Below are 273,208 nucleotides of genomic sequence, written 5' to 3' on the forward strand. Positions count from 1 at the left end.
TCAGAGAGCCTTTATCTTAGACTAGCATGTGAATTACGGAAACAACTAAAAGCAAAGAGAAAGGGGGGAAGAAAAAAGGAACCCAGGGGACCTGGCATACTGCTCAGTGTATTCACACTGGGCCAGGAGCCTGCCCAGTACTTCAGCATGGTAAGAAATGGGTACAGGTAATTGCTAGAGCACCCCACCCCAGGGACAGGAAGGGGGTCTCAAGGCTGGGCGCTTGCAGGGTGACTGCCATGTTACATGGACATGGTGGGTTGACTGGTCTGCGGATGCTGGTATTGGGGCTTTGGAGTGTTTTAGAAGTTTCAGTTCTTGGGGGCTCAGATACACAGCAGGGGTGAAAGGGAGTAAGCCTGCCTAGCTGGAGGTGGCTGCAGGCGTGGCCTGAGTCTGACTGAGCAGCCTGCTAGAGCCCTAGAACAGCGGAGAACGTGAGCCACGGAGCTGCTATGGAGGGCAACGTCCTCCTTGTCCTGCCATTGCTGTGGGACTCTGCACTGTCCTTGGCGAAAGGGTGGCTGTGACCTACAGGTGACACTCCCAGCCCTCAGAAGGCAGAGGCAGGCAGATCTCTGTGAGTTCAAGGCCAGCCCGGTTTACAAGAGCTAGTTCCAAGACAGCCAGGGCTACACAGAGAAACCCTGTCTAGAAAACCAAAATAAAAATAAACAAATAAAAAAAACTGTTGGGCTGGAGAGATGCTCAGTGGTACCTTCCTGCAGAGGACCCAGGTTCGGTTCCCAGCATTCACACCGGGCTCACAACTGCCTGTGACTCCAGTTCTCGGGACCCAACGCTCCCTTCTGGACTCTACAGGTACTGCACACAGGACATCACATGCCAAGGTGATGTCTGAGTCTAAAGTGTCCCTTCCCTGTGGCTGAGCCATTGTGGGCCACACGAGCTGCAAAGGTGGTCAGAGAGAATTGCACCCTGAACCCTCCCAATGACAAGCAGGATGCCAGCAGGCTGGAGGCAGGGCCTACAGCTAGGACTACTCTTTTCTTTTGTTTTTAATCTTTGTGGTTTTTCTTTCTTTCTTTTAAAGATTTATTTATTTGTTTATTATGTGTGCAGTGTTCTGCCTGCATGTATGCTTGCAGGCCAGAAGAGGGCACCAGATCTTATTACAGATGGCTGTGAGCCACCATGTGTATGCTGGGAACTGAACTCGGGTCCTCTGGAAGAGAAGGCAGTGCTCTTAACCACTGAGACATCTCTCCAACCCATGACCAGCTTTCTGATGGGAGGCCCAGCTGGCTTGGCATTTGTGACTGGCACCTGGGTCTGCCCTTGGTGGCCGCTCCGGTGCTCACTAAGACTCACTAGTTGGGCTCTTGGGATGGAAGGACAGGTCCACAGCTGGGTTCGAGTCCTCTCAGAACCCAGGGACCATAAGGGGAGCTGGGCTCCCCAGGACTAAAACCATCTAAGGGGGATCCCTACCACTGATCCGAGGGCGCTCCACCCTGCAGAGGCCCCTCAGACAGGAAGTCGCTGGTCCCTCCTCAGCCTGGGCAGAAGGGGCTGAGAGGCGCTGTCACACCAGCCACCCGGAAAGGCTACTCTCCAGCCTGCAGCTATGTGGGCCATCACCCATGCTGGGGTGGCCTTGGTGGGCAGCTGTCTTTTAGACGGGAGATGGGAATTAGCTGCCTTGTTCTCACAGCTGGGCAGACTTCCTGTAGGCTTTCCCAGTGCTTTGGGAGAACAGAACACACCTGTCATCCTAGTACTGGGGAGATGGAGACAGAATGGTGAGTCTGAAGCTACCCTGTCTCAAACAATATGGAGCTGGTGTGATGGCTCAGGGAGCAAAGGCATCAACCCTGACAACCAGAGCTCTATTTCTAAACCTGCAGAGTGGGGGAGAACAGAGCTGTCCCGACCCCCGCATGCGCACCAGCACAGCATGCAAACACGAATAAGCATAGTTTAATAAGCCAGGTGTGGTGGTTCACGCCTTTAATCCCAACACTCAGGAGGCAGAGGCAGGCAGGCGGATCTCTGTGAGTTCTCAGCCAGCTTGGTCTACAGAGAGAATGCCAGGACAGCCAGGGCTACACAGAGAGACCCTGTCTCAAAATGACAAAAAGCATGGGCCTGCTCTGAGAGCCTGCACCCTGAGGAGGACGGGGAGCACACAGCCAGCAGGGGCAGAGGAAGAGCCTGGCCCAGACCGTGTATCCACACACACTGCACAGACACCAACATGTTGTCCCCTGACATGACGGAGCTGGGGAGTCATAGGACTTGTGTCCTAACGGCTCACTCGCCAGGTCCCCAACACCATGGCGACTCCAGCAGCTCATTCCTGGGGTATGAAGAGTCACAGAGAAGCCCCGGGGGACACTGAGGTACACCACGGATGAGGCCTTCTCCAGCAGGTGCTGGCCAGTGCCAACCGTACAATGGCCCTGCGAGCTAAGTGCCACCATCACCCCTGCTTCAACCACGGCCACACAGGGCAACACGAGACTGGACCGTCCTCACTGCAGGACACAGCCTGGCACCCGGGTGACTCTCCGCTGCAGCTCAGAAGGACTGAGGCCACCGAGTCACTCTGCCTGGGAAAAGCGTCCACACATCAAGGCTACTCGAGTGGGTGCAGCTGGCAAGGCTGAGGCAAGGGAGGAGCCACGGCTGGGGCACTGGAGCCCCTCGGGCCGTTCTTAGCTCCTGGTCCGCTCTACACTGGAGCTTCTGAGACCCTGAGTGTACAGCAGCACCAGGTAGCCACTCTCAGCCACCGCGTGTGCCGGTCCACAGGACCATACCATCACCAGAAATACAGGGACGGGCGCTTCCTGGCATTGTTTCAGATCACAAAATGCAAGTCTTTCTCCCAGGATCATAGCAATAGTCAAGTTTGGAGTTCAATCCCTGGATCACACATGAAAAGACAGGCGTGGTGGCGTGTGCCCAGAACACTGGCGCAGGGAACTAGGGCTTCTTGTTCAGCTTTGTCCAATCACTGGGCTCTGCCAGTGAGACGGTGTTTGGTGTTTACAAACAAGGCGCAGAGAGCTGAGGAGACTATAGCAGCCACCAGCACCTGCGGCTCTCACCAAGTATCTGGGCTTGATCCCCAGCACCCACAGCTCACAACTGGGTGACACCACCTTCTGGCGTCTGTGGGAACTACATACACACGGTACACAGAAAATGAAAATGAATCTTCAGAAAACGGTGGGGAGTGGACAGGAGACACGGAAATCAGCCCCCACCCACCCACATCACACCTGGGACCCACGTGATAGAGAGCCAACGCCTGCAAGTTGCCCTCTGACCTCCACATACACGCTGCACACACAACATCTCTAAAAATCGAAAAGTAAAAATGCAGAGGTGCAGGCAGGGGTGACTGTACAGTGCTGCCAGGACCTGGGGACCATAACCACTCCAAATAAATGACACAGGATGGCACGCACACACAGGTTAGGCACAAATAAGTCCTCGTTTGCTAGGGTGACTTGAGCATCACTGCCTGTGACATCATGGGCTCCTGGAACCGTCTGACTATATATGGGCTACACTTTCTCAGTCTTCTGGGGAGGAGGGGGGTTTAAGGCACAAGTGAAGGCCCAGAACAACACGTGTTCCATATCAATTTCCATGCAAGTCCTGCCCACAGGGTCCAGAAGGAGTCGCTGATGGCTGTGAGCCGCTGTGTGGGTGCTGGGGACCGAAACCCAGCCCTCTGCCACAGCAGCTGGTACAGTGCGCTAACCACTGAACCATTGCTCCAGCCCCCCTCCCCCGCCCCGCAGTCTGGGTCTCACTGAGTCTGAGATGGCTTCGCACCCCAGCACTGGGCTTACAGAGGTAATCACCACACCACAGGGACGAGGGAGCCTTCCTGCTGGGGTGGGAGACACCCACAGCCTGAGCACCTGGCTGGTCCCACTAGGTGCCCCAGAGTTCAGCTGTGAGGGTCACAGTGGGGTGCAGCTGAAGGAAGGAGTTCAGGGTCCCCGCAGATTCAGGACTCTCCCCAGCAATCAGTAAGGCTACATTATTTACATTCCATCTGGATGACATCATGAGGAGAGTCCTGAGCTGCCCAGGCCAGAACTTGCCAAATAAGGCAGGAGGCCTCTTAGAAAGATGGGCCTGGTGGGCAGGGCACAGTGGGCAGTGTGGGAGGGGAGGGGGCTGGGTGGGGGAAGGGTGTGGGAGTGGTGCCCACTAGTGACTACTGGGAGGAGGGAATCTGGCTTTCTCAAGAACACCAAGAAAACCTGAGGGGACTCGATGCTAAAGACAGGGAGACCTGAGTCTATAAACAGCACGTGCAGTGTGGGTGACATCTGTCACCAGCAGCTTCAATACCCAGGTCGGTGACACATGACCTGCGCTCAGTCCCTGGGGCCCACATGGCAGAGAACAGACTCCAGCCACATACATCTGTGATATACATACAAACATGCACAAGACATAGCAATTACATAGAATAAGTTCAAGGCCAGTCTGGGGTACATGAAACCCTGCCTCAAACAACCAACCAAGGCCAGGTGTGGTGCCCAATGCCTTCAGTCCTGGTATTCAGAGAGTGAGTAACAAGCTCCAGACCAGCCAAGACTCCACAGTGAAAAGTGTCTCAAGGGGAAAGCCTAGTGCAGAAGAATCCCACAGCTGAGAAGGCTGGGGCGCCACCCTGCCTCAGGGCAGCAGCTGGATGGACACACACCATGTCCCCCACACCTCACTCACAGAGGGAACCAGAGGAAAGCAACTCAGGTCCACGGCCATCTGGGAATCGGAGTGACACACTCAGTGGCCACACAAAGGACAGGAAGAGAGAGAGCAGGTGTTCGCTCGTGCGCACCAGCAACGTCACTCACCTGCCCAGCTCCTCTCCCATCTCATAGTGGTCCTCAACATCTTCCTGCCTAAATGTGGACATGACGGCCTGCCTTCTGGAGGACTCCTGGGACAGGGGGCTGGGAAGACAGGGAATAGAACTCTTCATCGATGACACCCCTCGTGGCTGTTCCCAAGTTTACTGTGGTCATTTAAAGTTCCCACCCAAAATTTGGTCACGGCAGAGCAAAGCTGTCACCCCAGCACTGGGGAGGGAAAGGCTGGAGGATTAGAATCCCAGGGCATCCTCAAATACTCGGTGAGCCGGAAGCCAGGATGGGCTACATGAGATCATCTGTGTGTGCCCATGTGCCTATGTGCGCATGTAAGAGTGGGCGCTGCTCTTACCGAGTACCTGCGCTCGGTTCCCAGTGCTCACGTCAGTTGACTGACCACTGCGCCAGGTGACTTAACGCCCTCTTCTGGTCACGTCAGGTACCTGCACTCTAGCACACCACTAAGAAACAGGCATAGATAAAATTAAAAGCAAAAAAAAAAAAAAAAAGACATTTCAAACAGTAAAATGCAGAGCGCTGGAGTGCAAGTGTTCTCTACTCAATACTCTCCACAGCCTCCGGCTCCTGGGGTCCCTAGCGAGCTTCCTAACCTGTCAATCATGCCCACCTGCACCCCGGAACTCAGGGGCGTCGCCGGAGCGATGACGCATGCGCAGTCCTAGCGACCCAGCCCCCACAGCTGGAGCGTTCCGAAACCACCTCGCGTGTCCCACTCCCCTGGCTACCGCCCTTGCCGCGTGTCCTCTGAATCCCCGACATGTTGCCCTGGCCGGTCCATACCATCCACAGTCCGCGAGTCCCTGCCCGGCGCCAGCGTAGCCCCCGCGACCTCCTCCTGCGGAAGTCCTGGGGAAGCATGTACGCATGCGCCAACCGCGCCACGACACAACCCCGCTACGCTCGGAAATCAGCGCTAATTGGTCCGCGTCTCAGGCAGGAAGACGGAGTGCCGCTCATTGGTCAGCATCACCAACTACACGCGGAAGTCAGCACCCTTCGGTGACGCAGAGGCCACCTAGGCAGGAAGACGCACGTATTGGTCAGCAGACTGCCGTCATCCGCACGCACAGCTATTGGTTGACTGAGTCTTCCGGCTCTGAGCCGATTGGCTAACCCTCCGTCGACGTGGAGCCCAAGTTCCTGTGGACACGCTTAAGTGTGCGCCCTGCAAGTTACAGCCCAGGATGGATTTGGCACTTCCTAGACTCAAAGCCTGAGGCAACATCGCTACTGAGAGCTTAGTGGAAGGAACAAAGTCCATTCTGTCTCCGAGACCCATGGTCACTGTATTGTGCCCTGGAAGTATCGCCCAGCACAGGATGGAGTGCAGGGAGGTCAACCACAGCTTATTACTCCAAAGTGTCACAGTCAGGGTCCCCAGGAGGCTGCCCATCTCCCATGAGCAATATCCTCCTCCTCCCCTCTGGGGAGCTGCACTTGGGCCATAGATGAACCCCACAAACCTCTGAATGCGTTTATTTATAGACTTTTGACATCCGAGCATTTCTGAGAATGATAGCATGGTATCCCGCCCACCCCATGGCCCGCCAGTCCAGCCTGCAGAGGGGACTCCGCTGCCTTGGAATTCCAAAATAAATAGAATCCACGTGTTAGCACACAGCTATGGCAGGATGGCCCCACAATCTTCAGAGCGGCACTATGGGACAGTCTCAAGGTGTCTTCTGATGGGCGGGCACTGTGCAGTGTCCGGCAGTGCCAAGCTGTCTACAGCTTGTCCAGGAAGTTGTCCAGCGCCGGGATGCCCTCCTTTAGGCCTTTGCGCTTGCGGGTCTCCGCGACTACTTGGCAGGGACGGCTGCTGTTGTCAAAGGGGTCCCCAGGCAGGATCTGCCAGTGGTCGAACACACACTGGGGGAAGGCCTGGCCTCCCGTGTTGGAGCGCAAATCAGCTGTGAAACCTGCACAGAGGCAAGACACTCAGCAAGGAGCCTAGCCCCAGGTCTGGGCCTCCCCAACTCCCTGCCCAGTGATTCTTCAGGTTTTTTTTGGTAGATCTGCCTGCCTGTGACACCCACTCCACACAGACATCTTGTTTTTGCTCCACTAATATGCAAACCAGAGACCTCAGGGAGCGGAGGCCTGGGACACCACAGGAGAGCCAGGGAAGGTACTCACCAAAGGACTCATTGACAGGCAAGTAGGCCTTGACCACGAACATGGGGGTGCCGGCCACCTGGGACTCCTCAAACACATGGCCACGCTTCCTGTTCAGGACACCATAGATGCCACCCACAACCTGCTCAGGACACTGAGGGAAAGAGAGAAGCAGTGAGAATCAGAGCGCACAAGAGGATGGGCAGGTGCCACACAGACAGGCAAGTTTACCTGGATCTCCACAAGGTAGATAGGCTCCATGAGGCGGGGCTGTGCGGTCAACACACTGGCATAGAGGCAGCGCCGAGCTGTGGGGATGATCTGGCCACCACCTCGGTGGATAGCATCAGCGTGCAGAGTCACATCATGAACATCGAATCGCACACCACGCATGTTCTCCTCACAGAGAGCGCCCTAAGCAAAGAAAGCTGGCTAGTCACACCCCAATAATCATTCAGAAGCCAAGCTCCCCATAGGCAGTCCGCCCAGGCCCCGCACTCACCTCCTTAGTGGCCCACTGGAACCCAGCCACCACACTGTCCTTGATCTCATTCAGGTACTGCACACCCTTGGTGATGTCTGTCAGGATGTTGGGGCCAGTGCCATCAGGCCCAAAGCACCAGATCTTGCGGGCTTCGGCGACATCCCACTCGTACTTCTCAGCCAGGTAGCGTGCCCGAGCCTTGAGCTCCTGGCGAGCAGAGACTTCCCCCTTGTCGATGTCCTCAGCCAGGCCATCAGGGAAGGGCCGGGCCTTCATGTACAGCCGGTTGTGCTTGTTGGGGGACTTGGACAGGCACAGCACATTTGACTCCTCGCTCACTGTCTCCCGGTATGAGACAACGGGGTCGGATTTCTGTAGAAGGGAACACCCATTACTGCTGAAAATACCTGCAGGCAGTGGCAGCAGGGCCATGAGGGCCCTGTTCCTGGCAGGACCCTGAGAAAAGTACCCACCTTGATGGGGATGCAGGCATGGTCTTCTTCCAAGTCCTTGAGGCAGATCTCCAGGTGCAACTCACCTGCTCCGGCAATGATGTGCTCCCCAGACTCCTCAATGATGCACTATGGGAACAGAGTCAGCTGGCACCACCCTCCTCTCCCAGGGCTCCCTCCCAGACCTCACCACCACACACCAGCAAGCATGAGGCACACCTGCACCATGGGGTCGGACTTGGCGAGTCGCTTCAACCCCTCCACCAGCTTGGGCAGGTCAGCTGGGTTCTTGGCCTCCACAGCCACTCTGACGACAGGGCTGACGCTGAACTTCATCACACGCATGTTGTGTGCCTGCTCAAAGGTGGTGATCGTCCCAGTCTTCACCAGGAACTGGTCCACACCGACCAGCCCCACAATGTTCCCACAGGGCACGTCCTCGATGGGCTCCACATACCGCCCCATCATCAGGATGGTTCTAGAGGGAGGGATGGAGGAGGTCAACAAGGCCACAAGGGAAACAGTCAGGGCATAAGTGTAGGCAGGCGTGGGAGAGTGCCCACCTCTGGATGGGTTTTAAGTACAGGTCCTCCTTCTTCCCAGGTGTGTAGTTGGGGCCCATGATGCGGACCTTGAGTCCCGTTGACACCACTCCAGAGAACACTCTACCAAAGGCGTAGAAGCGGCCTTTGTCGGAAGTTGGCACCATCTTGGAAATGTACATCATGAGAGGGCCCTTGGGGTCGCAACTTTTAATGCCTGGAGAGAGAGGACTTCAGGTCACCCTTTGCCGAGGCTGCGGGGACCCCGGAGCTGCGGGTAGGGATGGCCTGTGACACCTACCCATGGCGGCCTCGTCATCAGGCGGCCCCTCGTAGAGCAGCTCACAGCGGTACTTCTGCGCTGTGACAGGGGACGGCAGGTGGATGGTGATCATCTGCAGAAGGGCGTCCCCTGCAGGCAGCCAGCGCCGCATCACAGCTTTGAGCAGCGGCTTGCCCTCCTTGTCCTTGTCCTCGCTGTCCAGCTTGATGTCCAGCTTCTCGATCAGCTTGGCCGTCTCCTCCTTTCTGAAGTTCATGATGGCATCGAACACCTGTCACAGAGATGACTGTGGGCCTGGGACAGGAACAGGGGAACGGGAGCGCTGCTTCCCACGGTGAGGGTACTCTGAGTGACTGCTGCCAACAGGCCAGACCCACCGTTCACCCACCTTAAAGATTGGGTCCAGTATGAGCTGGCAAAAGGTGCGAGGCAGCTTCTTCCCATCAGGGCTGTTTGCCGACTTGCTGAATTTGCCATTGGCTGGATCAAAATACCTTGGAGAGTAACAGGTCATGTTGTAGCTCAATGCAGAGCCTTGCCTTGAGTGACGCAGCACGCGCACAGTACACCCTTACACTCACCTGTCTCCCCAAAGTTTCTTCATCATATCCTCCACTTTCTTGGCCCGTTCGGCTGGCCCCAATTGGCCCTCACCCTTGGCTGCAAATTTGGCTACATACATCTCTGCAAACTGCTTCAAAGTGAAGGCCCAGCCATGCAGGCCGGAGCCGAAGCCCACAGTACCCAGGACAGGGTCGATCTAAGGGAAGAGAGCAGCACTGATAACACTGGGGCCAGGAACTTCCCTTAGAAGCCCACCCATGCCAAAGCAGCACTGGCTCAGACACACAGTTTCTTCAGCAGACATCAGGTCAAAGTGAAGAATTTCAGTCATCATGTCCGGGACCAAGGACTCCCAGAGAGCATGGCTGCTGACCCAGCCCCAGCCCCACCCCCTCCACCAGGTGGGCTCCGCACCATAATATTCCCCATGGGCCCGCTCTCGCCCTCGCCATAGGTGGAGATGATGACGTTGACATTCTCCACGATGCGCTGGAAGGTCTGGTACAGCTCCTCAGGCTCCAACTGCAGCTCAAGCAGGGCACGGTCCATCTTATTCATCATCAGCACAGGCTTGATGCGCTCAGCAATGGCCTGCCGCAGCACCGTCTCAGTCTGCACGCAGACGCCTGCGAGGGAAGCGGGGATTTTCAGTGGACATATGTAAGTGAGAGCCCATGAAGGCTAGCAAGTCTGACTGCAGAAAGAGCACACCTAGTTCCCTGGGTGGGCAGCATTCCTCATTGTACTGTCCTGTCTCTGACCCTGAGGTCGTGGCCCTGCAGCTAGATACAGGGAGCTGAATGACCTGTGTCTTCCCAGAGCGCCCTGGGCTCATCCTTCCAGTCCCTGTGTGGTCCTGACTGGCCTGAACTCCCCCGCTGCTCCTCTCCAGTCCAAGGGCAGCCTCAGTACCCACACCTCAAGGTAAAACCTAAGTTTCCGTCATCTCATGTCTGCAAAAATGTGTACGTCCAGCATGCACCACCTACCAGACACGCAGTCCACCACCACCAGAGCTCCATCGGTGACACGCAGGGCAGCTGTCACCTCCGAGGAGAAGTCGACGTGGCCTGGGGAGTCGATAAGATTGATGAGGAAGCCAGAGCCGTCCTTGCTCTGCTTGATGAAGTTCAGGTCGTTCTCAGACAGTTCATAGAAGAGGGAGATGGCGCTGCGGGAGAGACCGGGGAGTCAGCCCAGCTGAGGCCACTGCCCACAGAACCAAGACATTCCCACTTGTCACCGTGCACTGGGGCAGCAGGGACCCTGCGGGCACAACTTTCTGCAGGGGCGAAGGGCGGAGACAGCGACGGCCTCCGAACCCCACCCAGAAGCCCGCTTACGTGGACTTGATGGTGATACAGCGCTCCTGCTCGTCCTTGCGGGTGTCGGTGAAGCGGGTCTCCCCAGCTCGCGCAGAGGCGATGATGCCGGCCTTGCACACCAGGGAGTCCGTCAGCGTGGACTTGCCGTGGTCCACGTGGGCGATGACAGACATGTTCCGGATGTTGGCTTTCTTGTCCATGATGGCACGGATCTGGTCTACCGTGAAGTTCACCTGCGGCGGGGGGGAGGGGCAGACGCCAGAGCCCTGAGCGCTCTGCCTGGCAGGCGGCAGGTCAATAACCCCATGGCCGTGGGCTATCGAGGACACACGCAAGTGCGACGGAACCTCGGTTGTCGTTCCCGACAGTCCACGGCGTGGCTCACGGCTGCAAGGCCAGCCCTGTCATGGCGGAGACCACCGGGCCCGCCATCTCCACCAGGGGAAAGCAAGACTTAGCCAGCTGGCTGTGGGCGCTAGGCCGGCCACTCCAGCTCCCCGAGCCCGTGCTGCCGGCACCTCTGCCGTGACGCTCGGGTGACACACAACCCGCTACGGTGACGGGCGCTAGGGTAGAGCGGTGCCGCCGTGGGGACCTCCCACTCGGCTGTCAACGGCGGGGCCGCCCGCCCTCCTCCTTCCCCGGCCATGGCGTCCCCGTCCCGGGACGCAGACACGTTAGCCGGCTCGAGACCCGCAGCGCAGCGCGGCAAAACGAGTAGTGGCCGCGCAGACATGGCGCCGGGCACCCATCCGCCCGCCTCCCGCCGCGGCCGCCATGTCTCCTCCCCGTCCGTCCCGGGGACCCGCCACGGCCACCCCCCGCCGCCGCGAGCGCCCGGCTCTGTCCGCGAGCCGCGCCGAGCCGCGGTCACTCACCATGGTTGCGGATGGCTCCGGATTCTCACGGGCAGAACAGAAGAGCGAGCTGCGCCGTCGATGGCGGCGGCTGCGGCGGAAGAGACCGCTGACGTCAACGCCCGGTCCTTTATAGGGCGACGCCGGTTGGGCGGGTCACGTGGCGGCGCGCGCGGCGCGACCCTGATCCCTGGGGCGGGGCTGTGCGCGACTCCGCGCACGCGCGAAACCTGCGGCTGAGGATTTAACCCTCGAAGCGCCGCGGAGGTGGCTGCGGAGGTGCCGGGGCATGGCACGGTCGCCGGACCCTGCGCGACAGTCACCCTGGGTGTTGAAGGTCCGCTGCTTCAGAACGCAATCAGCTCCGCGATGATTCGCAAAAGGCCTTGGAGAACAATTTAAAGAGGACTTTGACATTCGGACCTGGTCAGTGGGTTGTTGGGTCAAAGTCCTGTTTCCTGGGTTTGAGGTTGTTATGTAATGTGATAGTTCTAGGAGAAAGCTGGAGAAAGCTAGCCTTCTGGCCACAGAATTATTTCTCTAAACTTTGCCTGTATTTTTTATTTCACCTTTGTGTTTTGGAAACATAGTCTCACTATGTAACCCGTGCTGGCCCCAGATCAAGGAGATGTGCTTGTCTCTGCTGTCCCACCCCTGGGATTAAAGGCCTGTGCCGTCACATCAGGCCCTCTGACACCTTTTTTATGAGACAGGATATTAGGTAGATCCTCTTACTCAATAGACTGTAGAAGTTGTCCTTGAATTTTCCTGGGGCTAGGAATACACACACACACACACACACACACACACACACACACTAGAGCCGGGAACGATGGCACATAGACAGCTGTCATCCCAACACTTAGCAGGCTGAGGCAGGGGCATCAGGAATTCAAGATCACTCTGCAACATAGTGAATTCCGAGGCCGTCCTGGACTACGCTAAGACGAGGCCTTAAAACCAATACAGACAAGACCTGCTGTTTCTTGGATTTTCGTCTCTTTTAATTTTTATTTCTCCCTTGATACGAGATTCAGTCAATAGCAATCCTATTGACTCCGCCTCACTAGTGATGCCATGGCGTGCTGGCACCCGCACTCTGCCGTTCTCGCGGGGCCAGCAGGAGGCGCTGCAGGACCGCGCAGCGCGGCTGTCCCAGCCTGACCCTGGGCGCGCAGCCTCCTGCACACAATAGCCGCTCATTGCTTACGGCGTCCGTGCAGATCAACTCCCCTCTGGAAGCCTCAAGCTCCCCGGTTAAACGGAGGGGACACATTGGACCCTCCTAGACTTCCAGGGAGGGAGAGAAAAGAGGTATCCCAGCCTAGAACAAGTAAATAAAGCAATACGGTTTTCGAATCTTTACTCTAAAATTACTGGGCACTCGCCTCTTCCGCCACGGTCTCTCACGGTTTGCTTTATTAGAACCTGACTTCTGCCTAAGGAAGAGGGGAAGAGGGGACACCAAGGTCGATGACAGAAATCAATGACAATTGACTGCCAAGCATGCAGAGGAACGCCTAAACTCCATATGCCCTCTGATCGGGATCTTGGGGGAAATTGCACCCTGATTTTTTTTTTCTGCAATACTGAGTGTCAGAGGCCTTGACGGTCCTGCGTGGGGTCTTTGCAAGGTAGGATGCAAATGCTCTCATTCAAGGAAGAGATTCAAGGGTGGGGCTGGCCCCGGGTGCAGCCCACACCCCTGGCACAGAAGCAAAACTGAGTTCCACAGTCCAGTCCTACAAGCTGGCTTTGGCAGCACAGGTCTGTCATTCCAGCAGTAGGAGCATCCGGAGCACAAGGCTGTCCTCGACTACACGAGTTCAAGGCCAGCCTTGATTAGGCTGAAACTTCGTTTGAAAAACAAAAGAGGTGATTGGGGTCATACTTGGAGGGACTGTCCTGTCCTCCCAAAGTTTTCTTTTCTTTTTTTAACTTTTTTAAAGATTTATTATTTATTGTGTATGCAGTTTTCTGCCTATATTCTGCCTGCAGACCAGACGAGAGCACCAGGTCTCATTACAGATGGCTGAGTCACCATGTGGTTGCTGGGAATTGAACTCAGCACCTCTGGAAGAGCAGTCAGTGCTCTTAACCACTGAGCCATCTCTCCAGCCCCCTCCCAAAGTTTTCTTTCTTTTTTTTTTTAAAGATTTATTTATTTATTTTGCTTACAGTGTTCTGTCTGCATGTTTTGCCTGCAGGCCAGAAGAGGACACCAGATTTCATTACAGATGGTTGTGAGCCACCATATGGTTGCTGGGAATTGAACTCAGGACCTCTGGAAGAACAATCAGTGCTCTTAACCTCTGAGCCATCTCTCCAGCCCCCCTCCCAAAGTTTTCTAAGGTGAAACGGAGGACTGTACAAATTTCCAGACAACTTGGGCTTCGCAGCAATATATAGTCTCAAAACTAAATAAAGATGGTGAGATCGGTGAGGGAAAGCACGCTGATGACCTAAGACCATGGTGCAAAGAGAAAGGCCTTCCACAAAGTTCTCTGACCCACGTGTAAATTGCTGCACGTACATCATACACCATGAATAATAAATAACAAATTAATCAGGCCGGGCTCCATGAGGACAGGGTGCGCTGCGCGTGTCCGAGTCCTTGGTTCCATTTCAAACAACCACAGAAACCAGGCATGCCAGCACCCAGAGGCGCAAAAGGTGGGGTCAGCAGGTCAAAGTCAGCCTGGGCTATTGGAGACCCTGGCTCAAAAGACTAAGTAAGTGATTTTAGTGTTTGTTTTTGTTTTTTTCGAGACAGGGTTTCTCTGTAGCTCGGAACCCCTCCTGAAACTCACTTAGTAGACAGAATACTTAGTAGACAGAAACACACCTCCGGAGTGGTGGGATCAAAGGTGTGCACCACTACCATCTGGTTGAAATAGAATTGATTTGAAAACAAAACTCTGAGACAGGGTCTCACCATGTAGCCCAGACTGGCCTGGAACAACACAGACTAAGTAATTAGATTTCATTTAGGAGTTAAATTTGAGACAGGGTTTCTCTGCAGCTTTGGAGCCTGTCCTAGAACTAGCTCTTGTAGACCAGGCTGGCCTCGAACTCCCAGTGATCTGCCTGCCTCTGCTGGGATTAAAGGCGTGCACCACCACTGTCCAGCGTGGTTGGCAGATTCTAAGAAGCTGTATGATGAGGGGAGAGAATAGGGCAACGTTCAGGAGCGAGAGGGGCGCGTGGACAGGCTACTGCGGGGATGGGGCCAGATGCACAGAATCCAAGATATGCTGCAGCTAGATGAGCCTCGGTCGCTAGCGGACGTGCGGTCATCAGTTCAGGCGGAAGCTGAGTGCGGACTCAGAACAGCGCAGAGAGGTACCACTGCGCGTGCGCGCCGAGAGCAAGGGGCGCTGCAGCGGCCCCTGCTGACCAAGCGCCGCAACTGCATGAAGCTCGGACCTGCCTTTCCAATGAAGAAATATACACATGGAGAAAAATCAGATTAATCATTTGTTTGATTTTTCGAGACAAGGTTTCTCTGTGTAACAGTCCTGGCTGTCCAGGAACTAGTGTGGGACTCAGCTATGACAAGCTTAAAGGAGGCCTGAGTCTCAGTAGGTTCACCTGAAGGCAGCAAGGACCAAACTGGAGATTACCCGAGCACCACCCAAGAACAGACCGTCAAAGGAAAATGCCTAACGTTCCAACCGCTGTAGATAGGACCACCTGCCAGCACACCAGGACACCCCTAGACAAATGTCAGCCAATCAGGGGTCCTGAACCTCAGAAACCCCTCACTCCCACCTTTACTACTATAAAACCCAACTCAAACTGAGCTCCGGGCTCTCCGTTTATTCCAATATGTTAGACAACACGGAGAAACCGAGTTTGCAAACTTGCATAAAATAAAGGCTTTTTGCTTTTACATACAAGACTCGGTCTCCTTGTTATTTTTTTGGGGGGTGGGGGTCTTTGTGGATCTAGGTCTTGAAGACTAGGCTGACTCAAAGAGGTCACCTGTCTCTCAACCTCCCAAGTGCTAGGTTTAAAGGCGTGCACCACCACTGCCGGGCTCAGATTCAAGATTTGGTTAGCTGTGGTGTGAGTTTAAATTATGGTTCCGCTTTAATGTGCTATAGGACCTTGGATGAGTTAATGGATGTCTCAGGTCCTTAGACTGAATAATAACCTAATTTATGTAGTACTTGTAAGACTAAAGAAATAAAAAGTTGGGGGCTGGAGAGATGGCCCAGCAGTTAAGAACACTGACTGTTCTTAAAGAGATTCTGAGTTCAATTCCCAGCAACCACATGGTGGCTCACAACCATCTATAATGAGATCTGGTGCCCTTTTCTGGGGTGTAGGTACGCATGCAGGCAGAACACTGTACATAATAAATAAATAAATAAATCTTTTTAAAAAATAAAAAAATGAAACTCAGAAGGCACAGGGGCAGCCTAGCATGCCCCAAGTGGCCATCACCAACATCACACTACTGATTGTACGTCTGTCATTTCAGAAAGAGGAAGGCCTGAGATCCAGAGTTTACAACAAAACAAAACAGCAAACTGGTCAAGTCCTTGTCACTCAAGCATAAAAATCTGTGCTCAAAGCTGGGAGGTGGTGGCGCACGCCTTTAATCCCAGCACTCAGGAGGCAGAGGCAGGTGGCTCTCTGGGAGTTTGAGACCAGCCTGGTCTAACAATAGTTCCAGGACAGGCTCCAAAGCTGTCTCCGAAAACCAGAAAACAAACAAACAAAAAAAAAACTGTGCTCAATTCCAAGTTCCTGTGTAAAAACTTAGGCGTGATGGCACATTCCCTCACTGGATCTAGAGTTCTTCTAGGAGGCTACCCTGCCAGCGAGTATCAGGAATCCTCCTGTCCCGATCTGAAAAAAAAGAAAAAGAAAGAAAAAGGAAAGAAGATAAAAGATCAAGAAGGCCGTCCGATGTCCACCTCTGATCTGTACACACACAAATGTCTGCACGCAAACACGTACAAGCATATGCACACAACAAAGAAAAAAATCGAAAGTAATTAAAACAGATGAAATGAAGAAGAATTAAGGTTCATCTGGAGACGGAGGAGATGGCTCAATGGGTAGGAGTGCCAATATTACAGAAGATCCTCGTTGGATTCCCAGCACCCATATCGGTTAAGGCTCAGGAGGTCCGGCACCCTCTTCTGGACTCCGGAAGCACTGTGTATATACACAGTTAAAACTAAAACAAGACAGGTTGTGGTGACCACGCCTTTAATCCCAGCCCTCGGGAGGCAGAAGTGGGCGGATCTCTGTGAGTTCGAGACCAGCCTGATCTACAGAGCGTTTCCCAAGACAGGCTCCAAAGCTACCCAGGGAAACAACCAGCGGTACACAGAGAAACCCTGTCTCTAAAACAGAAAAATACTTAACGTAGAAAAATCTCTTCCTAGCTGTCTTTTAAGCTGCCTGGAGGATGGTCTCCTTTCTCGAGGTCCGGTATTTGGTGCACCATCCCAGTCTGGGTCGAAGAGGAAGGAAGAAAAGGTAAAAGATGCATCACCTCCGCTATTGGTCGGATTCTAGTCATGTGACCACAGCTCGCTGCCAGATCCGGGGAAATGTAGTCCACTCTGAAAGGCTACTTAAAAGGGAAATTGATTGACTGGGGTAACTGAAGTGTTGGACTTTGTTGAGGTGAGTGAGCCAGGAGACATTTCAGTGGGGAATGAGTTTGCTGCACACGCAGACGGAAATGAGGTCGAATCCCTAAACTAGGCAAGGAACCAGGTGTGGTGCTCACCTGTCATTGCCGTGCACCACAAAGAAAACTGAGATAGGGATCCCTGAAGCTCCGTGGCCGCAAACCTAGTTCAGCCACTGAGCGTCAGGTTCAGTGAGAAAACCTGTCCAAAAAACAAAGTGGATAGTGACTGAGGTGGCACACGCCTTTAATCCCAGCACTAGGGAGGCAGAGGCAAGCTGATCTCTGTGAGTTCAAGCCCAGCCTAGTCTACAAGAGCTAGTTCCAGGACAGGCTTCAAAGCTATAGAGAAACCCTGTCTCGAAAAAAAAAAAAAAAAAAAGCAAAAGCAAAAATAAAATAAGATAAAAACAAAGTGGAACTAGGGGATGCTGACCACACCCTCAATTTCACATGGTGTGAAGCCAAAAGCAGGCAGATCTTTGAGTTCCAGGCAGCCTGGTCTACAGAGGGAGTTCCAGGCCAGTCAGGGCTACAAAGAGAGACAGTGTATAAAAGGGAAAAAAGTGTAACCACTCCGCCACCAATTTTTGAGAGAGTCACTGTGGTCAGCAGCTTGCCTGCCGTTTCTGTGAGGCAGATGGACCACAGAGCTCCAGGGTCCCTCCTGTCTCTGTCACCTAACTATATGGGACCACATTTCCATCACTTGCTGGACAAAACACAGTGACCATCTAGAATAAAAGACGGTGGGCCTCATGCCCCTGTGTTCTTGCTTTTCGGTGTGGTAAGGCACAGTCTTCAGAAAAAATAGCCTTGGGCTGGAGAGATGGCTCAGAGGTTAAGAGCACTGGCTACACTTCCAAAGGTCCTGAGTTCAATTCCCAGCAACCACATGGTGGCTCACAACCATCTGTAATGAAATATGCTGCCCTCTTCTGGCCTGCAGGGACATATGCAGGCAGACCACTGTATACTTAATAAATAAATCTTAAAAAAAAAAAAAAAAAAAAAAAAAAAAAAAAAAAAAAAAGAAAAAATAGCCTTGTAAACCAACCTTGGTTTTCTTAAGGTTCTTTCTGCTTCGTTTTTTTTTTCTCCCAAGTGCTGGGATTAAAATTCCTATGCAACACCTGGAATATATGTTTTAACGTAATTACAGTACATATTTCTATGTGACACCGCTCGGAGTATATGTTTTAATGTAATTTACAGTACATATTTGCAACAATGGTGAGACTCAAAACCAACATTTCCTTTGAGACTGGGTTTCCCTGTGTAGCCCTGGCTGTCCTAGAACTCTCTCTGTAGACCAGACTGACCTTGAACACAGAGATCCATCTGCTGAGTGTTAGGATGGTTCACAACTTTAATCCAAGCACTCTGGAGGCAAAGGCAGGCGGATCTGTAATCTGAAGGTCTGGTCTACACAAGGTAACTGTGGTTCACACCATGATCCTGACACTGGGGGCTGAGGCAGGTGAGATTGCCTCAGGGAGTAAGGAAGCTGTGAGCAGGTCTACAGGGTGAGTTCCTGTCATCCCAGCACTTGGAGAATTGGAAACTCAGGGTTATGTAGGGGATTTCCAGGCCAGACCCAGTTTCAAAACAGGACAGTTTTTACCCTATACCTAAGGAGCCAAGGGGGCTTTTGAGACTGAGAAGTTAGAGTTGGTACAGGGCTCTGGAAGTTTTTAAATCAAGCTAGGACAAAAGGAGGGGTGGTGTGGTCCATAGAAAAGTGGGCTGAATGCCGTCGTGCATGAGAAGGGCAGGGAGAACAGACACAGGTCTCTTCTTATTGACCCACGGCCTCAAACTCCCAATCCTCCTGCCTCAGCCTCCCAGTTGCCGAGAATATTAGTTATATTCCCAACTTTATATTAGTTATTGTTTGGTCGAAAGCATCACTCCAGCTCCCTAACACTCCTTAATACAAAAAGTCTGGATTGTTTAATTGGGGACTTCACCCCAGCTCCTGACATAAGATCCCGCTCCAGGAAGGGTCAAGACCACTCCCACAGGCTATTTAAACTGCCCCCCCCCCAGAATGAACAAGTAGTCTCCCCCTTTCCTTGCTTTCCCGGGGCCACCCGGGAGCATTGCATTAAACATGGGCATCTTTTTTATTCGGCTTCATTCGGTCCGATTGGAATTATTTGCGTGGGCGGAGAGGTCCGTCTTAAGAAATCCCTAACAGCTATATTGGCAGCTTTTGGGGGTTTGCGTCTCTGTGCTTTGGAGGAGGCCAGCCATGTGCACGCGGAGCCCGGATGTGCAGGACCGGCTGAGCATACCACGCCAGTACCACAGGCCAAGCAAGCCCTGCACCTGCCAGCAGCCGCTCGCAAGAACAGCGACACCTGCCCGACCGCGTCCTGTTCACCCCACCGTTGCTCCCTCCAAAAAACCAGCATAAGCGAGAGCCACCAAACGCACAGTGAAGGGAAGAACGCGCGCCTTTAAGGAGCGTCCTTTGGGGCCAGCGAGCCCCGCTCCCAGGGAAACGGCGCGGGGCGGGGCGGAGCCTGAGTGGGCGTGACCGCAGCGCCAATAAGGAGAACCGGGAGGGGGCGGGACTTCTGTGTATTGGGAGGCCAAGGAGGGACCTGAGAAATAGCTCACCCCGGAAGGGTGCTTACTCTCAGCCTGACTACCAGGGGTTCGGTTCTCGGGACCCATGTTGGACCCGTGATTAAAGGAAAGTAATTCCAGCAAAATGTCCGCCGACATTCACGTGGGAGGCGTGGAAGGCGCGCACCCCCCCCCCCCCCCCCCGCGCACTTGCCGCCAAACCTGACTGAATTCCAGCAGCTGAACCCATACGGTGGAAGATGAAAAATCATCTCGTAAATGTTGTCTTTTGACGCCCACAAACATACGTGCGTCTCCCCGAACATATGCTCTCTAAAGAAAAGAGACCGCATGGCCTCGAGCCAACAAAAATAGGAGGAAACTGGAGGAGCTTTTTTAGGGTTTTGTTTTTGGTTTTTCGAGACGGGTCTCTTCCGTGTCACAGGCCTGGCTGTCCTGGAACTAGCTCTTGTAGACCAGGCTGGCCTCAAACTCAGAGATCCACCTGCCTCTGCCTCCCGAGTGCTGGGATTAAAGGTGCGCGCCACCACCGCCCTGGTTTTTTTTAAAAAGATTTATTTATTATGTGCACATTGTTCAGCCTCCACGTATGCCTGCAGGCCAGAAGAGGGCACCAGACCCCATTACAGATGGTTGTGAGCCACCATGTGGTTGCTGGGAATTGAACTCAGGACCTCTGGAAGAGTAGTCACTGCTCTTAACCTCTGAGCCATCTCTCCAGCCCCCCCTCTTTTTTTTGTTTTTTGTTTTTCGAGACACGGTTTCTTAACTATGGAGCCAGCCCCGGAACTCACTCTGCCCTCAAACTCACAGAGATCCGCCTGCCTCTGCCTCCCAAGAGAGCTCGGATTAAAGGCATGAGCCACCACTGCCCGGTTCGGGAGGGCTTCTGTGCCCTTCCTTCAAAACCAAGAGTACTGGGGCGTGGTACGGTACACCTTTAATCCCAACACTCTGGTGGCAGGGATGAGTGGACCTCTCAGTTTGAGGCCAGCCTGGTCTACACAACGAATTCCAGGAAAGGCACGGTGCACGGTGACCTTGTCTTAAAAAGATTAGTTTGGCAGCCCCAGGAGTCCAATTGAAAACGAGGCAGGGGACCCCAGCTGAATACTTTTAAGAAAAGGTGGGGCCAGCGAGAGGGCACGAGGCAGAAGGCGGTTGCCTCCAAGCCTCAAAATCTCTACCTGGGACCTACATGGTGGAAGAAGAGAACCTACTTTCCTGAACTGTTCTGACTTCCACTCATGTACACACCAAATGAATAAGTAGTTGTAATTTTTTAACTGAAGCCAGATAAAAGGCGGATTGCACTGCGCGAGCGCAAGGAAAACGAGGCGGAGGTAGGGCTAACTTCGCCTTTAAGAAGTTAGACTCCACCCCTAGTGGGCGTGACCAAAGCCAGCGCCTTAAAAAATAAGCACGGGGCGGGTGTGGGGGGGTGATTGGCATTTGTCCCTTGCGATTGGTCAGATCCTCGGGCGGTGGCGCTGGGATGCGCTTGCGCAACACGCAGCCTCCCGCCTCTCGGCGGGGGCCGGGGACGGGGAGGAGCCAGCTCCCGCTTTTATTGGCTCTCGCTCAAGCCCCGCCCTCCGGTCGAGGACCGTCACGTGACGCGACGGCTGGGGCCTCCCGGCGCGGGGGACGCTAGTGGCCAAGATGGCGGCGGAGCTGGTGGAGGCCAAAGTGAGTGAGCGGCGGCGGCGCGGGCTGGGGCCGGCGGGTGGCGCGGTGCGGACGGCGCCTCGCAGCTAGCCGGGAGGGCGGGCTGAGGGGTGTGGGAGTGCGGGGCGGCCGGGGCGCTACCGGGACGCGGGCTGAGGCTGCGGGCGGGGGGCGGGGAGACCGGGGGCGGGGTCGCCAGCACCGTCTTCGGAGTGTCGCCGTCGACTCCTGTCACTCCGTTTCCGATCGGAACTGGAAGTCCCTACAGTGTGGGGACGCAGCTTCCCCGGTGCAGGCACTGTCCCTTCCTTGGGACAGCCCCACTGGGACAGACCTGGGGGGGGTTCCCCGTGTAAGTCTCCCAAGCTTAAGGAATGCAGAGAGTGACTTCTCCATCCCGTCTCCAAGGCAACGAGGAGGACTCAGGTCCGGGTCCCGGCATCCCTCCTCGCCTGCGGGACAGCATGGGGAAGGTCTGCAGGCAATGCCACAAGTCCTCTGATAGTCGGGGTCCCCATTGGCACCTCCCCCTAGTGAATGAGTAAGACTCCAGACTCAGTCCAACTATGAGTTCCCGTGTTCATTTTAGAGTCTCCGAGTCGCCGAGAACCGCCCCTCCCTCCCTTACACTGGCTGTCCCCTGTCTTCCTGGGAAGATCCCCAGCCCCCTCGGTTGCCTTCGGGGGTCCAGTTAGCAGTGGGTACCACATTCTCAAGTAATCCTCACACTATACTACACCTTTAATCTCGACATCCTGGCGAATCATCTTACGGGGGGTTTGTGCTCCCCGACAGAGCCCACCCGACCTACCACCCGCTTTTTTCCTGTGTTGCTCCCCAGATCCCTGAACTGAGTCCAAGGGAGGACTTTGAGGTGCCAGGGCTCTGTCCCTCCACCCGGTGAGTCCCCATTAAACCTCCCTGAGGCGTGGCTCAGCATCGCTGCCTTCCAGTGCTGCCCTGTCTCCCAGCACACTCGTCCCTCCTGAGTTCCTGCTGGACCTCAGCCTCCCTCAGGCGTCTTCCCACCCATAAAGTCACAACTTGTACCCTTTTTTTCCTGGTTCTCTTGCTACAGGGCTCTTCCCTCTCCCACTTGGACCTTTTCGGATATTCTAGAGATTCCAATGAAAAAAAATGTATCCCTCCCCAACCCCCGTTTCATTCACCCAAAATGTACACTATGTACATAGTCAGATTTTTGGGATACTCTAGATGGGAACATGTGAACTGTGAAGGTCCTAGGCACAGTCTTACTGCTTGAAGCCCCCTTTGTAGCATCCTGGAGCATTCCGGGGAGGCCAAGCCTCTTTGCCCACCTCCTTCCTCAGTGGCAGGGGTGTGGTCCCTCTCTACTGGACCCTCTGGACCTCCAACCCCACCTCAGTTGAACTAATGCAGGTCCAGGGGGACCCCATCACAACCCCTCAGAGAACACTGAGTGTAATGGAGACTCCTACATCTGTCACATGGGCTGGAGATTCTGTCCTTTGCGGTCCACTGGGGCTTATCGGAGGCAATCATGGCATTTGTGGATGACTGGACCAATCAGAAGTCCCCCGTGGCAGGCTTGTAGGCTGCCTTCATCCTTTGCCCCCATACCAGGGGTCTCAGCTTTTCTAAGAGCCTGGTTTAGTGACTGCTGCCTCTCATTGGGCCCCAAGTGGAAAGCTTTAGATGCCATGGGGCTGACACTGTTTACAAACCCAGCCCTGATAGCCAGTGGCCGGGTGGGAAGTGCACTCTGGGCAATGGATGGAGACATCTTGCTGTGTCCTGTCCTAGTGCCATGCTGTCCCTAGCAGGCTGCTGGGGCATAGCAGCTGCTGAGAAACCCGACCCAGACCATATGGCAACTACCTGGGTGCTGGGATGTTTGCCATCCGTCATGGGTGACAGGACTCCTGGATGTCCGCCGGATCTACAAAGCCCCCTGGCTCTGGCACCCCTCTCCTCGGTCTTTAGGGTTTGGGCTTGTTCTAGTACAAACGTGCCAACTACATGCTGTGTGGGCTGCGCAGCCCTGCATGAGGTAAGAAGCCAAGGCTACTTTGAGGGTGCCCAACGGCCACAAACCCTGGAGTCCCTGGAGAGTTGGGGCTCCCCAGCAAGAAGTCTAAAGCCTGGTAGCCACTAGCCAAACTCCATCCCAGCTCATTGTACCAAGAGGCCTCACATCATGCTGTCGTAGTTGGCAATTCAAGTCCCAGGTGCTTTGGGGGCCTTCTAGGACACTGCTCTTGCTCCCAAGGGCCATGTGCCCCAAGTAATCAGGTGGGTACCAATGTGATGGATTCCTGGGACTAGGACCTCTAGGCTGGTCAGGTGTGCTTTCTGTGTCTTACAGGCTTCTTTGGGGCTCGTGGCCTGAATCAGCTGCCTGTGTCCCCTCCAGCCACTTGGGCCATCAACCAGTCTCAGGGAAGTCCCTTTCTATCTCCAATTTTCATTGAATTCAATCCAGCAGCAGAACTTAACGCAGGAGGCCCAGAGCCTGTCTGGGCTGTCTCTCAGGGAGGCTTGGTCCTTGCACCTGGAGGGCCTGCTATGCCCTCATGTCAGCTGTTGTGAATGCAGGCCCCACCCGAGGGACCCCGATACATCCGTCCCTGGGCCTATCTATCATCTAATACTGTCTCATCAGCTTGGTCACTGACCTGTGCAGCTGCTTGGTTTCAGGCACCAGCTGTTCTCATGTAGGCCCATCCTGCTCCTGGACACCCTGGGTGATGCCTGGGGAACTGGCATGGTTGGGTGGAGACCAGGTACAGGGTCCAGGACACCTCACTGTAAGACCGGGTCAAGTCCACAGTGCCCTGGGGGCCTCGCCCCAAACTAGCAAATCATACCTAGTCTGGGTCAGCACACGTGGGAAGGGGTTAAAGAGGGCTCCTCAGGGTTCAGGCCTGACACCTCTACGCAGGAGTTCTGTCTTAGGAAGATGGTGAGGACACAGCCATGCCCCTGCCGTAGCCAGGGCAGGCAGTCCTTGTGTTTCATGTACACCTCCCACCAGAAGAGGAGGCTGTAAGGGACAGGGAGGGGTTCTGGTGGCTGGCGCCCAGGCAGGTTAGAGGGCAACCGCTGAGAGCCGCTGTGGTCACCCTTCCACAGAACATGGTGATGAGCTTCCGAGTGTCAGACCTACAGATGCTTCTGGGCTTTGTGGGCCGCAGCAAGAGTGGGTTGAAGCATGAGCTGGTGACCAGGGCCTTGCAGCTGGTGCAGTTTGACTGCAGCCCCGAGCTCTTCAAGAAGATCAAAGAGCTGTATGAGACACGCTACGCCAAGAAGAACGTGGATCCCAGCCCACAGGCGCCACGGCCCCTGGACCCCCTGGCTCTGCACTCCATGCCCAGGACTCCCCTGTCAGGGCCCACCGTGGACTACCCCGTGTTGTACGGGAAGTACTTGAATGGACTGGGACGCCTGCCCACCAAGGCCCTTAAGCCTGAAGTGCGCCTGGTGAAGCTGCCCTTCTTCAACATGCTGGACGAGTTGCTGAAGCCCACCGAGCTAGGTGAGTGGTGGGTATCGGCTGGGGGATCCCCACAGTAGGCTCAGCCATAGGAAGGCGTGGCAGGTCACACTGGTCATCTCAGCAGTTAGGGGCTGAGGCAGTAGTATTGTGAGTTCTGGGCTACAGAGCGAAACTGTTTTTAAAGAACAGCAGAACAGCAATGACTGAGGATGTAGGTACTGTGTGAGCAGAGCATTCACTAGCCTGCCGAGCAGCACCAAGGCACGGCAGCACGTCTCTCTCATCCCAGTTCTCAGGCAGCTGAGGCAAGGGGAGAGCCATGAGTCTGAGGTTAGCCTTGGCAAATAGAGTCCGATTTTTAAAATAAAAAAAAGGAAGAACTGGGCATGGTGGCAAACTCAAGTTATCACAGCACTTGGGAGGGAGGTGCAGAAGGATCAGCAGTTCAAGGTCACCCTCAATCAGCTATGAGTTTGAGACCCTATCTCAAGCAAAGCAGATGTAAATGGAGCTAGCTGTGTTCCCAGCTGTCAGGTTAGGTTGTCAGGTGGCCTCGACCTCGACCGTCAGACCCCTGTCTGTGGGGGCACAGATGGCCTCCCGCGCTGCTGTTGCATAGAGTGGGGTCTGCCCGAGCTGTGCACCTGGGAGGCCTGATAGGCAGGAGGTTCTGGCCTTTTAATGGGCCCACATCTAGGACCTGGAGCTTTCTCAGGTAGCCAGCGTCCCTGGAGACACTCCCGTCCCCCTTGTCTCTCCTGCCTAGAGCCCAGAGGTTGGTCCCCAGTACTTGGCAGACTCTAAGATGAGAAGTTGCTTCTCTCACCCCACATACCTGTGGCCTGTTCTCAGGATCCTTTCTTTCCACTGAGTTGTCCCTTCCTACTGTAGCAAGGCCGTGTCCCCTTGTCCCAGGACTTGGTGGGGAGCTGTGTTTAATTGGGACTGCTGCAAGCGCCTGAGGAAGGGTGGCACTTGACCTGTGTGAGGACTGCTTCTGTGACCTGAGGCTCCACCCTCCATGGCACCCATGGCACTGAAGCTGGCTTCTGGCCTTGCCACCTTCTTGCCATGCTTCAAGTACTGCAATCCTGCCTTCTCCAAGGTCTCCACAGCCCTTGGCAGCTAGGGGCCAAGCTGCTGGGTATCATCTTGAGGATGACCCAAGTGCCAGGGAATTGGTCCCCCTGCCTGCCAGCCTGCATGGAGGGCTTCCTTCCTGCAGAGCAAGCCAGCCGTCACTCTGCCCCACAATGCAACGCTGTGCCCTGAGCCCCCAGGGACCCTGGTCACCTGATCTCCGGGAGAGCATGCTCCCCTGTCTACCCTAGCAGCTTGAACAAAGAGGACCATCCTGCCTCACCTGCCTCCCCACTAGGGCACCCCCTTCCCTGGGTCGCACACCCTGAGGGGCTGCTGGATCAGGAGCTCTGATCCCTCAAGCTCTAAAACCGTTACTTCACACGTCTGCCCCGCCCTGACCTGGGCCCTCCAAGCACAAGTCAGTTCATGGTAGTCAGCCCCTTGCCCAGGCCAGAATGAGCCCCATGCGCCTTTAGGGTTCCTCGGAAAAGCTGCCTGCTCATCCTGCATCGGGCAGACAGAGCCCATAAATCACCTGAGCACCCAGAGTAGGAGGGAGGAGGACCACAGGCCAGCTGCAGACCAGGGCGCACTAACATCCCGTTTAAAGCGGACACACGGCAACCTGAGCTCCTGCTCCCCAGGTTATGCCCTGCACCCTTGTCTGCTGTTCCCCTACTCCCTGACCAGGCAGACCCAGGGCAGCAGAAGTGAGGATGGCGCAGGACTGGATGGGGAGGATTGTGTCTCCTGTCCCCTACCCCAGGGCTGTGCGGCTGTGGGTGTCCTGGGCATCTGGGCTGAAATGAAGCACTGTGGTTGGAAGTGTAGAGATGGTGCCTGGACCTGAGGAGGTGGCCAGGGCCGGTGACCTGTGACCCTCAGGTCCCTGGGATGTCAGTCTCTTCAGCCCCTACTCCTTCTTCCCCTTACTGTCCACATGGGTCCATGTTCCCTGGCTGCCATGCTGTCTGTCTTGGTTTGTTGATGGTGTTTTTGAGACAAGGCTAACAAGACTGGCCTGGAACCTGTGATGCTCTAGGTCAATGGTTCTCAACCCTCCTCGTGCTGGGACCTTTAACACAGTCGCTCATGTTGTGTGACCCCAGCCGTGAAGTTACTTTGTTGCTATTTCATAAGTGTAATTTTGCTACTGTTAAAAATTGTAATGTAGATGGGTGGTTTCCAGTGAGGTTTTTTTTTTATATGTGTTTGTGTGTGTGTGTGTGTGTGTGTGTGACCCCTGTGAAAGGGTCAAATGACCCCCTAGAGAGGTCATGCCCCACAGGTTAAGAACCACTGCTAGCCTGATCTGCTAGGATCAGAGCCACCCCATAGCACTTGCTGACTGTGGGAAGGCCTGTCAGGTTCTTTGCCTCTGACAAAGGGGCTTTGCAGGACTGTGACTCTGCACCCCTAAGCCTTTGGTTGCTGTCTCTGTCCTCAGGGTCACACCCCACTGCCTGCCCTGTCCTTTTGGTATTTTAGAGACAGGGTTTCACTGTAGCTTTGGAGCCTGTCCTAGAGCTAGTTCTTAAAGACCAGGCTGGCCTCGAACTCACAGAGATCACCTACCTCTGCCTCCCGAGTGCTGGAATTAAAGGCGTGTGCCACCACCGCCCTGAATGCCCTGCCTTGCCCTGTCCTTACGGCCTCTCCTTCACTGTGGCTCCCTTCCAACACGGCCTTTGTCTTCATCTTTTGCATGATTTTTTGTGTGAGTGCTGTGTTTCGAGTCAGGGTCTCTCTCTGGTAGCCCAAGGTGGCCCAAATTGTTAGCCAAGACTGACCTTGAACCTCTGATCCGTCTGCTTCTACCTCGCCAGCCTGGACTAACAGGTGTGTGCCATTGTTCTCTGATACCCAGTTGGTCACTGATTTGAAGCTGGTGAGCAGCATAGTGGAGCTGACTGGTGCCCTGTCCACAGTGCTGGTCTCCGTGCTGCCCCAGCTCTGCGTGCAGCTGAGGGAACACTCAAGCCCACGGTGCTGCCCTGTTATGGCTGCCCGAGTTAAACATCCAAGCCTAAGCCGGTGATGTGGTGTTGCTTTCTCGTGCTGCTGAGAGGTACCCAAAGGTTCTAGGTCGCCTTGGGTCTCCACTTGTGCAGTCCTGGAGTGCACAAGGCTAGCAGGGGCCATGTGAACCTGAGTGTCCTGTCCTGGTCCCCACCTGTCCCTGTGGACCCTTCATGATCCTGGTGTTCGCCCACCTCAGGCATGGTGGGGTGGCGGCTGTGGGTTCCTGAGTGTCTGTGCTTGTGCCGTCCATGTGTAGTGTGTGTCGTGTCTGGTGTGAACCTCCATGCTACAGTGGGCCAGAGAGAAAGGGAATGTAGTTGACTGGGGGGGCAGTGGAGCAAGGCTGCTGTGCGTGTGTGCGTTCAAGGCCAGCCAGGTCATAAAGTGAGACCCTCTCTTGGGAGAGACAGGTGGGGGTGGGACAAGGAGGTACAGAGGCCTTAAGACAAGGGTGCGCCTGGTTTGTAAGGTCACCAAGGAGGAGTTTAGTTCCCAGCTGGTGCTGCTAAGGAGACCCTGCCCTCAGTGTCTCAGACCTGGAGGGGCTACAGCTGTAGGGCCTGGCTGATGGACCAGGGGACCAACGGCCGTGGCAGGGGTACTGGCTTGGGGAACAGCATAGGGTGGTGGGTCATGCCTCAGCCGACTGCTAGGGTGTGGGACCCACCCCAGCAGTGTACTCACCTGGCAGCCTGGGTCCTGCTTGATGCCCGCCCCTATACCACAGAAGCTACCCAGCCTCCCTTAGGGTGATTGCTCCAGCTCGTCCTTCATAGGTTTGCTCAGCAGCAACCGTCCGCCACCCAAGGACCCATGGGCTCTCTCCACGATCTTGGGCGGAGCAGGTGTGACTCCCCTCACTTGGGCAACTCCACCTCCCAGCCCTGAACCTGCCTACACTCACTGTGACTGGTCCCCCAGCCTCTAGTTGAGACGGTTTCAGGCCAGTCCAACCCAGTGTCAGCGCTCCTTGTAAACAGGGCGTCACAGGAACTTGGGGCCTGCTCCTTGCAGCTAGCTGCCCTTGGACCCCAGATGCTTCTGCTCCAGCCTACTGTTTATTAGGGTGGCTGGCGTGTGCTCTGAACTACCTCCTCCTGCCACTGCAGGCCACTGCTGAGTCACGTGTCCACATGGTCAGAGCCCTCTGCTGGGGAAGGAACTGGGGCACACTAGGCCAGCAGTCTCTCCACGGTGGCCTCAGGATATAAGTGACTACCCTTCTACCTTTGGGGCGCCCTCTTCTAAAGGGACCCAGAGTGGGAGGGCCCAGAGTGTGCTCCCTGAGTCCCAGGCAGAGAGGGTTGGCCTCTTGCCCTGTGGCTGGGGAGCTGTAGCCAGGCGGCCTGACCCACATGCATTCAGTCCCACAGAGCGCAGAGAAGCTGCAGGAGAGCCCGTGCATCTTCGCGCTGACGCCACGGCAGGTGGAGATGATCCGCAACTCCAGGTGTGTCCACCACGAGCAGCTCCTTTGTCGTGTGCCCACCTGTGCTGGGCCATGTGGGGCCCCGCAGGCTCATGAGCACCCATCACTCCATGCCAGGAGATCCTAGCCACGTTCATCCAGATGTAACCAGGGTTCCCTGGGAAAGATGGGTATGAATGAACTTTCTGAGGGTGCGGCCAGGCTCAGCTGCGCTGTCCTGGCCATTGCCTGCTTTACGGTTGTGACTGTCATCACGCCATTTGGCAGAACAGAGGTCAGACTGGGGTATGGCAGGACCTCTGCCCGCCTCCTTCCTCACCCCTATGATAAATTCTTCCTGGCATGGGCCGGGAACGCTACTGTCCTGTTGCCAATTACTCACCTGGTGATGATGGGGAGGGCTCCAGGGTGGTCTGTGCTGCCCACTGACTGCTGCCTTGTGCCCTTGTACCCTGTCCACAGAGAGCTACAGCCTGGAGTGAAAGCCGTGCAGGTGGTACTGAGGTATGCGAGCAGTGCCCTGGCCCCCGCCTCTCCTGTGGCCATCACTGTGCACACACAGCCCCATCCCGTCCACCCTGTACCTCTACCATCTGTTGTCATTGTTGGGACCTCTGCTGCTTGTCTTCACAGCCCGCTATGTCCCCCTGTCTCCCCAGGATCTGTTACTCTGACACCAGCTGTCCACAGGAAGATCAGTACCCACCAAACATCGCTGTCAAGGTTAACCATAGCTACTGCTCAGTGCCGGTGAGTGAGCCGGCAGCAGCGTGGGGGCGGGGTGACATGGACGCAGGGTAGGGTGGGGACCTGGTGGGGTTGAGCACATTTCTGTTCACAGGGCTACTACCCCTCCAACAAGCCTGGTGTGGAACCCAAGCGGCCCTGTCGACCCATCAACCTCACCCACCTCATGTATCTGTCCTCAGCCACCAACCGCATCACTGTCACCTGGGGCAACTATGGCAAGGTGAGCACCCTGTGCCCAGCGCCCCACTGCCCCATGTTCACCCTGTCCATCCCACATTGACCCCATCCACCCTGCGTTCAGCACCCTGATGCTGCAGACGCTCTGTCCACAGAGCTACTCCGTAGCCTTGTACCTGGTGCGGCAGCTGACCTCCTCAGACCTGCTGCAGAGGTTGAAGACGATCGGTGTGAAGCATCCAGAACTCTGCAAGGCACTGGGTGAGCAGCTGGGGCCCAGGGCCTGGCTGTGCCCGGTGGGACCTGCTCTGTTCCAGGGTGTGCAGCACCCATGGTGTGTGCAAGGGTGGCTGAGGGACAACCTGCGGTTGGGGTTCTGGATCTGGATGTGGGGGTTTCAGGGTCCAGTCTGTGAGCTCAGGCCTCCTGACTTAGACAAGTTTGAGAGCAAGGGCAGCTGGGCAGTCTGGGGGGAAGGTGACAACCAGAGATGCAAGGCCAGGGTACTTGTGATGGTGCTTAGTTTGCTGAGACAGGGTTTCTCTGTGGAGCCCTGGCTGTCCAGGAACTCGCACTGGCTTTGATCTCACAGAGATCCGCCTGCCCCTGCCTCCTGGGATTAAAGGCGTGTGGCCACTAAAAGGAGTGTGGGGATTAAAGGTGTGGTTGTGAAAGATAGAATTCCTGCGGCAGCAGCCCACAGTGCTCACCCACACTTGGCTGATAGGGCCTCAGTGACCCTGAATATTGCCAGTGGCCATTTCTCTGCAGGACAGGTCTAAGCCACCTCGGAGGCATCCAGGCCTGTTGTAACCCCTCCAAGCTGGGGTTGACCGTGCTGGGGTCTGGCCACCATGTTCCTGTGATGTGATGGCATCTTGGAGACCAAGACTCCTGACCAGGAGGATGTGGCCCAGGCCCCCTGGAGGTTGCTTATACCTGGAGAGTTGAAGGCATGCTTTGCAGACCAAGGCCACCGACTTTATTCTTTGGTAGTCAGGGTGGGACAGCACTCACAGGTGGGCTGAGGCTGGTCAGTGTCGCGGAGCTGCATGGCCTGAGTTAAATAGTCTCCATGCTGCTCACAGCTGACTCCTGCAGGCGGCAGGGCATTAGCCTCTCTACCGCCTCTGGGCAGGTTGTGCTACCTGGGACTTTGCAGAAACACCCTGCAGGTCTGCAGGGCGCCCACGGGGTCCCTATGTGGAGTGAGCAGGGTTGGTGGGCTGGTGCTCGGGAACTGGTGACAGAAGGATCAGGCTTCAGGGAGATGTGGAGGCCAGCCTTAGCCTACATGAGTCTACAGTCTCCTTCAGCTGTGGAGAGACCCCACCCTCTGACGCCCAGTCCCCTCTGTCACCTCACAGTCAAGGAGAAGCTTCGCCTGGACCCCGACAGTGAGATCGCCACTACTGGAGTGCGAGTGTCCCTCATCTGCCCGGTGAGTCCCCGTCTGTCCCCACACACGGGTGGTTGGTCTCTGTGGGACAGTGTCCTCACAGCCTGCCCTTTCCCTGACAGCTGGTGAAGATGCGGTTGTCAGTCCCCTGCCGTGCAGAGACCTGTGCACACCTGCAGTGCTTCGACGCGGTCTTCTACCTGCAGATGAACGAGAAGAAACCCACGTGGATGTGCCCTGTGTGTGACAAGCCTGCCGCCTACGACCAGCTGATCATAGACGGGTGAGTCTGACGGGCTCTGCGCACTGGAGACTCCAGTAGGATAGTGGGGCCTGTGGCCTGGCTCGTAGGACTTGTTGGAGCCTTTGTTGTGGAGGTGGTCATTGTATCTTAGTTTCGCTCTGCCTGGAGTCCCCTGTGCCTGTGATCCTGTGACCTCAGTCTTTGCTAGTGGCCACTTGCAGTCCTGACTGCCTGGCAGGAGTCTGTCCCACAGCAGAAAGGGAGGGGGGTCATGCTTCCCCTTGGGACAGCTCAGCTCTCTACTCCAGACACTGCGTCTGCTGTCTGTGGTACCTGAGGCTCCTGCCAGGCGCCAGCTGCCGCTCTGTATCCCCAGAGCCACCACAGGCGGCCGAGGCCCTCAGAACTTCTTGCCTGGGACCTTAGGTGCTTCTGCCTGTCCTTGGGCTTGGCTGAGAGACTTGAGTGTATCCCCAGCAGACCCTGGGGAGTCCCAGGTCAGCATTTAACCTGCCATGCTCCCAGGAAGGAAACTGAGGCTGCTCCCAGCCCAATTCCTTCAGCTTGCGGTGCTGGGCTTTGCCAGGTCCCTTGCTGCCCTGACGAGCTCTGGCACTGGGTAGTGTGGGTGCCACCCGGACTGGGCATGTGGACTGGATTCAATGGCCTTCTGTTCTTGCCCAGCTGTGCTCTCGACCCAGGCCGTCCCTCGCCCAGGGCTCTAGCAGACTCAGCAGGTGTCTCTGCCCTTGGTGGAGCCCTGTGCCACCACCCCAGTGTAGAGGGGCTGTCTGGAGGAAGGCTGGGTTGGTAGCCAACAAGGCCGCTCCTTTCGTGACCCCAGCCCTAGGCCGTGGGAAGTTAGCAGACGGCAGGCCCCCAGAGGAGGTGTAGGGGTTATTCTGGCACGGGCAGCTGAGTTTGCCCAAGCCCACCCTGTCCACTCTGCTGCCCCCAAGGCTGCTGTCGAAGATCCTGAGTGAGTGTGAGGATGCAGACGAGATTGAGTTCCTGGCCGAAGGCTCCTGGCGCCCAATCCGTGCGGAAAAGGAGCCGAGCTGCAGCCCACAAGGACCTATCGTGGTACTTGGTGAGTGCCCACACACCGCCCCTGTGTGTGCCAGCCAGCCTGGCCCGCAGCTGAGCACTGTCCTTGCCCCCGCAGGCACCTCGGACGCCAACGGGCTCCCGCAGGCCTCCAGCACCCCTGGCGTGGGGGGCAGCATGAGCAACGCACTGGGCAGTGCGGGCAGCGGGGCAGGGGTGGCAGGCGGTCCAGAGAACGGGAAGCCTGGCGCCGATGTGGTGGACCTCACACTGGACAGCTCGTCTTCCGAGGAGGACGAGGAGGACGAGGACGAGGATGACGAGGAGGACGAGGAGGGCCCCCGGCCGAAGCGCCGCTGCCCATTCCAAAAGGGTCTGGTGCCCGCCTGCTGACGCGCCGGCCTCCCCTGCCCACCCCTCCCTGGCTCCCGTATCTCTGGACTCTCCTCTTGGGGGGATTTAAAAAAAAAAAAAAACAAAACAGTAAATGACAAAAAATGAGAAAAGTACAAAATGAGAAAAAACAAGAGCAAATCAACACTTAACACAGGCCGGCAGCCCACGGGCCACCTCCCAGAGCAGGCCCCGCGGGGCACAGGAGGGATCACGGACACTGGACAGGGGATGGCCGCGCGTGGCTGTTCTGCTTTTCCTGCATTGAGGCCGAGCCTGGAGCGCTGGCCTGGCCGTGAGCGTGTTTAGTTGAGAAGCCATGGTGGGGCGGCGGGCCGGGGACAGCAGCCACAATGTGCAATAACGTGGTGTCGCGGACCCGCGTGGCGTGGGGGGGTGTCATTTTCTAGCCAGCTACCTCGGTAACTCCAATTCATTCAGGTTCACTTCCCCACGGGGCAGCCCAGCCATGGGCTCGGGCACCTCAGCTGCCTCCCTGCCCGCGGGAGGGTCGCTCTTCCACCGCCCGTCGCCCTCCCCACCCGACTCTGTCAGGAAGCAATACCGGGTCTGGTCCAGAGCGGATGGCCTGGCGGTGTCACCGCATGAACTCGCCGGGAGGCCAGGGGCCCTGGCCAGCCGCGCGGCACTCTTTTCTAATATTTGTATTCTAATTTAATTGTTTTTTAAAAATGCAAATAAAATTTAAAAAAAAAAAAGAACCAAGAGTAGCCAGTCGTGGTGTGTGGTTTGTTTCTTTGTAACCTGCCTGTCCTCCCCTGAGCTAAAGGCTGGATGGGCTTGTTAGATAATGTCACCAGGAAACCCCTCAGAAGGTTAAATATGGGCGGATCTCTGGGTGAGACTCTGTCTACAAAATGTGTAGAAACACTGAACAGGAGCAAGGCTCAGACACACACCCAGAGTGCAGGGAGTGAAGACTTTGTGCTCAGTGAGACCCATGTGCTGTGACCTCTCAAGTGGATGAGGCTGGTGGACCGGAGAGCCCAAGGAGCATCCATGGTTCATATGACCTGGGAATGGAGGGCCTGGAGCAGTCTGGCAGACAGCCCCACAACACAAGCGGCAGTCACTCGGTGGGCAGGTACGTCCAGGATGCAGAACTCAGACTTGGTGGGTTCCCAACACCCAGGACCCATCCACGGCTCCACTGCTCTGGATACAGCCCGTGGGAGGACCCCATGCCTACCCCATCCCCTTTCCCTAATGATAGGGCCCCAGTTCCCACTTCCTCCTGGGGACAGGAAGTTGTCCACAGCCAGCTGAGGTTTCCGGCCCCCCGAGGCCCGATAAGGTCACTGGAGACCAGCTGGGGACAGCAACTTGGGGGCTTCCTATTGTTCTGGCACAGGCGACCCAGGGCCTGAAACACCCAGGATTTTGAGGTCACCAGCCCAGGTGGCCCATAGGTCACCACCTTTGCCTGGAAAAACCTAACACCCACCCTGGGACCCCCTTGGTCCCTCTGTCAGGCCCCACCCACAGGGCATGTGAAACTGAGCAGATACTGGGTGTCTCCCAGGCACTCTCCCCCACCCCACCCCAAAAAAACAAGACAGAACACAGAGACCAGGCAAGGAGGCGTCGTAACAGGCTGCATTTAGTGGTTGGGTTTTTCTTTTATGTACAAGAAAAATGAGTTCTATTTTTTCGGAATTTTTCATAATCTTTTGTTTGTATGTTTTTTATTACTTTTAAATCTTGTCCCCCCACCCCCAAAAAGTGCATTTTTTTTTAAATCAGTTGATTTGTTTTCGTTCTGCCTCCCCCACTTTATTTTATAAAGATTTTTACATCCAGTCAGTGGAATGTCTGTTCTGTGCTCCGGACCTCTATACACCAGGCCTGGGCCCCAAAAAAATCCAAGGCACCTCATTCTGGACCTGGGGTGGGGTTCCCCTGGCCCTCTGTCTTCCTGAACCCCGTGCCCCCCACCAATATAAGTCAATATTTAGTGCGAGCTAGTTCTGAACTGAGATAATCATTCCTGGGGTGAGGAGCCCCCCAAGACCCCTGACCCGTCCGGTGCCAGCCACCCCGAACTCCGGGAAGGCTGTTTCCTCAGCTTAAATAACTTTTTAAAATAAAACTGCAAATATAAATATCTTTCTTTCTCAAAAAATAGGATTTTGCTCTCTTTTATTTTTTTGTCGGTTTTTGTCTTTTTTTGTTTTTTTCTATTTTTCCTTTCAGCCTGTGTCCCCCTTTACAATCCCCATTTGCACTCTGCACACCCAGGAGTCCCTGAACAGTCAGCCTGAGGCTTACCTGCGCTGCCTCAACAGAAGCATCCCCTGGTCACCCACCCAGAGGACCCACGGGAGCACCCGAGGAAGGTCAGCTGTGCTCAGACAGGGTGACAGGGTGGTAGCCGCTGGAGGAAGGGGTCCTCCTGAATGACCCTCAGCGCACCTGCTTTGGTTCCGCCCACTCGAGCCCAGCTTGGCGGGGCCATGGCTGGGCCAGGTCTGTTGTCTACATTCATTGGTTTCTATATATATATGTAGATATATATAGATTTTTTTTTCATTTTTATTATTTTTTTGCCTTTTTATTTTATTTTTTTCTTAATCTCAAAAGGCCAGTGGGGTAGGAAGGCAAAGAGCAGCAACTACTCAGCAGGCGTGGCCTATCTCAGGTCACAGGCTGGGGACAGCTGCAGGCCAGTCCCCTCCCCAGTCCTGGGGTCCCCGGAACCCCCCAGGCTGGGCCCTCTCTCTCTCTCTCTCTCTCTCACTCAAACACACGGGAATTCACCATAATAGAAGTAATAAATTTGTTATCTTTTTTCCGATTTTTTCTTTTTGTCGTTGGTACCAGGCATTTAAAAAGAAAAAAAAGAAAAAAAAAAAAAAAAGAGCACACACACACAAATAAACCCCCAAACAACCAAACAAAAACCTCTCTCTCTACAGCACCCTCCGCTCAAACCTCTAGTGAATTCCACAATTCTCTTTGGCAACTTTTATCACGGCCTTAATTTAAATAAAAATTTGTAAAAATCGATCCACATTCTATATACAGTATGTGATTGCAATATGGGGAGCAGGGGGCGGGCCTTGGGGGTTGTCCCGGCAATGGGCCCATGCGGTGGCTGCGGCCCCCCAGGACGGGCTGGCGGTTAAGGCAAGGTGGGTGTGGGTGGGCAGAAGCTGAGCGCGGAGCTGGGGGCAAGGGTTTAGTGCAATTCCCAAGGGGGTTTGCGTTGTCGCTGGCGGGCTATGGGGCACCCCCCACCACAGTCCCCAAGGGCTCCACCCGCCCCAAGTCTGGTGGCCACTGGCCAGGATGACATGTGATTAAAGGTTGGTTTTATTGCGAGGGGGGAGCAATGGGGGCTGCTGGGCCCTGCTTGGCCACAGCCCGGTTCCCGGGACAGCTCACAATGGTAGTGGGGTGCAAGGGAGGCCAGCACCACCCCGCCCCTGGGCCTGCCCCTTCTGCTGGCCCCAAGGGGGGATCCTGAGACATTTGGGAGGGGAGGGGATGAGAAGGAAAACCTCTGTTAGAGACTGGAAAGCGGCCTTCTTATCGAGCTTCCCTTTAAAGCCAAAGAACAAGACATTTGTCAATAGACACACGGGGCACCTCCACCCGTGCCGGCACCCGGCAGCATCGTCCCCAACCCCGGCCCCTGTCCGTGGCCTGTGGCTCGGTCACACCGGGCCTTTGGGGGGGAGCCGGAGTTTGGGGCGTGGGGGTCAGGTGCCGGCCCCTGGGTTACAGTCAGTGCCTTTGAGTAAAAAGGGGGTGCCTAGGAGGTACTACACACAGGAAGGGGGGCCGGGCAGGAGTCGTGGGGTCTGGCTGGCCAGGGACCAGCCCTCTCTCTTTCTCTCTCGGGGACATCCCTGAGCTGGGAGGCAAATTGGCGAGCCGAAGGGGACAGTGGCCCTGGCTCCCAGGCCTGTGGTCTCCAACAGAGACAAGAGAAAATCAGCTGGGTTGGGGAAGGGTGGCCTGGCAGACTTGGGGACCCTGGGTCCCTTCCCGCGGCGTCCTGGCCTCCCCGCCCTGAGCCTCGGGAACACACGTGGATTCTGCCGGAGCAATGGGTTGGGTTTCTTTATTTTATACAAAAATAAATTGACTTAGTTACTTTCCACTGCTTGCTCTCTCTCTCGCTCTCTCTCTCGCTCTCTCTCCAATTTTTCATAGAAGCTGGGCGCAACTTGTAAACATTTTCTTAAGTTAAGAATGAAAAGTACCCGTTCAGTTACAAAGTGCCAAGATCCCCACATGGCTGTCACCGCTTTAGCTGATTTTTAAGTTTTTGTTTTCCCTTCGTATTTAGTAAAATCCTGGGGTTTTATTGCTGTTTTGTGGCATTAAGCTGTGGCCTCTCTTGCCCCCTCCCCTGTCCCTGCCTGAGTCCCTGGGGTTCCCTCTGATCTTGGCTATGTCCCCCCAAAACTGCTGCCTGCTGCCGGCTCCTCTGAGGAAAAGAATATTTTATATATATCTCTCTATATATATCTCTATATAAACTGTCTTTAAGGAGGAAAAGGGGAAATAGATCTAAAAAGTGCTTTAAAAAGTGGGGCGCAGGGTGAAGACAAATTTTCAATCTCTGAACATGGGGTGGGGTCAGGCTAGCGGAGACAGGAGGGTCGGGGGGGTCGCCCTGAGCAGTGGCCCCGAGGACCCCGCCAGGTGTAAGTGCCGTGAAAGAAGGTGGCGGGACCCCGGCGGCCCCCCAAATCCCAGCTCCGGCCACCCAGGCTTGGGAATAAATAGACTTGTATGTCAGTGGTGGCCAGGGTGGGGGTGTGCAGAGGTGCGAGGCCATAGGCGGGACGGGAGCAGGGAGGCCGAGGGGACACCCCCCTCTTTAGTAAGTGCCCTGAGGAAGGAGGGTGGGGAGCTGGGGACAATTTTAACGTCCACTCACAGTGGACAGAAAGCATTTAAGGTCTGTCTGAGACCCCTAAAACCAACCAGCAAGGAGCCGGGCGCCTGTCCTGGGGGTTCCCATCACCCTCACCTTAGCCAGGAGCAGGCAGGGAGGCCAACGGGGTGGGACCCCACGCGGACAGGGGCGAGGGGCGCGGGAGCGGGTGCGGCCACGTCCTAATCTGTGAAAGGCAGGCGTGCCCACAACGGCCATGGATATATACACGCACACAGGTCCGCGCGTGGGTGGATGGAGCGTCTGGACAGACAGCTGTGGTGCTAGGGTGGGTGTGGTTTTTCTCTCTTCTCTCTTAGTTTGTTTTGGTTTTGGTTTGTTTTGAATGCAAGTCAGGTTGCAAAGTTACCCTCTGCAGCGGCCACGGCAGGGCCACCTGCACCATCACCGCCGCCGCTGCCTGCTACATTCAGGCGGCCCGAGCCGTCGGGGCTGGCCTCGTCCTCGTCCTCATCCTCGTCCTTAAAGTGCTTCTCCTGGCCATTGCGCGGGGTGTCAGGGAGCCCGGGGGGCACAGAGGCCCCAGCAGGGACATCGGGGGGCACACCCCGCACGCGGGGCTTGCGGCCCCGGCGCGAGGGAACCCCGTTGCAGCCGTCTTTCTTGAGGTGTCTGTGCAGGTGGTCGGAGCGCACGAAGGTCTTGCAGCAGCTGTCGCACTGGTAGGGCCGCAGCCCCGTGTGCACCCGCATGTGGTTCTTCAGGTCGTAGTTGTGCGCGAAAGCCGCGCCGCACTGCTGGCACAGGTACGGCTTCTCGCCTGTGTGCTTCCGCATGTGCACCTTCAACTTGTCCTGCCTGTGGGCAAGCGGGTGGGGGCACGGTCAGCAGGCACCTGGAGACCCCAGCCCCACCCAAAGCCCGCACTTGGGACACTGCTAAGCTCAATCAAGTCACCCTCCCTTTCCTGAAGTGGGTGAGCACAGGTGTGCCCCTTTGCAACAGTACTGACTCACTTGGCACCTGCTGGATGTCAGGCCCTGAAAATGCCACAGGGAGAAGAGGCCCAGGACTATGGGTGCTCTGGCCCAGAAAGCCTCTTATGACGGCTGGGCAGTGGTGGTACTCGTCTTTAATCCCAGCACTAGGGGGCAGAAGCAGGGGGCTCTGAGTGAGCTGGAGCCTATCCTGGGCCAGTCAGTTCTGTCACAGCCTGGTCTACACCTTGAGAGACCCTGTCTCAAATAAAAGTACTACATCTCAAAAACATGCACGGAAGGAAAGCAGTGCCCCCAGGCCACCCTATGGGGCCTACTAGACCCTCAGAGTGACCCTGCACCACAGCTCCCCACACCCCAAGACTTCACTTGCATCTTGGCTGGCTTCCCTTCTGTGGCTGGGGAGCAAATGTCCATGCCCCTGTACCTGAGACACAGCCCGAGCGCTGGGCCCCAGACGACAAAGGTGGGCAGAGCCTGGGCTGCACTTACTGAGTTAGTTACTTTCTCCGACCCCTTCACTTGCTGAAACCGGACCTGGCTTGTGTGACATTTCTTAGCTCTGTCTGTCCTGTTCTGAGGCATAGACTCCCCATGTAATCTTCCAGCAACCCAGACGGTGTCTTTGATCACGAGGAGTAATAACCCCTATTCAGGCCCTAAGGTCCACTCTGCATGCCCCTCTGCCTTTGCCAAACCCTGGGGACCGAGCTCCTGCTTGGGCTCCGTCTCTGGCACAGCCCAGGCTGCCATCCCTGAGCCCTCCATGACTCCCTACTGCTATAAAGGACATGGCCACCGGTCCTCTGCACCAGACCCTTTGTCTCTGCCTCAGTTGTACCAAGAGAACATGAAGGAGGTGAACCCCGCCCCACCCTCTGTACTTTCCTCCCAAGATCCACACCAACTATTGGGGGTTTTTTCGGCTGTCCCCTTGCACAGCCCCCCCCCACCTGGCACACCAGTGGTTAAAGATTTTCTAGATGTGTATGGGAGAGTTCCCTAGAAGGCTCAGAGGGGGAACTGCATGGCCTGGGGTTGCAAAGCAGGACAGGGGCCACACAGAGGCAGAGAGGGGGTGGGAGGCAGCCCCGGTTTCATCACCCCAAGCCCCGGCCTGGGTAATTATAGCCCCGGCTGCCACAGGCCCGGCTTACTCAACGCTCACTGTGAGTCACAGGGGCCCCTGGGCTCCAGGCCTGGAGGGGGCGGTTAGGGGGTGGGGGCGGGGAAGGCCCCGGAGAAGGGGTAAGTAGGCAGGCCATGGGAGAAAAGGCCTCACTAGGCACCCTCTCTGGGGAAGAAGGAACCAACCCCAAGCCTGGGTGGAGCCCAGGTGCACACCTGGTGGGAAGGGACAGGGCTGGGTGGCAGCTGCAGGGCCCAGGAGCTCACCATGCTGATCCCTCAGAGCCTAGTCTGAAGGAGGGGCCCACGGTCCCCAGGCCACGCCCCGGGGGAGGAGATTCCCCACCGCTGGCCCCGCCCACCAGAGCAGCAGCCTCCCTGGTGCTCTTTGTCCCCACCTGGCACTCCTGGCACTGGAGCCCTGCCGCACCCTCCTCCCCTGCCCTCTGAGGAGGGGGCCGGGGTTCTGGGGAGGGGGTCGGGTGGGGCCAGGAAGTTAGGACAATGGCTTCTTTCTTCAGGCCTGGTAGGCGTGGCTGGGGGAACCCCAGGGCAGGGGGTAACAGCTGAGTCACTGGGCCTGGCTGCACCCCTGCCCGCCACACACAGGTCTAGTCTGCCCTAGGTCCACACAGCTCAGGAACTACCTCTGGACTGCTCAAACCCAATCACAAACAGCCCCTGGCCTGCCCTTGAACTCTCCCTGACTCCTTCCCAGATCTTTCCATACCTTAAGGCCTGGACCCAGACTCTCCAGGTAACAGCAGGCCCCAGGGTCTTTGCACAGTTGGCCTCTGCTTGAGAGAGCCTCCCTTGCTCAACTGGCTGGTGGCCTTCTGGGACTCTGGCCCATCTGGGCACAACAGCATTCCTGCACCTGGAAGGCGCCTAACAAAGGCTGGCTGAGGAGCCCAGTGTGGTGGCACACTTCCTGCTCCGCACTCCTGCGGCAGAGCAAGGAGGGTCTCTGCCAGTTCCTGGCCCGCCTAATCTGCACAGTGAGCCTGGGTCTCAAAAAGAGGAAACAGGCCAGGTGGTGGTGGCCTACACCTCTAATCCCAGCACTCTGAGTTCGAGGCCAGCCTGGTCTACAAGAGCTAGTTCTAGGACAGGCTCCAAAGCTACAGAGAAACCCTGTCTTGAAGAATAAAACAAAAACAAACAAAAAATCAGAGAAAATATCATGGAGGCTGATGGGGACCAGTGAACAACCAGAACAACAGGTGGCCTCTCTCTCTGGAGCCAGCGGTGGTCCACGCTGGGAGGACCTGGGAGCCGAGCCCCCGCCCCGCTCCTGTCCCGCACTCTCACCTGGTGAAGCGAACTTTGCAGATGTTGCACTCGTAGGGCTTCTCACCCGTGTGCGTGCGGATGTGGCGGGGCAGCTTGCCTGCACCCTGGATCACCTTCTCGCAGATGGGACACTTCTGGAAGGCCTTGGCCCGGATCTTCTTCTCGCCCTTCTGTGACCAGGCCGGGTACACATCGCCATCGTGAGCGCCGCTGAAGTACTTCAGGTAGTAGTCCATGACACCCTTGTCGTCTGCACGGGACTCCTCATCACTGTCCCCCCGGCCCACCGATGACATCATCTGCTGTAGCAGCGTGCTGGCCGCCAGCCCGTCCACATCGGCCGCGTCGCCATCCTCGCCCTCGGCTGCGCCAGACAGGAAGCCTGGGGAGTCGCCAGGCTCGGGGGCTGCCTCGGACAACGATGCTGCCTCCTCCTCTCCGGCGCCGGCGCGGCCGTAGTGGCCGTTCTGTGTGGCGGCCGGCGGGGCTGCGGGTGGCGGGAAGAGTCCCCCGGCCGGGGTGTCCTCGTCCCGCTCAGGCCACAGCCCTGGGGTGCTGTCGCCCTCGTCCCCATCGCCCGCGGATGGCCGCTCGGCCGGGGGCCCCGGTCCGTAGAAGTCCAAGCCGTTGCAGTCGCCTGCGGCCACGGCGGCCACAGCAGCAGCCACAGCGTCCTTGGTTGCGTCGAGGTCGTCTTCGGGGGCGCCGAAGCCAGGCCACGGGAAGGCGGTGGGGGGCAGGCTGTTCATGGGGTTGCTGCGGAAGAACTCCAGGTACTCCTTGGCGCGCAGCAGGTTGCGCTGGTCCGTGGGGCCCGCCCCGTCGGGCTGGCCCGCATCGCCTGCGTCGTCGGCTGCCAGGATCTGGCGCTCCAGCAGGTCTGCGCACACGTGGCTCACGGCCGGGATCTCCAGCAGCCGGGCGGCGCTCAGGATGTCACCCACATTGGCCGTGCTAACCGTGAGCGTGGCGGTGTAGGCAAAGTCCATGAGCGCCGTTAGCGCCTCGGCGCTCACAAAGTCGATCTCGTACACGTTCTGCTGGTCCACGACGGCGCCCGATGTGAACAGCTTCTTGAAGTACTGGCTGCAGGCCGCCAGCACCGAGCGGTGCGTGGGGAACTCGCGGCCCTCCACCAGGATCACCACGTCGCACAGCAGCCCCTGCGTCCGCTGCTCATTCAGGCCACTCAGGATGTCGCTGCTGTGGTCCGGGAACGGGATCCCGATGGGGCCGTCCACGCCGCCAGCCATCTTCCCCGCCGACACCTGCAGGGAGAGGGAGAGGAGGCTGTCAGCTGAGGGGACTCCAGGGGAGATGAAAGCGTCGCCAGAGAATGGCTGGACCCCCTGTGCCTGCAGACCAGACCCGGGTCCTGTAGAAGGAGGCCACCAGTCCACGACCCCACAGTGAAACCAGGCCTACCCAGGATCTGTACACTCGGGGTGCCCCCTTCCTGCCCTGGCCCCAGGCCAGGCCGGTGAGTAACAGGGAAAACCAAACTGCCAATCAGGCCACGCCCCCACACAGGACAGGGCCTCCTGTCTTGGTTGATCCCCAGAATGGCGCTCAGCATGTGCCAGGCCTCAGTTTCCCCATCTGACAAATGGGCAGCCACTCCTGGAGGAACCTGGCAGAGGGGTATCAGGCTGTCCCACCCGTCCCCACCCCTCCTCGTCTCTGCCCCCCCCAGCTGTGACTCATCTGCCCACGGCCTTGTGCAACCCTCTGGCGCTTGTCCCCACCCTCCGCCCTCTCCAGGGAACCAGGCTGCCCTTCGCCACCCAACAAGGCCCACATTCCTCAAGAGCCCCCTGTCTGCCATTGTAGGGCCAGGGGCCACTGAATACTGTCCTTAGAAGAGACAGGGCCTAAGCTGCACCAACTTCAGTTTCCTGAGGCCTCTGGGCCCCTCCTGTCCCATGCCTGGCCTGGCGCTCACCCAGAGGTTCAACAGGGAGGCACCGTCCATGGTGGGTCTTTCCTCACAAGTGTGGCTGGTGACACAGGCTCCTTTGTGCCCCTCGGCCACAGCCCACCCTCTCCTCCACACACATACCCTGGACAGGGGAGGGACCACTCAGATGTGACTGTAGGGACTGGGGGCAGAGGAGCCCCCATTGGTGGTTTCCACCCCTCCCACCATCTGCTGCCTGGCTCTGGGTCTTGGCGAGAATGTGGGCAGACAAGACAAGCCTGTCCCCTCCAGCCACGGAGAGGAAGGGGGCATGTGACCCCAAAGATGTCCCCCAGCCAGGGTGACCCAGATCCCTCGGGAGATGGCTCAAAAGTGTCCCTCCAGGGGCCCCCAGGGCCTGAAAAAGTCCAAATGAGTCAGCCTGGCTGCTGTCTTGGGCACGGTCACCCTGGCTTCCCACCAGGCGCTGAGCTCCAGGGCCAGGGGCTGCCGAGCCCTATTTTAAGTGCGAAGGCGCCCAGGCTCCAGCCTGTGGGTCGTGGCTGGGCCAGGCCTGGAGACCTGGGGCCACAGAAGCCAGTCCCTGTATCATATCCACCCCCCACAAAGGCGACAGGGTGCCCAGGGAGCGCTGGGCAGCTCAGAGAGATCAGCAGGAAGGCTGGTCCTCCTCAGAGCTCCTAGGTCCCAGGGCCCCAGCAGACACCTGCCTCGCCACGCCCTGGGCCTCTGGAGGCCTCAGGTGAGGAGCAGCCCCGAGAACAGCCATAGCTCCCCGTAAAGCACACCGGTCAACCATGACGAAACTGAGGCACCCAGCTCCAGGCCTACGTCCCTCCTCTGGAGACCTTCCCAACAATGACTGGGGTCCCCACACAGGAGTTCCTGCCTGTGCCTGCCTCCGTGGGATTTCTGGGGCTCTTCAGTGCTGAGTCGGCGGCCGGGCAAGGGGCAGGCCCTGGCAGGCCCCTTCTGGGTTGAAGAGGTGGGGCACCCTCTCCTGAGGCCAACCAGACAGTAGGGTCAAACAAAAGGTCAGATGAACCAAAGACCCAGGCCCACACCCTGCTCCACCCACCTGGCAGGCTGACACACCCAGTATCAGGGGATAGCTGCTGGTCCCACCTCTCCTCTAACCTAGGATTACTTGCTGCAGGACTTTTCAGACTACCTGCCCTTCCCAGCTTTCCTCCAACAGTTTGGACCAAGACAGGCACAGAGAGGTGAGCAGATAGCCAAGGTCACACAGCAACCACGAGGGTCCCAGGGGCTGAGGAAGGGTACTTAGGCTAGGGTCTGAGCGGTGCTGGAGGTGGGGGAGGGGTGGGAGCCTAAGTCTGGGGTCTTTCCAAAGTCACACAGGTGAAGGCTAGGACTGGCCTCCAGGTCCCATCCTCAGGAAGAAAAAGGGGGTTTCTGGGAAGGGGCCGGGCGGGAAAACTTGCCACCCACCACCTTACTCCACATTCCTGAGGCAGGGCCAGGCCACATGAGGGGTCAGACTCCACCCCAGGTTGCCAGGGTTCCTGCGTGAGCTCCTGCTGGAGGCCACGCCCCTCTGGGCCTCAGTTTCCTTGGGGACTCTGGCCTGAGGTCACGCACCGCACATTTGCTCAGGTGTGCCCATCAACCCCTTGGGGCTATGGGGCTTCCCACTGTTGCCTTCACTAGGCCCAGAAAGGGTGGGCAGCCACCCCAAGGTCACACAGCAGGCCTGGCAGCAGGTACAGCCCGCCAGGCCCCTGCCCCGCGGCCCCCTCCCCAGCCTGTGTTGCAAGGGTTGGTCCCCACGGGTTACAGTTCCCTGACCTGATGCCAATGCCCGCCTGGCCTGGTCTAAATGGACAGGAATTCATTGGGGGCGCATGGGTGGCCCCCCGCCCAACCCGGCTAAGTAGCAACAGAGGGCCGGCAGGATTCACTCAGGCCCCGCCATTTACTGTGCATTTATTGCCATAATGGGGAGGGGCTTCCTGCCCAGGGGCCTTAAAGGGCCAGAGGCAGGAAGGCAGCCGGCCCAGTGGGAAGTGTGTGAGTGTGGGGGCGGGGACAGGCAGGCCTGTGGGGAGCCCAGCTCCAGGGTGGGGCCCAGGCCCACCCTGTTCCCACGCTCCCAGTGCCACTCATCCCGGAGAGCCACAAGTGGAAACTAAGACCTTCCCCGGCGTGGAGGGTGAGGCTCCTGCTGCTGGGGGCAACCAAGACAGACCGAAAGGACCCTGAACGGGCAGAACCGAGCTTAGCTGCACCTGTTATCCAGGATGCCGTCCGAAAGCAAGTCTGAGGGACCTGGCAAGACTCTTCTGTCACCTGTAGCCACCTGCAAGTGCTCCCCAGAAGGTCCCTGGCTGGCCCACGGGCCTGCAGAACCCGCCACCTCCCTCCTCAGACTCTACTGGCTCAAGGTGGGCCCGGCCTATTTCCCGTCAAACCAGAAAGGTGTGGGTGGGGAGGGCCACTGAGTGGCCCAACCCCAGCCTGCTGAGGGGACAGATGGAGGGGACGGGCCTCAGGCCACACTCCAGATCCCACAGGGTGGACGTGAAAGGAGGCTGGACCCTGTGACTGTGCTGGAGGAGAGGGCTGACCACCCTCATCCCACCTGAGGACAGGGGACACTGCTGGGAGGGGGTCTGGAACCGAGGCCCCCTCCCTCAACACACAGGGGGACTAGATCAGAGAGGGGAGGCCACAGGCCCAGGGCCACAGAGCCAGCTGGAATTTGAACCTGGCTGGTCTTGCCTAACTCGTTCTTCCCAGGGTGCCTCTCCCCTCCCCCGACACAGCCCCCAGGGAGCTCAGGGCACAGGGGCCCTGGCCTCACAAGCTACAGGGCAACAACACCCTGGGGGGCTGGCAGGACTAGGGTCCCCCTGCCGGCTCAGGACGGCAGGGCCGCTCCCACCCACCAGTCCCTCCAAACCTGCTCAGGTTGGCGGTGGGAAGCTGGGAAGAGGACACAGTCAGGGAAACTGAGGCAGAGCGGGAATGTGGCCCCTCTTGGTGGGCAGCAGACCCTGCCTCAGCTTGCCCTCCTGGCTCCCTGCAGGGCCTGTGATGGGGGAAGGCCAGGGTGGCTCAGGTGGCAGAGACCTTGGGGTGCCCCAAGCAGACCCCGGGGAAACCCAACCCGAAGGATCTGAGACAAGAGTGGCCCTCCTCACGTCAGGCCCTGGGGACGAGCAGTTTTGGGGACCAGGGGTGCAACTGTGGCACTGTGGACCTGAAGCCCACTGCCCACCGTGTGCCCAGTCCCCAGGGGACAGACGAGGGTTCCAGCTGTGTGACCTTGGAGTCTCACGGTCCCTCTCTGGGCTCAATGTCATTGTAGGCAGGATCCCTAGGCGTGACAGGTGTTAGTTTCGGCATCCAGTCCCTGACACCAGCCTCCCAATCTCTTGGAAAAGAATCCTCTGGAACACTAGGGGACTTTTGGGAAGACCCCTACACCCAGGGGGAGGACCACCAGGGACATGACCTTGAGTCTACCCCCTGTGCCTCCCACGTCCCTCTGTCCCTCTGGTCTCGAAGACCCAGCTTACCAGAGCCCTCCTCACTCCAAGCCTGGGTTTCCTTCTATGTGACAAGGACTGAGTTACAGGTCACACAGCCTCAAGGAAAAGAACAGAATGCACCCAAAAGCCACCAAGGACGAGGCACTCCTGCCCAGAAACCGTCCCCATACCAGGCCACACAGGACTCTGCCTCTCTGGCCTCAGTGTCCCCAAACGCCTGAGACCCTAGGTGTATGGCTCCCCTTCCTGAACCGAGAGCTGCCTGGCCTCAGCCACGGCCAATTTCAACTAAATAATAAATACCCCCACCCCCAAAGTGACCGGCAAATTAAAATTTCAGTGTCCCGGTTGGATCCTGTTTCCTGCCTGTCTTCCAGCCCAGGCTGTCCCCTCCCTCCCTCCCCCAGGCCGTCTCCACAGCGATGCCTGCCGGTAAACAGAGCCCCGAGCCCAGCCCCGGAGAGGTGCCAGGGCCTAGCTGGGGGAGCCACTGGAGTCCCTCCGGGAAAGGTGTGGGGTGGGGAGGTGACCCTGGGATGAGCAGACGTCCCCAGGCTCAGAGAACCCTCTTGCAACCTAGGGCCTAGCCGGAGCCGAGGGAGGGAGGGAGGGCCTGGGGACCTCTCCCACCACAGTCCTGCCAATTGCAAGTAATCAGCTTGGTGCCTGGGGGGGCTCCCCCCTCCTCAGCGTGGGAGCGGCCACTCAGGGTGACGCCCTGGGCCCGGGCTTGGGGGAAGGTGGGGGGGGTTGGCTTGCTGACATCGGAGGCCGGAGACACCCTCGCCGGGGGAAGCAGCTGTGGCAAGGGGGGGGGGAGACACAGGGTTTCCGCCAAGTCTGTCACCCATGGGTGCTGGGCTCAGTGATTCACGGGTGCTGAGCTAAGTGGATCTGCTTGGAAAGAGAGGGAAAAGAGAGAAGGGAACCGGGGAAGCCATCTGTCTCCCTCTCTCACTTCCGCCACTAAAGAAGCACCCTTGGGTGCCAGGCCCAGGTGGGGACGGCGGCGGGGGCGCACGTGGTGGCGATGGCGACGAGGAGGAGGAGGAAGGGAGGAAGGAAGGGACGGGACGGCGGCCCCGAGGCCGCGCGGCTCCTACCTCCTTCCCGGGCGGCGCGAGGGCCCCGGCGACCGTGACGATGGCTGCGGCGGGCTGGCGGCTCCGAGCCCCGGCGGGCGACGCTGAGCCCGGCCCCGCGCCACCCTCCGCCGCCGCCCGGCCAATCCCCACCCGGGCTGGGGGGAGGGCGATGCAAATTACCCCGGATCTGGGTCCGCCCGTCACCTCCCCCGCGCCCGGCCCGGCCCGCGCCAGGCCGCGCATCCCCGGCCTCGCCTGAAGACCCGAGGCCCCGACACCACACCCTCCCCCTGGGAGGGAACGTCTCGTCTTGCGGAGGAACCTTTCTCCTCGTCCCGGAGCGTCCGGAACTAAACGGAAACGGGAAAAAAAATAAAATAGCGAAACGAAGGGGGGGGCCTAGGGACGGTTACACAACAGGAGGGGAGGGGCGGCAGCCGGAAGCCGGGACCGCCACCGGCCCCCGGCGAGGGAGCCACGGAAGCTCCGCCCCTCCCGCAAGACCCCGCCCCTCAACGCGGGGTCCACCCTCATACTGCGCCGCGCCGGACGACTTCTCCCTTCCATTGGCCCTCTGGTCCGCCGCTCACCGCCCCTCCTCTGCAACGCCCCTCCCTGGCCGGTGGCACCGCGGGGCATTCTGGGATTTGTAGTCCAAACTCCCTGACCACCTTACGAGAAGCCAAGCCCTGAAGGTAAGAGAAAGAACTACAGCGCCCAGGAGAACCGAGAGAGGCCGCACCCGCCCCCCGGACACCCCACCCCTTCCCCCCCTCGCCTCTCGCTTTTTTTTTCTTTCTGCAAAGCCCCCCTCCCTGTTTTTTCAGCCCGCTCCCCCCTCCCCCATGGAGCTCCATCCTGCGTCCAACTCCAACGTCTGCGCGCAGTCCCGGATAGCACCCCCCACCCTGGCCTGCCCACGACCACTCGGAAAGGGGAACGGCGCGCGCCCCGGGCCCTACTGCAAACTTAGCACGCGACGCGCCCCTCTGCCCCCACCTCCGCCCGCGGTGCGGCCCGGCTCCCCTCCCCCGCACCCCGCGCGCCGGGAGCCCCGAGGCTGGGCAGCCCGAGTCGGGAGGAGGGGAGCGAGCGCAGGCTCGTGCCCTTCGCCCCGGAGGGACCCGGGCGGAGCCCCCCGTCACTAGCCTCCGGCTGTAGCCGGACACCCCCTGGTTTCTAGAACCCCGGAGCTGCGGAGGCGCCCCAGATCCCTCATCCAGCCCGTCTCCGCTCTCTTCGGGCACTCCGGGTGCGCACTGCGCCCCCGGCCGCGTCCCCACCCTGCAAGGAAATTAAAAAAAAAAATAGAAAGAAAGAAACAAACAAAAACAAAACCCACCTCTCCCTGAGAGGGGTCCCCTTCAGACCGGACGGCTTACCTCGCGGGGACCCGGGCCCGGAGGACGCGCGATCGGGGCTGCCCGCGGCGCGGACCTCGCTCGGGCGGGCGGCGGCGTCACTGCCCCTACAGTAGCCGTACAGTACGCAAAGCCCCGTATGATGCTCGCGACTCCCTTCCTGGTTTGTCCGAGGGCAAGAGGGGTCCTCCCTCGTCTTAAAGGTGCCGCAGCGCCGGCACCCCCACGCCCAGCCCGCCCCCCCGGCCGCCGCGGCCAGAACAGGCTCTGCAGGTCGGCTCTTGCCACGTCCCGCGGGGCTGCGCCGCGAGAGCAGATCCGGCTGCGATTAGGGATTTGGGGGTGCCGAGCGGGCGGGGGGCGCAGCCCCGACCCATCGGCCCCTCCCCTGGCAAGCCCGTGACCTCTCCGCCCCGCGCGCGGCGCCGTGCCAGCCTGCTGGCTTATCTACGGCCCGGAGCACCCCGGGGTGCTGGGGGCGGGCAAGAGGGGCCCCTCGGGTGTAAGGGGTGGGGGCCGCAGATAAACAGCCCCAGCCTGTGCGCGCAGGGCGGGGTGCAGGGGGCGCGAGCTGTGCCCCCGACGCCCGGGGCAGGGTGGGGCGGGTTGGCAGCGGGGGCGGGAGCGCGGTGCGCACCCGGAGGACCCACTGCTGGAGCGTGGGGGGCGCGCTGGACCCGGGAGCTGAGGGGAAGGCGAGGAAGTGACGGTCCTCTACCGCCACACCTCTCTCCTGGGCCACCAGGGCGACGGCACGATTCCTCATCGCCCTCCTTGGGCCTCAGTTTCCCCAAGTGTTGCAAGGGACTGGAGGGAGAAGGATGGGGTTGTTGCAAAGACGGCGAAGTTGCCTCGGACTCTCGGCTTTCCGTGCCTTCACCCTGAGCCTCAGTTTACCCAAGAAGTACAAGCAGCCCAGGAGAGGAAGAAGGAGGATATTTGCAAGCATCAGGAGCCTGCATCTGAGCTCCGGGTCCCCCAACCCCCACCATAAGCCTCAGTTTACCCAAACTGCGACGAATCCAGAGGAGGGGGAGCTGTTTGCAAGTATGGCTAGGTTGTTTAAGAGAGTCGGGTCTCCATCTACCCCCATCTGGGCCTCAGTTTACCCAAAGCCGTGCTAGGGATCCCCCAGGGTTAGGCTTGCAGGGCCCCGAGGTGGCAGCTCAGCTCGGGGGTCCCTCCCTCACCGTTGCAGCCAGCCAGCAAACCTGCCGCCCCGCGATTACATAAAACAGTCGCCTCCACCCGGCTGTGCCAGGGGCGTAGCGCGGGGAAGGGGTTGGCGAGGGGCGGGGAAGGACGGTTGTTTTCCAGGCCTTGTAATTTTCCCCGCAGCCGGCTGGCTGGCCCGGCTGAGGTGGGGCGTGGACCCGGACCCTCGCCGGAGCGTCGCGCAATCCCGGAGCAGGACGGAGGTGGGGAGTCGGGAAGCGCGAATCCAACCCAGCTTTATTTCTTGTTTTCCTTTTTCACCCCCGTGTCTTTTTCTCTCCCACTTCCTCTCCGGTCGTGGGAGAGGTCCGGAGAGGGAGGGGAAGGGAGAGGAGGGGACAAGCGACATCCCGGTTCACCAGGCCTGCTGGGTTTGGGCTCCACCACGCCACCCGACAACCCGGCTGTGGGTCCGCAACTCACGGGAGGGGGCGGAGTAAGAGTGTACTCCAGGCCTCAGTTTCCTCTTCTGCACCCCTTTTGATGGACCACATGGAATGTCAGCCTCCAAATATTTGGGTCCTTACTTTAGGATATTTTTCATTCATTGTTATTACTGTTATCAATATTTTTTACAGGTTGTCCTAATATATTTATTTTGTTTTTTACATCAAAGCATCGACCCCTCCCCCGTCTCAAACACATCTTTAAAAGTACAGTTCACCTGCATCTGCCACCCAGCACTTGGGAGGCAGATGCAGACGGATCTCTGTGAGTTCTAGGCCAGTCTCCTCTACAGAGCGAGTTTCAGGACAGCCAGGGCTACATAGTGACACTCTGCCTCAAAAATATAGATAAAAATGTCTTTCAATACCCAAGTAGTCTGGATTCGCGTTTTATATCAATAAATTGCCTTCTAAAGGGAAACCCAGGAGGTCCCCCATAGGGGAAGTGGTAGCCCCACGCCAGGCAGTGACACCAACCAAGAAGGTGGGCGGTCACATGAGCCCGACGGGGGTGGGGTGGGGACCCGGAACCTCGGCCACGGGACGGACGGAGTCACGGAACCCTTCCTCAAGCACTGGGGTGCCACGCCCTTCTGGATCTGCCGGGGCCACAGGGGGCGGGGTTACTCGTGTCTCCCGGAATTCACTGAGGGCACTTTCCACGCCCACGGCTGAAGCTCCTCCCACCTGCCTCGATTTACCCAGAGACTGGTACGGGTCCGGGAATAATTCAGCTTTGCAACTCCAGCGGTCACCTCAGGCTGGACCCTCCCTAGGGGCTTAGACAGACCAGCATCGCCTGCAGAGCACCTTGGACCACATCTCCCCCAGTTTTCTAATAAGTCCGAAAGGGGTCCAGGCCGGGTGGGAAGATGGGGGCAGGGTGAGTCAGAAGAGAACTGGAGGATAAGGCTAGAAAGGGCTGGCCTGGGCAACTTTCAAGATCTCCCAGCAGTCAATAGGATGGACCGATAAAGCCTGGTGGGTAGCGCAGGATTTTAATACTGAGGAGGAGACCGGAGGATTCTAAGAGTCCTGAGGCTAGCCTGGTCTACGTAGCAAGTCCTAGGTCATACAGGACTACGTGTGGGAATCTTCTCTAAAAGGGAAAAAGTAAATAAATTAAAATCAAATCTAGGGCTGAGTGGTGGTACACGCCTTTAATTCCAGCACTTGGGAAGAGACAAGTGGAGCTCTTTTGAGTCTGGTCCTCAGAGTGTAGACAAGGCCAGCCTGGTCTACAGAGCCAGGACAGCCAGGGCTACAGAAAAACCTATCTCAGGGAAAAAATTTAATCTAAATCCAATCTAATTTAATGATGTGGGTGAGGTGACACACACCTGTGAGCCCTGCGGGTCAGATGCCTGGAGAACCCCACCAGGGCTACTCAGGTCCCTAGCTCAAAAATAAGCAAACTGCCTGTTGATAGCAGCGCACACCTTTAATTGGAGTCCTCTGGGGACAGAGGCCAGCCTGGGCTACAGAGTGAGTTCCAGCACAGCCAGGGCTACACAGAGAAACCCTGTCTCCAAAAAAGACAAAATAAAATAACAACAACAACAAAATAATAATAATAATAATAAAAGGCAGCAAAACGCTAATGCAGTTAAAATATAAATCAGAGTGAGGAGCTGGTGACCAGGGTCTGTGGGACATTTTACCCCTTAATTTATTTTTATTAATTTTTTATTGAGCTCTACATTTTTCTCTGTTCCCCTCCCCCTTCAATCCTCCCACAAGGTCCCTATGCTCCCAATTTACTCAGGAGATCCTGTCTTTCTCTCCTTCCCATGGATAAGGACAATGTGGTACATTTACACAATGGAGTACTGCCCTTAATTAGTAATTAACTCTGGGGCACTGTTGACAGAGCCTAGGGCCTGGAACATGCCATGCAAATTCTCGACTTTTTTATTTTTATTTTATAATTTATTTAACTTTAGGTGGATTGGTGTGAAGGTGTCAGATCTCCAAAAACTGGAGTTACAGACAGGTGTGAACAGCCATGTGGGTGCTGGGACCTGAACCCAGGTCCTCTGGAAGAACATCTAATGCTCTAGCCTCTGAGCCATCGCTCCGGCCCCAAAATATTGAATTTGGGGGATTTCTTTAATTTTTTTTTCTGAGACAGGGTTTTTCTGTGTAGCCCTGGCTGTTGCTGTCCTGGAACTTGCTCTATAGACCAGGCTGGTCTCGAACTCACAGAGACCCGCCTGCCTCTGCCTCCCGAGTGCTGGGATTAAAGGCGTGCGCCACCGCCGCCTGACACAAATGTTCTATTTCTGTAGCCCAGGTTGGCCTCCAACTCTTTATGTAGTGGAGGATGACCCTGAATTTGTGATCCTCCTGCCTCCACCTCCCAAGTGCTGGGGTGCTAAGCTCGCACCACTATCTCCCCTTTACTCCCCATTTTTAAGGAATGAATACAATTGCTCACATGTTAGAGGTTGGACGCCCTAGGTGTGGAGGAAATCAGGTGGTGTGGGCCCTTCTCTAAGCATTCTGGGAGCACCCCGTAGGCGCAAGGGGATTTTGAGGGGTTGCTGGAGAAGGTGCCCCTTCCGCAGCATCAATGTGCTATTCTGCTGATGAAGGCATTGTGGCTGTTGGTGCTGTGAAGTAGCTCGTACGTGTGTGTCTGTGTAGTGTGCATGTGTGTGTGTTTGTGTGTCTGTGTAGTGTGTGAACATGCGTGTGCACGCATGTGCGTGTGCGTGCATATGTCTGTGTAGTGTGTATGTGCACGCGTGTATGTAATATGTGTGTGCGTGTCTGTGTAGTGTGTGTGTGTGTGTGCACGCACGCGTGCATGTCTGTGTGATATACATAAAGCACAGAGAGGCTACAGCGTCACACAGCACTCAGCTTTGCTCTGAGACAAGATTTATTTTTATTTATTTTGTTTTTTTCCGAGACTGGGTTTCTCTGTATATCCCTGACTGTCCTAGAACTCACTCTGTAGCCCAGGCTGGCCCAGAATTCACCAAGTAGCAGAGGATGACCTTAAACTTCTGACCTTGTGCTGGGACGTCAGGCAAGCACTCTGCCCACTGTCTTGGCCCTGAGAAATTATTTTCCTTTCTTACTTATTTCTTTATTTGAGTCAGGGTCTCATTACATGGACCTCATTTTCCTGGAGCTCACTTTGTAGAGCAGGCAGATCTTGCACCCAAACAAACAAAAGGCAGGTATGGTGCCTGTCATCCCAGTACTGGGGAGGTGGAGGCAGGAGGTCATCCTTAGCTATTTGTGAGTTTGAGCCAGCCTGAGCTACAGGAGACCCTGGCGGAGCACAGGAGATGGAGAAGGTTGTGTTTAACTCTGATGGCTCCCCACACGCTTAGGCAAATGGCCTCTCTTCCTTCTCAACACTGAGGTGGGGCCTGCGTGGCCACTATCCTAGAGAACCTCAGCCAGGCCTGGAGACGTGGGCGACTGGGAACTCCCAGCAAGATGTGTGGAGGCCAGGGGGACCTTGCTGGGTACCTTGCAGGACCCAAGATTTGTTAGAGCGTATGTCCTGGACCGGAGTCCACAGGGCAGAGGAGAAGCTAGCTGGAGTCTAACTTCAGTCTTGCATGCTGTAGTTGTCTTTCTGATAGTTCCTTCCCTAATGGGGGGGGGGTGTCTTTAGCTGTTCTCCCTCCCCTGGCGGTCTGCGGCCTCACTGGAAGGCAGACTTGAACTCTCCTATCTGGGGTGACCGGTGGAGACTGAAGAGGGTCCCCCAAGTGAGTGAGGTCGGTCGCCTTGTACCCCGATTATGCAGCAGTCATAAGCCGCCCTGGGATTGCCAGGCGGGTGGTGTGGGAGAGGACATAGCGGCAGGGGCAGTTGTCCCCACCGGTTCCTTAAAAAAAAAAAAAATCACCGCAGTTTAGGCAGCGCCCCCACTCGCAGTGGCCTGCCACGTGGGCCGGCGTCTGCGGTGCTGTCCCCTCCCGCGGGCTGCAGGGCCTGGGCTCCTGGGCTCTGGTTTCATTTCGCTGCCACGGTTTCAGTTTCAAGCTGTGGAGAGAGAAGGACCCGGAGGGACAGAGCTGGGACAGCAGGTGCAGAGCGCCCGCCCAGGCCCCCGGCCCACCCGGTGGCACTCGGCTCGCCAGCCGAGCTCGCCCCCCAGCCCACACACTGCCTTCCGCGCCAAGGTTAAGGGGTCAAGGTCAAACTCTCCCCACGTGGCGCTGAACCGGAGGCTCAGGGTCGCCCCATAAGCGGGCGGGGTGCTGGGGACACCCACCCAGTGACTTATCTAGGAAGTGTGGCCGCCTCCCCCCTCCCCCGAAAGTCCCTTTCCCACCCAGTGGGAGGGGCGGGGCAACGTCCCGAGCAGAACAGGATGTGGGTCACCAAAGTGTCCCAGCCTGGGACACCGTCCGTCGGTCCAGAGTCCACCGGGACCTGACTTTGCTCAGGACCGTCCCCAGCAGCCCGCGGTCCAGAAAGGCCAGGCTTCTGGAAAGACCCTGACTCAAAACACACGCAGACACTCACACACAGCCACACAGATACAGCCACACACATACACACACTCACACATAGAGACACACCCACACGCACACACACTCAGCGCCTGGGTCCCGGGTGTTTGTTCTCTCCGGCGCCCACCTCGCCCCACCCCCACGTCCTTTCCTGCAGGTGGGGACTGGGCCTGGCCTGCCTACCTGTTCCCCCGGCCTTGGGGACAGACACACCCTTGGGTAAGCCTGGCGGGAGGCCAGGGACAACACGCCCACGTACCTGAGTGCCCTAGCGCCCCCGTGAGGCTTGATCGCGCTGTATTGGGTGAAGGTGTGACGGGCCACCTGGGGGACGACATGGCCTGTGGAGCAAGAGGTCAAGCGGGTGGGCGGGGCTTTGCTGAAAGGCTCCGTGGAGTGAGCAGAGCTCACTATTTACTCTCTAAACACTCAGAACTCCATCAACACATTTTCACACGTCCTCAGGGTGGCACAACGATTCCAGAACATTCTGTCACCCTCAATGGAAGCCTCGATTCCCCACCCCCAGTATATACAGGCAAGAAGACCTGAGTTCGAATCCCTGACACCCACAGAGAAAGCTGAGGAATGACAGCGCCTGCCTTTGTTCCCAGGAAGGCGGAAACAGGATTCTTGGGACTCACTGGTCAGCCTGGACAGATCGGTGAGTGTCAAGTTCAGGTTGGAGGAGGAGGAGCTCTGCCAGTCACATAAAGATGGGGCCCTCTGTGAGTTCCAGGTCAGCCTGGGCTACATAGTAAGATCCTGTCTCCAAAACTCTATCCATCAATAACAAATATACACAAATGCACACATTTCATACACACATTCATATGTAAGAACTGAGCTGGGAGGTGTAGCACAGTATTTGTCTGGAATGTACAAAGGTGTCCATCTCCTGTATTACAAAGCAAGGAAGTTAAATAAACAAATAAATAAGAACACAAAAGCTATAGAGGACTGCTCAGTGCAGGAGACACTGAACCCTGCACTGACGAACCCTCCTAGCTGGGCTGGCTCCTCAGAGGAACCGCAACTAAAGTGAGGACAGACAGGGGCTGCCCGCTGGGGCTCACGGAGATAGGAGGAAGAGTGAGGTGGGGTGAGAAGGGGGAGGTTGGGTCTACACCACGCTGGGGCTTCCTCCTGCACTTCCGGCTCTTTCTTGTGGGCTGTGGATCTGAGACAGCACACCTCCCTTGAAGTCCCAAGCATGAGATACGGGGTTGCCCGCGCCCACTCACTCTCTGCACCCTTCTCTTCCAGGCCCCTTGATCCGGGTCACAGAGAGCCCAGCTCCCATGTAACCTAGGCCCTAAGAGCCTGCTTCCCTGCATGATGGGTCACAGGGCCCCATGTGTCAGAACAGAACAAGCAAAGGCTGAGGTCTGGGACATGGTAAGGGGGGATCCCAAGGAGAAGCAGGTACCAAAGAGCCGAGTCCCCAAGACGCCACTGAGATGGCTAAGCAGGTGAAGGTGCTGTGAACAGGCATGAAGACCCAAGCTTGACATGGTGAGGGGATTCCCAAGAGTTGTCCTGCAATAAATAAATAGACAGATAAAATAATAATAAATGAATGAAAACAGGGTTAGGGTTGAAGAAATACCCCAGCTGTTAGGACACTTGTGACTCTTGCAAAGGACCCAAATTTGGTTCCCAGCATCTACATCAGAGGCTCACAACCACCTGCAATTCTAGCTTGAGATCTGACGCCCTCTTCTGGGCACTGCAGACGCGCATACATACATAAATGAAACAAGACGGGGGGGGGAACCCCAAAAGTTTCCCCAAGGTCTGAGGGTGTCTGTGGGAGGAATGTGGGCACAGGTCAGCTGCCCAGGGACCACCCCACCCTGGGCCCCAAGGTCTGAGGGAATCTGTGGGAGGGACATAGGCACAGGTCAGCTGCCCAGGGACCACCCCACTCCGGGCCAGAGTCTTTGCAAGAGTTTTCTGTTATCCTTGATGCAGGAGAAACACATTCTGTGGCTGTGACCTGTAATCAGTCATGTGTAGGGTCCACACATGGATGACAGACATGTGGTACCATGCTGCTATCACTTCTCTTTTCTTAATTTTTTTTGGGGGGGGGCACAGTTTCCTCTGTGTAGCCCTGGCTAACCCGGAACTCACTCTGCAGAGCAGGCTGATTCACAGAGATCCGACTGCCTCTGCCTCTCATGCACCACCACTGCCTAGCTCTGCAATTATCTTGATTTGTTTCCGTGTGTATGCACAGAAGCCGGCGGTGTAGGGAGGGTATCTCATGAGAAGCCCATGGATTCCTCAAAGCTGCCTGGCTGGTGAGCAGAGGGGTCCTCCTGCTTCAGTCTCCATGGTGCTGGGTTTCAGGAATGCACTGCCACAAGCACTTTTCACAGACTGAGTCAACTCACCAATCCCTGTTTTATTGTCTGAAACAGGGACTCTCTCTATAACATAGCCTGGCCTAGAATTCAGTTGTGCCTAGTCCACCAAATCCTGGCCAGTGCCAATGTCCATCTAGGAGGCTTTCTCTTGGCACTGGAAGAACATTGCCCACCACAGCGGCAGGACCAGCACCATAGCCAACTTTTTGGGGCTTTCTTGGACAGGGTTTCTCTGTGTAGCTCTGGCTGTCTTGGAACTTGTTCTGTAGACCAGGCTGGCCCCTACCTCCTAAGTGCTGGGACTAATGGTACACACCAAAACACCCCCCCCCCCCCGCCCAGGCCCAGGTAAAGTCCCATGTAGCCAAGGTTAGCTTCCAGGCCAGGTCAGTATGTAGTTGACAACGGATGTGAACTCCTGCCCCCACCTTCCAAGTGTTGGGATGACAGGTGTGTGCCACCAATGCCAGGTGCCAGCTGGCTTTATGCGGGAATCCCACCAGGCTGAGCTGGCATTCATTTCTCTGAGGAGTCCTTGGTTCTCGGGGCAATTCATCTGCAGCTCGGTGTGGGCTCTCAGAAGAGGGTGCTTCTGGTTTTCAGGGTCCCCTGAAGAGCCCCACTTATTTGTGCTGCATATAATGAGGCCAGCAGAGCTGTGGGAGACGGCTCCCCTGAGGGGACCTGACACCAACGGGGACAGGCCCTACAGCTCCATCTGCTGCAGGAAGAGCGGGCGGGAGAACCTGTCTACCTACTTCTTCAGGTACAAAGGCAACGGGGGTAATAAAAGGAACTAGGGGCTGGGCATTCAGGAGGAAGAGACAGGCGGGTCTCAGTGAGCTTGAGTTACACTGACCATCTCAAAATCAGCAATGACACAGGATTTGCAGGGCTGTTGATCAGTGGCTAGTGGTCACCTAGTGGAGGAAGTGGCCCTGGGCTTCATTCCCAGCACCTGGCATAGTTTTTGGAAGTCCACCTTCATTGACACAGTGAGCTGGAGGCCAGCTTGAGCTACATACATGGGACCTTGGCTGAAGCAAGTACTGGTCAGCCCTTGGGCCAAAATTCTGTTCTGAGAAGCTGCTCTTTAAGGACAGGGAAACCAAGGCAGGCAAGGTGCCAGGTTTTCCTCACTTCCTCAGGTTCCTGAACTTTGAGGTATCAGCTTGATATTCACAACCCCCCCCCCCACACCTCCACCTCCCCCGTGAGCCAGAGCCACTGTGCGGGCACAGCCAGGTTGCAGGTGACAGCACCATGCACTGCCCAGTGAGACAGGCTCCTCCCTCACCTGCCTATTGTCCCTAGAGACCCACTACTGGCCCTATAGACCTCTCCTTTCCCTGGAAGCCAGTAGAAACCAGAGCCCCGCTGTCACCCCTCTCTGGAGTAATGGTAACCCAAGAATGGCTTGCACCTGTGCCCAGAGCCACTTGGCCTGTGGATGCAGGTGCCAGAGAGGTGACTAGCCTGCTCTGGGAGGGCAGGGCAGGGCAGGACAGGAAGGAGGTAGCCAGTAGCAACCTGCCTTCTGGAAAGCTGCTGATGCCCACAACTGGGTTCTTGGTGGGGGACAGCTGCTGTCCACCTTCCATAAGGTTCCAAGATGCTTCTCCCTGTATACCTAAAGGGTACAGGGTATCAGAGTCTGGAAACAAAGACTTGGGAAGCACTGGCCAAGGAACACCACGGGCTCTGAGATGCTGAGAAACATGCCTGGTACTCCCAGGCAAGAACTGTTCTGCACATGTCCCATGTCCTTGGTTGTGGTGCAGGGCCCCAGGGCTGTCAGCTGTCACACTGAACTACCTGGTGATCACTTACAGCCGGGAGGACAAATTACATGACCCCTGCTTGGCTTCCTGTCACGTAGTTGAGGCTAACTTCTGAGCTCACCACGTATGTAAACCAGGCATAGAACCCAATCCTCCAGCCTCTGCATCCCAACAGCTGGGAGGACAGGCAAGCACCACCACTGCAGCTGTTTCTTAGTATTCTTATTGCCTGAGATTGTCTCACTCTGTAAGCTGGTCTCAAACTTGTAACAATCTCCTGCCTCAGTTTTCCTAGTGCTATGGTAACAAGTGAGAGCCGCCCCATCCAGCAGACCCCAGGTGTATTTCCTGTGTACTGCACCTGGCTGTGTAGCCCTGGGTGACCACCTGCCTCTGCATCCAAACACGGGATAGCTGGCTGCTGAGCTCCCAGGACCCTCCAAACACTGAGTGTCCAGGTCCACACCTGACTTAGCTGTGCACTTGGGATCCGAACTCAGATCCCTAAGCACAATTATGGACCCCAAGTCCAATCAAGCCTAAGGCAGTGGATTGAGGTAGTGCAGCGAGTGAGACATGTGGACAACCAGCCAGTGGTGTCCTGAGGCAGCACACAGGTGTCGGCCAACGCAGGTGGATGTGCTGAGCGGCTTGGGTCACTACTCTCTGTGGAGGGGCACAGGACAGTAGAGGACAGGCTGGTCCGTACAGTACATTCCAGGTTAGGAGACACACTTTAAAACAAACGGGGTCCAGCAGCAGTCACACAGATACTGGGGGTCCAGGTGCTCTTGACCCAATGCGTCTGAGGGCTGCTAGGGACCCTGGGTCTACCCACAACACTGAGGAGGTGGGGACGGTATGAGTCACAAGTTAATCTAGGTTACCCCTGCCTCAAAAAAGATTAAATGCCAGGGTGTAGTGCACACCTTTAATTGTGGCACCAGGGAAGATGGGCAGAGGCAGGCAGATCTCTGTGAGTTCAAGGTCAGCCTGGTCTGTGTAATGATTTTCAAGACAGCTGGACTATGTGGAGACCCTACATCAAAAGCAAAATAAACAAAAATATTGCATACAGGAGGAACAGGTGGCGAATAAAGGCTGCTACCTGTGGCTCATGTCTACCCCTGCAATATTCAGGAGGCTGAGGCAGGAGAAACTCCATCTCTAAGCTAGCCAGGGCTGTAGAGACCTTGTGTCTCCAACACAAAGGCAGGCGTGGGAGGCAGATCTCTCTGGGCTCAAGGCCAGCACAGTCTACAGAGCAAGTTCCAAGAGAACCAGGGCTACACAGAGAAATCCTGTCTGGAAAAACAAACAAGAAAACACAAACCAATACAAAGCCCAATTCCTGGTGTGCTCTGTCTATGTAGCCCAGGCTAGCCTAGAACGTGCCATCCTCCTGCCTTAGCCTTCCCAGTGTTTGGGTACCACAGGCGTCTACAAGATTCATGGCAGTGAGGTGGAGGGATGTCCCCCTCTGTACTGTGTACTCCGTTTCTTGGCCCCTCGGGCTCTACGGCTGAGCTGTGGTCGCTGAGCTGCGCAGGACCACAGCAGTGCTGGTGGAAGACAGACCCCGCTTCAGCTTCAGGACTTTTGTGGACCCCAAGTTCCAGCACTTCTACAGTGCCGGCTCTGGGTCCAAGTCCACGTCAGCACATGTGACCTCTGCACGTGGAAGGCGTGCTTAGCCGCAGCTGTGGGAACTGGAAGAGGCCTCTCCACTTTTCTCACAGCCCACTGGGGCTGAGTTTGACTCTGCTTGGTAGGTGGGCAGAGGTGACAGGGCCGCCCAGCCCTTGTGGGGTTGCCACAGCTGTCTTATCTCCCAGACTGGCTGGGGTCTCTGCCCCAGAACGCAGCGGGGCACTTCCTGTGCATGGTGCTCCATCAGCTCGGCACAGGGCAGTGTGTCAGCTATGCTCCCCGGGGCCCCTGGGGCACAGAAGGCACCCCTGCTCCCATACCCTTTCTGGGAAGGAGGCCCCGCCTTCTTCCACCCCATGAGCGAGCGAGCGAGCGAGCAAGCGAGCGAGAGCCGAGAGCGAGCAATGGGCCAGGAGCACAGGGGCAGCTTTCTCTCTCTCCATTTGTTTGGTTTTCAGATGCATGGAAGCAGGTCCCCTGCCACAACACACAGCTCCACTGTCCCCAGCGGTGGCCACCGTGCTGACAGGGACAAGGGCACAGAGGCTGTTGGGCGATGGCGGTCACACTGCAGTGCGCGTGGGTGTGCTGGGCTGCTTCAGCCGCAGGGTTCGGCACAGCCAGCCTGCGAAGTCCACCTCCTCCCCCTCCGAGCGCTTGATGAAGGCGTGGTTCTGAAAGAGGCGAGGTGCCAGTCATGGCCCGTACCCCAGCCCTGCTCAGGTCGGTGTCCCTGGCCTCTACAGTGGCTCATCTCCAAGCCTGGCTGAGGGTGTGCTGGGGCAGGATGGCCACGACCTTCACGAGGTAGTTTGGGGGAGATAGGACACAGAAGCCCACAGCCTGGTCACAGGGGGCAAGGCCACCCTACTATTCCATCTTGGATTTCTCTCTCTCTCTCTCTCTCTCCTTTCTTTAGAGACAGAGTCAAACACGGTCCACGTTAACCTTACATGTCTATGTAGTCAGAGACAACCTGCAAATAGTGATCCTCGAGCCTAAACTCCCTGAGTGCCACAGAGAGGTGTGTGTGCATGGGCTGGCTTTCCCCAGGCTGGCACGGAAGGCATGCGCCACCACACCCAGCTCTGGAGTGGGCAGGGGTGCACACACCCATAACCAGCATGGTTTTCTTTCTCAGGAGCCTAAGAAATAGACAGATGGAGCTTAACTCAGATTAGGCTTGTCCAGTGGGGGTGCTGAGGTCTGCCCTAAATCCCACCCTGTGGGAGGGGACCTTCCAGGGTGTAGGCCTAGAGAGCATTTCATGTCCCAGACAACGCCAGCCTCAGGTGCCCAGGTCTTGGCGGCTGGGGTGAAGGTGGCCATCTAGCCCCAGCCCCCAGGCTTCGGGCACCTCTACTCACCATCAGCATCTTCAGATCGGCCCGCTCTGCTGGGTTCTTAATGAGGCTGGCACAGGGGTAAGATACGACAGTCACTTAGAAGCTACACGCAGGCGTTCTAAGGGGTGGATGTGCGTCTGCCCACCAGTAACCCTTGATTTTCTTTTTTCTTTTTCAAGACAGTTCTCTGTGTAATAACCTGACTATCTTGGAACTTGCTTTATAGACCAGGCTGGCCTCGAACTCAGAGATCTGCCTGCCTCTGCCTCCCAAGTGCTGGGATTAAAGGTGTGCACCACCACTGCCTGGCCCCCGATTTTTTTTTAAAATTTACATATATATATATTTGTTTTGGGGTCTTATGTACTCCAGGTTGCGTTTGAACTCACTACCAGAGTACACCTGCAGTTCCCTTCCCCCAGAGCTAAATTCATCCCCCGCCCCCCCCCCCCCCGCCCTCAACTTTGGTTTTGTCGAGACAGGGTTTCTCTGTAGCTTTGGAGCCTGTCCTGGAACTAGTTCTTGTAGACCACGCTGGTCATGAACACACAGAGATCTGCCCGCCTCTACATCCCGAGTGGTGGGATTAAAGGCATGCGCCACCGCCGCCTGGCTATAGCTAAATTTCTAATGAACTAGTGAAGGCAACTCTACTACCCAGCACACAAGCAGCTGGCCAGCGTGCTTGGGAAATGCCTCCCCACAACTGACCATACTTCAACAGTTGGGGGTCAAACGGCTCGGCTGACCCCCCCAGATGTCCACTAGTGGGAGCTCTGGGAAGAAGCAGGTGTGGGGACACGTGCCCCCAGACAGCACAGTTGAGGCAGCTGCCTCACCACCCCGCCCATCTCACCATTTGCTCACGAACTCCCGGAAGTCAGAGCTGAACACACCGCTGGGCAGTTTGGGAGGCGGCTGTGGAGGAAGGGAAGGGTCATTGGGGTAAGGCTGCAGGGATGCTGGCCACTCCGTCACTGTGCTGGGTTCTTCCAGTTCAGCTTCTCAACACTATCAAGTAGGTGAGCAGGGACACCCTGTGGTATGGCCGAGTCCTTCCTGTGAAGGGTGGCTCCAGGACTTCCTGGGAGAAGTGCTGGCTGAACTGGAGTCAAAGCCAGGAACAGTGGCCATCCTGTCACAAGCCACATCCCCAGCCAGGCTCAGTCACAGCAGGCAAGCAGGGTTTAAAGCTCACGTCTGCCAGTGTCCTAGACCTTGCCCCTTCTGGAGACCTGCTTGGAGTTTTTGTTCCATTATCCGCTGCTCATGCTTTTGAGTCAGGGTCTCGCACTGTAGCCAAGATTGATCTGGAAGTCACTATGTGACTAATCTCAATGACCTCTGCCTCAGTCTGGTTAGAAGCCAGCCTGCCTTAGGAGCTCTCTGAGCCCAAATAGGAGGGCAGCAACTTCTCACAGGAGGAGCTAACCCAGCCCCTCACCCTCACTGGGGGATTCTAGGCAGGAGCTCTTTCATGGCCTCAACCCTCTTTCTATGGAGATGGCCACAGCACTAGCCCAGGATGGCCCACACTGAACTCCAAACACAGGAATTTCCCGCCTGAGTTTTTGAGGAGCTAGGGTCACAGACCTGCTGGGGAAACCCGACTGGGCCTCCAGGTGCCCTGGCCACAGCACTGGCAACAACAGGGCTACAGTTCCCTCCCACAGGCAATATCCACAGCATGCCAGCTAACTCCTGAGCAAAGTGCCCGAAGGCCAGGGGCACACACCTCATTCACGATGTAGTCCAGCAGTTCAAAGATGGCCATGGCAGGTCGATTGTCCATCCCATGACCTACTTGGCAGGACAAAGAACAGATAACTGGGGGTGGGAGACAAAACTTAAAGGGTGGCCCCGTCTGGCCTCACCCCTGCCCTTGTACAGGCTGGGTACTCCCAGTCCCTCAGTTGCAGCCCCGGCTTCCGCAGGCCTGGCAGGTGGGGGAGGGTCTGGTGACCAAACAAGGACAATGATGTGACCTTGCAGAGCAGCTGCTGAGGACCTGGAACAGGAGGCTGGCGGGTGGTGACCCTTGCCCAAGGCCCTGGTGGCCAGCAGCTGAACTGGGTTGTTTGCCCATCCTGCCATAGGGTGTTGCTTTGGGACTTAGGCAGGGAAGTTGCTGGCCAGGGAGCTGGCCTGTTTTCACCACCACAGCTCGCCAGGGGATTGGGAATCCTGGTACCATCAAGAAGGGGTTAGCTGAGGAGCGTGGCCTGCAATCCAGGGTCAGGGTAAGCAGCCAGCATGAGCACAGGGTGGGGAAGGCTCATGAAGGGCACGAGAGTCACACACCGCCCACCAAACAGGTCCAGTCACAAGCAGGGGCCTCCCAGACATTGTGCTTAGTAAGACCAAAGCACAGAAAAGGTCCAGAGGTGACTGGGGCCGGGTGATAGCACACATGTGAATATGACTTCCTTTAGGAGCAGTCGAATGTTCTAGAACCAGCTAGAGGGAATGGCTGCTCTCATCTCTGGGCCTTCAGGAAGACAGGCTCAGTGCTTGTCCTGTTCCAGCCGTCACAAAGACATGCACACTCCGGTAAGTTGCTTATCCCGGTGCTCTGCAGAGACTATCCCCAAACCAGGACTCTGTCCCTGACCCTCAGTGGCCAAGGTGGCCACTCTAAGGGCTGGACTGAATCCCCAGGACTCCTGGCAACTGGTCTGCCCTGCCTGTGCCAGCAGAGGCCCCAGCACTGGGATGTCACCGGGTTGAGGGGCAGGCTGCAGGCAATGTCTGGCTCCCTTTGCACCCCAGCCCCCAGTTACACGTTTTCATGAGGAAATACTGGGAAACCTAGCAGCTGGCCAAAGCCTGACCCAGAGTGGAGTTTCTGGGCCTTTCAGCTGACTACAACAGGTGTGGCTGCCCTGGCAGAGGGTGAGGCGCTCGCTGCCTGCAGCTCTATCCCCAGAAGCCCAGGAGTCTGAGGGCTGTGACCACAGCCTGCCCTGTCAAGGGGCAGCACAGCAGCAGCTGGGCCCCACCCGCCCCGCCCCAGCGAGCTGCCCTGTCCCATACCGCTGATGGGGCGTCCAGGCGGCCTGGGCCGCGGTGAGACACTAGGGGGCTCTCCATCTGCTCCATCGACCACAGGCCGACCAAAGCTGGCCTCTAATTCCTTGGCATCAGGTGGGGGAATGGGGTACCTTCCGATGGCCAGTTCCACCAGCGACAGTCCCATGCTCCAGATGTCTGACTGCACAGAGTAATGCGTGCCCTGCAGCCGCTCTGGCTGTCGGAGGAGACAGGGACAGAGCTGAGATGGGCATAACCAGACAGGAGCCATACACACAACCACATATGGACCCCGCTGAGGATGTGCAGAGGGGGCCAGGACACTCACAGACATGTAGGAGCGCGTCCCCACAAATGAGTTGGCCATGGAGTCAATCAGCTGGCCGCTCACCCCAAAGTCACACAACTTGATCTCGCCTCGAGAGTTCACCAGGATGTTGGAGGGCTTCACGTCTAGAGAGAGTGCCGGGGTGAGGCTGTGCCTGGGCCTGCCCACACAAGCCTGGACCCACTCACCTCTGTGCCCAGGCCCTGCCCACACAAGCCTGGACCCACTCACCTCTGTGCCTGGGCCTGCCCACACAAGCCTGGACCCACTCACCTCTGTGCATGATCTGGTGCTTCTCGCGCAGGTATGCCAGGCCCCGGAGCACCTGCAGGGAAGACAGCATGGTGACCACCAGTTGGGTCAGAGCTGGGTAGCTTCTGTGCCAATGGCGCCAGCTCTAGGCTGTGATGAGCCTCCCAGCCATGGCAGCTGGGTGACACATTAAGTCCCCAAGCCCCTCATAGCCATCTGTGGCAAGCACATGGTCACTGTCTGTATTTGAAAGTCCAGGGTGGAGGGTAGCCTCAAACTCACTGCAACCCTCCTGCCTTGGCCCTTCAACTGTTGAGATGACAGGTGTGTGGTACCAGGCCTGGAATTTTTTCTGTAACCCTAGCTGACCTGGAACTCGCTACATAGATCAGGCTGTCCCTGGCTTCTGAATGCTAGGTGGGTGCACGCCACCATACTCAGCTCGGTGTAGTCATGGAGGGAGAGCAGAGGACCCCAAGTGGATTAGGACCTGACCTGCTGAGTCCTTGGGAAAGGCAGCTGTTGGAGCAGCAGCAGCCGGCGAACTCACCGCAATGCTGACCTTCCCCAAGATGTCCTCAGGGATCCGCTTGGCCTCCTTCAGAACCTGATCCAGCGAGCCACCATCCTGCAGAGGCGACAGCAGCTGAGGAGCTGGCCTTGTCAAGACACCCAGCCACCCGCAGCCTGCACTCTCCACGGGCGCTCAAGCAGGCGTATGGTACGGGAGGCTGCAGAGCCCTGAACCTGACTGATAGCACAGACCACACCTCTGTCAAGAGCCAGCTCCTCGCACCAAGTGAGGAAGGTGGTGACACACTGGAGCTCCTTGGGCAGGAAGGGAAAGGCCTGGCTCACAGTCATTTGCCCTGGCTGGTTCTCATACCCAGGACATGGCCCCGATTCTACTCAACAGATGAGGAAATCCTGCCCTGACTCTAGCTGGGCCAGGACACTGGGCAGTCACTGCCAGGTTGTCTGTGCATTTCCAAACTGACTCAGGAAAACAGGACGTCAGAAAATAAGGTTAAAAAGAGGCCCTTCCTGTGCTTCTGAGCCCTGTGCGTATTCCCCTGCCCCCTGTCCCCCCAGTGCTCAAAGGGACACACAGGCCAGGTGCAGAAGACCTGGCCGTCTCTGAAGCTGCTGAATGACAGGTAGACTATCATCAGGTGGACCTGTACACCCGGGTATTGGGTCACCGGAGCCCTATGCTCTGTCCCAATGAATTGGGAAGTTGGAGGTGACACTGGCTGGACTCCGGAAAGAACAGGCTGCTGCCCACTGAGGGCAGCAAGCGCCAAGGCTTCTGTTAGCCCATCCAGCCCTGCAGGGTGTTGTTGAGGCCTGACTGACCTGTCCGACTCGACACCTGAGCTCCCCTAGCGTTACAGTTACACACATCCCCAGGCATGGCTCAAAGTCCCTGGGAGTGAGTTCACACAATCACAGCCTGGTCAGTGTCCCAGATGCCGCCTGCTGGTCCCTGCACGTGCCCAGTGCTCTAGAGACGGCCACCATCAAAGTGTTGCAGAGTATCTACTAAGGAAGTGAGTGTGTGTTACACTGTTTGTGCTGCACTTGTTCAATTATGTAAAGATGTGTTGCTGTTTACCTTGCCTGCCTAAGGCATAGGGGGAATTGCAGGCAGGCAGAGTGAACAGGAGGAGGAATTTAGGTTTGGGAGAGGGGGACTGCCAGGGGCCACTCAGCCAGCCACAAAGTAGTTTATATAGAAAGGAAGAAAGGTAAAAGGCCCCACTGTAAATGGTAGATGAACGAGACAGGTTAAATTGAGTTAAAAGAATTAGTGGGGGGGGCTGGAGAGATGGCTCAGAGGTTAAGAGCATTGACTGCTCTTCCGGAGGTCCTGAGTTCAATTCCCAGCAACCACATGGTGGCTCACAACCATCTGTAATGAGATCTGGTGCCCTCTTCTGGCCTGCAGGCATACATGGAGGCTGAACACTGTGTACATAATAAATAAATAAATAAATCTTTAAAAAAAAAAAAAAATTAGTGGGACAGGCCTAAGCTAAGGTTGAGCATTCCTAACTAAGAAGTCTCTGTGTCCAAAGAAAACGCCAACTACATCACAGAGAGCATCACATTTTCCTATGAAGGACCAAACAGATAAGCCAGGCTGAGGGCTGAGTCCTGGAACCTTAGCTTTCCCTGACATGGGGGTTCCTCCAGTGCCTTCCGTCCCTCTGCAGCTAGCTGCCACGCACACCGCAAGGACAGCTGAAACTCTCCAGCCAGCTTCTAGCAGGCGTGCTGCACTTAATGACACGCACAGCTTCTTGCCTACAGTAAAAACTGGATCTGCAGTGTGGTGTAGGGGGGCAGGGCCTCTGAGAGTGGCCCTCGTAGGAAGTGGTCTTGGATGGGCACAGCAGGACCCAACTTCTCTCTTCCCTTCTCTTTGGTGTCTAGGTGTGGGGTGAGCAGCTCTGCCCCACAGGAGCTTTCTCTCAAGCTGGGGCTGGACAAGCTCTCTGTGTACACAGCTTGCGGGTGGAGACCAGAGGTCCTGTCACCCCAGGGCCAGGCCTCAGTACATGGGCACAGCTAGGGTATGGGTGTTGTGCCCTTACCAAGGTCTTGTGAATATTGGCCAACATAACATGGAGCTACAGAGCAGCACGCTCCCGTGAATGACAGGCTCTCCAGGTACATGCGCGCGCCCTAATCCATCTGACCCCGGGGGCCAAGCAGGTGGCACAGTCACTCTGACTGTGACTTCTGGGGCCAAGCACAGTTTCTGCGGCATCCACTTCACGAAACTGCAAGTGGACTAGGGCCAAGACCAGCCAAATGGCCACCCAATACCACCCAGGACACACCCATAGCATGTGACCTTCCGTCTGCGGGAAGGGCAGAGCAGGCCTTTTCTTCTCTCATTCTTCACAACAGGCCTGTGTGGCCTTGCATTCCTGCGCAGCCCTCTGCCTCCCCAGCACTGGGAGGATGAGCTAGCACCACCATTGAGTTGGTTTAGTTTTGTTCCGAGAGAGAGCCTTGCTATGTAGCTCAAGCTCGCTTCAAATTCAAGGTGATCCTCCTGCCTCTGGGAGCCTCCTGTACTACATTCTTGCTCAGTGTGGGAGGTGCCTTCAGGGCAGAGCATTCCTGTAGCCCCTAGGGCAAGAGTCAAGTTCCTCCACTTCTGCATTTCTGGTGGGAATGCAAGCTGGTACAGCCCCTTTGGATGCTAGTGTGGCGATTTCTTAGAAAATTAGGAAACAACCTTCCTCAAGACCCAGTAATACCCCTTTTGGGTATATATCCAAAGGATGCTCAATCGTGCCACAAGGACATGTGCTCAACTATGTTCATAGCAGCATAGTTTGTCATAGCCAGAACCTGGAAACAACCTAAATGCCCCTTGACTGAAGAATGGATAAGGAAAATGTGGTACATTTACACAATGGAGTACTACACAGCAGAAAAAAATGACAGCTTGAATTTTGCAGGAAAATGGATGGAGCTAGAAACCATCATTTTGAGTGAGGTAACCCAGACACAGAAAGACAATTATCATATGTACTCACTCATAGGTGGTTTTTAAACATAAAGCAAAGAAAGCCAGCCTACAAATCACAATCCCAGAGAACTTAGACAACAATGCGGACACTAAGAGAGACTTACATAGATCTAATCTACATGGGAAGTAGAAAAGTAGAAAAGGGGGGCTGGAGAGATGGCTCAGAGGTTTAAGAGCACTGACTGCTCTTCCAGAGGTCCTGAGTTCAATTCCCAGCAACCACATGATGGCTCACACCCATCTGTAATGAGATCTGGTGTCTTCTTCTGGCCGGCAGGCATGGAGGCTGAACACTGTGTACATAATAAATAAATAAATCTTAAAAAAAAAAGTAGAAAAAGACCAGATCTCCTGAGTAAAAAAAAAAAAAAAAAGGATTAAAAAAAAAAAGAGTCAAGTTCCTCGACACAGGACAGAGTTCCCTTCCTACAGGGGACCAGAAGGCCTTTGACCCAATCACACATCTATGAAGAGATGGGGGGGGCACACACCCAGAGCCGCAGTCAGGTGTGAGGGGCTCTCAACAGTTGAGTGCATCTTGCTCACGTTTAAGTCCTGCTTCCCATAAAAAACAATCAAAGCTGAGGACCCCAGCAGCCACAGCAGGGACTGGGCAGGATTCTCACTGGCCCCAATCCTCCATCCTGCCCAAGCCTGAAGACCCAGACTGTTATCTAGAGAGTGAGGTGCATAGCTCGCATATGAAGCTGAGGCCCACGCACCTAGGTGTGTTCTCACCATGTGCTCCATGCAGATGCTGATCTCGCCGTCACTGTAGAAGGCCCCGTAGAAGCCCACGATGTAGGGCGAGTTGCACTCATGCAGCACCTGCAGCTCCCGGATGATCTGGTTGCGGACGGCTGGCTTGATCTCCAGGTGGATCAGCTGCAAGGAGGAAGGGTGGCTGCTCAGAGGAGGGAGGGGTGTTCTGGCCACCAAGCCCCCACAGACCCAATCCCGGGCATGTGCCTGTGAGAGGGAGGACATCACCTACATGGCCTCTCAGGGCCTAGTCATGGGTAAGATGGATGACAGCACACAGCATGCTTGTCCACACACTGGGACATTATTCACCACGAGTAGGGGACAGCTGACACTCAGTGTGGTGGGTCCTCCACGACATGGCCTCCACATGAAATATCTTAAATAGGCAACTTTCAGTAAAATTGGCTTAGAATAAAGATTTAAAAAGGGGAAAGTAGGGCTGGACAGATGGCTCAGTAGTTAAGAGCACTAACTACTCTTCCAGAGGACCTGGGTTCAATTCCCAGCACCCACACGGTAGCTCACAACCATCCATAATGAGACCTGGTGCCCTCTTCTGACCTGCAGGCGTACAAATAAATAAATAAATCTTAAAAAAAAAAAAGAAAGAAAGAAAGAAAGAAAGAAAGAAAGAAAGAAAGAAAGAAGAAAGTAGAGTTAGGCAGGCATGATGTATGCCTTTAACCACAGCACTTGGGAGGCAGAGGCAGGAGGATCACTATGAGTTTGAGGCCAGTCTGGACTACAGAGTGAGTTCCAGGACAGACAGGATTGTTACACAGAGAAACCCGGTCTCAGGAAAACCAAAAACCAACAAAACCCAAAAAAAGGGGGGGGGGGGAGTCACTGTCGTATTCTTGTGGGGGACAATGCACCATGCTCATGTAAGCTACCCCATGCACCAGGCAACAGCAGCACCCTATCTTCCTACAGGTCTGCCAATTCCAGAGCAAAGCTCTGCTCAGAGGCCAGGTCCACTCACCCTCCCGTCCTCCCAGGAGTCCAGAGCGCTGTGAGAGAGCAGCCACAGTGACAGGTCTGCACCCTGGCGCCCAGGGCAAACAGCCACGGCCAGGTACATCTGCCAGGGGAGGCCAGGTGTCACCACCAGAAGCTGGTGTGGCTAATCGGGAAGCACATGTGGAGCCTACAAGGTCCACAGGGCACCCCTGGGTCCATGGGGCAGGCCTTGGTTCATACCCAGCACCAGGAAAAACAAAAGGAGGCATCCACTACTCCACAGAAGGCCAGGGGCACGTGGGCGGCCCAGAGACAAAGGAAGTCTCTGCATGGGCAAGGCAGGGGTCAGAGGTTGGGGAGAGATGGGCTGAGGTGGAAATGCCCACTGTGGACCAGCACAGAAACCGCAATCAGGTGTCACTTGCGTGGCTAGTGAGCAGGAAGGGTGGTGGGGACAAAGAGACACCCAGGGAAGGGCACTGGAGCAGGAGGGAGGCAGCTGGCCATGGCCATGGCGGAGATGCCTAGGAAGCACCCTGTGACCTTGTGGTCCCTGTAGGCCCTGCAAAGATCTGTGACTAAGGCTGACCCAACAAGGGTGCCCAGCACCACCCACCATCCATCCCAGCAGGCCAAAGCACACACTCACACACTGAAAAGGGTCTGATTCAAGGGCACCTGCATCTGGGGACTTGCTCCAAATGGCCACTTGGGCAGAGTCTGCTGTCCCAAAGCCCCATTTCATCAGAGGCCAACAAGACAGTCACTCTGGGGTTCAAAACACGAACCAGGCTGCAGAGATGGCTCAGTGGTTAAGAGCACTTCCTGCTCTTGCATGGGTCCTGAGGTGCTTCTGGCACCCATGTAGTTGCTCACAAGCTCATGGAACTCTACCCACAGAGGAGCCGGTGCCCTCTTCTCATCTCTGGGCACCCACAGACACACTTTGCTATGTTTATTATCTTTTGAAAAGTTAAAACCATGCCAGTGCACCCCTCCAATTCCAGCACTCAGGAGGCAGAGGCAGGTGGATCTCTGAGTTTGAGGCCAGCCTGGTCACAGAGCAAGTTTTAAAATAACCAGAGCTACATAGCAAGATCCTGTCTCAAAAGGACAAAACAAAACAAAACAAAACAAGAAAAGATCTTTCCTCAAAACCACACTAAGCCAAACCACTACAGAAGCAGGTACAGCACACGGAAACAGTATTCTACATACAAAGGATGAGCGTCCCTCATATGAGAACCACAAACTTTCCAGAACCCAAAATGTTCAAGCAGGCCTACAAGAGTAGCTCAGGCTGACCTGGACCTCCTCATGGCTCTGCCTCCCGCGCTTCACCGACTTAGCTCACCCCACAACTATGGTAAACCCAAGGCGCCTGCCTCAGTCCCAGGAACTCCCAGGGTTTGGACCTGGGCTTGTGTGGTGGGCCTGCATCTCCTGGTGCTCACGTGACCAGGACCTGTAGGGTCCAAGTCCACTCTGAGACCCTCGGGAAAGCTAGAGGTGAATGCAGAGCCGAGACCGAGTGCAGCAGCCCTTCCGGGTCAGCAAGGCCACAGAGGGGAGGCTCTCAGTTGTCAGAGCGCCTTGGACACGAGAGGTGCAGTGACAGGAGCAAGGGTGCTCCATGAGCTCCACAGGAACACCAGCCCCGAGGATAGCAGGTGCAGGTGTTACCTCCGTCTCATCCACGCGTGTCCAGCTCCCATTGGCAGCCGCTGCCAAGAAGGTGAGCCAGGACTGGAGCTGCTTCCCAGCACTGAGGGGTTGCTCACCAATGACAGGGATGAGTAGGAGGTAAGGATGACATCTTGTTGTGCAGCTTGAACACAGTCCTGGGCACTCTGATCACTGTTGCTCCGGAAGCTTCCCAGAGGACCTGGATCGGTGTGGAAACACCTGAACTGCCTCTGGTACGAGCCTGACTGTGGGTCTCTGTGTGTCCCCTGCTGGCAGTGGGGCCATCCTCCTCCACTAGGGAGATGGGATGAAAGGGTTGGACTTCTGCGACTAGAAGCAGAGTCTGCAAGATGGGCGGAGCCTACAGTGCAATAGATTCAGGAGGCCCAGCCTTTGACAAATGTCTTGACAGCCGGTGCAGAGCCTGGACCATGGGATATGGATGTTTCCAAGAGCATGGAATCCTAATGCAGTCCCAGGTTCCCTCTCATTGTGCCATGGGCCTGACATCAGCTTCCAGTAATCACACACACACCAGCTCTGCACACCTACCCTCGTCAGGGAGCAGCTGGCATTGAGATGTGGCCTCTGGGTTACACAAGCTTTGGGCAGAAAAGTCACTTGTCATGGAGGAGCCGCTGCCAGCCCAGGTGTGTTACAGCGCCACTTGAGTTCCGCTGACCCAGCCTGGCCCAAGTCACAAGGGGACTGGGACTGTAGGTCACGGATGTCACTGGAGGTAGGACTAGTCACAGAAGGCCAAAGTGGAGAGTGCAGACATGTTGGGTCTTCTGTACGGTCCATCATGGCAGATAATCACACGTGGCAGAGAAGGGTGTGCTGGCCAAGGGGCAGCAGTGTGGACAGCTCTCAAAGTGGCTCCAGACAGAGGTGACGAAGCAGGTGGAGATTCCAGGGTGCAGCAGTGCATACTGGTCAAGAGACTCCAGGCAGGGAAGATGCGATGCCCTTGGCTCAACAGCCCGCTCAAGGCTTCAGAAACACCAGGAATGTCGTTTCCCCAGCAACTCACCACTGGCTGTATCCTTATCTCACCTTTCCATACCTCACGGGACTCCTAGCACTAAGGGCGAGGACCCGGCAGGCAGGCAGGGGTTCCTGTTCAGCTGGCTGGAATCCTGCACCGGAATCCTGCAGCGTGAGGACGGCTCACTGCCGAAGCCCTGGGGCCCAGCATTCTCCTGAACCAGCCTCCTGGTGGCTGGAATGGTGTTCTGTGAGGCAGAGGCTCTGTGCTTTCAAAACAAAGAAAAGCAGGCGACCAAAAGGTGATAGAGTGGGCCTCATCCAATCAGCAGGAGGTGGGAAGCAGGGACATGGCTCCAAAGTGGCTTTCAGGGTTCCTCTGAGGCTCCCACACAGAGGTGAACCCCGCGTCACAGGCTCATTCTCCGCAATCAGAGTCAGCCTGGTGTATGAGGCCTGGGTTCCCCCCCCACCCCCGCACTGCTCCTCTGCAGACCAGAGTGCTGGACTGGCTTAGTTTCATGCAGCGTCTTATGTAGCCCGGGCTGGACCGGCACGCCATGCATAGCTGAAGAGGACATTGTACTCTTGCTTACTGTTTTACGTGCACTGGTGTTTGACTGCATGTGCGTCACTGCGGGTGTCAGATCCCTGCAACCATGGCCATGAGCCACCATATGGTTGCTGGGAACTGAACCCAGGTCCTTTGGAAGAACAGCCAGTGCTCTTAACCACTGAGCCATCTCTCCAGTTGTCCTCCTAGCTCTTCCCACTGGGCCAAGGCTACCACACAGACATGCAAACTCCACATGAGGCCGTTTTCTAGCTAGTGGTCAGTAGTTCACAGTCCAGTCCTCGCGATGGTTTTATCTTGGGTGAGGAAGAGCCTGGGTGGCATGGGAGGTCCTGCTACAACACCTGGGGTCTGGAGCGTGCTAGGCCAGCACTCCCCAATACTCCACACCCTTAGCTCTAGAGTGTGGAAGGGGCAGGCAATCTGTGAGTTCCAGGTCAACACAGCAGGTTCTAAGACAGCCAGGGATGCACAGTGAGACGGACAAGAAGCTGAAGAAAGCACGAGCACCCACCCTGAGCTCCTCACCTTTCTGGCCATGATGAGGCCTGATGGCCTGTGCTGGGCTTTAGTGACCACGCCGCCATTGCCAGCACCCAGCTCCGAGATCCTCTCAAAGTCGTCGTCCTTGAGTTCGCCAACTTTGGCCTTCTGGGTCAGGAAGGCCTCCAGCCGCTTCCTCTGCTGCTCGTCCAGGTCCAGCTCTTCCAGCTTCTTCTGCAGGTCCACCAGGTTCGCCCTGCAGAGCCCCAGGAGTGGAGGGTGAGCCAAGTACCCCAAACCCATGCCTGCACTCCAGGGTCCCCACCGTGCGGGACAGGGACACAGGTTACCAAACATGAAGGCTGAGTCCCCAGGTATGGAGGCCTCGTGATAAGCTGCTCCAGAGAACCCAGGACACCTCCAGACCACATCAGGAGAAGAAGCCAGAGGCCAGGTGTGCCAAGGACCTTGTCTTTGCTATCAAAACCTGAGGCCTCCCACACTAGGCATGACCTTTGCCAGCCCCTCACTGGGGGATTCTAGGCAGGGACTCTATCTTTTAGGATGGGGTCTAAAAGTTACCCAGACTGCCTCTGAACTCGCCTGAAGTCGGCCTGAACTAGCGGTCTTCCTGCCTCAGCCTCACGGGCTGCACTTTTACAACTGACAACTCCGCCCCCACCTCTTGTCTCCACCCATGGGGAAGTGGTACCCTCAAACAAGCCACCACCCCACCCTGTTCTCTCACACACAGTGATCAGCCTCACAGGACCTCAGGCTGCACCCAGCCCCTGGAGGACTCCCCTGAGCTTTGGCTGGCACAATGTACCCCCAGGACATCACACCGCGTCACTGTGGGCTCGGGGCTCAAGGTTCTCCCCTACCTCACGTCATTACTACAACTTCAGGACTGGAAAGCTCCACACCCTTTCCCAGAACTCCAGCACCCCAGGCCATCCAAGACCCTGTGGGGTCCCTCGACATCCACCCTACTTCTCAAGTAACGCCACGGTCCGCACTCTGCTGTACTGTGGGAAGGCCTTCAGTCACACCAATATTCCCACAGAGGGGTCCTCACCTCAGCTCTTCTTACAGAGGATCCCCTGGTCTGGTACCCTCTCCTAGGACACACCCCTCTCACCTCAGGAAGCCCAGCCTTCCCTTTCTCCTCCAGGAAACCCTTATACCCAACCTTCTTTGATGATCCTCTTTCTGGACCCCTCATCCCACCCCACAACAGCAAGTCAGTTACTCCTGCCTACCTCTGGACACCGCCCACTTTCCACTAGGTCACCATGCCCCCTACAAGCCAGGACCTCCTGTCTCCTGGGACTTCAGCCAGACACTGCAGGCTCCACTCACCTCATGTGACATAGCCAGCCCTTTCCTCTGTCACACTCTAACCACACCCCACATGCACCTGGAAAGCTCTCCGGGACCCTTCAGGTGTCACATTCCTTCCTCCTTGGCTCTCCAACTGCCCCGCCTCCTCTTATGCTCCTCTCCATCCCCCTTTCATTGCCCCAACACACACACCCGCCCCCTCAGTTTCCCAGTAGAGGTGTACGCCAAGAACCACCCTGTCAGACACTGCCCCTTGTCCCCAACTCCACAGTGCCTCCAACCACTGCCATGCCCAGACCCCTTCAGGGTGCTTACGGCCACGCCCACCCATTGCAGGCCCCGCCCCTCTACGCTCACAGGCCACAGGGTTCTCACCTTAGGCCCCGCCCCTCACCTCTCCGGCCCCGCCCCCACGGGGCTTTGTTCTGGTCCTCAGAGGCTACGCCCCTCTTCCCTCCGTCCACTGCACTCTCCCCTCAGACCACAGCACGGGCCACGCCCCCTTCCCTCGGCGGCCCCGCCCACTCACTCGGAGGCGCCCTCGCTGGTGGGGGACGGGCCCTCGGCGATGGCGGGGTTGATGGTGAGCGCCGGTAGGACCGGCTTCCTCCGGGCCAGCATCGGGGCTCCGCGGCCGGCGGCGGCGCCTCAGCCGGGGCCCATAGGGGGCGGCGCGACGCGAGCCAGGGGCTGCGGCCTAGGCAGGCGGGCGGCGGAGGGCGGCCGAGCCCGGGGCTCCGGGTTGAGCGGACCGCCGCCGAGGCCGAGCGAAGCTGACGCTGCACCGCAGCCGGGAGGCCGAGGAACAGGGGACGGCCACGAGATCGCCGGCCGGGTTCTCGCGAGATCGTCCTCCCCCCCCCCCCCGCGAGGCTCCGCCCTCAATTAAGGTGCATGCGTGCTGTGGCGCCCCTGCTCTTGCAGGAGAAAGGGCGGACGCTGGGCTACGTCTGAGCACGTGCGATCGGCCGGCTCCCACGCTCGACTGCGCATGCGTCGCAGGTACGGGGCGGGGTTATGAGCGCTGACGGACGGGCTGACGAGAAGACAGAACTGGGCTCCAGGGTGTGGGTGTAGGGAGTGCCCAGCAGGAACATTCCAGACCTCGTGTGAGCAATATCAATCAAGTCAGGCTTGTCTGGTTTTAGTGGTTTTCCTAGGCTTGGCTTCCCAGTCACTGTGTAGTTGAAGCTGGCTTTTCAACCTCTGATCCTCCTGCCTCATCCTCCCGAGTCACCCGATGGTAGGCCTGAGCCATCTTGCTTAGCTCTCTGGTGCTAGGGCGTCGTGTCCGATAGGCAAGAGTGCTGCCCACTAAACCCTACTTCCTGGTTTGTTTTTTATTTCAAGATAGGGTCTCAGTACCTCACACAGTCCTGGAAGTTACTGTATTGTCCACTCCCACCAATCCTCTGGCCTCAGCATCTAGTATGTTTTCACTGTTCTGCAACCATCCACGGAGGGAGGGGGAGGGAGAGAGAGAGAGAGGAGGCTGGCGGAAGCCCTTTCTGAGGGAACGTTGCTGATGACTGTCAGGACCCCAGCAGGTCAGCATACCACCTGAGTCCTGCCAGGTGCCAGCTCGATGCCTGAAGGCTGACACCCCAGACCTTTCCCATCGCCCCACCAGAAGCTCCAGTCCCTGGCAGCCAACCATTCCAATTTCTGTCCGAATTGGACGACGGCCTGGGGTTAGGGTCACTTTCTGTCGGATTCATTTCACAGAGCCCTAAGTCCTCAAGGTCCAAACTCCGAGGATAGACTAATATTGCATCGCTTTGGACGTCCCGCTCTGGGCTTGTTCATTTTCTCGGATCATGCTCTTGTGATTGGGAGTGTACAAATGCCTCATTAAGCCCCTGCTCTTGCCTCTTCTGAGCAGCCACATGGAAATCAGGGTTGCAGGTTTGCTTCTGTTTGTTGTTTTAGGTGTTGTTATGGCCTGACACAAAGACATGTGTCCTCGGGCCTGGTTTACATAGCCTTTTCTGAGGCTCCACCATGCCACGCAGACATACTACCACCACCAAGCTGCATCCGCAACTCCATGCAGTTTCATGTTTTTGAGAATCAGTTCAAGACTTTTTTGTTTTTCTTGGTTTTTCAAGACAGGGTTTGTCTGTAGCCCAGGCTGTCCTGGAACTTGCTCTGTAGACCAGGCTGGCCTCGAACTCACAGAGATCCACCTGTCTCTGCCTCGTAAGTGCTGGGATTAAAGGCGTGCGCCACTACCGCCTGGCCACAATGCCATTGTTAAACCAAAGGCTCCAGGCATGGTGGCACACAGGCCTGGGAAGTTCGCAGTGAGCTCCATGCCAGACATGAAGGGCTATGCAGTCAGGCTGTCTCTAAATAGATGAAGAAATAAATCCAACAGAGCTCAGTCATAGACTGTAGAGAAGTCACCTGTCCCTCAACCTCAGGAGACTGAGGAAGAAGGGGCTAGCCTGGGGTACATACTGAGACTGTTTGAGAAATCAATCAAGGATTGGGGGTCCAGCCCAGCAATGGAACCTAGACAAGACCGCATCCCCCACCCCAACATTGTCAAGTCGTTCACAGGCCGGGTGCTGCGTACAACAGTACCGCGCTCAGAGTGACGTCACCACAGGTGCCCTGGCAGGAAGTCCTCCTCCACCAGCTCCACCTGGAGCAGGTCTGGGACGGGGTTCTCTCTGTCTCAGGGAGCAGACAAATTCGACTCCTCTACCTGCTGAGCCCTCCTGCTGACCCGCAGGTGTCCTCTCATCTCCAGCTGCCTCCTCCGCGGTAGCCAAACACGGGTGCACTTGAGGCAGGCCTGGGATTGCTAGCTCCGCGACAGGAGCGCGTGTCTTCCCGCAGCTCCAGCTGAACTTCAGCTCCATGGAATCTGTTATTGACTGTAATGGACTGTAATAAATGCAGGAGCGTTTACAGAAGTGCACAGTGCACACCCGTGGAGCCATTCCGCTCCAATCTGGATGTGTCTTGTCTCTTGAGCTGTTCCTCTGCTGCCCGTGGTGGGCAAGGGTGCAACGGTCAGGGATTATCACTGCATTCCCACTAAGGAAGGACCCTGAAGGACCGAAGCAGGAACTTAACAAGTTCAAAGGCCTCTAGGTCACAGAGAGGACGTAAGGACAGACACTGTCACAGCACAGCAAAGAGCGGTCAGGTGTGGCGGCCCACGCCCTAAGTCCCAGCACTTAGGAGGTAGGGGTTGACAGGTCTCCAGGAATTCAAGGCCAGCAGTTGCAGACCAGCTGGGGCTACATAGTGCCCTACACCAAAACAACAACAAAAGTATACCTGGCCACCGGGGCATCATCAAGGAAGTCCCACCTAGAATCCCCCCCCCCCCTGCAGAGTGAGGGGCTGGGGGCGTGGTCAGGGGTGGAACTCTAGAAAACCCTGGGCTTAATGCCTGGTACTAAATAATAATAATGAAAACTGAACTGCTGTTATGCCTTTGAAGATCACTGGTCCTTGCTGCGGACTTCTGCCCGGGCTCCTGTTACCGTGTTTTGTGGCTCTGACTAGTCTAAGGGAAAACGGGATGTCAGAGGGGTGTCTGCCTCTATCCAGCTCAGTGGACACGGTGGATGTGGGAATGGTGTGTGCACTGGGCACTCCTGTCTCCGGTGGCTGTGTGCTGACTCTCCCCTGTTTTCTAGCCCTTCAACCCTTCGCAGGTTTATGGCTGGGGGCACAGGGCGTCTCACTCCTCACTGTTGCCTGCTTTACCGCTGACCTTTCCCAGTCCGTATCTGACTTATCACCAGCCCCAATAACTTCCTCTGTATCTGACTTATCACCAGCCCCAATAACATCCTCTGGGCACCTTGTTCCAGACACTCCGAGGAATAACTATGTAATGGCTTTCCCGATAGTGCTAACTCAAGGTGACCCTTGTCTTGCTGGGCAGAAGTGGAATGACTCACTCACCTGTGTGGTGGCTGAGGTTGCTGGAAAACCATCTTCTCCCGTCTGGACACTCCAGGACCCTGCTGGGCAGTGATTAGCGCCCTAGCTAAATCCATTCCTGCACATAAACAGAAGATACAAGGTTTCGTGGTTTGCTTTGAGGCAGGATGTCTCTGAGCCGCCTGCCTTTCCTGGAGCTCACAGAGCCACCTACTCCTCCCTCCCGAGTGACGAGATTAAAGGTGTGCGCCATCACCGCCACTTGCTTCATATTTTTTAAACTTGTAATTTTTCTTACTTGTAGACATATGGGTGAGCATGCGTACACCACAGAGTGTGTGTGGAGGTTGGGGGCCCTGTGAGGATCTCCTCATTGGTCTTCCAGCCCCATTTGTATTGAGTGAAAATGACTCAACACAGTTCAGCATTGGGAGAAGATGCTCAGAGGGCAGCGAGGCCAGTGAGAAGCGGAGTGCACCTGTCCAGCTGCTGGAGGGGGGCCTGCCTGCAGGCCAGCCTAGGCAATATTCAGAAACCTAGCTCCCAATGGGACAGGGTGCCGGATGTGCAGCTCAGTGGGCAGAGCTCACCCAGCACATCAGGGGCCTTAGGTTCTAACCCAGCCTTCCATGACTTCCTCAGCACCCTGGAGGTAGACGTGGGACGACCAGGATTTCAAGGTCCTCCTCATTATATAGGGAGTTGATAGCCTGAGCTACAGGAGACACTGCTATAAACAGACAGCAAAGAGTTGAGCCCAGTGGCTCACGATTCTGATCCCACCACTCGGAAGGAGGATCTCTGTGAGTTCCTGTTGGTCAGGACAGCATAGAGATACATTTCTATTTTAGATATAAAGAAAAAAAAACAGCCTACAATTCACAATCCCAGAGAACCTAGACAACAACAAGGACCCTAAGAGAGACACACATGGATCTAATGTACATGGAGAGTAGAAAAAGACAAGATCTCCTGAGTAAATTGGGAGTATGGAGGCCATGGAAGAGGGTAGGAGGGGAGGGAGAAGAAGGAAGGGGAGTGGAGAAAAATGTATAGCTCAATAAAAACAATTTTAAAAAGAGAAATACCATTTCTCAAAAGTAAATAAATAAGCAAGAAATGAAAAAAGAAAGGAAATACACATTCAGTGGAGTTGGATGGGCTTCAGGGAGATGGCGTTCTGTGGCAGGACGAGGCGCAGCGCTCCGTGGCAGGACGAGGCGCAGGACGCAGGCTCCACTCAAGGAGGTCCTCGCGGAACCACAGGACAGGGATGTCCAGTTCTGGAGCCTAGAATCAGTACGGCAAGATGGAGAATCCTGGAAGGGTTGTGACAATAGCTGTGCAGCCACGGGGATTGTGCCTTGGTGGACCAGGCTGGCCTCGAGCTCAGAGACCCGCCTGCTTCTGCCTCCCGAGTGCTGTGCTACCATTGCCTGGCTGGATTGTGACATTCAATTGTATATTTTTAAGCAGTTCTGATGGTCCTGGAGCAGGGCTCAGTGGCGTAGTGCTTAGCTAGCATACATAAGGCTCTAGCTTCCTTCCTCAGTGCTGAAAGAAATAAGTTACTGAGTTACAAAGGACTAAGCTGGAGGGGGAGAGTGGGCACATGCACCGCACACGCATCTGTGTAAGGACCAAATTCCACACCCAGGAACCACCTAACGACACAAAAGAGACCGTGGTTGTCAATAAATGTTGTATGTCCTAAAATAATTGTTTGAAAAAATAGAACCTGCCGGGCGGTAGTGGTGCACACCTTTAATCCCAGCACTCAGGAGGCAGAGGCAGGTGGATCTCTGTGAGTTCGAGGCCACCTGGTCTACATTGCTAGTTCCAGGACTAGCTCCAAAGCAACACAGAGAAACCCTGTCTCGAAAACAAAACAAACAAACAAACAAGAAAGTAAAAAGAAATAGAACCTAGAATTGGCTAGCTGGCTCTGAGGACAAAGACACTGACCCTCAACCCAAGGACCTGAGTACAATCCCTGGTACACACAGGGCGAAATGAGCCTGTGAGTTATCGTCCAGCTTCCGTAGGTACAGTGTGGCACACACGTGTGAATGCACACATACTGCACACACGCACACACACACACGCAAACTCCCGCCTTTATAGCTCAGGCATCACCCCAGCGTAGGGGAGGCTAAGGCTCATGATCTGGATCCAGCATGGGGCACGCAGGCAAGCCATATCCACAAAATGGCTGCAAATCAAGTGTAGTAGTTGGCCCTGATCATCAATTTCATGGAATTTAGAGTTGCCATGGAGACAAGCCTCTGGGCCTGTATGCGAGAGATTGTCTTCAGTAAGCAAGGGGGGGCAGTGTCTCCTGTAGCTCAGGCCACCATGACAGACTGTATCCTGTCACCACATGGACTGTGTCCCGTGCCCAGTCCCACGGAGGATGTGTCCCGTGCCCAGTCCCACGGCGGACTGTGATCTGTGCCCAGTCCCACGGCGGATGTGTCCCGTGCCCAGTCCCACGGCGGATGTGTCCTGTGTCCAGTCCCACGGCGGACTGTGTCCCGTGTCCTGTCCCACGGCGGACTGTGATCCGTGCCCAGTCCCACAGCGGACTGTGTCCTGTGTCCTTTGTCCAGTCACCACGATGGACTGTATCCTTGCACTAAGTCAGAATTAACACTTCTATTAAAAAAACTTTTGGCTGGGCGGTGGTGGCACAGGCCTCTAATCACAGCACTTGAGAGACAAAGGCAGGTGGATCCCTGTGAGTTCGAGAACAGCCTGTCTACAAAGTGAGTTCCAGGACAGCCAGGGCTGTGCTATGTAATGACACCCTGTCTCAAGAGTAATAATAAATAATAATAGAAATAATAATAATTTTTAAAATAAAAACTTGAATACCATCCACACAGTTCCGGGTGTTGATGGGAGGGGAGGGTAAGCGCTGAGAAACACAGAAGGCTTTTCAGGGGAGGAGGGTCGTCAAGAATGGGGCTAGCTGCCACTCAATGCAACTTTTTGTTAAAAGTCTGTCCTGGAACCTCAAGTGAGGATGGCTAACAGTGGTGGGATAACCCACCTGGTGAGGGGGACTTCAGGCAGGAGAACATTCTGGTGGTGGTGTGGTTGCTGCCCTCCGTACTGTGTTCAGATTTTCAATGAGAAATAGCCGAAAAGGGTATAATTTGGGGAGGAATTCTGTGTGAGGCACATCCAAAGCTTCCAATATTGCGGAGGACAGGACTGAAATGGAACCTGACATTATGCAGCAGGGACAGCAGGACAGCGTCCCCAGGGTTGGACCCCCTCGGCAAAGGCTCCAGTTTGTGAAAACCCAGAAGCTGACTGACTCATTCCATCCAAACTGTCCCTGTCCCTTCCCCACTGAAGCACAAGCTCCTCAGGGAGGGCCCAGGACCAGCACATAGACGGCCGAGCTGTGGCCCAAGGTGACCAGATGCCTTCCTGACGTGCCTTTGCCCTCTGCAGCCTCTCCCACTTGGTACTGGTTCTGCGACATTTCTTTGAAAGGATCATGGTGTCCTGCTGCACGGTGATCAAGAGCCACTGAGGCCAAGAAAGGTGTGGCAGGCTGAAGTCCACTCTGTAAAGGAGGCTGTGGGTGAGGTCTAGGTTACAGTGAGGACCCAGGCTGCCATAGTTGGGCTTCCACGACTGTGATAGAACACTGACCGAAAACAGCTTGGGAGGAAAGGGTTTATTTCATCCAAGGAAGTCAGGACAGAAACTCAAGCGGGGCAGGAACCTGGAGGCAGGAGCTGACACAAAGGCCATGGAGGATGCTGCTTATTGGCTTGCTTCTCATGGCTTGTTCAGCCTGCTGCTTTCTTACAGAACCTGGTGCCACCACCCCAGGAGTGGTCCTGCCCACAATGAGCGGGACCCTCACGTCAATTATCAATCAAGACAATGACCCATAGCCTTTCCCATAGATCTGTGGCAAATCTGCGAGGCTCCCTCCTTCCCAGCTGACTCTAGCTTGTGTCAAGTTGACAAAATGCCCCGCGGTGCGGAGATGCCAGGACCACTGTGCGTCTGCTGAGGTAAGCGGCAGACAAGCAGCTTGGTTGTGAAGGAGAGCCTGTGTGGGCTGCATGGGCAGAGAGAGAGAGAGGGGGGCGGGGCTCCCCAAGCCCCAGGGAGCCCAGATGACTCCATCATGAGTCACAGAGGCAGGACATGGAGCTGGAGGATTTGGGGTTTGCCCTGCTGGGTGTTGGTCTTGCTTTGGTCTGCTGATTCTTTGCTGTGTCCCGATTTGTCATCAACTCAGGAGGGATGTTCGCTCTGCGCACTGTTTCCACCTCACAGGGCTTCGCAGTTAGGAAATCGTGTTCGACTTCAGGAGACGCTTTGTACTTTTGAGTTGTGTTGAGACACTTATAGGCCATGAAAGTTCTCTCTTTTCCAGACAGGCTTTCTCTGTGTAGCCCTGGCTGTCCTGGAACTCACTCTGTAGACCAGACTGGTCTCAAACTTAGAGATCCTGCTGCCTCTGCCTCCTGAGTGCTGGCAGGCGATGGGGATTTTTTTTTTTTAAGATTTATTTATTTGTTGTGTATACAACATTCCTTCCATGTATGCTTGCATGCCAGAAGAGGGCGCCAGATCTCATTATAGATGGCTGTGAGCCACCACGTGGTTGCTGGGAATTGAACTCAGGACCTCTGGAAGAGCAGTCAGTGCTCTTAACCTCTGAGCCATCTCTCCAGCCCGCGATGGGGATTTTTGAAGCGGGACTGAATGCATTTTGTATGATGAGATGGCCACAAGCTGCTGGTGGTGTTTAATCCCAGCACTAGGGACACAGAGGCAGGAGGATCTCTTTGAGTCTGAGGCCAGCCTGGTCTATAAAGTGAGACCCTGTCTGAAAGGAAAAGCAAAAACCCATTTTGTCTGAGTTGATAAGGTGTGGAGCAGGTCATCCTGCGGGCTGGGTTCCTGAACTGGATAAAGATGAGAAAGGAAGGGTTTGATGTGAATGTGTTCCTGCCCTGAGGAACTGCTGCTCACTCACTGGCCCTTGCTCAGGCTTCAGGACCTGGCTCCCTCCGAGACAGAGGACACACAAGGACAGTGGCAGGGTCTCACTTAGTGTGTAGTGAGAGCTGTGTGTAGACCAGGCTGGCCGGGGGGCTTGCAGCAATTCCCTTGCTTCTGACTCCCCAGGAAAGAGTTGGCCACCACACCTGGCAATGGAGTCTCATATAAACCAGGCTAGCCTGCAACTCCCTATGTGGCCAAAGCTGACCTTGAACTCAGGATCCTCTTGAGTGCTGGGATGACAGGAGTGTGCCACCAAGCCTGTTTCATGTGGGCACACTCACACAGGCCTCATTGCTACTTTTTTGTGTTGTAATCCAGCACACACAGACACAGGCACAGTTCCTGTCCCTAGGACAAATCCTTAGGTGGAACCCGTGTCCCACTCTGTTTACTCAGTGGAGAAGGGGCATGTCTCTGCACCGACATGCAAGAGTCAATCAGCAAACATTCGCGTCATGTTCACCTTGGGACAGGCAGGGGATGTTCCTAATCATGTCACACGATGCAAAGGCCCAGCTCTGCCTTGGGTCAGTGCACCCTGAGATTGGACAGCTCAGAAGGAGATGAAGGTTCTGAACAATGTGTGCAGGGAACAGAATATGCAAAGACTGCCTGCTTGGGACAGGCCCTGAAGGTTGTGCCGACCTGCCGACAGGAAGCACTTGTCCGTTTCCTGGCTCCTGCTTGTGTCTGTCTGGACCAATAGGTACCAGGAGATGAGGAGGGGAACCACGGTGGGTGACGGCTGCTCTGCCAGTGAGTTCCTTCTTCAATACAAGGCCTAGGGAGAGGGCTCTGTGGGTGAGCACTTGCCGCACAAGCCTGAAGACCTGAGTTCAAGCCCTGGCAGGCCCATAAAGTCCATGTGGAGTGTACACAGTCCCAGCAGTCCTAGTCCACTAGGACAGGGGCTGGCCTGTGAGCAGAGACCGGCATCAAACCAGTGTCACTAACACCTGTAGTATGTGGGCAGTACACACTCACTCTCACACACTCACGCTCACATACTCACACTCACACACACGTGCGCGCGCGCACACACACACACACTCACACATACACTCACACACACGATTCTCTGAAAAATGACTTAACTAGTTGGGCATCATTCTTTCCAATTACATTTTATTTTATTTTATTTGGTGACATGATCCTGCTCTGTAGCCCAGGCTCACCTCAAACTCACAGAAATCACTGTCTTATGAGTACTGAGACTAAAGTCATGCGCTCACACCACCACCTAAAATGTTTACCTTTGTGTTTGTTTGTTTGCTTTTTGTTTTTTGAGACAGGGTTTCTCTGTAGCTTTGTAGCCTGTCCTGGAACTAGCTCTTGTAGACTAGGCTGGCCTCGAACTCACAGAGATCTGCCTGCCTCTGCCTCCCGAGAGCTGGGATTAAAGGTGTGCGCCACCACCGCCTGGCGCCTTCATTGTTTTTTGTTTGTGTGTCTCTGTGTGTGTGAAGGTGTGCCCGGCCTCAGTGCTGGGAACAGAACTCTGATCCTTTGCAGACACAGTGTTAGCCACTGAGCTGTCCCATGTCTCCAAATTTTAAAGATGTCTAAATAACTCAGAGCACCCAATTGGTTACAGAATATTAACAAGGGTGAATAAGTCTGTCCATGTCCAGGGCTGACATGACTTTTGGAACTTTTGAAGTGACAAGTGTAAGGACCTGGTGACCAGGGCAAGTGCAGTTCCCATCTTGCCTCTAAGCTTCCCCGCCGTTAGGTGTGGTTCAGGCCTTAATTCCAGCAATGGGTAGGCAGATGCAGGTGGATGTCTATAAATTTGAGGCTAGAAAACCAGGCGGTGGTGGCGCATGACTTTAATCCCAGCACTCGGGAGGCAGAGGCAGGCAGATCTTTGTGAGTTCGAGGCCAGCCTGGTCTACAAGAGCTAGTTCCAGGACAGGCTACAAAGCTACAGAGAAACCCTGTCTCGAAAAACAAACCAAAAAAAAAAAAAAAAAAAGTTTGAGGCTAGACTGGCCTAAGTAGTGAGTTTCAGGAGAACCAGGGATACATAGGGATACCTATGTCAAAAACAAACAAAAGAGGGGGCTAGAGAGATGGCTCAGTAGTTGAGAACACTGGCTGCTCTTCCAGAGGACCCAGGTTCAATTCTTAGCCCCCGCATGGTGGCTCACAACCATTTGTAGCTCCAGGGGAATCAGTGCCCTCTGTGGACACCAGGTGCATGCATGGTGTACAGGCACACATATAGGACATGTAGGGAAAACACTCATACAGATAAAATAAATAATTTTTAACAAATAAAAGAGGGGCTGGAAAGATGGCTCAGAGATTAAGAGCGCTGGCTGCTCTTCCAGGGGTCCTGAGTTCAATTCCCAGCAACCATGTGGTGGCTCACAACCATCTGTAATTGATCGGGTTCCCTCTTCTGGCCTGCAGACAGAATACTGTATATGTAATAAATAGATAAATTAAAAAAAATAAAAGAAAGAAGGGGGAGGCAGTGGTGGTGCACACCTTTAATCCCAGCACTCGGGAGGCAGAGGCAGGTGGATCTATGTGAGTTCGAGGCCAGCCTGGTCTAGGAGTGAGTTCCAGGACAGGCTCCAAAGCTGTCTGTAGCTCCAAAGCTACAGAAACACCTTATCTTGAAAAAAAACAAAAACAAAAACAAAACAAAAAAAAGAGGGAAAAAGTCAGCCCCAGCTACACAGTGAATTCAGAACAGATAACACAACCTGAGACCTGTCTCCAACCAGTTAATTAATTGTTAACTAAACAACAAAACAATCAGATAATCAATTAATGAAAACCCCCAGCAAGCACGTGAGATGCACTGGCCTCTAGGGGGCACCACCATTCGGCAGGCAGGACCAAGCTGGGCCTGTGTGTGACCTGGATAGTTCCGGCTCCTGGAGACTGGATAATCTTATACTTTGACTTTTTAAGGTAGGGCCTCACTATGTAGTGCAGGTTGGCAGGCTGTCCCCACCACACTAAGCTTACTTCATTTGATGTATTTGTTTTCACTTTATATGTGTTCTGTGAGTCCCAAGCTAGACACCAGATCCCTGTCTAGCCAAGTCCTCCACTTCCTGAGTGCTGTGACTGCAGGCCTGAGCCACCTCACTACCAGTGCCTGGCTTTGTTATTTGTTGTTTATATTTAGATACAGGGTGTCACTTTGTAACCCTGACTGACCTTGAACTAACAGCAATCCTCCTGCCTCCACCTCCTGACAGATTCTCAATGGAAAGCCAGGTCAGCAGTGTGGCACATTGGCAGGGCTCCTACCTACCATGGATGAGGTCCTGGGCTCTAAGCTGAGCACCAGTGAATGGGGGGAGTGAGGGCGCAGTGGTTAGAGCACCCACAGAGGACCCAGACTGTCTGTAACTCCAGCTCCTGGGGACCTGAGGCCTCCTACTGGCCCCTGCAGGGACTCTGAATGCACACGGTGTGCAGACATAAATCTAAAAAGTGCGTGTTGTTCTTTTTTTGTTTTGTTTTGTTTTGTTTTTGTTTTTTTTTCGAGACAGGGTTTCTCTGTAGCTTTGGAACCTGTCCTAGCACTAGCTCTTGTAGACCAGGCTGGCCTCGAACTCACTGAGATCTGCTTGCCTCTGCCTCCTGAGAACTGGGATAAAGGCATGTGCCACCACGGCCTGGCAAAATGAGGTCCTTCTAAAGTGGTGCTGAACACAATCTCACCTTAGCAGGTGCCGTGACACCACATGTTTGTCACCCCATCACTTGGAAGGTTGAGGCAGGAGGAGTCCCTGTTACAGACAAACCAACATAAGTGTGCCTTGGTCTGTGAGCCACCAGGCGACCCCCAGGTGGCCCCACACCCCTGTGGCACCAGGGCCCAGCTGCGTCTGAGAGTTGGCATCTGGTCCCTGCAGCACCCTTTGCCTAGCATCGGGATTCACTGTAGGTTTCTCACCCCTCGGCCATGAAGCAATCGCTAACCAGAGGGTGGCTAGGGGCCGCGGGGATGGAGCAGAGCCAGCAGGGTGTGGATTGGGAGATGGACCTGAGGCTCCCCCTCTGAGGCTTCCCCTGTGCAGCACTGACCTGGGCAGAAGCTGGCTACCCCCTTCATCTTCTCAGCTAGGAGAATCGTGGAGTCTCCCCGTCACGGGACTGACCCTGAAGGACCACTCTACAATCCTGTAGTCCTTGGCACCAGACCCTTGGTCACCTGCCCACCCTGGTCTCTCCAGCACTTTGTCCCCAACTCACCCATTCCAACCCCACAGGTCTCTGAGGTTATCCTTGAGCCTCAGGGCCTTCGCACAGGCTCTTCCTGGATCTAAACACTTTTCCACTCACCTGGCCCATTTTCTCCTGTCCCGTGGCCTCCCACCATGGTCCCTCAAACCCCTGATCCTTGTGCCTCCACCTCCTGAGTGCTGGGATGCTGGCTCTACCCATGAAGCTTTTGGGGGGGGTATCTGGATCATCTACAGGCATGGGAAATGGGGAACAATTTCTTAGTTAAGTCTTCTGTGTCCCCAGAACTGGCCTGTGGGTCAGAGGAATGACTTAGCTGGTTAAGTGCCTGTAGAATAAAATTGAGAGCCAGAGCTCCCACAGAGTGGGGGTTGGGGTGGGGGGGTCGCGGCACGCCTTCCTGGAGCCACGAGGCCTGATAGAGTTACCCAAGAGAGAGCAGAGTCCCCTGTGGCCACCCAGCCACACCCCGTCGCTATCACAAGGGGGTTACTCACACCCAGCAGTGTTCCAGGGAGGATCCTGGAGGGGAGGAGGAGGGGGCCGGGGGGTCTTGGTGGCCTGGACTCTCCATCCTCCCCAGCAGCGGTCCCAAATGCAAAGGTGGGAAGCTCAGGTGAGCAGAACAGAGGACCTGGGTGTGGCCTGACCGGGCAGCAGGGGCCAGGGTGAGTCAGGCCCACTGTCCCTCATACAGAGCAGTCTGTCCTGACACACCCAGCACCCAGCAGGACCGAGGAGGGACGGAGACAGCCCTGAGAGTCACCATCACGAGAGGGCGGCTGTGCGTTTCTGACAGACACACCTTCTCATAAAGTAGCCAGCAAAGGGCAAACCTAGTTAATTACAAATTAATTAATTACTGGCTTTAACTTTTGCAGAACTAGGGACGGGACAGTGCCTCGGGTAGGATGGGGAAGAGTTCACGATTCAGCCACACCCCCAGCCCCTCAATGGGGAATTCTGGGAAGGGGTAAGCTCTTGAGCTACGCTATGCCCCCAGGCTCTCTTTTTGCTTTAATTTATTTTATTAGTTAATTAGGGGTGTTTTGTTTGTTTGTTTTGTTTTGGTTTTTGGTTTTTTGGAGACAGATAAGGTTTCTCTGTGTCTCTGTGGCTTTGAAGCCTGTTCCAGAACTAGCTCTTGTAGACCAGACTGGTCTCGAACTCACAGAGATCTGCCTGCCTCTGCCTCCTGAGTGCTGGGATTAAAGGCAAGTCCCAAGCATGCCAGGCTCTCCTGCCGACGTCTGCCAGCGGGTAGACATCCTCCGGCAGCAGTGCGGCAAGAACCCACTAAACAAATGACTAAACGGCACTCACTGGTGATCTCACTTTCTGGCCAAACCAAACATGACCGAGGAAACAAACACACAGGCCCCTGGGGACTGTGAGAAAACCAAGTCCAAGGGGTCTGTGGTGGTGCCATCCAGAAGGTCTGTGTGCTCTGTGGGACATCCTGGGTCCTGCAGGGCACAGAGCAGCGTCCCTGGCCTCTGCTCACTTGAGGTTCCTGCCAAGGAGCCACCAGAAGTCCATTTCTCCTGATGCTGCCCTTGGCATCTCACCATTCCCTCGTTCCAACGACTTCCTGCTAGATTCAGTCCATGCTAAACTCCTTGATGACCCTCAAAGCCCTGCATGTCCTTTTCAGCCCTTCCCTTCCTCCTCTCCTCCCTCTGCTAATTCTGGCTCTGCCAAACTCTCTTTCCAGGCCTCAACTCAAATGTTCCTCCCCAGAGAATTCCCCCAACCTCTTCATTCAAGCTGTGCCTGGGGTTCAGCCTTTATGCCTTTCTGGAGCAGTTAGCGGCCGCCTGTGTGTTTTCTCATTGTTTAGTACTCACGCCCCCACCCCAGATTGTTATCTCAAGGGCAGTTTCTTGCCCTCCTCTTCCCTCTCCTCCCAGCCCGTCATCCCCCTTCTCAGGACAGTCCTCAGTGCTCCTCCAAGCTTGCACCTCTATCCTGCCCCAGGGCCTTTGCACAGATGATCTCTCCAGCAGCAAGCACTTTCAGCCGCTCTCCCCTCAGCTAACTCAGGACTCTGGGGGGGCGGGGCTTGCTTCTTACTGTGAAGTCCTTTAGCTTCTTGGTGGCATCTGTCTCTCGGGTTGTCACTCATCTCTCTTCCCATCTCTGTTCAGGCCCTCACGGATTGGACTGGTCACACCTAAACCAGTTGCTGGTACACAGGAGTTCAGTGAGCAAGCATGGATTGAGCATCAACTGTATACCGACCAACCCTTCTCTGGACACCAACAGACCTATAGAGTTTATCCTGGCCACCAATGGCGGATGTTGTGGCGAGAGCCAGGGCAGGGTGGGGTGGGGGCTGCAGCCCAAGGGAGACAGAAAATGGAAGGGAAGCAGGAAGCAGATGGATGTGGCAGACAGGACTTCCATTGAAGGCTGTGAAGGCGCTGGTGGAGAGTTTGCCAGTCCTACATAAGCCAGGTGTGGCGACCCACACACCTGCCATCCCAAGGCGGGGGGGGGGGGGGGGGGGGCAGAAGGATCAGGAGTTCAAGGTCATCCTTAGATGTAGAATGACGGGGAGCTCAGGTTGTTCAAGGAAGCAACGTGACAGAGTTGCTCACGCGACAGGGCATGCGGCCCCGTAGGAGCAAAGGCCCTGCGGCGGGGAAAGAGCAGTCTGTATGAATGTTTGTTGGCTAAATACATGCAGGCCAGGTGATTTCCACAGGAACTGATTACCCACGTGGGACAGTGCAGGACGCTCAGCAGGTGAGGGGTTGTCACCATTCTTGAGGGGACAGAATTCCAGCCCAAGTGGCGGCTGTAATGTTGTATTCTGTCGCGGGAGCAGGCAAGACCCACCCGAGAACCCTGGGTTTTGCTGCGGACCCAGCACCGGGTGAGGCCAGACAGACGCAGTGGCTGTAAGTAGGGGAGAGGTCACGCAGACCCGACGTCCCAGACTTTGTTCTTTGCTCCCTGGAAAAGCACAAAACAGAATGATAACGGTCGTCCCGCCCTCCCCCGCTGCCGCTCGCCACTGGCCCGAGGTGCTGTCTGTCACCCCCGGCGCCCAGTCGCAGCGAGGGCTGGGCCGGGAGCGGCGGGCCCGGTATTTCAGCATCCTTTGGGGGTGGAGACGAGGCAAAAGGAGCAGGAGGCGGCGACAGGGACCCGGGAAGGGGCTGCCACAGGTCGGGACGTGGATGGAGACATAGCGACGGGAAAGGTGAGGGGCCATGGGGGAGTGAGCTGAGGAGGGTCCCAGGCAGACAGGGTCCCCTCACACCGGCCGGAGGACGGCTGGAGAGGGGTGAAGTGGGACCCCTCAGCCTCCCAGGGAATTCAGGACAGGCTTGATCCAGACTCCAATCTCCAGAAGTTTTTACATACATCTAATATTAATAATTTTAAATTATAGTAGAATGTGGGCCGCTTCTCACTAGCCATCGGATCCCAAGATTTCATTTGTTTGCTTGGTTTTTGTTTTGAGTCTTGCTAGTGGTAGTCCAGGCTGGCCTGGATCCTCCTGCCATCCTCTGCCTCAGCTTTCTGAGAACTCAGATCATAGCCTCCCATTACCGCGGCTGTTCAAAGACTCCAGGCTCTCCCGACACAACTCTGTTAATACTTGGGGCGCCCAGCAGGAGCTGGGATGCTGTGTGTGAAGGTCGCAGTGTGACCTGCCCCCCTCTCTCCTCACTTCAGATGGCGTCCCCTGCCTGTGGCATGGGTCCTCTGGACAGCCTGGAACTCCTAGACCTCTTGTTTGACCGTCAGGATGGCATCCTGAGAAACGTTGAGCTGTCGGAGGCCTGGAGCCACACCGGGGAGGAGCAAGTGAGGGTCCCCTTGGTGACGCTTGTTACAGTGCGGGGCTGGAGGGGCATAGGACAGGCCTGTGGCCCTGCTGGCCTGACCTGGGAGTCCATAGGTTCTTATTCAACCTTTTAATGTGTGGTTAGAAGTTCCTTCTAATGGGGGTCGGGGTGGAGGCTCTGAGAGGGCATGGAGTGCACATAGCCAACTTTGAACTGAGTTCAGATTCAAACCCAGGACTCAGAGGTGCCCCTTTGTGGCTTTCCCTGTTTGTCACCTCTCTGCTATTGCCTGGACGCTCAGAGAGAAAGGATGGCAGTGTCCCGAAGGCACAGAGTGTGTCAGGGCTTTGTCCAGACTCACGCAGCGCTCCGAATAAGTGTGTGTCTCTCAATCCACTTCCCTCTACAAGGTTCTACCACATTCTGACTCTGATGACTTCCTAAATTCCATCCTGGGACCTGGAGACTCTGACCCCAGCTCCCCCATATGGTCCCCTGCTGGCAGTGACAGTGGACTCTCTGAGGATCTACCCTCAGATCCCCAGGACACCCCTCCTCCTAGCAGCCCCGGAGCGGCTAACACTGTAGCCAGGTGTCATCCGAGCGGTCAAAGCAAGGGGCCCTGCTCCTCCTACCTGCCCGGCGCCCCATGTCCCACACCTGCAAGGACTCAGGTCCTGGAGTCCTCGGTGGCGATTGACCTGGGTGAGTACAGGACAAAGAAACACCTTGGGGGTGGGGGACACAGCGGGACCATTTCACAGATGAGACCATTTCACCAGCCTCAGTTCAGCGGCACAAGCCCCCGCGGGTGACTCAGACACCAGGCAGCCAGGGCGGAGGCCAGAGGGTGGCCTGGATCTTGGTTTGTCCAAGTGTGGCTAACGCGGCAGGGTGCTGGGTAAAAGCACAGGAGATTCCAGAGCCCCTGGCCCAGGCGCAGCTCTGCCCTGAAGGACCGCTTCTCAGAGGCCACCCCCACAGATCAGTAATGATTGACTTCAGAGACATCGATCAGCACCCCTAGCCAGCAGGAGCCCTGGCTCTTGCTGGGACACAGGGCTGAGGCTGGCTAGGCTCCACCCTCTGACCACGCCCCAGCCCCTCACTGAGGGGGATTTCTATGAGGGGGGCTCTACCCTGACCATGCCCCCAACCCTCACCGGGAGATACTAGGCAGGGTTTCACCTTTTTTTGTTTGTTTTTTTGTTTTTCGAGACAGGGTTTCTCTGTAGCTTTGGAGCCTGTCCTGTAACTAGCTCTGTAGACCAGGCTGGCCTCGAGCTCACAGAGATCCACCTGCCTCTGCCTCCTGAGTGCTAGGATTAAAGGCGTGTATTGCCACCACTGCCTGGCTCGGGGTTCTACCTTGATCACACCTCCAAGCTCTGTATCTGAAGATTTGCAAGGTGCCCATTCCTCCCATTAAGTCCTTATTCCTGATAAAGTCCAGGTTCAGAGAGGTGAAGCTCCTTTCCTAAGGTCACACAGCTCTGCTGTCTGATGAGAAGCCAGAGTTTACTGCCACAATATTTGTGGTGTTCAATAGCATGCCTACGGCGTGTAGGTCATCAAGAGGGACAGACCAGATATGGCATGGACCTTGTCCCAGTCCTGTACCCTGAGTGGCGGCCACTCCTTGTTGTACTGGCTGCAAGTCCCCTACAATACCCTGTGTCTCTGTGACCCCATGACACAGATCCACACACTGAGTTTGTGTTGCGTCTTATACCAGAGGGAAACTGAGACATGGGATTGATCATGTACCCTCCCCTTCAGGCTCTGGGCACGGTGGGCACACCTCTAATCCCAGCACTCAGGAGGCAGAGGCAGGCGGATCTCTGTGAGCTCGAGGCCAGCCTGGTCCACAAGAGCTAGTTCTGGGACAGCCAGGGCTACACAGAGAGACCCTGTTTTAATAGGGAAAAAAGGCCTCGGTTTTTCAGACTGCCATCCGGGACTTGCTGGGGGCTGGGCACCGAGACTGAGGGCCTGATTCCTCTCTGTCCCTCCCCTCCTGGTAGACATGTGGAGCACAGACGCACTGTACCCAGAGGAGCAGTCCGGTTCGCCTTCCAGATTCAACCTCACGGTGAAGGAACTGCTGCTCTCCGGCGGCGGGGACTTGGTAGGCGCCCTCACCCCCGCCCCGTTGCCTCAGGTCACCTTCCTGTCTGCCTTGTACAGCCTGGGACAGCGGTGTCCAGAGAGGACCTGGGCGTACCTCGCTCCCAGACAGTCCTGTCTGCTCTTCCGGGCTGGTATACTCTCCAGTAAAGAGAGAGGGGGTGGGGAAGCCACGGTGAGTCCAGGAGCCTGGAAACAGGGTTTGGACAGAGACTATTGGAAGCAATGACAACTTTCATTTACTGGTGATGATGCGGGATCGCTGCACCTGCCAATCAATCGATCCTTCCCAGCTCTGGGCTCCACCCCCAGCCCTGGGCCTCCCTCAACCCTGGTCTCCCCCTCCAGGCCTGAGCCCCACCCTCAGCCCTGAGCCCCACCCCTAGCCCTGAGCCCCACCCTCAGCCCTGAGCCCCTCTCCCAGCCCTGAGTCCCACTCTCTGCCCTGAGCCCCACCCTCAGCCCTGAGCCCCTCTCCCAGCCCTGAGTCCCACTCTCTGCCCTGAGCCCCACTCCCAGCCCTGAGCTCCACCCCCAGTTCTGAACCCCACTCCCAGCCCTGTGCCATATCCCCAGTCCTGATCCACACTCCCAGTGTTGAGCCACACCCTCAGCCCTCTTTTTATTTTTTGGGGACAGGGTCTTGCTCACTTTCCCCGGCAGGTGTCTCGTCGTCCTGGGTGTTCGGGTGACATTTCAGGGTCTGTGCCTCTCTAATGGACATCCCCTCGTTTCCACAGCAACAGCATTCCTTGGCTGCCTCCCAGCTGCTGGGATCTGGGAGTGGGCACTGCCAGGAGCTGGTACTGACAGAGGACGAGAAGAAGCTGCTGGCTAAAGAGGGGGTGACCCTCCCCACCCAGCTGCCTCTCACCAAGGTTTGTGGGCTGTGTCGACGCCTCACCCTATAGTTAGGGTCGTTCTCAAACTCTTATCCCCCTGCTTCCGCCTCATGAGTGCTGACAGGGGTGCACTACCATACCTGGGGTATGTGACCCTGTAGATGGAACCATTATGTAGCCCTGATTGGTCTGGAACTCACTCTGTAGACCAGGCTGGCCTCAAACTCACAGAGATCCGCCTGCCTTCCATTTACACTGACGGTAAAGCGCTGTTCCCAAGCATTGCCACCAGGTGGCGCTGTGGCCCGAGCCAGAGTCAAGATGGCGAGCCCCCACTTTCTCAGTGGGGTCTCCACTGTGCATGCAGCCAGGAAAGCATCAGAAACCAGGCAGGGTGCCACAGGCCTATCACCCCAACACTCGGGAGGGGGAGGCAGGGGCATGAGAAGTTCAGGGTCACCCTCAGCTACACGTGGGTTAGAGGCTAGCCTGGGCTATGGGAGCCCCTGTCTCATGCAAACAAACAGATCACTGGTTGAGGACGGAGTTAGGCTGACAGGATACCCCCTCCCCATTCACTATGCAGTATGAGGAGAGAGTGTTGAAGAAAATCCGCAGAAAGATCCGGAATAAACAATCAGCTCAGGAAAGCAGGAAGAAGAAGAAGGAATACATTGATGGTCTGGAGAACCGGTAAGGTGGGCACCATGGCCACATACGCCTAAGGGAAACTGAGGCAGAGATAGTCCAAGTTTTTATTTTTAACGGATTTTTAACAAAATTGGGGTTGATGTCCCACTTAGGGACATGTTGTTTCTCCTGACAATGGCTAGTGAGGGCCTGAGCTCTGACTGACTGATTTGTGGGTGTGGAGACAGGCGCACCACCATACACCTGTGGAGGTGGACTCTCTGACTGATGACTGATTTGTGGGTGTGGAGACAGGCGCACCACCATACACCTGTGGAGGTGGACTCTCTGACTGATTTGTGGGTGTGGAAACAAGCGCACCACCACACACCTGTGGAGGTGGACTCTCTGACTGACTGATTTGTGGGTGTGGAAACAGGCGCACCACCACACACCTGTGGAGGTGGACTCTCTGACTGACTGATTTGTGGGTGTGGAAACAGGCGCACCACCACACACTTGTGGAGGTAGACTCTCTGCTTCTCGCATGGGGGTCTGTGGCAGTCACACTTGGGTCAGGCGACTTTGCTGTCTGCATCCACTGAGGGGTGGGAATGATTGCAGTCAGAGGAATTGACTGACAGGAGTCAGAGGGTATGATTGACAGGGCCTGGAGGGGTGGGGTAGGGGGAATGGCGCTGATGAAGGAGGGGCTGTGTGTTACCCGCTCAGCTCTGTGTGTGTGGTCAGGGCACTCTGTCTTTGCCTGAGTGTCGTGAGGCCTGGAAAGCATGAGAAAGTCCTTGGATAGGAGACTGCGGATGTTCGGCGGGATGGGTCTGGGTACAGATGGGGGCATGGCAGGACGGGCCCGGGTAGGAGACGGGGCACGGCGGGATGGGCTCCCTTGGCGGATCCTCCCCCTCAGGCCGCAAGAATGACAGTAAAGCACACGCTGCTCTAGCATGAGGACCTGGGGTCAGATCTTCACCGTCCGTCTGTGCACTGCAGCCGGGTGTGGGAACTCATGCCCGCCCTGCCAGCACTCGAGAAACAGAGGCAGGGGATACTTTGGGGTTCCCTGGCCGGCCAGCCTAGCTGACCTGGTGAGGCTGGTGAGAAGGCTCCCATGTACAGGAGCTTGCAGCTTCCTCATGAGCCCCAAGTTTGACTTCCAGCACCTGGCGGCTCACAGCCACTGGGACACTATGATGCTTTTGCTATGAGCACCTGTACCGCCCGGCTAACACATATTTTAAAACAAAAACAAAGTCGAGAGGGCCAGGTGGTTGTCGCACACACTTTTAATCCATCCCAGCACTCAGGAGGCGAGGCAGGAGGATCTCTGTGAGTTCGAGGCCAGCCTGGTCTACAGATCGAGTTCCAGGACAGCCAGGGCTACACAGAGAAACCCTGTCTCTAGTGATGTCTTTTTTAAAAAAATATTTTATTTATTTATTGTGTATACAATATTCTGTCTGTGTGTCTGTCTGCAAGCCAGAAGAGGGCACCAGACCTCATTACAGAGCCACCATGTGGTTGCTGGGAATTGAACTCAGAACCTTTGGAAGAGTAGGCAATGCTCTTAACCTCTGAGCCATCTCTCCAGCCCGAAACCCTGTCTCAAAAAAAAAAAAAAATCATGGAGATTGAAGGAGCCACTCCAAGTCTCTTCCAGGCTCCACAGGCACGTACACACCAGAGAACACACAAGTAACAAACATGTCCTGGCCTTGTTACAGCGGCATTGTGGCCTGAGGCTGCCATTTGCCCTGAGTTCTCAGTGTCACCGGGTCCCTGTGTGTAAAGTGGGAAGCGTCCGTGGGGCTGGCGGGTGACAGGCATGATCACCGGGTCCTTGTCTTCTCAGGATGTCAGCGTGTACTGCCCAGAACCAGGAGCTGCAGAGGAAGGTGTTGCATTTAGAAAAGCAGAATCTGTAAGTGTGCTGAGAGTGGGAAGGTCCTAGAGTTTGCCCACGGAGGGGCTCGAGGGACAAAACTCCACAGTAGGTGCACAAGATCAGGAATGAGACCTCTGTTGAGCAAGGGGGGGATTTGTGTTTGGGGCTGTGATAGGTGCACACCTTTAATCCCAGCACTCAGGAGGCAGAGGCAGGTGGATCTCTGTGAGTTCAAGGCCAACCTGATCTACAAGAGTGAATTCCAGGACAGTTAGGGCTACACAGAGAAATCCTGCCTCAAAAAGCAAAAAAAAAAAAGAGTTGTCTAGAGGAATGGGCATACGAAGTCCTGTGGGAAGAGCAAGAACAAATCAGCTCAGACCTATCTGTGGAACAATGTCCTTGGTACAGGCATAAAACATGGAGAAAGACCCTAAGGCAGGACGGAATCTACTGTGTGGCAGGATAGAGGACTGAAGGGCAAAGAGGCAGGAGAGAGGCAGGGAGGGTGTCTTAGCAAGGGTGGGCTTAGTGTACCAAGGAGGCTGAGGGGTTTCAGAAAGGGCCAAGAAGCAAGGAGGCCTGGAGGGCTCAGCTTGAATGTCATCTCCCTGCAAGGTCTCTTCTGGAGCAGCTGAAACACCTACAGGCTCTCGTGGTCCAGTCAACCAGCAAGTCCGCCCACACAGGCACCTGCATAGCGGTGAGTCCCATCTGCAGGCGCTCACGGGGTCCCCAAGGCTGGGGTTGTGGTAGCGCTTGGCCTTAGTCGAATGGGTAGGGGGGGAGGTGAGTGTTTTTAATCCACCCTCTGCGAGTGGGACCTCAGTTTCCCTGCCTGTGAGCCCCGGTGGCTCACAGGGGAGGAGGAAGGATGGGGTGACCCCGCCCCATGTCTGGCAGGTCCTTCTGCTGTCCTTCGTCCTGATCATCCTCCCCTCCATCAGCCCTTTCGACTCCAACAAGGCCGACAGCCCTGGAGACTTTGTGCCAGTGCGAGGTAGGTGGTCCCCGCCCCCTGGCCCCAGGGTGAGGGCGGGGCTCAGGGCAGAGTGCTGCCTAGGCATGTGAGTCCCTGGCTCCCATCCCTAGCACCCTAGATATCAGGTGTGATGGTGCAGGCCTGTCATCCGAGAGGCAGAGGCAAGGGATCAGTTCTAGGTTATTCTAGGCTACCCAGGATAGCCTGGGCTACTTGAGACCCCTGACAAAAATGTTAACAAATAAATACACATGCACCAAAACCAAAATCTCCTGTCAGAGGACTTGGGGCAGAGTGGTACCTGCTGCTAAGCTGGTGACCTGGTTCAATTCCCAGGTCCACAAGGAGGAACAAAACCATGCAAAGCTGGTCTCAGACCCACACAGGGGTGCTGCAGTACTCCCCAAATTTACAGTGTACAAACCCAGGGGACACAGTCCCCACTACATCCTGCCCACTTGGGGCAGAGGAGGCCCCCGAAGCTGAGGTCAGGGAATGAAGACCGGGACTCTGCCTCCATGTTCTCCTCCCAACTTCACAATTCTCTCCAGTGTTTTCCAGAACCCTTCACAATCACGCTGCATCCCGCGTGGCTCCCGACACCGCCCCAGGCTCCGAGGGCCCAGGACCCTGGCCAGACGTTGGCACGCCCCACAAAGGCTCTCCTTCTAGCAGCCTTGGTGCAGACTGGGGGAATTTTCTGGAAATACCAATGCTGAGCAACTCAACAGAAGAGCTGGACAACTCCACCCTGGTGCTGGTCAACGCCACAGAGGACCTGGGCGCGGCCACCCTGCTGGACTGGGTGGCTCTGGAATCTCTGCTCAGCCCACGCCGGGTGGGGCTGGAGATGCCAGGGGTGGAGATGTGGCTGTCCTGGGTACCAGGATGGCTCAGGGTTCCTCTGGTGCGGGGTCCCCTGGAGGTGCTGTGACCAGCAGTGGCAGGCCAGACTCACAGATGGACTGACAGCGCCTCCTCCATAATCTGATTCCCCGCATATCTCATCAGAGTGGGGCTGCCAGGTCCAAGCAGAGCCCCCTGTGCAGGACAAGAATTAGACGCCTTTACTCATACTGACCCTGACAGGCAGACACTTACACCTGAGCCATGACCCCCAACCCATGGAGCCTTCCCTGTCCCCTAATCACTGGGAAGATGCGGAGCCTCTGGGGAACTGGGCTCCCTAACACCAGCATGCTGACTTTAGAGTGGACCCAGCCCACAGATATCCACCTCCCTTTCTTCTTGTAGAGACAGGGTCTTAATCTGCAGACCAGGCTGGCCTCAAACACACAAAGATTCTCCTGCCTCTGCCTCCCGGGTGCTGAGCTAAAGCCATGAGCCACCCCCTTTTCTAAGACTGTTGTGATCATCAATAAAGTATTTTGACAATATAGAGGCTGTGGCTCGGTGGGCACACACCTGTCATCCCGAGACTCAGAAGGCACCGCCAGTTGACCTATGTGAGTTTGAGGACAGTCTGGTCTGCAAAGTGAGACCACACTTCCAAAAAACAAAAATAGGAGCTCAAGGTCATCTTTGGGTCCGCAGGGACTTTGAGGCTAGCCTGGGCTACACCAGACCCTGTCTACACACACAGTATTTTGAGAATAAGTGGTATGGTGTATGTTAATTCAGAGGTTGGGGCTCTGGCAGGCGGCCTAATGAGGGGCTTGACCGGCCTCCTAGACCTAGGTGAGTTCAGCACCTCGGAGAGTGGCAGGGAGGCAGGCAGAGCACCTGGCCATTTCCGGGCGCCCACCTCACCCTGGATCTTGGTCACCAGTGAGGAAGCTGGAGCATGGAACGAGCCAGTCCAGCGTTAGCTATTGAATAGATGAGGCGTCTGGTGCTGTGGACTGCATCTAACAGCCAGGGATGTGGCGGTCACTGTAAAGACAGTTATGCTTGGTGACACACACCTTTAATCCCAGCACTCAGGGGCAGGAGGATCACTGTGAGTTCAAGGCCAGCACGGACTACAGAACTGGGGCTACATAGGGAGACCCTGTCTGGAGCCAGTGAGCGGTTCAGTGGGTGGGGCTGGCTGCCGGACAAGCATCATATCAGGACCTGAGTCTGGAAACAGGACAAGGCTGTGTAGCCTCTGTTTTACACAGTGACAGGGAGAGCCTGAGGTGCCTGGACCGGCCAGCCTAACAGAAAGGCAAGTGTCAGGCAAAGCCCGAGACCCTCAGTCAAGGGAATAAGAAATAGGGGGCTGGACGGGGACAGGGGCCTGTGTTAACCCCACATGGACACATATAACACACACACAAGGTCCTGCCTGGTTGGAACTCAGAGCTACCCCTCCCCCTGCCCAATGCTGGGGTGAAAGATACGGCCCCTGCATCCCATGTGCTTTTCCTTTTGGGGTACATCTGTTGAGTCCACTGGGGCCCCAGCTCGCCGTCACCTCGGACATGCCCTGTGATCTGGATTTAACCCTATCTGAAGGGGTAGCCATCCTTTTACAGTCTTTATGTGCCAAGGAGGGAGGTGAGCTGCAGCAAGAGGTGGTTCTGGGCTGCTGTGGGATCCCGAGTCCTGAGCCTGTCTGCAAACGTAGTAAGTGCTCTAACCAGTGAGCAACTTGTCCAGTCTCCTTCCCACACACCTGCATGGAGACACATGAGAACAGTGTCCAAGGGGGCCAGGAGAGGGCACTAACTCCCCCTGAACTGGAAATCTAACCGGGGCACCCAGCAAGGGCAGCCAGTGTTCTAACAAGGACATCCTGCACAGCCATTCACACAGTGCTGGCGATTAACTCAGGCCACCAGCTGTGCCGCTCTCTGAAGAGGGTGGCTGTGTCTTTGGACAGCAGGGACATGGCATCTTGTGTGAATCAAGGATTGCGGTTTTAATCTCACTGGCTCCCTTTTGGCATGGCTAATAGCTTTCCAGTTGTGTGCTCACAGTCGGAGGAGGCCAGCCTGGGCTACATGAGGCCCTGTCTTTTTCTTTAAATGTAGATTTAATGGCGGCTAGAGGTTGCAATACTGCGTACAGCCAGCAGATGGCAGAGCCCTCGCCAAGTCTCCCCCCCAGCTAGAAGCTGGTGGTTGAGAACAGACACAATGACCCTGAGTGACACACTGAGCAGGTGACCCGCACTGTCCCTCAGCACCCTCAAATAGTTGGACTGTAATGTGACCCAAGAATGTCACAGTCCAGGGCACGGGGATGTGGCAGGCGAGGCCTGCGGGCAGAACAGCAGAGAGGGAGGAGCAGGCAGGGGCCCTGTGTGAAGTTTAATGGCTGCACCAGAGAACCATGTCCAACACCAGGTACCGGGGAGGGGCTAGTGCAAGAAGGAGGCCACAGGGCAGCCTGAGGCCAGGCCCTGAGGACAGGGGGACCTTGAGCTGGGGCGTGACAAAGTTGGAAAACTGCCCCACGCTCACCCACAGGCCCTAGGGCTGCTGAGGCCGCCCTGCCTGGGCTAGGCTAAGGCACAGGGCTGCAGGCTGGTTTGCGGTCAGCAGGCAGGCGGCTCACTGCCTTCCACCTGCAGGCCCTTGCTCAGGAGAAAGGCATCCTGCTTAGGGTCACGGCCTAGGAACCGCTTCAGCATGGTGCTGGCATCCTCAGAGCCCCCCGGCCTCAGGATGCTGGTCCGGTAATCCATGCCAACCTGGGGTTAAAGGAGATTAGGGTCAGAGCGGTTGGGGCTGGCAGTTGGGGTTCCCTAAGCCAAGGGGAAGTTCTATAGACCGAGGCAGACCCCAGGGGTTGCCTAGCTGGGAGCCGCATGCAGCCAAGGGCCGTGCGCTGGGACTCACCGTGGGGCTCAGCACGCCCTCTCGTTTGAAGCGTGTGTGGAACATGTCCATGGAGTACACCTCGCTCCACAGATAGCCGTAGTACTGCGCGTCGTAGCCACCAGCTAGGTGGCCAAAGGTGGCTGGCATGTTGGTCCCTGGACAGACAGAGCGAGGTGCAGGCTGTAGTGTCCACCCTTGGGGAAGGACAGACTGGGCGGGGACAGGGTGGGGCCTCTAGTGACATGCCCCAGATGCTCGGAGGCTGTGTACCCCCTGGGGTGATGCCCGTGACAGGTGCTGGCTGCAGCAGACAGGCCAGGTTGTGAGCATGGGTTAAGGCCGTTACCTGGTGTGGCTGGCACCCCGAGGATCTCCTGGCAGAGCCGAGCATACTCCTCAGCCGGGTCGGCATCTGTCTGTGTGTGCAAGGCCTGGTCCACCTTGGCGAGGACGATCTGCCGCAGGTTGAAGAGGCCGGCGTTGGCCTGGCGGGACCTGATGAGCTTCTCGAGCAGCTCCTGGGGAGCCGCGCTGCCCGTCCGGTAGTGCTGAGACATGCGCATCAGCGGCTCCTTCTCCCACACCCAGTTCTCCAGCATCTGCGACGGCGCCTCCACAAAGTCACGCTCCACATGGGTCCCACTGAACATGGCAAACTCCGCCTACACAGGGCACAAGCGGGAAAAGCCTCAGCCTCTGGGCAGTCCCAACAGCTGCCAGCTATACAGGCTCCTGCACACAGAGGTCACCAGCCGCTCACGTCTTTGGGTCCCTAGGCCTCACGCTCCGCCCCTGCCTCACGTCCATGCAGGCTGTACACAACAGTTCACTGTTGGGAGAGGCTGGGCTGAACTGTACTCCCAAAGCAGCGTGGTGAGGGCACGGGTCTACTGTAGGTCACCATCACACCAGACAGGGCAGGAGGGAGAGGCGGGCCAGTGACAGGGCTCAGCGGGTAAGGGAGCAACTGTCCCCTGGTCTGCATACACAAGGCATGGCCCATGCATGCACACAGTCCCCCACCCCACAAAAGCAGCAAATGTAAAATCAACTTAGGCAGAGCAAAAGGCCAAAGGCCAGTCGGTGCCAGGAGGGGTGAATGCATCTGCCCATGGCACTGGCCCAGCCACGCCCTGGGCCCCAGGCATCCCAAGCCCCTCACCTGGGAGCAGAGCTGGTGCATGACATGGCCGAACTCATGGAAGTAAGTCTCCACTTCCTCATGCTGCAGCAGGGAGGGCGCGTCAGGGGTCGGCTTGGTGAAGTTGGCCACCATGGCTGCAATGGCCAGTTGCCGGCTACCATCCTGCCGCAGGCAGCCGGGCTGTAGGCCGAAGCAGGCCGCATGGCCGTACTTCCCTTCCCTGATGATAAGATGAGGTCAGAACACAGACAAGAGACACCCAGACACCCAGAGCTGGTATCGGCATCAGTAAGAGCTCCACGCCACCCTGGTCCTCCTCCTCTATCCCCTTGCAGACAGTAGAGCAACAGAGCGCACCTGGGGTACAGGTCGAGGTAGAACTTGCCAATCTCCTCCCTAGAGGCAGCGTCGCGCACCGAGTAGAGCCGCACGTCTTCATGCCAGGCGGCGGCCCCCTCCTCCAGCGTGAAGGTCAGTCCCAGCAGCTCCTGGTAGATGGCCAGCAGCCCACGCGTGACCACTTGCATCGGGAAGTACTCCTTCAGTAGGTTCTGGTCCACGCGGTAGCGTGTCTCCTCTACCTGGTTCATGTAATACCGCATGTCCCACGCGTGGATGCGCCCGTCGAACGGCAGCCCCCGCTTGATGCACTCCGCCTCCTTCAGCTCCAGGATCACCGCGCGCTCCTGCTCGCCCAGCGGCTTCAGCTTCTGCGCCAGCTCATCTGCAGAGGCACCATGGTCACCCAGAGCCCAGGAGACACGGAGTGCGAGTGCGTGCGGACAGGACGGGAATCCACGGCCAGGGCAGGAAGGGCACTACCTAGGAAGGTGGCTACTGTTTGGCTGGTCTTGGCCATATTCATCTCCAGGATGTAGTCAGCGTGTGTACGGAATCCCAGGAGGCTGGACTTCTGTGCCCGCAAGGACACCAGCTCCTTTAGGATGGCACAGTTCTCCTGCAGGGGCACAGACAGCAGGCGGATTCACCTCTGCACCACCCAGACAGGACCGCGGGTGCAGAGGGGGCACACAACCTGATCGCACAGAAAGCGGACCTGCCACCGAGGATTGTGCCTGGGGAGGACGGACTGCCCGGAGGGGTGGACAGCAGGCTTGCTGGAGGCAGCGCCAGCCACAAACGAGAGTCCAGGGAGATTCAGGGGTGAGGAGCCCTGAGGACTCCAATGGGCAGTCCCTCCCGAGTCCACGGCCCAGGATCTCGGGCCCACAGTTCACGGACAGTGTGTCTGCCGTCCACAACTGTAGCCACGGGAGGTGAGGCACCTAGGCTGCAATCACCCTAAAGCCAATGGAAGTGACAAAGTTACCTCCATTCCCTACTCTGTCCCCTGCAGCTCAGACCCCTCACCTGCTCAAGAGCTAAGTGCAGACTGCCCACACCCACACCAGGGCTACCAGGTGTCCTCGTGACAGTGAGCGCCCGTGCGCAGGACCCCATGGGCAGTTGCAGAGGGACAGCCTGCAGCAGAGTGCCCGGGGGACAGTGAGTGCCCAGGGGGACAGTGAGTCCTGCTGCACAGCTGGAGCTGCGGCTGGGGGACAGTGTGTGCCGCGGCACAGCTGCGGACCCACCTCCTTGCAGCGGCAGTTGAAGGCCTCCTCCACCAGGCGACGTGTCTCAGGCACATGGCACTTCTTCAGCAGCGGGAAGTAATGCGGGTACTTGAGAGTGACCTTCAGCTTGCCGTCCTCCGTCTTCTCCAGCGAGTTCAGGAAGTCCTCGGGGAGGCCGCCTGTGGATGCAGCGAGGCTACTCAGCCCTGACCCCAGGGACCTTGGCAGGATGTCCCCAGTTGGTCTGTGAGTGTGGCAAGAGCTGAAGAGTGGTGGGGAACACTGGGCCACGTGAGATGCCGGGGAGGTGCCTGGGGACCTCAGACACCAAAGGCATCACAGCCGCAGGGCGAAAGCCCAGAGACCACATGAAGATGCTAATCCACCAAGGTTCCAGGCCTGGGCAGAGATTCACCATCCCTTATCCTGAGCTGAAACCCACGCTGTGTGGTAGGGGCCTGTAGGATCCAGGATAACCGTTAACAGTGCCAGGCTAGGATGGCCCCAGCTGCTGCCCAGCTCAGGGCTCCTGCTGTGGACAGGATCTGGACTAGCAGAACCCACTTCTTACCTCCCAAGGATGTCACCAGTGTCCTTGGCAGCTATGAGGACACCCTCCCCCACAGCACACTCACCCAGCTCCTCGCGTGTGAAGGGCAGGAAGGTGGTGTCCTCGTTCAAGTTCTTGTTAAAGTCAATGCACAGTAGGCTCAGCTTCTTCTTGATCCCCTTGATCTTCTGCAGAGAGCAGTGAGGGGGACACTGGCCTCCGCTGTCTCTCCACACCACCCCGACACAGCAGTGAGGGGAGGGGGCACAGCCTTGCCAAACCTCCAAGCCACCCCTCCTAAAATCACCAAGCAAAGGACAGGAGGAACTGCCGTGCCTCTGCCACACCCAGGCATCCGGCTCGGGAAGGGCCTTCAGCCTGCAGCCTGAGCTCTGGCCATGCTGACGCAGACGGGGCTACATCTATGTCTGCTAGAGCCAGGTCTAGGATGGGAACCAGCTCAGGGGCGGGCTGTCAAACGGACAGGGACAACAATCAAGGCTGCAGGCGGTGACTGTCCCCTGCTGTCAGCAAACAGGCAGCAGGGCTCCAGAAACCCCAGCACAGCTTCCTCGGTGTCAGGGACCACGCGTGGCCGACGTGGGGTCTGGATGTAAGCCCAGCAGAGGGGACAGGCAAGCAGCCGCCATGCGCCATGCAGACAGACAGACATGTTTCTCTAGGTTCAGACCCCAGAGGACGGAACAACGTCTGCAGGCCTTGACTGAGTGCATTCAGGAGAGCAACCCACCTCCTGTGTGTCCTGAGGTAGGTGGAGCCCGTTCCTCCGTCCCAGCTTGATCAGTCGCTCCAGGTAGCGAGCTGCCTCTGGCCGCAGGGAATCCCTGGAGACCTTTTCCTGGAAGAGCCCATCAGAAGTTCATCTCAAACCCTGGGCAAGAGCCCCGGAAACACAGCGCTCGCTTCCAGCCTCCATGGGCAGAGCACATGTGAGCACACCCACACAGACAGGAAAACATACACGCAATCAATCAAAAACCCAAACATCTTAAAATGAATAAAAAAAACCCCATGATCTGATCACAAGACAGCCGGCTCCGAGGGCAAAGGAGGAGATCGCAGTCAAGCCCGAGTTCTCCCTGGGACCAGATGGCGGGAGAGAAGAGTGTTTCCAGAGGCTTCCCATCCCCGGGAAAGTGTCAGGTTCTCAGAGACAGAGAGGGAGGATCCTAGCTCCCAGTCAGCACAGACTACAGAGAAGCATCCCATCTACCAACACAAGGGAACCCCAATCTCAACCGCAGGCTGCCTCAGGTGTGACCATGGTGCTCCTGAGTGTACAAAGGTACCAATCTGTGTAGTGAACACAGGCTAAATGAGGCTGGCAGGAACCCTAGCTAACACCTTTTTTTCTTTTGGTGGTGGGATGTAACCTTGGAGGACAGGCTCACAACCACACTCAGCGCCCCCCACACACACACCGGAGGCATCTAGGCGGGGCTCCACCCTGACCAAGTCCCCAGCCCCGCACAGGGATTCTAGGCAGGGTTTTCCCACTGTGGACAGGATGTCAGGAAGCCCAGGCTGGCTTTGAACTCAGTCTCTGTCCACTGAGTGTTGGGGTGAGACACATGTGCCATGACAACGTTTTGTATCCTACGTGGCCATGGCTAGCCTAGAGCGCGTGCTGCCCCAGCCTGCCAAGTGCTGCAAGTGACAGGCCTGAGTCACACACACGGGGCCCTGCATCACATTTACGGCCGTGTGATCGTTACAAGTCCTTCACCGACAGCCTGGACCACAGCAAAGGCCTCAGAACGCCGGGACTGCACGGTTCACACAGTGCCTGCTCGCGGCAGGCCAGCGGTAGTTCAGGTCGCATCCCACAAAGTGGCTTGCTCGTGTGCACAGGCAGGGGCATCACAGTCACAGGCTGTGTGGCAAGTCCTACCCCAGGGAAGAGCCAGCACCCCCGCTGCCCCCACACACCTGCAGCCACACGACCCTCTGGTATACGTCCTGCCGCATGCTCATCTCCACGTCAAACTCCGAGAGCCTCTTGTCGGCCTCTGTGCTGGCTGTGCGGATGTCCTTGGACGGGGACACGTGCTGGGGGAAGTCCAGAATGTTCCTCTGTACTGAGAGTGAAATATGGGGACAGGATGAGAGGAGGCCAGCCAGGCTGAGGCAGGAGCATGTCTGAATCTGGAGCTAGTGTGGGGTCACACACGCTTGCCCTGTGACACAGTCCCCTGCCCAGGCGTGAAGCCTAGAGGAACAAGAGCACAGGTCTATCAGGTCATGTGCACGTGCCATTGCAGGACCCACAACAGCCAAAGGTAGAGAAACCCTGCGCACACGCTGGAGTGAGCCTGACACTCACAGGGCACAGGACTCCATGACAAGAAACATCCCAAGACAATGTGGATGTATGGGAGGGGAACGGGACGGCAGGTGTGCGGTGTGCGGGACAGGAAGGGGACAGCAGTCTGGCTAAAGGTGGTGATGGCCCTGTACGCTTAGGCCATACAGAGTCCTAGTTCACACTGACTGACACCAGCCAGTGTAGGAAGGGACCTGGTCCCTTGAGTACTTTAGCTGCCCGTTAACTAAGTGGCTGGAGCCCGGGCACACAGTGCGCAGGGGCGGGAAGGATCCGACCTCCACGCAGAGTTCATGGGGTGAACTGAGGAGCTGCGAGGGGCAGCCCAGACACACTGTTTCTCTCTTTGTTCTTTGTTTCGGAACAAGGTCTTGCTATAGCCCAGGTGAGGACTGAACTTGTGTTCTTCCTGCTTTAGCTGAGAACTGGAATTAGAGGCTGAGCCACCACACTGGGCGGGAGAAAGACGTGCAGGACAGGCCAGAAGGGATATAAAGAGTGCCTGGTACAGCAATGCCAGACCAAGGGAAGAGGTGCCAGGGGGCACCACCGGGTGAGAGTCCCACCTGAGACCAGAGGAAGACATGGCTTGATGCATGAGGGGAAACTGAGGCTAGGGTCTAAAGCCAGAGCAAGTGAGGGAGAGGAAGCCAGCTGCATCTAAGGGGTAGGTAAGGCCATAGTCAGCTGGGGGAGCCGCAGGAAGCTGGTGGCAGGCCCATCTGGACCACACCAGGATGCAGGAGGAAGAGCCCTGTTGGATCTGAGGCAGAGACCTCAGTGGCCTGAACATGCGTTTCCTAACCATTTCCAAAGGTGGGGACTGGGACACGGCGGCCCTCGGACCCTGGGTCTGCCAGGTCTCAGGAGAAAGCTGCCGTGCTAGGTGGCAACAGGAACACCGAGTATCATGTTAGAGACAAAGAGTAGAGGCGGGGTGCCACATGGGGATATGTTGTGAGCAGCCCAAATCCGGACCGACGGCAAGGGCTCAGCTCTGAGGGGGCCTCTGTTGGCTGAGACATGAAAACCTCCATGTGGATGATCACAAACCCCCAGCACCAGGAATGCTGCTGCAGTAACAAAACAAAAGCAGACGCCCCACTGAGAATGTGGAGGTTTGCTCTAGGACACACTGAGGCAGGAGGATAACCAGGACTTAGAACAGTCTGGGAGGCACAGAAAAGTCGACTCAAAACAAAACAAGGGCCAGTGAGCCAGGAAAGTGAATAATGGTATCTGTCACCAGGTCCGACAACCCAGGCAAGATCCAGACCCCCAAAAGAGGAGTGGACAAACGCAAGCTGTGATACACACACACACACACACACACACACACACACACACAGGAGCACTGACACAGCTGTGCTACACACACACACACACACAGGAGCACTGACACGGCTGTGCTACACACACACACACACACACAGGAGCACTGACACGGCTGTGCTACACACACACACACACACACAGGAGCACTGACACGGCTGTGCTACACACACACACACACACACACAAACACACAGGAGCACTGACACGGCTGTGCTACACACACACACACACAGAGGAGCACTGACACAGCTTGCTACACACACACACACACACACACACACACACACACACACACAGAGGAGCACTGACACACACTAGTCATCTAAGCATGCAGGTGCTGAGGCAGGAGGACCGCAAATTTGAGGCCACACTGGCTACATTGTAAGATGCTGTCTCAGGAAAGGAAACAAAGAACAGGCAGGCAGCAGTCAGTGCAGTGGCTGCCCCTGCAGAGAACCCAGATCTGATTCCCAGCATCCACATGGGGGGGCTCACAACTGTCTGTGACTCTAGCTCCAGGGGACCCAATGCCCCCTTCTGGCCTCAGTGGGTACTGCTTGTGCACGCCCGCGCACACCCAGACAATATCCCATACACAAAAAATAAAAATATTTTTGTTGTGTACTTTTTTCTGCTTCTGTTTATTAGATAGGGTCTTTCTATGTAGACCAGGTTGTCGCAGATTTACTAGGTAGACCAGGCTAGCCTCAAACTCAGAGATTCACCTGAGTCTGACTCCTAAATGCTGGGATTAAAGGGTGTGTGCCACAAAGCCCAGCCTAAAAATAAGCAAATCTTTAGAAGAAAGAAACTTAGACGAGGCCTGCTTGGCAGCTCAGGCAGGACGTGACAGCTGAGCTGGCTCTCACTCGTCACCGAGCTCACCCGTGTAGGTCACCTCCACATCAGCCAGGGCCTTCAGTGTGTTCTCATAGGACACCTCCTCGAAGTCCTGGGCACCCACACGGTCATACACACGCTTGGTTTGCTCAATGAGCTCCGTGGTCAGGGCCTGGATCTGCTGCGCACTCAGGTCCCAGCGCAGATGATTGACCTTGGAGCATGGGGACGCCGCGTCCACGACATCCCTCGTACAGGCTGCAGGAGAGAGAAGAGTGGGACAACCGGTCAGCAGGGTCATAGCAAGAGGCCCAGGGGCTTGTGGGAAGCACTGAGTCTCTAGCCAGAAGAGCTAGCCCACCATCCCCCTCCCAGGACTTGCAGGGAGCACATGCAGACCAAGGACAGAACCCTGATCCAAACCTTCAAGTGTGGAGGGATACCATATACAGGGGCTCCACCCTGACCACGTCCCCAGCCCCTCACTGGGCTTCTAGGTAGGGATTCTACTGCTCAGGCAAATGTCCTAGAAATGTAAGCACGCAGGTTCTGGCCAGCTGCACCCTTTCAAGGTCTGGAGAGGTCAGCCCTGAGGGATCCCCTGTTCTCCATACCATGGTAGCACCTAGCAGCCCGTCATTCAGGATTAGGTGTGGCCCTCTACACCCCCGGTGTTGCCAAGGTATAATTAACGCCATTCCTGCCCACATCGGGCCTCACCGACAAACGCAGGTGTGGAAGTGGGGCTGGCAGGCGGCACTGGGATGACCAGGAGGGGAAGAACTCAGTGGCAGGTGCTGTGGCCGGAACAGGGCAGTGAACACCAGCTGCTGCCAGCACCGACCTGACAGCCCCAACATTTGTTCAGTCCTGATGACGCAAGGCAGCTGGGCAGGGCGATAGTGCTCTGTGTCCTGTGATAATTTATCTCTAATTCAGGGCTATGTAAAATAAAGGTGGGCTGGCTCACACCCCCCGGAGAGTAGACACTGTACTAGATCACCAGACAGCAACAAAGGTCCTGGAGATAGGGTGGGAAGGGACGAGCAAGGAGCCAGTCCACCAGAACTGCGTTTTCACAAAGATAGACCGGGTACCTGTTCTCAGCGCTCAAGAGGCTGAAGCAGGACGGTTCAATGTTTGAGGCCCAAATAGACCCTAGCACAGCCAAGCTTCTCACAAATAAAAACAGAATTAGGGACAGGAACTATGGTGGGTTAGAGCACTTGCCTGCTGTGCACAATACCCTCATTCCATCCCCACCATCATAAAATAAAAAAATCAGGTGCAGCGGGGCACAACTGCCATCCATACTTGGGAAGCTGAGGCAGGAGGACAAAGAGTCCGGGGTCATCCACGGTTACATACCAAGTATGAGGTCAGCCTGGGGTACAGAGACCCTGTCTCAACATTCAAAACCATGGGCTGGTATAGTGGTGCACACATTTAACCCCAGCTACACAGAGAAACCTGTCTCTTTTTCCTTTTTTTTGCCCGAAGACAGGGTTTCTCTGTAGCATTGGAGTCTGTTTTGGAACTTGCTCTGTAGACCAGACTGGGCTCAAACTCACAGCGATCCACCTGTCTCTGCCTCCCGAGTGCCGGGATTCAAGGCCTGTGCCGCCACTGTGAGAAACACTGCCTCAAAAGCAAAAATAAGTATGGTGGGCAGCTACTGAGGAAAACACTAATATCAGCCCCTCCTTCACACACCCATAAGTATGGTGGGCAGCTACTGAGGAAAATACTAATATCAGCCCCTCCTTCACACACCCATGCGCGAGCACAGAAGCAAAGGGCTTTAGGAGTGGGGACAGGGCTAGCTGTGAGAGTCCTAAAATTCTGGATTACTGCCTCCATTTCAGGTCACCTTCCAGCTGAGGCAGGAGTAGCTCTATTCCTGTTACCACGATCACAACTGGGGGACTATGTGCAGATACGAGAAACTGCAAAGGAGCTGCCACACACCCCACTGTGCCGTTTCCCACTGCTGCTAGGCGGGAAACCCAGGACGTGGCACTCACGGCTGACCGCATCCCTGGCCCTTCGGACTGTTTAAGATAGGATCTTGCCAAGTTGCCCCGGCTAGTCTTGCAATCTACACCGGCTGGACCAGTCCGTTTTCTAGATTAAGCAAATCCAGGGGACACCCAGACAGAAACAGCTGGAGGCGCTTGCGGCCAACCATGAGGACCACAGAATCACGAGATGGAAAGAGAGCACCGTTTCACCACGCGAACAGACTAAATGTTTTAAGAAAAAAAAAAATCAAACTTTTTGCGCTGTCTACACCTGTCACTGGAATCCCTGCCCCCATGCTGGCCTGGCGGCTCCTCAGAGCCTAGGAGAGAAAGACGAGTCTCCCGACGGGCCTGCACTCACCCTCGTGCCCTGAGCTAAGCGGCTTGGGTAGGAGAGGAGCTCAGTGGGAAACGGCGCGTGCGTGCAGCTCTTCAGAGGACCCGAGTGAAAGACCACTCCGTGGGAGCCGCACACTGTGCACGTACCTACACACAGACACATAATCACAAATAATAAATCCTTAAAAGAAAAAGGACCGGGCTGGAGAAATGGCTCAGTGGTTAAGAGCACTGACTGCTCTTCCAGAAGACCCGGGTTCAATTCTCAGCACCCACATGGCAGCTCACAACTGTCTGAAGATCCAGTTCCTGGGGATCTGACACCTTCATACCAATGCACATGAAATAAAGATAAATAAATCATAAAAAAAAGAAAAAGGACCTAATTGTAGGAGGTCCCCGACATCGCTAGATGCTAGACGGTCCACGGCCCTGGCACCCGGGTTCCCACGCCACCGTCTCCACGCAGCCCTCCAAAAGACTCTGAGCCTTTACTCCACGAATGGGTTTTGCTCATGGCCCCGTCGGCAGCTCCCTTCATTCTAGTTAGAGCGGCAGGGAGCGAGCACGAGGAAAGTTGTTTCAATCTTTTTAAATCCTATCTGCCGAGCGGATGAAGTCATGGGAAGTGGGTTCATTCATTTTGCAGATGAGAAGGTCGGGGACCCCACGGACTCTACCCGCGGGGGGAGGTGTGCGGACCCGGGACCGGGACGAGGGGCAGCCGGTACCTGCGGGGGGCTTCATGGCGGCGTGCTGCGCGCGCACAGCCCTGCTCCGGTGCTCAGCTGGAATGCCTAGTCTCCTCGGGAGCTCCCGGCCTCTGCCCGTAGCCTCGCCGCCGCTCCCGCACCGAGGCGCCCGCCGCCCGCGCCCTCGGGGCACGCTGGGAAAGCGCCTGAGTGCCAGGAGGCGGGCGTCGGGAGCGCGCATGCGCGCGGCTCTGCGCACGAACAGCTCACCACTGAGGCCGTGATTGGCTGTCAAAGGCTGATGGGCGGTGCCGCAAGGCTGCCGGGATGCTGTTTCTATGGAAACCTAACACCGCCCTCTTCTGTTCGGATGTGGCCCCCGTGCAGACCCTGTGCATTTGCCCTTGTCCTGTTCATTTCAGTTCTTTCCGTTCTTCGGTTCGTGCAGCCCAGGCTAGCCTCACCCTCTCCACGTAGCCGTGGATGACCTTGAACTCCAGATCCTCCTGCTTTTTCTTTTCCTGAGCTGAGTGTGATGGCACACACATGCAGTTCTAGTGCTAGCTAAATTGAAGAGGCCCAAACTGCAACCTGCAGGGGTAGCCTGGGCTACATACCCTGTCTGGAAAAAAAAAACAATAAAAGTTAAAAGAATCATCCCTAGCAATACACAGTGTCTTTTCGCAGGGAGCCTGGGGAGCTGGCTCAGGGGGTAAGAGCGGTGACATCGAGAGGACCACAGATCCCAGAACCCACAGAGCTCACAGTTCCAGGGGACATGACATTCTCTCTGGCCTCTGTAGGCACTGCGTGCGTGTGGAACACATGCACACAACCATAAATACATCCTTTAAACAGTAGTTTAGAGAGGCAGAGGCAGGCAGATCTCTGTGAGTTCAAGGCCCGCCTGGTCTACAGAGGTTCCAGGAATAAATAAATAAATAAATACAGTTTAAGGGAGACCGTTTTTTAGCTCCCAGTTCGCGTCACAGCTTCCCTGGGGAAATCAAGGGCCTGGGAGCTTGCGCTTTCTCCATTTTGCACAGTTCAGGACTCCCACCCAGGGAAGGGACTGCTCAGAGTCCTCCTCAATGATGTAATGAAGATAATCCTCCCAGGAGGACACAGGAGCCATCTCCCTAGGGATTCGAGATCCAATCAGATTAATGGGTCACACTGATCGTCATGATCACCTACAGAAAACACCAGCCTGTGGCGCGGTGGGTGGATCTGCAGACCCCAGCACCCACGAAGGGCAACAGGAGGGGGGCTATAGGGGGGGTGGATCTGCAGACCCCAGCACCCACGAAGGGCAACAGGAGGGGGGTTATAGGGGGGTGGATCTGCTGACCCCAGCACCCACGAAGGGCAACAGGAGGGGGGTTATAGGGGGGTGGATCTGCAGACCCCAGCATCCACGAAGGGCAACAGGAGGGGGGTTATAGGGGGGTGGATCTGCAGACCCCAGCATCCACGAAGGGCAACAGGAGGGGGGTTATAGGGGGTGGATCTGCAGACCCCAGCATCCACGAAGGGCAACAGGAGGGGGGTTATAGGGGGTGGATCTGCAGACCCCAGCATCCACGAAGGGCAACAGGAGGGGGGTTATAGGGGGTGGATCTGCAGACCCCAGCATCCACGAAGGGCAACAGGAGGAGGGTTATAGGGGGTGGATCTGCAGACCCCAGCTCCCACGAAGGGCAACAGGAGGGGGGTTATAGGGGGTGGATCTGCAGACCCCAGCACCCACGAAGGGCAACAGGAGGGGGGTTATAGGGGGGTGGATCTGCAGACCCCAGCACCCACGAAGGGCAACAGGAGGGGGGTTATAGGGGGTGGATCTGCAGACCCCAGCACCCACGAAGGGCAACAGGAGGGGGGTTATAGGTGGGTGGATCTGCAGACCCCAGCACCCACGAAGGGCAACAGGAGGGGGGTTATAGGGGGGTGGATCTGCAGACCCCAGCATCCACGAAGGGCAACAGGAGGGGGGTTATAGGGGGGTGGATCTGCAGACCCCAGCATCCACGAAGGGCAACAGGAGGGGGGTTATAGGGGGTGGATCTGCAGACCCCAGCACCCACGAAGGGCAACAGGAGGGGGGTTATAGGGGGGTGGATCTGCAGACCCCAGCATCCACGAAGGGCAACAGGAGGGGGGTTATAGGGGGGTGGATCTGCAGACCCCAGCATCCACGAAGGGCAACAGGAGGGGGGTTATAGGGGGTGGATCTGCAGACCCCAGCATCCACGAAGGGCAACAGGAGGGGGGTTATAGGGGGTGGATCTGCAGACCCCAGCATCCACGAAGGGCAACAGGAGGAGGGTTATAGGGGGTGGATCTGCAGACCCCAGCTCCCACGAAGGGCAACAGGAGGGGGGTTATAGGGGGTGGATCTGCAGACCCCAGCACCCACGAAGGGCAACAGGAGGGGGGTTATAGGGGGGTGGATCTGCAGACCCCAGCACCCACAAAGGGCAACAGGAGGGGGGTTATATGGGGAACCCTGGAGGAAATGCCGAGGTTACATCAGCAGAATCTGGCTTTAAGCCGGAGATTTTTCTCTTAATTTTATTATTTTATGTATATGGTGTTGAGACTGGGTATGTCTGTGCACCGCATGCATGCCCTTGCAGAACAGAACTGTTACAGATAGGTGTGAGCTGCCATGTGTGTGCTAAGAATTGAACCCAGGACCTCTGGAAGAACAGTCAGTGCTCTCAACCTCTGAACCATCTCTCCTGAGAGATTTTTGATTCAATATGCAAAATAGAGAGCAACCTCAACTTCGGGCTGTCACAATCATGTTAAACATGCTTCAACACACACACAACACACGGACTGACATGGAACCTGCTGATGGTAGATGCCAGGAAGGGCATCAAAGGCAGCAAAAGGACTTGTGGAAGTCAGTCCTCTGCCATCAGCATGTGGTTTGGGAAATGGATCTAGGGTATGCGGGGTCGGTGGCAAGTGTTTTTTGTTTTGTTTTGTTTTTTTCAGAGTGAGGTTGGATATTTATTTAGTGGGTTATGGAGGGGAAAGGGAGAAGAGGAGAAGAACAGAGAGGCAGAGAGAGAGAGAGAGAGAGAGAGAGAGAGAGAGGAGAGAGGAGAGAGAGGGGAGAGAGAGAGGGAGGGAGAAACAGAAGCTGCCTCTTCCAGAGTGAGATGGAAAAGGAAGGAACTCAGGCTGCAAGCAGGAAGGAAGAGTGGCAAGTGTTTTTGCTGTCCCAGTTAAGACCCCTTGACAGCCCTTGTATGAGTGCGCGCACCCGAGGGTGACTGTGTGTATGCATGCATGCTTGCGTGCATTTGTGGATCTGGTGTTTTGTCTGCCACCACCACAGCAGTCAGAAGAGGGCGTCTGGAACTGGGGTGAACAAAGGGCTGTGAGCCACCTTCTGGGTGCTGCGACTTGAACAGAGGTCCTTTGGAAGAATAGCCAGTGTTCTTAACCAGTGAACCATCTCTCCAGTACTGCCCTGCTGAGTTTTTTTCTTTATTTGTTTGTCTTTGGTTTGGGGCTTTTGTTTGTTTGTTTGTTTGTTTTGTTGTCTTTGAGACGGGGTCTCCATAGCCCAGGCTAACCTGGAATTTGCTATGAGGAAGGCCTTGAACTCCTATCCCTCTACTGCCCGGCTATTGGCTGTTCAGCTTTTCATTAGACCAGTCAGCTGCCCTAGGCAGGCAGCAATCTCTACATAATTAAAGAAATACAACACATCTTTAAAGAGATACGGTGTAAACAGATACAACACATTGTTGCCTAGTTAAATTAATATTCCACAACACACAGTGGGTTGGGTCTTCTCAGACCTCTTAGCTTTAATCAAGACAGTTCTCCACAGACAGTCCCACAAGCCCTCATCTACACAATTCATGAAGCCTCTTGCAAAGTGATTCTAAGTTGTCCCAAGTTGACAGTGAAAACGAATCTGATAGGGAAAAGCAGAAGGCACAGAGTTGCACAGGGGTTTAGGTGAGTTTATATATTTTTCCTGTAATTCCAGTTTCTGGTAGGGAAAAAAACCTTTAACCGTTGGTAACTGCCAGGGGAGTCTCTGCTAAAGATGGCTTCAGCTTTTCCTCTCTTCTCTCAATTCCTCAAAGGTGCCTGGCTTTTCTATACTGTCTATCACACATGTCTGTGGGACCCACTGGGACAGTCGTTCAGAGCTCCTGCTTCATGGAAGAGTGTCGCGAGCACTGCTGACATTATGCAGGACATAGAAGAAAGTGACTGACAAACTGCCAATGTAGGCAGGACAGTCTTCCATGTTACAGAAGAACTTTGAGTGACTGTCCAAGCAGTGAGATGTCTTTGTCAATTCTAGAGTTTTGGAAGTTACTTACAATGTACTTCCTGTTTACTTAGGTAATATTATATCCTTCTGGGGTCTTTGATGGAATTGAAGACTACATAGTTACAGTTATAGTTTTCCTTAATTATGATAAAAGATAAATTAGAGCCGGACAGTGGTGGCACATGCCTTTAATCCCAGTACTTGGGAGGCAGAGGTAGGTGGTTCCTTGTGAGTTCAAAGCCAGCCTGGTCTATAAGAGCTAGTTCCAGGACAGCCTCTAAAACTACAGAGAAACCCTGTCTCAAAAAACCAAAACCAAAAAATAAATAAATAAATAAATTAGATATGAAACTTACAGACTCATAAATATAGAATGATAGAATATTTTCTTTAATTTTGCCAAATACAAATATACTAAATATTGTAATTCATGCTTGATAGCTGTTTTGTTATATGTAATTGTACTATGTTAAAGTTAATACCTTCCTTGATTAGACAGAAAAGGGAAAATGATGTAGGATACCTTTTTGTATGCTGTGAATATTCTTAATAATAAAGAATCTGCTTTTTAAAAAAAAGAAGAAAAAGCTACTTTGGCCTATGGCAGGGCATAAAATATCTAGGAGGGAAAGTGGAACTGAGTATAGGGAGAAAGAAGGCAGAGTCAGGGAGACGCCAGCAGCCACCAGGGAAGCAAGATGTGAGGTAACAAGCCACATGCCTCATGGTAAACTAAAGAATAACAGAAAAGGGTTACTTAAGTTGTAAGAGCTAATAGACCAAATGGTTTATAACTAATATTAAGCCTCAAAGTTATTCAGGAACTGGCAGACAGGAGAGAAACTTCCAGTTACACACTTCAAATCCTTAACTAACCAAGAACACTCAGTCTGGTAATTATAACCACATTATATTGGGAGTGGCAGGTGTGTATATAGGCGGAACGTCAGAAGCCTGACATGTCAGTACTTGGAGGCTGATGCGGGGGGATTGCCACACGTTTTTATTTTCCAAGACAGGATTTCTCTGTTTATATCAAGGTGTCTCCTGTGTGTTGGGATTAAAGATGCGATCATTATCGCCCACAGAGACTGTGATGGTGTGAGGCCAGCCTGGGCTACACAGAGAAACAAAAATAGAAGAGATAGCTCAAGAGTTAAGAGTACGTATAGCAAGCTAGGTATGGTGGCGCATGCCTTTAATCCCGGCACTTGGGAGACAGAGGCAGGCGGATCTCTGAGTCTGAGACCATCCTGGTCTCTAGAATGAAACCCTGTCTTGAAAACAATAAAAAATAAACAAATGAATGAATAAATAAAAGTATATGCAGCTCTTTCAGAGGATCTGAACAGCTCACAAATCCAGCTTCGGTTTCAGTGCAGACACTGCACTCCCATGCACAAGCTCAACCAAAGACATACAAGTTTGAGCCAGGGCTTCACCCCAGCCCCTGGCATCCATATATCCAAGGAATCTAGAATGTTTGGATGGAAAGTTCCATCACAGCCCCCCCACCCAGTTGCCTCAGTGCAGACTCCACCTCCAAGGAAGGCAGGTAAAGGTGAGCCCTCCTCAGAGATGTTCAAGGCCACTCAGGGTATTTAAACTGCCCCAGAGAATTAAGAGGTCTGTGCCGACTTCCTTCCCTGGCTGGGCTGGAAGGCCACCCTGAGTGCTCTCATCCAGTAAACCTGGGCCTTTTCTAATTCGGTTTGATTTGGTCTTATTTGGATTAATATGTCAGTGGAGAGGTTTATTGGGACATAAAACTTTTCAATACACATAATTAAAAGTTAAAGGCAAATCTTTAAAGAGGGACCACGTATAAAATATAGTGGCCAAAATAGATTGGTCAGTGGTTAAGTGCACTTGTGGGTCTTTCGCAGAAAGCGGGTTGTGCTTCCGAGGAGGTTCAGTTCAAGGCCAGCCTGGGCTAGTAAAGATTCTCATTTGAATAAAAAAACAAGTCCAGGCGGTGGTTCCCAGAACTCGGGGGGGCAGAGGCAGGCGATCTGTGGGGTCTACAGAGCGAGTTCCAGGATGCACTCCAAAGTAGCAGAGAAACCCTGTCTCGGGGGAAAAAAGCGGAGAAAACAAAACAAAACAGCCTAGCGGAACTCAGTAGCTGGGATCCAGAGTCCCGACGCGGGCGCTGCGCCACGTGACCGGCTCCGGACCACGTGAAGGCCTCCGCTCCGCCGGGGTCCGCCGCCGCCCCGTCAAGCCCCGCGCCAGGCCCACCTGAGGTCTGTCAGACTGACTTCCGGCCTTCGTGACGCCTCCGAGGTCAGTTTTTCCAACGACCCGGTTGTGCCCGCCTCCACGGGATATCACTTCCGTCTCGTAGCCCAGCCGGCACTCAGGCGCACGCGCAGAACCCGATCACGGAGCAATGGGTGCCTCCTGCGCAGGCGTCATGGGCCTGAGGGCGGGGCCTGGCCGCGCCGCGGTGCGCAGGCGCAGCTGACGGTGGGTCGGGGCTTCGGTCGACTGAGAGGTGAGTCGGGGGTCTCCGCCGTGCCCCGGGGCCGTGGGGGTCCGTGGCTCGGGCTGCGCAGCGCTCGGGAGATCCTAAGACAAAGGGGCTTTGGGCTTCGAACTTCTGCGCCCCGCCGGTCACGTGAGCGGGCGGCGCAGTGGAGAAACTGAGTCAAGCGACTCAGTCTTAGGAAGAGGCCGGCGTTTAGGTGTGGGGGGCACGTCAGCATCCTCGGGGTTCCGTCGGGGCCAAGGTGTCATCCCAGCTTCGCCGCTCACCACGCTGGTGACCTTGCTCAGCCTCAGTTTCCCTTCGTACACAGCGGACGTGGTCACTGCTGTCCGCGCGGGGAGGGGGTGTTGGTGCTCGGGGTGTGAGTGGGGGGCGTGCCTGCCGGGCTCGCCCGCACTGAGCAGCAGTAAGGCAGTGCTACTGGCACACTTGCCGTCGCGTCGGCGCTGTGGAGGCTGAGGCAGGAGGATCGGCTTGAGTTCCTGCTAGCCAAGACTGTATATTTTGACTCAAAAAAACACGGCAACGACAATCAAAAACTGTCGCCCCGAAGACTAGTCCAGCTGCTGGCTCCAAAACCTACGATTCGGTATTGCATTTAAGAGAGTGAGGCAGTTGGATCACTGGGAGTTCAGGTCCAGCCTGGGCTACCTAGAGACTTTCAAGGCCCAGCCTAGACTACGCAAGAAGTTATGTGGACCACAATGTGAGACCAATTCATTTTAGTTTGTTCTACAGTGTTTATGTATCCCTGGCTGTCCTCGAACTCAGTGTGTGGACAAGGCTGGTCTCGGATTCTCGCCTCTGTACCTCCTCAACCGGTATCGTATTTTGAGAAACATGTTAACATAGCCAGTAGTTTAGGTGTAAGCAGGGTTTGCTGGCTGTCCTCCCAGCGTGTGGGAGGCTGAGGCAGGGGGGATGGGAGTGAAGCTCAAGGCCAACTTGGGCTGTGTAGTGAGTTCCTCGTCTCTCAGAAACCAGACTTCGCAGCCCACACCTTTGCCTTTCTTCCCAGTACTCTCAAGGCAGAGGCAGGTGGATCTCTGAGTCTGAGGCCAGCCTGGGCTACACTGAGACTGTGTCTTGGAAAACAAAACCAAACTAAACAAGAAAATGAAATGGCAGCAGCAACAGGAAACCAAAACAAGTCCCTGAAATTGTTGTAAATGTCCTTGTCTGTCACTTGCAGGGGCCTGCCGACCTGTCGGCCTTGACAGGTCCCCACCGGGTAATCTGCTTTGGTCAGTTCCTGTCTGTGGTTATTTGTTTGAGCGATCTTTCCTCTCCCTGGGCAGTGTCTGGGGACTCTAGTGATTGCTGTGACCGCAGGGTCTGACCTCTACCACTGAGGAGAGGGCAGGCACGTTGTACAGAATGAACGATGCTCCTGTTGGGCTGGGGAAACAGCTCCGTGAGTAATGGGTTTGTACACAGATCTGAGTTCGAGTCCCTACACCTCCATGTAAAAAGCCACAAGTAATTGTAACCTTGTCCTCTTGGTCCAGGAGGCCAGAGATGGGCAGATTCCTTGGGCTCTCTTGCCTGTCTTTCAGCCCTGTGTTCCAGGTCAGACACTGTCCTGGCTAGCCTTGAATTCACAGAGATCCTCCTGTAGTGTGAGGGGCTGGCTTGTTGGGGTATCTGTCCCGCCTGGCACCCCACAGCCGGCAATTCCCAAAGAAAATCACACACAAGACTCCATAAGATTATAAACTGGTTGACCCTTAGCTCTGGCTACTTATTAGCTCTTATAACATATATTATCCTATTATCCTTATCTACATTAGGCATATGGATTGGTACCTTTTTCAACTGTCAGCTCACATGTTGCTTCTTCGGTGATCTGGGCAGGAGTGGCAGAGGGAGCTTCCTGCTTCCCAGAATATTCCTGTTCTCATCGCTTCGCCTCTACTTCCTGTCTGGTTGACCCACCTATACTTCCTGCCTGGTCAATCAGCGTTTTATTAAAATACATGATTGACAGAATACAGATAATTCTGCATCCTTCTGCCTCTGTCTCTCAAGTGCTGGAATTAAAGGTGAGCACCACCACCGCCCAGTTAGACACTGTTTTGCTCTTTCTAAGGAATGAGGCGATAGCTGGAGGAAGAACACCCTAGGTTGACGGTGTGTGAACACAACGCTCACACACATACGTGCGTGAGCATGCTAATGATGAAGCATGCCTGTGATTCTAGCTCTCAGGAGGGAGACACTGGAGGATTGCCTTAAATTTGAGACCAGCCTGGGCTACATAGTTAGCTCTAGTGTTGAAACCCTAGCCCGGTGGCTCCTCATCACGGAGGCCGCTGCGCAGATTATGTGGGTCCCAAGATTGTGTGTGCACTCAGTTTTGCGAGGTAAAGGATTGCCCACTGGACTCTGTATCCTGGAGCCGCTCCCAAGGTCTCAGCTTCTGCTTTGTGGCTGGGCATCGGCTCCATTAGCTGAGCTGTGTTCCAAGCCCTTCCTGTAGTTTTGTTTAGAGACAGGGTCTCCCTCATCCCTAGGCGCCTCACCAGACCCCTCAGAATGGAAGTTGCCACACTGACCTTTATCTTGTGAACTTGTTGGCGGGGAGGACTCCAGGCTAGCTTTATATTCTAGCAGCCGTCCAGCTGCAGCCTGCTGTATACTGGGGTGACAGACAGCTTGAGTTGAAGCCTGGCTGGAGTTGGAGGACAAGCCTTGCCTGTCCAGAGCGTTCCCAGGGTCCCTGTAGTGCATGCTGTACACCTAAGTTAGCACATGAAAGTTCTGACCCTGCCAAGGTCTTGAGCCAGGTATTTATCATAGTGCTTCCTGGCAGGGAGCGTGACTCTGGCTGGTTACTTCCGGCCCACATCACAAACCAGCCAACCTGCCAGAGTCCTGCTCTGTGTTTCTTGGTCCTCGTGTCAGCTCTACATTCTTATATTTTTATATTTGAAACAGGAGTTCACATAGCCCAGGCTGCCCTCAGACTGTGTAGATGAGAATGTCCTTGATCCTGGTCTTTTGCCCCCACCTCCCAAGTGCTGGGGGGATGGGAGTGTGCCACATGCTCTTTCTACTCTGTGTGTTGTTTTTCATTGTTTTAAAGATTGGTTTTTAATTGTGCACACATTTATGGGTATGTGCACGTGCATTCAGTGCCCATGGATGCCAGAAGAGGGAGTCAGATCATCTGGAGCTGGGGTTCAGGCCCCTGTGAGTGGCTTATCTGGGTGCTGGGAGCTGACCATCCGCAACACTGCTCCTCCGTGGTGGTGCCCTGCCACCTGCATTGTTCTTTGAGGATGGAGCCCAGCTGGCTTTAAGCTTCCATCCTCCTGCAGTCTTGCGTACGCTGGGGTCACAGCTCTGGCTCTGTTATGTTTCTTTTTCTTTTTTTTCTTTTTTTTTTAAGTTAAGATTTTATTTATTATGTATACAATACAGTGTGCTGCCTCCATGGATGACTGCAGGCCAGAAGAGGGCACCAGATCTCATTGTAGATGGTTGTGAGCCACCATGTGGTTGCTAGGAATTGAACTCAGGACCTCTGGAAGAGCAGTCAGTGTCCTTAACCTCTGAGCCATCTCTCCAGCCCCCTCTTTTTCTTTTTTAAAAGATTTATTTATTTTGTGTACAGCATCTGCCTCCATGTCTGCCTGCACACCAGAAGAGGGCACCAGATCTCATTACAGATGGTTGTGAGCCACCATGGGCTTGCTAGGAATTGGAGTCAGGACCTCTGGAAGAGCAGCCAGTGCTCTTAACCTCTGAGTCATCTCTCCAGCCCCTCTGTTAGGTTTCTATAAGGAAACCAATAGCCGAAGAAGGGGGCCTGTGCTCGCCAAGAGACTGGATTGCATGGCTTGGAGATAGGCCCTCTCAGGTTGCCACCATGGTGTGGGTGTGGCCTGGAGCTGAGGCCCAGAAGACAACTGTCCAGAGTGCTTTGGGTGCACAGCCCAAGGCCTGAGGCTACCTCAGGTTTGGGGTGGGTGCAGACCTATGGGGTAGGGGCCGCCCTTGAGTTTTGGAAAGTTTGGGGTGCACAGCAGCTGTGCTCTCAGGGTCTGCCAGACGCCTAGACGGCGCTCATGTGTGCTGTGACATCTGCTTGCTTTGCAGGTGAGCACGGACTGTGCTTCGGGGAGCTGCTGTGGGTAGGGGACTGCATTTAGCATGTAATGAGGTTGGGCAGGGCCTGTGTAGGGCTCAGAGGTGACACCCCTCACTTTGTGGGGCTCACCGTTTTCTTCAGCTTATTTGTCCTGGACAGGAGTGTAGGTAAGGGGGGACGCTAGTGAGCTCTGCTGTGCTGGGTGTGGGTTTAGTTCAGTTTGAGACAGGGTCTTATTGGCTGGTCTGGAACTTGCCGTGTGGATGAGGCTAACTGCAAGACTTTGCCATCTTCTTCCCTTGAAGCAGGGTACCCCTGACCCTGGGATTAGTTTGGTGGCCAGCAAGACCCAGCCATCCTCCTGTCTCCACGCATACCCTGGCACCAGGTAACCCAACACACATGACATGACCATTAGGTGGTTCCGGGGATCTGAATGCAGGTCCTTCCACTCGTTCAGCGGGTGCTATTACCCACTCAGCCACCCTAGGTTTGGGTTTGGTTCTGAGGTGCAGGGCTGAGTGGGCACAGCGATGTGCACGGGTTGGTACTGGGCCAGCTGGGTCTGGTGCTGCACACCCATTGTGTTGTTGCTGTGGGGGAGAGTGGTGTGGAGACAGCACTTAGAGGTGTCAGGTTGCTCACCCAGGAGCATCCTGGGACTATGTCCTGGGTGGTGGGCAGCTATACTCAACGTCTACACTGTTCCGGAGAAATGGGCCTTTGAGAGCCTTGTCCCTCAGCCAGAACCTTCCCCAACCCTCCATGCCTGGGATGTGAGAAGTGGGGCCTCATGGCCACAGAGGAAGGTCAGTGGATGTTGGGTGCTGGACACCCCTGGGGGGGGGAACCCATGGTCTAAAGCGACATTGGCTCACAGCTGTGTGGGGTGGGGGCTTGCTCGTCAGGACTGCTGTCTCCTCTCAGTGGTGACAGGCCCAGATGTCACAGAGCTGGCTCATCAGGTCTTCATCTTCTAGTCCAGTCATTCTGGACTCTGGGGACACCTGTCCTTTGTGGGGCCATCCTGGTCTCCACCCACTCCACTCCAGGAACTCCCTGGCCACACAGCTCCGGAGAGAGGATGGAGAGACGGCTCTCCCTGGAGCAGGCAGGCTCATGCAGAGGCCACATGCTGCGTCTTCCTCAGTGACTTCTGCACCCTGCTGGTGGACTCCAGAGATCCCTGTTCCCACCCCAGCCCTGCATTACAGTGCGTCACCATGCTCAGTTTTTCACATGGACGTTGGGGATTAGAACTGGGGTCCTCATGTTTGCGGAGAAGCAAACAATGTCCCCACTGTGCCATCTCCCAGCTGTAGTTTACAGTTCTGGGTATGTGTGGACACTGTGGCGTCGGGTCAGCGCTTTACACATGGAGGTTGGAGGAGACAGCTCAGGAGTCAGGCCTCTCTTTCTTCCACGTGGGCCCAGAGATGGAATTTAGTTTACCAGCTTGGTGACAAACTCCGCTACTAAGCCGTCTTGCTGACTCCTGGTCCTGTTTTGTTTGTTTGTTTTGTGTTTGTATTTCTTGGTTTTTTAAAGGCAGGCTTTCTCTGTGTAGCCTGGCTGTCCTGGAACTCGCTCCGTAGGCCAGGCTGGCCTTGAACTCTCTGCCTCCCGAGTCTGGGGTTAAAAGCTTGCTTCACCTCTTTACTTATCTATCGAGTCAGAGTCTCATCCTAGCCCAGGTCAGCACAGAACGTGCTGTTCTCAGACCTCAGCTCCAGAATGCTAGTGACTTTCCCGTGCCTGACGGGCAGGCATGGATGGGTGTGTGGATTCCAGGCTCCCCTTGGGACAAGCCAGAGGTCCTGCTCGGCCTTAGCTTTCTGCAGTGCCCAGCCTACTGCTGTCATTTAGTCCCTGGTTTCTGTCCCTAGTGGCCCGTTTGTCCTAGAGTCAGACCCTGAGCTGGCTGTGTTAAACATAGCGACCTTTCCCCTGGTGCTTGTAAGAGGAGAAAGGGTTCTTTTCAGGTGAGGGGACGTCCCAGAGCCTGGATGGCTTCTGAGACAGGGCGACTATTGCCATCTCTGTCTTCACACAGTGATCTCCATTAGGGGATCTCAGACATCTTCATCATGTTAATGTTTTCTGACTAGGTCTCCAGGCTTAGTATTTGATAGGCAAGAGCAGAACCCCTTACCTGCGGAGTTTAAAGGTGTGTGTCCCCATCCATCCCTCCAGCAGAGGGTGGCAGATCCATCTCCCCAGCCCCCATATTTAGATATCTTGAAACAGAGACTCCCTGTTGGCTATGGCTGGCCTCTGCCTCCTCAGTGCTGGGAATAATGGTGTGAGCCACTACTTTCAATCCCTGACCTCTGGTCTACTCAGACTGACCTTGAACACAACGTCATTCTCCTGCCTCAGCCACAGGGGTACCAGGTCACAGGCTTGTGGTCTCTGCCCTAAATCTTTCCCTGAATCAGGACCCACTCTGGCCTCACTTTAACCTGGTCAGCTCTACATAGACCCTGTCTCCAAAGGCAGACAGTCATACTTGGGCTTGGGGGTTCAGGGGGCTCTGTGTAGAGTTGAGGGGAAAAGTGTATCTATCTGCTTGTGGGTTCTGGGGTACCGGTGCCAGCCTGGGAGCAGGCCCCCCACAATGCTGTCTTCATGTCTCAGTCTTCATTCCAAATTGACCTGCCCCTCAGATCATGGTCTGAGGCTGCCTTCTAGAATGTTCATGGAAAAGTGCTAGTCACTATGGTGCAGCCAGCACATGTGTCCTCAGGCCGGGGTGTCTGGAGTACCTGGCCAGTGGCCAGCACCCACCACTGCTAAGAGCATCCCCTGTGTCCTGGATGTCAGGATGAAGGTCATGGCAGAAGGGACCAGTGTATGCTGGGAGAGGGACAGGTTAGCTAGCCCTGCCCTTGTGGTCCTGGTAAATGAAGAAGAAAGATGGTGTAGAAAGACCATGGGTGCCAGTCAGGCATGGTCAGCAGTGGCTTCTCAGACACGAGACGGGCCGGCACAGGGCTCCTAGGCACAAGGGACACCTTGCGAGCCTGCAGAGGGTTGTGTCCCACACTGCCTCCTCCATTCCAGGATCTGGGTCCTCCTTTCTTTTTTTTTTTTTTTAAATCTTTTATTTATTATGTATACAATAGTCTGTCTGTGTGTATATCTGCAGGCCAGAAGAGGGCACCAGACCTCATTACAGATGGTTGTGATGAGAACACATGTGGTTGCTAGGAATTGAACTCAGGACCTTTGGAAGAGCAGGCAGTGCTCTTAACCACTGAGCCATCTCTCCAACCCCCCCCCCCATTTTAAAAATATTTATTTATTATGTATGCATTATTCTGTCTGTGAGTTATGTCTGCGGGCCAGAAGAGGGCACCAGACCTCATTACAGGTGGTTGTGAGCCACCATGTGGTTGCTGAGAATTGAACTCAGGACCTTTGGAAGAGCAGGTAATGCTCTTAACCACTGAGCCATCTCTCCAGCCCCTGGGTTCTCCCTTCTTACGCACCACCAGACCTGCTGGCACCACTTTCAGTGACACGGGAAACTGAGGCTCGGGATACTGAGCTGGTCCCTGGAGGCCCCACAGTGCTATCAGTCTGGGTCTGTGCAGAGGAATCGTGACATCAGGGACAAGTGTGGGCCCCTCTCTGGCCGAGGACTGCTGTGATGGCGCAGTGGCTGCGAGGTTTCTGTCTACCCCACTTGACAGGTGTAGGAACTGAGACTCTGAGGTGGAACTTAGAGGTCAGCAGGGCGACCAGCTCATGGGCTTTGAGAGTCACATGGCCTTTCCATTACTTGCAGGGTTATCATATGATCACATGCCAAGTGCCAGACTCTAGGCCAACTTCTGTCCAGGACTGGAGACCACAAGTCTGAACTCTCATGGCAGAGCCACATGCCCCTGCTGTCTTCCTTCCTGCCCTCCTCACCTCTGGGACCACTGTTGCTCTGGTCTCTCTGCTTGTAGCCTCTGTCATATGGTGTCTGTCAGTGCTGCCCATGCTCGCGGCTCCCCACAGAGAAGTGACCTCACTACCCTACCCCAGGGGAACTGAGCTTATTACTGCCTCCAAAGATTACCTGGGCTGAAGTAGCCCCACCCAGCGGTCCCTCTAGAGTTCAGAGATGTCCTGGTATCACTGTGTAATGTCACCAGGTGTCTTGGGGACTGGGACTGGTAAGCTGAAGCACCTGCCAAGCTATGGGTGTGTGTGGGGTGGTCAAGAAACTAGATGCCTCAACCCTGGGGTCCCAGAAAACAGTTGTGCTCACCTGACCCCGGGAGGGGCTGTGAAAGGGTAAATTGAGGAAAGAGTGCTAGGAGATAACACTGCTCCGGGCTTGCTCTCCATCTCTAGCACTGTGTCCTATGGCAGTCGTCTCTGGGTGGCAGTAGGGCTGTGGCTCCGTGCCATGGTGGCACCAGCTGTCACGGGCGAATAGTGATTTTGACACTAGGACTGGCTGGTGATCTCGAGCAGCTCTGGTAGTGATCGGCTGCCAGGGACCCATGGGTGAAGAGCAGGTCTCCACCCCCAGTCCCACATCCTACACTTTGATTGTTCCCACAGATCTGAGCAGGCAGCGTCACCTCACTAGCCTCGAGATGGACAACAGGAAGCGCCTGGCATATGCCATCATCCAGTTCCTGCATGGCCAGCTGCGGCATGGCGGACTCTCACCTGATGCCCAGGAGAGCCTAGAGGGTAGGTGTGGCTGATGCCCTGCCAGCCTCTGTCCAGACCACAGAAGCAGGAGGCAGCCGGCAAGCATACCCGGCCTGGGCATCTGTCCCCTTCCATGGCTCATGAGGGGAGTGGCAGGTGCCCAGCACCCCACTGGTGCCCAGGGTTCCCTTTGCTGTTCCTGTGACTGTGACCCTAATTATCATCTCCCTGCTGGCAGCCGAGGTTCAGGTCCATTTTTCTCAACCTCTAGTGTGTCTGTCCTTACTGTGCTTCCTGGACGCCTGCATCCAGCATCCGTCCCTCTGCTTCCCGGGTACTGTATGTCTCGCAGAGGACAGTGGTTCCTGGGGCGGTTTCCGTGGCTGCTGGGCTCCTGTGTGGACTTCCTTGCCTTCCTCATTGTGTGGCACTATTCCTGGGGAGATGTGACCAATGTTTGTCCACTTCAGACAGGGAGTGATAAGCCAAATACAGACACCACAGACCCCACCACAGCCCAGCTTGTAAGTCAGTGAGTCTGATGAGGTCACATACAGGAGCAGAAATGGCTCGGACAGCTGTGTCCCCAGAGCTCAGCCCAGCATGGATGACCTGGAGTGTCCTCTCCTGAGACTGCTGCACAGTCAGCTCCACAGCAGGCGTACCACGCTGGGGAGACACTCACTGTTTCCAGAGGGCCTGCTGGTGATGGTTAGGCCAAGCCTCAGCACTGGGACCCCACAGAGGACATGAGGTCACCCACCTCAGGCCTCCTGTGTGTGCCTCCTGCTGTCAGGCGAGCATGTCTGAGGTGAACTGAAGGTTACTGAGAAGATAGGTGTAGGTGGTTGGGGTTTTCAGATACATGTTTAAAGACACATGAGTGCTGGGCAGGGCCTCAGTGGGTAGAACACGCAACCTAGCTTGTCTGAAGTCCTGGGCTCAAACCAGGTGTGCTGGTGTACACCTGATTCCAGAACTCGTTGTGGGGGCTGGAGGCGAGAGGATCGAGGGTTCTGGGACATGCTTGTCTATGGAGAGTTGGAGAGCAGCCTTAACTACCTGTAGACTTCAGCCCGTGCCTGGTAGCCCTGCACTCGAGGCCAGCTCATCTACCCTCCCATACAGTTGCCATCCAGTGTCTGGAGACAGCCTTTGGGGTGACAGTGGAGGACAGGGACCTAGCTCTCCCCCAGACCCTGCCAGAGATATTTGAAGCAGCTGCTGCCAGCAAGGTGAGCCTGGGCCTCCCCTGATGGCAATGTGTGGGCATTTGGTACTTTACCCAGGGCAGGTTTAGTTAGACACAGTGGGGTTGTTTTCCCCCAGCAGGAGACGCCACAGGACCCGAGGGGCCCTGATAGGACACCACCCTCTGAGGAGGACTCCGCTGAGGCAGAGCGCCTCAAAACTGAAGGTAAGGGAGACAGATCTCCCATGGGAGCCTCTGCAAGGTGCTGGAGGGAGCAGTCAGTGGGAGGGGCCTGTTTGGGGCTGGAGAGATGGTGCAGCAGTGCAGGCTCACACTGTTCTTGCAGGGGCCTAGGTCGACTCTCAGTGCCCTTGTCAAGCAGCTAGCTCATGCTGTCTCTGTGCCCAGCTCTGGGAGATCTATTGGCACTGCACCCGCATGCCCTTACACATATGTAATTCGGAATAAAGTGTGTATTTATCCTAGCATTCAAGAGGCATATGATCTTTCAGTTTCAGATAAGCTTAGTCCCCATGGTGCATTCTAGGCCAGCCAGGATTCCATTGCAAAACCCCCAAACAAAACTTAATTTTTTTAATGTATTTTTTTAAAGATTTTTTAAAAAATATGTATACTTATGATGTTCTGCCTGCATATCTGCCTGCAGGCTAGCAGGGGGCACCATATTTCATTATATGATGGTTGTGAGCCACCTTGTGGTTGCTGGGAATTGAACTCAGGACCACTGGAAGAATAGCCTGTGCTCTTAAGCACTGAGCCATCTCTCCAGCCCTTTTTAATGTGTTAAATAATAACATGGGCGGTGGTGGAGTGCACCTTTAATCCCAGCACTTAGGAAAGGGAGATGGGAATAAAACTTAATGGTCTGTGTGAACCATGGCTTTCAGGAAAATCCCATAAAGACACATGCTCAGGCAGACCCCAGGCCCTACAGGCAACCATCTGTGACTCCTAGGAGGTGAATGGCCCTACCTGTCTTTGGTGCTGTGTGAGATGCATTTGGCTGGAAAAAGAGCCTGTGCAGGCTGGATTCTTGTCAAGTGGACCTGCCATGTACCCAGCACTGTCTCTGTCCCTGGAGCAGTGGGCAGAGCCTCCGCCCAACTTGCGTGAAGCTGGCTTCTACCCCCAGCACCACGTTTCCCAGGCATGGTGCCACACCTCTCATTCCAGCACTCGGGGTAGAGGCAGGAGGGCCAGGAGTTGCCGGTGTTGTAAGTTTGAGGCCAGCCTGGGATACATGATCCTTTATCTGAAAAGAAATCCTAGTGTCACCTGGACGTCAGCTCTCCCTTTTGGAATATTAGCCCAGAAGAGCTAGGGGTTGATGGCAGCATGGGCTAGCCTGTAGCGATGTGGGTCAGCCTGCAGCGGCAAGGGCCAGCCTATGTTCCTCTCTCGCTCGTCAGGTAATGAGCAGATGAAGCTGGAGAACTTTGAGGCAGCCGTGCACCTCTACGGCAAAGCCATTGATCTCAACCCCTCCAATGCCGTCTACTTCTGTAACAGGTAGTGGTCCGGCTGGGGCATGGTTGCAGCTGTGGGGACCTGGGTGGGTGGACTGTGCATGCTGAAGTCAGGTGGGCTCCCAGGGCGTGGGAAGAGTCTGTTCTGGTGTCTTTTGAGATGGCATGATTCCCACCTGGGACCCTGAGCTGGGTAAACGCAGCCCTGCACCAGGCAGCTCTCCAGCTTGCCCTGTTATCTTCCTTTTTATTTTGTCTTTTCCCTGTGTGGTGTAGAGTGTGTCATAGCCGTGTGTCCCTGCCAAGGTCTGTGGTAGGCTCTGGAGCCTCTGTGGTCCCAGTGGAGTGGGGTATCGTGCCCACCCACCTTCTTGCCACAGACAGCTCCTAGAGAGGCCTCTGTCCTCTACGAGGAGGGCCTGAGTGTCTGCTGACTGACCCCTCTCTCCAGGGCTGCAGCCTACAGCAAGCTGGGGAACTACGTGGGGGCCGTGCAGGACTGCGAGCGTGCTATCGGCATCGACCCAGGCTACAGCAAAGCCTATGGCCGCATGGGGTAAGTGCAGCTGGCGCTGTGGTGTGCCCCAGGGTCAGGACCACGTTCCTCTAGCCGCCTTGTGTGCTCCTTGCCAAGGCAGGTGACAGGCAGGTGCCTGGGAGCTTCTGTCCTTGTGTGTCGTTCAGCCACGCAGGCCTTACCTGCAGTGAACAAAAAGGATGTCGCCGCCCCCACCTTTTTTTTTTAGGATTTATTTATTTATTTTATTGTGTATACAGGGTTCTGTCCACATATCTGTCTGCAGGCTAGAAGAGGGCACCAGATCTCATTCAGATGGTTGTGAGCCGCCGTGTGGTTGCTGGGAATAGAATTCAGGACCTCTGGAAGAGTAGTGCTCTTACCCTCTGAACCATCTCTCCAGCACTCAGCGCCCCTCCCTCTTTTTAATATTAATTTTTATTTTTATTTTTTTGAGACAGAGTTTCTCTGTTCTCTGTATAGCCTTGGCTGTCCTGAAATTTGCTCTGTAGACCAGACTGGCCTCAAGCTCGTAGATATCCTACTGCCTCCTCTCCCCTAGTGCTGGGATTAAATGTGTGTGCCATTGCTGCCCCAGCCCTTTGTTCTTCTGGGAGACCAGCCTCAGGTTCTTCAGCCATCCTCAGTAGTATTCTTATATGTAGGCTAGGGCTTTTTAGGGCTTTTTAGAGTTGTCCTGGAACTCACTTTGTAGACCAAACTGGCCTTGAACTCACAGAGCCTCTGCCTTCTGAGTGATGGGATTAAAGGCGTGCGCCTCCACCATCTGGCAGGGTAGCACTTTTTAATGGAGAGAGGGTCACAGTTGTCAGCCAGGAAGGCCTACTGGTACCAGGAACATGTATCATGTCTCAGTCCTCCCTAGTCTCCTCAGAGGAGTGCCTTCCGTGGAGCCCCTGCTCGTATGGTCTCTGTCCTCGTGGTGTCACCTCACCCTGGTGCCCTGGCCTGGCCCATAGTGTAGACAGGAGAGGCTTGGCACTGAGTCTCATTGGCCCCCCTGGAGCTCACCTGGCATGCTCTTGTCTCAAGCCTTGCGCTCTCCAGCCTGAACAAACATGCCGAGGCCGTGGCTTACTATAAGAAGGCCCTGGAGCTGGACCCTGAGAATGACACGTACAAGTCCAACCTCAAGATTGCGGAGCTGAAGCTGCGGGAGGCGCCAAGTCCCGTGAGCCCATTCTGCAAGAGGGGTTGATGGGAGGCCATGCTGGAGCCCCTACTCTGGGAGGGCACTTGGGATAGCAGAGATGGCTTTCGGGAACACGGGGCAGAGCAGGACCCTCCATGGTTTGTGTGATGGTGACAGGCCTGAAGGTCACAGACAAGGTGGTGGGGTGCAGGCTGCCCAGGGGTTCACAGTGACAGGCAGGCTTGTTGGGGGCTCCTGGCAGGACCCTCCCTGAATGGTGTAGAGCCTCCGAGACCCTGAGGGCCGCGGCCAGTCGTCTTTTCCCCAGAGTGCTCAGGCTGGCTCCAGACACCACTAACTGATGCTTCTCCTTCAGACGGGAGGCGTGGGCAGCCTGGACATTGCCGGCCTGCTGAACAACCCGCACTTCATCACTATGGTAGGTCCACAGCTCAGCCTCTGCAGACCAGGCCAGGGATCGTTTGAAGTTCTTGCTGAACGTCACTTCTGGGCAGGACTGACAGTGAACACTGTCTGACTCTGTGGGCCTTGCTGCCCCCCCCCCCAGCCACGTGTTATGAGTAAAGCTTCATTTGTTCAATCCAGGGGTTTCCAGAGGGCAAGCATGGCTATTTGGGGTTGAGCAGTGGTTTTCACCTTGGAAGACTCATGTACCTGGGCATGGTGTGTAGGCCTGAGAGCCAAGCACTGGGATGCTGGGACAGGGACAAGGAGTTCCAGACCCGCTTGTTATACAGTGACACTAAGAACATGGGGGCTGGGCATGGCTCTGTGGGGACTGGCCGGTGTGGGGCCTGGAGCCCTCTTCAGCAAAGGAAGGAACTGGTGTCAAGTCGGAGATGGTGGGAGGCCAGTGTGGCCCCAGCTCGGCCTCCTTCTAATGCTGTCTGTCTTCTTTCTCTTCAGGCTTCCAGCTTAATGAACAGCCCCCAGCTGCAGCAGCTGTAAGTGACCCTGCCCTGCTGTCCGTCCCTGCTTAGAGCACTGTGCGTGTGACCCAGTGAGGCCAGAAGGGGGTCAGAGCCCCTGGAATTGGAGTCAGAGCTGGGTGTGAGCTGCCCTGTGGGTGCTGGGAACAGAAGAGAAATCCAAAGTCTACTTTAGTATTTATGTTTTGAGGCAGGGTTCCACTGTGTAAACCAAAACAGCCTTGAACTCAGTGTGCGGATAAAATGCAGTCTTGCCTGTCCTAGAGTTTACGTGTAATCAGGTTGTCACACAGCTGCTGCCTGCTTAGCCCTTCGGTCCCCCCTCCCACCCTCTCCCCAGATCTCAGCACCCACAGTGTTGGCCAGTTGTGGACACTTATTTCCCATCATGGAGTCGTGTTTGGGCCTCTGGGTCTGGCTCTTGAATGAACATAGATCCCTTGGGTCCCCTGTGCTGTGGTGTGGGTCAGAGCCTCCTGTTGAGAGCTGTCAGGAGCCATTTGTCCTGACTGCTGTCTGCCATGCTACCGCGCCAGAGCCCAGGGTCAGCTCTGTCTTGCTGAGGAATTTAGGGGCTGATTTTATACTCAACCCTGCAGGAGCTTCTCAGCCTCTTCACTGTGTGCGTGGTGCTGCTGGCTCGTTCTCTACAGGGTGTCCAAGGTCTCCTCCAATTCCTGCCAACTCCCCACATTGTCAGTCATGGCAAACACATGTTGAGTCAGCTTACAGCCCGAGAGGAGGGGACACACCTGACGAGAACTGTCTGTGGGTCCTAGGACAGAGGCAGTGCTGCACAGGCTGTGTGCTTAGTCCTTTCTCCTGTAGGATGTCAGGCATGATCTCTGGCGGCCATAACCCCTTGGGCACCCCGGGCAGCAGTTCATCGCAGAGTGACTTGGCCAGCCTCATCCAGGCGTGAGTGCTGCTGTGGGTCTGGGAGGGGTAGGGAGAGGCTGCGGTGGGTGGGAGGGGCTGGCTCACACCTAAGGCAGGCCAGTGAGAGGGCCGGCAGGAAGTGGCAGCAAAGTTGGTCTCCTGGGCATCCACAGGGGCCAGCAATTTGCACAGCAGATGCAGCAGCAAAACCCAGAGTTTGTGGAGCAGATCCGGAGCCAGGTGGTGCGCAGCCGGACACCCAGCGCCAGCCACGAGGAGCAGCAAGAGTGACGGTAAAGCCTCCGGTGCCACCTGTGCCAACTGTCGGGCTGTCCTGTCCCTGCTTGTCAGTACCTATAAGAATTTCCCCATTTCCTGTCTACATGAAAATTAGTGTCTGTGTCCAGAGCTAACGCTCAGACCTTTACCTTTGGGGTGTCACTGGCCTGGAGTTTTGTCAAGTTCTCCAAGCTCCCTATATGTCCGGTTCCCACGTCACATCGCTGGGTTTGCTGGCTCGTTCCACACTCCTTGATTATTTATTTGCGTAGCTTCTGGAGACTGAACTCAGGTCCTCGGGTGTGAGAAGTGTGCACTTCACAGACTGAGCCACCCCAGCCCTCATGTTCAGTTTTGTATTTTGGTTTTTGGTCTCATGTTGCCAAAGCTGTCCCCAAACTTCTGATCTTCCTCTAGAAAACCAGGTGACAGGTGTCTGCCACCACATTCAACTGCCGGTGGTCTCCCTGGAGCCATACTGCACAGGGGTGTCCCCGTCTGGCCTCCCTCGCTGGACCCCTGGTCTGGTCCCGGCTTTCACTGCCCTGGCTTCTGTCCACAGCTCATCTGTGTGGTGATCCCACCGCTCCTCGGCCTCCTGGTGTTCTAGCGTTTTCTCCGTCAGGCTGCCCGAGAGAGAGAGACTGGACCTGCATGTTAAGACGGACTCGCCCCCCTGTGTTTCTCTTCATTCCCAATCCCCCACTTCCATTTTTTGTATTCTTGCCACCCCCGTCCCTTCCTAGGAGAGTCAACCAGACAGCTACCCACCAGCACCCACTCCTTCAGCACCAGGAAGGCTGCCAAGCCCTACCCTGCTGGTTTAAAGGGACTTGAATAGTTGACTCTCAGCCCCCTGGGAAGTGTCCACTGCCAGCCCCAGACAGGTGCCAGCGTTCTGTGCCCACACTTGGGTTGCAGGCCCCAACAGGTACCCCTGCCTGACTTATCTCGGTGGCCTGTGCCACACAGGCAAGACCTGTGACTTTTGCCCCGATTGTGGACTGTCCATGTCTCCTTTCCCCGGCTTGTCCTCTTCACAGCCATCGGCCAGTCCTGATTTTGTGTCCAGTCCTGCTCCATCCTCAGCCCGGGCAGGAGACATGGACATTTTGTCCCATCTGTGCTCCTGTCCTCCATCTCATGGGAATTCAGTGTCTCGGGTTGGTGGGCAGTTTGGGGGTGTTGGCCCCCGTGCCATGTTCTGAGCCCTGAAACAGCCACCAGAACCATTTTTGTTCAGGGACAGTGCACAGTGAGTGAGACCATGCAGCTGTCCCCACCCCTGCTCTCCCCGGGAGCGGGGGGCAAGATCACAGGACAGCTGAACCAGCAGTGGGTCATGCTGGCGTCAGACTGCGTGGCAGTAGTGTCAGCTGTGTGTGTTGTAGGTAGCCAGTAGGAAGATGGGCCCTGTGGCTAGTGCCGTCTGCTTGCAGGCCGCAGCAATGCCCACCTGGGCACAGAACTCCTGGGTAATAAAGAGACAAGGGTGATACTTGGCCTCCCGTGTCAGCCTGAATCCCATGGACCTGACAACTAACACCACAGCCTGGAGGGTCAGTCTGTCCACCTGATAATACACCACAGCCTGGAGGATCAGTCTGTCCACCTGATAACACACCACAGCCTGGAGGGTCAGTCTGTCCACCTGGCACACAGGAGACATGGCAAGGCCCCTCAGATTCTGTACACATGGGAAACCGTTGGTTAGAGTTGGGTGCAGGCTACTGGTAGGTCCATGGGGGTGGAGCTTGCACCCATGGGAAATGGATTCCTGCCCTCAGACCTGAGAACCCACCCTTGCAGCCAGCTACCCTGTCCCTTCCCTGCTGTCAGCTTCCACCGGCAACAAAGCCCATCAGGGAGGCAGGTGGAGCCAGCACCCAGCAAGCTTGTGGCTATGGAGGCACAGGCTCACCGGGGCATTGGTGTCAGTGGACCAATCTCTCAGTGTGTGCTTCTGTGTGACCGCAGAGAACGCCCTTAGCCTGTTCTGTAGTCTTCAGGGTGAGTGATCCCAGGGCCTGACTGTATGGGCCCCAGTGTTGGTGATCATCTGCCTTGGAGGCCATGCTTTTGGGGTGCAGTGCTTAGCATTGGAGGGAGACTTGCAGGTGCCGACAGACACTGACTTCTACCTGTCTGCCTGTTACCAAGAAGGCCATTCTCATTTGTCATCCGTGTCAACTGTGAGAACTTGATGGTGGTGCGTCACGTGGTAGTCCCGGCACTCGGGAGACAGAGACAGGTGATCGTTAATTTATTAAGGCCTGCTTGATCTACAGTTTGAGGACAGCCAGGGCCACATCAGTGTCTTTAAAAAGATTTTGTTTTGCCAGGCAGCGATGGTGCATGCCTCTAATTCCAGCACTCAGGAGGCAGAGGCAGGGGGATCTCAGAGAGTTGGAGACCAGCCTCATCTACACAGCGAGTTCCAGTACAGCCAGGGTCACACAAAACCCTGAGTAGGAAATCAAAAAAAGAGGGGGGGTTCTTTAGTGTGTCCATGCCACAACATGCATGGTAATGTCAGGTGTCTCCTATCATGTGGCACTCCATGATGGAACGAGGGCCATCAAATTCGGCGGTATGTGCCCTTATCAGGCCGGCCACCATGGCTGGCCCATCTTCGAGAACGCTGACCCACCTATATAAAGATCCTCATATTGGACGAGGGGGGCAGCGGGGCGGAGTGGAGTACGCTTAGAAACAAGCTGTGTGCCCTTGGGCGAAGGTGGTGGTGCACGACTTTAATCACAGCACTCAGGAGGCAGAGGCAGGTAGATTGTGAGTTTAAGGCCAGCCTGGTCTACAAAGTAAGTTCCAGGACAGCTAGGGATAAACAAAGAAACTCTGTTTCGAAAAAAGTGTGTAGCCAGAAAGCAGCGTGACTCCATGTCCCTGGCTTGTTTCTTCACTATGAGGATGCTCTCCGTTATAGTCCATGGCACCCTTGAAGTCAGCAGCCTTGCTCCAATCTCCTGAGTGCTGTCATGAAGCCCAGCTGATTTTTTTTTTTTTTTTTTTTTTTGCCATCACAAGAGGGCTAAAGAAGGGAGCAGGGACTCTCAAACCTGTTATCCTGGCCCTTGAGTAGGCAAGAGAGTCAGGAGTTCAGGGCCAGCTGTAGCTAGATAGTAAGGTGTGGGTAGTATGGTTTGCACAGCCATAGCTTCTGCATGTACTTTGTGCCTGTGGTGATATGATGACACTTTGGCTGCCCTGTCCTGGGATCAGACTGCTTTTCTGGGCCGTGTCTGTGAACGCATGTCTATTTGACACTGAGTGTCTTTTCCTGGCCTAGAGATGGTGTAGTCCAGGGACACTGCAGGGCCCCGACACCCCACAGAGAATAACGAACCTGTGCTACCCTCGCCCATCCCCAACGTGTTATACACCAGTGCTGGGTGTGGTTTGCTTATTTTGAGACAGGGTTTCTCTCTGTAGCCCAGGCTGTCCTGGAACTCAACTGTCAACCAGGCTGACATAAAACAGATCTGCCTCCCAAGTGCTGGGAATAAAGGCATGCACCATCACTGCTCAGCAATGCTTTTGGCTTTTAATGTCAGGGCAGGAAGGAAATGGCTCAGTGGTTAAGTGCATTTGCTGCTCTCCCAGAGGACCCAGGTTCTGTTTCCAGCACCCACTCAGCGGTTCACAACTGTAACTCTGGTTCCAGATGATGTGATGCCAATTCTGTCCTTCAGCGCTGCGCATAGTGCAGAGACACACATGCTGGCAAAAAGTAATAAACTGGGGCTGGGGAGATGGCTTCAGAGGTTAAGAGCACTGCCTGCTCTTCCAAAGGTCCTGAGTTCAATTCCCAGCAACGACATGGTGGGTCACAACCATCTGTAATGAGGTCTGGTGCCCTCTTCTGGCCTTCAGGCATACATGCAGAAAGAATACTGAATACATAATAAATATTTTTTTAAAAAAGTAATAAGCTGAGTCCCAGCCCTGGGGATGCAGAGGCAGGAGGATCTCTGAGTTCGAGGCCAGCCTGGTCTACAAGAGTGAATCACAGAACAGCCAGGGCTATACACAGAGAGAGTACCTTAAAGGGAAAATGACTAGAGGTTGTGTGGGTTTCTCTGTGTCTCCTTTCCGCGGACAAAATTTATTTTCAAAAATTTGACAAGGTGTGTTTTCAGAATTTAAGATCAAACTAGAGAGATCGGCACCGTTCCGATTGTGGCCAGCAGGGGGAGCGCCACGCTGCTGCCTCCAGGCCCCAATGCTTGCAGCATCACGCTTGCAACATCAGGCCCGCAACCTGGAAACAACCCTGGTGTGTGTGAGTCCTGACCAGTTCCAATGTAAGCCTTGCAGGTTCTCCTTACAGGAACAGGATGAAATGTCCCTCAAGTCCTAGCTGGGCCAGCGCTTTGGTGTGGGTCATCCATTCACAAAGGGGCAGACAGAGCCCTTCCCCGAGGAACTGGGGCTGCAGATGGAGCTACATGGAGCTCCCAAAATCCACTGGGTTAGACCTCTCAGGACTGTGAGCTCCTGGGGGTGTCCGATTCCTGCTTCTCCTGTTCCATTCAAGATCCAAACCCCAGAATCAGTTCCATTCCTGCCATCCCAACACTAGGAAGACTAACGGCAAAAGGATCAGAAGTTCAGGACCAGGGTGAACTATACAGCTAGGCCCTGTTTCAAGAATTCAGACAAAAAAAGGGCCAAAGGTCTGCACGCTTGCTGGTGGCTAGGAGGGGCCTCCCTCCCTCCCATGCTATGTTAGTTTGGGGATCACAACAAAAAAACATTCCTGTAACCTTCAATGCAGCTGAGTGGTGGCCTTTAATCCCACCACTCGGGAGGCGGAGGCAGATGGATCTCTGAGTTCAAGGTCAGCCTGGTCTACAGAGCTAGTTCCAGGACAGGCTCCAAAGCTACAGAGAAACCCTGTTTCAAAACAAAAACTTTCACCGCAAACTTTCTTGGTGCTTATTACAGTCACCTCCTGTGGACCCACAGTCCCAGCCAGACCATGAACTCTTTCCTTCAGCTAACCGCCTTTCCCTAGGATATTTTAGAGTTATGGTCCTAGCACATTCTCATGCATCTTTTGGGCTCTCAACACAATGTCATATCGCACCCAGTTCTGCAGTGTATGGACAAACCAGGGCATTGCTGTCCGCTCATCAATGATGTTAGGGGTTGGAGTTTGTGGAGGCTCAGATGTGTGAGCCTATTTCCATCTTGAGCAAAGGTCAGAGAGTTGGAACTTCCATTCCTTCAAGGTTATTGTCTGTTTCTACCTCAAACAAAGGTCCCACCTAGATTTGGAGGGAGAGGTTATTGTCAACAGGGTTGACTAATATCCAGACCTTGTATTTCAGGGATAGAAAGTCTAAGGGTTCAACTAAGTTCTTGTTCCTTTAGGGAGATAATTTTGGATTCCACCCAGGGAATGGTTTGCCTACAGGATGTTTTGGTCTAGGGTGTGAGTGTGACTTGTCCTCTTGAAGCAACATAATGTTTCTGTTCATTTCCTTGTATTATGTGTGTTAATGCAGGGTTAGTTTTTTTTTAAATCCTACCTTTTGGCGTCGGTTATTTTAAACAATTGGAAATTAAACGGAGGCGATTTCAGTACTCACTGTAACTCCCTCCTGGCACTATCCAATGCTTCTGTTTTATTATTTTACTTGCGGTTTTGTGTCCCTTACTAACTCTTCTGACTCCAGTGCCCCTACCCTGGTAAGTGGTAATTTTTTTTAAGATTTATTTATTTATTATGTATACAGCATTCTGCCTTCATTAATCCCGCATGCCAGAAGAGGGCACCAGATCTCATTACAGATGGTTGTGAGCCACCATGGGCTTGCTAGGAATTGGAGTCAGGACCTCTGGAAGAGCAGCCAGTGCTCTTAACCACTAAGCCATCTCTCCAGCCCCATAAGTGGTATTTTTCTTGAAGCTGGTCTGACAGAAGTTTGAGAACTTTGTAATATACGTCATTTTTTGTTTTGTTTTTTTTTAAATAAAATTTGCTTATTTTTATGGTTTTATTTAAATTTTTTATGTGCTTTGGTGTGAAGGTGTCAGATCCCCTGGAACTGGGTCTTCAGACAGTTGTGAGCTGCCATATGGGTGCTGGGAATTGAACCCGGGTCCTCTGGAAGAGCAGTCAGTGCTCTTAACCTCTGAACCTTCTCTCCAGCCCTATATGTTATTTTTTTAATATTTTTATGGTTTATTTAACTTTACTTTATGTGCATTGGTGTGAAGATGTCAGATCCCCTGCAACTGGATCTTCAGACAGTTGTGAGCTGCCATGTGGGTGCTGGGAGTTGAACCCAGGTCCTCTGAAAGAGCAGTCAGTGCTCTTAATCACTGAGCCATCTCTCCAGCCCCATGTTATTTTTTTGTTTGTTTCTTTTATATGTTTTCTTAGTTTGGGTTTCTATTGATGTGAAGAGACACCTTGACCACGGCAACTTATTTATTGTTGTTCTTGTTTTTGAGGCACATTTCTCTGAGTAGCCAGCAGCCTACTTTGTAGACCAGGCTGGCCTTGAACCTGAGAGTTGGGATAAAAAGTGTGTGCTACTCTGCCTGTGTTTTTTTTTAGGATGTGCCTGTGTTCATAACTGATGTGCAGAGGTGTCTGTGCGACAATGGTGCGTGTGTAAAGGTCAGAGGTCAATCTTTTTTTAAAAGATGTATTTATTATGTATCCAGTGTTCTGCCAGCATGTGTGCCTGCAAGGCAGAAAAGGGCACCAGATCCCATTACAGATGGTAGTGAGCCACACTGTGATTGCCGGGAATTGATCTCAGAACCTCTGGAAGCAGTCAGTGCTCTTAACCTCTGAGCCATCTCTTCAGCCCCCAGAGGTTAATCTTATAGAGTCAATTCTACCTTTGGGACCAGGGATCATACTTGGGTCATTATCCTTTGACCCACTGAAGATTTCAGTGCCCCCATATCCCTGCCCTGTAGCCATCATGTTGCCTTGCCAGATCTTGACCACAGAAAGGAAAAGGCTGACCTTGAAATCCTCACCCTCCACTTACCAGGTTGCTGAATCTTTTTAAAAAGTAAGGTGAGCAGTTCAGAGAGTCTGTTGTAGTGACAAGAAGTTGAGCTCAGGTTATTAAGGGTGCTGTCAATCTTATTTGCTTTATGTTATTGTGCAAGTGTGAGTGACTCCGTCTCTAACGAGTAGATGCCCAGCGGCGAGGTTGTGCCACAGGCCCCAGCTGACCCATCTGTTAGCCATGGAGGGAAGTTCCCAGGTTTCACTGTTCTTCATGTGATGGCAGGTCAGGTTCTTTAGAAGTGGTTTTTGTCTGGAAACATCCTAACTCTCCAACAACAGATAAGCAGATCTAATTGATCCAGCCAATAGAATAACACTCAGCAATAATAAAAATAGTAAAAAGGTAATAATAATAATAAAACCAGGAAACCAGGACTAGACACATGGCTTGGCAGTTAAGAGTACGAGCTGCTCTTGTGGAGGACATGTGTTTGGTGTGATATCCCAGGGCATCCAGCCCTTCTGAGCTCTTTGGTCCCCAGAGACACACACGGTGCATAGATATACTTGTGAAATACCTACTCATACATGTAAAATCAAACCAAATCGCTGTGTGGTGGTGGCACACAACTTTGATCACTCTGGAAGAAGAGGCAGGAGAATCTCTGAGCTTGAGACCTGCCTGCGTACGGAGTGAGTTCCAGGAAAACCAGGACTACACAGAGAAACCCTATCTCGAACAACAACCAAAAAAGAAAGAAAGAGAGCTGGAGAGATGGCTCAGTGGTTAAGAGCACTGTCTGCTCTTCCAAAGGTCCTGAGTTCAATTTCCAGCAACCACATGGTGGCTCACAACCATCTGTAATGAGATCCGGTGCCCTCTTCTGGCCTGCAGGTAGAGTACTGAAAATACTGTATACATAATAAATAAATAAATCTTAAAAAAAAAAAGAAGGAAGGAAGGAAAGAAAAGGTAATAAAGCATATGGGTAGTGCCCATGTCGTTGGCATCTATAGTCTGTTCAGATGGAGACAGTTCTGGGCTGCAGGTGTGTGAGAGTGAGTCCTTGTCATTAGCTGTGGTTGTTATGGGCACAGTAGCTCTTTTGAGCTTGAATTTATGCCTGCTGTCAACAGATATTTGGTAGACTCATGTATCTTAAGCCATCATGAGGGGCTTCAAGAAAGTCATTATCTGTAGAAAATCGCTTGCCAAGCCTTCAGTCGCAGGCATTCAGCACCATGCACCCCTGGACAGCTCCCGGAAGTAGCTCCTTCCGGAACTATATGTCCACGTTCCTGTTTCCTGTCGGAAGCATTTGATAATTGCATCCATAGCCGGGAGGGGGACTGCTTTCCGGAGCCGGTAGGCGTTGCCGAACGATTGGCAGCAGGAAAGGCCAATAGAATCCGGGGACTATCGATTGGCGGTGAGAGTGTCCAATAGACGTGGGTGGGGCGTGGGCAGCGGCTTGAAGCCCTGGGGGTCTCGGCTGGTCCGCGGCGTCGGGGTCCGGACGGCGCGGCGGTTGGCGGCAGGTGGCACCGGCGGAGGTACGAGGAGGTCCGGGCGGGCCTGGGCGGGGCCGAGGGTCCCGGCGACCGTCCCGCCCGTCCGCTGCGCGGGGCACACAGTGGGCGCTCAGTAAGTGCTCAGCGAGAGAAGGAGCTTGTCGGCCCCAGGTAGCGGCTGCCCGAGCAGTTCTCATCCCGCAAGGCCTCTGTGCCATCCACACACAGCAGGCATTTATTGAGCGCTTGTTGTTCACGGTGGGAAGGTCTTTAAGGGATGGTTGTCTATTTGTTTTCTTTTTTTTTTTAAAGTTTACTTAATTATGTCATTTCTTTTTAATATTTTAAAATCGAAGTTAATTTTAGCCTTACCTTACTTCGTCTTACCTTACTTAATTTTGTTTCGTTATTTTCTTTAAAAGAAATCGTTTTCAAATTCCTTTGTACGTGGGTGTGTGCCTGTCTGTATGTACATCACATGTGTGCAGTGGCCAGAAAAGGGGTCAGATCCCCTGGGGCTGGGTGGAATGCAGGCATTGTTAACTGCTAAGCCATCTCTCCAGCTCCTATTTTAATTATTTTTTAATTTAATTATTTTTCTTTTGGAGACAGGGCGTCCTTACGTAGCCCAGGCTGCCCTAGAACTCCCTACCTAGAGCAGGCTGACCTTGAACTCAGAGATCAGCCTGCCTCTGCCTCCAAAGTGCTGGGATTAAAGGAGTGTGCGTATTTGTTGGGGAGAGTGGTGTGTGCAAAGTCAGGACAATGTGCAGGATCCATTCTCTCTCTTCCTTGCGGATCTCAGGATTTTCCTGGGTCCTTAGACTTGGTGCGGCACCTTTATTTACCCTTTGAGCTTTGTTTCATTATTTTATCTCATTTTTAACCGAATGGTTTATTATTTTATTTTGAGATAGTGTCTTGCTGAGTTGTCCAGGCTGATCTCAAACTTGGTGACAATTCTCCCACCTCATTTTCCCTTGTACTGAGATTTGTACATGTCCTGATCTCACTCTGTAGACCTGGCTGACTTCGAACTCGCAGAGATCCGCCTGCCTCTGCCTTCCATGTGCTGGGATTAAAGGTGTGCGCCACCCCCGGCAGGCCCAGCACTGTTTGTAATTGATCTTTTGTGAGAGTGCGCATGCATATAGTCCAGACATCCGTGTCGGTGTCTTCATTGATCTTTCTTCACTTATAAACAGTGGGCCTTCTGTTTGTATTCCTGTCTGTGCCTCCCATATGTGCCTGAGACCAGAAGGGGGCGTCGGTTCCCCAGAGCTGGAGCCCCCAGTGGTTGTGAGCCCCATTGCCATCCTTCCCAGCCTCTGCTTACACAGTGGGCAGGGTCTTGCACTTGAGTCCAGAACTGCTGACTGGGTCCATATGGCTGCGCACCACATCCTGATTATCAAGGTGCCAGGACAACTCCAAGTATATAGAGTTCCTTCTGGTGCCGTAGGAAGGGGGCGGGGCTGGACAGGGCCCTGAGCAGCCCTGACAGCAGCGAGAGAGCTGGGGACTGTGCGGTCAGCAGCCAGGAGGACGACGGTGTTGATGTTTTGTGAGACAGGGAGATCTACAGAGTCACATAGGAACAGCCTACACTTCGGCCACCACATCCGCTCGGCTCGCTGTCACCTCACGCCTGCTCTGCACCAGGCCTCGAGGTGGGTACCAGGGATCCAGTCGGGAGCGTGGCTTAGGTGTCTAGAGGAGGCTATTCCAACTTCCAGAATATAGGGAGTGGTCTGTGCAGAGGCCCTGGGGCTGGTACAGGCCTATCGTTGAAGACAGGCAAGCTGGTGTGAGGTGAGCTGAGGCCTAACCTCAGGGTAACAGACTGAGTCCCTGTCAGGGCAGCAGTACCCCAGAGAGTGCCAGAGCGTGTCCTGGCACCTGTGAGAGCATTCTGTACCTGTGCATGGCACAGAAGCCACTCAGCACATGGCAGCAGGGGCCAGATGCTCAACAGTATTCAGTTTCCTGTGTCCTGTATGAGTGTGCGTGTGGACGTGTGTTTGAGTCTGCATGTGTGTCTGCTTGTGCTGTCTTTAGCCACTCGCCATTTTGACCTTGGAGGCAGGGTTTCAGGAACCACCTGTGCCTCCTCCCAGCCCTCCATCCTCACCTGCAGTTACAGAAATGCGTATGCCCATGTCTGAGTCGAGCATGGCTGACCGGTTAGTGACTTCCATGGCTAACATGGCTGCTGTTGTCCTCACAGCTGCTAGGCAGAGCCATGAGCCCCCAGCCCTGCGGCTGGGGCCGGTAGCCCCTGAAGCTCTGGTGTGTGACTCCATGTGTGGTTTGGCCGTACGGTGACCGGCGTTACCCTGGTGGCCACCATGACTAAGCTCCTGGTGGCAAAGCTCCTCTGCATGGTGGGCATGTTCTTCTTCATGCTGCTGGGCTCGCTGTTGCCCGTGAAGGTCATTGAGGCTGACTTCGAGAAGGCACACCGCTCAAAAAAGGTCCTCTCTCTGTGTAACACCTTCGGGGGTGGTGTCTTCCTGGCCACGTGTTTCAACGCACTGCTGCCAGCGGTGAGGGACAAGGTGAGACTCTGCTGGCGGGTTGGACGTAGGGCTGGTGAGGGCTCCCTGCTGGGCACATGTGAAGGGTTCTCACACAGAAGGGCCTGGGCTGCTGCATCACCATCAGCGACTTGGAAACTCAGTCCTGCAGCCCTGGGACGTCTCTTTCAAGGCCACAGTGAGCTCAGGAAGACCTGGGCTTGGCTTCCTACTCATGACTCTTTCTGCCAATTCCCAGCCCATCAGGGCCAGCTTCTGCCATCTGAGCCACGAGCTATCGTGGCCACTTTCTTTGTCAGTGAGTGTGTGACTGCAGTGACAAGGCCTCGCTCTACAGCTCCCACCTCAGCCCACTGATGCTGAGACCTGTGGACGGGTGGTGTCCTCAGCATCCTTCCAGGGCTGTACCAACCCTCGGGTACCTTCCCCTCCTCCAGGCCTGAACTTGTGCAGTGGCCTTGCTAGTCCCTGTCCACTGACACCTTACCGCGTTAGGGGTAGGCCCCACGCATCCTTTGGCGCAAGCACAGTTCACAGATGCTGCCTCTCGTGGTCAGATCCATTGCCGGGAAGGAAGAGGGCACCCTGTCCCATGGCTGCAGCAGCCCAGGAGGGCGGAGGGCAGCTTTGCATGTGTGTCTCTGGTAGCTGAGCTTTTTATTTTATGAGTATTAATTGTGTATGTGCCAGCGCATGTGGATGCCAGAGGCTTTCTGGAGTCAGTGGGTCCCATGGATTTGAACTCAGAATGTCAAATGCGGACTTGGCCACAAGTACCATCAACCTTGGGCCGTCTTACCACCTCCCCCTTCCTTTTTTTTCCCCCTAGAAACACTTTGTTTTTGGCAGTGCTGGTGTCAGAACCTGAGGGAGGAAATGCTCAGGCATGCTTGGGCCCTCTGGGTTTCAACCTTGGTGTGACCTGGGCTGTGTCTTTTTGTTACCTGTCACCATAGCAGCTCTGTGTGCCACACATGAATGACTCCTTCAGGGGTGGGGGGGTCTCCATGTAGCCCAGGCTGCCCTTGAGCTTGCAATCCTCCTGCCTCAGCCTCCCCAGGGTCCCCTGCCTGGGATGAGAGGTCTGCAGCTGACTCAGCCCTATTCTCACACAGCTGCAGCAGGTGCTGAGCCTGGGACACATCAGCACGGACTACCCACTGGCTGAGACACTCATGATGGTGGGCTTTTTCCTCACCGTGTTTGTGGAGCAGCTGGTGCTGACCTTCCGCCGGGAGCGGCCGCCTTTCATCGACCTGGAGACCTTCAACGCAGGCTCGGACGCTGGCAGTGACTCAGAGTATGAGAGCCCGTTTGTGGGTGCGGGCGGCCATGGTCGCGGGCTGTACCCTGAGCCCACAGCACACACACATGGTGCAGGGCTGCGGCTACGGGAGCTAGGACGCCCTGGCCCGCTGCGGCTGCTCAGCCTGGTATTTGCGCTGTCAGCACACTCGGTGTTCGAGGGCCTGGCGCTGGGGCTGCAGGAGGAGGGTGAGCGTGTGGTCAGCCTGTTTGTGGGTGTGGCTGTTCACGAGACACTGGTGGCCGTGGCCCTGGGCATCAGCATGGCCCGCAGTGCAGTGCCCCTGAGGGACGCAGCCAAGCTGGCAGTGACCGTGAGCGCCATGATCCCCGTGGGCATCGGGCTGGGCCTGGGCATCGAGAGCGCCCGCAGTGTGGGCAGCAGTGTGGCCTCGGCACTGCTGCAGGGCCTGGCCGGTGGCACCTTCCTGTTTGTCACCTTCCTGGAAATTCTGGCCAAGGAGCTGGAGGAGAGGAGCGAGCAGCTGCTCAAGGTGCTGTTCCTGGTGCTGGGCTACGCCGTCCTGGCCGGCATGGTCTTCCTGAAGTGGTGATGGCCTCTCGCCTGCCTTTGTCACCTGCTGACCACCCAAGCTGTGGGTTGCCACAGGACACAGGTCACGTCCACAGGACACAGGTCACGTCCTGCGCCAGCCACACTCCAGGGCCACGGTCCACACGGGGCTTCTCGCACTCCACCCACTCCTGGCGCCACTGATGATGCTTTCAAAAGAAGTCTTAAAGTTCTTTACCAAAGCTGTGTGGCCATGTCACCTCATGTCCCCGTCACTCCACCTGTCCCTGCCGACACTGCGGAGCCACCAAGGATGGAGCCTGGGGAGCCGCTGCACCCTCCACCCCATGTTCCCTCCATGTTCTCTATGTAGCCAAGGCCCTGCCCACCATTGCCACTCGTTTTTCCAGTTGCTCCAGCATGCCATGTGACATGTGGATCAAATCAGGAACCCACACTTGTTCCCTTGCTCTGTCTTGGTCACCAGAGTATTGGGGCTTCCTCTGCAGATGGGGGCCGAGACTCCAGGGCCAAGCATTGGTCTCCTGAGAGGGGATGGGACGTGGATAGTGGCTTGGTGGTCACTTCTGAGTTACGTCCTCACCACTGGGGTCTCCCAGGATGCAGGCAGGAGCTCAGCTCCTAGCAACCCTGGTGCCTGTCTCCATGGCAACACCAGCATCCTGGGACAACCTGAGTGAGAACTCTTCCTCTGGGGACGTAAGGCTGGCACAGCCTACCCCTTTTCTTGACCTTGGCTCTGTCCATCAGGCGCTACCTCAACATTGTCCCCTTGGTGGCTGGATGTCAGACCATGGCAAGGTGACCAAAAAAACTCATCCAAGGTGGTCCCCTTCCTGGATCCTACTCAGAAGATATGCGGTACAAAGAATAGGGCCTTGGGGACAGCCAGGCCTTAGGCAGTGTCCCCAGAGCCCCACGGCCTGGGCCACCTCTGTGCTGTAATAAGCCAGGGTTCACATGGCACTTCCAGACATGAGGGCATGTGAGACCCGGTGCCTCCAGTGAGGGACCAACCCACCTGCCACTGGCTGAAGCCTGATCTTTTCTAGGGTTCTTTCCTGAGGACCAAGTGTTGAGACCTTGAAGTCTAATTCCATCCCTGCAGGTGTGGGCCATGCCCACAGTGCCGCCTGGTGCTCCTCCAGTGCTCCTTCCACACTCCACCTAACACCCACGGGACATCTAAGTGTTCCACGTCTTCCCTTGAGCCCACGTGGGCCCCATGGAGCCACCGTGCCACTGCAGGTGTGGGCGTAGGTGACAAAAGACCATACCGGAGTACGATGTGCCTGATCCCTGTCTGACCACCCCAGCAGGGAGACTGTACCCCCATGACTGCATTAAGTGGCCCCCTCTCCCCAGCACCAACTGCTCTGCCTCTGGGAACACCAGCAAGCCTGTGTGCCTGTCACCATGGACCTGGTCCCCTCCCCATCAGTCCTCTGAGTCTCTAATAGTCATCCCAAGCACCAGCTCCCTGGCAACTGTGGGACCTTCCGCCTCCCCTACAGATCTTAGGGTTCAGGTAGCACCATCCTCGGAGGGGTGGGGAATCCCAGCAGTGTTGGGGACCCTAGGCCCAGGAGACACCTGCCTGGCAGCACAGGCCAGTGACACGAAGTCATCCCCAGGACCCCTCGCTGGTGTGGTCCCTCTGACCACACAGGTATGACTGGAGAGGTGGTACCACCCATGGCCACCCGCTGGCAACAGTAGCCATGAAGGGCCTTGTCTGGGGGTTACAAGGTGTGCAGAAGCTGGGACGTACCCTGTGTGCCTCTTACTAAGAGCTCCATTTTAGGTAGCAGGCTCTGCCCCAGCCCCTAAACCGTGCTGAGTGCCTGTGCACTGTTGGGAACGGGCCGAGTGGCAGGGATGCTGCGGGACCCAGGCCACCCACACACACCACCTCCTGTGGGGACACAGCAGGGAGAAAGCGGGATGTGAGGAGAGAGGGTGGGGCAGGCGGCCCAACTTCACTGCTGATCTGTAATAACATGTCAGCCTCTCAGGGCTTGTTTGTGTTCCTCTAACAGAAGTTATTAGTGCGGGCGGGCGAGATCGACAGTCAACTCCTGGCGCCCTGCCTCTCGCGCTGCTGCAGGGGACCAGGATGATCTTTGCCTCAGTCTGGGGTTCCCCCATGGGGGGGCTGGGGCCTTCTGGGTGTCTCCGGACTCCACTTGCCCTTAGCCAGGAGCTCCCTGATTTGGGACAAGCACACATGTCCCAGATGTCTCACTGAGTCTTCCAGGGGAGGGGGCCACACATGTGAGTTATCCCCATGCCCCCGTGAACTAAGGAAGCTGCCGCTCAGATGAGAGAACTAAAGTGAACACGTCAGGATCATCAGGCACTGTCGCCACAGAAGGAAGGAAAACCAAGGGACGAGGCTGATAAAGAACTCTGGGTTGTCACCAAGCCTGCGGCAGGCTTGAGTTTAGTTATGGTACCTGTATGAAGACAGAAGTGGCTCCTGCCAATCGTCCTCCCCACAGCGCTCAGCGGCTTCTGTGCAGGCACCGGTGTGTGCTCCCCCCGTGTAAAAAAATTGAGGTTTTTTTTTTGGTTGGGAGGTTGTTATTTTGTTGTTTTGAGACAGGGTTTCTCTTTGTAGCCCTGGCTGTCCCGGAACTCACTCTGTAGACCAGGCTGGCCTCGAACTCACACAGATCCACCTGCCTCTGCCTCCCGAGTGCTGGGATTAAAGGGGTGCGCCACCACCACCCAGCTAAGAAAATAGTTTTTAAACTGGGCATAATATCCATGACTAATCCCAGCATTCCAGAGGCGGAGGCTGGTGGATATCCGTGAGTTCCAGGCCAACCTGATCTACAAAGTGAGCACTGTCTCAAAAAATAAGCGGGGCTGGGGAGATAGTTCAGAGGTTAAGATCACTGGTTGCTCATCCAGAGGACCTGGGTTCAATTCCCAGCACCCACATGGCAGCTCACAGCTGTCTGTAACTCCAGTTCTAGAGAATTTAACACCCTCACACAGATATACATGCAGGCAAAACACCAAGGCACATAAAATATAAAGAAAAAAGAAAAAATAAAACAAGGATTTGAACCATTTTTGTTTATTCTGTCTGTGTGAGTGCATGTTTTGCATCCTTGTTGTCTTTGCACCACATGTGTCTCTGGTCTCCAGGGAGACCAGGGGGTGACATCATCCGGCTCCACAGGGTCCAGGCTCTGAAGGTAGCATCAGGTCCCCTGAAACTGGAGTAGCAGATGGTTGTGAGGCGCCATGTCCTCTGAGAGCGGCCGGCACTAACCGCTGAGCAACCCTCTGCCCTTCCCCACCTTGATGTTTCAGGCCGCATCAGGAGGGTGGGGCTCGCAGTTACAATGTCTCGGCCTCCCTGGTGCTGCCGTAGCAGGATCGAACCATGCTGCTAGCTAGATTCGGATTCTGAGGATCCATGTTCAAGTCCTGCTGGCAAGCACTTCATGACTTCATGGGTTGAGCAATCTCCCCAGGCCCTTTCTGCAGCCTCTTCTGCTGGTGGGGGCAGAGTAGGGCTTTCCAAAAAGGTGGTGGGTGTGTAGGGCATGGTAGGCAGGCTAGAACTCCAGATTGTGGTGTGGGCTGCCTAGCCTCTGGGGCTCCTGAGTTCCCATGCCCAGATATCTGTCCTGTATAGTTCTGCAAGGTGGGACAGGGCGCAGTACCCCATGCCCCAGCCAGCCACACAGCCCTGCTGTGGTAAGAGGCAGGAACCGAGCCTGTCTCCAGTGGCTCCTGATGCCCAGACCCTGGCCTGGCATCTATAAATAGCATCAGTATATGGACAGGCACCTCCGTGTGAGTCAGCCTGGGCTGGTACTTGAAGGAGCCAGGGAACTGGCCAGAGCTGGGCTTAGAGCTCACTATTGGTCTCTTAGGGAAGCCAGGTGGCCAGGAGCCCAGACAGAGTTTGACCACTCGCCCTAAGCTGCCCTCTCCGCCATGCCCAGTGCCTGAGAAAGAGGGCCTCTCTGGGTTTGTTCCCAACTACTCTGAGGGGGTGCTTCTGTGGGACAGAGCCATCCAGAACAGAGGTTTTACTTCCCACTAGGCTGTCTCATCTCTGGACTCAGGGTAGGAGGAACCATCTGAGGGTCCCCACAGTGCAAGGGTAGGAGGGAGGTGAATTCTTAGCTCCAGGTAGCCCAGGTTGAGGCACATATAGAAATAGGAGAACTGGACCATGAGATCCTTGAACACACACACCAAACTGGACTATGACCCAGGAAGAAGGAGCCAAGTTAGAATTGAGAGGGGCCGGGTGGTGGTGGCGCACACCTTTAATCCCAGCGCTCTGGAGGCAGAGGCAGGCGGATCTCCGTGAGATTGAGGCCAGCCTGGGCTACAGAGCGAGTTCCAGGACAGTCAGAGCATCACAGAGAAACCCTGTTCTGAAAACAAACCACCACCACCAACAAAAGAACTGAGGAGGGGAAGGAGGAGGTGGGTGGGGTGGGGGAAACAGAGCAGAGGGCAGCCTTGTGATGGGCTAAGTGGAGCCCTTGGGGCAAATTTCCATCCCGGCAATAGGAGGACCAGCCTAATCTACCGAGCGAGCAAGACCGTGTCACAAACAAAACATTTTCTTTTCCCTTCCTCCCTCCCTCCCTCCCTCCCTCCCTCCCTCCCTCCCTCCCTCCCTTCCTTCCTTTTTGAGACAGACTTTCTCTAAATGTAGCCCTGGCTGTCCTGGAACTTGCTTTGTGGACCAGGCTGGCCTCAGACTCACAGAGATCCACTTGCCCACTTGCCTCTTCCTCCAGAGTGCTAGGATTAAAGACCACCCCTCCACCAGGTTTTAAAATAAATTTTAAATTACATTTTACTTATCAGTTTTTCTGTGTGTGTGCTGAGGTCAGAGAACAATTTGAGGCTGGCTCTCTTCACCCACCAAGTGAGCCCCAGAGATCCCGCTCAGGCTGTAAGGCTTGGCAGCAAGCCCCTTGCTCAGCCAAGCCCGCTTGCTGGCCCGAGTGGGCGTGGAGCCAGGGCCTCGGCATGCTGGGCAAATGCTCTACCGTGAACTACATACATACCAGAAGAACAAAAGGGTTTATCTTTTATCTCTTTTCTTCTTTGTTTGTTTGAGGCAGTGTCTGTAGCTGAGTCTGATTCTGGACTCCTGGTTCTGCGCCTGCCTCCAGTGCTGGTCGACAGGCCGGCACCACCACACTGCCCGTGTCTGCGGTGCTGGGGATGGACTCCAGGGCGCCAAGCAAGCAGTGGCTCTACCCTGTGAACGGCAACCCCAATGACGGGTTTCTTTGTGCTGTTTTGCCTTTTATTCTCTCTGTCTCTCTGTCTTTCCTTTGCTTCCAACCCCCCCTCCAGCCCCCGCCCCCGCCCTAGGAGTCTTCTAGTCTGTAGCCCAGACTGTCTTTAAACTCACAACTGTCCCTCTGCCTCCACCTCCCCAGTGGACTGACATCTTATTCCATCACCCTCTGCGCCTAGCTGATCTGACCAGGACCATAAACTCCCCGCCCCCATCCTCAGCGCCTCTGCTAATCCGACCTGGACCACGCACACCCCATCCTCAGTTCTCCTTTTTGCAGTTTGGATGACCCCCAAACACCGACCATCGTGGCTCCAGGACTGCACATGGTGGGTCCTGTCACCCACCCTTGTCCCCCTGGGGTGCAGGTAGCCACGTGGATTGGGTGGGTGTGGATGTCCGGACGCCCAGGGCTCGGCTTGCCCCCCCCTCCCCCCAGCGGCTGATGGACACCCAGGGCGGGCTTGGTGGTGACCTTGGGCTGCAAGGGCCCGGGCCCGGGTCCCGGCGGGCGGGGCAGGCGGGGCGGAGCGCGGCTGGGGCGGGGACATCGGGACTGCGGCGGCGCGGACAGCAGCGCAGACGGGGACCACAGCGGCCCAGGTAGGCGGCAGGGCGGCCGCGGCCACCGAGGGTGGGGAGGGGTCCCCAGGCCACCATGCTCCCTTTGTTCCGGCCCACCCTCCCAGGCCACCGCGCCAGGTCCTGCGTGTCCCCGGTCGTCCTGTGGTCACCATGGACAGCTCCCGGTCGCCCCACCCCTGCCTGGCCGCCACGCAGTGCGTCGCCCTGGACCCCTTCGGGCCTTGTCCCCTCATCCATGCCCTCTGCGATCTGCCCGCCGAGGCCCAGGTCCCTCACCGCCACCCACAGAGCCCTGCGCCCTCGCGACCAAGCCCCTCTCAGGACTCCTCCTGTCTGGTCAGTCCCTCCTGACTCCCAGGGAGCACCCCCTTTCTTTGAGTCCCTAAAACTGCCCTTTCTCCATCATGGCCCCTCCTCAGTCTGCAGCCCGTAGGTCAGTCACCCCCATTAGTCAGCAACCCCGCCCCCAGACCCTCCCCTGGCCAAGGCTTCTTGCACCTGAGGTGGCTTCAGGGTACCAGGGTGCTGTGCTGCTGTCCTGTGGACAGGACAAGGGGTTTTGGTCAGACTGGCCCAGGCCTGGGGTGACTCAGACAGGGTGGCCAAGCACCTCAGAGCCCCCAGAGCACAACAGCTGAGCCAGGCCCAGCTTTAAGTCCCTCTGAAACGTGCCACCTCCTAGCTCACATGACCTTGAGCAGAGCCCTCTCCCCCGTCCCCAAAGGAGCAAGACCTGGATTGTACAGGACCCTCCTGGTCGGGAAACCGAGACCTCAGTACCTCTTTGGTGGCAATCCCTGCCGGGCACCCGGCCCTCAGTGCCCACCATCAGGAAGGGATGCACCGGGAGGTGCAGACCCCACCTGCATTTGCCACCTTAGATGCCCTCAGGCCAGTGGGGATGGCGTCCCAGAGTCCATTGCTGTAGTTAGCCAGCTCCTCCCAGGCCTTGGGTAGAATCTGGGGACAGTTTGAGTTCCTCTCCAGCTTGAGAAGGTTTTGGGATGTGTCACCAGGGTTCTGTCCTGACATCTGGTGCCTTCGGTAGCCCTGAATGTCCTTTCAGACCCCACGGAGGATTCTTCCTGGAGCCCGGGTCACTGTGACTCTGAGACTCGTCAGAGACTGGGCCCCAGGCACTGTCCCCAGCCATACCCCTGAGTTATCCTCGGTCTGGCTCCAGCTCACAGGAGGGAAACTGAACTCCAAGGACACCGTCACTCCCCTGCTGTCACACTATCCAGGGTCTGACTCTGATGCCGTCCTCGGGACCTCCCCACATGTACACACTGAGGAAGAGAAAAGGGGGTCTTGATGAAGGACAGCCATCGCAGGGACAGGCCTTCCACACGCTGCCCCCCATATTCTTCCTCACCTCTGTACTTCAGGAGTCTCCATGCTGTGCTCTGAGGAAAGACAGGAGAGAAACCCCAAGGAATCCCTGGCTGGGAGTTACGCTAAGCACACAGCGGCCTGAGCAGGGACCGAGGCACAGGCCTAGGGAACAGGAAGTCCCGCTGGGCCTGGGCTGGGAGTTGCCGTGTCCCAGAAGTTGCTTCCAGGGACTCAGGGTCAGGATTTATACATCTGATTCCTGGATGTCAGTGACAGGGCCACTTATGAGGCAGAGAAGCCCTTTCACGTGGCCGTCCCCAGGGCCAGGCCCGAAGCCAATCTTCAGGACATCCAGAGCTGAGGCTCCCACTGTGCTTTTGGGCTTCTTGTTGGTAGAGATGTGAGTTTTCTGGTTCTGATGTTTGTTTGCTTTTGTTGTTTGTTTTTGGTTTTTCGAGACAGGGTTTCTCTGTGTAACAGCCCTGGCTGTCCTGGAACTCGCTCTGTAGATCAGGCTGGGCTCCAACTCAGAGATCCGCCTGCCTCTGCCTCCAGAGTGCTGGGGACTGAGGCCAGACAGCGGTGGTGCACACCTTTAATCTCAGCGCTCGGTCTAAAAGTGTACGCCACCACAATGATGTTAAATTTCTGTTGTTGCTTTTTAGACAGAGTCTCACTCTGTAGCCCAGAAAGTGGCCCAGAATTCACTATCCCCCTGCCTCAGTCTCTCCAGCTCTGGTCTCATCACAGCTGATTTTCACAACGGGATTCTTTTCCTTCATTTTTCTCCTGTGTATGTCTATGCAGCACGTGTGTGCAGTACCTGTAGAAGCCAGAAGAGGCCGTCGGGCCACAGAGGGTTGTGAACTGCCGTGTGGGTGCTGGGAACTGAACTTGGGTTCTCTGCAAGATCAACCAGTACTTTAACCTTCGAATTACCTCTCTAGCACCCCACCTTGAGTTTTTTTGAGACAGGGTCTCTGACATGTAAGGATGGGGCAGGAAGAAGATGAGTGGGTGGTTCTGAGTCGTTTGCACTGGGGCGGGAGCTGGGTGGAAGCCAGGCCTGAAGTGGGACCCTGAGCCTGAACTGAGTGTGAGCGTTTCCTGGTCTCATCAGCACTGTTCCCAAACTCAGAGTCGCCTTGGGACCTCTGGGCCTTGGAGCTGAGGGGTTGGCAGCGAGTCCACTTGGGTGGGATGCAGGAGGGACCGACACCTCCGCGTGGCTGGGACACAGAGCTATCCTGGGCCCAGGTGGTTTCGCACATCTCACTGTCCCTTCTCCAACAGGGTCGGTCTGGGGTTCTAGCAGCCGGCCCTGTGCGCCCAGCCGGCTTCGGAGATGCCGGAACAGAGCAACGACTACCGTGTGGTTGTGTTCGGTGCAGGCGGCGTGGGCAAGAGCTCGCTGGTACTCCGCTTTGTGAAGGGGACGTTTCGTGATACCTACATCCCCACCATAGAGGACACGTACCGACAGGTGATCAGCTGTGACAAGAGCGTGTGTACACTGCAGATCACGGACACGACCGGCAGCCACCAGTTCCCTGCCATGCAGCGGCTGTCCATCTCCAAGGGCCACGCCTTCATCCTGGTGTTCTCGGTGACCAGCAAGCAATCGCTGGACGAGCTGAGCCCCATCTACAAGCTGATTGTGCAGATCAAGGGCAGCGTGGAGGACATCCCCATTATGTTGGTGGGGAACAAGTGCGACGAGACGCAGCGGGAGGTGCACACCCGCGAGGCGCAGGCCGTGGCCCAGGAGTGGAAGTGCGCCTTCATGGAGACCTCGGCCAAGATGAACTACAACGTGAAGGAGCTGTTCCAGGAGCTGCTGACGCTCGAGACGCGCCGCAGCGTCAGCCTCAGCGTGGACGGCAAGCGCTCCAGCAAGCAGAAGAGGGCTGACCGCATCAAGGGCAAGTGCTCGCTCATGTGAGCCGGCCAGAACCGGCTAGGGCCTCCAGGGCTCCTGCTCCCCTCCCCCTCCCTCTTTCCTTCCCTCCCTTCCTTTCTCCCTCCTTCCCTCCTTCTCTTGCTCCTTCTCTCTATCCCCTTCTCCTCTCCCTCTCCCTCCTCCCCTCTCTCCTGCTCCTCCCCTTCCCCTACTGTTCCTCCCTCCTCCTCCTGCTCCTCCCCTCCCTCTTCCTACTCCTCCCCTTCTTCCTACTTCTCCCTGCCCTTCTTCCGTCCCCCTTGTCCCTCCTCCTCCTCCCTCCTTCTTCCTTCCCTTTCCTCCCATTCCATCCTTCCTCTTACCCTCCCTCCTCTTCTTCCTTCTCGGCCTCTTCCTCCATCTCTCCTGCCCACAGTAGGGTTGAGCTCCATCCCAGTTCCTTCACATCTCCATCCGCTATCAACCCTTGCTGACACCTCCCTCTTTCTCTCTGTCCACACCCCCCCATTCTATCTGTACCCCACATTCCAGCAAGGACCAGAGAGGCTGCCTTGCCTCGTAATCTCTGTTCAGGGGTGTTCCCAGTCACACCCACACCCTGTCCCCCACATTCTATCACTGTGACCTCTTTACTCACGTCTTATTTCCTTCACCTGGTCCTGTCTGTTCCCCGTGACCCCTGACCTGAACCCTGACCTGGGTGCAGAACACACCCAGTTCTCTCCTGCAGCACACCAGGGTGGATGGGCCCACGGGCCGGGCCTCAGGCCACCAGGCAATAAACAGAGCCTGCAGCAATGCCCTGCCAGCCCCAAGCGCCACCCCTGGAGCGGCAGACACCACAGCACAAGCCCAGGACTGTCCTCAGCAGAGGCACATGGGGACCAGAGCCTGGAGTGTGGGGTGGCTGCCTGGACGCTGCCCATTGCCCATCTGGACACTGGCCTTCTACGGAGACAGTAGTGCCTAATGGTGACCCCAAGTTGGGGTTTGGGGTGCTGAGGAAGGGTGCCCAGCTGAGAGCCCATTGGTGAAGCCCCTATGTGGGGCGGTGGGACCAGCTCCTGCTGCCGCAGGGCTCTGATAGACCCTGAGTTCCTTCGCTGGTTGTACATACCCAGAGACTGTCCCCCGTGTGTGCTCTGAGTCCTGAGCCTCTGCGGAATCTGCGAGACTGTCCAGGACACCTGAGTGGCAGTGGCCCCTGGTCCTGTGTCCCACCCATATGAGGGTGACTGTAGAGTCCTATGTTCATGTGACTCTGTGTGTGTGGCGGGTGTGTGTTTGTCTCGGGATGGAGTCGTTTCTGTGCCGTTCTGTGCTCTTAGCGAGAGCACAGTGCGTCCGGTGATGGGGAGAGCAGCCTGTGTGTGCCTGGGGAGGGTATTCCTGTATGGACCTGTGTTTTCAGGAGTGGGCAATGGTTTATTGACAACCTGTCTGTTCGACCCGTCTGAGGAGCACCAGGTCCTGTTCCAGGTTGTGGCTCAGTCAGCTAGTGTTGTGGAACAAGAGAGACATGTTGGCGCTGGGCCTCAGTGCGTGTGGTCTTTACCTCACAGGGACTGCAGGCCAGGCTGTGGCTGGGACAAGCTGGATCCTCTGTTGTGTGTATGTGTGTGAGAGAGACAGAGAGAGACAGAGGGCCAGAGAGGCAGAAAGACAGCTGCATCCAGATGACAAGGGGGGGCAGACCTCAGTGGGGTCTCTCTGTCTCCTGCACACAGGGCAAATCACAGCCTGAAGCCTGAGTCTGAGTGTAGCTGAGCCCTGATCTCCAGCCAGGCCAGGGCCCCCACAGCCGCCGCCTGTTCCCTAGCCCCGGGAGCAGCTCCTGGCTGGACAGGGGTTCACAGCCCTTTCTCAGGGACACACCCTGATAGCACAATCTCTGGGCCACCCCAGGCCTCTCCTGGCTGGCCTTGCCCATCCTGGGAACAACCAGGCTGGGTGGCAGGGAAGGCGGGAGCCCGCCCTGGCTGCCGGCCAACCTGCCCAGGCATCTCTGGTGCTGGGGACCCGCCAGGCCTCGCTTGCTGTGACCCACCCCTGTCCCCCGCATGTGGGAGCCCCGCCCCGCGTGGGGTCTGTGTACCGTTCGCTGTAGACCTTGTCTTCCGCAATAAACATGTGGATCCTGCCTCCCCTGTGCCCATGGCTTCTGTGCACCACTGGGAAGGGCTGGTGGCGGGGGTGGATATGGCGGATATGGAGGAGATGGGGTGGGTTGTAATGGATGGGGCACCCAAGATCACAAACAAGCTTACTGTGTCAGTGAGAGTAGAGGGTCAGGTGTGGACGCAGCCTCCCGGCCTCCCTGGGTCAAGTCACCCAGCTTTCCTGCCCAGTCTCTGCCCAGGGCAGACTGGGAAAACTCATCTGCTCACTGTGTAGTTGGCACCACTGTATACCTGGGGCTGACCTGGACACCAGTCACGGCCACAGAGCATGCCCAGGCAAGGTGCTCCAGTGCCTTCAGCCAGCTGGAGCCACCGAGTGTGGCTACTCCCACAATCCCTCCCTCTGATCCCGGGAGGCCACATCGGAAGGCACAAAGCCAGGATCAAACAAAGACAGCGGCCTGGAGGGGTAGTTCAGTGGCTAAGAATGGTGACTGCTCCTGCCAAGGATCCAAGGTCAACTCCAAGCAGCCCTTTAACAAATTGGGCTTCCTGAAACTCAGTCGTGGGAGCCTAGAAAAAGAATCTGCTTTTAGTCTAGGATAGAAATCACGAGGTTCTGTCTCCAACATTTGGGGAAAGGGGGGAAGACCCTGCCTCAAAGAAATAGGCAGAAAGTAAAAGGGAAGGACACTGACAACCCCTCACCGGCCTCTGCCATGTGCACATTACATCAGCACATATGCACACACACATGCACACACACGTATATGTAAACACAAAAGCACATACATAGAAACAAAACCCTCAAACAGCACAACAAAAATAGGAACAAAGAAAAAAAGGGCAGGGAGGAGGTCAGGGTGGAGCCCCGCCTAGAATCCCCAGCGAGAGGCTGGGGGCGTGGCCGGAGCGGAGCCCCACCCAGATAGTATGATGCCATAGACGCCATGCTCAGAACTGGAATAAAAGAATGTATTTCTCTTTTGTATGCTTTGTCAAATATGGCTGTACCTCACTAGGTTGCTCAGTGTCCTGGCATTCATGAAGCCCTGGGTGCCATCTTTAGTTCCGAAAAACTGGACATGATGTGGTGTTCACAGGCGCGTGCACACAGACACACACACACACACTGTCATGCACATGAACACAGACACGTGAATGCTGGAGGTGGAGCGGACCAGCCCCTCCAGCTTTGAGTGAATCTGGGGGCAGCAATCGGGAGGCAGAGGCAGGCGAATCTGTGAGTTCGAGGCCAGCCTGGTCTACAGAGCTAGTTCCAGGACAGGCTCCGAAGCCACAGTGAAATCCTGTCTTGAAAAATAAAAACAAAACAACAAAAATAAAAACACACAAGAAAACAAAAAACCTATAGTTTATGTTAGTACTGGCTTGGAACTCACAGTGATCCTGCTGCCTCAGCTTCCTGACCACTAGGAGACAGATGTGCATCGTCATGGCATTCATGGTGATTTGTTTAAACATTTTACCACGTGTGTGCACATGTGTGTGCCGGTCAGACACGGAAGTCCGTGTTCTCCTTCCAACATGTGGGTCCTGGAGCTTGAACTCAGGCTCAGACTTTGCTGTCTGTCCCTCCATGCACTGAGCGTCTTGCCAGTCCTGGTGTAATATTTTGATTTGGCTTTTCGAGAGGTATAATGTTTTGTTGTTGTTGTTCTTTTTGTTTTTCCAGACAGGGTCTCTCTGTGTAGCCCTGACTGTGCTGGAACTCACGCTGTAGCCCAGGCTGGCCTCAAACTCGGAGAGCTGCCTGCCTCTGCCTCCGAGTGCTGGAGTTAGAGGCGTGCGCCACCACCGCCCAGATGAAGGTTTTTAGAGATGACAAGAATCATAGAAACAGGCTGACTTGGTGGCAGCCACACCTTTAATCCCAGCATTTGGCAGAAGACGGAGGGGTGGATCAAACCACCACCCGTCTGTGAGTTTGAGGCCAGCCTGATCCACTACGTAACGAGACACTTTTAAAAAAATAACATAAAACGGGGCTGGAGAGTGGTTAAGAGCACTGGCTGCTTTTCTAGACGACTGGGGCTCCATTCCCAGCACCCAGGCTCAAGGGATCTCATGCTCTTTTCTGACCTCTGTGGGCCTTCTACAACACGGTACACACACACACACACACACACACACACACACACACACACAGACACACAGACACACACACACTTGTACACATACACAGAGGCAAGACATCAGCACATTATAGAAAAATAAAAACAAAATAAAGTAAATCACGGAGATGGAACAGTGGTGGAGTTCGACCCCTAGGAAAAGTGGGTGTGTCCACGACAATAGCTGTTAGGGCTCCCTCTGGTGGCAGCTTGACGCAGTCCTGCCTTCTGGGTCCACTTAGAAGTGCATGCAAAAAAAAAGTAATTTTTTGTGAATTACATTTTAGAAAATTTATGTGTGTGTGCATGCGCGTACGTGCACGACTATGCACACATGCTCCAGCATGTGTGTGGAAGTCAGACAACTTGTGACAGTCGGTTCTACCCATCCGTCCTATGAGCCATGGGAATTGAACGGGGTCCTCAGGCTTGGTGGGACATGCTTTTCCGGTTGAGCCATCTCACCGGCTTCTCTTAATGCTTTTATTTATTTGTTTATTCATTTATTTATTTTTAATTTATGAATATGTATGTCTGCGTGAGGACGTCGGATCCCCTGGAACTGGAGTTACGGACATTTGTGAGCTGTGGGTCAGGGAGATAAACCCCGGGACCTTCTGGAAGAGCAGCCAGTGCTTGCAATCTCTGAACAATCTCTCCAGCATTAGTTTTTGAAACAGGGTCTCCTGCAGCTTGTTTCAATGGCTTCAAATTCACTATGTAGCTCAACCCGACCTCAAACCTGGGGCAATCCTCATTCCTCATTCTTCTACGTGTTGAAACATTAGGTGAGAGTCATCAAGCCCAACTCTGCATCTAAACACTTTGAAGACTGTGTTGTTCCCCCATCACCTGGTGGGCCACAAACAGGTGAGTTCTACAGTGGTTCCTGCTGAGGGGTAGGGTCTGGGAACAGCCTGGGCGGCGCGCCAGTCTGGAAGGGAAGAACGCTACAGGAAGGTCCTGGGTTTCTCTACACAACGCGAGCATGTGTGTGTGACCGCATGGTTGCTTCAGGCATGCCAGGAGCCCAGGGAGCCCAGCGGGCCGACTGGCAGCTGGTAATTCTGAGGCCACCCACCGAGAAGCCCCTCCCCCCCGTTCGATCTTTCCCTTCAGGGACATCCCAGACATTTCTACAGTCACCAGGGGAGCTCGGGGACAAAGCAGACCCACTCACGGTCTGCGGCATGATTCCCTGGTTCCACCGCAGCACACAGGAGGCTTGCAGTCAGTCTTGGCTACACAGAGAGTTCAAGGCCAGCCTGGGCAGTTTAGTGACCCTTTCTCAATATAAAAAAGAGGGGCCAGGCAGTTGTGGTGCACACCTTTAATCCCAGCACTCAGGAGGCAGAGGCAGATGGATCTCTGTGAGTTCGAGGACGACCTCATCAACAGAGCGAGTGACAGGACAGCCAGGGTTACATAGAGAAACCCTGACCGAGGGGTGGGGGTTAGTGGTTGGGGGTGAGGGAGTGAAGGGTGAGGTAGGGTGGTGGGTGGTGGGGGAGGTTGGCTGAGGCCATAACCCAAGCTCAGTACTACAAAAATAAAAAAACAACAAAATTCAACTAATATAGAGAGAAAAAATAGAGATAATACAGAAACAAACAAGTAAATGAAAAAATGTTGCTAGCACCATCATAACCTGAGTCCCCGCTCGAATTCGAACTTGAGCCTCGAAAACCACAGTCCTCCTGCCCCTGGCTCTCCCGGGGTTTCCTCCAGGGCCCCTGCTGGTTGTCATTTTATTTATTTACTCGCCTTTGGTTCTGTACACACATGGATGTTTTTCTAAAAGCAGGAGCTAAAGTGGTGGGCAGCGGGGGTGGATATTATCACAATATGTGATACTCATGCGTGAAAACGTCATAATGAAACCCATTATACTGCACAATGAATACACACCAATAAAATAAGCGCAAAAAAAACCAAACCAAAACACAGTCCTGACGTCACGCAACCCCTCTTCAGAGAGGCCCCTCCCAGTGCACCATTCTTGCCAATCTTAGGTAGCGTAACCCCGCCCTCAAGTTCACGAATGGCTTGTGGATATGCCACTCCTGGATATGCCCTGCCCAGTCACAGCCGAAGCCCCGCCCTACTCCCCAAGGCTAAGCCTACCAGGCTGTTGGCTCAAAGCTCCGCCTCTGGCCCCAGCCTCCGCCGTCCTGGCTTCTGATTGGTCTTGATGTTACTGAGGCGCCGCCCTTATCGCGGCGGCCCCGCCCCGTGGAAGAGCCCTCTCCAGGCCCCGCGGTGCGTTTGGCTGAGAGGCTGCTGAGACACCGGCTGGAGACAGGTGAGCTGGGCGTGCTGAGGAGAATCGGGGTGCATAGAAGAGTGGGTTGCGTCGGAGAGGACGGGGCAATGCAGCCAGGGAGGAGTGAGGTTCAGCCAGGGACGACTGGAGCGCGGTCGTGGAAGAGTGGGGTGCAGTCAGAGGAATGGGGTGCATTTAGGGAGGAATAGGGTGAAGTCAGACAAGAGTGGGGTATATTCAGATGATAGGAGGCATGCGATGAGTGACAGAAGGGTGGGGTACAGTCAGGGGAGTGGAGGTACATTATGCAGGGGTGGCGTGCAGCCAGGGAGGAGTGGGCAGCAGTCGGGGTACAGTTGGGGACGAGTTTGTGCGGTCGGGGAGGAATGGGGTCCAGTCAAAAAGGAATGGGGCACTACCTGTTTGCTGTCTAATTGCACATGGGACCAGCACCTTGGAGGCAAGGACCTTTGTTCCTCTCAGGGACAGAGGTCCACAGGCTTAGATCTTGGGGTGCACGAAGCTCCAATGGCTGTTTTAGAAACTTCCTGTGGGAGTTTTAGGGGCAATGATGTTAATGTGTGTGGGTGGTACACCTCTGTTACTGGCGGATGTGGGGCTGTTGGCGGCCGGGAGTGCAGTGTTGGCTGAACTAGGGCTGTGGGGTCTAAGAGCCTGCGACTGTTGCCACCAGGTCCAGGTCCGGTCCTCTCACTGGCTTTGGGACTCTGGACCCGATGTTCCCACGGTCCTCCCTAAGGAGTGCCCGGCAGTGCCCAACCAGGGATTTATGGGCTGAGCACATCCTGGTGCATCAAGAAGGCTGTGAGGATCAAGGTGAATGTGAGGTCAGGTTGTCACAGAAAGACAAAAAGGAATGGCCCTTGACCCCACCACGCCGCGGCCTCGGTTTGAGGCCAGCCTGGACTATAGAGTGAGTTCCAGGACAGGCAGCGCTTTGCAGTGAGACCATCTCAGAATAACAACAGTCCACTGACAGTTGGGTGTGAGGTTACCTTCTAGCCCGGGTGACTGCTGAGGGTTCTGTGTGGCCGCCTCAAATCAGGGAGGACTTGACGTGCAAGGGTGGAGGCCTGAGATTCTACACAGCACTTTGCAGAATCCAGAGCGTCCCAGTCAGGTGAAAGCGTGGATCATGACAGCGCCGTGAGGTGCTCTGCAGTGCTGGGACTCAGGCATGCGACACCATATGAACGATTCCCAGCCACCCATACCGTTTTTACATGGCTCTTCCAGGTGACTTGCTTTGTTTTGTTTTTGAGACAAGGTCTTCGGTAGCCCTGACTTTCTCCAAGTCCATATTGACTCCTGATGTGCCTGTCTCCTTCTTGAGTGGTAGGATTACAGGATAGGTCTGTGTAGAGCCCCCACCCCCCCTTTTGAAACAGGGTCTTACTGTGTAGCGCAGCTGGCCTGGAACTCACAGAGATCCCCCTGCCTCTGCCCCCTGAGCGCTGGGATTAAAAGGAGTGGCCACAACACCTAGTTCCCTGTAACTTTAAATTTGTGGGTAACTGTGACTGAGCCTGCATTACAGGCACTGAGGTCTACCCAAACTTCTGTTTTGTGAAGGATCTTGGGGTGCCCTGAAGAGTGCGGTGCACTTTGTCGAGCATGGGGTCCTGGTGTGTGGAGCCACAGCCCAGGTGACTGTGTGTACACAGTACAGAATTGTTTCTCTCTGACACACCAAGCAGTGACAGAAACAGTTGCCCCTGCCAAGGCATTGCCCCAGGTTTTCTCTTTGTGTTCAGAAATAGTGACTGAAATGACATTCACTGGGCTGGGGACATGGCCCAAGCATGCACCAGGCCCTGGATGCTGTTCCCAGTAATTTGAAAATGATACATGATCCCAGAAGCAGGCAGCTCTCTGTGGGTTTGAGGCCAGCCTGGGCTGTCGGGGTCGAAGGAGACCTTGGAACTACCACAACCCCTTCAGCATCCACCGGGGTTGTCAAGCCTGTGAAAGACCGGTCCTTTCCTTGGTTCCTCTCTGACTGGTGTGACTTCACCGTTATGCGGTCCGACAGGTCATCGCTTACTTGTTTTTCTTCCGTGGAATGTTCCTCCCGCGCTGGTGTCCATTAACGGCTGGCCCGAGCAATGCCAGGGTCTAGTGGCTTTGGGGCTTTCCCGGACTGGGGCCTGGCTTCTGTTCTTGCATCCTGTCACCGTCCCACACCTGTAAGTGAAGGCAGAAACCATGTGATGGCATGGTAGACACCTTAACTGCCTTGTGAGCCGACCTCGCTCTGCCTGGCTCCTGGGAGACCGTCCTGTCTTCCTTCTCTCCATCTGGGGGGAGCAGGGGAGAGGCTTCTAAAATGGTTACCAGCGTCTTCCTGAGGCTCTGAAAAGTAGATGATCTGATCGCTTCTCCTATTTTAAACGCAGGTCTGATCTGCATATTTTAAAATTCACCATTTTAAGCATAATAATTCAGGTTTCCCTGAGCATCTCCCCACAGCTATGATCTGTGCTTGACAGTCTGATACTGTGTCCTCACCCCAGGACGGTGTCTCCTCCCCTGGGCCGTCACTCTCCCCTCCCAGCCCCTGGCACCTACAGACACCTTCCTCCTGGACTCTCCTGGAGCTCCATGTCCTTGGGGAAGCTTTTCAGAGCCCGGCTCTTGTTCGCAGCCGTGTGGTATTCCGCCCGTCATGTGAGTGGACCACACTGCACCTCCAGGTCACCTGGACCATTTCTGTTCTGTGTTGTGACCTGTGACATGGAGTGACGGTCCTGTCATGGGTGATTTACTGAACAGAGCTTGGGCTGTTCATTGTTTTTTTCTTTCTGAGGGCGAGAGTGTGAATTTGTCTGCTTCCTGCCCTGACCTTTTTCATTCCAAAGCTACAAACACTCAGAGCTGTGTCCCCTTGGTGGGGGTCCTTGAGACCTGCTTTCTTTGATTCTTTATTACCAGATCAACAGCTAGCAGGTTGGCGTCAGGGTCTCACTAGGAGACCCTTGGCTAACAGCTACTACCCCAGCCCCACCCACCCCCAGAGCCTGCTTCCTGCCGGTGTCCCTCTCACACGAGAACATTCCTTTCTCAGTCCAACAAAGGCGCTTTGTCCCTTGTTGGCCTGTGCTGAACCTCAGCACCCATGCCAGGTCCTAGAGTCACATGATCTGAGGAGTGTGTGTCTGTGGCTGTGTATGTGTGTGGTGTGTGTGTGGTGATGTGTAGTGTGTCTGTATGTGTGTATATGTGTGTGTGTGATGTGTGTGTAGTTATGTGTGTCTGTGACTGTATGTGTATGGAGTGTGTGTATGTGTGTGGTGGTGTGATGTGTGTGTGTTGTGTGTATGTGTGTGTTGCGTGTATATGTGTGTGTTGTGTGGTTTGTGTGGTGTGTGTGTGGTGTGTGTGATAGTGTGTGGCGTGTGTATATGTGTGTGGTGTGTGTGTGTATGTGTGTGTGGTGTGTTGGTGTGTGGTTGCATGTGGCCCGGGGCGGTGGATAGAGGTGGGAGACAGGACTCAGCTGTCTCCAGCATTTGGAGACATGGTGCTCTCAGACCTAGGGACACACTAGGTATGTGGGATTGAGACTGAGCTGCCTGTCATTCCAGCACTTGGGAGGCGGAGGCAGGAGGATCATGGCTTCCAGGCTAGTCTGAGCTACACAGTGAGATCCTGGCTGAAAACCTGAAGCCTAGGGCTGGAACATGCTCAGCTGTGAGGCCGCTTGCTGCACAGCGTGAGGACAAGTTCAGATCTAAAGAGCCTTCAGCAACAGCCGGGCTTGGCCACACAGATGTAGTGGCTACAGGGCTGTGGGGGCCAAGGCTCCTGCTGCCTGCTGGCCCCTGCTGCCTGCTGGCCCCTGCTGCCTGCTGGCCCCTGCTGCCTGCTGGCCTCCAGCTCAGCTCCTGAGCTCTTGGCTCAGGAAATAAGGCAGAGGGATCAGAGACAATGCTCACATCCTCCTCCGGCTCCATCTGTGTGCACACACCACACACACGTGCACTAACAACCCAAACCAAAGTCCAACCCCCACCCCAGACAGGGTTTTCCTGTGTAGCCCTGACTGTCCTGGAACTCACTCTGCAGACAGGCTGGCCTGAAACTCAGAGATCCGCCTGCCTCTGCCTCCCAAGTCTTGGGATTAAAGGCGAGCACCATTGTCTTCTGAATTTAAAAAAGAAGAAGAAGAAGAAACAACATTTTTTTGACCCAACAAAGTCATTGCTGCAGGACAGGAGTGGGTCTGGGTGTCAGGGCCCAGGCAGAAGTTGGGTTGGAGCACTACTTGACCAGGTCAAGATATGGCCATAACCTCCTGGTTTTCCAGGTTCTTCTATGTCACCCAAAGTGGTTGGGTGTGTCTGTTACTAGCATCCTGAGTTAGGTTGCTTTGGGGGGGCTGTCCTAGGGGTGTCCCTGGACTCTACCCACTCCATGCCATGAGCTCCTCTGGTTGGATCCCCACAGTTGAGAGTCCCCTGGGTCTAAGATCGCCCCCAGATCAAACTCATAGCCCTCAGTGAGACCAGACTAGACCAACAGGGTCAGCATCCCTCTATGCGGAGAGCTGGGTTTGGAAACACGGTTTAGGACTCTGGCTGCATCACACACCCAGCAGGCAGGAAGCTCTGGGATCCGTCCACAGCACCACAGAAACCAGATGAGGTGACTCACTGGGAGGCAGAGGCAGGGGGATCAGAAGTTTAAAACCAGCTTTGGCTATGTGGAAAAGTCACCCCAGCCCCCGGAGCCCCTATACCCAGAGAGTCTGGAATGTTTGGGTTAAGGCTTCACCCCAGCCTCTGGCATCCCTGTACCCAGAGAGTCTGGAATATTTGGGTAGAAAGTTTTATACCAAGCCCCCTCCCCAGGGAGTTGCCTCAGTCCAGACTCCACCTCCAAGAAAGTCTGCCAAATAGTGGGCCCTCCCCAGAGATGCTCAAGACCACTCCTACAGGGTATTTAAACTACCCCCCAGAGAACAAACACGTAGTTTTCTGGCCTCACTTCCTGGCCTCTATTAAACCCGGGCTTTTTCTAATTCTGTTTGATTTGGTCTGATTTGGATTATTGCATCAGCAGAGAGGTTTACTGGACTGCAAAAGCTTTTCAGTTGAGTCTGAGACAGCCAGGGCTACATGAAACCCTATCTCAGGAAAAAAAATATTTATTTAGCTTGACATGGTTTTATTGTGTAGTGCAGGCTGGCCCAAAAGCCTCAGATCCCAGGCCTGCACTCCCACATCCCATACAAGGCAGCAGTTTGAGCACTTAGTTTCACTGTTGCGAGCATTTCCCAAACTAAATCCATTCCCATCCTCTGTGGAGCCGCACACACAGGTGGCTATAGGGTCCTCCCCGCCCCCTGCACCCCCACCTGGTAATAGTCCATTGTATGTGGAACCCAGGTTGTGTGGGTTCACTCATCTTTTTGGGTGGTTGCTATCTTCAGGCTGTTTTGGAAGACACACCCCCACCCCCACCCCAGACCATCTATTCAGGAATTGTATTGTTCTGTTTTTCTAAGCATGAGTGTTTTTATCTTTCTTGGTCTGAGAACACCCTAAGAAGCACCCAGGGGGGCCATTAGTCTCCTCAAACCCTGGAAAGGCTCAGTTGGGTTTCTGGGCCTCAGGGGATTTTCTTTGTATATCAGTGGCTCTTTCTAAACTCTGGCTTTGGAGATCTCTGTCGACCCAGTTCTCGCCCTCCAACTCAGTTGGCCTCTCCGTGCCCTGTGCCCGACTCTCGCTGCTTCTGGGGCTCTGCGTGGGCAGGGCAGGTCCTGGGGGCCGTGGCTAAGGGCACCTGCCTTGCAGTGTGTTCAAATCCCAGCAAACCTGTAAAGGCCAGGTGTGACCCCAGGTGAGGCTGTCTCTCCCCATCGCTGGGGCTTGATGGCCACTCAGCCTGGAGAAGAGGAAGACTCCAGGCCCAGTGAATGCTCAGTGTCCGACCAGATAACTTGGGGGTCACGGAAAGGAGGCTGACCCAGATCGGTGAAAACTGACCTGAGATCAGTGAACGCCGTGCTCTGAGAAAGTGGAGCCTATGGGGCCAAGATATAAAGGAAGTCAAATATGAGATGGGTTTCATGGCACACGCCTTTAATCCCTGCACTTGGGAGGCAGAGGCAGGTGGATCTCTGTGAGTTTGAGGCCAGCCTGGTCTATGGAACTAGGACAACCAGGGCTACATGGAGAAGCCCTATCTGAAGAACAGAAGAGAGAAAAGAGAAGAGAAGAGAGGAGAGGAGAGGAGGAGGAGCAGGAGGAGGAAAATGAATATTATGGAATCTTCTAGAACTTTCTGGAATGTTCTGGAATCTGCTGGACATTTTCTGAAGTCTTTCAGAGCTTCTGTAACCATGACAGAGTGAAACTGTGCCCTTGTCTTAAGTTAATATCGCTATTGTATATAGAATATGTTAATCTTTATTTTTCAGTGATATAAAAATGGCTATTAACCTTCCATTCTACTTCATGAAAAAAATCTTTTCTTTTCATCCCCACTGCCATCTCAGACATAGACAAACCAATAACAGGATTAAAGGACCTGCAGGCAGAGAGACTGTGCCGCCGGCGCTCTCAGGAGCTGGGCTTCTGTAGAGAGACTGGAGAGGCCCTCCAGGGAGGTTGCTGGTTCTGGGGCAGGAGGTGGCCTTGCGAGACTGAAGGCCCCGTTGGAGGACTTGGAATTTGGGCATGCAACCCTCCCAAGGCTCCTGACCAGATTAATGCCTGGTGCGCATCTTGGGCTCTGCAGCGTGCTGAGCGGTGTCCCCGTCCTTCACCCACCCATGCCAGGAGCTCCCCAGAGGGACCATTTCTGTCCTCAGATGTCACCCAGTATCTTAGGGACAGGCTTACTGTTGACCCTGGAAGGAAGACCCGCATGCCATGCACACACACCTGAGCTTGGACTCAGGCCTGGGATGCCCCCCATGGGGGCGTGGCCTCTGCCAGGGATCCCAGCAGTGTGCTTAGAGGTGTAATTAAGTGTCCCTGTTTTCTCTGGGGCAGTGACACAGATCTGTCCCTTCCTTAGAGCTGACAGTAATTCAAAAGTGAGAGACTTAGGGGTCCTTGGGGACCGAGGAGTTCGCATCTGAGATCTGTGTCTTAGCATGTCTCCCTCCAGTTGCCCAGAACCCCACAAAGCAGGATCAGCACCAGCACCAGCCAGTGCTCTGCAGGCTGTCGGAAGGGGTTGAGCTGGGGTGCACGGGATCTACTGGGGGGCAGGGGAGGCATGGATGGAGGGACTGTGTGCAGTGCGATGTGTGGGAACTGGGGGCGTGGTCATGGTAGAGCCCCGCCTAGAGTCCCCCAGTGAGGGGTGGGGGCGTGGTCAGTGTGGAGCCCCGCCCAGAATCCCTCGGTGAGGGGCTGGGGGCGTGGCCAGTGTGGAGCCCCGCCTAAAATCCCCCAGTGAGGGGCTGGGGGCGTGGTCAGGGTGGAGCACGGGTCTAGCCTGTGTCAGAATGTTCAGATTGTGGCTGCTGTGATTTATTTGTGGTTTGTGGGATTTTCCTTCTGTCTGGCCTCTGCCTCCTTCCCGGTCTGCCTATCCTGTCTTACACAGATTCCTGTCAGTCACTTTCAGACTCTCCCAATCGTTTTACCTCTTCAGCATGTGAAGACCCCTTTCCATCCTCTGAGGTGTCTCTCAAAATGTCCCCGATAGTTAAATTAACCCAGTGTTTGCACCCTGGGCTGGGTGAGCACTGTTCCAAGTCATTCTTTATGACTGGACTTGGCGGCGCAGGCCAGTCATCCCAGCACTTGGCGTTTGGAGGCAGGAGAATCAGAAGTTCAAGCCCGTTCTCAGCCAGTTTGAGGCCAGCCTGGGCTACATGAGACCAGCCTCTGCTATCCGCTTGGGCTTGGTCCCTTTCTCGTGTTCCCGTGCGCGGCTCAGCACACAGCCAGGTTTGGAAAACCCGAGCACTCAGTTTTGAATGGACGATGCCAAGCTAAATCGGGCATGTTGTGTTCTAGAAGGATGTGTTGGTGCGGTTGTGTTCTGGGGGAGGGGACGGTGTGTTTCCTCCTGTGACTGTGTCTCAGAATGGCTCATTGAGGAATGCGTAGACGGGTTCTCAGCTGCGCACAGCCTGACATAGTCTCTACAGCGCTTTCCGTGTGTGACAGCGTGACCGCCCCCCCCCCCCCATGTGTAAAACTCTAGCTTTTTAAAAAGTCTGTTCTCAACTCAAGCAGACCGGGATGTGTTAGAACACTTCTGTTTTGAAGGAGCGTCACAGTATGTATAACAGCATCGTGTCATTTCCTAACCAACAAAATTCTCAAAGCGGCTCAGTTTTCAAGCCTGTCCCCAAAGAGTGAGCATACTGAGGAGGCAGGATATGCAAGCTGTTCTTTGTTTATGCTGGGTACCATTCAGGGTTGGAGTCTCAGGAGTGAGAGTGTATCAGTCAGCCAATACTGTGTAACAAACAGCACCAGGTCCTACATTTAAACCATCTGTTGCCTATTGTGGCATGCTTTCCTGGGCTAGGACTTCAGATGTAGTTCAGCAGATCTGTTTGGGGCTCTCTGGGGTTGCTGGGTAGGTGCTGGGCTGGAATGGTGTCTGCTCCTCTAGGGAGGGACTCGTACAGGACATACTTGAGATCCAAAGCTGCCCTTGCAAGACACAGGTCTGAAACCTCTTTAGAAGACATGGATTTAGAACCGCTGCCAGCTTTTCTTGCTCAGAGTCACCCACGGACACCGGGATGATTTTCCACATCACCAGGCTACACAATTGAGCCATTGTGTGTGACTAGTGTCCTCTGTGCATTCAGAAATGCCACATGATGCCATTTTACTGTGAAAGTTGTCAAGATGCCTATTAGAGGGGGGCTCGCCAAGTCAATCCCACTGTTTTTTCTGTTCTTTTTCTTTCTTTCTTTTTTCTTTTCTTTTTTTGAGACAGGATTTTATTCTCTGTAGCTTTGGAGCCTGTCCTGGAACTTGCATTGTAGATCAGGCTGGCTTTGAACTCAGAGACTTGCCTGCCTCTGCCTCCCGAGTGCTGGGGTAAAGCATGTGCCACCCCATCAGCTCTACTTGGTTTTTTGTGGGGGGGCATAGGAGGTTGAGATAGGCTCTCTTGTAGCTCAGGCTGGCCTTGAGCTTGTGATCCTCCTATGTAGCCTCCTGAGCTGGCATGTCTTCAGGTAGGAAAGAAGCGACAGCCACTTGGAAGTTGTCTTTTGACTACTAGCTTCCTTTTTTCTATGCCAGTTCCCAGCTGTGTGGCTTTGATGAACTTCTTAACGTCTCTGCGCCTCAAGTGTCCCACCAGAGAAATGTGCTTTGATGACAACCGTGTGCCACCTTGCCCCATGCAGAGGGTGGAACTCCAGGCTCTGCACATGCCAAGGGGTGCTCTACCCACCGAGCCCCAGCTCCAACCTTTCTTTAATAATATACATACATACGTATATATGTATGTATGTATCTTTTATTTTTTTGTGTACGGATGTTTGCTTGTGTGTGTGTCTATGCACCACGTTGGGTGCAATACCTGCATAGGTCATTAGAGGGCCTTGGCTCTCTGGGAACTACAGCTACAGATGGTTGCGGGTGCTGGGAATCGAACCTGGCTCTCTGTTAGCCGGTGTGCTATCCACTGAGCTAACCTTCTGCTCTGCTTGGGGCTGACCTCAAGTTCATGGCCTGAGATCAGGTCATTCTGTCCCTCCCCTCTGCCAGCATTTTCTAGACCTCCAGAGAAGGGTGTTGGATGCTGGGGCTGCAGTCACTGTGCGGGCAGCAGGCTGGCTGGACGCGAAGGGCAGACACGAGAAGGGCAGGCGTGCGAAGGGCAGGCGCGTGGGCACACAGGTGTTTCCCGCTGCTCACAGCATCTGGGGTGATGCAAGAGGGTAGCCAGCCCTTCCTTACTCCAGACTTCAAGGCGACCCACAGCATTGCATCCTGTGTCGCCACGCATGGGTGACTTGGTAACATAATACAGGCCTTGAAATCTCAGAAGGAGACAGGCTCAGGTTGTCACAAATTGGGGAGGGGTGGGTGTCATTGGCCTGGGCTCAGTGGGGGCTGGGAACTCTGCTCAGCACCCTGCAGAGCCCAGCCCTCCCCACCCAGAACAACCAGGAAGAGTGTTCACACTGCCAGGGAGGAACTCAAGGTGAAGGTGACTGGGGAAAGTCGGGAAAGGCGCTGTGTGGAGCCAGGGCCACTAGCTCAGCGGGTTCGGCAGCTGACCTTGCAGAGTGAGGTGCGGTGCAATGGGTCTCAGAGCTGCTGACAGCTCAGCCAGTCTCCAGTACTGTGGAGGACAGGGACCCACGGCAGGTCTACTTGTCTGAGAACAGGGTCTCACGTAGCCCAGGCTGGCCCCAAGCTCACCGTGTAGCACAGACTGTCCCGGAATTCCCTGCCCCATGCCAGGGTGACGGGCAAGCGCCATCACACCTGGTTTACATGCAGGGGTGGAATCTGGCTTTGAGTGTAATGGGTGAGCCCGGCACCCACTGAGCCTCGTCCTCAGCCCCTTCAATAAAACAATCCGCTGACAGTGTGAAGTCCCTCCAGGGCTTTGAGCCATGCACAATGTCATGGAGGAAATATTCCCAGCTTTGGTAGCCAAGAGGTCCCTGTTGTGTCTGCTCAGCTCCCCTAGGCAGTGGTGAAGGAGCAAGGTGGTTGCGCCTCTCAGTGGACTTGTTGACAGGAGCAAACTGAGACCACATTTCACCCATGGCTTTGATCTGACTTCTTTAAATTTGCACGACTGAATCCAGTGACCCCCAAGTCATTTTTGTTTGTTTTCAACACCAGGCACTGAACCCCGTGCACAGCAGGCATTGAACCCCGTGCACAGCAGGCATTGAATCACATGCACAGCAGGCATTGAACTCCGTGCACACCAGGCATTGAACCCCGTGCACACCAGGCATTGAACTCCGTGCACACCAGGCATTGAACCAAGTGCACACCAGGCATTGAACCCCGTGCACAGCAGGCATTGAACCCCGTGCACACCAGGCATTGAACCCTGTGCACACCAGGCATTGAACCAAGTGCACACCAGGCATTGAACCCCGTGCACACCAGGCATTGAACCCCGTGCACACCAGGCATTGAACCCCGTGCACACCAGGCATTGAACCCCGTGCACAGCAGGCACTGAACCCCATGCACACCAGGCAAACACTCTACCATTGGCTGGGTTTGGTGGTGCACACCTCAGGAGGATGAGATCAGAGGATCTCTGTGAGTTTGAGGACAACCTGGTCTACGTTGTGAGTTCTATGCCAGCCTGGGCTACATACACCCTGTCCCCAAAATTGAAATTTAGTCATTAAGCTTGGCAGTGGTGCCTTTATTTGCTGAGCCAACTCACTGGCCCTCTTCCACGTTTTATTTTGAGACAAAGGCTGGCTGGCCTTGGGCTCCCTCCGTGGCTCAGGCTGGCCTCGGGCTCCCTCCGTGGCTCAGGCTGGCCTCGGGCTCCCTCCGTGGCTCAGGCTGGCCTCGGGCTCTCTCCGTGGCTCAGGCTGGCCTCGGGCTGGTCTTGTCTTGTTCCACAGCCAGGCTTATTCATTGTTGTTGTTTTGTTTTTCTTAAGCAGGGTCTCACTGTGCTTGTCCAAGCTAACTTCAAACTCAGAGCAATGCTTCTGCCTCAGCCCCACCCACACGGACTACAGGCTTGCACTGCCAGCATTCCATTCTTTCAACCATTCTGATTCACTCTGGTTTTCTAGAACTTTCCACCCATAAGGCTGCTGTTGTCTTCCAGTCCAGCCCCAGCTGCACCCTTCACGAGGCTCACGGGTGGCTCACGGGTGAGGACACCTGCTGCCACATCCACCCTCGATGTTCTGAAAGCTTCCTGCAGCACAGCCCCCCTACATGGGGACCATCTCTCCCACCTGTCCCCTCCCTGAGCCCATCCCTCTCTAATTTGCATATCCTGTTTTTAGCATTTTTTTCTGGATTTTACATAATCGTGTCATTAGGAGGCTGTCATGGGAACCAAACGCTCCCTGTTTCAAAGTACCTTCTGGAGCTAATTGCATGTCTACGATCTCCATTTCTTTTTTAAATGAATTTTACATTTTGGGATATATTGACTGAACAAGCTAATGTAGGAGGCCAGGACAGAGGAGTCCCTGCATGCCCCAAATGATGTCCGCATGACTTAGATCTTAGGTGACCCCTGTTCCTCCTACACTGAAGCAAGACTGAGCTCCTGGAGTTGGGATCTCTCAGTCTCCTCCAGGACGAGCCCTGTGAGAGTCTGGCCAGCTTTGTTGCGACATCTTACCCTAGGGACAGTTCTTCAGACTTTGTTTAGATTCACTAGGGCATGTTAAGGAGTCTTGGTAGAGGTCTGAGAATATCCGCTCATTGTGAGCAGCCCAATATTTTCCGTTATTCTTCTCTACCTAGAGCTCAGTGATGGAGCCCCGCCTAGAATCCCCAGTGAGGGGCTGGGGACGTGGTCAGGGTGGAGCCCTGCCCAGAATCCTCAGTGAGGGGCTGGGGGTGTGGTCGGGATGGAGCCCCGCCTAGAATCCTCAGTGAGGGTTTGGGGTTTAGCTCTGCTGTGAGTGGGGACTACAAAGGAAACAGGCTGTGGGTGGGCATGCAGAGCTACAGTGGCCCTGAAGATAAACCAGGCACTGAGCCTGGGGTTCGTGTTTGCAATCTTGACCTCTGCAAGGTTCCACTGTGGGCTCCCGTGCATCTCTTCTTTTGGACATAGGTGCTCTTTACATATTCTTTTTTTACTTCCATTCCTGCATCGTGCGTGCACGTGCCTCGGTGTGTGCGAAGGTCCGAGGACAACTTGTGGCCCTCACTCTTCTTCCACCACCGCGTGGGTCCCAAGGATTGAACTTGGGTTGGCAGGCTTTTCGGTGAGCGCTTGCACTCTGAGCCACCTTGCTGGCCACGGCTCTTTAGGTTTGAATGAAAATTAGCTTATGCAGGTTTCTATTCTTTTCTTGTCCAAAGTGGACCGTCCTGCTGTCCGCTCTGTCTCCACACACCAGTCGCCGTCAGCGGTGGGCGAGCACTGTCAGGTGACTCTGTCCCTCTGGATGCTGGGCCATGCCACACCGGGGGAGTTCCTGGCATGGAAACCAATGACTTTCTGAGCATCCGTAGGGTTCAGGATGTGCCCCCCACCCACAGTGTACCCAGTGCCTGGGGGATCCCATCCTGACCATGAACGAGATCTAGTTGCCTTCCAGGTGAGCGGTCGCGGCCGCAAGGATCCTGAGGTGGGCAGGGAGCCTCCACCTGGACGGTGCTGGCCTTAGCTGGGCATGGTGGCACATGCTCATCCCTGCAGAACTGGGAGCTGAGGCAGAAGGATTTCCAGGAGTTTGAAGTCAGCCTAGGCTATAGTGTTGAGATGTTCCACCCAAAGCATAAAAGACCTTGAACGGTTGGTGTTCAGTCCTAAACTCAACTGTCCTTGTGCCTTGTCCGTTCGGAGCTGTGACAGAGCCGGCTCCGGGTCCAGTCACCTCACGCCCTGGTCCCTGCCTGCTTCATGCTCTCTTGCCTGCACCCCGCACCCCATCCAGAGGAAGCCGTCACCCTCTGCTCCCTTGCCTTGGCAATCAGTGTTCCTGGGTGACATATTTAGATGGTTGCTATGGTGATGAGGTTGACAGCCTCATGTGGCACAAAAGACGGGCCCCGCTCTGCTATATCGAGCCTGCAGAAGACTGGGTGCCGGTGCCACGTGCCCCTGTCAGCGTAGGAAGGGAAGGGGGCTCAGACAGCCCATCCCACCCACTCGCTCCCCACGGAGGAGCGGCGACCCGCGGGAGGAGGTATGGCTGTCACCTTGAGAGATGTGTAGGGGTGACTGGGTCCTCCAGGGGACACTGGGCTATGCCTGGGGACATGTGTGGCTACCCCAACTCGGAGTGTGCTTGGCATGTGGCGGGCGGAGGCCAGAGATTGTTGCGCATAATCAGGACCAGGGTACACACTGAAAACGGTATGCACAGTGTCCCCAGGGTTGTGGGAAGCTGGGTCTCCCCTTGCTCTGCCCATGGCTGTGACAAGCACCTGACATAGCAGCTACAGAAGGAAAGGCTTGTCCTGCACGGTTAGCACTGTCCGTCACACCGAGTCCGCAGTCAGGGAGCAGAGAGAGGCAATCGCTGGGCTCAGCCCACGATCCCAGCCTACGAGACGGCACTGCCGCATGCAGGGGGTCTTCCCTCCTCTGCTAACCCAGTGAAGAGGTTTCCTCTCAGACTCGCACACACTCATCTATATCTTGTCAAGGTGACCATGACAACACCAAGGTCACTCTGAGACAGGAGGATAACTAAGTTCGAGGCCAGTCTGGACTGCATTGTGGGCTCATGGGACCCCTTCCTCTGGGCCACCCTGAGAAAAAGTCAGGCAGCCTGTTCCAAGGGTGCATCGGGATGGATCTTGTTTGCTGTTCTGAGACAGGGCCTCATGGTGTAGCTCAGGCTGGCCTCGAACTCACAGAGATCTGTCTGTCTCTGCCTCCTGAGTCCTGGGATTAAAGGCATGCGCCATCACTGCCCAAACATGTCTTTCAGAGACCTTGACCCAAAGGGTATTAAAGCTGTTGGTGAGAGAGATGAAATTTGGGGCCATGGCTGTTGGGGCCTAAAGAAATCAGCTAAAAACATAATGCCAAAAAAAAAAAATCCTTTTTTAAACCAGCTCTGCCTGGGCCTGGGGATTCAGCGCTGGAACTGTGGAACTGGGGTTCGATTCTCGGCACCCCCATGGTGTTTGTGACATCATTTCTGGGCTCTGATGATCCCTTCTGGACTCTGAGGGCGCTGCATGCCCTTGGTCAGTGTGTGCGTGCGCGCCTATGTGCATGGGCTTATCTGCATGTGCACAAGTGCGTATGTGTGAGAAGTTTCCTCGTACCCCTCGGTGGCCCATAGAGTGGATGACAGGGATCCTCAGGACACAGCTTTCCCAGTGGTCACAGAAACCAGAGCTGCAGCGTCCTCTCCTTCCCGCACCGGGTGATCTCTGGGACAAGAGTGGCTCTTGTGGGCTGCAAGCATTGAGTGAGTGTGGCCAGGGTCCTGTGTAGCACCCTCCCTGCGGCCCCGTGTCCCACCCTGGGGGACCATCCGTGGTCTGGCCTGGAGCGTGGAAGGACTGGGGTCTGTCTCATTGACGGCTGGAATGTCCTGACCTAACCAGCCCTCTTTCCCTGTGGACACTCTGCTGCCCCTGTGTGACAGGGTGGGAAGTGGTCACAGCGTCCTTGTTGGTTCGGGGGTCATCCGCTGGGGTCCTGGAGTCAACTGTGACTGGACCGAATCAGGACGACCCCGGGGACCCACAGAGCTGTCTGGGGCGCCGGACAGAGTGGACGCTGCTCAACCCCCTCAGGGAACCAGCCCGAGGCCAGCCTAAGGGGACCCTAAGTTGCTCCTTCACCATGAGCCCCAGGTGTGTGGCTCTGCCCGCCCCCCCCCGCCCCCCCCCCCCGCGCACTCCCGCTTCTGGGGTCAGCTGCTCTCCCTCTGCACTCAGCACGCGCCCCAGCTCCTCCAATGACTTAGTGTCCAGCCTGGGTGTGAGCACGTGTGCAACTCTCAGTTGTCTGGGTTCGTGTGAAGTGGCTGGGGTCGTCCTCGTGGATGGGCGTGTTGCTCCTGCCGGGCCTCAGTGCAAGCAGGATTCCAGCCGCTTCCCGCAGCGGCGCTGCCACCTGCAGGCGGCAGCCGGGATTGCAGCTGCATTTGCAAAACCAAAAACCTCAGAAAGGTACTTGGGTAGAGCGCTCTCCCAGCATGCACCAGGCCCGGGGCAGCCCCCGCACCATATAAGCCAGCCTAGGCTACATAGTGAGTGAGGACAGCCTGGGCTCACGAGACCCCATCTCAAGAGGGAGAAAGATAATATTTTAAAAAGGGTACATAGCCTAGCATGTGATCTCAAGCGCTGAAGGAGCGGAGGCAGAAGGATTGGGAGTTTGAAGTCAGATACATAGTGAAATCTTACATCAAATAAAATAATAAAAAATAAAGTAAGGGCTGGCTAGAGGGCTCAGCAGGTAAAGAGGATTTCTGTCAAGCCTGAGGTCATGAGTTCGAGCCCTAGAACCCACAAAATGGAGGAACACACACTGAATGTACAAAAAACAAACACGGAAACACTCTTTGGGGGTTGAGGTTGGAAAAATAGCGCAGAAGTGCCCTTATTTTCCTATGAATCATGTTGGTCAAGCCCAGCATTGAGCTTCCACTGTAAACAAACGCTTTCTAGAAATGCCCTGGTGTGACCCTCAGGAGGGGCGCACGGGGGCCTGGGAGGCCGGCCACTCCCCTCTGACGGGCAGTCCCCTGCCTCCGTTCTGCAGACTGTCTCTGTCCCGTCCATGCCCACCCGCCACTTCCCTTTCAAATGCGCAGGAGGTTAATTATGAATTCTGCCTCATTCTTTCGGTAAATTGCTGTTCCCATCCGGCCCTCGCGGACCGAACCGCACAGCTTGTCGGGACCCGCGTCCTGACGCCCGCGGTGCCAAATTAACGCCCAGTGTTTCTCTTCCAGGGAGCGAAGGCTTCTGGTGGGAACCTCGGTGCTGGGACGGTGGACTCGGTGCAGGTAGGTGCTGTGCTCGGTGCCTCGCTCGGCTTTGAAGTCTGGGTGGGAGTGAGGAGTCCTGCGGGACGGGATCCGCACGGACGGGGAAGGGGGCCATGGTGCTGTGGGGTGACCTCGGCCCCAGACAGCCTTGTTCTCTCCACCCCAGAGTTTGCCAGACGCTTTGGTGTTGCACCCCGTTTCCCTGTACCCCGTTTCCTGCATCTCATTTCTGTCGTCCCGTCTCCAGCACCCCATTTCTCACATCCCATTCCCTGTACCCCATTTCCCATACTTACGTTTCCTGCGCCCCTGTCTTCCCACCTCCATTTGCCAACCTTTGTTTTTTCTCCCGTACCCCTTTCCCATACTCTGGTTCCTGCACCCCAGTATCCTGCACCCCTCTCTCCACCCCGTTTCTCTCACCCCTGTCTTCTGCACCCTATTCTGCACCCTGTTTCTCACACCCCGTTTCCTGCAACCCTTTTCCCTCACCCTATCCCGCACCCCGTCTCCCACACCCCTGTCCCCTACACCCTAACCCGCACCCCGTTTCTTATACCCCGTTTCCTGTACCCCGTTTCCCAAATCCCTATATTCTGCACCCTATTCCGCACCCCGATTCCTGCAACCCTTTTTCATCATCCTATCCCGCACCCCGTTTCCCACACACCTGTCTCCTGCACCCTATCCCGCACCCCGTTTCTCATACCCCATTTCCCGCTGCCATTTCCTCATCTCCAGGGTCAAGGTTTTGGGGTTGACTTTGCTTTCTGCACCTGTTCCGTACTCATGCCGGCACCCCGCTCTGCCCAGTTAGTTCACATTCCTGAGGCTGGGGTGCGCTGTCGAGAAAGGGGGTCTCGGGAAGTCCTTGAGTGACGCCTGGTCTTTGATTTTGGTTTGAGACAGGGTCTCATTATAGGGCACTGGCGCCACCTTCCGGCCTCCGCGGGTACTGCACACACGGGGTATAATCTTTTGTCTGTCTGTACCTCTTCTTAATTTAAGAGCGCATTAGAAGACAGTTCTGTATTGACTGTGTGACTCATACCATTTGAAATGTAACCACATGTGCCTGTCCCTTGACACCGGGAAGGAGGAGGCTGGAGAGAACAAGGTCAGCCTCAGCTATATAGTGAGTTTGAGGCCAGCCTGGGCTATTTTCTCTCTAAAATTAAAATAAGATAAAATTTAAAAGGTAAGCCCGGCATGACACCTATAATCCCAGCACTCGGGATGGGGAGGCAGAGGCAGGCTGTGAGTCCGAGGCGAGGCTGGTCTACAAAGCGAGTTCTAGGTTAGCCAAAGATACACAGAAGGACACAGAGAAACCCTGTCTCAAAAAACAAACAAACAGGGCTGGAGAGATGGCTCAGAGGTTAAGAGCATTGCCTGCTCTTCCAAAGGTCCTGAGTTCAATTCCCAGCAACCACATGGTGGCTCACAGCCATCTGTAATGAGATCTGGTGCCCTCTTCTGGCCTGCAGGCATACAGAATACAGTATACATAATAAATAAATAAATATTTTAAAAACAAACAAACAAAGACTAAAAAAATGGGTTTTATGTTGTCAAGGACCCTATGTGATATCAGGGAACGCTCATGGTGGTCATAACTGGGGAAACCCTGACATGGAGCAGCCAGAGGCTGCAGGGGGTACCCAGAGAAGTCTCCGCCCTGTCAGTCACGCTGGGCTCCTGAGGGTGGGGGTGCAATACTGACTTGAGTCTTTCTCTCATGAGTCCCTTGAAGAGTGGGGTGCTCCCTAACTCCCGACTTTTTTCTTCCTTTCTTTAAAAGTAACTTCTTTATTTTTATTTTATGTGCATTGGTGCTTTGCTGTCTGTGTGAGGGTGTTGGGCCCTCAGAACTGGAGTCACAGGTGGTTGTGAGCCCCATGTGGGTGCTGGCAGTTGAACCTAGGCCTTCTAGGAGCAGGTGGTGCTCTAACCACTGAGTGTCCCTCCAGTCCAGTATGGACCCTTCTAAAAATAATTACATGTATTTATATTTGTGCATGTGTGTGCTCACATGTGGAGGACAGCGGACAATTTGAAGGAGCCCGGTCTCTCTCTTTCCACGGTCGGGAATTGAACTTGGAGACCATCTCCTGAGACATTTTGTACGATTTTTCCGGGATTGGTAGCAGCGCCTGCCATTACCACATATGACCACCAGGGGTCAGGAGAGACCCGTGCAGCTCTACACCAGGGGCCTCTCAGGAAGCTTGGATAAAGGAAGGTGGGAGGTTCAGCTGTTGGCGAGGCTGGTGACAATCATCCCCTTGGAAGAAGCGATGCCTGAAAAAATGAGGCCACCCAAAGTACAGGAGTGGGGGGCCTGGCACAGAGAGGGTGGAGGCGAGATTGAGGGCAGGGGTGATTAACAGGGCTGCAGGGTATCGGAGAAGCCCGTCTCCATAAAATCAATCTCCGGTCTTGATGCTCTGGGGATCCACATACAGCACAGAGCCCCGGGCGGCCCCAGCACAAGGGTCTTTTCTTCAAGGTCCCCTTCTTTCTTGCAGTCTGGGGGCATTTCTACTGGGAACGTGCGAGCTGGGGGGGGGCGAGGGACGAAAGAGTGACAGGGGCTGTCCTGGCGCAGGTGACTCAGACTCTGGTTTCCATTTGCGCGCGCGCGCACACACACACACACACACACACACACACACACACTGTCTGGGTTGACTGCCCTCTGGGCTTGTTCCCAACCTGTTGGGATTGTATTATCAGGTCTCTGTGGACAGTTTGTCCTGCTCAGCCCACAAGGTCCCAGCAGCCCCCAGAACACCAGACACACTGTGTGTTGTTGAGGGGCTTCACACGGAGACCTGCCAGATGCGCTCCTGCTGTACCCAGGGTGCCTAGAAACTTCTCCTTGCCCAGTATGTAGCTGAGGATGCGGGAAACTTCTCACAGCCTCGGGACCTCTCAGCTTCCAGGATGTGCCATTATTACCCTACCCCCGCCTCCAGGGAATCCTGGGTGACATCTGGAAACGCGTGCCGCCGTCACACTGGGGTGCTCCTGGCATTGTCGGCAGAGACTGCTGGAGCTGCTGTGCCCTGTAGAGCCAAGGGCACCCCGCAGGGAACACCCCTGAGCAGTGTCCCCAGCACCCGGCGCGCTATGGTTTCCCTCAGTGGGTACAGGTGGCTGGGTGACATGGTCCCCTGGGGTCCCTGAGGCAGGGCATCTCTGCTGAGAACCATCTTCCCCTAAGATACTGTTGGCCTCTCAGGTCGGTTTTTGAACAGATGCCAGAGTGGCTAAGGAAGACCCTGGTCAAGGATGACCTGCCCCCAGACAGGGTCTCATGTAGCCAAGGCTAGCTTCAAATACCCCTTATGTAGCTAATAATGACACTGAGCTCCGGATTGTCCTGTCTACACCTGCTACGTGCTACATGACAGGTGTGTGATACCTTCCACATGCTAGAAATAGAGCCCGGGGCTTCATGAGTCCAGGCAGTTGAGCTACAGGGACTTTGCTAACTGAGTTGCAGGCACCCTATCCACTAGGCTACACCCTCCTCCCAGGATCATCCCTTTTAGTCTCTGTGGTGTCCTTTGGTCCCCGACGAGCCCTAATGAGCAGCTCTCTCTCCAAAAGCCGGTCCATCCAGAAAGAGCTAGAGCCTTCCGCTGCCGCGAGTGTTGTTGCTAGGCAACTGCTTTTAGCATCCGCTTCCCCCAGAGTGGTGCTGATGCAGGGATAGGTCATTCCTGGATTTGCTGAGCCTCAGCCTCCACTGACTCAATGCACGTGGGGGTGACAGTCACGTATGTATATGTCAGGGGTGGTGGGGACATGGGGCGGCTGTCAGAAGCTGAACACTGTTCACCCGCGGTGGGTCCGGATTTAAGGTCACTTTTATTTAAGAAAGGGTGTACAGAGCCCATGGCGGCCATAAGGGGGTGTCAGGTTTCCTGGTGCTGTAGTCACAGTTGGTCATGAATGTGAGTGCTGGATTGGTCCCCAGCCCGTCCGGGTGGACCCATGACATGAAGGTGCTGTGTTGGGCGCTGGTGGCCTTGCAGAAGACCCAGGTCTGACTCCTGTGCTCTGCCCTCTGAACCCAGGCCCCAGCCCTTCCCTTCCCTTCTGATTCCTCATCTTCGTGCATGAAGGATCTCTCCAGCTGGAGTGTCAACATGCGTGTGTGTGTGTGCGCGCGCGCGTGCACGGAGGAGTGTGTGCATTTAAATGTTTTTAATTAAAATATACTTACATCGCGAGGAGGTGGTGGTTGCGCACGCCTTTAACCCCAGGACTCGTGAGGCAGAGACAGATGGGTCTCTGTGAGTTCGAGGCCAATCTGGTCTACAGAGCGAGTTCCAGGACAGTCGGAGGGGCCGATCTCATTTGACACACAGGAACTGTCCCCTTGCCGTCGTTGTTAGCTGTCTGTGGCTCTTTGTGTAGAGTGGACCTGTGAAATCTGCCGCACATTAGCATTTGTCTTGGCTGTGCAGCCATTTCTAGGGCAAATGCCTTTCGCTGAACACAGGGACTCCTTCTGGGGCCTGGCCACCCACCCTTTCTCCACACTGTCCCCAGGGCCAAGGAAGCCCTGAGCTTCTGCAACTGAGCACAGATGGTCCAGCCTGCAGCCTAAGTGACGTCTCCTCCATCCCAGCCCAGGCTAGAGTGTGGGTGTCTGTGTGTAAATGTGAGTGTGTGTGTTGTGTGAGTGTGGTGGGGGCTGTGTGCATGTGTGTATGAGTGTGTGCGTGTGTGTATGAGTGTGGGTGTCTGTGTGTGAATGTGAGTGTGTGTGTTGTGTGGTGGGGGCTGTGTGCGCACATGTGTGCGTGTGTGCGCATGTGTGTGTGTGCGCGTATGTGTGCATGTGTGTGTACAAGGTTGATTCCCTTGAGTCAGAGTCTCTCACAGCTGGAGCGGTGCTGGTTAAAGGGACAGGCACTGAGCTGCCTGACTCTTACCCCAGGTTACCCTGAGATGGGAATTAGTGGCCAGGCTGGGGATGGTCCTCACTGGGTGTAAAACACTGGCTGCCGCTGAAACCTGTGGTTCCAGCCCACACTGGGGAGGTGGAGGCAGGAGAATGCCTGGGACCCCTGGCCAGAAAGTCTGGCTTAATCGGTGAACTCAGAATTCACTGGGACCATCTCGAGCAAGATGGAGATTGAGGGAGGTCTCCGACGAGGTGGAGAGAGGCTGGGGACCTCATGTGGCCTCCTGGCCAGGACCTAGCTTGCTGTGACAATAGGGACAGCATGCCTGTCATGCCAGAGGAGGAGTAAGGCTCTCATGTGGCCTCAGGCTGAGTCAGCTGGGAGCCTCCTGGAAGGCCACACGCTGTCCCTGTCCCCAGCACCCTGACACATTGTGCTGAATCAGAGCAGCGCAGGGCAGGGAGCGGGGTGGGGAACACAGGGGGGGCGTGAAGCCAGCGAAACTGACCTCTCTCAGAGGTGGGAAGAGTGACAGCCTGGGCCACCCCCAGGGACTCCTAGCACACCCTTAACAGGGTCCCTTGTACCACAGCGCCCATTCTGGGGCAAGAATGACTCCTCATTGTCACTGTGGTTAGGATGTCCCCATCCTCCGTAGCTCCACGCTAGGCGCTCCTCCGGTGTGGCGGTCACGTGTCCCACAGGACCCCCCCGGTAGGCGGAGTCACCCCGGTCAGACGCCAGAACTTCAAGATGATCTTTTTGGAGGAAGTGACAGTTAGCATCCTGGTCCTGACCAGGACCATAGAAAGTTCTTGTCCCATGGTGACAGAAATCCCAGAAGTCCAACCTTCCTGACTGAGAAACCAGGAAACCGAGGCTCGGAGAGGGCGGGTGCGGGGGCCGCCAGAGGACTTGTATAGCGCTGCGTCAGGGGACAGTGCTGGAGCCCGGCCAGTGGCTTCTTTGGCAAGGTCAGGACGCTGATGACATACACCCTGGGATGACACTTTCACGTCTTGGTCCTCACGCCAGCCTGGGCTCTGTATGGAAAGGTGGAGGTGGTGTCCCCACAAGCAGCTTCCCCTATCGGCCCTTACTCTCCACCAGTCCCCCCCTTCACCACAAGGGGGCGCCCCACAACTGCAGCAGACTGGGTTCATAACCCAGACCCCTGGTCTCCAGGACTGTCTGTACTTGAGCAGGAGTCTTTCTGGAGATTGGGAATAGAACACGCCCACCCTCAGCCCCCACAATGGGTGCATGCTTTCGCTTCAACCCCACAGGAGCCTGCTGGATAATGCAGGGGGAGTGAGGGTGTGGGGGGCATGGGGGATGTGGGGACGAGGGTGGGGGGTGCTGAATCAGCAGCCAGGGTCCATCTGTCTCTCTTTTTAAAAAGTTGTTTATTTATTTATTCGTATTGTATTTTATGTGCACTGATTTTTTTAAAAAGATTTATTTATTGGTTATATGCAGCTTGTTTTCCTGCACACCAGAAGAGGGCATCAGATCTCATTACAGGTGGCTGTGAGCCACCATGTGGTTGCTGGGAATTGAACTCAAGACCCCTGGAAAAGCAGTCAGTGCTCTTAACCTCTGAGCCATCTCTCCAGTCCCCTGTACATTGGTGTTTTGCCTGCTGGGGAGGCAGAGGCAGGTGGATCTGTGAGTTCGAGGCCAGTCTGGTCTACAGAGTGAGTTCCAGGACAGCCAGGGCTACACAGAGAAATCCTGCACTGAAAAATCAAACCAAACCACCGTCATGCATACAGAACACATAGTTCCCCACCGCCACCTAACAGCGAAGCTCGGTCCCAGGTCACACAACTGCATCTTCTCCCGCACCACCATCCAGCGTTCTGTCCCTGAACCTGACAATTCCTGCGACATCTCGGGAGCAGATCCCAGGGCATACATCGCCCCATGTCCGGCTTGTGCCACCAAGCATCGTGACCAGATGTCACAGTGTCTTTTTTCTCGTGACCGTGGAGTGACCAGTGGCATCTGTTGATGGACACTTGGCTCTGCTTTCTGGCTTCTAGGAACCGTGTTGCTATGGAGTCCCTGCCTCTGGGACAGTAGACTGCTCGGCACTTTTTTTCTGGTCTTGATACCTACTTCCCACTTCAGCCCCTCAACCGCCTGCCCAGGTGTCTGCCTGACACCAGGCAATGGTGGCTGAGACTCAGAACACCATGGTGCCCAAGCTGCCGCTCACCACCCCCACCCACATCCCACCAGCCACACAGTTGTGGGAAGGCTGGAGGATGTCACACTTCAGTAGCTGCACCTGGGGTGTGAAGCCTCAGGGGCCTGTGTGACCAGGGGCCTGTCTGCCCCTCACAACCACCAGCCTGGCTATGGGAACCAGTCACGGGGGGCTTTTCCCAAATATATCCCCACCCCGCTCCCACCAGACAGGGTTTCTCCGTGTAGCTCTGGCTTCCGGGAACTCGGTCTACGTAGACCAGGCCAACCTCAAACTCACAGAGATTTACCTGCTCTTGCCTTCTGAGTGCTGGGATTGAAGGCGTGCATGACCTTTGCCCGGCTTTTTCCCCTTGACTTGTAGACGATGCTGAATTCCAGATTCTTCTGCCGCTGCTTCCCCGCTGCGGGGATGGCCAGTGTGAGACACTGTGTCTGGTTTACACACTGGGGCCCTGTACTTGCTGGGGGAACACTGTGGAGCATCAGCCCCAGCCAGCCCCTGTGTCTTCTTCAGGCCATGGTCCAGCCCTGGTAAGGATGCATCCTCTGTGAGTTAGCTTTATGATGCGTAGAATTAAAGGTCAATAAAATGAGTAAGAAAACGAAAGGCAGTCTCCAGGCACTATGCCTACAGAACTTTGCCCCATCTGGTTTCTGTGCCTGGTGCCCCCCCCCCCCCGCCCCGTGGACGCTCTGTGATCACAGCTGGGAGCCAGGACACCTGCGGCTGTGGGAACCACCAGATCAACAGGATGTGAGAAAATGACAATTGAGAGATGTGGACTGCACCCAGTGGGCAGAGTGCCCTCCTGGCATGGGGACCCCTGGGTTCCACCCCAGCATGGCAGAAAACAGGGCAGCTCAGGGTCATCCTCAGCTGCACGGGGAGTTCAAATCCAGCCTGGGCCACATGAGACCCTGTCTCAAAAGAAAACCTTATGGACAGATGTCACCATGGCAACCAGACTTCTTGGTCTGCATGACAGCGTCTAGGATCCTAGTGCTGAGCAAAGGCCCAGGCTCCCCACCCCAGCAGCTGGCTGTACACAAAGTGGACTTCCTTGTTGAAACTTGGCAACCTTCCTGGTTGTATCTGTAACTTTGGGTAACCCAGGCCCGACTCCCGGTTTCTCCCCCTTCCTTCACTGCAGTGGGTAGAGAGGTCCCTTATCCTGCTGGAGGCCTTGGTTCTGTCCCCAGAGCCATGCTAACCATGTCGTAGAGCAACACGCCTGTCATCCCAGCATGGGGAGGCCGGGAGCAGGAGGATCAGGAGTTCACTGGACAGTTAACCCCGACTACATGAGACTCTGTCGCAGAAATGCACAGACAGGCAAATGGGCCTTGGCTTGCAGGACCATTGTTTCTGAGATCTCAGAGGGGTCAGATGTGGTCTGACCAATCCCACACAGTGAAGCCATGACTGGTTGGTCTTTGTAAGCTGTGTGAGGTGAATGGGGCCATAGATTCTCTTAGGGAGAAAGGAACCCCCAGCCAATGGGAGGTCATTTGGGGTTATTCACTTCTTGGAGGGCTATGGGTGACATATGTGTGGCTGTCACAGTTGGGGAGCTCAGCACGAAGTGGGTAGGCCGGAGATTGGGTCCAGCACCCTGCAGAACCCAGGATGCCCCACAGGCTCACTGTCTACAGTGCCAAGAGAAAGGTCAGCCCAGTTACAGGGCAGAAACGTTGTTCTTATTCTTGTCAGTCTGTGCAGTGATGCACACACTCATTTGCATGCGCAAAGGTGAGCAAGACACAGGAGTCCTGCTCCCTCCCTTTCTCCCTCCTCCCTCCCTCCCTTCCTCCCTCTTCCCTCCTCCCTCCCTCTCCAGCTTACTCCCTTGAGCCAGGCTCTCTGTCTCTCTGTCTCTCTCTCTGTCTCTCTCTCTCTCTCTCTGTCTCTCTCTCATTTTTGTTTTTTCCAAGACAGGGTTTCTTTGTGTAGCCCAGGCTGTCCTGAAACTCACTCTGTAGACCAGATTGGTTTGCAGAGATCCGCCTGCCTCTGCCTCCTGAGTGCTGGGATTAAAAGGTGTGTGCTGCCACCACTGCCTGGCAAGCCGGGGTCTCTCACTGAACCTGGAACCTCTGTGCCCACGGCACTAGGATTGCAGGTGCCACAGTCTGCTTTTGTTTCTTGTGCGGTGTGTGGTGCAGGCTCCCATGAATACAGTGCCACACCTGTAGAGATCATTGGCCAAGTCCAAGGAGCCACACCTCACCTACCCTGTGGGCCCCAAGAATGAAGCACAGGTTCGTGTGTTGGTGGCAAGCATCTTTAGCAGCTGAGCCATCTCTTTAGTTCCACATCTGGATTCTGGCTGGGTGCAGTGCATTTGAACTCTGGTGCTCAGCAAGCACTCATTCCCCAAACCACCTTTTCTCGTTTGTCTCTTTCTTTGAGACAGGGTCTCATGTAGCACAGGCTATCCTCCTGTAGCACAGGCTATCCTCAGCACACTGATGGCTGACCTTGAGTCCTGATCCTGCTGCCCCCACCCGGGATGATGGGTGTGCAAGGCAGGACTGGTTTATACGATGATGATGTTGGGCCTGGAACTCTGGGCCTCTTGTGTGCTCGGCGAGCCGGCACTCTACAAACTGATCGAGGGCCCCAAAATATTGTTTTTATATTTCTTCATTAAATTATGAAATATCTGGGGCTTTTCTCCTTCAAAGATACTTGCTGGTGGGCTCCACACAGGCTGAGAGCCTCTCAAGTTGTGATCAGCATGAAGCCCGGACGTGGCCACCAGGGGGCAGCATATGCCGCCACCGGCCCCGCTACCGCCAGGTCCCTGCAGCCCGCAGTCTAGACGCTGGCTGGGCGGAATTCCTCTGCCCTGAAGTCAGCCGGCCCTGTCATCCGTCCCAGCCTGCTGTCTGGCCAGGGCCTTGTGTCCCGCCATGTATGGGCTCAGTAGGGTTAGGGAGCATTCCAGGAGACTTCAGGACGGGTGCCCGCCTTCTGCTCGTCTCTGGAGGGGGATGTGGCCCGGTGGACCTGCAGGCTCCCTCACTGGCCACAGGGCTGGGGACAGGCTTTGCATTTCTGTCCTGACTTCAGAGGCAGGTATTTGTGGGCACCCTGACTGGTCAGAAACCGAGCCTGGGAGTCACATCCCACAGCCACCTTGGGGCCTGAGCCATGCAAAAGGGAAGGAAAAAGAAGACAGTCCTTGGCTTGGAGGGGCTGGGAAGCAGCTTCATAGTGACTGCCGCCAATTGTGTGCTCCCAGCACCAGGGCTGTGAAATCAGAAACAGTGAAAAAAAGGAAAACGTTGACTTTTTTTTCTTCTGGTTTTTCGAGACAGGGTTTCTCTGTAGCTTTGGAGCCTGTCCTGGAACTAGCTCTTGTAGACCAAGCTGGCCTCGAACTCACAGAGATCCACCTGCCTCTGCCTCCAGAGTGCAGGGATTAAAGGCATTCGCCCAGCACGTTGACTTTTCTTTTCTTGTCCTGGAGGTGAATAAGCATCTTGCATTTGGACAGTGCGATACTGCCCTCCCCCTCCGCCAACTGGGAGATCCTAGGGGAGTTCCACCTGACCACTCCCCCAGCCCTCTTTGTCTCTGAGACAAAGTATCACTTTGTAGCACAGTGTGAACTTGGGTTTCCCCTCCCTCCGCCTCCAATGCGCTTGGGCCATAAACTAAGGTCCTGGGAATTAGAGCGTTCGAGGAAGAGGGACATCAGCCTGTAGCACCTGAGTCAGGGTGTCCTCCTGTCCTCCTGTCCTCCTGTCTGCGAACTGTGCCTGTGCCAGAGGCAGAGGCTGACAGCCCAGGCTGTGGCCCTCGGCCAGATGGGGCAAAGGGCCATGCTCACTGGTGCCAGCTAAGGTGTCTGTCCCTGAAGACTTGTGGGAACATCACAGGGTCAAAAATTCCTCAAGAGGGTTCTGCTAAGTTTCAGGGAGCCCAGGGGTCTCCCTACCTTTCTTCCCTTCCTAGTCATGTCCAGTGCGAGCCAGTCCTACAGGTACACACTGTGGCTTGAACACTAGAGACAAGGAGTCAGGAGGACCTTAGCTCAGGATTGGCCTCAGCTACAGTCTGGGCTGTGTAGAACCGTGACATCATCATTATCATCATCATCATCATCATCATCACGGCCATCATCAAACAGCAGACTCCAATAAGACTCATCTCCCTCTGTGGTCCTCTTAGCCTGGCTTTGGAAGGGCCAGGGTCCTGGGAGGTTCACAGCATGTGTTCACACCCTGACTATCAACTGTGGGGGCCGGGGGCACAGAGCTGCTTGCACCCCATGGAGTGTTACTCAGCCATGAGCAGGAGGCTCTGATAACAACACAGCCACCGTGCTGGGGTGAGGAATTTTTTTTTTTTGGGGGGGGGAGTATGATGGAATGTTCTGGGGCCAGAACTTGCACAACGTAGGGAATGTACTTAAATACCACTAGTTTGTGCGACTTCAAATGGTTCAGTTTGAACTCTGCAAACTAAAGCCCAAACCGAAACAAACAAAAAAACTGTGTTTGGGGTTGGCCCAGGCCAGGGCTCCTGACCTGGTGGCTGAGTCGCCGCAGGGACTCTGAGTTCTGACCCTCCCTGGGGCGGCAGCGCCCAGCCCTGCAGGTGTGGCCCGGAGCCAGCGTCCATCATCCCAAGAGCGTGGGGACGGCTTCAAAGCCCTCGCTGCTGCACCTGGTCCGGCACACGTGAGCCAGCTGTCGCTGGATTATGCACCTGCGTCACCCAAGGGGCGAGTCACAGGTCGCGCCGGGGCTGCGAGGTACCGGCGGGCACAGCCGCATCCCGGGTGCGTGTGCACCGGGAAATTGCTATGGCCCCCAGATGCTGGGTCCTGGGGGGAAGGTGAACCTCGCGCGAGGGCGGGGGGATGCGGGAGTCACCAGGTCCAGCTCAGGGCTGATCGAAATTTGCTGAGTCACTGGGATCTCCGGGTTTTTCCGGCTCAGGCTCCACCTCCCGGCACCCGAGGGACGAATTTGCCCTTTGCCAAGTGCTTGTCACGCACAGGTGGCAACGGAAAGGCTCCCCCACCGCCCCCTCCACCTCACAGCCGCTGCTGCAGCTCCGGGAGCCCAGGTCTGCAGGCCCACTCCCTTCCCGCTTGTAGGTGACATTTGAAAGGAAGAAGTGAGGAGCTCTGAGAGCCATCCGGGGATTCCCCGTGCACCCCAAGGCTGCCTTGACTTTCCTGGTGACTCTCCGGCTCACCTGAGTTCAGTTCTCAGCACCCACGTCCGGGGTTGGGGGTGCAGAACCGCCTGGGACCCTTGGGGTCCCTGGAGGCGTCACACTCACGTCACAAAGACACACAGGCTTATTTCTGCAATTTCTAAAAAGCATCCTAAATTACATTATTTCTTTAGTGTGTGCACGGAGGTCAGAGAGCAGCCCAGGAATCAGTCCCCTCTTCCACGATGTGGGTCTCTTCCTTAGGATCCTCAGGCGTGGCCACAGTGCCCTGGCCCCCTCAGCCACCTCACGGGTCCAGTCCCAGAACCAGCGCTTTAAATTCAGGTTTGGGGGCAGGTCCTCTGGCGGGGAGTCTGTTGGGGTTCCTCCAGTGGGGTCACACCCCAAAGACCCCACAGTCAAAAGGATGAGCCCCCACCCCATGTCTCTGCAACCACCTTCAGGGCGAATTGGAGCTACACAGTGAGTTCCAGACTAGTCAGAGACACAGGGTGAGGCAGGGTTTCCCTATGTGGCCCTGGGAGTTCCTGTCCTGAACTGACTCTGTAGACCAGGCTGGCCTCAAACTCACAGAGATCCTCCTGCCTCTGCCTCTCGAGTGCTGGGATGGATGGCTGGGTCACCAGGTTCCACTTCTGGCAGCCTTATTGAGATAGTGCTCTTATATCAGTCAGTATTGCCTGTTTCCAAATATTCCAACACCCCAAAGTGAGGCCCACCCCACAGTCTGTCACCTAGCCAGCCCACTGTCAGCCCCAGCTCTCCGAAATCCACTTCCGGTCTCCATTTTCCCTGGTGCAGAAGATTTCCTGTCGTGGAGCCCGTGTGGTGTGACTCTTGTGCCTGACTCTATTGCCCCCGATGTCCTCAAGACCCTCCATGCTGTGGCAGGAGCTGGATGGCATTTTTAATAGCCAAGACAGATGTGTCATCATGCCCAGTGTGGGGTCCCCGTCCTAGCCATGGGTTTCACCACAAGGGGGCCGAGCTGAGGCCGGAGCCTTTTGAGACCACCATCACACCTAAACAGCCAGACAACCAGACTCCCTCCTCCCCGCAAAAAGTCAAAAGGCTATGCCAGGAGGTAGCCATGAAAGAGAAACCACTTCCCCCGCGGGAAGGTGATATATGTTGCCGCGCACCGCGTGAACAGCTGACCTGGGCTAAAGAACATGGAAAACTCAGATGGCTGTGGTGCCTTACCCAGGCCACCGCGTGAGCTGGTCACCCTAAACTCGCCTTCCCACGGGAATGTTGTGTTCCTGAGGGAGGCCACGCCGTCAGAGGGCCGGAGTCCAGCTGCGGCCACCCTGGGCTCTGGTCCCTTTGCCCAGCACAGGGGACAGGCCCTTTGACTGCCCCTTGCTAATTGCCCAGCTGGAGTACCTGTGCCCTCCAGGGAGACCAGTTTGTTTTGATCTCTAGGTGGCTTTGTAATCTGACATCCTTTCTTCCTCTCTATTAGTATGCAAAAGATTTACACAGCAAGACAGGTCAGACACACACCCTGAGCCACCTCCCGGTGACCCACTGGGGCCCAGCCTACCATCTTGCCTCTTGCATTGTTGACTATAACTCTGTACCACAGATTTTCGCTTCCAAGAGGCCTTTAGCAGTCAGCCATTAGCTCTCCTGCCTGCTGTCCCCATGACCCGGTTACACCAGCTGGAACGTTCAAAACAGTCCTGACAGAAATGGTGAAGCCTGGGGTCCTGAGGTCACCAGACTTAGCCACAAGCACCTGTGGAGTCCTCGCTGGCTCTATTGCCTCTTCCTGGCGGGAATCTGTTACAGCTTCCCTGGGCCAGCGGTTGATGGGGCTGGGACTAGTGATGGATCCCAGGCCACAGCTCCCTATCTGGGCCTCTGGCAAGCCATGGCATTCTAGGCCTCTGTTTGCAGGGCCTCGGAGCAGACAGGACTCATCATGCCTGTCACACCTACTGTGGTGTGAACACCGCTAGGTCTCACCCAGCCCAGGTCTGCATGGCTCTCCTTGACTTCAGCACCCAGCGACGGGGCAAGTCTTCCTTTCTCTTTCTCTTTTCTAGGTTTTTGTTAGGGTTTGTGACAGGGTGTTACTCCAGTCCTCTGTGTGTGTATATGTGTGTGTGTGTGTGCGTGTGCGTGCCTGTGTGCGTGTGTGTGCACAGCACGGCGGTTTGGTAGTCCATCCTATTCCACTGAGATAGGGTCTCACTGACCCCGGAGCTCGGGTCAGCAAGTCACAGCCATCCTCCTGTCTCCCACAGTGTGTGTGGGGGGTGCCAAGCATATACAGCCAGACTTACCTTTGTGTAACCACTGGGAATTTGAACTCAGGTCCTCATGTTTGCGCAACAGTGCACTGACCCCCTGAGCCTTTTCGCTAGCCCTTTACTTGGTCATTCTTAACTCTAACCTAAGGGCCAAACCAGTCACCACAGAGGAGACCACGTCCATTAGGGTGTCACACGAAGTTTGGGGGTTCTGTATTTGGAGGCGGTACACCCACAGGAAGTCCTTGGTGTGCATGGCTGTGGTATGGGGAGGCCCGTGCTGCCCTCGTGTGACATTTGCTCGGCTGCAGACTTTGACTCCCAGGATGTAGAGACACACCTGGGCTTTATTGTTCCTGTACATCCTTCGCTGTGGACCGGTAACTTAGGGGAGGAGACTGAGCATGCGAGGCCTCCCAGCACTGAACCCTCTCTCCTGCCGCCTGTTAATGATTTCCTAACTTCGGTTTCCTCCGGAAGTGTCCGCTGGCCGTCTGCTGCAAGGAAGAATATCTCCTGTCATTCATTCATGCTAGATACGTAGATGTTTGCATAACGTTTATGCTCTGGTTGTCTCCAGTGTATCCGGGGATTATTCCTATGTTGACTTAGGTTTCTGTCCTGCCCGGTTTCTGCAATCATTAAGTTGCAAAGAATCACACAGAGGTCTACATTAATTATAAACTGATTGGCCTAGTATTTCAGGCTTCTTATTAACTCTTATAACGTACATTAGCCCATAATTCTTGTCTGCGTTAGCCATGTGGCTTGGTACCTTTTTCGGTTAGGCAGTCACATCTTGCTTCCTCTGTGGCTGGCTGATGACTGCAAACTGAGTCTTTCCTCTTCCCAGAATTCTCATTGCTCCGCCTTTATTTCTTGCCTGGTTGCCCCGCCTCTACTTCCTGCCTGGCTTCTGGCCAATTAGTGTTTACTTAAAATACAAGTGAGAGGGTGCGAACCATCGTCCCTCAGCACTCCTAGCTTGTGGATTTTGTTTTGATGTGATGAGGATGAACTTACAACCTCTCTTATATTAAGAAAGAGTTCCACCCTGACCACGCCCCTAGCCCCTCACTGGGGATTCTAGGCGGGGCTCCACCCTGACCACAGCCCCAGATTTGTCATTTTTATGAGCTCTGTCACTGTCTGGCATGTGTCTCCTGTGCCAGCCCTGGAAGAGTTCTACGAACGCTTAGTTATTGACAGGTTTCAGGCCCCTGCGCTATGAAGTCTACACAGATGGACACACACGTATGCCACAACAGTAAAGCCAACATCTCTGGCTGCAGCATCTCCTTCTATGTCAAGCCTGTGTCTTAGATATTCCCACGTAGACAAACAGGGCTGAGGTAGTATGTCACTGGGTGTGCTGTGTTATCATGGATGAAGCATATTTTTTATTTGATTTATGTTTTTGCTTTTCAAGGCAGAGTTTTTCTGTGTAGCCCTGGTTGTCCTGGAACTCGCTCTGCAGACCAGGTTGGCCTCGAACTCAGAGATCCTGAGTGCAGGGATGTAAGGCGTGCACCGTCACTTGGGTGTTTGCTTTTTTCTTGAGACATGGCTTCTCTAAATAGCCCAGCTGAGGTTTGAAGTGGATCTTTTGCTTTAGCCTCTGTGCTGGGATCACAGACTGGGCCCACTGCTGGACTGGTTTATGACCAAACCTGAGGTGCCCAGCAGGTCCTTCCATTCACGAACATTCTTCCTCACTGCCTGTTACAAGTGTGGAAAGGGACCAGTGACAATCTAAGAGTCTGTGTCTGTGTGCTTGTGTGTGAGGTGCGTGTGTGTGTGTATGTGATTATGCATGTGTGTGTATGAGGTCTGTGTTTTGTGTGAAGGTGGCGCTCAGAAGACAATTTGTGTGGGAGACAGAGCTCTTTACTCTGTGGGTCCAAGGTTAAGCTCAGGGAGCCAGGCCTGGCAGCAAGCCCCTTCATCCACGGAGCCCTCTTGCCGCACTATTCTGTGTCAGGGTGGTCACTCAGACTGTCAGCCTCTTACGCCCAGCAGGAGTGACCCAGCCAGGTGACTACAAGGAAAATACATCCAGGATATGGAACCTCACAATGGCTGCCATTTGGGGAGCAAGGGCAGCTGGGCTTGAGTTTAGGTTTCCTGACTGATTGGCCACCTGGGACTGCTGAGTGTCCCCAACACTTGTCACCTGGGCCCTGGGAGTCCTCTATGTGTTTAGAAAAGATCATGAAGAGGGTAGGGACAGTGGGGGGGGCACCGCAGAGGCCATGTGAAGCTGTAACAACACATGCATGTGTGTGCATGATGTGTGTGCATAACATATGAATGTGTGTTCATGGTGTGTGTGCATGGCATATGCGTGTGTGCATGTTGTGTATGCATGACATATGCATGTGTGTTCATGGTGTGTGTGTGCATGGCATATTCCTGTGTGTTCATGGGTGTGTGCATGGCATGTGCATCATGTGTGTGCATGGCATATTCCTGTGTGTTCAAGGTGTGTGTGCATGGCATATGTGTGTTCATGTATGCATGTGTGTGCATGGCATATGCATGTGTGTGCACGTTCATGTGTGTGCATGGCTTGTGCATGTGTGTTTGGGGTATGTGTGTTGTGATGTGTGCATATATGTGTGAGTGGTATGTGCATGGTATATTCGTGGGTGTGTGTGTATGTGTGTGTGAGCATAATGTCTGAATGCGTGTGCATGGTGTGTGCATGCCTGTACATGCTGGTGTTACAATGAGCATTCTCCCATCTGCCGCTTTCCTGTCAGAGCTGTTCCAAATCCAGCCTGATGGTCAGGGTAAGGGTACCACCCACTGCGTACTTCAATTAAAGCAAGCCACACAGCAGCCAGCCTCCAGGGAGGGGTCCCAGCGCTAATGGCTAGTGGGCAATGATGTTTCAAAACAACCACAAGGGCCCCTGCCAGGGCCTGAGTGTGAATCCTGCAGGTGCCTGGCTGTAGCCAGGGTTTAGGGAGCAGCTGAAGCTCACAGCGGGGTGCCAGGCGGCAGAGGAGAGATTTGCATTCTTGGGATGTTTTTTCCTTAACAGTCCCTGCCACTCACAGCCATTGCCTGACTTCTGGCAGAGGAGCCACAGACGGAAGGGGACACTGGCTCCATGCCATCCTGGAGCTTCTCCATATGTGGGAGTCAGTCCAGGGTGTGAATGCTCCCAGCCCCGCCTGTAGGTAAACGCTGGTAACTCAGAACGGCCCCTTCCTAGCTGTGTGACCCAACTCTTTCACGTGCATTTGAGGGTGGAGCTTCTGGCGTGGGCGGGGCTGCTCAGTGCTCTGCAGGGCCTAGAACACACCACAGAGAAGCTCCCGACTAATGTCCCCAGGGCGCCTGGACCGGTGTGTAGGAGCTGTATGTGGTGGCGCACTCCTTTAATCCCTGCGCTTGTGCTCGGCAAGCTGAGGCAGGCGGATGTCTATGAGTTTGACGTTACCCTGGCCTCCAGGGCAAGATCACAACAACAAGAGCAACAGAATGAGACTTTTTCAAAAAATGGGTTGTTTGGGTGCATCGCCAGGGATGGAGCCCCGCCTAGAATCCACCAGTGAGGGCTGGGGGCGTGGTCAGGGTGGAGCCCCGCCTAGAATCCACCAGTGAGGGCTGGGGGCGTGGTCAGGGTGGAGCCCCGCCTAGAATCCACCAGTGAGGGCTGGGGGCGTGGTCAGGGTGGAGCCCCGCCTAGAATCCACCAGTGAGGGCTGGGGGCGTGGTCAGGGTGGAGCCCCACCTAGAATCCCCAGTGAGGGTCTGCCACCAGTGAGGGTCTGGGGGCGTGGTCAGGGATAGATTTTGTTAGCAGGACAGGCTCTGGCTTCCCCCTACCATTGGTTAGTAAAAACATCCCTGCTGACCTGTCTTGAGGCTTCTTACCTGTGAGGTGACACCAAAGCTTTCAGGTTTTTCTACTACTTGGGCCTTGGTGACTTTGCCGAGTATGTGAATTATATCCGTGCTGTGAAGATGCGTGGGGACAACTGTAGTCCTGGGGCTTTGCATGCGGGCCCCGTCCTCCTTGGGCTGTGGCACCCCGCATGGACTCTCAGCCCTGGGCCTGGGTCAGGTGGCGGCCTGGCTGGCTTTGTAACTACCTGGGCAGCCCTGGGGCCCGTCACTGGAGCCTGTGGGCGGTGCTCTGTCCGGCAGTCCCTCTGCAGCGAGAGCACGTATGTGTGCGTGACAGACAGACATGAGCAACTGCATGTCGCTGCGCTGCGTGTGTACACGTCGCTGGCTGACTCTGCTCCTACTGGGCAGTTCGCTTTCCAGAAGCCTTCCAGATGTATCCTAGAGCGAGGCCAAATGAACATAAATCAGAGACGCCGTCGCTGCCTGCTGCCTGACAGCCTGCAGTCGGCCATTATCCTCCTTCAGCAAGATTGAGGAATTTTGCAGAGAGGCACAGGCACCCCACCCCCTTACCAGAAGAGGGTGCTGGGCTGAGGTGAACGGGGGGTGGGGGGGCTGCAGGGCCGTGGACAACACCCATGACACAGACAGAAGGGAAACCGGCTGTCAAGTGAGTAAGCACAGGATTCCTAGGACCCCCAGTTCCTCCACGAAGTGTATCCTCTCCAGGGAGGGCAGGGAGAGACACGTGCACACGTGCATTCACAGTGGCGTGATCCATGAACTGAAAGACTGAAACAACATGTCTGTGCATGGGATATTGCTCAGCCGTGTAAAGGGAGGGACGCTCTGACACCTGCTCCTGCATGGATGGCCCTTGAGGGTGCATGCAAAGTGGGGGCCACACCTGAAACCTGGTGCCCAGGATGCAGCGTCATCCTCAACTACATAGTGAATTCTAGGCCAACCTGGGATACAGGAGACCCTGTCTTGAAAGACAAAGTTAATTTTTCTGAACTGAGCATCCCCACACTTAGGAGGTTTTTGCAGAAAGGTTGCCATGATTCTGAGGATAGCCCATCTGTCCATGAGAGTTGAGTCTATTTATTGATGTTTATTTCACTGTTTGTGTAGTGAAGCACTCTTTGGTCTAAGGTAGCTTGGACTTACTCTGTAGCCCAGGCTGGCCTCCAACTCCTGGTAATCCCTCTGCCTCGGCATATCAGGTGTATGCCACCACACCTGGCTTAGTTGAGTCTGCTCATGAAGATGAGGCCTGTTGGGGGTTATGGAATGTTCTGGGGTTAGTGAAAAGCTGTTCAGCTCTGCCAAGGTGCATTGGGTGACCCCTGGGGAGGCGGGCACGAACGGCATATAGTTCCACATCAGTGGAGTTGCTTCTTTTATATTAAATGGCCCGATTTCTGAGGTTCCGCAGGCCCTGGGCTCCATCCCTAGCTCCACTGAAACCAGGCGTGGGGGTGGCACCTGTGACCCAGCACACCTGAGGTGGAGACAGCAGGACATCCTCAGCCACAGTGTGTTTCGGGCCAGCCTGGGCTACATGACACCCTATCACACATGGTGGGAATGTGGCTACTCTGGGTTCTGTGAATCAGGTGCCAGCCCCGAAAGTCCTTCTGAGAAGACAGAATACGTTCAGGGGGATTACCCAGGCCTCCCTGAGCTGCCCAGACCCTGGCGGTGACTGATGGGCAGAAAAAGAGAAGCGGGGACTCTCTGTTTTCAGATCCTTCCAGAAGGCAACAGTGACATTTTGGAGTCTGGGCTCTTGACTGGGAGGGGAACAAGCGGGAGGCACCCTGGAAATGTCACCCAGTGCACACGTGAGCCCCGCCCCCACCCACTGCAAGCCTGGAGCTTCCCCAGGGCAGCATCCACAAACACTCACACAAACCACACCCAGACACCTAAGTACATACACACACTCACACACATCTACTCACATGTACATATATGCATATACACAGACACATGTACTCACACGCGCACACACACAGAGACACATGTACTCACATGTGCATGCACGTGAGCACAGAGACACATGTATGCACATGTGCACACACGCGCATGCACACATGTACTCACTCACATGCACACAAACGCACACACAGACACATGTATGAACATGTGCATACACACGCACACAGAGACACATGTACTCACATGTGCACACACACATGTACCCACACGCACAGACACGATACATGCACAGACAGACCACATACTCACATGCACAGACACACACAGACACATGTACCCACATGCACGTGCACAGACAGACACATGTACTCACATGCGCAGACATATGTACTCACGTGTGCAAACACACACACAGATGGATACATGTACTCACATGTGCAAACACACGCACAGACGGACACATGTACTTACATGTGCAGACACATGCACACACAGACACATGTACTCACCATTGCGCACACACTTGAGCACACAGGCACATACACACATGTCCCCAGGTTTTGCCCAGGCTGCTTAGGGCCACAGCACCAGTGGGCTGTTTGCCCCAGTCTGCCCTAAAGCACAGCAGTCTTGGTTGTGAAGAAGCCAGAGGCAGAGCCCCACAGTTCTCGAATCTTCCCGTCCGCTGTTTGAGGAGGAGCAAGGAACCTGGCACGGTAGTGCCCGTCTGTCACTCGGGCCGTGGGGGAGGCTCTTAGATCCCAGTCCAGCACGGGTCCATGAGACCGGGGTCAGATCACCGACTCGGCCGGGTGGACTGCTGTGACCAGCCTGCCCTGGCAAAGGGTCTTTCTGCTCAGCATTTTCCCATTTCCCCCGAATCTCATGTCCTAAGTCTCGCTTGTCAGATCGGCTGCCTGGAAGCTTGCGTAAGGTAACTCTCACTTCCTCTTTCTTGCTTGCCTGCTTTACTCTGAAGCCCAGGCTGGTTTCAAACTCACGGCCATTCTCCTGCCTCAGCTTCTGAAGTGCTGGGATGGCAGGCAGGAGCTCCATGCAGGACACTGCTTACTTCCCTGAACACCCACCACAGACCACAGAGGAGTGGAGATGAGGCGACTTTGCTCCGGTTGGGGCAAACTTTGTGTCTCTTGTGAGTGGTTATAACGCCTGGCTCGGTTTTCCTTTTCACACGGTCCCGTATGATTAGCGCATTAAACTGTATCAGAGGTCCGTGTGAGTGGGAGACAGCATCGTGGATGCAGGGTTCTGAGCTATCTGAGATTCCAAGGAATCGAGGGTCTTGGGATGCATCTGGGGACTAAGGGGATCTACTGCACCAATGGGGATTATGACATGAATATTCTGGTGCATGGGAGCTGCAGGTGACGGGTAGTGTGTGCACACACATGTGCAGATGCACACATCTGGGGGTTGGAGAATGTTGACGCCTCCCCCTCTCTGTCACCCTGAGTCAGGGTACCTCACTGAATCTGGACCTGGCCCGGCCGCCTGCGAGGCTCCCATCCCCGAGTCCCGCAGCTTTAACTCCGCAGCCATGCCTGCTGCGTGGGGCCTCTCTGGTCTGCATGTTTCATGCATTTGCTCTTACTGAACCATCTCCCCAGCCCAGGAAATGGACATTTTTCATGCTGGTGACTGGGACACAGATTTGTGCACCTTTAAAATGTACAGGTGCCAGTGGAGAGGCGGTGGAGCACACCTTTAATCCCAGCACTCAGGAGGCAGAGGCAGGCGGCTCTCTGTGAGTTCGAGACCAGCCTGGTCTACAAGAGCTAGTTCCAGGACAGGCTCCAAAGCTACAGAGAAACCCTGTCTCGGAAAAAAAAAAAGCAAAACAAACAAACAAACAAACAAAAAGAGCTGGTTCTGAGACAGCCAGGGCTACAACAGAAAATAAAATTATATACATCATGGTGACTCTTAGCACCCTGCTGAAGACCTGGGGGTGTGGGATGAAAAGCTGCCTCTAAAGTATGGTGGCCAATGTCCCAGAGACTCGGCAGCCAGTGCCGGATTCTGTGTGATTTCAGATACCTAAGCAATGTCCGCAGATACACGTGTGGCTGTCCCAACTGTGGAAGCTGTGACGGGGTGAATGGAGGTTGGGAAAACCACGCAACACCCTGAAGGGCCAGCAAGGCTCAGGGAGTTGGATCTAGGTCTCAGGCCTCCTCCAAAGTCAGGGCTCCTAGCTCTGGCCTCCCACTGTGAGTGGTTTGTGGGAACATCTACTGTGCTTGAAGGAAGATGGGCTAGGGTGGCTGGCAGGGACCTCAAGGGCACAGCCTCTGGGCATGTGAACCACCGGCCCAACCCGGACAGGAAGTCAGGCCTGGGATGACTTCATGGGGACAGTCCACTGCAGAAGGAGCATTGAGGGTGGGGATGGACCTACTGGCTACTAACTAGTCTCACCAAATGCCCTAGCTTGCATCATCACGAAAGTTGCCAGCTGAGGCCTGAGACAGAGGGACAGGACTGGTTTCCCTTGGTGTCTGTCCTCTCTCCAGCTTTTCCCAGCTGCTCAGGAGACGGGGGCAGGAGGGTCCTGGGCTGCAGAGTGGGTTCAAAGCCAGCCCAGGGACCTGAGCTCGGTCACCCAGGTGACGCAGAGCTGAGGATGTGGGCGCAGGAGGACCCTTAGAACCTGCTGGCTGCTCAACCTAATCCGCTGTTTCAGTGAACAAGGGAGCAGCAGGTAAGGAGTGACCCAGGGTCCATGTGCATGTGCCGCTGGGACAGCAGAGCAAGAGCGCTGGAGAGGTGGCCAGTAGTACGGGCCCCTCGTACCCAGCACCCACAGAGCGGCACACATCTGCCTGTAGCTCCTTCTGGCCCCCGCAGGCACCCACATACCCTTGACATACTGAGACAATCAAACATGCGCCTTTTTCCAAGTCAGGGTCCCCCTGTGTAGCCCTGGCTATTCTGGAACTCATACATTTCTTTCAGAAAATAATTTAGGGATCTGGAGAGATGGCTCAAAGGTTAAGAGCACTGGCTGCTCTTGTAGAAGTCCTGAGTTCAATTCCCAGCAACCACATGGTGGCTCACAGCCATCTGTAATGAGATCTGATGCCCTCCTCTGGACTGCAGACATACATGGAGGCAGAATGTTGTATACATAATAAATAAATAAATCTTTTTTAAAAAAATAAATTTAAAATAATTATTATTTTAAATAATATAATAATTATTTTTTAAAATAATTTAAAAAAGAAAAAGTAAATGGGGCGGGGGGGTTATGATCAGGGGGGAGGAGTTTTTCCATGCTGCATTGCTGAATCTGGGTTCCATTCCCAATACCGTGTGTGTGTGTGTGTGTGTGTGTGTGTGTGTGTATGTGTGTGTGTGTGTGTGTATCCCAGTGCTTGCCAGACAGCTGACCCACAGTCTGCCTCCCCCTAATGCTGTCTCGTGCCCCGTTTCCCTTTCTCTTGACCCAGCCTGCTCTGGCATCAGATTCCTGCTTTCCAGCCCCCAGTCACCTGTCAGCAAAGCCGTCTGTCCCCAGGCACAGGGCTTAGCCTAACGTCTGGTTCTCCACCCTCCCAGCACGTGGCTCACATCAAAGAAACCGAAGCCGGGACGTAGCAACCCTCCCAACTGTTCCAGCAATCACCCGGACTTTTGTTTTTCTTCATCTGGTGCACACACCTCTGTGCACTTTGACCTTGCCTGGGGGCTGCATGCACTGACATGGAATAATACAAATTGGAAGGCAAAATGAGGGTGTTAGCAGTGTCCCCATCTGCGGGAGGAAGCCATTTCTCTCTAATCTCTCTAATTTATTTGTTTGCCTTGTTTTCTTTGCTCATGACAGCATCTCATGTGGTCTAGGCTGGGCTGGACCTCATGACCTTACCCAGTTGCTCTGCAGGGCCCGCGACTCTGAACCCCCAAACTGGAGACAGAGGTGGGATTTTGAGTCTTGTCTGCAACTGGTAATATTCCATCAAAACTTTCTTTTTAAAAACAGCACTGGAGGCGGTGGTGGCACAGCCTTTAATCCCAGCACTCGGGAGGCAAAAGCAGGCGGATCTCTGTGAGTTCAAAGCTAGCCTGGTCTACAGAGTGAGTTCCAGGACAGCCAGGGCTACATAGGATAACCTGTGTGACTCAGTCATTTGCATTTTTCTAATAACTGGTGCCATGTCTTTTAGGCTGTCTGACTTACTTGTATACAGTTATACCAATCTCCCCCCACCCCCAGGCAGGGTTTCTCTGTGTACCCCTGGTTGTCCTGGAACTCGCTCTATAGATCAGGCTGTCCTCAAACTCACAGCGATCCGCCTGCCTCTGCCTCCCAAGCTGCTGGGATTAAAGGTGTGACCACCACTGCCCAGCTATACCAATCTTTTTTGAAAAATTATTTTATGTATATTTTGTCTGTGCTTCTGTCTGGGCACCAAGTGTGTACAGTGCTCTCAGAGGTCATAAGGGGGCGTCAGGTCCCCGGAACCAGAGTCACAGAGGGTTGTGAATCCCATGTAGGTGCAGGGAGCCGGTGCATTAACCGCTGAGGGTCTCTCCAGCCCTGCCCATTCTAAAGAACTTTTGCTGTGTGTGTGTGTGCTTGTGTTGGGGAGGTGTGCATGGGCGGGCTCAGCTTTACAAGCGTGTTGTCTTTGCAGTGATCCTCCATGTTTTCTGAGGCAGGGTCACTGAGTCAGGAACTCAGACCAAGGACCTCCAGGGACCCTCCTGTCTCTGAGCCCCAACTGCAGCCACAGGCCTGTCCCACTGTGCTTGTGCGGCACTGGGGTTCGAACTCACGGCTGCTCACCCACACAGCAAGCATTTCACCCTCTGAGCTCCTTGTGCCTCTTTGTTTATTGTGGTATTAGGTCCTGAACCTAGGGCCTCGCTCGTGCTGACAAGGCCTCGCCTGGCCACGGCTTGTGAGGCTGTGAGGGCCTGTCATGCTTGCCCTGAGGGACACTGAGTCCAGATCCTAGCTCTGGAGGGCACGGGAGGGACTTCTATGTGCAGAGTGGGCGCAGACGCTGGAGGCTGGCGCTTCAGCAACATTTTTTATTCTCTGGCTGGGTTGTTGCTGCCCACACAACAAAAGCAAGGCCACGCATGTGCCCTGCATGACCCACTGAGCTCCACGTGTGGCCTTGGGAGCACCAGTCCTGGGATGGACACTGGCTCCAGGTACAGAATAAGCTTGGGGCTCCCTGGACTGGGGACCACTTGTCTCTGCCGTTGGGTTCCAGCTCTGAATGCCAGCTTATAGAACGTGCTGGGCATGGGGAGGCCTGTAAACATCCACACGGAAAGCACGAAAGCCTGGGAATGCATGTCTCCTCCCGCAGCAGGGGCTGCAAACTGGACCAGGGCCGGCCCTGGATCACAGAGTCCTCCTCAGGGGGACACACAGGGGCTGGAGAGACTCGGAGACTGTGTGCTGGTGGCTCTGAGGACAGCAGAATGGGCCACAAGCCCTCTAGAGAGTGCACCAGGCAGGAGCCAGCACGGCAACTACAGTGTGATTGTGGAAGAGTGATATCCAAGAGGGTATGGACAGGACTGAGAGGGGTTTCAGAGGGACCTGTCGGAGTCTGTCAAGCCCCCAGGACAGCCCTGTCGTTTCTCCAAGCCGACCTCCCTCCCTTCCGCTCCGGAGCTACCGGCTCATGAGACAAACGCCGCGCTGTGCCCTGGCACGGGTCCAGGGTGACAACATTTCCTCAGTGCCGGGAAACACAGAGTGGTTGACAGGAGCCACCGGGCTCTGTGTCCTGGCCCAGCCCCCATTCCCAAGCTTACAAACGCTCACATGATCAAGGCCACCCTACACACACACACACACACACACACACACAGCCAGAGGGAATCAAAGGCCGCCTCCCGCCACCCCCCGAGGGCCAGATGGGTACACAGTGGTCCTTTCTCTCCAGCTCCTGTCTCCGAGGTGGCGGACCCATCTGTGGCTGGGTCACCCTTGGTCATCACCAGTCATTCGGGGGCTCCCTGCTGGCAGTGGGGACCTGCCTGGCCAATCTGTTTTTGCCTCTTGTGGACATTTTACTCATGGCTATTCTTTCTAAAAATAGCCACACAGGGACCCATTTAGTGTGCAAACAAAGCGATCACGGCTGCAGCGGGTCACAAGATGCTGTTTTTCATCTGGGTCACTGGTTTCCCTAGGAAATACGTCCCCCGAGTGTCCTCACATGGCCAACCCCATGCCCTGCTTCCATGTGACTAAGTGACCCCGAGAAGCTGCAGATTCGGCCCACCCACCCTAGGGACAGCTCACCAGGGGATCCCAACACGTGCTTTCCTGCGGGTGGACCTTCAGGTGTCAGCCCCTGTCCACAGTCTGTCTCTTTAGGGGGAATGGGGGAGGTCGTGAGTGTCCCCTCTCAGCACAGAGGAGCCGTTGCCGGGGGTTGCCTCACGCACTGCCAAGGCTCCATCACGTAGGCTGCTCTACGGGACCTGCTCCACTCCACATCAGGAGGGCCCTGACTGTCGACAGGCCACATGTCCCCATAGTTCCCTGAGGGGCATGGTCACCCCCTGTGGGAGCCTGGGCCAGGAGAAGAAGCCACTTCCCTCCTGCCTGAAGGAGCCCTGCTGACAGTCGCACAACTAAATTAGAAAACCATTCTAGCTCCACATGGGTGAAGAGGGAGACATTACAGCTGCCACCGAGAGCAGTTTGGCAATTTCCGGAAAGAAAGAAAAGAAAAGAAACAAAGCAAGCACAATCTATCACATGACCCAGAAACTTGAAATCATTCCTAGGTGCCCCAATCCTGGGCTCCTTGTGCAAGAGGCCAGCAGTTATTGCCAAGACCCTGCTGTATATAGTTGACATGCAATCGTATCAAGACGCTTGTGTATGCAGTGGTGTGCAGTCATTGCCTAGACCCTTGTATATAGAGTTGGCTTGCAGTTGTCATTGGGACCCCATGTATACAGTGGTGTGCAGTTGTGGCTGAGGCCTGTGTATACAGTGGTGTGCAGTCGTGCCTGAGGCCTGTGTATACAGTGGTGTGCAGTCGTGCCTGAGGCCTGTGTATACAGTGGTGTGCAGTCGTGCCTGAGGCCTGTGTATACAGTGGTGCCCCACGGGCTGCGCAGGTGCAGAGACTGGAGCCAGGCTCTCTGCCGGTTTGTTAGGCTCTGAACCTCACATGCTGGGAGTGGACAGAGGTCTGCGCTGCCTCCTGGCCGCCTGCTCGCTGTTTTGTTGTGTTTTCTGTCTGTTTTCCACTTATTTCCTAACTTTTTTCGGGGGTGGGGGGCAGGCAGGACGAGAAAACGGGGATGGAAAATTAGCCGTATTCCTGGATGTTGACAGGAGGCAGAAGCAAGACGTGGAGCAAGAGCCTGCCACCTGCTATAGGAGGCTGAGGAGGAGCGGAATTCCAGGCCAGACTGGGCAGTTCAGGAAAGGCTTGATCAAAGCAGAAAGTAAAAGGAAGACGGGGCGTGGTCAGGGTGTGGCCCCGCCCAGAATCCCCAGTGAGGGGCGGGGAGCCTGGACCCTTATTAGAACCCCTCAGCTGGTTGCTCTCAGGTCCCCCAAGTCTAATCCAAATTTTTTCTTTTTTCTTTTTTTAAGATTTATTTATTTATGCGTACAGGGTTCTGCCTGCATATGTGCCTGGCTGTGTGCCTGGAGGCCGGAAGAGGGCACCAGATCTCATGGAATGTTGTGAGCCCCCATGTGGGTTCTGGGACTTGAACTCAGGACTTTTGGAAGAGCAGCCAGTGCTCTTAACCTCTGAGCCATCTTTTCCATCCCTAATTTTTCTTTCTAAATTAGATAGAGTTCATTTTCAATCCACCTTTATTTCTTTGTTTCTTTTCTTTTCTTTTCTTTTCTTTTTTAAGCACAGTCTCATGTAGCCCAGGCTGGCCTCTATAAATCGGTCAGTTGGTCAGCAAGCTTGGCTTCTGTGCTGCAGAATGTAATTGGGTCCCAGCTCCGTCCTTCTCACCCCCTCACATGAGGATTGGGGTAGCACAGGGCACCTGGAAGCCCCTGGGACCACACCAGCCCGGGGCTGTGATCTTAAAGAATCCTTTAGTCCCTTCTGGGTTCCTTTTCTGGAAGGTGACAGGCAGACACACAGCCAGAGCCAGCAGCCTTCTGCGGCGAGGGAGGCCGCCTTTTCCGACTTCTTCCCCCCACCTGGCAGGTCCCCCCCACCCCGCATTCCCCACATTCCTGTCCCCTGACTCAGGAGTCTGAGCGGCTGGGGCTTTCTCAGCGGGAGAAGACGGGAGGGGCGGGGCGCCCGTGCTTTCCCGGCCCTGGGCAGTGGCCGTGTCCCAACTATGAGAGCTATGCCAGGCATCCACAGGTTCCCCAGCATTTTTGGGTCTGAATGTCATAGTTTCCTAAGGTAGATGGCAGGGTGAGGGGTGGGAGGAGGTGGAGAAGAAACTGATCGTGGCCTCTGGGCTCTGAGAGCCGTACAGGCCTGGACCGGCGGTTCAGCAGTTAGCGCAGCAGCTGCCCCTGAAGAGGGGCAGCTACACGGGGCGCAAACTGCCTGTGACTCCAGTTCTGGGGACCTGACGCCCCCTTCCGGCCTCCGCGACACACACAACTAAAATCAAAATATTTAAAAGTAGAGTCCCAGCCTTGTGGTCCCAGGTCAGGGGTGGAGGCAGTCGGATTGTGGTGCGGTCCAGCCAGCCAGGACCACATATGACATTGCTCAGACTCACTCAGCTTCTTGACTTAATTCTCATTTCGTTTTTCTTAAGCTTTTAAACTTTATTTTATTTTTATTTATTTATTTTTCTTTGAGTCTTGGTCTCACTGATGACCCCAGGCCGGCCTGAGCGTTGGAGCAACAGGTAGGCAGAGTTGCTTGTGGCTGGGGCTGACTGTCATACTGAAGCCCTGGGGTCCATGCCAGCTCTAGCCGGCTTGAAGCAAGCCTGGGTTACCTGAGACCTGGAAAGAGAGGGAAGAAACCCGTGCGATGTCTCTGTGGAGAAGGCGCTTGCTGCCACGCCTGGCGACCAGAGTCCAGTCCTCAGGACCCACATGAAACGGAGAGAACAGACTCCCTGCGGTCTGCACACAGAAAAATAAATACACGTGAAGATATCTAAGATTTATTTCTTGTACATACAGTGTTCTGCCTATGTACACCTGCGGGCCAGAAGAAGGCATCAGATCTCACTAAAGATGGTTGAGAGCCACCATCTGGTTGCTGGGAATTGAACTCAGGACCTCTGGAAGAGCAGCCAGTGCTCTTAACCGCTGAGCCATCTCTCCAGCCCCAACTTTTGTCTTTTAATTTGCTTAAAAGTCAAGCATGGTGGGCACCCTGTCACCTCAGCATCAGGGGGGATGTCACCATGAGCTCAAGGCTGGCCCAGGCTCCAGACTGAGACAGTCTCTACAAGTGCACACACGCAAACCGGCCACGCAAGCAAGCAGGGCATGCAAAGGGGTCCAAGCCACTTAGGAAGCTGAGACCAGAAAATTACTTCAGCACAGAAAATTTCACCACTCTAGAATATTCCCTTGGTATTATTATTGTTATTGTTATTACTATTATTATTAATTTGATCCAGGGTCTCATGTAGCCCAGGACTTCAAACTCCATAAGTAGACAAGGACGACCTTGGACTTTTGAACTTCTGATCCTTCTGCTCCTGTCTGTCCCCACGGACTTAGATGACAGGCATGCAACTCCTTGTCACATGCTGGAGATGGACCGGGGCTTTGTGCACGCTGGGCGGGCTCCCCACCAGCTAAGCTATGAACACTATGCTGGCTGAACCCCCCATCCTCATACCCCTGGCCGGAAACTTTTTATCACATTGCCCCTCCCCCCGTCTAGCACACTTCGGCACGTGTTTTCATTCTCTGGCCGCAAACAGTGACCTCAGAATCTGACTATGATTGTGCAAGGTGACAATCTACAGGTATTTTCCTCCAAAGTCCAAATGCCTCAGAAAGAGGTCACGGGTGTGGGGCTCCTGTCTTAGAGGTGCAGGAGGACAACAGGACTCTGTCGCCCCATCTCTCTGGGTAGAGACGGTGAGGTGAGGCTCGAATCCAAGGAATGGGGAAGAGGGGGTTCCAGAGTATTCAGCAAACCTCCGTCTTCCCAGAGCTGTGGCAGGGGTGACCTCATCATCTGGAGGTGACCTCATCACGCTTTGGGACTCTGCCTCAGAGATATGCATCTGGGCTTCTGGGGAAGACGAGATTGCATTGATCCATACGCAGTCAGTAGGTTCACAGAAAGAACATGTAGCCCAGGCTGGCCCTGAATGCTAATTCTCCTGCCTCCACCTCCCCACAGGTATAGGCACTGCTGTGGCTTCAATTACATAGATGATCTCATTTAACAACTGAGTTCTAAGCACTCTCTGGCACTCCCCTCCCCCAGCTACAGGCTCCTGCCCACCGAGCTCCACCTGGGTCCTGAATTTTCCAGGTACCCCTGGAGAGTGCGTGGTGGTGACGCCTGTGTCCCCATGGCCTCTGGACAGGAGAGGAGGAGCCCTAGGCTGTAATAGTTTCTCAATAAAGTGCAGCAAACCAGCCTTGCCACATTTGCCGCCTGGTCACTGGCCGCCTCTGCTCATGCTGTGTGTGTGTGACTCTTGACCTGGATCCGGACAGAGGCTTCTCACAGGCCACAGCTGCTCAGCATCCCCTGTCCCTGTGTCAGGGACCTGGAGAACCTGTGGGCTCCAGCCCCCTCCACAGTTCTCCTGGCTCTCCTTGGTGTTCAGAGAGGGACAAGGTCGTCATAGTCTTTCTCTTACTATTTATTTCTGTGGGGACCAAGTGTCATGTCGCACAGGCTAACCTGAAACTGGCTATGTAGCTAAGGGTAGTCTTGAACTCTTGATCCTCTGTTAGGTGTGCTCCACCATGCCCAGTCTCTGTGGTGCTCTGATGGGGCCTCCTGTGTGCTGGACAAGCACCCCCACCCGCTGAGCCACAAGCACTGTGCTAACAGGGTCCGTCCCCTGGGTGTTGATAAACTAAACTTGGGTATCGGCAGCATTGATCCAGGGAGTTCTGGGAGCTGCGGTGTCACCAGAGTTCATGTTTTCATTTTACCTACAGACCTGCTGGGGTCACAGGGTTCTCCTGATAAGGGAGACCTCGCTCCCAGGGACAAATGTGGTGTCACCAGGGCACAAGGCCTGGCAGGGCGCTCTGCACCAGCAGGACCCATGCCCCGACTGCCCAGTTGACCCTCCCCAAGTACACTGAGGCCCTGATGCCCTCTGCCACTTGCCTGGGCCGCTCGTGAGCCTGTCACCAGTGGGGAAGGCAGCTCAGGCGTGGTCAGGTTCGACTGCTTTGCTCTGTCCAGGCCGTGTGCTCTCTGAGACTACCTGTGAGTCTGTAACTGAAAGCAAAATATCCCAGTAAGCACGTGCTGCTGTTGTCCTAACTGCAGAGCCATCCCCGGCTACATCCCCAGCCGGGTTGGGGGCAGTGACAGCCCGGTGATGTGAGGCCTGTTCCCAAAGCAAACACACAAAACAGGCGCTGGAGATGATGTGTGCATGCTCGCATGGCGGTCTGTGTGGAGAGCCCAGGCTGCTTCAGGAAATCTGCCCTGGCCGTCTGCGCTGTGGGTCCAGGGCTTGGCGCCAGCACCCTTACCCGCGAGTCATCTCTAGCTGTGCCTTCTGTCTTTGGTGGAGTATTACTCACCTACGAGAAAGAAAGAAGGGCCCAAGCAGGTGAATCGTGCTGATGTCACGCAGGAGAAAGGCCAGGCCATTTACAGTGTGAGATTCCTGTCCCAGGACTTTCGACCCCAGCTACCATACACAGTGAGGAAGTCGGGGTGACAGAAACGGCCTGTGTACTGGTGGTGGTTACATGGCCGCATGTACTTTTAAAGCTTCTGTCTCCAGTGAACCCCATCACTGTGTGTGTAGGACCCTTAACAGAAGCCATGTCATTAAATGGAATCCTTAAGAAGGCTCACTGTCGCAAGGCGTGGAGGAGCACACCTTTAATCCCTGCACTCAAGAGGCAGATGCAGGCGAATCTCTGAGTTCCAGGCCAGCCTGGTCTACAGAGCGAGTTCCAGGACAGCCCGGGCTACACAGAGAAACCCTGGCTAGGGAGGGTTTTGCTGTCATGGCCTTTCTGTGTGATCCACTCTTGCCAGTCTCCCTGGCTTCTCAGGGTCACACTGTGTCCCTGTGGTCACGGAGCCACGGAGCGCCACCTCCACCACGCACATTTACTCACTTGTTTGTTTGTTTGTTTTCAAGACCGGGTTTCTCTGTGTAACAGTCCTGGCTGTCCTGGACCTTGCTCTGTAGACCAGACTGACCTCGAACTCACAGAGATCCGCCAGCCTCTGCCGCCTGAGTGTGCCACTGCTGCCCAGACATGTATGTATGTATGATGTATGTATGATATAGGTATGTACGATGCATGCATGTATGATATATGCATGCATGGTGCGCGTGCGCATGATGTATGTATGTATGGTGTGTGTATGTATGTATGACGTGTGTTATGTGTGTATGTATGATATGTATATGGTGTATGTATGTATTGTGTATGATATGTATATGTATGGTGTATGTATGGGTTTTGAGGCAGGGTCTCGCTGTGTACCCATGACTGTCCTAGAACTAGCCATGTAGACCAGGCTGGCCTCTGGATCTAGTGTTGGGGTGAAAGGTGTGCATTTCTACACCTGGGCCTCTTCTTTGATCTTTGAGTTTCTGTGTGTCTGTCAGTGTGTGCTGAGGGACTCATGTCTCCCCTCTGCCTCCCATGGCCACACTTTTCTAAGGCTGAGGATTTTACACCCATCTTGCCCAGCTATCTGTTAGTCTCACACCTTTGGAATCTCAGTTGAACAGGAGGGCTGGGGGTTGTGGTCGGATGGGTTATATGAGGCCAGGGACGTCACAGCCACACAGAACCATCCCTGGAGCCCAGGCACATCTGGCTGATGTCTCTGTGCACCCCTAGACCTCAGAAGAGGCTCCCCAAGAGACCCCAACTTCTGGGACCTCTTCTCCTCTTCCCCTCTCAGCATGTTGGGCACCATGTAGGCTACCTCCAAGCGCCTCAGCAGGGTTGGTGACCAGGGACGCAGGGTCTCTTGTAGTTCATGGACCCAAAAAGGGAGTAACTTGACCCCTTGGGCTCCAGGTAACATCAGGGACATATGTGGCTGTCATGGGGGGAGCTCCTGACTGGTTGCTGGCGGAGACCAAGCATCATGAACAGTTTCCACCAGCCTCTGTCTCCTCGGAGCCTGGTTGCCATGCCCCCAGTACACCGAAGCTGTAATTATACCTCAAACATGAGGAGAGCTAAAACCTAACCCTGCCTTCCCGGCCTTTGAGTTCAGTTCTGGCAGCTCTCCCAGGGCTGTTCTGAAAGGCCATCACCCCAAGTCACCCCAAGTGATGTCCTGAGTTCTCGAGGTCCGCCAGGAGCCTGGTGCTGCATCACCGAGGCCACAGCCAGGAGCTCTGTGGGCTCCTTCCACCCCCAGGTCTGTCCTCTGTCCCCCAGGGCTGCCACGTGCCGAGCCTTGTGGTCAGCTGACTCAGCAGCCTGCATGTTTGCTGTTGTTGACTACTGCCTGTGTGTGTATGGGGGCGTGACTGGGCGGTGAGTCAGGGACTGACTGGTGACACACGCTTCTGCCGGGACAACAGGGACAGCATGCAGAGTCCCCTGCAGAGGTGCAGCAGACACATGGAAAATCAGATGTGTACCAGGAGAAGTGTTGAGCACAAAACCTGTCCAGATGTGTTTGTGGGTAAACGCAGTCATGTACATACTGAGATATAGATACACAGAGGTGTGTGTGTGTGCGCGCATGAGTGAGCAGTATCAGCCGAGAATCCCCCAGAGAGGGGCTGGGGCAGGGCTCCAGACTTAGCGTGCACATAGCCAAGCACACACGTACATGCCGTCCACATGCCGGCCTCCAGAGATCCCCGTACACACACATCCCACATCTGAAGACAGACACTGACTGGTTCCCACTTATATCTGGGCACACTGATCTACACACACACCCTCACTCAGACACATTCTTACATGTATGTGCACATACGTGTGCTGAGCCGGACCATCCCCAGCTTCTACTCCCCAGCCCTCTGCTCCCCAGCTTCCCAAGAAAACACACAGCGAGGCCTGGCCTTCTTCTCTGTACTCAACTATCTCAGGTTGGAGTCCATGTGGTTTCCATGTCCTGCCTTGAAAGTCCTGAGGAGCTATTTCTCTGCAGCCACAGGCTGATCTCTCTTTTTTTTTAAATGGTTTATTTAACTTTATTTTATGTACATTGGTGTGAAGGTGTCAGATCCCCTGCAACTGGATCTTCAGACAGTTGTGAGCTGCCATGTGGGTACTGGGAATTGAACCCAGGTCCTCTGGAAGAGCAGTCAGGACTCTTAACCTCTGAGCCATCTCTCCAGCCCACAGGCTGCTCTCTTGCTTCTCTGTCCCCAGGAGTGGTGCTGGATATCTGCCCACACCCTGGGCAGGGCCAGAGATGGTGATGATGATGATGATTAATTGAAATCAGATTAAACATTGTTAAACTGGATGTGGTAGCCTGTCAACCCAGACCTTAAGAAACAGAGACAGGAGAATGACCAAGAGTTCAAGTCAGCATATATGGAGACTCTGTTTTAGAACAAAACAAACAAAAATCGCTGTCTATTCGTGTCTAGCTGCAACAAAATAAATAAATAAATAAATTCCATTGAACACTGCCTAATGTGACATTTGATAAAACTATCGACAAGGTCTGACAACAGGGCTCAGCTGGAAAAGGTGATTGCAGCCAAGACTGACAACCTGTGTTCAATCCCAGAGAAACAGGCTGTCTCCTACCTCAGTGTGGATACTCTAACACATGCAGAAGAACTCACACATCTTTATGCACGTGCACCTGAGCATACAAACAGGTGGGCATACACAGGTATTTTTTTTAAACTTTTTTTTTTTACTTATTATGCATACAACATTCTGCCTCCATGTATGCCTGCAGGCCAGAGGAGGGCACCAGATCTCATTATAGATGGCTGTGAGTCACCATGTGGTTGCTGGGAATTGAACTCAGGACCTCTGGAAGAGCAGTCAGTGTTCTTAACCTCTGAGCCATCTCTCCAGCCCATACACAGGTATTTTTAAACAATAAAATGTTAGGGGCCTTAACCAGGTAGTGGTGACGCACACCTTTAATCCCTGCACTCGGGAGGCAGAGGAAGGCGAATCTTTGGGAGTGCGAGGCCAGCTCGGGACAGTCTTCAGCTGAATTATAATCAGCCCCAGCCCGGGCCATGCTGGTCACAAGACCTGTTCAAGTGAATGAACGTCTGTGTGAGAGGCTGGGGTCACTGCAGACCCGGATTCCCACCCACAGGGACGGACTGTCCTCTGAGGGGTCGGCGGGGTCGCGGTGTCACAGGGTCAAGGCCCACAGGTCTGATCAGCAGGTTCATACCCCTCTTTGCTTTTAGCTCTCTGGACAGTGGGGTCCAGGCTGATGGCTGATGATGTCAGGGACTAACAACGTTGCCCAGGCCCGGAAGCTGGTGGAGCAGCTGCGCATTGAAGCCGGGATCGAGCGCATCAAGGTGAGCGGGCTGGGGCGGAGGGAGACCCAGAGTGGTGCCTTCGCGTGGGTTCTGGCTGTGTGACCGTGGGACACTCACAGGGCTCCCTGAATCTCTCAGCAGAAAGAGACAGCCGTTGCGTGTGGCTGAGAAACCCCAAGTGTTCCATTGGCTGTGGCTCGGCTTCCGGCTGGTGCTTTTTTTTTCCTTACCGTCTTCTCCACAATGCTGTCCTTCTCTTTGGTGACCATGATGAGAGGGAGAGACACAGACAGAGGAATGGAGCATATGGGGCTAGCTGATTCATGGTTTTCATTTCTTGCTTTTTGTTTTATTTTGTTTCAGTTTTGATTTTTCGAGACAGGGTTTCTCTGTGTAGCCCTGGCTGTTCAGGAACTAACTCTTGAAGACCAGGCTGGACTTGAACTCACAGAGATCTGCCTGCCTCTGCCGCTCAAGTGCTGGGATTAAAGGTGTGCGCCGCCACCGCCCGGCCTTTTTTTTTTTTTTTTTTTAAAGATTTATTTATTATGCATACAGTGTTCTGGGCGCCAGATCTCATTAGAGATGGCTGTGAACCATCATGTGGTCACTGGAATTGCTCTCAGGACCTCCGGAAGAGCAGGCAGTCAGTGCTCTGAGCCATCTCTCCAAGCTTTTTTTTTTCTTTTTTGGTTTTTTGAGACAGGGTTTCCCTGTAGCTTTGGAGCCTGTCCTGGAACTAGCTCTTGTAGACTAGGTTGGTCTCGAACTCACAGAGATCCACCTGCCTCTGCCTCCCAAGTGCTGGGATTAAAGGCCTGCGCCACCACCGCCCGGGTCAGATTTTCATTTCTTCCAATAAGACTGGTTTGTGTACTTTAAAAGGGCTGGGGGCGTGGTCAGGGTGGAGCACCGCCTAGAATCCCCCAGTGATGGTCTGGGGGCGTGGCCGGGGTATAGCCCCGCCTAGACTCCCCATTGAGGGGCCGGGGCGTGGTCTGAGGACGTCAGACTTTCCTAGCAAGCTGGTCGCCTGATGCTCCATGCCTAGCACCACCAAACCTTTGTGTTTAACTAATCAACATGGCCCCATATATATTCATTCAGATCTTCATTCACCGGGCCCCCGGGGCTTTCAGTCGGGGATGATCTGAGCATGTTCGCGGCCTGGTGATATGAAGTCACAAATGGGCTTGATCCCACGTAACCCAAGCTCTCGGGCCAGGCTGGGCCGAGGACACCTCACAGGACGCCCGTGGGCCCCAGCTGAAGGTCTCTGGCAGACCTGGGCAGTCAAAGCATTCCTTGAGGCAGGCCACAGAACAAAAGCAGTTTTGTGTCTGAGCTGGTGCCAACCCCCAGCCCGAGGGGAGGGCGCTCTGTGATTCATCAGGTCCTTTTTGAAGTCAGGAGGAGCCCACCCCCCACCCCCCCACCCCCCCACCCCCGCAAGCCAGTCCAGTCTGCGGGTGGCTTGGGGTGTTATTATCCTGGTAACCCTTGCAGGCACTCTGGGCTTCTGCACCTCTTGGGAAGTCACCATCAGAACCATAGAGGCCTGGGAAGACTCTGGAAGGAACTAAGTGCCCTGCTCCCACACCAGCTATTTCGAGGTCTCACAGGCTATTCTTGGGGTCACAGAGGATGAATTTCCAAGTAGGAGTCTGCGTCCGAATGTTCAAGGGCAGCAGCCCACAGGCTCTGAGAGGCGATTGTCCCTGTCCCCAGGGCCCGGCAGCTTGGCCGAGCCAGGTTCCCAGTGTCTCCAGCACACAGCAAGGTAACTGGGGGTAACTAAGTGGCCTGGAAGATGGCTGTGGTAGTGAACGCCTGCCGCTCCAGGACAACCTGGGGAACAGAGTGAGACCCCATCTCTGTAACAAAAGACCTGTGGGTGACTTAGCAGAAGGGTGTAGAGCTCAGTGGGCTCGGTGCTTCTAGCTGAGTTGGCAGCGTGCAGCAGACAACGGTGGTGCACGCCTGTGGTCATCCTCAGATACAGGAGGCTGCGTCAGAAAAGAAAACAGCAAAATAGCGGCCTATTAAGGTGCAGACGCAGGTAGCCCCTCAAGCCAGGTCAGGCGCGCCAGAGAGCAGGGGGTGTGGCCAGCAAGCGACAGCAACCAGCTTTCTGAGGAGGACTTCAGTCAGAGGCCGCAGCTGAGGGGTCAGTGAGACCCCGGAAAGCTGTGACAGCGGGACCCCAGGGGCCAGCTGGGGTGTGAGGCATCGCACTGACCTGGCAAGGCTTTTCCTAGGCACCTGTCTTGAGTGGGGTGGGAGTGGATCTAATGCGGGAAGAATCCAACCATTGCTTGCTTAAACGCTAGCAACTTGTGCTGAAGAACGTTCAAAGTCCCATTCCTCTTTCTGCTTCTTTTGCAGGCCCCAGCACCTAGTGGGGGGAGGAATTCTAGGTGGAGGCCCCACCATGACCACGCCCCCAGCACCTCACTGGGCGGGTTCTAGGCAGGGGCTCCACCCTGACCATGCCCTCAGTCCCTGCGAGTAGTATCTTTTTATTTTATTTTATTTTTGGTTTTCTCGAGACAGGGTTTCTCTGTGTAGCTTTGGAATCTGTCCTGGAACTCTCTCTGTAGACCAGGTTGGCCTTGAACTCACAGAGAACCACCTGCCTCTGCCTCCCAAATGCTGGGGTTAAAGGTGTGTGCCACCACTGCCCAGCCTGTGAGTGGTACCTTGTGTGTGCACAGTGTTTCTTACATATCCCCATTGTCTACGTTCAGGACCATAAGCCTACTCAAAGCCTGTTTCAGGAGGCATTGCTTTCCCCTTCTCCATCCCCTAGCGAACGAACATGTATCCACTTCCTGCTGGATCATGTAGTTCACACTGCGTGGCCTTCTGTGTCTGACTCTACCACCAAGCACGATGTCCTCAGATCCTCCGTGGTGCAGCCCGTGTCAGCCAGTGGCCATCATCTGTGGCTGTGGAGGGCGGCCCTCCTATCTGACCTCCCTTTTCTCCTGTGCCACACAGGTCTCCAAAGCCTCGTCAGAACTGATGAGCTACTGCGAGCAGCATGCCAGGAGCGACCCCTTGCTGGTCGGCGTGCCAGCCTCTGAGAACCCGTTCAAAGATAAAAAGCCCTGCATAATTCTCTAGCACACTCTCTCTCTCTCTCTCTTGCTCTCTCTACCCTTCCTGCCCTCCCACGTATTATCCAGTTTTTACTGTAAGAAAAATATCTGAGTTTCTCACACTTTGATTTCTAAAGAAACAGAAACTAATAGAAGCAGATCCTCTTGAATAAGGTGGCGTTTGCCCGCCCAGATGTTAGCCGCCCCCACCCCCTCGGGTCAAGTGTCGCTGGGAACCTGAGCAATGGGGCTGTGTTACGAAACTCCCCTTAGCTGGCCCTGGGGACATGGCTCAGCGGGTGAGATGCATGTCTTACCAGCATGAGGACCTGAGTTCTGATCCCACACACAAAGCCCAGGTGCAGGGGGGCATGCCTGCGCCCCAGCCCTCGGGGACAGAAGTCAGGATCCCTAGGGTACCGAGCTCCAACGAGGAATATAGCCAGCATCCGCCTGTTACTCCACACCTGGCACCCTGTGCTGCCCGGTGTCCCTCCTGAATGTGGTCCTGTCATATCCGCCCGCGGTGATGTCCTTTCTCTGGGGACCCAACCCCTTTCAGAAACAGACTTCCAGGTCCCCACACAGAACGAGCTGTTGGTGGTATGACTGAGTGGGTGATTTGTTTTCTCCTAAGCCTGAGACCCATGTGGCCACCGGCAGCTCCTTCCCCATTTTCCCTTTACCATTTGCCGTGTGAGGGCAGAAACGCAGGGTTAATTCTTTTGAAGTGATTGAGAAAGAGTCACAGACATGGGGTCCTGCATCCCACATGGGGGTGGTGACTGTGACTCTGGATCCCCTTTCCCCCTCCTTGGATCAAATCACTTTCCAACTGGCTGGAAGAGGAGACCCTCAGTGTGAGGACTGCGGACCAGCTCTGCATTTCACCCTCACTGAAAGATCCTAGTGGGGGACTACACCCTGACCACACCCCCAGTCCATGTCTAGGGGATTCTGGGCGGAGCTCTACCCTGACCACGCCCCTAGCCCCAGCCCCCTCACTGGGGGTTCTGGGCGGGGCTCTACCTTGACCACGCCCACGCCCCTCACTGGGGGATTTTAGGCAGGATCTCCACTTTCTATTTTGTGAGAATAGTCTGTCATCCAGGCTGGCCCGGAACTGGAGATCTTCCTGCCTCTGCCTCCAGAGTACATGTATGACTGGCCTCTGCTTCCTTGCCTGGCATAGAGTTGGATTCCAAGCGACCGGGCCTCTATACATAGCAGTAACAGAGGCAGGTTGCAGGAGGAAAAGGCTTGGCTGTGCCAACCCTCACAGGCATCCTCAGCATCAGGATGACCATGGATTCAGGAGTGTCCCGCGGTCTCAGGCCCTCGTGGGAAGACCAGTGCAGGCACAGACTGCAGAAATGAAGCCAGTCCGGTTCTGTCCTGTGGCCCTGGTGAAAATCAGCTTCTAAGAACCTGAACCAGGCTGGTCCCTGGACAGTTGCCCAAGTTGCCCGTGGGGAAAGTAAATGAGTCTCGCTCAGCCCACCTCACCTCCCAGCCCCTCCGGGCACAACCTACCTCCTAGGTAAGGTGGCACGGCCCCCAGCTCATTCTGATGGGGCAAGGGAAAGACATTCGTGGTGAGACTAAGGGGAGACATTGCGGGTGCTAAAAGGGGACCCCGTCCCTCCTCCCTGGGCTGGCTCCCAGAGGACACAGACCGAAGGTCAGAAACCTGCTGTGCATCGACTCCTCATTACTGGTCAAGGACGATCAGAAGCTTTGGGAAGACCCTGACTCCCTGAAGTTGTGCTGGGATCAGAAAAGCCACTGTGTCTCCCCAAAACTATAGCCACCTTGCCTTAGGGTGTGAACCAGAGCCCCAGGGTGTATGTACCCAGACTCACTGGCAAGGAGAGACAGAAAAGCACATTTTGGGAATTGGGGCTGCAGCGTGGTGAGAACACTCACCTGGTGTGCCAGAACCTTGCTCGGGCTTCCATCCCCAGCTTGCCAAAGCCAGGCCTGGGCAGACTGCAGAGGCAAGGGCAGCAGGATCAGGACTTGGATGGTCATTCTTTGCATAATTCATTCGAGGCTAGCCTGGGCTACACGAGACCATGTCTCAAAGAGAGGAAATTCAGCTCACTCTTCCATACCCCCGCACCCCAGCCTCCCTCGGGCGAGGGTGCTAGCAGCAGATGCCATGGCCAGTCCATGTGTGGTCACAGCGAGTTTTCCTTCCTCCACTCTGGAGGAAAAGCTCAAATTGTCATCTGTGCCTGAATAAACCGCGCACTGCAGGCCAAGGGCAAAGTGACCTCTTGCTGCCTGGGGAAAGGTGGGATGTGCTCAGCTAGTGTTCCCAAGATGGACCTTGGGCCCCAGAATAGTCTCCATGTCCCTTCTTAACCACCAGAGGAGAAGCCTGGACACAAGGGAGCCATCAGGAGCCAGGCTGTGGTGGTGCACACCTTAAGCTCCAGCACTCAGGAGGCAGAGGCAGGGGGATCTCTGTGAGTTCGAGGCCAGCCTGGTCTACAGAGCGAGTTCCAGGTCACCCAGGGCTCTAGAGACACAGTCTAGAAAAAGTAAAGATGCAAACAGTGAGATCTGCTTTAGTTTGAGCGACCGAGGAGGGACTTCCAACCCAAGCAGAAGCCGCCACACCGTCCCTTGTCCTCAGCAGAAGCCGTACGCATCCTCTCTGACTGTCTAGGACACAACGGCCAGACAGGACATCACACAGCATTTCCCGTTCCCTGCACCCCACTCCAGGCCCCGGCTCCCACCCCACTTCCCATCTGCGTTGTGACATTGGTTGGTTTTCATTTCTGGTTTTAAGAAATTCTGTTGTGCCACCGCCACCGTCTGTGTGGCGTGCGGGCCACAGCGGTGTGCTGCTGCAGAATAAAAGCCGTCTTCTCTACCCTGACTCTGGACTCTGTCTCTCTCCCCAGCCAGGGTAGCCAGTGATGGGAGGGACAGCGAACCATCCACATCCCCTTCCTTCAGGGATGAGCTTCAGCCCTGGCGGATCACAGATCCGCACATGGAAGTGTTTCTTTACTAGACATGGGCCTTATGTAGCCCAGGCTGGCCCCGAACTTATTTTAGAGCAAAGGCTAACCTTGAGCTCTGAGCCTGGATGACAGGTGGTTGCCCATGCCTGCTTCATGCAGCTCTGCAGGTGGGAAGCCAGGGCTTGCTTTTTTGCTCATGCTGGGTGAGTGCCCTGTCCACTGAGCTTCTCCCAACCGTTTGGCTTTATTTTGAGACAGGCACACTGTATACCTGCCTAGAGTTGCCCAGTAAAGGGCTCAGAACGTGGCTTTGTGAAAGAAAACTCACATCACACATGCAAAGGCCCTGGGTTACATCCCAGCACCCTTAAAACAAACAAACAAACAAACAAATAAATGCCCTTTTATTCCTAAGCAGTTGTGGGGTCAGAGGTTCACCATGGGCATCTCTTGCCTACACTCCAGGCCTGCATCTGGAATACCACTCCATCACAGCATCTAGAGGGTCCATATCCCTTCATCCCTTGGCTTGCAGGGTCCTCCTCCTCCAAAGGCAGCAGGGCAATGTCTCCAGTCTTTCACCCGCCTGCCTCCCTCCAAGGACCTGATGTCAGTGTCGAGCCCTGGATGACACAGAATGATCCCCTGCTCAGGGGCCTCAGCTTAATCCATCTGCAAAGTTTCTCTGCTCTGGTAGAAGACGTGTTGTGGGCCTGGAGGTGCAAATGAGGGGGTCTTTGGGGCTCCCAGGGGAGCCTAGCGCGAGGCAGACAGCTTGCTGCAGTAGCTCACATTCAGCCTTATGACCTGAGGTTTATGGGTGAACTTGGGACACCGAGGTGGGAAGGGAGAGCAGGCTGGAAGAGTTTGTGTTGTTGATTCAACCACTTAATGTGGCCTGTGGTTGCCTCTGAGGGGCCATGGCCTTGCAAACTCACCTGGATGGCGTTCTCAGGGTCCAGCCAAAGAGGAAGGAGGATCAGTTTCCTGGCTCCCACTCTGCTTTGTGTGTAAGCAATGAGGCTCCCCTGTGCAGGATGTCACACCGTGTGACATCAGCCACGATACCCCTCTACCCGCCCCCCACCGCCCCCAGCCAGCCATCCCAGGCTGGTGAAGTGGACAGGAATTGCAGGAAGTTTAAGGGGGGGGGGGACAGGCTCGTGCCAGGACAACCCAGGACAAAGAGAACAGGGCACATTTCCAGAAGTGTCTGATGCTTATGAGACAAAGACAGCTGCATCACTGAGCCAAGCGAGCGTGCTGGTGAGTCACAGGCCACACACCCACGGATGCATACTCTCTCCAAAACAACTTCTCAGAGACTCTAAGGGTTCTAAATGGCTTTGTTTGGGTTTTCCCACGACTGAGGGGGACCACAGCCACATGAAGGAAAAAGACACAGAGGCAGCACCTGGGAGGCTGAGGCAGAAGGATCTGGAGTTCCAGACTAGCCTGGGCTACAGAATGGGACCCTGGTGCTGGAGAGATGGCTTAGTGATTAGAACATTAGCTGCTTTTGCAGAGGACCCAGGTTCAATTTCCAGCACAATACGGTGGCTCACAACCACCAGCAACTCCAGTCCCAGAGGATCTGACGCCCTCTTCTGGCCGCCCTGGGCACTGCATGCACCCGGTATGTAGACAGACATATATACAGAAAACACCCATCCACATGAAATGAATAAATAAAATTAAGCCGGGCGGTGGTGGTGCACGCCTTTAATCCCAAAACTCTGGAGGCAGAGACCTGTGGATCTCTGTGAGTTCAAGACCAGCCTGGTCTACAGAGTGAGTTCCAAGACAGCCAGGACTATCCAGAGAAACCCTGTCTTGTCTCAAAAAAAACAATAAACAAGCAAACAAACAAATAAAATTTAAAAAGGAAGAATGGAACCCTGTCTAGATGAATGGATAGATAATAAAAAGATAGATGTTGGATAGACCATAGGCAGGTATTTAGCAGATGATGGATGGATAGATATGGATAATAGAAAAACGGAGCAATAGATGGAGATGGGTCAACAGAGAGGTAAAGCCTCCCCCCACGTCAGCCCGATAGGTGACTTTAGAGCCGTGGTGTGGGAGACCAGCACATGGGGAGGTTGTGGGTGATGCTGGGATGCTATAGCCCCCACGTCTGGAGAAATCCAGCCTCGCCTCAGCTCCCACTGATTCCTTGGTCCACAGCTCTGGTCACCCAGGAGAAACAAAGTCACACACGGCATCAGCTCCTGGAAGAACAAAGTCTTGGGAGGAAAGTCAGGCATTTTCCCATGACCTCAGAATTCAGGAATTAGTGTGTTGGCAACTTCCAGGCCAGCCTGGACTTCACAGTTAGACTCCTGTGTCAAGAACAAACAATTCAACAAATGAAGGAATATGGGAAGAAATGATCAGGGCGGGAGGGATGGCTGGGAAGATAACAGCCCTTGATATTCTGGCCGGAGATGTGGGTTTGGTTCTCAGCACCCACATGACAGCTCACAGGGGACCCGGTGCCCCCTTCTGGCCTCTGTGCATACTACACTTACTACACTCACATGTACATACACGCAGACACACATGTACTACACATAACTAAAAGCAAGATTAATCTTATTTCTTTTTTTTAAAGAAGGAAAGGAATGTTCTGAGCTGCTCTGGTCCTAAGAGACAAAAACTGGAAGCATCTCAGGCATTCAGCCATGGGTGAATAGAGAAAGAACACATGCTCATACCATAGGGTGCCACTCAGCCACGGAAAGGGACATAGCGCTGGTACAGGGTGACTCAGGGAAACTCTGTGCTGAGTGAAACAAATTTGACATAAAGGAAAACTGTGGGAGTCTACAGAAAGCAGGTGAGCCTTGGGTGAGGGCTGTGGTCACCAGGCAATAGCCCCAAAGATGCCCACGTCTGAACGGAAGAGCCGGGAGCTCAACAGCCTTGTGTAAAATCAAAGAACCTGGTTCGACCTGAGCATTCCAAATCATCCAGGACCCCAAGGTCACCACAATTTAGGACGTTAATGGGGGAACATAAGTAAAAGCCTACCTGACAGGTGTGGGGGCTCAAGCCCCCTGGCACTCAGGAGGTGGAGGCAGGAGGATGGCTGTGAGGGAGTGGAGGAGGCTAGAGAGACGGTTCAGAGGTCAAGAGTATTTGTTGCTCTTATAGAGGACCCAGAAGCCAATTGGAACTCCAGCTCCAGGGGGATTCAAGGCCCCTGCTCTGTGAGCACGGAAGGCACATGGTGCAGGAACAGACAAGCCACACACACACATTAAAGACAAAGAGAGAGGGAGAGAGTCAAGTGTGTATCACCAAGACAGGACACACATGGACCAAAGACAGATTCCATCCAGAACAGCTTTGCAAACCAATGATGCTTTAAAATCTTCAAAATTATTTTCCTGAAGGCATTTTATCTATCTCTATCTATCTATCTATCTATCTATCTATCTATCTATCTATCTATCTATCTATCTTTATTTTGAGACAGAACCTCTCTGTCTAGCCCTGGCTATCCTGGGACTTACTGTAGCTCAGGCTGGCCTCAACCCTCCTGGCTCTGCAGTGCAAGGACGACGGTCCATGCAGAGCTACATCTCGCAGGGTCCAGCGAGTTCCTTGGCAGCTGGCCCACAAGGCAGTCCCACCCCGGGTCATGGCCAATGCATGAACAGTTGTGTCACCAGAGTCCCAACCTCAAGGCGGCAGTGTTCCTCTGGTGCACCCTGCACACCAAGAGTGGTGCACAGAGGGTGTCCAATGCCATGGATGAAGACCTCACAAGCACTCAGGGGGTAAGGGCTTGCATGCAAGCATTCGGACCTGAGCTTGAATCCCCGACACCCAAGTTAAAGACCAGACATAGTGATACACAATGTACCTCAGCGGGTGCTAGGGGAAGGAGAGAAGGAATCCTGGGGCTCACTGGTCAGTGAGCTCTGGAGAGGTGGAGAGAGACTGAGGAACACAGCCGCTCTCAGCCTCCACACAGAACACACCGTGGCAAACGGAGCAGCCCCTCCCCCGCCTCTGAATATCTACACAGGGAGGACATGATGGCCTCCACAATTGGATTGGAATAAGACCCCCCAGAATAAGTTAAAGCTTTCCCCCAAATCTGACAATATCCATTCCTCCTCAAGTTGTCTCTTGGAAGGTCGGAAGGGCTGGAGTGGCGGCTCCTGAGCCGGTTTTTCCGGTTCTCCAGTTCCTCTCTGGGAGAGGAGGGGTGGGCTCCTGAGACTTACAGAACTCTGAGTAACCCGGGCTCAGGATGGTGAGAGGAAGCCACCCCTAGACCCAAGCAAGACGACTTTGGTGAGTTATCACCCATGCTCCTATGGGCTGTCAGGTTGCTTTGTCCCCAAATGCTCCCATAAGTAGCCCCAATATCTTGATTTGGTCTCTACACAAATAAACAAATAAATAATGTAACAAGCCTGGCGGTGGTGGCACATGCCTTTAACCTCAGCACTCAGCAGGCAGAGGCAGGCGGACCTCTGAGTTTGGGGCCAGTCTGGGCTACATAGTGAGTTCCAGGACAGCCAGGGCTACACAGTAAGACTCTGTCTCAACAAAACAAAAACGTAATTAAAAGAAAAAAAAAACCCTTTTGAGATAGTTCTCACTCTGCTTTGCTGGCAGACTCTGAACTCACTACATAGACTGGTGTGGCCTGGAACCAACTGGGAGCTGCCTGCTTTTGTCCCCCCACGTGCTGGGATTAAAGTTATGTGCCACTAATAAACACTTTTTCACAAATAAATAAATATAGTAAAAGTACTTTTAAGGAAACAGACGTCCTAGGACCAGCAACACCAAGTCCCCTGACTCTGGCAAAGACCTTCCCAGCGCAGCAGCAGCTGTGACCCTTCAGCGTCAGCTACAACTACAAGGATCTAACCTCAGCGGGAAGCGAGGCCGGCTGAGGGACGGCCTGGACCTGGCCCACCTGTGGGCGCTACACTAACAGATCTGGAGAGATCAGCCCACTCCCAGTAGCAGCATTCCCTCAGCAGGTTGGCCCTGAGCTCTATAAGGAAGGGCAAACTCAGCTGAAGACCCGGCTGGTACGCCTTGTTCTCTGACTGGATGGTTGCTTCAACTTCCTGTTGCCTTAAGAACCCTGCTGTGGGCCGGGAAGTAGAGGCGCACACCTTTAATCCCAGCACTGGGGGGCAGAGGCAGGCAGATCTCTGTGAGTTTGAGGTCAGCTTGGTCTACAGAGTGAGTTCCAGGACAGGCTCCAAAACTACAGAGAAACCCTGTCTGGAAAAACAAAAAGACAAACAAAGCAAACAAACAAACAGAACCCTGCAGTGATGGACTGCAACCCGGAACCAAATAAACCCTTTCTGTCTGCTGCCATTTCTCGGGGTCATTTATCACAGTGGCAGCAGGGGAATGAATACACCGAAGGTCCAAAGAGATGAGAAAAAACCCTTGCTGGTGAAGGGCAGGGTCACATGGGCAGGAGGGGGCTGGCCGGGTGTCCTCGGGCAGGTTCTGCTCTCTGCAGGACACACGGGGCCCTCACCTTGGAGCCAGTCGGGTGTGCTGTGGAAAGAGTGACGGAACGCTGCCCTGGCTGACGGCCTGAGAATGCACCCACTCACTTTCGCCGGAATTTATCATTCTGGGAAGAACTCCAACTTCAAGGTGGCAAAGAAACTCTCCCCTGTTCATGTCAGACTATACCAGGCCAGCAGCGTGTGTGAGGTGTGAGCCGGGCCTGTCAACAGGTGTCTAGGGTTGGAATTCGCCTCCTCTTACCTCACTACCTCCCCAACTGAGCCACCAGGGCCTTTCTTCACGCCCAAAAGGGGTGCAGCCTTTAAGGGTTTGTTTGGGTTTTTGTTGTTGTTGTTGTTGTTTGTTTATTTGTTTGTTTGTTTTTTTGTACCTCAAGGGATGGTTGGAGCCCAAGGTCTTGTGCATGAGATGTGTGAGACCCCTGACCACGCCCCCAGCCCCTCACTGGAGGATTCCAGGTGGTCACAGACACTGGATCTTTATTCCCCCGAGCTTGAGTGAGTGCTCGGAATAAAAACTGTCCTCTCTTACAGTGACCAGTGCGGTTCATTTTAGCCACTGTCATTCCTTTTTCTTTCTTTTTTTTTTCCCCATAAATGCCACAAAATCCTGAGCTTGCAATTGGCCGGGGGCCCCTCTCCTTTGTCCAGCAGCCCCAGGTACCAATTCCTTCCCTCTCTGAACCTCCCTACAGACCATTTTCCCATCTCTTTCATATACAAGATGAAGCCATTGCTTTCTGGCTCCAGCTCTGTTTAACACGGTGACCCCGCCCCCATCATCTTTCACCTCCCTCCACCCTGCTGGCTCACTGTCCTCACAGTGGTCCTGAGGTGGGAGGCAGGAGGACAAGGAATCTGAGGTCATCCTCAGATTCAGAGTGAGCGCTTGAGGCCAGCCTGGATGAGGTGAACCAGAGCTGACTTCCGCATCTGGCGTACAGCTTCCTCTACACTTCCGGTCGTTTTCTCTGAAGATGCGCGGCCTGGGGCCCTGCCAGGGCTGCGCAAGTGCCGGTTTCCTTTCTCCGAAGCCCCTGCCCTGGTCAGGATCGCAGCCGGGCCTTGGCACCACAAACTCCCTCCCGATCCTGCTTCCGGGAGCATCTGAGGAGCAACTTCAGGGGTCTGGGTACACCCACGACCTGGGGCTGCTCAGGAGTCAGGCTAGGGACATTCTCAGAAGGCAGGGCAGATTAGCCAAGGAGCCTCCTGGGATTACAGGTGTGTGCTGCTGCACTCGGCTTTTTATGTGGGTGCTGGGGTCCAAACTCACAAAGCAGTGGCTTTATGGACTCAGCCATATTGCTGCCCTCCCCAGATTCTGTTATTTTCATGGGATTATGGTGGTGCCCTTGTCATCCAAGCACCCTGGAGGTAGAAGCAGGAGGCTAGCCACAAGTTCCAGGGTGCACACCTGCTCTGCTCCCCTGGGCCTACATAGCAAGACTGACTCAAAACAGAGCGAAACAGCAGTTCTGCGTATGCACACTGAGGACAGGTCCACCATTTACGGCAGAGTGAGCTGGTGGCCACAGGCCTCTGCTAAGCGAGACCGCATGGCTACAGAATGACCAGGATAGCCCGGTCATATGGTGTAGGTCACCACCAAGGGCCATCCAGGAGCATGTGCTGGCCTGTGTGTCACCGGTCATGAGACCCTAGGAGCCAATTCCAGGGCCTCAGCTTCCTGCTCTGTGACAGGGGCTCCTACCAACCTTACAGGGCTCAGGTAGTCAGACACTTTAAGTACTCAGGCACTGAATCCTGGGGCTAAGTGCTCTTGGGAGCTTCAGTTCTAGGTACTTAGGCACCTGAACTCAGCTGCACTTACTCTACTGCGTCCTTCCTAGGACCCTGGCTCAGTCCTCTGTGTGAATCCCGTTCTAAGAGATTCACCGACAAAGTCAGGTCATAGCCCGAAAAGAGGCCCAGAGAGGTGAAGAAACTATCAAGGTACAGCATTTAGAAGCAGGATTGATGGAGATAAAATTATATCCCCCCTGCCCCATCCCCCAGCTTCTTCTATGCCTCAGTTTACCCTCACCATGCAGCCCACCTATAGGGACAAGGTATCCCCAGCCAAAGGAGATGTTGGGCATTCTTAACAACCCCAGAATTAGGTGAAAGGTTAGAGCCAGGGGAGCCCCACCCTGTCCTGGAGGCGGATTTTAGGTGTGGGGTGTCACAGATTCCTGGAGGCTGGAAGACCTTGCTCACTGGGATCCTGGGCCTGCCCCTCCCCCATCAGAGAAGAGCATGATGCCCCTTCCCTGAGGCTGGCAGCAGGGCAGTGGGGAGGAGACCAACCTCGGGTCAGCTGGCTAGGAGGGGAGGAGAAGTCAGCTAGCCAGGCTGGGTGGAGGAATCCCCAAAGAAGCTAAAAATAGCCATGGGAAGTTCTACGTGTCTCCAAATAGAAAGAACCAGCTTGGCCCAGCAGAAGGCCAGGGCAGGCTGGATTGAGGTGCCTAGGGGAACCTTCCACCAAGGCTCTCCCCCACCCTCTCCTCCCTCCAGTCCTTCACAGCCCTCCTTCCCAAGCCTTCACAGTTTAGGCACCTCAGAAAATGAAGCAAACCTCCTCCCTTCCCCCAGCTCCCGGCTAGCCTCACGCCTGCTGACCTGGGAACTGGGAGGGCCCAAGCCACCCGGTCTAAAAGTAGCTCTCACCTCCTCCCAGGCTATATTTAGAGTCTTGTCTGCCTTGGAGTCAGCAGGAGCCAGCGGGCACACCCCACCCGACCAGGCCAGCCAGGCATTCTGGCTCCCATGTGGGCACCGCCTCAGGCCACAGCAGAGGCCAGCAATCAAGAGCGGTCAACACTGGGTTACAGGTTTGACACCGGTGGTGGTGTGTGGAGCCGTGTCCCCCAAAGCCCCTCTCGGAGCCAACTTGTGCAGAATGCAGGATGGTGACGGGAGGGAGGAGCTGGTTTGCACAGAGCATTAGCGTGGTCCTTTGGAGGCAGGGTAGCCGGGGATGACCTTGAACTTCGAACCCTCCTCACTCTCCCAAGTGCTGGGCCGCAAGCTCGTGTCATTCCCCGGGTTATGTGGGACAGAAACCGGGGCCCTGTACACTGAACTTCAACCTCAGCCGAGGTTTTTTTGTTTCCTTTTGTTTTGTGTTTTTGAGACAGGGTCCCCTATGTAGCTCCAGGTGGCTTCAAGCTCACAGCAATTCTCCTGTCTCAGCCTCCTGAGCTGTTTGCGTGAGAGTCGTGCATCACTATGCCAGCAGGTTTATGCTTGCTGAGGGTGGAACCCAGAAATTTTTCAGCCAGGAAGGCGCTGTACTCACGGAGCCCGGCCCAGTCCCACCTGCTTTGGAATAAAGATACTTCCAGAGGGAAATAAGCCTGGATCAGGTGCCAAGACCCCAGTCTGCAACTCTGTTGCCACAGAGATGAGCTGCCAAGGCAGGCAGGACAAGCCTCATTTTTCCCATATGTAAAATAAGGATCACATAGCGTAAGGCCACAACCAGATCCATCTTAAGTACTCGAATGCACAAATGCACATACAAAAACACAGAGGCAAACCCAGGGACACTTTTTATTTCTTTTCCATGAGCCCGGCTTGCGCAGAATCAAACGTAGGGCTGATGTCATCCGAGCCCGGGTCCAGCATGGCCCACGCAAGCCGGCGCCACCGCCACTGGCGTTCTCGCCCAGGGAATCCCCGCCCGGGTGGAAACCCGTGACGCCCGCGCAGATCTTCCGGCTCCTGGCGCGGCGGGCGTGGCCACTGGCCGGGGCGTGGCCTCTTTCTCTAACAGCTGCAAAGCGGGTGCCCTGGTGCCTGCATGCCCGGGGTGAGTGCAAGCACCCGTGAGTTTGTGGAATCCCCGAAACTCCCACGGGCAGTGATCCCGCGTAGAATGCACTGTGGAATTAGAGTCTGTGCACCCGCAGGCTGTGCGGAGAGTGAGGGACCCGAGACCCGAGCCAAGGCTCAGTCGATACTAAGCTCTGAGTACCGCCCTCAGTCAGTACCACCACATAAACTGAGCCCGGTGCCTGCCTGTCATCGTCATCCCAGCACACGGGTACTGGGCAGGAGGGTTAGGAGTTCAAGGTCATCCTAAACGGTACAGCGAGTTTGAGGCCAGCTTGGTCTATGTGAGACCTTTCCAAGATCTAGTCTGATTCTTCAAGACCTTCAAGGGGGGCAAGAATGGAGAGGAGGTCCCCCAAAGTATCCCCTCCCCGGACTGGATATGTGCGTGCACACACCCTGCAGGTGCTCCAGGCCTGTGGGCGTGAGGCCACCACTATGACAGGCAAGCTGTTCACTGTCTCCCCACCAGTCTGGGATCTAATTACGGTCAGGGTGAGACCGACTGGCTGGAAAGATGAACACATCCCAGTATGTCTGCAGCCTGTCTGGGTCTTCCTGGCCCTTCAGAGTCTGTGGGGGAGAGGAGAGCGTGGGTGGGGCTGGAATGACCTTGGTATGGTCACTTGGAGGGGGGACCTTTCGTTTCTGTGTGGATCCTAGAAGGTGGGGCATCGCTGCCTGACCTGGGCTCCTTACCCACTGTGTGGTGTGCACGTCCTCGGCAGGCAGATGGAAGGAGCTCAGCGTGTTCTTACTGAGAGAAGAAGAAAGCCAGAACCGGCTCCCACAAGTTAGTCCTCTATCACCCACAAGTATGCAGCGGCACCTGTGCATCCCGCCCAAAATAAATGAAATTAAAACCATTTTTAAGGAGAAAGGAAGAAAAGATATACTTCTGGGTATGTGAATGGATGCTCCAGCTGCATCCTCTCAACTCCACTCTGGATCTCAGCCCCCCCTCCCCTAGGGTCTCACTGCCAGTGGGAGAGGGGGAGCCTCCCCTCGTGGGGCCTCATTTTTCCCACTGTGAAATGAGAGGAGGCTTCGGCGGGTGGCTGGATGTCAGCTTCCCAAGACAATGATTGACCCCTAGCCGACTCTGCCACCACCATCCCCGCCCATGCTGGTTGTTCTTTTCTGGAATGTTCTGCAAGCAAAGGAAAGCTCAAATCGTGAAAATATTTGTAGGGGTACAGGACTGACCACACACCCTAGATGTCCCTCCAAACCCAGATCTGGGTGCCCCAGTGGCCTTGGAGAGAAGACCAGGGGCAGTGTGACCCAGGAAGGTGAGGGATGAAGCATTGGAGAAGGTGGAGCCTTGCGTGTCCCTGGCTCAAGTTTCTGCCAGGGAGAGAATTAAAGTGTAGGAAGGTGCTTACGTGCTAAGACTGTTCGTTCCAGAGATTTCTTTTTTTCTTGTTTGTGATGTACAAGTGCCGGTACATAATTACTGCACATTTACAAACCGAAATGTCTGTGCATTCTTGTACTGGTGCATTTAACAAATATTTACCGAGTGCTAATAAGTCATCCAGAACTGGGGGATCTACTAGTTTCTCCCAAGTATACAGTGTCTCTGTCCGGGACCACAGCTGGGTTAGTGTACAGCTAGGGGTGGGGTACGCGCTCGAGCATCGGCATCAGGATGCAGCGCGTAGCTTTCCCACCCTGTGGACCCTGGAGTGTACACACTCAGGTCCAGCCTCTGTGTTTCTTGTGCGGACCTGCTCAGGCTGAGCATGGTGCCTCTTGGATGCCAGCCTGCCAGCCCCACCCATCTCCGAGAGTGCCCCGGGCCAGGTGAGGCTGGGCAGGCCCCGGAAACCTCTCCCAGCTGCTGTGCCCAGTTTCAGGGAAGCCAAGGACTGGCACCTTGCCCACGGAGACTGTTTGCCCTTGCACCTGCCTCTGGGGCTTCCTGGAAGAAGCCTGGAGGCCCAACCCCCACCCCACAGCCCAGCGTGCCTGAATCCACCTCCCAGACCCATAGGGGAAGTGGCCCCTCGTTTCCAGCCTCATCTCCAAGAGTAAGGTGCACCCCTCAAAGTTAGAATCAGATTCAAGCAAGGCAGAGCTCCCTAACGACAGAATCCGGAAGTAAAGACACTACCGTTGCTTTATTTTTCAGTATCCTAAGCTCAAGGGCGGCCAGCCTGTGCAAAGCCCATGCACGCTTCCTGTGCTATACCCCAACCAGACTGGACCTTTAAACGTAGGGACATCTCTAACTCGTGTCCTGGTCATTGCACGTGGTGCACACTGGGAGTTTCACACAGAGTGCTGGCCCAGGCAGGGGTTTTTGGCGGTGTAGGGGGCTCTGCAGGTGGCTTTCTGGTTCTGTCATGCCCAGAAACAGAGCCTCTAACTGTGTGTCTGCTCTCTACTGGTGTTTGCATGCACACAGTAGGAGCCGAGTGTGATATATAGGTGGCTGCACACAGTAGGCTTCCCGTGCACATGGAGGGCTCTGCATGCACTCAACTCATACACAACAGGCAAGTGTGTACAGACAGGGAATGGGGCTGCACATACTAGATGCTGAATGTGCTCAGGGACTGCACACAGTAGGTTCTGTCATGCTCAGGGGCATGTTTTTTCAGGAACCAGGAGCTGAACACAGAAGGCTTGGCAAGCATTAAGCGGCTGCACTCAGTAGGCCCTGCATTTGTTCGGCGGTTGCACAAAGTAGATTTTTGCATTCTGAATGCACTCAGGAGCGGCACACAATAGATTATGCAGGAGCAGTGGGATTGCACTTTGGCTGCCTAGGGGCCTGCACACAGTAGGTTGTGCAGTGCATTACACTCAGAGGCTGCACACAGGCTCTGCACAAACTCAGAGACTCCACACAGTAGGCTCTCCAGGACGGCCCCGGGGCAAGCCAAGCCGCTGGGGCTGCGGCACGCGGCCCAAGGCTGTTCCCTGTCCTGGCTCCCTGCCCGGCCTGAGCGCCAGGCGGCCCAGGGAAGGCGCCGCTCACAAAGGGAGGGTCTGTGCGGACGCCCCGCCCTCCCGCCGCCGGGACGGACCCCCCACCCCCGCGGGCCGCAGACACCCGGCCTGGCGGGCACCAGAGCGAGGCTGGCACCGGCGCGCTCTGGAGGAGGTCGGCGGTGTGCACCTAGGGCGCACCCGAGACGGGCTCTGGAGAGGGTCGGGGTGACCTCAGGTTGGGGAGTTAAGCGCCTGCACAGTCGCCCACTAGCACTGTGACTCCAGCAACCGCCTCTGTCTCCAATTATCCAATTTAAGGACCAGGGAACCCGGGACTCCTGCCTGCTGGGGAGGGAGACAGGGAGGGAGGGACGTCTAGGGTCTGGGTCTGGTGAGAGGGTGGGGTGGCTACAAGCCGTAATGAGCGTTCTGGAAGCAGCTCGCTTTTTTGCTGAGCTCTCTGGAACACACGGAGTTCACCTTAACACGTGGGAGGGCCTTTGCACTTTCCCTTTTATGGGTGGGGAAACTGAGTCACAGCTGGCTGGGCTCTCCTGGCTCCAGTAACCCATCAGTGTGAGGCAAGAGTCAACTGGCCTCCACCTTCTCTTGTAGGGGGGGTGCTGAGCTCTGCCCTTCCACGCCGCCTTGGAGCCAGGAGAGAATGGCGCGCCTGCTGTGTACACGAATTCATAAACGTCACTCCCACGCACTCTACGGCGGGTGATCTCAAATTTGGCCTCTTATGTGCGTGCGTGCGTGCGTGCGTGTTCGGGCCTGAGCGCGCACTCCACAAGAGCTCCAAGGGTCTTGGTGTCTGCCCCCGGAAGCTGCTGTCTCCACCCACTCCCAGGGTCCTGGGAACAGCAGAGTCGGAGAGGGGGTGGGGTGGGAACAGTGTAGGAAAAGAATAGCGACAGCGGAGAGAGGAAACCCCCCTGTGCGTTCTGCAGAAGTGGATCGGTGGGGGAGACCAAGCCCTTTCGGTCCCTAGTGGAGGAGCAGTTTCCAGATTGTAGGCCATGAGTTTTGGGGAGAGATCGCTTTGGGTCTTTGGAAGGGATCGTGGGTTGTCAGGGTCTCTGGGGAGATTGATTCGGCTTTGGGCTGGAGGGTGTCTCCCAGTTTGGGGAACCCCAGTTGGCCCAAATCTATCTCTCTGAGCTCTTCTGCTTCCTGCTCCAGGGCTGGGTAACTCCTAGGGACCGGATGAACAATGAGGCCCCTCCAGTGGTGGGGCGCTGGGAGAGAACTGACCCCCTCTGTGGACCGGGTGGGGCCCAGGATGAGGTTTCCAGAGCTGAGGGGCGGGAAGAAAGAAAGGTCGGGACTGTCTGGGGCGCAGTGACACAGCTCTGGGATCTCAGGATCTGCAGGAACTTTCAGGCCTGTCTGACTTTAGAGTGAGACAGTGAGACAGTCATTAAAAACTGACAGTCAGCGTGGGAGACGGGGTTTAGAGGGTAAAGGGGCTTGTAGCCAAGCTTGAACACCTGAGTTCAATCCCAGGATCCACAGGGAACCAACTCCCCCAAGTTTTCTTCTGACCTCCACATGCAAAAAATAAATAGAATATATTCTTTTTTTATTATTTATTATGTATACAATATTCTGTGTGTATGCCTGCAGGCCAAAGAGGGCACCAGACCCCATTACAGATGGTTGTGAGCCACCACGTGGTTGCTGGGAATTGAACTCAGGACCTTTGGAAGAGCAGGCAATGCTCTTAACCTCTGAGCCATCTCTCCAGCCCCAATAGAATATATTCTTAAGAAAAAATAAAAAAGCTAGCTTATGATGGAACAAGTGTGCCGTGCCAGCATTGGGGATCTCTGTGAGTTCGAGGCCAGTCTGATCTACACAGCAGGTTCCAGGCCTGCCAGAGCTACACAGAGAAACCCTGTCTCAAATACAAAATGAGGGTCTGGAGAGACGGCTCCACGGTTAAAATCAGTTCCGAGCACCCACATGGCAGCTCACAACCAGAGCACCAGGAACAAGAGTGGTGGACTTGAGGATCAGATTCTAGACAGGTTTAATTGGTCCTGAGACTCCCGTAAGGAAGCCCTAAGCTGAGGCCCGCCCCCTTTCTAGCCACGCCCCCTCAGCCCTTTTGAGCTGAAAAAGGCCTATTGAACCCTGATGCTTCTTGCCTCTTTGCTAACTGCGCATTCCCCAGAAGGGCAGGAAAGGGCCTGGCATACAGTCAGAGTTACATAAAACAAATGCAGGTGGCGCAAAGAATCAAGTCACATCAAAGAAGAGTTTGACGCGTCGGTCGGTGACGTTCTGTGTGCCAGCCTGGGGACAGACTGTTTTGTCCCTCGGGGTTCACGTTAGCCCGCAGCTTGTGTCCTTGCCAAGTCTTGTGACACCACTGAGCTTAGGGAACCCTGTCCTGTGGAGGTGACCAGTCACAGGACCTTGGACAAATGGTTCCACCTCCTTGAATGGCTTCGCTGTGAAATAGGGACACTAATCATGATGTCCGTCTCCTGGGGATGTCCTGAGCAGTCGGCTAATTAAAACTGAATAGTCAAGTTGGGCTGGGGGCGTGGTCGTGGTGGGGCCCTACCTAGAAGGTTCCACTGATGGTCTGGAGGCGTGGCCAGTGAATGGACCCCTCCCTCCACCCTTACTGCCTAGGCGCCCCCAGTGAGGGTCAGGGTGGAGCCCAGGGAGCAGATCATTTTCAGACGCTGAATTCCTCTCCCTCCCACCCCTAGCACCAATCCCACCTCGGACCCTTCACCCTGCGAGAACAAAATCAAATATAAAAGCAGTTGTGTTGTATTCTTTCACCCAACATCGCTGTGTATTGGATCCACCCTGCACCTGCCCCAGCCTGCTCCTTCAGTACAGCAATATGGGCGCCCAGAGCCATCATCACCTGTGCCTGGAAAGCGGGGTTCAGGGAAAGAGCTAGAACTTCGTGTGCTATAGAGGTGTCACCAGGGGTCTGTCCACCAAGGCTGAGTTTCAAGGGATGTCAGTCAGGGTGAACGTACACCTGTTTCTACAGCCCTTTACCAGGCTGCACGTCACCAAGGAGAGCCAGCTCAGAGAGATGGAGCAACTTGGCCAAGAGGAACAGGAAGTGCCCAGGTGCAGGGGTTTGTGTTCCTATAACTGAGTCCGGGGACTGCGTGTGCAAGCGTGCGTGTGCGTGTGCGCCACGCCCATCTGCCTGCAGCCTGCATTGCCAAGTTTTTCCTGCTTAACGTCCAAGGAACACACCCACGTTTCCTGGCACACGATGGTATCCCTAAGGAGACCAGCAGCCCAGCGCAGGACCGAAGCTCGGTGACCTGGGACAGCTTCTCTCTGTTGACTGAGGATGGCTCAGTCTCCCCTCAGCTGCCTAAAGTTTTCCTCTCATCCACCCATAATTCCAGACTCCAAGCCAGGTTGTGGCTTCTCCACTCCGAGCTTTGGTCTCTTTTTCTGTGAGCCAATGAGGCTGGGGCAGTTTTGAGTGTGGAATGAAGACCCTGGGCTGGTATGGCAGGGTCAGGGGGCCAGGTATTCAAAATGATTCCGCACCAGGAAGACTTCAGAACCTTGAAACAGAAGAGGGGGAAACAAGGCAGGGCAGAAAGTGCCAGGCCCTGGCTTGAGACCGCAGTAACTTCTCCCTCAACTCACTCCTGCTGGTCCAGGGCCTGTCAGTCTTGTGGACACCTGGGTAGGGAACCCAAGAAACCACCAGGTCAGGGAAGAGACAGTAGGTTACAGGTCCAAAGAGCAGGGCCACTGCCTGCAGGCAAGACTGTGTCCTCGTGGTCCTGTGTCCCGTGTCCCCACCCCACCCCCGCAATATTCCCATGCTAGGGAAGCCTCACCCTGTGACCCCCCCTGGCTCTCTGTCACTCAGGTGCCATCTCAGGGCCCCATCTCCCTCCTACCCCTTCCGGCTCCAATCTGTTTACTTGTCCACCCAAATGCTTCTGGGTGCCCCCGCCATGGTGACCTTCCTCCCCGGGATGTCACTCAAAGACTGTTGAATCTATAGCCTAACTCCTCATCCTCCCCACTTCACTACACCTCCCCAAACCCGTGACAACCCTGGGCCCCTCGCGCCAGGGCAACACCCCAGCTCGTGACCGCTCATCCCTGACACTCTGCTCTCAGGTACCCTTCCCCTCCCCCACCGCGGGGGACTCCCCTCCTGGTGCTCCCCCCTCCTGCGCGTGACCCCCAGGGCGCCCCTGGGGATTTCCTCCACCCACTAGGTGCTCGGTGGAAAGGTCGCGGCCGCTGGGAGCGGGTAAACTGAGGCCGACAGGGTAAAAGAACTCTGGGAGCGGTCGTAAGGTTTCGGTTTGGAGCAAGATGCAGAGCGGCCAAGGCTTCCAGGGTGTTTTCCTACTGTTGATTTTAGTTCGTGGGGGGCGGGGGAAATGGAAAAAATATTCTCTTCCTTTTGTGCATCCACAGGGCCCATCCCAGGAAGGAGAGCTTTGGTGTGTCGCAGGGGGGATCGGGGATTCCCCCCTCCCGCCCCCACAAGGACCCTCGTTGTGTGGCCTCAGGTGCCCTCGCAACCTCCCTGGTCTCTGGGCTGTGGCCGTCGGCTGTGAAGGGTATTGCAATCTCTTCCCGGTGAGTCGGGACCCAGGGCCTCGGCTCCAGCTGTGGCTCCAGCACAGCGGGTAACAGGCGGGCTGGGCCGCCAGGTTTCGTAATAAACCCGCCTCTTAATTGCTGTGATGCAGCAGGACTTGGGTGGTGGCGCCTGCAGCAGAGCAGAAGTGTCTGGAGCTGCCGAGCTCAGAGCTCCTGAAGAGGCTGGGTGGCCGTGGGGCGACATAGGGGGCATCTGGAGGGACCGGTGGGCGAAGGAGGGAAACACAAGAACCCGGAGGCTTAACCAGTTTATTTAACCAGTTTATTTGAATGTCTCTGTAGTAGAAACTTTTAAAGAATAAACAAGCAAGCGACCTGTTGTCTTGCTCAACACAATAACAAAATAGATTTGTATCAGAGTAGCAGAGTCCCGGGCTCGTCCGGGCTCCCGCGGCGACGGTCGCCGCTCTCCGTTGTGCACAGTTCTCTGTCCTGCAGGGTCGGGGACACCTCACCGACCCTATGGCGTCGAATCCAGACCCTCCTCTCTCCTGGCTGAGGCTGCACGCAGAGGCTGGCTGCAGGATTCCCAGGCCTGGACTCCAAGGTCCCTTCTCTTCCGGCCCGGAGTCCCCTCCTTCCTGTCTCGGCGACCACCTGTGGTGCTGCTCCGGGTTCCACTGCCCCTGGGCGGGCGGGCGCACACTCCCCTCTCATCTCAGTATCAGTGACTCCGCCCCTCCCGGAAGGTCTCACGGGTAGGGAGGCTTTTGAGGGATTGTTCTTGGGGATGAGGGGGGGTCAAATATGTATTTTATTTAACTATTTTTAGGGGACAGCAACTCAACAGTTGCTTTAGATGTTTGGAGAGGGCCTCAGCGTTCTTCTAAAGAAATATAGGGGACCCATTGGTTATTTCCCCTGCTCTCTTCACAATAACTGGCCACCTCCACCAAGCCTTGGCTTTTCCAGGTATCTGTGTGACAGTTCTGTGAGGGGGACAAAAAGGAAGGGTTTAGTGGGAGCTCTAGGAGTTTGGTAGGGAGCCTCCCTCCAGTGCCCTGGGGCCCCTTTGGGGAACAAACAGGTTGGCTCAAAATAGCTGCCAGGGTGACGAGGCAGCCCACGGGACATGCCGAGCATGGCTGGGCAGTGAGCTGGTGACCGACTAGCCAGCCCAGTTATGTTGACAAACACGGTACCTAGGTGCCCGGGGCAGGCGGGGGCGGGCAATGAGAGAGAGAGAGACTCGGCTTACCGTGACCAGGAGACAGTGCAGGTCTCGGGCCTCAGTGGTGCCCAGTGTCTCTGCCGGTTCTCCGAGGAGCTGTGCCAGCCTCTGCATGCCGGATACCCTGACGATGTCAATGTCATTGTCACAGCAGAACGACTGGATCAGGGTGAAGTGGATCTGCAAGGCGATGTCATCCTCCTCCTCTTCATCTATGGCCAGGAGGCACAAGACCACGCTATCAGGGTCCCTGCAGGAAAGAGGGGGTTTCAGGAGGAGGCTAGACACGGAGGGGATGGCACCGGGCACCAGCTCGGGGACTGCAGGCGGGTGAGAAGTGACAAGACCCACGGTGCACCAGGAGTGTGCAAGAATAAGTCCCGTGTCGTCGCCCCCCCCCCCACCAGCTGCACGGTTGCCGGGGAGGACGACTATGCAAATGCTGATGGCAGTGGGGGAGGGGGCGCAGGGTTCAAAGTTAATGGGGTTGCCTTGTCAAAACAAAAGCCACAAAACCTCAAACTTGCAATGTCAGGGTTCTGCAGGGAGTCTCTCCCCCCCCCCAAAATCTCAGAGAAATGTCACCCTCCACTCCCCAAGACCGAGAGCACTGAGAAAGTCCCTTAGACCCGTGCCCTACAGGAGTGTTGGGAGAGCTCGTGCATCAGAGGGGCGCCCCCACCCACGCCCGAACAAAGGGGGTGCTGACTCACACATTCATCAGTTTGGCCGCCTCGTACACCCCCACGGTGAGGCGATCCTGACGCTGTGCGGCCACCAGCAGCTGCTCCACCGCGGCGGACACCGCCTGCATCCTAAGAGGTCAAGGGAGAGGAGGCGATTAGCCGGTGACAGCCGGCCGACCTCAGGCGGCGGGTGGTGAGACCTCGGGCCCTGTACTCACTTCTGAGCCGCGTTGTCGCTCGCCACCAGCTCTTCCAGCGTCATGATGCAGTCACACTCCACAGCGGACCCTCACGGAAGATCCCCAAGGGCAAAATATGCGTCCAGATCCGACTCAAGAGGAAAAATACCTTCCCGTGTGAACAGAAACGTCCAAGGTCTTCCAAAGGCAGTGGGACTTCCCTTCCCAAGAAAAAGGCAAAAGAAGAAAAAAAAAAGAAGATTGCAAAAATCCCCACGAATATTAATCCAAGAGCCAAGAGTACCGATGATGAGCGCAGGTCCAAGGCTGTCGCGGAGTAAAAGCGCGGCCGCCAGAAGCCACATATATAGACTCTCCGAGTAGGCGTGGCCTCGAGGGGCCTGTGCCGCTCTCCCATTGGTGAATACACAAAGAGACGAGGGCCCTGCACTGCTATTGGCTGGTGGTGTGGCAAGGGCGGAGCTCAAGCACCGGCTGCCCCACGTGGGGACTTGGGCAGGGAGGAGCGCGAACCCGGGAAGCCGCGAGTGCCAGAAAAACGAGAAAGAAAAAAAAAAAAACCCACACACGCAGACCCAAAAAAACAGAAGTTTCTCTCCTGATTTCCCGGCAGCCGCGCTACGCAGGCCGCGCGCGGGGTTTCCAGCGCGAGAGGCTGGCCTGGACTTTCGGGGAGGGCTGTCTGGAATCCCCTCCCAGTCCCCGGGAGAGTCCCCAGCCTTTCCCAGGCTCAGCCCAGGGAATGGCTGTGCAGGCGCCCCGGACCTGCGTCTGCAGCCCTATTCTTCCCTGGATGGCGACTTTTTGTGGGTGGGGAGATCCTGCCCATCTTCGGAGACCCCAGACCTTGAGTAATCGAACTTCTCGCGTGAATGCAATCCCGGCCTTGTAGGGTTGTAAAGTGTTCTAAGTCAGTAAGCGCTTAGTAACTTTAAGGACCCTGGGATCCTCACCGCAAAGTGAGAGCTACCAAGGCACCCACCGCGACGGTGCCTCGAGAACGCACTGCCCGCTCCCGGGGGGTGGGAGGTCGCACAGAAAGCTACGGCTACCCGGCGATCTTGGTAGATGGCTTAAGGGTCTCCCCGAAGGCCAGTGCTGCAGAGCACTAAGGGATTGCTGGGGGGAGATCAGGAACCCTTTCCCCCTCACGGCACCCAGAGAGTTTCAGGGTGGGGTGCGCGTGGGAGGCGCAGGTGAAGAGAGCTGCAAGCTCTCTACGCTGCGGCCCCGCCCCCTGCCTGACGGTCTAGCCTCGGACAGCTTCCCCACACCTGACCCTTGCGGTGGAACAGACGCAAAGCGAAAGTCAGCTGCCCCCGGGACAAGGTGCCTGGATTGCAGCCACTCTTTTGTCCATAGCATTTTTGCAGTGCGCAACATGAGCCGCAGACCCTTTCCACCACGCGTACCATTCATTTCGTCCAACATTTGGCTAGCAAACGGACTAATTATCTGCATTACACAAAAGGGAAACTGATGCTTCCGAGGTCGTTCGTGGCTGCTGGGGGCAGAGCCAGACAGCAAGGACACGAGGCGGGCGCGCGGGCAGACCCCGCGTGGGGCTCTCCCACGGTCCACGGGGGCTCCTGGTGACTCACACTGCGTCCCCTCCTCCGCCAGCCTGGGTAGCCTGGCCCCGGCAGCGCAGCACGGTTCCCCCGGATTCCCAGCCCCCGGGTCCAGTGACGCATCGCGCCTCCTCCGCGCCGCCCACCGAGAGCGCGAAATGTCCCTGGCGTGAGAGGCGCGCCGGCGACACCTGGTGGCCTCAAGAGGTCTCTGCGCGCGCAGCTTCCGGAAAGGGAGGGGAAGAGAACACTTGCAATAGGTTTTGGGTTTGTTTTTTTTTTCGATCCTGGGGAATCCAGATTTTCATGATGCCAGGCAAGTGCTCACCACCGGTGTCTATAGACATTAGATCCCAACCCGACATATGCAATACATACAATATTTTACATAACAACCCTGAAGGACCGGGGAGAGGGCAGTAGGGAAAGGAGCTCGTTGACAGGCATGACTTTGATCCACGGAGCCCACAGGGTGGAAGAAGAGAACATCTGACCCGCATAAATGTTCCAAGGCATGCTAGTGCCCGCACACACAAATGACTTTATTAGATGCGTGTTTGAATTGGCCTCCCTGCTGCGGCTGTGGTTCCGTGGGTAGAGCACTCCGGCAGCATGCCCGAGGCCCTGGCTCCCTTCCTCTGTACCACACGATATGGTGGTACACACTTGTCCTGGGGTTGACAGTACTGGAGACGCAGAGGCAGAAGGATCGGTCAGTAGTTCAGAATCACCCAGGGCTCTGCAGTAAGTCTGAGGCTAGCCTGGGCTTCGTGAGTTTCAAAGGGGACGGGGCTGGAGAGGCTAAGAGCACTGGCTGCTCTTCCAGCAGACCTGGGTTTAGTTTCCAGCACCCACACTGTGACTCCAGTCCCAGGGAATCTGACGCCCTCTACTGGCCTCTAAGGCTCCAGGCATGCACCAGGTGCACAGGCAGTTCAGGCAAAACCAGTAAAAGTACAATTTTTTTAATTAAAAAAAAGAAAAGTCAAAGTCGGAGTAGGAAACAGGCCTTTAATCCCAGCAGTTGGAAGGCAGAGGCAGTGGATCTTTGAGTCTGAGTCCAGCCTGGACTACAGAGCAAGTTCCAGACAGCCAGGGCTACACAGAGAAACCCTGTCTTGAAAATCAAAACAAACAAAAAGCCCAGGAAGACACCTTGAGTGGGAGCTGGGCCACACCAAGGCCTAGCGTTTGGAGTCTAGACAGAGAAGGATTGGGCCGGGTGACCCGAGTCTTAGTGTGGACTAAGCAGAGGCCTGTGGGATGAATTGGGCTCTCAAGGTTTGGAACCAGCATGGGGGCGGTGGAAACGGCCGGACCAGGCTTCCAGGAGGGGCTGTTGTGGCTGCTGTCAGGAGGCACCAGGAAGGGCCTGGGCTCCTAGAAACATCACTGTGCTTCCCTGCTTTCCCTTCTGCTTCTTTCCTTTCTTTTCCTTTTCTTTCTGTTTCTTTTTGTTTACTTGCTTGTTTGTTTTGAGACAGGACTCATGTAGCCCAGGCTGGCCTAAGGCTCTATGTAGTTAAGGATGGCCATGGGCTCCTGACATTCCTGTCAACATGAGAAGCCTGGGCCATCGCAACTGGCTTATGCCATGCTCCAGCACCTTTGGGACACTAGGCCAGCGTTCTACCAACTGAGGCCCAGTCAGGGTCCTTCACCTTTTTTGATTCTTGTAAGGTGACAACCAGTGTTAATGGTCAATCAGCAAACTCTAGAATCACCTGGCATACAGGGCTGTGGGATTGTTTGTGGGAGACTCTCTTGTGGGCGTTAATTGATGTGGGAAAATGCCTCTTAATGTGGGGGGCGCCGTCCCCCAGCTGGGATCCTGGACTACAGGCCTAAAGAAAGCAGACAGAGCAAAGGTCCATGTGTGCTGCCTGGACTCTCCCACCAGGACCGGCGGTCTCTGGACTTGTGAGCTCCCTTGAGTTGCTCACATAAACTCGTACTACATGCACAGGAGAGGACAGGACAGTGTGTGAACCAAAGGACAATCTTGCGGGCTCTCCTGTGCGCTCCTTCCACATTCTGCTGGTCAGTGAGAGACAGGATCCCTGCTTCTGCCTCCCTCCTTCAGGGTGCGGGGCTGACAGGCTGGGGAGGCCCGGCACCCACTTCAGGATGCTCACAGTCGCCTGTCACTCCAGCCCTCTGGACTCCATGGGCCCTGTACTCACATACACACATATACATACAATTAAGATTTTTTTTTTCAGACAGGTTGTGGTGGCACAAGCCTTTAATCCCAGCACTGCAGAGTTCAAGGTCAGCCTGGTCTACAGAGTGAATTCCAAAACAGCCAGGGCTACATAAAGAAATTCTGTCTTAAAAAAGGATTTTTTTTTTAAATTATGTGTAAGGATATGAGTCAGTTGCTGAGTTCAATTCCAGGAACCCATATCGTCAAATAAAAGAATCCTAAAAACCAGAAATCAGAAATAAAAACATGGTCTTAATTCTGGGCATGAAGTGGGAAAATTCCTTCTCTAAAAGGTCGTATGCCAAAAAAAAAAAAAAAAAAAAAAAGGCCATGTTTATGCAAAGGTCCTGCCACAAGGTGGGGAGCTATCAGTTAACATTTGATACTCCTGTGGGCGATGAGGTCACGGCTTTGTCAAACAGTGCAGTCATGGTGGACTCCCTGTAGGAGGTAGCATCTAAACTGAGCTTGGAAAATGAAAATGCCAAGAAGACAGAGCAACCTGTGCAAAGGTCCTGGGGCAGGCCAGAGTTTGGCCGGGAGGTCTGTGTGGTTAGAGCAGAGGGAAGAGAGAGGCAGAAGGAGGGGCAGCAGGAGGGAGGCAGAGGCCATTCTGGGATCAAGGGCTTGAACTCTGAACTAGAGGAAGGTGGCAGCCCATGGGCAGAGGCAGCCAGAGAGAGCAGAATGGGAGACAGGGAGCCCAGCGGGCCAAGTGACTCTGGATCGATCCCCCCATCCCCCGCCCCCACATGAGGCCAGGAACTTGAGAGCAAGGCTCTGACATCATGTTTTCTCACAGGGTGTAACAGGACTCTGGTCCTGTCCCCAAGGAGAGTTTTCCGGGGCAGTGACTCAGGCTCTCCTCCTATGAGCGGCCAGACATTTGTAAGACAGGAAACAGCCGGCAGCAGGTGGGGTTGGCGCAGGTGCGGGAGACAGGGAACACACAGAAGAGCTGGGGGCAGGAGGCCACTGTGTCTCCATACTCGCGGGGACAGGACAGCTGATGGCTTCAGGTTCCCAACTCTCCCTGTCTCACTTTGGGAAGAGATTCCGGGCCCTGCATCCTCAAGCGGCTGGCCTGATCTCTCTGAAAGTCTGTCTGCACGGAAAATCTCTTCTCAAAATGACTACATAGGCTAGGCTTGCAACCAAACGCCATTCATGACACACCTTCCCCACCTCACCTGCAGGACAGTCACCGGTTAGCCCCCCTCCCCGTATGCTTTGAGACAGGAATTCTGGATCTAAGATTGTTTCAAATGTATAATCTTAGTGATTCAGCATCTCAGATTCTAGGTTAGGCTGGACTATAGTGAGGTCAGGCTGGGTAATAAACGAACACACTATCTCAAAAAAAATGTGTGTGTGTCAGCATGTGAAAGTCTTTTCTTTCCCAGAAGCCTATAGTGGCTCATGGGTGGAGCATCCCCTAAAATCCCTCAGGGAGGAGCTGGGAGCATGGTAGGATGGAGCCCAGCCTAGAATCCCCCCCAGCCCCGTGAGGGGACTGAGGGCGTGGTCAGGGTGAAGCCCCGCCTAGAATCCCCAGTAAGGGGCTGGGGGCGTGGTCAGGGATAAAGAGCTTCTTTATTATGCTCCAGGCCTTGGGTTTTACCTCTAGTAGTGGGAAAACAAAGTTAAGGCAGGAGAAGAAGGTTTAGTGGTTAGGTGCTTGCTGTGAAAGACTAAAGAACTGCACTTGACCCACAGAAAGGACCCACGTAAAGGTGGAAGGAGATGAAGCTGTCCTCCGATCCCCACACAAGGTCATGGCAAGGGGCTCTTGTACTAGCGCACACTGTTGTTGATCCTGGCCGCCCAGAACCAAAATAACCGCACAGAAACTTTATTATTTAAAATACTCTTTGGCCCATTAGCTCTAACTTCTTATTGGCTAACTTTCACATTTTAATTCAACCCATTTTTATTAATCTGTGTATTGCCACGTGGCTGTGGCTTACCAGCTAAAGTTCTGTCTGGCTCCGGGGCTACATGGCTTTTCTCTTTTTTCACCTCCTTTCTCCCAGCATTTTGTTTAGTTTTCCCCCCTAGCTCCATTCTTTCGCCCTATCAGGCCAAGCCAATTTTCTTTATTAATTAACCAATAGTATTCACAGCATACAAAGGGGAATCCCACATCAGCATAGACCGTGCAGAATGCACACGTGTACCCACACAAAGAAAGACACAATTAGAACAAGATTGTTGTTAAGCTTTGACGCTGCCCCCATGCTGGAGGAAAATGAGTTTCTGACCTCGGTGGGCTGACGCAGGACCGGAACTGACTCTGCTGCACAGTACAACTTTCCTACACGTATGTAGTTCGATAAATTTCTAGGGCTGGTGCCATGGCTCAAAGGATAAAGGGGGCTGGCTGCCAGGCCTGCTTATCTGACTGAATTCAATCCCAGGATCTGAGCAGTGGGCGGCAAAGACAGAGAGGCTCCCTCTGTCTTCCAACCCTACTGTTACAGGGTACAACACCCATGCATATTAAAATAATTTCAGATGTAACAAAAATTGTAGTTTAGGGGCCTGGAGAGATGGCTCAGAGGTTCAGAGCACTGACTGCTCTTCCAGAGGTCCTGAGTTCAATTCCCAGAAACCACATGGTGGCTCATAACCATCTGTAATGAGGTCTGGTGCCCTCTTCTGGCCTGCAGGCACGCATCCAGACAGAATATTGTATACATAATAAATTTTTAAAATATTTTTAAAAAATATAGTTTAAATCATGAATTGGGAATAGAAAAAGATTGTTAAGGACTCCATTTAATAAGATTGTAAATGTGGTCTGTCTCAGAATATCTCCATTTTTGTTGACAGTGGCATTAACATAACTTAAATATTCAATTCAAGTGTATATAATATATTTTGTTTTTGTGGAGGGAGTGTAGGTGTGAGGTGTGCACTGCTGCAATGTGGCAGTCAGAGGACATGGGGATCAGTTCTGTCCTCTACCATGTGGGTCATCAGACTCGGCAGCAAGTCCTGTTTGTTACACAGCGAAGCTGACTAATACCTAGGCTTATCTTTTACTCTTATCTTTATTTTTAATTTTTGCTTGTTTTTTTAAATTTATTTATTATGTATATATAGTGTTCTGGGAACCAGATCTCATTACAGATGGCTGTGAGCCACCACCACGTGGTTGCCGGGAATTGAACTCAGGACCTCTGGAAGGACAGTCAGTGCTCTTAACCTCTGAGCCATCTCTCCAGCCCCTTTTACTTTCATCTTTATTTTACCTGTTTTTCTGAACTTGCCCGGTGGGACTCCTCAGGGTCGGCTTGTTTTAGTGCCGACTTGGCAGGTGCTGTCCTGTCTCACCTGTGCCTCTCCTCCTCTGTCCAAATCGGTGCTCTGTGGAGAGGGTTGCCCTCCCAGCGCCCACAAGGAAGCCTCCCCACCCCGCTTGAATTCACCATGAATCTTACAGTGTTCTAATCCACTTAGAACTTATCCCTGTTAGGTATTCTTGAGACTCTGGCCTCTCTAGTGACAGACTCACAGACAAATGTCCCCATCTGTGGAGCTCATTGTGCAGTGAGTGTCCGACCGACCCTGGGGCTTCCTGGCTCAGGCCCCAGGATTTAGTTCTCAGACAGGGTCTTCTATATCTTGGTTGGCTTGGAGCTCACTATGTACATCAGGCTGGTCTCAGAATCACAGAAATCCCCCTGTCTCTGCCCCCCATCCCGGTCACAGTCACAGGTTGTTAAATTATGATACTAGAGGTGCTGGAGAGGTGGCTCAGAGGTTAAGAACACTGACTGCTCTTCTAGAGGTCCTGAGTTCAATTCCCAGCAACCACATGGTGGCTCACAACTGTCTGTGATGAGATCTGGCGCCCTCTTCTGGCCTGCAGGGCTACATGCAGTCAGAAAATTGTATACATAATAAACAAATAAAGTCTTAAAAAATGATTGTAGGTTGAGTCCCCAAATTCTGGGAGTGAGCTTGACGCAGCTCCAAAATCGACATTTCTAAATAGGCCTCCCTCAAATACAGAATTCAGTACCCAGGCCGAGCGGTGGTGGTGCAAGCCTTTAATCCCAGCACTCGGGAGGCAGAGGCACGTGGATCTCTGTGAGTTCGAGGCCAGCCTGGTCTACAAGAGGACAGGACAGGCTCCAAAGTTACAGGGAAACCCTGTCTCGAAAAACCAAAAAAAAAAAAAAAAAAAAAAAAAAGAATTCAGTACCCAGCCTCCCCCCAGTCCAGAAAAGACAGTTTACACTCCAGATTCTTGAATCTAGGATCTGGAAACACAGAATTCCACAATTTGGAACCCAAACTCAGGACCCAAATCTTCCTGAAATCCAGGTTCCGAATTCCACCTTCTGCAGAGATCCAAGCTCCGGAATTTCGAGTACAGCCCAATGGGCTAGAAGTCAGTGACGTCCTTTGGAATGCAATTTATTTATTTTTATTATTATTTAAAACTGGCGCCAAAATCCAGCCTGGGCGGGAACAGTGGCAGGGACAGGATATGGAAGGTAGAGGGATGGGCACAGAGCAGTGAGTTCCAGGGCTGAGAGTCCAGGGGTCCGCATTTCCTGTCCACAGACCTGTATCCCCAAAGCAGACAGCAAGCAGCCACTTTGTAGCGCCCCAGGCACAGGGGGCGGGGAGAGGCCCAGCCCCGTCTTCTGCTGTCGAGGCCAGTCCTTGGTTATCATGGGCCTCAGTTTTCTCTCCCGGAACCCCGGGTCCTCTAACTCCCCATTCTCTGTGTTGGCAGCCGGTGGGATGGGTAAGCCAGCAGGTCCGGGCAGTGAGGGGACACTGTCACTGCAGCTGTCACCGCCCCATCCGCTCAGCGCCAAAATTTGAAAATCGCAGGACATCTTCCAAAGTGCACATGGGAGGAGAGGGTCCCGCCCCATCCAAGGCACCGCGGGGTTTTCTGGGACTTAGAGTCCAGAAGTGCAGGGGTGGGGTGCCCCAAGAACCCCGCCCAGTGCTGAGGGAAGAGGGCAGGAAGTCAAACGCAAGCCTTGGCTTTGCAGAGCACAGCATGCATACAAGTGGGGGGAAACACTTAGGAGGGAACACTAGCAACAAGCCCTGAAGCTCAGAGTACAGCAAGGGCCGAAATGGGTGAGGGCTCAGTAAAGAAACGGATATGGCCACTTTGTGGACAAAAAAGGAAAAGTTTATTCCAAACTGTTTCTTGGGCTGTCACCCAAGGAAAGCAGAGAGGCGACATGGGGAATAGATCTGGAGGATTACAAAGAGAAGAGGTACCTGGAGAGGAGAGGGGCAGTGAGCTCGTGGAGGAGATGGGGATGCTTGGAAATGTGTAACAAGTCCTTGTGAGTGGAGCCTGGGAGAGTCTAGAGGCATTGTGGACTTTGATGTGTTCATAGGCACCACAGGTAGGTATTAATTGGAGATCCACATGTCCCTTCTGCCAGAGACAAGGAAAACTATTCCTTTTGGCAGATGGGAACAGGCTTCAGAAGTTCCTGAGGGATGCTGGCTTTTTATCTTTCTGCCAGAAATCCCCCTATAGTTCAGGTTGAGCTGGGCCTAGACTCAATTTCGAGTCAGTGGGCCTGAGAAGAGGAAATACATGCAGCCCAGTGGGAATCAGATAAAGAAAATGTTTTGCCCTCCTGGAGATGAAACCTAGAGCCCATTGCTCTGTTTTTGCTTTTCTTTTTCTTTTTTCTTTTCTTTCTCTTTTTCTTTTTGAGACAGGGTTTCTCTGTAGCTTTGGAGCCTCTCACTGGAACTTGTTCTGTACACCAGACTGGCCTGGAACTCACAGAGATCGGCCTGTCTCTTCCTCCTGAGTGCCGGGATTAAAGGCTTGTGCCACCACCACTCAGAGGGCCTATTCTCTTTAGGTAAACTCTCATCTACACTGGGGCATTCTAGGAGGGGCTTTACCCTGACCACGACCACTCCTCCAAACCATGGTTTTATGTTTTATCTATTTATTTTTATGTGGATTGATGTTTTGGATGTGTGAGGGTGTTGGATCTTCAGGAGGTAGAGTTATAGGGAGTTGTGAGCTGCCATGTGGGTGCTGGCAATTGAACCCAGACCTCTTGGAAGAGCAACCAATGCCGTTAACTGCTGAACCTCTCCAGCCCCTCCCTGTTTACATTTTGCAAACTAGTAGCTTTAATTGTAAGAAAATGAAAAACAGTAGCAGGTCCTTTGACACTAAGCAGCTTTTAGGCTAGGCGAGCTTAGGGCTCGTTCCCTTCCTGAGGTTGGAGGCTGGCTGCAGCCGAGCCTGTTAGAGGTTCATAGAAACAGGCGGGTTCCTGATGGCGCCCTGCTGGGGACAATAGGCCTGTTTGGGGAAGAGCTGTACCAACTGAGCCACATTCATAGCCTTGCTTGTTGCTATGCTGTCTTCAATCCTCCTGTCTCAACTTTCCCAGTGCTGGAAAGACAGTGGATATTTGCTTTGAAATGGTTCTTTCAAGTTTTTAAAAATTCCATTTCTTTGTGTTTCTGTACGTATGGAGGTCGGGGGACCACTTGTGTTAGTCAGTTTTCTTCTATATAGACCCAGGGATTGGACTTTGATCATAGACTTGGCAGCATGTTCCTAACTTCTGAGACATTTCGCCTGCCCTTGCTGTCTTTTTGTTGGATTACTTTGTATTTATTTAATTTACCATTTATTTCCGTGTGTGTGTGTGTGTGTGTGTGTGTGTGTGTGTGTGTGTGTACATGCGCTCATGTGGAAGTCATAACTCTGAAATCATCCCCTACAAGGGACTGAACCCGGAGGCGAGGCAGCCTGACCCTGGAAACTACATCTCCTGGCATGCCTCGCACGCTGCCTCATCCCAACGTGCTCCTCTCCCAACGTGCTCCGTGCCAGGGAGAAGACTACAAGTCCCGGCGAACCCCGCGCGGCGGGCAGCGGCGCCATCTTCCGCGGCGCGGATTGAATGAGCGCGCCGCACCGGGGCAGCCGAGGGGATCCGCGCGCCGCCGCCTCCGCCATGGCGTCCCTGCCGCCCCGCGCAGGGCCCGCCACGCCGCTTTCGCCCGCGCGCCTTTCTCGGCTGCAGGAGAAGGAGGAGCTGCGTGAGCTCAACGACCGCCTGGCGCACTACATTGACCGCGTCCGCGCTCTCGAGCTGGAGAACGATCGGCTGCTGCTACGGATCTCCGAGAAGGAGGAGGTGACCACGCGCGAGGTACGTGGGTCGGCACCGGGGACGCGGGGAGCCGACGGACGGACTCCGGCGACAGGTGCAATAAGCTGAGCCCTGCCCAATGGGGACCCTGCGGCAAGATGCATACCGCTGAACCCTGCCCATCGGGGACCCCAGGGACGGATGCATAGGGCTGAGCCCTGCCCACCGGGGACCCCAGGGTGCATAAGGGCTGAGCCCTGCCCACAGGGGACCTCAGGTCCAGGGCCAGATATCTGAGTCTTGACCAATGCAGATCCCCGGGGGCAGGTGCAGACAACCAAGCTTTGCCCACCAGAGGACTCCAGGGCTAAGGCCTGTCCATCAGGAGACCCCAGGAACAATTTTGGAGCGTCACGCTCCGCCTACCGGGAGTTGGGATGGAGAGGCCTCTCTCACAGGTGCAAACAACTAAGCCCCACGCACCAAGGGACCTCCCAGGAACTGGTGCAGACCGCTAAGCCCCGCCCACTAGGAAATCAGCAACAAGTGCAAACAGCATAGCTATGCCCACTGGGGTGGGGGAGCGGGGTGTCGGGGCTGAGGTGGGCGTGGGGTGCAGATGGGTCCAAGTCCCTCTCAACTTAGGGACATTAGGGACAGGTGACAGACAGGTGAAAACAAAGTTAGTCCCCGCCCCCTGAAGCTCCATCCACCCTGGGACTGTTGGGGGACAGGTGCTGATGGAGTTAATCCATGCCCCCTCCCCCCGGGCTCCCCAAAGGACAAGTGTAGACTGAGCTAAGACTCTCAGTAAGGGGTCAAGAGATTTAGGGGAATGCTCCACAGGTGGCCTCAAGGACCTTGAGAACCCTTCATGGTACATGAAGTCAGGAAAGCCCCGCCCACCTACGGTCATAGGTTTAAAGGACCCTGGATGATTCCTAGGACTCCCCAGATATATATGCAGAGACTGAACAAGTCCCCCCGAATTAGGGGTGCATGAGACCCTTGGGGACCCTAAGGCAGTGCTGACTGGAGGCTGTCCTGGGAACCTTTGGACTTTGAGAATCCCTTACGGACAGACTCCAACAACTGAGGGGTTCACAGGTCTCAGGGACCCCCAGTAAGGGATCAGCTGTAGATTTTTCTGGGAACCTCTGATGGGCAACTCCACTCTAGGCAAGGCTTGCCTTAATTGGAGTGTGAGATTTGGGGCCCCTTGAGGAGGGGTGCAGACCAAATGAAGTCTTTATCCAAGAGATTCTGGGAGGGAGTTTTGATGAGGGACCCTGAAAAAGAAGTGTCGGTCAGGGGTCATCCTTCAGAGGAATTCAGACTTTTGGGGACCCACTGGGTAAGGGCACATTAGGCACAGTTCTGGGAGTACACCCTGAGGAGTACATGTTGGGGGGCCTTTTGGGGGACCCTTAGGTTCTAAAGCTTGAGTGAGTGATGGAACTGTTGCTCAGGGTCACCACTGGCCAGGGTTAGGGGCTGGGCAGGATCCACCCACTGCAGGGTTCAAGGATATCTTGGGGTGCCCCTGATGAAGGCAGGAATGAATGGCACAGAGTGAGCCACCCACTCATTCAGAGTTGCTAGAGTATTTAAAGTCACCACAAGGGGAAGTATGGGAACCAGTGGCTGAGGGGGCATGATGGGACAGGGGTCTGCTTCAGCAGTGAAATGTCTCCCACCTCTGGGGGTGAGGGGATGGGCTCTTGTCCTTGAGTAGGGTAGGAAACTCAAATTCACTAAGAGGGGGTGAGGGGACTTGTTGGGGTGTCTCTCAGGAAAATCATGGGATCTCTGTTCTCATAGAACTTTGGATGGGTCCCAAGTGGTCAGGGATATAACTGGGGTATGACAGGAACCACTGTGTCTCTCCAAAGTCTGTGGTGAGGGTCCAAGAAGACATTCTCATGTCTTAGGAGTTAACAGGATGCCCTGAATGGGGGTGCTTGGGCTTGGGTGCTATTTGCCAGGTAGACTCCAGATATGGGGGCTTGTTGTATAAAATATCCTAGGCATCTGGGGACTCTGGATGCGCCCAGGACTTCACTTGCTCAAGGGACAAGAGGCTGTGTCATCAGGAGTCCTGGTTGGTGCTTGGACCTGGGGTTAGGACTCTAGCCTCAGATATGAACTACTAGTGGCTCTTAACTACTAGGGGCTAGGATTGTGGTCAGGGTGGAGGCCTTCCTAGAATCCCTAGTGAGGGCTGGGGGCATGGTCAGGGTAGAGCCCCGCCTACAATCCCTAGTGAGGGCTGGGGGCGTGGTCAGGGTAGAGCCCCGCCTACAATCCCTAGTGAGGGCTGGGGGCGTGGTCAGGGTAGAGCCCCGCCTAGAATCCCCAGTGAGGGCTGGGGGCGTGGTCAGGGTGGAGCCCCGCCTAGAATCCCCCAGACACTAAGCTCAGTCTCTTGGAACCACGGTTTTGTCATCTATGCAGAGGAGCAGCAGCATGGTCACCCTTAGGAGTGTCACCTGCCTGGACAGCACTCAGCATTCTAGGATTGGGATGGTTGATTAATGTGGGCAGGTGTGCGTGTGGAGACCAGAGGTCAGTTTTGGGTGTCTCCTTCAGTCATTCTTTTTTGTTTTTGACAATCTACTTATTTTAGTTTTTCGAAACAGGTTTTCTCTTTGTAGCCCAGGCTGTCCTGGAACTCACAGAGATCCGCCTGCCTCTGCCTCCCAAGTGACAGTATACCTGGCTTCTTCCCCATTTTGTTTTGTTTTTAAAAACAGCTCAGTGACCTAGAGCTGGCTGATTCAGTCTTTTGGGCTATCTCTGCTAGCCGTCCAGCAAGCCCCCGCCGTCCTCCTGTTTCTTCCATTGCACTGCCGAGATTACAAGCGTGTGCCACCACATCTGTCTTTTTTGGTGCCGGGGATCGGAATGCTGGTCCTCAGACTTGTGTGGCAGACACGCTACTCACTGAGCAATCTCCCCGGCTCTGGCTGTTTGTCCCACAGACATCTGGAGCTTCCGGGATCTGCGAGCATGTGCGGTGCCCGCCCTAGTGGATGCCACCTGTCCACGCATGCCCCTTCAGTTCCTCGGTTTTGCAAGCATGGTCGGAGCACAGGGCTGGTTTTGGACTTAAGTGTGAGCCAGGGTGACTAGCAGCAAGTGTCAGGCACGCTGCCCTTCTGGAAGGCAGCCTGCCTCGTTTCAATGTGTCCTGCAGCCTGAGGACAGCTGGCCGGGTGGCCGGGGGACAGGGAGTGGGGAGGAGTGGCCACAGAGGACACCACCCGGGCAGCACAGGCCCACCTGTCAGGGTTGTCTTCCGGGCAGCTTGGCAAGGGACAGAGACAGCTGTGGTTGGGAGACAGCACAGGCACTTAGTGGGCATGCCTGGCGGGGCGGGGCTGCCACAAGGAGTGGGCAGGTGCAGGTCGTTTGCCATCCTGTTGCAGCTGAGATGGGGGAATGGCGGGCACATGAGGAAGGATTTTCAAGGTGCCACTGAGGGCTGGTAGCCACTGCCTGCTGAGCACGAGGTGGCCTTGGCCTTCCTGCCCACTGAGGCCACGCAGGCTCTTGCCTCCCAGTCCCTCTTATCCAGAAATTGGACCATGTGTGACAGTGGTGTCTGTGAGGCCGTGGACAGTGCTGTGGTGGGTGGGTTGGGGGATGCTGAGCTGGCTGTCCAGGGAGGTGATGCTTGGAGAAAGGTTGAAGGAGGAGGATGCAGGGAGGCTGCACCGTGGCCTCTGGAGGCTGGGGTATAAAGTTCCCACAGGGAAACTCAACCTCACTAACTTCCTGCCCGGTGTCCTGTTGCTAAGCTAGTATGTCTTGGGGACAGGGAGTCCTGGAGGGGCCAAGCTCTCCAGTCGAGGGTACCGAGGCGATGGCAGATGTGTGCGGTGCGTCGGGAGTCCGTGGCTGGGCACTGCAGCATCCCCGCAGGCCCAGTCTTGCTGCTCTACTGGCCACGTGGCCTCCGGCCGCACAGCGGAGGAAGGCAGTGTTACTGAGCCACACCCGCCTGCAATGACACCTGTTGACCTGTGCCAGTAAAGCTTTGTTGAGAATGCTGTCAAGTTAGGCTACACACCTCAGCCCTGTTCAGACGCTTACAGATCTAGAAACTGCTTTTTATCCCAGCACTCACAAGAGGCAGAGGCAGAGGCAGACAGAGCTCTGTCAGTTCAAGGCCAGCCTGGTCTACAAAATGAGTTCCAGGGCATCTGGGGCTACACAGAGAAACTTTGTCTCAAAGATAAAAAATACAAATGCAGACGCCATTTTAGATAGATAGTAAGCTCGGGCAAGGGCTACAGGCCTAGAGGAGACCAGGTTGGCCATGGGGTCCAAATGGAACACGGCGTGGAGCAGGCCCGTGTTTCCCCAGTGTCCTTTCTGCCCAGAGCCCGTCCAGGAGCCAGCTGGCGCACAGGCATCTGTGGGCATGAACTAATCCTGCTGCCTCAGCCCGTCCATTTCTCCTTTGACACGTGTGGCAGCCCAGTAGTCACCTCCAGCGCTAGCTTCATGGGAGCTGTTGTATTCTGTTCTCCTGGAAGCCTAGCGAGTGTGCACCTTGTAAGAAGTGACCTGGCAGTAGGCGGGGTTTAGGGTGGCATGTCTGTGCGTGCGTGTGTGTGTGTGTGTGTGTGTGTGTGTGTGTGTGTGAGCATGTGTGTCTGTGTGAGGGCATGTCTGTGTGTGCATGAGTATGTGTGTGTGTGAGCATGTGTCTGTGTGAGTGCATGTCTGTGTGTGCATGCGTGTGTGTGAGCATGTGTGTCTGTGTGTGCACACGCACGTGAGTGTGTGTGTTGTCTATAACACCTCTGCACCTGAATCCGTCACAGAAAATGCTGGAGTGCACACTTGTGAAGATGGAAGATTTATCTGGGCTGGAACTCTTGGCTTTGGCCTGAGGTTGATTTGGGGTGTTGGGGTGCAGTAGGGTCACGTCTCAAACTGTCTCCTTCAGGGGGCACTCCTCACACTAGGCCCTGCCTATCCGTTCTGGGGTGAGGAAGTGGCAGGCACAGCCCAGAAGAGAGGGTGCATTTTATTACGCCCACACCCTCCTCACCCCGACCCGAGTGGCAGACTTTACCCGATGTCTGTAAAGTGCTCCTAGCCAGTTCAGAGTCCAGGGCAGGGGCCGCCATAGGGTCACATGCACAACACATGCGTCCCACTGTGCTCTGTGCCCTGAATCCACCTCCACTCGGCCATCTCTGGATTGCTCTGGACATTTTCTGTCTGTCTGGGTCCCCCACGAGCACCATGTCCTCAGGGTCCCCCAACCGTCACATCAGGGTTGGTAATAGTCCAGCTAATGGGTGACTGGCAGCTTGTGCTATCCTTTGCCTGGGGACACAGGGCTGCCCCCTAGTGTCAGGGCTGGTGGCACTGTACACATTGTATGGATTTCCATGGGCGTTTCCACTCTTTCTGGGAAGTGTGGTGCTGGTTCAGGCAGTGACCCTGGCTGCCTTGGCAGGCCCTGTGATGCTGGGGTCATGGGAGGTTCCTCCTGACCTGCTTGTCCCTCTGACATCCTCGGGTGTAAAGCCCGGCCTCCCTGCCGTCTGTCTCCACGTGTCTTTGAACACATCAAGCTCATAGTACAACAGGAGAGAGGAGGGCCAGGGAGAAGTCCGACCCTTGAGGCCCCCTGGTGTGTCCTGGGCAGGTCTGGGCGGCATGTGGGGTCAGTGGAGAGGCCCCCCCAAAGAGCCCTTGCTAGGGATGTGGGGGGTGACCCCTGCAGATGGGTGAGGGGGTGACCCTGAGGGTGGGTGAGGGGGTGACCCCTGCAGATGGGTGAGGGGGTGACCCCTGAGGATAGATGAGGGGTGTGACCCTGAGGATGGGTGAGGGGGTGACCCTGTGGATGGGTGAGGGGGTGACCCTGATGATAGATGAGGGGTGTGAACCTGAGGATAGGTGAGGGGGTGACCCTGCGGATGGGTGAGGGGGTGACCCTGTGGATGGATGAGGGGGTGACCCTGAGGATGGGTGTGTGGACATCTGGAGGGCCTGCATCTCCCAGCCTTTGTCCTCGTGGTGTTGATGAATAGAGGGCAGATTCAGGGGCTCCAGAATTGCCATAGTAGGGACGGAGTGTGAGTGACCCTGCAGAGTCCCAGGAAGGCTCCCTGTGACCACGCGTGAAATGATCAACGCTAAAGAGGCCACGGCTGTGGCACTGGGCACCTGTCATCCTAGAACTGGGCCATTAGGGCAAAGAGAGCACACTCAACCAGGAATTCTAGCCTGGGTCACGGGGTGCCGCGTGCCTGCTGACCCGAGGGAGGGCAGCTCTGTCTCCACTGTCCCCCCACCCTGTCTCCCCAGGTGAGTGGCATCAAGGCCCTGTACGAGTCGGAGCTGGCTGATGCCCGGCGCGTGCTGGATGAGACCGCCCGGGAGCGTGCGCGGCTGCAGATAGAAATGGGAAAGCTGCAGGCTGAACTGGACGAGGCCAGGAAGAGGTGGGTGGTTGAGCTGGGGACCCAGCTTGTCCTAAGGGAGTAGGATGAGTTTGGATCCTCACAACCCACTGGTGATGCCAGCACTGGGGAGATGGGTGAACCTGCCTCCACCAAGAATGTGGGGAGCGCTGAGGAAGGACCCCCAGTGTTGAATTCAGATCTCTGTATGCACACGCATCTAAACATGAGAATACACATCAGAGGACACTAGACAGGTCAAGTGGTCATGCCTCGGGTACATGGTCCCAGGAGACCTGGCCCATAAGGGCCAGGGATGGGATGACTGCGGGGTCAAAATGGAGCCCCAAGTCCGCCAGCCTGGAGCTGCTGCAGATGGCCTGGCACGGCCTTCGCAGACCTGCTGCTCCAGGGTCAGCGGGCTCAAGGTCTCGGTGCTCTCCTTAGCCTGTGTGACTGTCCCCTGGGTCCCAAGTGTGACCCTCACCAGACCACCTCCTCTTCCCTGTGCCCGCAGCCCCCGGCACTCCACGCCAGGGACTGGAGGTTCACCCAGTATGGTGGCGCAAGGACGAATTGCAGCCAGTGCTCTATGGCTAAGTGGCTTCCTGGGCCCCACCCAGAGCTGGCTTCTGGGTGCTGCACTTCTGTGGGCAGCTAGGCAAGGTGGACACCTTCAGCCCTGACAAACATGGCTGGTGTAGCCCACTATGGCCAGTGCTTCGGTAGGGTTGGGTTTGGTTTGAGTTTGCTAGTTTTGTTGTTTTTGAGACAAGGTCACACTCTGTAGACCAGGATGGTCTCAAACTTGAAGCTATCCTCCTGCCTCAGTCTCCCAGTCTGCCTATAGTAACTGACAGGGACTGTGGTGATGTTATGCTTGGCCTCCCCGGAGCTTCTGACTGCTCACCCTCCTTTCAGTGCCAAGAAGCGGGAAGGTGAACTCACGGTGGCCCAGGGCCGCGTGAAGGACCTGGAGACCCTGTTCCACCGGAGCGAGGCCGAGCTGGCCTCAGCCCTCAGTGACAAACACGGGCTGGAGACCGATGTGGCTGAGCTCCGAGCACAGCTGGCCAAGGTGGGTCTGGCGATGCTGATGTCATGCTTCCCGGTTGACATGGAGAAACCCAGGTGGCAGCCGAGCCAGGTGGCCGTCCCCTCAACTCGCTGCCCTGTGTCTCCCAGGCAGAGGATGGTCACGCCGTGGCCAAGAAGCAGCTGGAGAAGGAGACGCTGATGCGTGTGGACCTGGAGAACCGTTGCCAGAGCCTGCAGGAGGAGCTGGGCTTCAGCAAGAGCGTGTTCGAGGAGGTGAGCGTGCGTCGGCGTCGGCGTCGGCGTGGGCTGCAGGGCATCCTACCTGCTGCTGTCCCCTGCAGCTTCTCGCTGACTCCCTCTCTTGGGTTTTATCGTTGTTTGTGCTGCTTCGTTTTCTCTGGGTGGGAGGAGGGCTCATGTAGCCAGAATAACGCAGGCCTTCAGACTCGGAGCAGCCTTCACCTGAGGAGCCATCTTGCCAGCCCTGGGTCTCTCTTGACATTGGTCACTGGATTTCCAGGCCGTCTGAGTCATCGAGAATCTCATATCAAAAATGTTAAACTTAGTTGGGTATGGTGACGCATGTCTTTAGTCCCAGCATGAGGGCAGAGGCATGCAGATCTACTGGTCTACATGGGGAGTTCCGGACAGCCAGGGCTCTTGAAAGACTAAACAAACAAACAAACCAAATCCAGCTTAAACTGGATTAGCAAGATGGCTCAGTGGTTAAAGGCCTATGCTGCCGAGACTCACCACCTCAGTTGAACCCCCAGAAACCACATAGTAGAAGAAAATTGACCCCACAAATTGTTCTCTGATCTCCACAGCCATATGCTGGCACAATAACACCCCCACAAATACACTCTCATAAAAATCAGTGTCAAAAGAACCTTAACTTGGCCTATCTACTTGAGGTCACCATCCCAGATCTGGGGGACAGGATGTGAATTTGATTTATGGAGACCTCATTCAGCCAACCTTGGGGTCTCCCCCTAACCCTCTAGCACTGGGGTGCTGAGCATGGTTGGAGTGACCAAGCCTAGGTGCAGCTCGGCCCCACAGCTCCCGGGGCCTCAGTCATCATACAGCCCTTTGTGTCATCACAGCCCAGAGCAGCCCCTGGCCCCTGCCTGTGGTCACTGCTGAGAAAGAGCCTGGACAGGAGACGCCTGTGGAGTTGTGGGGCCACAGGCAGTTCTAGCCAGGGCCAGCCAGAGGGGCTGCTGCCCTGCCATCCCAGGAGGCCATGTGAGCTTCAGTGTAGAGCCCTGCGTGAGGAGCCGTGAGGGACCCTGACCTCAGGAAGGAGCCCACGAAGAGACCTGTGAAGGACTTGAGCCTGTAGGAGAGCTGATTCTGGGGAGAGCCCTGTTTGAGAATATAAACCCATGAGGGGAGCCGGAGAGGGACCTCAGAGGGTGTTTACAGACCACGGTCCTGTAACAGGACCCAGGAGGCAGACCCAGCCTGCAGATGGCCCTAAGAAGAACTGCCCGATGGCAGCCAGGCCTTTGAAGGAGACTGTGGAGGGTTGTGGGGGGGAGCTCAGCCCAAGACCACTGAGGGGGCTCGTGAGGACCCCTGGGAAGGAAGCCGTGGAGGACCCCGGGAAGGCACTCTCAGAAGAAGCCCTAGGGGCCCCCAGGACTTGGAAGAGCCACCTCCAGGTCCCTGTAAGAAGGCAAATGAGGGCTGCACAGCCAGGAGCCGCCTCTCGAGCAGCTGATCCGGACACCAGGGAGGTGTGTGTTCTGTCCTGAGAAGCCTGTGGTAGCCGCCTCATCCTGTGCCAGAGTCTGTTTTGTAGGGAAACTAAAATCTAGCTGGGTGGCGGTGGCACACACCTTTAATCCCAGTAATTGGGAGGCAGAGGCAGACAGATCTCTGTGAGTTCCAGGATAGCCAGGGTCCTGTCTCAAATAAGTAAGTAAGTAAGTAAGTAAACAAGAAACAAAACAAAGCTCCATCTGAGTTGATCCCCTCCTTCCCACATTCACCGTCTTCTGTGGACGCTGCTGTCACGTCCACTCCTCCCCACTGTGTCCTGCTGTCCTGGGCCGCTCTGCTCCCAGCTGGATCTGGAACTCCAGGCACCTGGGTAGGCTCTGTCAGTGGCTACCTTAGATCTCTTGTTATCGTTTGGAGGCGGGGTCTCACTACATAGCCCTGGTTAGTCTGAAACTTAGCATGTAGACCAGACTGGCTTGGAACTCTTTTTGTTTTTTTGAGACAGGGTTTCTCTGTAGCTTTGGAGCCTGTCCTGGAACTCGCTCTGTAGACCAGGCTGGCCTGGAACTTGTGGAGGTCCGCCTGCCTCTGCCTCCCGAGTGCTGGGATTCAGGGTGCTCTCTGGGGAACAGCAGCTTTTTTTTTTTTTTTTTTTTAAAGATTTTCCTTATTATATATAGTGTTGGTATCAGACCTCATTACAGATGGTTGTGAGCCACCATGTGGTTGCTGGGAATTGAACTCAAGTCCTCTGGAAGAGCAGTCAGTGCTCTTAACCTCTGAGCCGTTTCTCCAGCCCGGAACAGCAGCTTTTATGAGATGTCATTCTAAGCTGTCATATTTTTGGTTTTTCAAGACAGGGTTTCTCTGTGTAGCCCTGGCTGTCCTGGAACTCACTCTGTAGACCAGGCTGGCCTGTAACCCAAAGAGATCCACCTGCCTCTGCCTCCCGAGTGTTGGGATTAAAGGCATGTGCCACCACCGCCGGGCTCCTGGCATTCTTTTTTTAAAAAAAGATTTATTTATTTATTATGTATACAACAATCTGCCTGCATGTACACCTGAAGGCCAGAAGATGGCGCCAGATCTCATTACAGATGGTTGTGAGCCACCATGTGGTTGCTGGAAACTGAAAACTCAGGACCTCTGGAAGAACAGTCAGCGCTCTTAACCGCTGAGCCATCTCTCCAGCCCTCCTGGCATTCTTTAAATATTTTAAGATAGGATCTGCCTATGAGCCCAGGCTAGCGTTGAGTTTGCAGCCATGTCTTGTCTTTGGCTCAAGTGCTGAGATCTTTCATGCCCAGTTCTCTCTCAGCATGTCCCGTTTCATCAGGGTTCCTCCGTGCTGTAGCCTGTATCAGAGCCTCGCTCCTGTTCCCTGTCTGTATATTCTTCCAGTGTGTTCACAGCCCAGGCTGTTGTCCATCGTGGCTGAGGCATCCACACACTTGACCATTGGTGAGCTGCAGCCTGGCACAGCTGGGTCATTGCCTTTCTGCCCATAGGAGGTGCGGGAGACCCGGCGCAGGCATGAGAGGCGCTTGGTGGAGGTGGACAGCAGCCGGCAGCAGGAGTATGACTTCAAGATGGCTCAGGCCCTGGAGGAGCTGCGCAGCCAACATGATGAGCAAGTGCGGTTGTACCGGCTGGAGCTGGAGCAGACGTACCAGGCCAAGCTGGACAATGCCAAGCTGAGCTCGGACCAGAATGACAAGGCGGCCAGTGCCGCCCGTGAAGAGCTCAAGGAAGCCCGCATGCGCATGGAATCCCTCAGCTACCAGCTCTCAGGCCTCCAAAAGAAGGTGATGGAGCTTAGCCCTGCCCCGCCGAGGCCTCTGCCCAGCGGCTGTGACTCCATGACTCTAGTTCGCCCCCACCCCGTCCTGACCCTCCACCCACCATTCTGGTCCCTCACATCTGAGGCTGCAGAGGCCACACTGTGACCCTGCCACACCCTCCCCAGGCCAGCGCTGCAGAGGACCGTATCCGCGAGCTGGAGGAGGCCGTGGCTGGGGAGCGCGACAAGTTCCGCAAGATGCTGGATGCCAAAGAGCAGGAGATGACGGAGGTGCGCAACGCCATGCAGCAGCAGCTGGCTGAGTACCAGGAGCTGCTGGACATCAAGCTGGCCTTGGACATGGAGATCAGCGCCTACCGCAAGCTGCTGGAGGGCGAGGAGGAGAGGTGAGTGGGGCCAGGGGCCTGGACATGAGGGGAGGGCCCGGGAGAATGGGTGGAGTTCCCGAAAACTGGAGGCGGGTCTGGGTGGCTGGTGGGCAAAGCCTGGAAATGGGCGGGGCTCGCCTTGCCTCGCCTCCTGGCTACTCTCACACTTCTCTTCTTGCAGACTGAAGCTGTCCCCTAGCCCGTCTTCCCGGGTCACCATCTCTCAGGCCACCTCAAGCAGCAGCAGTGGGGTTGGCATGTCCGTGGGGCGGGGCCGGGGCAAACGCCGGCGGCTGGAAACTGAGGACACCCAGGGCTCACGCAGCAGTGCCTCGGGCTCGAGCGTGGGCATGGGCAGTGGCTCCCGCCTGACCCAGCAGGCCGCAGTCACAGGTGTTGTGAGCATTGACGAGGTGGACCTGGAGGGCAGGTTCGTGCGACTCAAGAACTCCTCGGACAAAGTGAGTGAGGGGCTGGGTGGCTAGGGTCCGCGCTCCCATCCCAGTGGCGGGGGTCAAGAGCATGCCTGGGTTTCAGGACCAGTCTTTAGGGAACTGGAGGATCAAGAGACAGGTCCTGGAGGGTGAGGACATCGCCTACAAGTTCACGCCCAAGTACGTCTTGCGGGCCGGCCAGACAGTCACGGTAGGTGCCAGTGAATTTGGGGCTTGGGTGGTTCCCAACACTGAGTCCCAAGGTGGAAGACATTGTATGGACTCTACCTGTTCTGAGACCAGCCCCGTGGCCACTAGCTGTCATGTATGACTGCCACCTTACTGTCCGAATGGTATCCTGTGTCTGAGGCCTGGCAGTTCAGTTCAGGGTGGAGCATCTGGGCCCCAAGATGCTTGGGATTACAGTGTGGCTCTGCAGCTGAGTATCTGGGCCACTGTGAACCCTGTCTCTCTGTCCACGTCCTGGGGCCATCCTGCAGGGACAAACCCACTGAAGGGCTTCATTGTGGACAGCCATTGGCTGGCCCAGGCCCTGAGGTGTCTGACCATCTTGGGTCCTCAGGTGTGGGCAGCTGGTGCAGGGGTCGCCCACAGTCCCCCATCAACCCTTGTGTGGAAAAGCCAGAGCAGCTGGGGCTCTGGGGAGAGCTTCCGCACTGTGCTGGTCAACGCCGATGGAGAGGTATGAACATGGCTGGGTGAGCTCGGGTCCCGGCATCTCCTTTCCCTCAGGGCAGCTGTGACTGAGCTGAAGCCTGGGGTGGCACCCTTTTGTGTAGGAGGTGGCTGTGCAGGCCGTGAAGCAGGCATCCGTTGAGGTGAGCGAGAATGGGGAGGAGGAGGAAGAGGAGGCGGAGTTCGGCGAGGAGGACCTTTTCCACCAGCAGGTAAAGCATGCGACACCATACCTAGTGGGTCTCAGGTCCAGGTCCCACAGTCCTGCCTCAGACAACCACAGACCTTAGTGGCCATACGCCTGACCTTTCAGCCAGGACACCCTCTTCTCAGACTGGTGTCTGAGAGGAGTACTCCAGCCGAGTCTGGGCTAGGGACAGAGCCTGTGGGGACCTGTCTGCTTGCTTGGGAGCAGGCTGCCTAACTCTAGCCCTCATCTTTGCAGGGGGACCCAAGGACTACCTCGAGGGGTTGCCGACTGATGTGAGACCTGCCCCACGGTCACCAAGGTCCCCACAAAAGTCCCTGAAATTATTTTTTATAGTCAGCTCTCATAGTCCTTGGTCCATTTCTAGATGACTGTTGAGCGGCCACGAGAATGGGGGGGCTCTCCCTGCAGACTTCATCTGGGTCAGGAACCTGCAGGCTGAAGGCCTTGGCCTGTGGCCTATGCAGGAGGGTCAGGACCAGGCTGACTGGTCAGGGTGGACCTCGTGACGCTGCAGTGATTTACTAGTTGAGTTTTCTTTGACGCTTTTTAAATCAAATCAAATCAGGTTGCAGAGGCTGTGGTCACCAGCAGCCCATCAGGACTCGGTAGCTCTTCCGACACAGGGCCGTCCCTCTACTCCTGGTCAGAGGAGCTCCAGCTCTGCCCTGGGCCAGCCTCGGGGCATCGGGTCTCTTCTAAAGTTGAGGACCAAGAAGGAGGAAATCCACACAGGATTGGCACTCCAGTAGACAGAAGGGGACAGATTATGGATGCCCCAGCCAGTGTCTACTCACACTCACACGAGTGTGGCCAGATCAGCTGTGTTGATAGTCCCATGTGTATACACACCGCATGGCCCCTCTGTGCCCCACCCTACTGGCTTGGCCTGGACGCTCGCTGTGGTAGAACATAGTTCCACAAGCTCCTGGTGCCTGCCAACTGTCACCTTCACCTCCCATCACAGACACATGGTATTTTTTTAACGGATATTTATTTTTTTACATTAGTATTGCAGCTCACTGGGACATTGCTCTGGGGGGTTTCAGGCCCAAGGCTGCCAGGAATGGAGATCACCTGACATTCAGCTTCCTTGATTGAGCCGCGGGGAGGGGTGGGTGCTGTCTGTCTGCTGGCACATCAGGTGGTAGTAGTAGTTCAGGCCCAGACTCCCCAAGGCAACAGGATGCCACTATTGCCACCGACCCCTCAGAAGATAGCTCCGTTTTAAGTGACAGGTATCGGGTCCTGGACTGTGTCTAGTTGGTTTCAGGAGTGTCGGGCAGGCTACAGTCTCCACGCAGCTGTACCTGCCCACGGGGCAGGTGCCCTCTGGTGCATCTGGCTGGAGCTGTCCATCTGTTTGCGAGCGGGGCTGGAGTTTTGACCCCAACAGGCGAAGCGGTTACAGGGGTGGCACTGCGGCTGGGGAGCAGCCTGCACTACGCACATCGCTCAGCTTTACAGGTTGTTTCTTTTCTAAGATGCATGCCAAACGTGTGTTTCGCCTTTTTCTCTCCCCTCTTATCATTTGTAATATCCATTTTACGACTGGAAACTTTTGTACACTCAAATAAAAATTTTGATTTTAACCACAGCCTCTGAGTTGATTTTCTGGCCCCCACAGCGCCCAGCACCTGCGAGGACTTCATGTAATAGTGCGGGTGCTTGGGCGACAGGTGCACATGCGCGGCGGTGACCGGATAAAGTAATTTTGCGCCCGCATGAAAATGTACAGCCTTCTGGAAGTTGTAGTCTAGGTTTCATTATCCGCGATACCACAAAGGGATACTCTGGGTTTTTTCCTAGGGACAGTGCGCAAAGTCTCGTGGGAATTGTAGTTTGAACTTTACCGCAGCACCACGGACGATCGCTTGCCGTGGCGCGCTCAGAATTGTGGGAGATGTAGTTTGCTTCGTTTCCATGGTGACTCATGCCACAGCTTCCTAAGGGACTGGTGACGTCGCGCGCAGCCTTATGGGAACCGACGCGGTCTCCGTTTCCCGTGGTGCCTCGGCTTCCGGCGCCTGCGGGTCAGCGCGCGAGGCCGCGGCCCGGTTGACTGCGCAGCCATGGAGAGCGGCTTCGGTTCGGACTTCGGCGGCTCGGGCAGCGGGAAGCTAGACCCAGGGGTCATCATGGAGCAGGTGAAAGTGCAGATCGCCGTGGCCAACGCACAGGAACTGCTGCAGGTGCGGGGCGCGCCGGGATTGGTGATGGGGTTCCCCCGGGTGGGTCCCCGCTGAGGCCTCGCGTGTGTCCACAGAGGATGACGGACAAATGTTTCCGGAAGTGCATCGGGAAGCCCGGGGGCTCCTTGGATAATTCCGAGCAGGTGAGACTCCCCGGGAACGGCGGGATGGTGAGGGGCGCGGGGTCACGAACTGCAGGGAGTGAGGGACTTGACGCGTGCGCAACCCAGAGCCGCAGCCTGGGTTCTGCGCATGCGCGGGAGTGAGGGCAAAGGCTTCTGCGCATGTGTAATTGTAGTCTTAGTGGGTGATTAATTCCGGGTCATGTGACCCTAACTCAAGCTGGAGTCTCCTCCACTGCAGAAATGCATTGCCATGTGCATGGACCGCTACATGGACGCCTGGAACACCGTGTCCCGCGCCTACAACTCTAGACTACAGCGGGAACGAGCCAACATGTGACCGTCACCTCTTCCCCGGGACACCATGTGCTTGCCCACGGTCGGAACTGTTTCCCTACCCGCAAGGGCAGCTTGTGTCCGGTGACCCCAACTTGTCAGCATGGAGGGCCCGGAGGTCGAGGCCTCTCCCTTGGGCTGCGCTGCCCAGCTCGGTCTCAGAAGAGAGCGAGGACCAGTTTGAGCGCGGGGATCTGGCTGCCCCCACCTGAGCTGTGACCTGAGAGCAGGCCAATAAATGGCTGCTGGGGCAGAGAAGCTGGTGTGTCATTCTGCTGCCTCAGGCCCCCTCTGCATAACATAGTAGGCCTCCCAGGGTATTTTCCCCCTCGGTGTCCGTGGCCTGCAAACTCTCAGGGAAGGCATTAAGGAAGGCATCACTCCCCCACAAGAAAGGAGCGGCCTTGTGCATGACTGAGCGTGGTCTCAGGTGCCCATCATCTGGGTTGGGAACTGGGCTGGGATACACAGCGTGGTTCCCTGGCTCTGTAGAGCCATGCACGAGCCATCCCCAGCTCTGCATAAATCAAGTGTGGTGCACGTCTGTCAGTCCAGCGAGGGTGGGGGAGTTGTGTGACTACGACGGCCCGACGGGACAAAAGGATAAAATTTGAGGTTAGCCTTGGGTACATAAGACTGTCTCCCACATAAACAAAGGCACCAATGGGCCTGTTCAGAGACAAGCGCTTGCCGAGACACAGGTCCTGAGCCAGAGCTAGGGAGAGGGACTCTTTATTAGAACAATATACGCAGCCATAGGTAATTCCCATGAGACCGCTATGGCTGCCGGCACCAACTCCCCTGGCAGGTTGAGTGTCCATCAACTGTGTTTCCAGTCCAGGATTGTCGCCAGCCACACGGTGGTCACTCCTGGATGTTCTGGCCTATCCATCCTAGCACGGCAGCCACTCGAGTGTAGACACCTGGGAAGTGGGGCCTGCCACAGCCATAGCCCCAGCTGGTGACTCCAGTTAGCACCCACTGACCAGATGGCTCCCTGCAGGCCAAGGGTCCCCCTGCATCGCCCTGAAGGGAAAAGTGCTCTCAGACCGGCAACCCTCTAGGACCAGGGAGGACCCCACGTGAGAAAATGCCAAGGTGCCTGACTTTGCCATGTGTGGAATGGGTTCAGTGCTAATGTGTTTTCTTAAGGCTTCTGTTTGGCGCCTCTGCCTGGTCGTCCGGAACCCAGTGTGTATGCTGTGCCCATGAAAGCCAGAGTCAGGTGTTAGGTGATCGTCACTATTGCTCCCCACTCATTGCTTTTAGATGGGGACTTTCTGTGACCCTGGGAGTAGTCCCGGAAATCTGTACCCGCATAGAATGGGGCCACAGGCTTCAGTGTGCCTCCTGTGGGTTCTGTGACCCTGGGAGTAGTCCCGGAAATCTTCTGTACCCGCATAGAATGGGGCCACAGGCTTCTGTGTGCCTCCTGTGGGTTCTGAGCTCAGGTCCTCATCTCCCTATGCTTGAGAGGGAGCTGTGTTTATGTGTTGTCATTGATGCCGGCGCTGGCCTCAGACTCAGTAATCCTTCTCAGTCTCCCAACTTTGAGCTACCATGCCCTGTCAGGGCCCGCCAGTAGGATGCAGGGGTTGGGAAGCCCGGATATTGCCTTTGAACAAGCAGTTGTGACATGTGATGTCCCCAGAGTCAAAGGTGGCTGGGTCAGAGAGACTCTTGGGCAGGCTCTATAGAAAGGTGCTTGTCACACAAGCCTGAGGACCTGAATTAAATCCCGGAACCCAGGTGAAAATCCCCAGCTCAGGGCGGAGGCAGGAGGGTTCCTGGGGCTTAGGGATTCTCTGGGTGCATTGAGACCCTGACTCAAAAGACCATAGTATTGCAAGACTTAGACCAACCTGGGCTACAGAGGAATTCCGCGACCCATCCACTCACCGAGCAGCTGTCCACACCCCCCTGCGGGAAGCCTGCACACAACATGCGGCTGCTGATTTGTACCGGGTAGAAGCGGCGACACGTCTGCTCACTGAGGACGTGTACTGCGGCCTTCTGCAGCTGTCGGGCCATGGATCCTGCGGCAGCGAGGGAGGGAGTTGGATCGTGCCCGCATGTACCCTTCCACCGCCACCACCCCTCTCAGCGCGCACTTACCTCCCTCCCGTAGGGAGCCCCAGCCGGTGATGACACAGCGCGCGCCTTCTGGGGGCCGCGCGGGCCCCGGCAGGCAGATTGGTCGCACCAGGCGACTGCGGCGCACTGGACTTGCCAGCTCTAGCAATGCCACGTCGTAGTCCAGCGTGTAGAGGTTGTAGAACGGGTGGCGGTAGATGCGCGCCACGCGCTCCAGCTGGCCCTCGGCGCTGCTCAGGAACGGGGTGCCCAGGAAGGCTGCCCACTGCATAGGGTCCCCGTAACTGCAGGGTGCGTGTAGGCAGAGTCACTGTCCCAGTGGAAATGGGTCGCTCTGTCCCCCTACCCAATTCGGGCTCACCCAGCCGCGAGGTGTGTCCCTCTGAGGGAACACCCATCATCTGGCACCATACCCAGCGCTGAGGATGGTCCCCATTCCTGCCCTCTACACCCTCTGGAGACCTCACACAGGCTCTTGACTCCTCTCAGCCACCCAGTAGAAATGGGGCTGCTGTGTGTGTATACACGCGCGCACACACTCACACCACAGTCCGACCAGCACAGAGCCGAGGGAATACCACCAGCCTCTACCATTTCTACTCGGACGCCTGGCGGCCTGGCACTCAGCCCTCCAGAGTGGAGCCTGCTGGCCAGCACCTCAGACACAGCATGGGAACATGTCCCTCCCTTTCACCCTATGCCCCACAGGCACATGAGCGCACGTTGGGGGTTCCCTTTAGGAAATACACCCTCTATGTCCAGAGCCCTGCCAGGGAGATGGTGCCTTCTGTCCGGTGGCCTTGGGGACTGAAGCCGTATTACAGAGGTGGGCTGGGAACGGGCAGATGGACCCCTCACCGAGGCAGGACTCACACGTCAAAGCAGTGTGCCGCGGACAGAAGCCACCTCTCGGCCACCAGTACGGCCCCGCAGCGGTGCTCCCTGCGCCGCAACCACAGACTCACTTGCCAGGGCCACTCCCCACGCGAGGCCGAGCTGCCGCCCACGATCCGGGTCAGAGCCCCTGGGGGTGCCAGGCCACAGTCTGCGGAGAGCAGGGACCCTGTGAGCTCCGGGCAGAGGGTCTTCTCCCTCTACAGTCTCTGTGACTCCGTGTGACTTGCCCCAGCTATCCCCACACCCACTGGCCTCTCAATGAATCCAGCACAGAGCTGTCCCCATTGTCCTATGGGAGGGGCAGAGGATGGCTTCATGTCCCCCCCAGCTGGCTCCTCTTTCCCAGAGCTGAGGTGGGGTGTCGCTTCCTGGCCCAGCCTCAACGAATTTGAAAGGAGCCCAGGGAAAGGTAAATTCACCGGCCCCAGAGTAGCTCCAGGCAAGACACAGGAGGCCGACTGAATCCCTCAGCCCTCGCAACCGCAGCCTCTGAAGCAACCGCCTTCCCATAGCGAATGGCCAGCGCTGGGGTCCCATCTTGGGGCTTCCCAGGTCTCCAGCCAAGGCGCTTAAAGGCCACTGTATTACCAGGTTGAAGGCAGTGTGGAGTCACCTGGACTGTGGCTGTTCCCTAATTACGAAAGGTGGGAACGTCGTCACCTTCACCAGGGGTCCTGAGGCACAGGAGCGCTTCTGATGATGACCCACCCCTTCTGCGTGTGACCCCAACTCTGCCCTTCTTGTAGAAATGTCACAGTGGAGTTAGGAGCAGCGCCCCAGCCGTAGCTGGAGTTAGAACAGGACATGAATGGACCAATGGGGTCTCCCCCAGGACCTTCCAGAACCCAGCCTGAGCCAGCACCCCAGCAGGAAGCCATGGCTGAGGCAGCTATATGGCTAC

The 273,208-nt window shown here is 55.3% G+C and overlaps 15 protein-coding genes, 2 long non-coding RNA genes and 1 other non-coding gene across 49 annotated transcripts in view; 9 read left to right on the forward strand and 9 right to left on the reverse strand.

Annotated features, from left to right (window-relative positions):
* The window catches only part of Dapk3 (death associated protein kinase 3), an 11,229-nt gene extending 5,411 nt beyond the window's left edge, over positions 1-5,818 (reverse strand). Inside the window, exons 1-3 of one of the 3 annotated variants that reach the window (XM_085692453.2) lie at positions 5,667-5,818; positions 5,218-5,326; positions 4,851-4,949 (exon numbers count right to left, since the gene is read on the reverse strand). In XM_085692453.2, coding sequence (XP_085548579.1) covers positions 4,851-4,912 — 62 coding nt within the window. In that variant the 5' untranslated portion in view covers positions 4,913-4,949; positions 5,218-5,326; positions 5,667-5,818. Of the gene's footprint in view, positions 1-4,850; positions 4,950-5,217; positions 5,327-5,493; positions 5,632-5,666 lie in introns of those variants that run through there. The other 2 variants (XM_085692454.2, XM_085692452.2) reach the window with 2 other exon arrangements.
* Positions 5,819-6,346: 528 nt separating this feature from the next.
* Eef2 (eukaryotic translation elongation factor 2) lies at positions 6,347-11,679 on the reverse strand. The gene is made up of 14 exons (XM_085692451.2): positions 11,530-11,679; positions 10,670-10,884; positions 10,316-10,497; positions 9,741-9,952; positions 9,344-9,522; positions 9,151-9,256; positions 8,781-9,033; positions 8,501-8,696; positions 8,157-8,415; positions 7,959-8,066; positions 7,504-7,857; positions 7,233-7,415; positions 7,023-7,155; positions 6,347-6,805 (listed from the first exon to the last, which is right to left on the reverse strand). Exons 1-14 carry the CDS (start codon positions 11,530-11,532, stop codon positions 6,612-6,614), a joined length of 2,577 nt encoding a protein of 858 aa, XP_085548577.1. The 5' UTR covers positions 11,533-11,679; the 3' UTR covers positions 6,347-6,611.
* On the reverse strand, positions 9,601-9,664 carry LOC146894017 (small nucleolar RNA SNORD37). Its single transcript, XR_015002907.1, has one exon. It is a non-coding gene; the product is annotated as a small nucleolar RNA SNORD37 (small nucleolar RNA).
* A 34-nt stretch (positions 11,680-11,713) lies between the features above and the next one.
* Positions 11,714-15,407, forward strand: LOC146894018 (uncharacterized). The gene is made up of 2 exons (XR_015002885.2): positions 11,714-11,934; positions 13,716-15,407. It is a non-coding gene; the product is annotated as an uncharacterized LOC146894018 (long non-coding RNA).
* A 5,933-nt stretch (positions 15,408-21,340) lies between these two features.
* Pias4 (protein inhibitor of activated STAT 4) lies at positions 21,341-33,537 on the forward strand. 2 transcript variants are annotated; one of them, XM_085692462.2, is made up of 12 exons: positions 21,417-21,445; positions 22,266-22,324; positions 24,539-24,944; positions 29,376-29,460; positions 29,902-29,943; positions 30,099-30,189; positions 30,281-30,409; positions 30,522-30,627; positions 31,734-31,807; positions 31,888-32,048; positions 32,969-33,099; positions 33,175-33,537. In XM_085692462.2, exons 3-12 carry the CDS (start codon positions 24,542-24,544, stop codon positions 33,447-33,449), a joined length of 1,497 nt encoding a protein of 498 aa, XP_085548588.2. In that variant the 5' UTR covers positions 21,417-21,445; positions 22,266-22,324; positions 24,539-24,541; the 3' UTR covers positions 33,450-33,537. The 2 variants fall into 2 exon arrangements, with proteins under 2 accessions (XP_085548587.2, XP_085548588.2); XM_085692461.2 differs by lacking the exon at positions 22,266-22,324 and having other exon boundaries at positions 21,341-21,445.
* A 1,517-nt stretch (positions 33,538-35,054) lies between these two features.
* On the reverse strand, positions 35,055-50,886 carry Zbtb7a (zinc finger and BTB domain containing 7A). Of its 5 annotated transcripts, none has more exons than XM_085692459.2 (3): positions 50,808-50,886; positions 41,757-43,006; positions 35,055-39,177 (listed from the first exon to the last, which is right to left on the reverse strand). In XM_085692459.2, the coding sequence occupies exons 2-3, from the start codon at positions 42,989-42,991 to the stop codon at positions 38,712-38,714; spliced, it is 1,701 nt and encodes a 566-aa protein (XP_085548585.2). In that variant the 5' UTR covers positions 42,992-43,006; positions 50,808-50,886; the 3' UTR covers positions 35,055-38,711. The 5 variants fall into 5 exon arrangements, with proteins under 5 accessions (XP_085548585.2, XP_085548583.2, XP_085548584.2 ...); XM_085692457.2 differs by lacking the exon at positions 50,808-50,886 and adding an exon at positions 49,639-49,819; XM_085692458.2 differs by lacking the exon at positions 50,808-50,886 and adding an exon at positions 49,599-49,819.
* A 3,242-nt stretch (positions 50,887-54,128) lies between these two features.
* Map2k2 (mitogen-activated protein kinase kinase 2) lies at positions 54,129-77,659 on the reverse strand. 3 transcript variants are annotated; one of them, XR_015002887.2, is made up of 13 exons: positions 77,394-77,659; positions 75,566-75,776; positions 70,804-70,950; positions 67,069-67,146; positions 66,540-66,591; positions 66,267-66,391; positions 65,942-66,155; positions 64,644-64,708; positions 63,765-63,826; positions 62,930-62,975; positions 57,189-57,298; positions 56,019-56,100; positions 54,129-55,286 (listed from the first exon to the last, which is right to left on the reverse strand). XR_015002887.2 is itself a non-coding variant. In XM_048460848.3 (11 exons), the coding sequence occupies exons 1-11, from the start codon at positions 77,483-77,485 to the stop codon at positions 62,126-62,128; spliced, it is 1,203 nt and encodes a 400-aa protein (XP_048316805.2). In that variant the 5' UTR covers positions 77,486-77,656; the 3' UTR covers positions 61,987-62,125. The 3 variants fall into 3 exon arrangements, 1 of the variants encoding a protein (XP_048316805.2); XR_015002886.2 differs by having other exon boundaries at positions 56,019-57,298; XM_048460848.3 differs by lacking the exons at positions 54,129-55,286; positions 56,019-56,100; positions 57,189-57,298 and adding an exon at positions 61,987-62,236 and having other exon boundaries at positions 77,394-77,656.
* A 13,590-nt stretch (positions 77,660-91,249) lies between these two features.
* Creb3l3 (cAMP responsive element binding protein 3 like 3) lies at positions 91,250-101,703 on the forward strand. The gene is made up of 12 exons (XM_087909503.1): positions 91,250-91,307; positions 92,170-92,345; positions 92,934-93,230; positions 93,710-93,841; positions 94,233-94,527; positions 95,847-95,950; positions 96,690-96,827; positions 97,378-97,484; positions 99,292-99,360; positions 99,943-100,027; positions 100,228-100,324; positions 100,858-101,703. The coding sequence occupies exons 1-12, from the start codon at positions 91,250-91,252 to the stop codon at positions 101,238-101,240; spliced, it is 1,941 nt and encodes a 646-aa protein (XP_087765629.1). The 3' UTR covers positions 101,241-101,703.
* Positions 101,704-102,217: 514 nt separating this feature from the next.
* Positions 102,218-115,117, reverse strand: Thop1 (thimet oligopeptidase 1). Of its 2 annotated transcripts, XR_015002888.2 has the most exons (13): positions 114,958-115,117; positions 111,912-112,124; positions 109,298-109,446; positions 108,099-108,206; positions 107,433-107,535; positions 106,816-106,976; positions 106,043-106,178; positions 105,578-105,944; positions 105,239-105,440; positions 104,423-104,738; positions 104,095-104,231; positions 103,717-103,946; positions 102,218-102,926 (listed from the first exon to the last, which is right to left on the reverse strand). XR_015002888.2 is itself a non-coding variant. In XM_048460829.3 (12 exons), the coding sequence occupies exons 1-12, from the start codon at positions 114,971-114,973 to the stop codon at positions 103,791-103,793; spliced, it is 2,064 nt and encodes a 687-aa protein (XP_048316786.3). In that variant the 5' UTR covers positions 114,974-115,117; the 3' UTR covers positions 103,551-103,790. The 2 variants fall into 2 exon arrangements, 1 of the variants encoding a protein (XP_048316786.3); XM_048460829.3 differs by lacking the exon at positions 102,218-102,926 and having other exon boundaries at positions 103,551-103,946.
* A 6,448-nt stretch (positions 115,118-121,565) lies between these two features.
* On the forward strand, positions 121,566-149,221 carry Sgta (small glutamine rich tetratricopeptide repeat co-chaperone alpha). Of its 8 annotated transcripts, none has more exons than XM_087909359.1 (13): positions 121,682-121,721; positions 126,114-126,196; positions 130,369-130,503; positions 131,593-131,699; positions 131,794-131,881; positions 133,087-133,186; positions 133,595-133,699; positions 134,714-134,852; positions 135,190-135,252; positions 135,741-135,778; positions 136,592-136,681; positions 136,816-136,935; positions 137,484-138,419. In XM_087909359.1, exons 3-12 carry the CDS (start codon positions 130,404-130,406, stop codon positions 136,931-136,933), a joined length of 948 nt encoding a protein of 315 aa, XP_087765485.1. In that variant the 5' UTR covers positions 121,682-121,721; positions 126,114-126,196; positions 130,369-130,403; the 3' UTR covers positions 136,934-136,935; positions 137,484-138,419. The 8 variants fall into 8 exon arrangements, with proteins under 8 accessions (XP_048316747.1, XP_085548593.1, XP_048316772.1 ...); XM_087909356.1 differs by having other exon boundaries at positions 121,704-121,721; positions 126,117-126,196; XM_087909355.1 differs by lacking the exon at positions 121,682-121,721 and adding an exon at positions 123,510-123,757.
* Positions 145,365-150,028, forward strand: Slc39a3 (solute carrier family 39 member 3). Of its 3 annotated transcripts, none has more exons than XM_085692463.2 (4): positions 145,365-145,472; positions 147,004-147,100; positions 147,658-147,988; positions 149,083-150,028. In XM_085692463.2, exons 3-4 carry the CDS (start codon positions 147,779-147,781, stop codon positions 149,824-149,826), a joined length of 954 nt encoding a protein of 317 aa, XP_085548589.1. In that variant the 5' UTR covers positions 145,365-145,472; positions 147,004-147,100; positions 147,658-147,778; the 3' UTR covers positions 149,827-150,028. The 3 variants fall into 3 exon arrangements, with proteins under 3 accessions (XP_085548589.1, XP_085548591.1, XP_085548590.1); XM_085692464.2 differs by having other exon boundaries at positions 145,437-145,563; XM_085692465.2 differs by lacking the exon at positions 147,004-147,100 and having other exon boundaries at positions 145,377-145,472.
* A 2,848-nt stretch (positions 150,029-152,876) lies between these two features.
* LOC146894020 (uncharacterized) lies at positions 152,877-155,476 on the reverse strand. Of its 2 annotated transcripts, XR_015002889.2 has the most exons (4): positions 155,337-155,476; positions 154,859-155,055; positions 153,119-153,248; positions 152,877-153,034 (listed from the first exon to the last, which is right to left on the reverse strand). It is a non-coding gene; the product is annotated as an uncharacterized LOC146894020 (long non-coding RNA). The 2 variants fall into 2 exon arrangements; XR_015002890.2 differs by lacking the exon at positions 153,119-153,248.
* Diras1 (DIRAS family GTPase 1) lies at positions 155,326-161,059 on the forward strand. 4 transcript variants are annotated; one of them, XM_085692468.2, is made up of 2 exons: positions 155,326-155,426; positions 158,311-161,059. In XM_085692468.2, the coding sequence occupies exon 2, from the start codon at positions 158,363-158,365 to the stop codon at positions 158,957-158,959; it is 597 nt and encodes a 198-aa protein (XP_085548594.1). In that variant the 5' UTR covers positions 155,326-155,426; positions 158,311-158,362; the 3' UTR covers positions 158,960-161,059. The 4 variants fall into 4 exon arrangements, with proteins under 4 accessions (XP_085548594.1, XP_048316735.1, XP_085548596.1 ...); XM_048460778.3 differs by lacking the exon at positions 155,326-155,426 and adding an exon at positions 155,627-155,700; XM_085692470.2 differs by lacking the exon at positions 155,326-155,426 and adding an exon at positions 155,772-156,018.
* Positions 161,060-165,388: 4,329 nt separating this feature from the next.
* On the forward strand, positions 165,389-223,994 carry Gng7 (G protein subunit gamma 7). 8 transcript variants are annotated; one of them, XM_085692471.2, is made up of 6 exons: positions 165,395-165,474; positions 181,999-182,052; positions 217,277-217,370; positions 217,454-217,586; positions 217,926-218,042; positions 221,004-223,994. In XM_085692471.2, exons 5-6 carry the CDS (start codon positions 217,959-217,961, stop codon positions 221,127-221,129), a joined length of 210 nt encoding a protein of 69 aa, XP_085548597.1. In that variant the 5' UTR covers positions 165,395-165,474; positions 181,999-182,052; positions 217,277-217,370; positions 217,454-217,586; positions 217,926-217,958; the 3' UTR covers positions 221,130-223,994. The 8 variants fall into 8 exon arrangements, 6 of the variants coding, with proteins under 6 accessions (XP_048316698.1, XP_085548597.1, XP_085548598.1 ...); XM_085692472.2 differs by lacking the exon at positions 217,277-217,370; XR_015002892.2 differs by lacking the exons at positions 165,395-165,474; positions 221,004-223,994 and adding an exon at positions 179,128-179,262 and having other exon boundaries at positions 217,926-217,942.
* Positions 223,995-241,261: 17,267 nt separating this feature from the next.
* Positions 241,262-243,401, reverse strand: Gadd45b (growth arrest and DNA damage inducible beta). Its single transcript, XM_048460725.3, has 4 exons — positions 243,089-243,401; positions 242,898-242,999; positions 242,212-242,434; positions 241,262-241,942 (listed from the first exon to the last, which is right to left on the reverse strand). Exons 1-4 carry the CDS (start codon positions 243,130-243,132, stop codon positions 241,829-241,831), a joined length of 483 nt encoding a protein of 160 aa, XP_048316682.1. The 5' UTR covers positions 243,133-243,401; the 3' UTR covers positions 241,262-241,828.
* A 10,357-nt stretch (positions 243,402-253,758) lies between these two features.
* Positions 253,759-268,258, forward strand: Lmnb2 (lamin B2). 2 transcript variants are annotated; one of them, XM_048460689.3, is made up of 11 exons: positions 253,759-254,025; positions 260,299-260,435; positions 261,315-261,471; positions 261,579-261,704; positions 264,668-264,964; positions 265,126-265,346; positions 265,510-265,789; positions 265,866-265,973; positions 266,346-266,465; positions 266,563-266,670; positions 266,904-268,258. In XM_048460689.3, the coding sequence occupies exons 1-11, from the start codon at positions 253,774-253,776 to the stop codon at positions 266,943-266,945; spliced, it is 1,848 nt and encodes a 615-aa protein (XP_048316646.2). In that variant the 5' UTR covers positions 253,759-253,773; the 3' UTR covers positions 266,946-268,258. The 2 variants fall into 2 exon arrangements, with proteins under 2 accessions (XP_048316646.2, XP_048316655.2); XM_048460698.2 differs by lacking the exons at positions 253,759-254,025; positions 260,299-260,435; positions 261,315-261,471; positions 261,579-261,704 and adding an exon at positions 263,102-263,122.
* Positions 268,259-268,669: 411 nt separating this feature from the next.
* Timm13 (translocase of inner mitochondrial membrane 13) lies at positions 268,670-269,574 on the forward strand. Its single transcript, XM_048460711.3, has 3 exons — positions 268,670-268,858; positions 268,933-269,001; positions 269,222-269,574. Exons 1-3 carry the CDS (start codon positions 268,739-268,741, stop codon positions 269,318-269,320), a joined length of 288 nt encoding a protein of 95 aa, XP_048316668.1. The 5' UTR covers positions 268,670-268,738; the 3' UTR covers positions 269,321-269,574.
* A 458-nt stretch (positions 269,575-270,032) lies between these two features.
* Tmprss9 (transmembrane serine protease 9) overlaps positions 270,033-273,208 on the reverse strand; it is a 21,459-nt gene continuing 18,283 nt past the window's right edge. Inside the window, exons 15-18 of the mRNA XM_048460675.2 lie at positions 272,284-272,455; positions 271,432-271,694; positions 271,216-271,352; positions 270,033-270,342 (exon numbers count right to left, since the gene is read on the reverse strand). Of these exons, the coding sequence (XP_048316632.1) occupies positions 270,181-270,342; positions 271,216-271,352; positions 271,432-271,694; positions 272,284-272,455 (734 nt within the window). The 3' untranslated portion in view covers positions 270,033-270,180. The remainder of the gene's footprint in view (positions 270,343-271,215; positions 271,353-271,431; positions 271,695-272,283; positions 272,456-273,208) is intronic.

Source organism: Myodes glareolus, chromosome 8 (assembly GCF_982192425.1).
Source record: "Myodes glareolus chromosome 8, mMyoGla1.1, whole genome shotgun sequence".
Lineage (NCBI taxonomy): Eukaryota > Metazoa > Chordata > Mammalia > Rodentia > Cricetidae > Myodes > Myodes glareolus.

Bases quoted from the DNA above. Each gene is read 5' to 3' on its own strand.
- Slc39a3 (XM_085692463.2), top strand. From the start codon at position 147,779: ATGACTAAGCTCCTGGTGGCAAAGCTCCTCTGCATGGTGGGCATGTTC. The intron at 147,989-149,082 runs GTGAGACTCTGC...ATTCTCACACAG, and splicing joins TGCCAGCGGTGAGGGACAAG to CTGCAGCAGGTGCTGAGCCT.
- Pias4 (XM_085692461.2), top strand. From the start codon at position 21,419: ATGGCGGCGGAGCTGGTGGAGGCCAAA. The intron at 30,628-31,733 runs GTGAGCAGCTGG...GTCACCTCACAG, and splicing joins AGAACTCTGCAAGGCACTGG to TCAAGGAGAAGCTTCGCCTG. The intron at 31,808-31,887 runs GTGAGTCCCCGT...TTTCCCTGACAG, and splicing joins GAGTGTCCCTCATCTGCCCG to CTGGTGAAGATGCGGTTGTC.
- Gadd45b (XM_048460725.3), bottom strand. From the start codon at position 243,132: ATGACGCTGGAAGAGCTGGTGGCGAGCGACAACGCGGCTCAGAA. The intron at 243,000-243,088 runs GTGAGTACAGGG...TTGACCTCTTAG, and splicing joins AGCGACAACGCGGCTCAGAA to GATGCAGGCGGTGTCCGCCG. The intron at 241,943-242,211 runs GTAAGCCGAGTC...TCCCCCTCACAG, and splicing joins TGCACTGTCTCCTGGTCACG to AACTGTCACACAGATACCTG.
- Map2k2 (XM_048460848.3), bottom strand. From the start codon at position 77,485: ATGCTGGCCCGGAGGAAGCCGGTCCTACCGGCGCTCACCATCAACCCC. The intron at 67,147-70,803 runs GTGAGAACACAC...TCGCCTCTGCAG, and splicing joins GCATCTGCATGGAGCACATG to GATGGTGGCTCGCTGGATCA. The intron at 66,156-66,266 runs GTGAGTGTCCTG...CTCCTCCGACAG, and splicing joins GGACGCGCTCCTACATGTCT to CCAGAGCGGCTGCAGGGCAC.
- Zbtb7a (XM_085692456.2), bottom strand. From the start codon at position 48,499: ATGCGCGGCCTGGCGCGGGCCGGGCCGGGCGCGGGGGAGGTGACGGGC. The intron at 43,007-48,274 runs GTAGGAGCCGCG...CTCTCCCTGCAG, and splicing joins TCGCGCCGCCCGGGAAGGAG to GTGTCGGCGGGGAAGATGGC. The intron at 39,178-41,756 runs GTGAGAGTGCGG...GCTTGCCCACAG, and splicing joins TGCAAAGTTCGCTTCACCAG to GCAGGACAAGTTGAAGGTGC.
- Timm13 (XM_048460711.3), top strand. From the start codon at position 268,739: ATGGAGAGCGGCTTCGGTTCGGACTTCGGCGGCTCGGGCAGCGGGAAG. The intron at 268,859-268,932 runs GTGCGGGGCGCG...GTGTGTCCACAG, and splicing joins ACGCACAGGAACTGCTGCAG to AGGATGACGGACAAATGTTT. The intron at 269,002-269,221 runs GTGAGACTCCCC...CCTCCACTGCAG, and splicing joins CCTTGGATAATTCCGAGCAG to AAATGCATTGCCATGTGCAT.
- Gng7 (XM_048460741.3), top strand. From the start codon at position 217,959: ATGATGTCAGGGACTAACAACGTTGCCCAGGCCCGGAAGCTGGTGGAG. The intron at 218,043-221,003 runs GTGAGCGGGCTG...TGTGCCACACAG, and splicing joins CCGGGATCGAGCGCATCAAG to GTCTCCAAAGCCTCGTCAGA.
- Eef2 (XM_085692451.2), bottom strand. The intron at 9,034-9,150 runs GTGGGTGAACGG...TCTCTGTGACAG, and splicing joins TACTGGACCCAATCTTTAAG to GTGTTCGATGCCATCATGAA. The intron at 8,416-8,500 runs GTGGGCACTCTC...CCCTCCCTCTAG, and splicing joins TACTTAAAACCCATCCAGAG to AACCATCCTGATGATGGGGC.
- Sgta (XM_048460790.3), top strand. From the start codon at position 130,404: ATGGACAACAGGAAGCGCCTGGCATATGCCATCATCCAGTTCCTGCAT. The intron at 133,187-133,594 runs GTAGTGGTCCGG...CCCTCTCTCCAG, and splicing joins GCCGTCTACTTCTGTAACAG to GGCTGCAGCCTACAGCAAGC. The intron at 135,779-136,591 runs GTAAGTGACCCT...TTTCTCCTGTAG, and splicing joins AGCCCCCAGCTGCAGCAGCT to GATGTCAGGCATGATCTCTG.
- Lmnb2 (XM_048460689.3), top strand. From the start codon at position 253,774: ATGAGCGCGCCGCACCGGGGCAGCCGAGGGGATCCGCGCGCCGCCGCC. The intron at 254,026-260,298 runs GTACGTGGGTCG...CTGTCTCCCCAG, and splicing joins AGGAGGTGACCACGCGCGAG to GTGAGTGGCATCAAGGCCCT. The intron at 265,347-265,509 runs GTGAGTGGGGCC...CTCTTCTTGCAG, and splicing joins CTGGAGGGCGAGGAGGAGAG to ACTGAAGCTGTCCCCTAGCC.
- Diras1 (XM_085692468.2), top strand. From the start codon at position 158,363: ATGCCGGAACAGAGCAACGACTACCGTGTGGTTGTGTTCGGTGCAGGC.
- Thop1 (XM_048460829.3), bottom strand. The intron at 108,207-109,297 runs GTGTGTGGGGGC...GGGCTCTTCCAG, and splicing joins AGAGGGTCGTGTGGCTGCAG to GAAAAGGTCTCCAGGGATTC. The intron at 107,536-108,098 runs GTGGGTTGCTCT...TGCTCTCTGCAG, and splicing joins TACCTCAGGACACACAGGAG to AAGATCAAGGGGATCAAGAA.
- Creb3l3 (XM_087909503.1), top strand. From the start codon at position 91,250: ATGCCAGGCTCTCCTGCCGACGTCTGCCAGCGGGTAGACATCCTCCGG. The intron at 93,231-93,709 runs GTGAGGGGCCAT...TCCTCACTTCAG, and splicing joins GAGACATAGCGACGGGAAAG to ATGGCGTCCCCTGCCTGTGG. The intron at 97,485-99,291 runs GTAAGGTGGGCA...TTGTCTTCTCAG, and splicing joins ATTGATGGTCTGGAGAACCG to GATGTCAGCGTGTACTGCCC.